The 266,583-nt window shown below is 41.6% G+C and overlaps 3 protein-coding genes, 1 long non-coding RNA gene and 1 pseudogene across 10 annotated transcripts; 4 read left to right on the top strand and 1 right to left on the bottom strand.

Annotated features, from left to right (window-relative positions):
• Positions 1-2,541: 2,541 nt before the first annotated feature.
• Positions 2,542-141,243, top strand: WDR64 (WD repeat domain 64). 4 transcript variants are annotated; one of them, XM_032318652.1, is made up of 29 exons: positions 2,542-2,632; positions 3,243-3,411; positions 8,649-8,779; positions 27,029-27,131; positions 28,664-28,767; positions 32,204-32,233; positions 33,459-33,569; positions 36,264-36,478; positions 39,787-39,921; positions 59,246-59,325; positions 70,645-70,784; positions 83,737-83,863; positions 87,106-87,254; positions 89,422-89,545; positions 91,873-92,048; positions 100,592-100,765; positions 106,006-106,136; positions 109,198-109,299; positions 110,315-110,384; positions 112,057-112,093; positions 112,861-113,000; positions 114,491-114,596; positions 123,329-123,387; positions 127,447-127,556; positions 130,438-130,626; positions 132,581-132,686; positions 135,541-135,621; positions 136,634-136,747; positions 140,659-141,243. In XM_032318652.1, the coding sequence occupies exons 2-29, from the start codon at positions 3,267-3,269 to the stop codon at positions 140,740-140,742; spliced, it is 3,273 nt and encodes a 1,090-aa protein (XP_032174543.1). In that variant the 5' UTR covers positions 2,542-2,632; positions 3,243-3,266; the 3' UTR covers positions 140,743-141,243. The 4 variants fall into 4 exon arrangements, with proteins under 4 accessions (XP_032174543.1, XP_032174542.1, XP_032174544.1 ...); XM_032318651.1 differs by lacking the exon at positions 2,542-2,632 and having other exon boundaries at positions 3,084-3,411; XM_032318653.1 differs by lacking the exon at positions 2,542-2,632 and having other exon boundaries at positions 3,084-3,411; positions 36,336-36,478.
• Positions 69,127-69,227, bottom strand: LOC116576820 (annotated as a pseudogene).
• A 17,952-nt stretch (positions 141,244-159,195) lies between the features above and the next one.
• Positions 159,196-161,053, top strand: LOC116576547. Its single transcript, XR_004280203.1, has 3 exons — positions 159,196-159,484; positions 159,884-159,965; positions 160,336-161,053. It is a non-coding gene; the product is annotated as an uncharacterized LOC116576547 (long non-coding RNA).
• A 22,962-nt stretch (positions 161,054-184,015) lies between these two features.
• EXO1 (exonuclease 1) lies at positions 184,016-216,394 on the top strand. Of its 4 annotated transcripts, none has more exons than XM_032318806.1 (15): positions 184,016-184,104; positions 184,470-184,689; positions 185,794-185,962; positions 188,483-188,602; positions 190,743-190,866; positions 191,831-191,968; positions 193,106-193,318; positions 194,422-194,609; positions 195,337-195,433; positions 200,498-200,723; positions 203,030-203,276; positions 207,697-208,255; positions 210,931-211,032; positions 213,403-213,596; positions 215,632-216,394. In XM_032318806.1, the coding sequence occupies exons 3-15, from the start codon at positions 185,802-185,804 to the stop codon at positions 215,771-215,773; spliced, it is 2,511 nt and encodes an 836-aa protein (XP_032174697.1). In that variant the 5' UTR covers positions 184,016-184,104; positions 184,470-184,689; positions 185,794-185,801; the 3' UTR covers positions 215,774-216,394. The 4 variants fall into 4 exon arrangements, with proteins under 4 accessions (XP_032174697.1, XP_032174699.1, XP_032174698.1 ...); XM_032318808.1 differs by having other exon boundaries at positions 203,033-203,276; XM_032318807.1 differs by lacking the exon at positions 184,470-184,689 and having other exon boundaries at positions 184,027-184,104.
• A 38,106-nt stretch (positions 216,395-254,500) lies between these two features.
• Positions 254,501-255,799, top strand: BECN2 (beclin 2). The gene has a single exon (XM_032319180.1). The coding sequence runs from the start codon at positions 254,501-254,503 to the stop codon at positions 255,797-255,799; it is 1,299 nt and encodes a 432-aa protein (XP_032175071.1).
• The last annotated feature ends 10,784 nt before the right edge of the window (positions 255,800-266,583 follow it).

Consider the following 266,583-nt stretch of genomic DNA (forward strand, 5'->3'; position numbering starts at 1 on the left):
CCCTTTTACTATCATCCTACACCAGAGCATTAAGTCATCCCTCTCCCGTATTCCACGCGAGTCCTTTACAATGTACAAGGGGGTGGGAGTGAGGGGAATGGAGATGCGTTTTATCTGCCATTCCTGCATGGGATCCCTGATAACCCCAGCCTTCTGCATCAGGCACATGTCACCTACAGGGAACTTCCAGACCCCTACTCAATGGAGTAAACGTCCAAGGACTGGGATGCTGGCTCTCTAACCTTGGTCCCTGGTGGGAAACCCTTACTGAAAAGTCTTGCCAAATATATCTGCACCTTTTCCTGCCTTCTGAAACATCTTTGGGATGCCTGGGTGGCTCAGTTGGTTCAGCGTCTGCCTTGGGCTCAGGTCATGATCCCAGAGTCCTGGGACTGAGTCCCACATGGGGCTTTTTGGTCCATGGAGAGCCTGCTTCTCCCTCTGCCCCTCCCTCTTCTGCCCCTCCCCCCACTCATGCTTGTGTGCACTCTCTCTCTCTCTGACAAATCAGTGAAAGCTTTAAGAAATAAAATAAAGAATTTTAAATAAAGATTTAGTAAATGTAATTGAATTAAACAAAAAAAGAGAGAATCTGCATGCCTAGTTCTGAAGATCAGTTCTCCTAGTGCATATATCTCCTTGGATGTAGGACTCAGCTTAATCTATAAACTGTGTATCTGTCCACACTCCTCTTCCCCAAGATGCATACATTTGTTTTAAAATAAAACCTCATTTACAACCTTGTTCTTAAAAGCAGAGTGCAAGTGACCAAGGAGATAGGACAGAGTGTACACTCGATTTCTTGAAAGAACTGGTTAGTGAAGTTATGATTTGTGTGTAATCAAGATAAATCAGAATTAATCAAAGAAGGGATGACTGGGCGGCTCAGTCAGTTAAGCATCTGCCTTTGGCTCAGACTGGGATCCAGTCCCACGTCAGGCTCCTCGCTCGGCAGGGAACCTGCCTCTCTCCCTGCCTCTGTCTGCAGCTCCCCCTCCTCATGCTCTCTCTCTTTCTCTGACAAATAAAATCTTTAAAAAAAAATTAATCAATGAAGATATTACTCCTCTGGGGTGAAATAAGCATTCTCAGCTGATGCATGTGGCAGAGCACAAGAAGGGCATGATGCCAGCTGACCAGCTAAGAATCTGGACCATGTTTACTTGGACATTTTCAGGATAAAAAGATGACACAAGAACAGGTGAAGACATAGATCGATCAATCAATAGATATAGATAGATAGATAACCATACCAATACCATTGTAGTGAAATTTTTTATGTGTTAGTGAAATTTGGGGACAAAAAGAACCTTTATAAGCTTCCTGAGTGTGTGTGTGTGTGTGTGTATGTGTGGTGGTGGGGGAGATAAAAACAAGTCATGTACAAAGGATCAGGGGTAGAATAGTTTATGATTAGCAGCAGAAGCTGATCCAAAAAGACTTTATAACAACATGAGAAGAAAAAAGACAATGGAAGAATATCTCCGTAATATTCAACGAAAGTGATTTCCGACCCAGAACTATAACCCCAACCAAATAGCACTCGAATGCAAGAGAAGATTAAGAATATCTTCAAATATGCAGGGTATGTCAAAAACTTATCTCCCAGACACTCTTTCTGGATGTAAGCCACCAAAATGAGGGAATCATCCATGGGAAAGAAAGGCATAGGATATAAAAGCGAGGATAAGGGGATTCCCTAAATGATGGCAAAGGGGTAGCGCTGTGACAGGGGTGTCCTGCTGCACAGATGGCGTCTTTCCAGGCTGCAGGAATGTGACCCAAGAGACAGGAGTGCTATCAAGATGCCTTCTTTTGTATCATCTTTTTATACCAGCTCAGGGAAACCATTTCACCTATTATTTAATAGGTTTTTTTTTTTTTTACTTTTATATTTTTTTGGTAATCTGTATGTCGGATATGGAGCTCAAACTCATGACCCAGAGATCAAGAGTCACATGTTCTTCCAACAGAGCCAGGAAGATGCCCCATTAGAACAGTTTTAGAATTATAGAAAAACAGAATATAGTGCAGGCAGTCCCATATAATAACTTCTCACTCAGTTTCTCTTCTTATTAATATCTTATAGGAGTTTGGCTTATTTGTTACAACTCATGAACCAATATTGATACTTTGCTATTAGTTTAAAGCCTAGAGTTAAACAGACTGCCTTATTCTCCACCTTATGTCTTTTTCCGTTCTAGCATCTCAACCAGGGTACCACATTACATCGAGTCATTCAATCTCCTTAGGCTTCTCTTGGCTGTGATAGTTTCTCAAACATTCCTCATTTCTAATGGCTTTGATAGTTTGAGAAGTACTGGTCAGTGGGTTGTTGCTGTTGTTTTTTGTTTTGTTTTGTTTTTAGTTTTTATTATTGAAATATATTTGACATACAGTGTTATATTAGCTACAGGTGTACATCATGATGACTGGACAATTCTATGCATCACTCAGGGCTCACCATAAATGTAGGACCATCTGTCACCATCCTACATCACTGCAATACCATTGACTATATTCCATGTGCCGTATTCAACTCATGACATCTTGAAGAACTTTCTTCTCAATCAAAAACTACTCCTTGCCCATCTCTGCCTCACTTATTTAAATCGAACGTCAATGGATAAAGGTAGAAGAAACGTTTTTATTTCCTCCGACCTCTAAAAATATCTTTTTCAGGAACATACATGGAAGGACACTTTCATCTTTAGAAGTGTTTTTAGAATGAATGTCAAGTTGACTTCCACAACATCTTGAGGAAGGCAGATGGCTTGAGGTGGGAGGAGTTAGAGGGGAGAGAAAGTGATGCCCAATTTCCTTCCCTAGGGAAGGAAATCCATTCTACTTTCCTCCCAGGGGGTGCCCCTCCCCCACATTCACTGAGTCACACACACATACACATTCATACACACACTCACACAGTCTGTGAGGAAAGAAAGCTGAGTGCCCTCCTTAGAAAGGAAGGGGAGGTTACAGAGATATTATGATGCAATGAGGACCATATGAAAGACACTAGTAACATTATGAGGTCAGGGTTTTTACTGAAATGCTTCTCTATATGAAATGCATTAGATTAAGCCAGGCTAAGGTCCCAGTGGCGGCTCTGACTCCTACCCACAATATGAGATTTTAAGATCAAAGGGATGCGACCCAGGATGAAACGTGAGACAGCAGGGAGGCAGTGTGACAACTGGAGGTTGTTTCAAGTTGACAAATTTGTGCTCTTTCTTTCTGCACAGAAATAAGAGATTCCCTATGTCCCCATGGATACCAAGGAGCAAAAGCATTTAAACACTGAACTTCAGATTAATAATTTTAGGACAGCCTTGAAAGGGTTTAAAAACTTGGTTGAGCAAGCAGCAGCCCAGAAAAGAGATGAAAGAGGAGGACTGCTTATCCAGAAAGAAGGTAAGGTCAGCGATTATGAGCAGTAGAGTCAGGTGTGTGGATGAGAACCGTGCAATGTTTCAAGCCATCAAAGAGAAGCACCATGGCTTAAGAGCCAAGACATCGGGGCACCTGGGTGGCTCAGTGGGTTAAGCCGCTGCCTTCGGCTCGGGTCATGATCTCGGGGTCCCGGGATCGAGTCCCGCATCAGGCTCTCTGCTCAGCAGGGAGCCTGCTTCCTCCTCTCTCTCTGCCTGCCTCTCTGCCTACTTGTGATCTCTCTCTGTCAAATAAATAAAATCTTTAAAAAAAAAAAAAAAAAGAGCCAAGACATCAAATGACTCGCTAAAGGCCTAAGTGGTCCTGGGGGAAGCTTCGTTCACTTCTCTGAAACTTAGTTGGCTCAAATGTAAAATTAAGAGATTGGATGAAATGATCTCGAAGGGCTCTTCCGTGGGATCGACACCCGATGGCTTGCTGGTTGACCTGGGACTCTCAGGAGTACACAGTGACCATTAGCAAGCCATGGAAACCACCCTGCTCTCTCTTTACTTAAGGGTATGGTGAGACCACAAAGAGTTTTGTAAGCAGAGCAAAGTGTTTTTTTCTGCAACTTTGCTTCACTGTCTCGGCCTCTCCCCATATCTCTCGGCTGAAACGATTCAAGCATGCCAAGGTTAGCGGAATGAGGTAGGCAGTAGTCTGCCAAGAATATTAACAGCAGAAAAAATGACACAGAATGGGGGGTCAGCGCTCAAGGGGACAGCTTCAGGGCATTGTGGATGGCGCTGAGGACAGCAGGGACAGATAACGCTTACCAGCACAGTCCAAGACTAACAGAACAAAGCCTGCTGTTACAAGGAAAAGAGCAGAGCCCCATAACTGTGATGGGGTTCGCATAGCCAGTTTCTGCCTGTCCCGGGCTGTACAGCCACAAAAGAATGGAATTGTTGACTTTGGATGATCAAACACAAGCTGGTATTATTTGATAGTGGTCAAGAATTTATAAATCACCTTGAAAAAGAGAATTTATAAATCACGTTAATAAATATAAATTAATTGATTCTCTTGACAATTCTAATAGGCAAATATTACTATTATTGCTATTACCCCCCCATCCTATTTGTTAAAGGATGACAGGAAAATCATCTGCCCGAGTAATCTATGTGTTAGAGCTAAGCTTCAGAGCTTCAAGATGGACTTTTTAGATGAGTGTGAACTTGGCTGGGCTTCTAAACCACTGCACAGAACTTTTATTTTTCCCCAGTCAGCCTGTTTACCCGTCTCTGTAATTGATTTCCCAAACCTTTACCACTTCTGTTGACTCCTCTCTGGATCTCAGCTCCTTTCAGCCATGGTTCCAGCATCCTAAGGAAAAACAAGACCAAAAGACAAGAATCCCCTCAACCTCTCTTTCCTCCACTTCTGAATTTCCCCAAAGCAACATCTGTCATTTTGTCCATCTGTCCTCCTGTCCAAGGCTATCACTTTGCTGCAACAACTTCAAAATCTCCTTTACACCTGCTTTGTTCTCTCAAACTAAAAATATTCCCAAACATCCTGACTTTGACTTTCTCTTCCCTGTAAGGTATCACTGTATGCCTTTCTTTGTTTCTCCACTAAATTTCCCCACAGCATCACCACTTAATTTTCAAGCTATTCAAGTCTGACTTCTCTCATCACTTTGCTGAAAATGCTCCTACTGAGGTATCCCAGCACCTAATATGACTGCCAAGTTCGATTGTTTTCATTTTCCAGCATACCTGGCCCTTTCAATGCATCAGCTCACTCCTCTGCTTCCAGATACTATCTCCTTCTGTGTCTCTCATCACAGCTCTCTCGTATTTTTTTCTTTCTCATTCTTTCTTTGCCTCTTTTTTTTTTTTTTGGAAGTCTTCCTGTGTTCTCTCTCAGTCTTAAAGCACTGATGCCATTCACCTAGTCTCCTAAACTAGATATCTTGCTATAACCTTTGACTATCTCATGGAATCTTACTCTTGGGCTATTACAACAGGGGTTCAATATAATCATCTTCTTGCCAAGAGTTATTCCTTATTTTTTTTTTTAAATGCCACATCCCTGGCTTATTAACTCTGCTCTAAAGTTCCATATATGTGAACTTGGCATTTGGGGCTATTCCCAGCCATGCCTCGATCTACCTTTCTCATATCAGCTCCTGGAACTTTCCCTCTATGAACCTTCCATCCCAAAATGAACTTGTCAGCATTCCCAAGCACCTCATACTCGTAATGCCTCTGATTTTGCATGTATCCTTCCTTCAGTGTAGAATGTCTTTCCTCCCTTTCGTTGTCCCCATAAGTCTTGCTCACTTTTTAAGACCAAATCAAATCTCACCTTTCTGTAAAGCCTTTCCCCAAACAAAGCCACCTTTAGCACGGTTAATGCACTTTCTTGCCATCTCGAGGATTTCCCTTGACCTGCAGAAACTGATGTGTGTTCCTGCCCCTTCTCTCCACAGCACTTGCCCTGTGAGTGCTCGGAAGGGGCTTTGTAACCCTAGGACTAGCCCAGTCTTGTGTCCAGGAAGTGCTCCTTAAATGTGTGCTACGCAGGGTGCTTGGGTGGCTCAGTCGTTTAAGCAGCTGACTCTTGATCTCAGGTCAGGTCTTGATCTCAGGGTCATGAATTCAACCTGGGCATGGAGCCTATTTAAAAAAAAAAAATGTGTGCTAAGCAAACAAGGTAATCTTGCTTTCACTTCAACCTTCAAAGCTACATTGAAAAACTTCCCTCCTCTATAGTACCTATGTGTATATATGTGTAGGTATATGTATACATGTGTTGATACAGAACAAATATATTTCAATAGATATATAGTAATATATTTTTTAGAATATTATACTATAATACACTACAGCCCAATGTATAGTGGGTATATTATATGTCTATTATATATAATATAGATTCAATAAGAACTAATTACTGCTAGATTTCCTACTCTGACCGAGGGACTGATCTGAAAGACTGTGAAGGAGAAATATAATCTTAACTTTTCAGACTGCTAAGGCTGGCATACCTTCATATTAGTTCTTAATACTGGAAAATAAGATCTGCTTCTCACTATAGGCAGGAAGCTAAGAATCAGAATGTTTTGATGTCAAGGAATTCATCTGTGCTCTTTAATCTTCTTGTCAATGACCTGATAGAATTAAAATCACCCTAGGAAAGAAAAGTTTCATCATCGTCCTCTAGCCACATCTACAATGAAATACATTTACATGGAAACACATTACACTCACCATGGTGTGAATTTAAAGAGACTAATCTATTTAGATATCTCATAAGAATTTTAAATGTCGTATGACCCAGAGGGAATGCTTTATTTTCCCCAGGAATCATGTTCCCTCCTCAATTGCCCCTGCTTTGGTAAGTAGCACCAGAATCTGCTGAGTTTGAAAACCTGAGACTTAAGCATGAATCTAGAACAGGATTTCTCAAGTTTGGCACTACTAACGTCTTTGTTCTGTGTATATGAATGTGGGCTGTGGGAGGGGTTATCCCGTGCATTGAAGGATGGTTAGGCATATCTCTGGTCTCTATCGACTAGGTGCTGTAGCATTCCCATCCCTAATTCTAACAAGCAAAATTGTCTGTAGACGACGTTGCCAATGTCCCTGTAGGAGACGGAGGGGAAACCTCCCTTGGATGAGAACCCCTGGTCTGAATCCTGCCTGTCTTTCACTCATTACTCCTGCCCCACAAAAACCTCCAGTCCATTAGAAGTCTTTGCCATTCTGCCTCCAACTGTATCTCACCATCTCCAGTACTACCTCTCAGTGCCTGTATCACTTATCATCCAATCAAGGACATTTCCAAGCAAGAAAGGGGTTGTTATTAATAATAATTAATATTGTTGTTATTAATAATATTGTTATTAATAACAATTAATAACGAAGTTGAAAAATCAGCTGCATCGTTCTGGCCACGCCTCCACTATCTGAAACCTGGACTAATGCACTAGCCTCTCTCTGGGCTCATAGCTGTCATTCTTACCTCTTGCTGCAGCCACTATGCTTTGAGAAAAGCAATACCTTACCAGCATGCTGAGAATAAAATTCGAACTGCTGACTCCAGCCTGACCCTCCTTCTTGATAATCTCCCGTGACAGTACTTTCCCTGCCCTCACTTCTTCCTACCCAGTGACCCTCCCAGAATATGCCAAGCTCTGTCCAGACTCAGAGTCCTTTTGTTTGTTGGCTTCTGCCTGAAATGCTCTTGTCTAGCTGTACGCATGGCTGATTCCTTTTTGTTTATCGGGTCTTGGCTTAATTTTTTTACCCATGTCCTTAAAGAGGCTTTCCTGAGGTCCATCGCAGCCCACCACCATTGATAGGTAATTCTATCACAGCACCGTATTGGTTTCCTTCCTAGTATTTAGCTCGCTCTGTACCTTTGTACTTTACACCTTTATACATTTACTTTGCTACTAAGGTGTGACATACAGGAGAGCCTCCGGAGCACGCTAATCTTAAGTGTTTAGCACAGTAGACGTGGACGTTGTAAACATTTCTGCGGCTACCAGCCAGATGCAGGCAAAGAACATTTCTAGCATCCCGGAGAGTCCCCTTACACACAGACAGCCGCTCATCCAATGCCTAACTCCAGGAATTAGTCTTGCCTGTCTCAATCGGTAAATATTTGTATCTTTGCATGTGGATTTTATGTTTCTCCCACTAGAGCGTAAACTCCCCGAGGAAGGGAACTTGTTGATTTAGTTTGAAGCCCAGTGTCTAGCTCGGTTCTCACACTTAACAATAATGATGCCTTTTCGTGTCAAACTCCTCCTTATCTTTAGACTCCATAGTAGCTCCCAAGTGAATCACTAAATTTGGCAGAATCGAACTCAAGCATGGTGTGTGTGTGTCCACATACCGTCAAGGAACCGATTAAGAATTGCTCTTTGCTCCTGTCTCTGCTACCTGAGATGAGTTCTCGCAGACACTCCTGATTGGTAAAACTTTTCATAACAGGAAAGAACGAATCCACTTTCTTCTCTTTGTATTCCTGAACAAAACTCCTCGTTGAAACATAAGCTGTGGAGGAAGGACTGAAGACCAAATTTTATTCTAAGTAATATTTTAGTCAAGTACTGAGTTATGTTTCTAATGTAAAGAACCTTAAAATGAGGCCTTATCTGGTTTTAATAGGTTGAAATGAGGAAACTGATTAGAAGATAGGAAAAGGAGCTGAGTCCTTGGAGTTTGGTAACTATGTTCTTGCAATTTGTTACAATGCAGATGTAATCGATTATGACAAGTTTTATGAGGTTGTGCAAGAACTCTTCGGTCCAGAAGTGAAGAGTCAAGATGTGAAAAGCTTTTACAGGAAACTCTGCAACAACCCTGATGTACCTATCGACTGGTGTGAGGTAGCATTTTTCATGTTTATCATAAGAAATCCAGGTATTGTTTCTCCTTGTTCAGAATAAATAATTTATCCAAGTGTGATTCCCACAAGGGTTAAGCCCAGGCGTGTATGTGGCATGTGTGAATGCCATTAAAGATGTGACCACTGTCCCTAACTGAACGTTAGTGAGACAGACAGAAGTTTCACTCTATTATTCATGGCTAACTCTTGAATACCTTTAGATGGAGCTGCCAAATGGAAGAAATATACATGCCATTAACAACAACCAATATGATAAATGCCTTCATTACATTCTCAAGGAGAGATCTTCCTTTTCAATAGTTTCAAAGCATACAAATATCATGTAAGAGAAGAAAAAGACTATGGTTGACCACCTCTACCATTTCCTGAGTCACTTCCTGTCTGTGCAGTTCTGTGTCCCTTCCACCATTGTCTGTTCTTGGATGAACATAGAGACGCATGTTTGGTGAAGTGATCTATGGACTATATATATATCTCTATGGATCTACGGAAAAGGAGAAAGGAATGCCTCTGATCTTTGTTGAAACTCACAGAAGACTGCACTCTGTAGGTTTGTTTGTAAACCAGATTCTTCCTATTCTAAAAGGATTCGAGGTAACTTACAATTTTAAAAAATTGCACACATGTTTATAAGCAATGGAAGTAATATTAAAAATTAGCAGGCTCTTTCTCAAAAATCAGTAGATAGAGGGGCACCTGGGTGGCTCAGTCAGTTAAGTGTCTGACTCTTGATTTCGGCTGAGGTCCTGATCCTCAGGGTTGTGAGATGGAACCTTGTGTCGGGCTCTGCACTGAGCATGGAGCCTGCTTGAGACTCTCTTCTTTCCACTCCCTCTGCCTCACCCCTGCTCAAAAAAAAAAAAAAAAAAAATCAGTAGATACAGTAAACAAAATGAAAAGCAAAGATGGAAAGGATTTGCCTATCATTTTTAACAAGCTGGTAGATGTGTATAAATAGAACTTTGGACCCGAGATATAGGAAAGACACATCTTCCCAACTATATACACATCACAAAAATGTGCATGCATAAAAGTAAAAAGAACATTTCAGTAAACTCCAATATAAGAAAACTAGGAACCAATAATAAAAGATTGTCCAAACTCTAAGAACCGTCCAAATAAAAAAAGAATTAGTTTTGGGGAAAAATTGTAAACAAAAAGCCTATTAAGCCTTTAAAGAATACATAATTCCTGCATTATATATAGTTTTGTACAACTTAAGAAAAGCCGATACGTTATCCCACTCATTTTATGAGACTGTAATAACATGAGCTGAACAGAGAAAAAATGCCAGGGAACGATAGGCCAATATTGATGCTGAAATCCTAAATAAAATTTTAACAAGTCAAATCCAGCAGTGCATTAAAAATTATTTCTGAGTAGAACTCATCCCAGAAAAGTAAGGGTAATTTAATATTAGAAAGTCCAGGAACATATTTCATTCAATATGTTAGAAGAGAAAAACAATTATTTGATAACTTTGATTAGAAGTCAGCACGCTAAGGCCCACAGGCCAAACTGAACAGCCACGTGTTTTGCAAACAAGGTTTATCGGAACACAGAATACTCACCCATCTGTATACTCTGTGGCTGTGTCTGTGTTACAAGAACAGAAATGAATAATGTGACTGAGACTGAATGCTCTGTAAGTCAACAATATTTACTACCTGGCCCTTTTCAGGAAAAGTTTGCTGACTCCTGATCTTAAACTAACATAAAAAAATTTTTTTATAGAAATCTTGTAGCCATTCCCATTTTTACAAAGAAAAAAAAAATCTTAGCAGAATAAGAATGATGAACAATTTCCTGAATTTGGTAAAAGGTTGTGTTCATTTTCTGGAGCTGCTATAAAAAATGACCACTAATTTAGCAACTTTCCCCTGGGCTTTATTGACGTAGAACGTTGTGTAAGTTTAGGTGCAGAATGTATTAATTTGTACATTTCTCTGTGTCAAAATGGCTGCCTCCATAGGGTTAGCCGCCACCTCCTTCATGTCACATGATTACTGCTTCTTCTTTGTGGGGAGAGCATTAAAGATCTACTCTATTGGCAACTTGGAAGTACATCATGAGGCATTCTTTTTTACTTTTTTTTTAAACTTTTTTTTAAAAGAATTTTTATTTTTTTATTAACATATAATGTATTATTAGCCCCAGGGGTACAGGTCTGTGAATCGTCAGGTTTACACACTTCATAGCACATACCCTCCCCAATGTCCATAACTCCACCACCCTCTCCCTACCCCCCAAACCCCAGCAACCCTCAGTTTGTTCTGTGAGATTAAGAGTCTCTTACGGTTTGTCGGGAGATCCCATCTTGTTTCATTTATTTATTTATTCTTTCATCATGAGGCATTCTTAACCATAATTGCCATTCTGTACATTAGATCCCCAGAACACATCCATCTTGGAAGTCTGAACACATAATTGGAAGTTTGAACTCTTTGAACAACATGTCCCCTTTTCCCTGATAACCACCATTCTAGTCTCTGTTCCTATGAGTTCAGATTCTTTTGATTCCTCATATAAGTGATATTATGTCTTTCTCTGTCTGACTTATTTTACTTAGCATAATGCTTACAAGGTCCACACATGCTGTCGCAAATGCCAAGATTTATTTCTTTCTAAACTTCACAACTTCAGGAAACACACATTTACTATCTCACCATTTCCAGGGAGCAGGAGTCTGGACACAACTTAGCTGGGTCCTCTGCTCAAGGTCTCACAGGGCTGCAATCATGTTATTCTCATATGGAAACCCAACAAGTAAAGAATCTTCTTCCAAGCTCATTCCAGGGGTTGGCAGAATGCATTTCCTTGTTGTGTATGATGAAGGGACTCAGCTTTTTATTGGCTGGAAGCTGGAGACTAGAAGGTGCCCTCATGTTTCCAAGGCTGTCTGCAGTTCTTTGCCTTATGAAACACTACATAGGCAGTTCACAACTTCACTTCTTCAAGGCTTTCTGCACAGTCCCTGAGGACAGTCTTGTATAATGTAATATAATCATTGGCGAAATAATCCAGCACCTTTGCCTTATTCTTTTGATTAGAAGCAAGTCACAAGTTCTAGGCATACTCAAGGGATGAGGGTTCTGCAAAGGTGTGACTCACTGTGTGTGGGGGGAGGGGACTTACTTTAGGATGTGCTCTTCTTCTTTTTTTTTTTTTTAAGATTTTATTTATTTACTTGACAGAGATCACAAGTAGGCAGAGAGGCAGGCAGAGAGAGAGGGGGAAGCAGGCTCCCTGCTGAGCAGGGAGCCCGATGCGGGGCTCTATCCCAGGACCCCGGGATCATGACATGAGCCAAAAGCAGAGAGGCCTTAACCCACTGAGCCACCCAGGTGCCCCTAGGATGTGCTCTTCTAACCAGAAGTCTCTAGAAACCTCTTTAATCAAGGGTCATATTTAATGATAAAATAGTAGGAACAGTCCGGCGCCTGGGTGGCTCAGTGGGTTGAGCCACTGCCTTTGGCTCAGGTCATGATCTCAGGGTCCTGGAATCGAGCCCTGCATCGGGCTCTTCCCTCGGCGGGGAGCCTGCTTCCCTCCCCCTCTCTCTCTGCCTGCCTCTCGGCCTACTTGTGATCTCTGTCAAATAAATAAAATCTTTTAAAAAAGTACTAGGAACACTCTCATTCAAGTTAAGAGCAAGAAAAGGATGCCTATTATCTTGACTGCTCTTCAGTACTTTACTGGAGATTGTAAGCAATGAAAAGACAGAACAAACAAACAAATAAATAAGATGTATAGATCAAGGACAATGAATCGTGACTGCCAAGCTTGCTTCTTTTTCTTTCTCTCCTTCCTTCTCTTCCTTCCTTCTTTCCTTTTTTCTTTTCCATTGTTTTTTTAGAGCCTGTTTTGGTCGAGCTTGCCTTTAGAGCCCTACATTCAATGGTCAATTTTCCAGTGTGTCTTGGGTTTTCAGCAGCAGGTTTCTGAGAGCTGCCTTGTGGTTACCTGAATTCTATACAGTGATGACCTATTTTTCTGGAACGATCATGAGTTAATGTTTGTGTTGCTAAAATTAGAGGGAATGTTAGTCATTTTGTCAGAATCCACTACAGAGAACTTGAGAGTAACTGCTGGGTATTACCTGAGGAAAGGTTGGGCCAGGACCTGAAGAGGCCCCCTGATTGAAAGGCACAGGTAAAACGAGACAGCTGTATTGGTAATACGGCCAGAGAATGATGGGGAAATGTTGGATTTATCCTTAGTGAAGGTCCAGCGGCACAAAATATCGAAGAAGCTTTGCTAGGAAAGACCCTCATTGGAAATGGAACCCTTAGAAACTCTAGACTGCCGCACTGCCCAAAACACTTGCCCCTACCCACAGGAGGCTGCTGAGGCCTGGAAATGTAACTAGTCTCAACGGAGATGTGCTATAATTATTGAATACACACTGGATTTCAAAAATGTAATACATAAAGGTGGTGTAAAATGGCTCCCTAGGAACTTTTTATATTGGTTACATGCGGAAATTATATTTTGGACACATCAGGCTAAAAATTAATTATTAAAAAATTATTTATTAAAAAATTAATTATTAAAAAATTAATTAATTATTAAATGGTGCCTGGATGGCTCAGTTGGTTAAGCCTCCGCCTTCAGTTCAGGTCATGATCCCAGGGTCCCAGGATCGAGCCCCGCATCGGGCTCTCTGCTCCATGGGGAGCCTGCTTCCCCCTCCCTCTCTCTGCCTGCTGTTCCCCCAGCTTGTGTTCTCTCTCTCTCAAATAAATAAATAACATCTTTTTAAATAAATACAATTAAATTAATTCACTCTTTTTACATTTTTTAATGTGGCTACTAGAAAAATTTAAAGTTACATATATGGCTCTCGTTATGTTTTTATTGAACAGCAGAGAAAATGTCAAAATAGACATAGAAGGAATTCGCCCTGATCAGCAAAGATGGATTTTTGCTGGCAAACGACGGAAAGATAGACAGACCACGTCCCACAGAAAGAGTCCAACTTTGTTTTTTAGGAACAGTTCCAGAAAGAATAAGAAGACATTTGGCATTGTTCTCTAAGAACACAAGCATAAGAGAAAAAAGTTTAATATAGTGTGTTTAGGGGCACCTGGGTGGTTCAGAGGGTTAAGCCTCTGCCTTCTGCTCAGGTCATGATCTCAGGGTCCTGGGATCGAGTCCCACATCGGCTCTCTGCTCAGCAGGGAGCCTGCTTCCTCCTCTCTCTCTCTCTATGCCTGCCTCTCTGACTACTTGTGATCTCTGTCTGTCAAATAAATAAATAAAATCTTAAAAAAAAAATATATATATATATAGTGTGTTTAAACATCAGAAGACCTAAGAAAATGATAACAATTAGCCACCATGATCAGAAATGCTCATTCTGAAGAATGTGACTTCAAATTCTTTACTCTCAACTGGTTCTATGGATAAGTCAGATGTGCAAAATATCCCTTTTAATTTGAGCAAAATTATAAATAGAGGCCCATACATCAAATATGTAAAAGTTTTTAAATTCTAAGTTTAGCAATTGTTAAATTAAATAGGTTCTGTCCTCCAATTTTGACACACATGCCTTAGTAATGTCCTAGAAGTCCAAGTGAGAATTTAAAATTCTAGTACTTTGTAGTTTCACATCGAAACAGGGAGACAAGGGGAGAGTTAGGCCTGGCCTGTTCTCCTTCTTTTAGTGTGTGTGTGTGTGTGTGTGTGTGTGTGTATTTATATATAAGCATATAATATAAACATATACTCTGGGACTTCGGGATCATGACCTGAGCCAAAGGCAGTCGCTTAACCAACTGAGCCACCCAGGTGCCCCATATATGACATATATATTAACAAAAGCCCTTAATCATACAAAGATTAGCTTAAGAAATCCAATGAATAGCAAGACAGTCAGAGTTTTAAGAAATCAAATGAACGATAAGACAGTGAGTAATTTTGTGGGAATACAGAAATAGCTGTCTTTTTCCTAAAGGTTGTAAGTGTACAAAATAAACATGTTTTCTCAAGGATCTAGGCTCAATCACACTGTGTAAATCCTTTGGATACTGTCCCTTCTACTCATAACTTGAATTCTCTGTCACTAAACTTGGAGTAGCAATAATTTTGAGAATCACATATCCTCACTGTTCTCAATTTTTTAATGAACATTTCTCACGTGCAATGGTTCATGTACTTGAATTTCTAATGTAATATTTCTGGATCACCAAAAATATGAAAATGAGTGTATAATGAGTAATTCATATCAACATCAAATAATTTATGCATTTCAAGGAACAACAGAAGTCTGCTGATATTATATTACACACTTGGATTCAGAAAATCAATGCCCTAAAAATGTCCCAGGAGGCCAACAAATGAGACACGGTCAGTCCACTTATGTGAGAACCTGGCCTCCATGTTCTCAGCTTTGAAGAGAGAGATTTATGTTACAGATGTTTTGTTGTATGTAAACAGAACACTTCTTTGTCCTTAAAATAAATGGATGAAGGAATAAGTAAGGAAAACCCAGACTGCTTCATTGTGTAGGTGAGGAATTAGAGCCCCGTTCTTTTCCGCGTCTACCCCCTCTTTCTCCTTCTCCTTGCCTTTCTGGTTAGAACATCCTAGTTATCTTGCATTTGTCTTTTTCCCGACACCTCCCATGTTCTCATCTACTCTCCTCAACAGCCCCTCCCCACCACGTAGACTGAGGCGGGCGATGTTTTGCAATAATAAAGATGAGGGAAATGAAACGCAGAAAGGTTAATTGACTTACCCCAAGCCACAGCGAAAATGGGTTTTGGTCCTGGTGCTGAGACTTTCTCCTTCTGTCTGCACTAATTTCATATGACATTATTCTGTTGTATCACCTGGGTTCTTCTCTTCATAAATCACACGCAAGTTTAATAGGAACACTTGTGAGCAGCCTCTGTAAACTGTATATACATGAAGAAAAATGAGGTTTAAGAAAATATTGCAGGAAACATCTCCTTCTATTGTTCTGTCATTCTCCTCACAAACTATCTGTGTCAACGCTCCTAAGAGGCATTTCTATTCCAAGCGGTGTGACCTAACCTTTCTAACCTTCATATCCAACACCTGTAAAATGGAAATTCAGGGCTGGGAGACTAACTTTGTCTCAGAACAGATTACCATTTTTTAAAAAAATCAGCCATTGTTAACCTTATCAGGTAAGAAGAACTGGGTTTATTCTTTTAAAGTCAGGCACGAATGTAAAAAACTGATTCTTTTTTAAAAGATTTTATTCATTAGAGAGCAAGTGAGCCCAAGCGGGGTGGGGAGACTGGCAGAGGGAGAAGGAGAAGCAGACTCCCTGCTGAGCAGAGAGCCCAATGTGGGGCTCCATCCCAGGATGCCAGGATCATGACCCAGGGCACTTAAACAACCGAGCCACCCAGGCGCCCCAAAACTGATTCTGAATACAAATCTCTTTGTTGTAGCAATGCCATAAAAAGGCATACTTTCTTTTTCTAGATTTCATATTCAAGTGCACTTGGAAAAATGAACGTTTATAGAATAATGAAACCTTGTAACTCAACTAAAAGAAGAACTGGGTTTATTTTTTTAAAATAAAAACCTAGACCTTTCTTTTCAATCTATAAGGAGAAAAATTAGATGTAAAGAGATCCAAGGAAATGTGATGGTATTAAGTTTATAAAACTAGTCAGTGCTAATTTTGGTAGAGATACAATCCACTTTTCCTACAATACAATGTTAGTCTGCATTTCCAGTGGGCAATTCATAAACACATTTTTTCCTAGGAGCCTACTCAAATTAATTTTTAAAAGAGGCATGCGACACCACATGGGTGCCTACAACTCTATTCTCCCCAAAGTGATTTTAAGTGAATTATTATAAATCTAAAACTGTATCTGCTAACTTCAAAAGTTTTTTTTTTTTTTAAAAAGATTTTATTTATTCATTTGAGACAGAGAGAGAGCTAGACGGAGAGTGAGACTCCATGAGCAGGGGGGAGAAGCAAGCTCCCTGCTGAGCAGGGAGCCTGATGCAGGGCTCCATCCCAGGAGCCAGAGATCATGACCTGAGCCAAAGGCAGTCACTTAGCCAACGGAGCCACCAAGGCTCAAAAGTATTTTTAAAATACTCCAGGGTAGATTAAAAAATAGGTTGACACCTTGCAGGTTTTTATTTTCTTCTATCTGCTTTTTATTTCCTTTGAATGTTTTACATGTTCCTTATGTAATCTGGGGAAAAAAGTGTAGTTTAATAAATGAATCACTTAAAGCATGGAGCAAGTCCTTTAAATAACATAGTTAAAGAAAATTAATACTCTAATGCATTATTAACACTAGTTATAAAGTATTCCAGACATGTCACACGCACAACGACTCATCTGAAATTTAAGTTGTTGAAAGAGAAATTTGAGATCTTTGAGGCTATAATTCATCATAGGAAATATGTTTTCTGCTCTTTAAAAACATTGTCTGAGGGTGCCTGGGTGGCTCAGTGGATTAAGCCGCTGCCTTTGGCTCAGGTCATGATCTCAGGGTCCTGGAATGGAGCCCCGCATCGGACTCTCTACTCAACAGGGAGCCTGCTTCCCTCTCTCTCTCTCTCTGCCTGCCTCTCTGTCTACTTGTGATCTCTGTCTGTCAAATAAATAAATAAAATCTTAAAAAAAATTGTTTGATTAAAACATTTCCTTTCAAAACATAAAGCTTTAGCTGTTTGGTTTTGTTGACTGTTTCCTTTGCTGGGCAAACTGTTTATCTTGATTAAGTCCCATTAGTTCATTTTAACCTTTGCTTCCCTTGCCTTCAGTGATGTTTCTAGGAAGAAGTTGCTGCAGCTGAGTTCAAAGAGGTTGCTGCCTGTGTTCTCCCCTAGGATTTTGATGCATTCCTGTCTCACATTCTCACATTGAGGTCTTCCACCAGTTTTGAGTCCATTTTGTGTGTGGTGTAAGGAAATGGTCCAGTTTCATTCTACTGCATGTGGCTGTCCAATTTCCCCAACACTATTTGTTGAAGAGACTGTCTTTTTTCCATTGTATATTCTTTCCTGCTTTGTCAAAGATTAGTTGACCATAGAGTTGAGGGTCCATTTCTGGGCTCTCTTATTCTGTTCCATTGATCCATGTGTCTGTTTTTGTGCCAGTACCACACTGTCTTGATGATTCCAGCTTTGTAATAGAGCTTGAAGCCTGGAATTGTGATGCTGCCAGCACTGGTTTTCTTTCTCAACATTTCTCTGGTTGTTCAGGGTCTTTTCTGGTTTGATATAGATTTTAGGATTATTTGTTCCATTTCTTTGAAAAAAGTTGATGGTATTTTGATAGGGATTGCATTAAATGTGTAGATTGCTCTAGGCAGCATAGAAATTTTCACAATGTTTGTTCTTCCAATCCACGAGCATGGAACATTTTTCAATTTCTTTGTGTCTTCCTCAATTTCTATCATGAGTATTCTTAGTTTTCTGAGTACAGAGTCTTTGCCTCTTTGATTAGATTTATTCCTAGATATCTTATGGCTTGGGGTGCAATTGTAAATGGGGTCAACTCCTTAATTTCTCTTTCTTCTGTCTTGTTGTTGCTGTATTGAAATGCAACTTATTTTTGTGCATTGATTTTCTATCCTGCCACTTTACTGAGTTCCTGTATGAGTTCTAGCAGTTTGGAGTAGAGTCTTTGGGTTTTCCACATAAATTACCATACCATCTGCAAAGAGAGTTTGACTTCTTCTTTGCTGATTCGGATGGCTTTTATTTCTTTTTGTTGCCTGATTGCTGAGCTATGACTTCTAGTGCTATATCGAATAGGTGGTCATAGTGGATATCCCTGTCATGTTTCTGACCTTAAGGGGAAAGCTCTCAGTTTTTCACCATTGAGAATGATATTCATTGTGGCTTTTTCATAGATGACTTTGATGATATTGAGGTATGTACCCTCTATCCCTCCACTGTGAAGAGTTTTGATCAAGAAAGGATGCTGTACTTTGTCAAATGCTTTTTCAGCATCTGTTGAGAGTATAATATGTTTCTTATTTCTTTTTTTAATGAAATGTATCACAGTAATTTATTTGCAGATGTTGAACCAACCTTGCAGCCCAGGAATAAATCCCACTTGGTCATGGTGAGTAATCCTTTTGATGTACTGTTGGATCCTTTTGCCTAGTATTTTGGTGAGAATTTTTGGATCCAAGTTCATCAGGGATATTGGTCTATAATTCTCCTATTTGGTGGAGTCTTGGTCTAGTTTTGGGAATCAAGGTAATGTTGGTCTCATAAAATGAGTTTGGCAGTTTTCCTTCCATTTCTATCTTTTGGAACAGTTTCTGGAGAATAGGTATTAATTCTTCTTTAAATGTTTGGTAGAATCCCCCTGGGAAGCCGGTCTTTTGGTACCAGTTGAGAGCTGATTTGTGACCCAGAATGTGATCTATTCTGGAGAATGTTTCATGTGCACTAGAGAAGAATGTGTATTCTGTTGCTTTGGGATGGAATATTCTGAATATATGTGTGATGTCCTTCTGGGTCCAGCAGGTCATGTAAAGCCTTTATTTCCTTGTTGATCTTTTGCTTAGATGATCTGTCCATTTCAGTGAGGGGAGTGTTAAATCCCCTACTATTATTATATTATTGTTGATGTGTTTCCTTGATTTTGATTATTAATTGGTTTATATAATTGGCTACTCCCATGTTAGGGGCATAGATACTTAAAATTGTTAGATCTTATTGTTGGACAGAAAATTTAAGTATGATATAGTGATATAGTGATATGATATAGTGTCCTTACTCACTTCTTATGATAGTCTTTGGCTTAAAATCTAATTTGCCTGATATAAGGATTGCCACCCCAGCTTTCTTTTGATGACTTAGGATGGTAAATTGTTTTCCACCCCCTCACTTTAAATCTGGAGGTGTCTTTGGGTCTAAAATGAGTCTTTTGCAGACATCATACTGATGGGTCTTGTTTTTAATCTGTTCTGATACCCTGTGTCTTTTGATTGGGGCATTTAGCCCTTTTACATTCAGGATAATGACAGAAAGATATGAATTTAATGTCATTGTATTGCCTGTAAGTTGACTGTTACTATATATTGTCTCTGTAGGACTGGTTTGGTGTTTGCAAATTCTTTTCATTTTTGTTTGTCCTGGAAGCTTTTTATTTCTCCTTCTGTTTTCAATGACAGCCTAGCTGGATATAGTATTCTTGGCTGCATTATTTTTCTCATTTAGTGCTCTGAATGTATCATGTCAGTCCTATCTGGCCTGCCAGGTCTCTATGGATAGGTCTGCTGCCAACCTAATATTTCTACTATTGTAGGTCACAGACATCTTGTCCTGAGCTGCTTTCAGGATTTTCTCTTTGTCTCTGAGACTTTTAAATTTTAGTATTAGATGACGGGGTGTTGACCTATTTTTATTGATTTTGAGGGTGGGTTCTCTGTGCCTCCTGGATTTTGATGCCTGTTTCCTTACCCAAATTAGGGAAGTTCTCCACTATAACTTTCCTCAATATACCGTCTGCCTCCCTCTCTCTTCTTCTTTTGGGATCACAATTACTCTAATATTGTTTCATCTTATGGTATCACTTATTTCTTGAATTCTCCCCTTATGATCCAGTAGTTGTTTGTCACTTTTTCTCTCAGCTTCTTTATTCTTCATCATTTGGTCTTCTATATCTCTCATGCTCTCTTCTGCCTCATTTATCCTAGCAGTAAGAGCCTCCATTTTTTTTATTGCTCCTCCTTAATAGCTCTTTTGATTTCAACTTGGTTAGATTTTGGTTCTCTAGTATCCAGAAAGGGATTCTCTAGTATCTTCCATGCTTTTTTCAAACATGGCTAGTATCTTTATAATCAACATTCTGAACTCTAGTTCCAACATCCTGCTAATGCTCATTATGTCCCTAGTGGCTGGTACTGCCTTTTTCTTTTTTCTGAGGTGAGTTTTTCCACTTTGTCAGGTTGTCCAGAGAAGAACAGATGAATGAAAGAACAAAATGTTAAAAGGGTAACAACAACTCCAGAAAAATATAAATATAAATATAAGTGGAAATATATATATATATATATACACACACACACACATACATACATACATATATATATCTCATGTACATATATATGTGTATATATATATATTTCTTTCCTTAAAGTTTTGGGATACAGTTTCTTCTAACAGACCCAAATATACCCTAAATCTAGTGTATAGCTTTGTTCTACTCTCCTGCCTGATCACATTCTCTCCTTTTAAAAATTTTATTTATTTATTTTTTCTTTTCCCCAACTTCATATATATATATACATATATATATACATATATATATGTATATATATATGTATATATATATATGTTAAATACAGTGAATGGATAGCATATGACTATAAAATTGGAAATTAGAAAAAAAATTTTAAACAAGGTGTTGAAACAAGATTTGGTTAAAATAGGAAAGAGGAAAAATTTTTCAAAAATAAGAAAAGAGGGGCGCCTGGGTGGCTCAGAGGGTTAAGCCTTTGCCTTCCGCGGCTCGGGTCATGATCTCAGGATCCTGGGATCAAGCCCCGCATCGGGCTCTCTGCTCAGTGAGGAGCCTGCTTCCTCCTCTCTCTCTCTCTGCCTGCCTCTCTGCCTACTTGTAATCTGTCTGTCAAATAAATAAATAAAATCTTAAAAAAAAAAATAAGAAAAGAAAAAATAAAGTTTTAAAAATTTAGTTCTGAAAGACTAAAGAATCATGGGGAGGAAAGCCATGAATTCTAGGTGCTGCCTTCCACTAGACTAGAATTCCTCAGTTCTCACTAATCCGTGAACTTGGTCTGGCTGGCTGTTCCTGCGGATCTTCTCGGGGAGAGGCCTGCTGCGCCACTCTCAGGTGTGCTTGTCTGAGGCCAAATTGCACCGCCCTCGCCAGGGCCCGGGCTAAGCGATCCGGAGCTTTTGTTCCCTGAGCGCTTTCCGTACCGCTGTGGAGGACGGGAATGAAGATGGCGGCCGCCCACTCTTGGGCGGAGGAGCGCCGAGCTCAGGGCCCCACTCCTCAGTGCGCCCTCGGAGAAAAGCCGTCAGTCCCTCTCCCTGGTCTCTGGCCGCGCTCCGAGCTCACCCAGCCTGTGACCGAGCATTTCTATCTCTGGCATGTGGCCCCGTTTGGAGTCTCCCCAAACCCGGCAGGCTCCTGCTGCACTGGTTCTCCCAGAGCAGGAAGGGGAGGCTCCCTGGACCTGCCACTTGTGGCGTCGCTGCTGGAACAGCTGTGGTTCGGCTGCCTCGGGTTATGATGTAAGGTAACCCTGAGCTGAGAGCTCCCTGCTCGGCTCCGTCTCTACCTCCGGCTTCCCCGCTCCGACACCTGGGAGCTCTGCCGCACTCAGACACCCCCGCTCTTCCTGGGACCCCTCGGGTCCTGAGACCACACTGACCCTGCGAGGGCTCCACCCCCTGCTTAGCCTCTGGAGCGACGTCCCTCCGCGGACCTGACTTCTGAAAGTGCCCATTTCGGGTTCTGCTCTACTGCTTGCTGTCAAATGGCTGATGGAGGCTCCCCACCACCACCACAGTCTCTCCCCATGTACCGCTTCGGATTCACTTCTCCACAAGTCCTACCTTCCAGAAATGGTCACTTTTCTGTTCATAGAATTGCTGCTGTTCTTTTCTTTGATCTCCTGTTGAGGTTGTAGGTGTTCAGAATGGTTTGGTAACTATCTCAGCTGAATTCCTTGGACCAGAGGAAATTTAGGTCTGCTTCTCCTCCGCCATCTCGCTCCTCTGACCCATCCAGGTACTTTCTTATCTTCCTATTTACTAAGTAATCTAGTCATGATTTCCTCATTTGATTCTGACACCAAGGTGTGAGGTTGGGGTTATTATTTTTTACAGGTGGGGAAACTCAGGCACAGAGAAATTAAGAAAGGGCCCTGAAGTCATGTGACTAGTAGGTCTAGAACCTGGCTTTAGACCCAAGTGCTAGTCAAAAGAACCAATATAGCCTGTCAAAGGAGAGCCTTCCACATCTGTTCTCAGACACTTAACAGATATGCTGTTCCTATGTCTATAAGAATTACTGCAAAATTGCAGATTGAGTTAAATAACTATCTGTAAACTGCTTTCACAGTATAAGTATTATAGACATACAGAACGTTATCTCAAATTCAGTAATAATACATATGGTGTGCAATTCTATGACCCTGAGAAACCCTGGAATTCATTAACACAGAAATTATCATTTTTAACATCATCAGTTTACATTATTATCTAAAAACTTGCCTCACTGTAGTCTGGAGTTAAATTGGTTGCAAGCATTTGCCATGTTTTTGTTGTATTTTACGCAGGGAATGTAAATCATACTGAATTGCACCTTATTTTATTTTATTTTTTAATTCAAGAGTTTCATTTTCTTTTAAAAAGATTTTATTTATTTATTTGACAGACAGAGATCACAAGTAGGCAGAGAGGCAGGCAGAGAGAAAGGAGGAAACAGGCTCCCTGCTGAGCAGAGAGCCCAACATGGGCCTTGATCCCAGGACCCTGGGATCATGACCTGAGCAGAAGGCAGAGGCTTTAACCCACTGAGCCACCCAGGCGCCTCCTGAACTGCACTTTAAAAATGAGGATATGATAGGCAGAATTCTAAAGGTGCCCCTTCCAAGATCCCATGCCCTGGTTATTCAATCACACACTAATTTAGCTACTGCTACAAAAGGATTTTGCAGTTGCTAATCAGCTGAATTAAAGTAGGGATATTATCTGGGATTATCTGCGGTGGGGTGGGGTGGGGGGCAGTGTGGTATTTGAAGGGCCATTGCTGGTGTGAGACAGAGGACCCATTCCTAAGACAGAAGAGAGGCCTCTGGGCAGAGCCAGCACGGAAACAGGGACCTCAGGCCAACAACCTGAATGAATTTAGAGCCAATTCTTCCCCACGTCTTCAATAAAGAACCCGTCTCTGCTGACATCTGAATTTTAACCCATCAAGACCCATGCTGGCCTTCTATGGAACTGTGAGCTAATACATGGGTGTTGTTTTAAGTCACTATGTTTGCAGACCTTTGTTTCGGTAGCCACGGAGAACTAACATAGAGGGGAAAGTGTCAAAGTTCAAGAAGAGTGTGTCTACTGTTACAACCACCAAAACCAAATGTGGCTCTAAGAGGAATTCAAATTCCATAGCAGTGAGAGGAGTTACAACGCTTGGAGCAGCAATGTTGAGACAGAAACGAAAGAAAGGGACTAAGGATTATTTTCTGTAATTGCTTTCGGTTTGTTGTATTTTTTTTTTTTTTTTTAAGATGTGAAATATTTTTTTTTAAAGTAGGCTCTGTTCCCAACATGGGGCTTGAACTCACAACCCCAAGATCAAGAGTCATATGCTCCACCGACTGAGCCAGCCAGGTGGCCCTAAAGGTTTGAACAGGCCAGTAGGAAGTCAAAAGAATGCTAGAGAGAGAAGTGATAATGGGGGGAAAGGTGACAAGCACGGAGGATGGCGTCAAGGGGATGGGACCCAGAGGACAGGTGGAGAGATTTAGAAAGGAGAAACATTTTCCTCTGCAAGGGAAATTTTCCTTCCTTCTATAGGAAGAAAGAATGTTGGTTTTGTAACTAGGGTGACAAGAATGCCAAGGAGGCTCTTATCTGGTGGCTTGCCCTGTCATCTGGAGTGGGAAGGGGGTCAGCTGTTGAGAGTGACAATGAAGGGGGTGCATGTGTGGGACAGGAGCGCCTCAGGTTTGACTCTATTGCTGGGCACCACCAATGGGATCGCCTAGGGAAGCATGGGTCGGGGGGGCTCCTGAATGACGGGGGGCCTCCAGTGGGTGATTTTCTCAGAGGCTGATCAGCCACAGGGGCGCAGGTATAAGACACACAGGTGGTCCTGTTACCCCGCAGTGGGGGGTGGGGGGGTGCTTTCCAGGACAGTGCAGTGGTGGGAAAGGAAGGACCCTTGTGGAGATATGTGGCTGAGGTGACACGCCCCCAATTTTGAACTGGGTAAGAAAGGATGCACAGGCTACAGGGACCTGTTGGATTAGGAGGACAAGAAGCTGCATTTCCCTCCCAGTTCTGAATGGCTGGCTGGCCCTATAAACTTCTCTCAGTGACGCTCCCCTGCACTCTCCTGCACCATCCACTCAGTGCAGCACCTGCCCGACTAGCCTTTTTTTATGAGCAGAACGAGTTCCATCCCCAAGTGGACTGATGGTTTTAAGGCACTATCCCCAAAGAGTTTTCTCATGAGCGGTTGTGGTCTTGATATAATTTATTATTATTTTCCCTCTCTTCCATGCAGCCTTCTTAACCTAGGCTAATAATGATAGTTACAGCTAATATTTGTCTTAAACAATTCTTATGTGCCAAAGTGCAAAATGCTTTACACATGTCACCTCATTTAGACATCAGTTAAAAAAAAAAAGAATCTTGTGCCTTTATTCTACTAACGAGGAAACTGAGGCATAAGGGGTTGAAGGTGTTTATCAAGTGCTGAACGCCAAGTAGTTGTAGAGCTGGAACTCAAACACTGGGCTGTCTGATTCCACAGCGCATGCTCTTTGCCAGAAGGCTACATCCTGAGTTCAAACGACACAGTGCTAAGGTGCAGACCAGAGAGGCCTGGGTGACTCAGCCGGTTAAATGCCCAACTCTTGATCTCAGTGCAGGTCCTAATCTCAGGGTCATGAGTTGGAGCCCTGCATTGGGCTCCATGGAGCCTACTTAAAAAAAAAAAAAAAAAAAAAAAATCAAGTTGCCGACCAATACATGACTGCTAAATGGCGATTATACCAGTCAGTGAGAATGAGAAAACCACAGTGACACAAAATTCCTGTCCATTCCAACAGAGGTCTACTGAAAGCCCTCTTTCTCTCTTCTCAATCCTTCCCCAAAGCACAAAATGCTAAATCCACAGGTTTTGTGTGTATGGCAGAAGAGCCATGATTTCTGAAAAGATAAAATTTTGCTGATGGGAAGAAGGGAAAACACGAGAGAGAATGTTTAGATCGCCTCGATCTTCCCACAGTGAAATCTAACTGTAGAAAGTGATTAGGGCCGTCCTTGTGAGGTCTGCACGTGGGGGAAGGTAAAGGAGGAAGTAACGCCATTTGTGACGCCACCGATGAGGGGACCTAGGTTAACATAAGTTGCTCAACTGCTAACTAGCATCAAAATAAACCAATGTCATTTTAAAAAGCTAATATATGAGAGACTGTGGACTCTGAAAAACAATCTGAGGGTTTTGAAGGGGCGGGGGGTGGGAGGTCGGGGGAGCCAGGTGGTGGGTATTATGGAGGGCACGGATTGCATGGAGCACTGGGTGTGGTGCATAAACAATTCTGTTACGCTGAAAATAAATTTAAAAAAATATTTTTGGAAAAAAAAGCTAATATATGGCTGGTTTTGATTATTTTCAGTCGACTTGTTCTTGAGATCTTTTATACCAAAAGCATCGCCCCTCATGAGGAGCTCATTAGAAATGCACACTCTCTGGCCCCACCCCAGACCAACTAAATCAGAATCTGCACTTTAAAAGGATTCCCAGTGGTTTGTACATACGTTAATGTTCGATTCACCACAGTTCATTCCTCCATTCACTGACAAGCGCTAACTAGGCTCATCTGTATGAGAAATAATTGTGTCCTTCATTTATGAGAATTTTACTTCTGCTTATTCACAAAACAACTGAAGAATAGCTATCTTATTTTTCAAATTCCTTGGAATTACAGAATTTGACAGTTTATCTACAAATAAAGAATACTCTTCCTCTTTGGGATTCTCTCATAGTAATTTATTTTCATGCAGTGCCTAGAGAGTAGCATTTGGAACAGTTAAATAGAGAAACTATACTATCTCTTAAATGCCAAAACTCCCCTTAGTAGGGATGAAAAAACTTGCCCAGGAAGATTTATGGAAAATGGGTAGGAATGGCCAAATTCAATGTCAAGGTTCTCAGTGGGGACCCTGTCTGATGAAGGCTGATTTGATTGCCAAACAAAAATGTTAGTTCCTAAAAGAACTGTGAGTCTGAGCAAAGACACCAGCCTGGTACACCAGTTCATCCATCAGAAAGAAGAATCAGCAACTGTGTAGAAATCACAAGCCATCAGCATAGGATGTGTTGAATATAATTAGCTGCTTTCTATTGCTATGGGCAATGCCCAGGCATTTAGAAAGCAAGGTGTTGACCATTCATCCAAATTAAACTTTAACTTCAACTAATATCAAACCTGTTACGTTACAACCAATTTTGAGATACTGCACATGTTTATATGCGTGTTGTTTGGCATTTTAGATCTTTGGATACTTCTCCTCTGAAGAAGATTCTCTTGCTTCCCAGATGGATGAAGAAAATTTGGTTTTCCTTATTTCCAGAAAACAGCGAGTTATAATTTCAGGTGATATTCTTAATTTCCTTTCCAAATGAATATGGGTTTTAACATTTTCTCAAAAAAAATTGGGAGCTGAAGACAGAAATTACCCCTATAGTTGAAAATAGCCCAGGTTGGGGGGAGCCAAAGGAGAGGGAGTGGTGGTAGCTTGGAACAGGACAGTGTTCTTAACCTTCCTTTCATTAGTTTTCATTATACTGTTTTCATGTTTGTTTCAGTATCAGGGTTCCTAAGGAGTCTTTTAGACATTTTTTTCCCCGATTGCACCCCCTGCACTCCTCCCCAACTCCGTAACACTTTAATATGTCGGATGTACTATGTATCTGTTTACGTAAGTTTGTGTATCTGTGCTTTATACACAAAAAGAGCAAGACTCATTTACGTCCCCCAAGAACCAGTCTTCACCCCCTTGAGGACTTTCTTTTGTCTTTTGAGAATGCATGGATTAGGCTGATAACACTGGAGTATGAGATCTGTCCATTTGCTTTTCGGAGAGCTTACAATTATGAAAACTGATCACGCTGGAAAGAGGTCCCATATATATGGTTTTATCAGTTCAACACATAGGCAAAAAACCAACCAAACAAACAAAAAACCATGAAGGAATCGGGTTTTTTTTTTCCCAAAACATTCAAAAACAAACAAAAAAATCCTTAATAATAACATTTTATTCTCTTATGCCCCAAAGCCTGAGATCATATTAGGCTTTTACTCTGTGTAAATCATGATTGTGACTGTTCAAAGAAAGGATTCCTGAGAGATGTGGAAATCTCAAAATGGAATGATTCCAAAAGATGTTTGCAAAACATGTTCTCTGCAAAATATGTGGCAGGAGCATGAGTATATATACATTTTCTCTAGGATTCATGCACCACATTGATTTGGAAAGTGTCATAAATCCAGATTAGTATCTCCAGGGATGATGATAAAGCAATAAGATGTCCACTGACAGATGAATGGATAAAGAAGATGTGGTTCATATCTACAATGGAATATTATTCAGCCATCAAAAAGGATGAATACTTATCATTGATATTGACTTGGATGGAACTGGAGGGCATTTTCCTGAGTGAAATAAGTCAGTCAGAGAAAGACAATGATCATATGGTTTCACTCATATGTGGAATATATAAAACAACACAGAAGATCATAAGGGAAGGGAGGGAAAATGGAAAGGAAGAAATTCAGGGAGACAAACCGTGAGAGACTCAACTCTAGGAAACAAATTGAGGGAAGGTGGGTGATGGGCATGAAGGAGTGCACATGGGGTGATGGGCACTGGGTGTTCTATGCAACTGATGAATTATTGAACTCTACATCTGAAACTAATGAGGTACTGTATGCTGGCCAATTGAGTTTAAATACAAAAATTAGTGCTAAGAAAAGTAACAGGTGCTGAGTTTTATGGTTTAATCTGCTTTTTCAGCAAAAAAGTAAAAAGTTTCTTTGCTTACTCTTTTCTTTTAAACACAAACCTAACAAATGAGTTTCAGGATCTTGACTGCTGGGAATTGAAATGCATATTATGTTGTTGGCAGGTAGTAGAAGACGGGATGTGATTAAGTGCATTGTCAAGGTCCCTCAGCTGGATTTACTAATCACAGCTTCTCAGAAAGGATTGATAACAGTCTTTAACAGCCAGGTAATTTGACAGCGTGGATCCCCCCTCCCCCCTCGTCCCTTCCTCCTCCCATTCACGTGTTCCTTTGTTCGTTCCCTCCTTCTCTGTCGTCTATGCACTGTGCATACTTACCAGCTGCAACAGCAAACATAAACATGTTTCAGAGTTATTCCAAAAAATAAAGACAGATGTTCCTAAAAAGAGAGGATTGCGGAGCCCTGGAGCAATTTTTGAGATTTTGGTAACTGCATTTGGCAGTGTTCCTCAGGGAGTTTTGTTTTTGTTTTTGTTTTTGTTTTTAATAGTTATTTGTTTAAGAGAGAAACAGAGCACGAATGGGAGGGTCAGAGGGGCAGGGAGAGAGAATCTGAAGCAGACTCTGTGCTGAGCATGAACCCAGACACAGAGCTCTATCCTAAACCATGAGATCATGACCTGAGCTGGAAGCAAGAGTTGGAAGCTTAATGGACTGAGCCACCCAAGCGTTCCTCAAGGAGTCTCACCAAACCACATGGCATCAGCATAATTATAGGATGATCCTGGATAACTTCTCGGATAAAAATCAGAAAAACTCATGAGACAAGTGATTTTGTCAGAATCCTAACAAGTGTAGAGGGTCCCAACAAGAACTTTGGACTTGGAGTTAAAAGGTGGTTCACATTCTGGCTCCTATGTTTTACCAGCTAGGCTGTTAAATAGGGAACTTAATGAGGCAACTTATTATGCCTCTTCTCCCATTTATGAAATGACACCAGAACCGGTCCTCTCTCCCTCAGCGGGCTGCAGTGAAGGTGAATGACACAATGAACGTAGAAGCATTATATGAACGATAGATTCCCATGTCCGTGTAGCGCGTAACTATTACTGTCCCTTCTAAATTCGTAAGTTTTGGGCTTCCACTTCCAAACCATGAGAGATTGTATTGGAATGTGTAATGATATAGACCACCCAGTATTTCACTATGAAAATAAAAGGGAATATCAAAAAATAAATAACAAAGCAAATAATTCCAGTGATGGGTTCATTTCCAACTAGAGATAAGCATTATACAAATAAACTATATTTAAAATGATCATCAAATGATTACAATTTCAACAGTAATGTTTAGTCCTTCAGGGATCAGGCTTCCTGGGCCCCGAGGAGGAGCGGTAGAAGGTTCCTGGTGTGGACATGGAGCTTGGTGTCCCTGCCTAGCTCGGGCACTCGCCAGCTGTGTGTGTGTTACCTATGCATCTCCAAGCCCTGGATCCTTCATTCAGAGCCGAGGCAGCTGTGCTGCTGGAATTAATGCACACAGACCTAGCATCACTAGCATCACTAGCATCACTAGCATTACCTAGCATCACTGTGAGCACTCAGGAGACGGTGGTGGTTGCAGTCACGGACAGACGGTGTGAACACAGAACTGCGTGGCCTCATCTAAACGTGAGCACGTTCCTCGCTCTCCTTCCTCCTTGGCGCCTTACTTCCCTTCTCATTTTCTTACTTTCATTTCCTCAAAGATAGACCAAGACGGAGTGTAAAGAAGAACACGAGAAGAAAAATAATGATCTTCCTGATGACATAGCTCAGGATTATGTGAAATAAGTGAGGGGGCCTTTTCATATTCCACAGACCTCTCTCTCACGCGTGCACGCACACACACTCATTCACCCATGCTTAGAGGTGCGTACGTGTATATTCACAAACACATCTGTGTCTTATAAAAACCATGCGGTTGGAGAGAAAAAAAAATTCTTAAAAATTACTTGAAGATTTGATACACCAGGGGTGCCTGGGTGGCTCAGTGGGTTAAGCCGCTGCCTTCGGGTCAGGTCATGATCTCAGGGTCCTGGGATCGAGCCCCACATTGGGCTCTCTGCTCAGCGGGGAGCCTGCTTCCTCCTCTCTCTCTGCCTGCCTCTCTGCCTACTTGTGATCTCTGTCTGTCAAATAAATAAAGTCTTTTTTAAAAAAAGATTTGATATACCAGGAATCAACAGCATTTTGAAAGTTGTGTGTCTTACATATAGGATGACACATTCTGTGAAAAGCTAATGTTAAGGTAGGTCACAGGAAAAATTTATTAAAAGATAGTCATGAACAACACAAAATATAATAGGTTAATCCATAATTTAGGTTCTCTGTAAAGTACAGTACACACAGTTAAGAATTTTCACGGTGTTCTCTAGAGGGTTTGGTGATAGACACTCTAAATGTCATTAGCAAAAATTCTTCCAAAAAAGGCTAGGTTTTCAAAATTCAGAAGATATCCATCAGGATTATGTAACTTTTAAGGATGGTAAAAGAAACTGAAGCATGTGCTTTCCACTAAGGATGGAAATCGAGAAGTAGGAGAGGAAAATCACAGGAGTTCTGTTCTGGGCTCACCAGTTTCCTGAGGGCACTTAATATTTCCTGTCTGGAGAAACGTCCCTGGATGGAAAAGCGTCTTTGAACTCTTCAGATGAAAGACAGTCTGAGATGACCATGACTAACAGTTTTAGGGATCTAATTTACGTTTCCCTCTTTTCACGCAATCTATTTCTTCCGGGCAGCCATTTTTGTCAAGACCACATGACCATGCAAAAGAAACTAGGTCATTCATAGACTTCAAATACTGACCTTGACCTTGGAAGCAATTAGCATGCCCTAAGGGGAGAAGAGGCTGCTCAGGTACCTTACAGGCCTGCATGGAGTAAATCTATCTTCTCTACCTGCATGTACCAGGCGTGAGATTATGCAGTAGATAATTTATCCAGTAAGAGAGGAAGCCCACTGGGTAGAATGTTCTTGCATGTCTCAGGGACCTAAGAGAGAACTTCCAAATGAAGCTGTGTTTTATCCCCCGCACACCAAGCTGTATTCATACTGACCTAGTTAGCATCCTTTCAGACCACTCTTGCCATTGCTCTTAGTATTATTTTGTATTCCCTCTTTTTGATATCCTATGTTGCTCTGAAAACTAAAGAATTTGAGACAGTTTGCAAACAGGGAAAAATCATTAGTACAGTGTAATCTAAGAGCACAGTTATCAGACTTAAAGGCAAGCCACAGAAGCACTAACTATAGGGCGCTTGGGTGGCTCAGTGGGTTAAGCGTCTGCCTTCTGCTCAGGTCATGATCCCAAAGTCCTGGGATCGAGCCTTGGGTCTGGCTCCCCGCGGAGTGGGGACCCTGCTTCTCCCTCTTCCCCCAGCTCCTGTTCTCTCTCACCATCTCTGTCTCTCTCTTTCAAATAAATAAATAAAATCTTTAAAAAAGAAAAAAAAAGAAGCACCAACCGTGTCCAAAGCCAGCAGTGAATCATTCCACAGAGCCAGGTTTTTGAGGGAAAAGAGAAAAGGAGGAAACTCACAGAAGGTGGAAATGACAAGTAAGACTAAACCGTGGAGATAAAATGTTCTTTTAGAGCCAACTTTCTCCATTTTTATTATAGTGCCAGCGAGCTTTCATTTTTCTCCTCCTTTGTTTATAGATGAGAGTCCAGACCAGCACCAGTGTTACGGTAAGTACATGTTATAAACTCCTCATGAAGTCCGCTTTCAGAATGTGCTAACGGTTCCTCCATTACAAGCCACAATCTCGATGCAGGTCGAAGAGGCTCTAAGAATAAGATGTCTTCATACTGTGAGTCTGTGACTTGGATCCGCACTAAACCTTGAGCAGCAGCAGAGGACCCTCACCTCGCTTGCTGAGGTTAAATTTATTTCAGAGAAGCGCTTGGAGACGTGACTCCCTGGAAGCTTCCATTTAAAAGTCTCCCTCAGGTTTTCCTGAGCTCCCCCTATTGAGGAACTAAAAAAACAAACAAACCCAACACTCTCCAAGTTGTGAGAACTACAAGGAAATGGCCAAGGGAAATAACTTGAAAACATTGTAAACTTGGAAATTGCAGAAAATATTTGAGTCCGATTTGGTAATTTACTTAATCCATATCGCTACCCGGAGAAGTGAACTTGCATTTGTAAAGCTGTGACAGGTTGCTCTCAGAGTCCCACCATGGCTTTGTGAGAGGTGTGGGGACACGCCTGCCTTTTCGCCCTGCTTATAGGCACTGAAGGCCCGGAACCACCCAGGACGGCACCAGGCCACCTGGCAGATGAGTCGGCCTCCTCTCTAAGCCTCGGAGCCTTCGCTTCTAAGGCTGAAACAAAGGTTAGAATTCTTAACGTAGGTCTGAAATGCGTGCAGCAGTGTCGGGTGCACAGTAGGCCCTCGTAAACGGGGACTGTGGCTCTGGCCTTGTTGTGTGTCGTTGACATGACCGATCCCACCCGTGCCAGCTTGGTGACTTCAGGCAACACAAAACAGACTCAGCGGGCTCAACTCGGTTATTGACCTGGTGATCACTAAGGTCTTTTCTAGCTAAAAATTGTGTGCGTGGGGACAGGGCCAGAGAAGCGGCTTAATCTGGCCTCCCCCACGGCCCCGTGGAGAGGTGTTCTCCCGACAGTGAAGAGTGCACAAACATGCCTGCTCTGCTGGTGTCTCTTTGCCTCCAGGGAGCTGTGACAGGCATGAGCTCGTTTCCTCACTCTCCAGCTGACCGTGCTGAGAAACTCAAGGGAAGTGTCAAAGGGTGAAAGATGAGAGCCTCTTCTCCAGACATCGGAGAAGAGACATTGCAAGGCTCCCCTGCAAGGAGATGTAACTGACCTACTCTTTAGTAAGTAACCATGTCCTTGGATAGACCAAAACCCGCCTCTCCCAATTCTGTTTTTTTCCCTCAGGACACCTCCTGGATCACAGGATGTGATTACCTCTCACAGCTGAAAAGAATCGTCGCCACTACAGAAAGGACCATCATTGTCTGGGATTATAAAGCTCAAGGCAGTGGCCAGGTACGGTGCCAAGAGGAACCCTCCAAGTACCGAGTTTCCTCTTCCAGCCCTCGAGGATGTGAGCAGTCCGCTTCCGCTGCCCAGTGTCAGTTCCTCATCTGTAAAATGAGGGGGTTAACTAATCCAGTCCATGATTAAACAAGTTCAGCGTTACTATTCTGTGAGGCTCATTAAAAAGGAGCACTCTTTCCATTTAGTGCCCGTTTAATTTGGTGAAACTTGTTTTGTTTTTGAGAGAGAGAATTTCTTCCTTCTCTCATACCCTTCTCTGAATCCAGGTATTAACTCTTTGATTGTGTTATCAAGTTCAGAGACTTTCCCTCCAGTTCAGCTTCATTTCCTAAGAAAATTACTAAAAATCAAATGACTCATTCTGGCAAAATATCTAATGGGGCAGATGCCAGTGTTGTTCCTTCCGTGCCTGATCTGTAACCACTAAAGTAATTTACAATATTTCCTGAGCACTCACAGACGTATAGAAGCCATGAACAGGTTCCCTGCACTCAAACAAAACTCAGTCTTGAAAGATGTCATGAAAAGACATAAAATATAACATAATGGTATAGCAAACTATACAGTAACAACAAACAAACAAACAAACAACAACAAAAAAAACCAAGGGCACCAGGAGTTCATGGAGAGGCAAGATTATACAAAAATGCCCTCAGGAAGTGGCTGACTTCGAAGGACGGACGAGGAGGATTAAGAAGTAATTAGCCTTCCTCCGTGCCCTGCTTGTCCCTAGGCTCAGTGAAAAACCAAACTTGTCATTCCTGTCCCCACTGTTGCACCCAGGGAATGATGCCAGCATGACTTGAAGAAGGCAGATTGTTGCCTCGCGTCCTTTGTTGTTATGGGATGTGTCGCCGGCTCCTGGCCTGCAGCCTCTTCTCTGCCCAGCTCCCTCCAGTTTTCAGTCTTGCTTCTCAGCCCCATGGAAGCCTCCGGTTCCTCGAGGCCGTCCTCTTCTGCTCTCCGTCCCCCTCCTCCCCCTCCTGTGCCTGCCTGCCTGCACCAGCTGGGCAGATCATCTGGGCTGAAGCCATCCCCACCTCCCACTCTCCGAAATCCTTTGAAACTCCAGTCCTGGTGAGATGTGACAGCCTGTTTCTTCGCCCTCACGGAGGCTCAGCCCTCCTGGAGAAAAAAGCCACGAAGCCACCACCGTCCGCATCACTGTAAATTCAGGGTCTGCAGACTCATCTGAGGATTCGCTGGCTTCTGTCAACGTCTTTCTTGGCCTTGCCAAGTCACTTTCCCATCCCTGGCAATACTGCAAAAGGGCGATATTGCCCTCAGGCTCTCTCCCTCTCAGCAGATGTACTCGTCCCTATTTTCCTGAGAAATTGGAGTCTACGAGGCTTGTCCTCTTCCAAATCCGGGCTCTCCCACCCACAGCTTCAGTGAGGACACCCTACTTCCTTTCCTCCTTCCTCTCTCTAGAGGCAAAATATCCTTGCATTGGCCACTCCCATTCCCTCCTGCCTCATGCAGGGCCAAGCTCTTCCCTTTTTATTTTTTTGACCTTCATCTGTCCTTCTGGGCTCCTCATGTCAGTTGCCTCTGAATCTTTCTCTGGACCAGTTCATGCCAGATCAAAGGTCACCGTCCCAGACCCGGGGACCTACAGGGGCCTCTCCAGTCACTCGTTATCATAGCACCCTTGTTTATTTCCCCAGAGCACTTCTCACGATCCGAATGAAATGCTGTTTTTATACCTGCATTCCTGCATGGAATGGTGGTTCCGCCACGTCAGAAACTGGTCTTCTTTATCAGCATATGCCCCATGCCTAGAACAGCTCTTGGCTCATCGTAGGTGCTCTGTGATTACTTGTTGAATGACTGAATGATGCTCTAAATATGTTCAAATCTCACTCATCCTAGAGGAAACAAAACAAAACAAAAATTTTTTTAAAGATTTTATTTATGTATTTGAGAGAGAGATAGAGCCCAAGCAGGCAGAGAGGCAGGCACAGGGAGACGGAAAAGCAGGCTTCCTGCTAAGCAGGGAGCCTGACATGGGGCTCGATCCCAGGACCCTGGGACCATGACCTGAGCTGAAGACAGACACTTAACCGATTGAGCCACCCAGGTGCCCCAAAACAAAAAAAAATTTAAATACTGTTTTCTTCTATCTTAGGTAGAGACTGATTTCTGGGACAGCCCTGGCTGTACAGCTTAGTGAACCCAGCACAACAGCCTAGAGGCAGCTTGATAGATGCTTGCTGAATATTTCTGGACAGACTTGGATGTTAGGATATGTGTTTCCTGATAACTTCTTATGACATAATTGGGGTGTTAATACTTTGATTTTCCTATTTTCCCATACAGTTTTATGTCAGCAGTCTTATAACAGCCAAACCTTCTTATGCTTCCCATTAGTATTGCCTTACAAATCCAAGAGAGGGACATTCATAGCAACCAAATAGAAAATCTCATTAAAGTATTGAGGCAAGGTACTTCACCTTTTTCCCCAAAAAGTACCCAAAGCACACAATGTTGGGCTCACAGTGAATGTTCATTAACTTTTACTTGCTTAACTTTTTTTCTTTTTTCAAATTTCTTTAACACAATGTGAATATCTAAAATTAAAAATATCAGAAAATAAGACTTTCATCATATAATAGGCAGTGATTACTATGTGGACATTTAGAGCAATGTAATAACTCACTGAAAGCATCCTTCTGCTTCTAGGAAAGCTATTTTGTCATAAAGCCTATGGATCACTGCCTTCTTTGTGTGTGTGTCGTGTCTCTGCCCAACCAGCTCTGCAGAGACGATATCCTCTTGGGGGATGATGGTGGTTTCGTGAACAAATTCACAATAAACAGTGATGACTTTGGACTAAAGCAGGCAAAATCCAAGAAAAAACTACAAAGCCAAGTCTTAGACTCAAAGAACTTTAAAAGGTAAGGGTATCACATGGGCAGTTGAATTTTTCTAATATAGACAGTGTTCAAGTATTTGTATAGTGAATGCAATGTACCAGGCCCTATGGTAGAGATCTGAAATACAAAGCCGAGCTAGAAACACTTCTTACCTCAAGGAACTTCCAGCATAACTGGGAAGAGAGAGAGGAAAATTAGCCACTGGAATTCCAATTGTAAATGTTATTGACAAAGTCTATAGGTATTTGAGTGAATTAAAGTGTGTAAATTAAATGAAAAAAAGTTAAATAATGAAAAAACTGTAAAAAATATGTATGACTATTTGCTAGCACTTGTATATGGAAAGAGAGCCTCAATGTAAAAGCAATCGATACAGAATTCAAAGAAAAAAATTGGATAGATGTGGAGAAAAAATAAAAATTTCTGGACATCAGAAGATAACATTTTAAAAGTAAATAACAAACTGAAGGGGCACCTGGGTGGCTCAGTCAGTTAAGCGTCTGACTTAATTTTGGCTCAGGTGATGATCTCACGGTCCTGGTATCGAGCCCCACGTAAGGTTCCATGCCCAGCAAGGAGTCTGCCTGAGGACTCTCTCTCTCCCTCTGCCCTTCCCCCCACTCACAATCTCTCTTTCTCTCTCTCTCTCTCTAAAATAAATAAATCTTTAAAAAGTAAATAAAAACTGTGATAAATATACTAAATATGAGAAACAATGGGTTGATACTCTTTAATAGTTTTGGCAGTTCAATTAGAAAATAATCATTCCCCAAGAAAAATGGGCAAAGACTGTGAACAGATAATTTATGCACAGACACACATAGTGCAAAGAGTCAATAAACATTTCAAAGTGATCATCAGGCAAAAATGCTAACAATTATCTCCAAATGATGGGATTCTAGGTGGTTTTTTTTTTTAAAGATTTTATTTATTTATTTGACAGAGAGAGATCACAAGTAGGCAGAGAGTCAGGCAGAGAGAGAGAGAGGGAAGCAGGCTCCCTGCTGAGCAGAGAGCCCGATGCGGGACTCGATCCCAGGACCCTGAGATCATGACCTGAGCCGAAGGCAGCGGCTTAACCCACTGAGCCACCCAGGCGCCCTCTAGGTGATTTTTTGTTGTCTTTATAATGGACTGTCTTTTACATTTTTACAGTAAATATATATTACTTTTATTAGCAGAAGAACAAAGAAGTATTCTTAATCAAAGAAGTACAACTTAAAATTGGGTAAAATTTCTCATTTCTAACAATGAAAATGGGGTAGGGTTTGAAAATGGGGTAGATTCTGTAAATGGGCAGTCTCACCGACTATCGGTGGTGGAAGTTTGAGCTTGATCCCTTTCAGGAGAGCAGTCTGGGAGATGCATCGAGTGTCTTACTAAACCTTTCTACATTAGGACCCAGGATCCCCATGCGTTTAAAAATATAAGTATGGTTATCACAGCATTGTTTCTAATAGTAAAGTCACTAGTGTCCAACAAGGGAGGAATAATTAATTTAAATGATTAATTATTTAGGTAAATAATTCAGATATTATATACATCTATAACAAAATATAATATAGTTTCCACAAATATGTTTACATATTTTGTAAATATGTCCGTATAAATATAACACATTTATATGTAAAATATATTTTTTTGTCAGCACCTTTTTTGGTTGGATATTTAAAATACCAAGAGTGGGGGCATCTGGGTGGCTCTGTGGGTTAAGCCTCTGCCTTCGGCTCAGGTCATGATCGCAGGGTCCTGGAGTCGAGCCCCACATCAGGCTCTCTGCTCAGTGGAAAGCCTGCTTCTCCCTCTCCCTCTGCCCGACGCTCTGCCTGCTTGTACTCTCTTTCTGTCAAATAAATTAAAAAAAAAAAAAAAAAGCCTTTAAGTACCAAAGGCATTCAGTAAATCATAGTATAAGCATATTAGGGAATGCCATGCACTCTCATTTAATAATGTTTTGAAATATATTTAATAACAAGGAGAATGTTCATGATATAATATTAAGTAAAAACATTTAACTTTTCTATGTACCTCGTATACACTATTAAGCACTTCATTCCAGTTATGACAGGCTCTTGAATAGAAGCTGAGACATGAATTTTCTTTCTGAGATTTTTGTCACCCGTCAGAAAATTCCATGGCCTCTTTCCCATTCCTGTTTTTATTAGCTGGATATGTTCGAAATGAGATGGGGCCTCTGAGGAATCTGAGGAATCTGGGTACAGCTAAATGAATGCTAATTTGCATTGGTTCTTTTGGGTGATTATTTACATGTAGATGATTTAATCATATAGAGATCTTCATGTACATGATTCAAATTATTCAAGTCTGAAGAGTATAGATGGGCTGCGTGGGGAGGCATGTTCTTACACCAACAGATTCTCAAACTAACAAAATGAAAAGTATTAAGGCCAAAGGGGTAATTAAACTCTGGAGCTATCATTAATGTTTTCCTGCAGTAGATACTCACATAATTCATTCATTTTAAATGGGTGGGGGTAAGGGCATGGGTAGAAAACACCGGTATGCAAAATGTCCTACAAATTAAAGAAGAAAGTAGCCAGTACCAGAGTCCCAGTTAAACACAGTCTGGCATGGAAGAAGAAATCTCTCTACTCTGTTTAATCCCATATTGTCGAACGTTCCCGCCTTGAGTTCTAAACACTTCTACACCTCAACGCGAATCTCAGGAACTTGGGAACAAGAATTTTACCGTAGTCATCCTTATGTCCTTTTACCTGGGATACAGTAGGCACTCAATAAGCATTGCGAATGAGGAAACAAGTATACCGTAAAACATGAGTAAATATAACAACAGGAAGATGGTTTCCTCCAGGTTAAGACAAGAATTCTACCATAAAAGTTTTGACCCCTAATACTAAGCCTGTCACTGAAATGTCCTGTGCACTGATGAGCAAGGCTTTAGAGCTAGGAAGACAACTGTCCCAGCCTCAGCTTCAGTAGAAACACGGACTACCAGGGACTACAAATTTCCCCAGCTTTCTAGTTTGGAAAGTATTCATGGAAAATATGAACATGAATTGACTCATCCAAAACAAAATGAAACACAGTCCCTTTGGATGACCCGAATTTCTCAGTAAAGTGAGGATAATAGTGCTCGTATTAGACAGAGACGCTTCTAGGTTATTCCTTTAATTCTGAATCTACAGCTCGGTATTTGATTTGATAAATACATTTTTATTTTTCCATTTTAAATATGCTAGATGATAAATAGTTAAACGGTTAAAAGTGGTATCAGGCACACGACGGTGCCCCACGTGCAAGCTTGTGTGTGTCTAACGTAACCCCTCCCTTTTTTCTTCTCATTGCAGTGTTAAAAGGAAGCTGCATAATGACTGGGTGATGAAAATTAGATACATTACACCCCTGAGCTGTTTTGGGTCCTGCTCCTTAGACAGTGTTCATTCCCTGGTTTTGGAATCCTTGAAGAGACTTGAGGATAATTTGTAAGTACAGTAGTTTGTGTACATGAACTTTCTGCAACTTCAGACTTTTTACAACTACTAAGACCATGATGGCCCTGGAATTTACAAACTAGTTTTTAGAAACATCAGGTGTGAATGATTCCATTTACTTGACAAGATTAATTACCTTTTTAGGAAGTCATGGACGTTACTCATGCAAATTGGAATAGGATGTGTCTTCCTAGCAACAGTTTTGCTCATCTGATGTTTATTGCCACAATCTATTGGAATAAATCAATATGGGTGCATCTATAACCATATTGTTACAGTTCTGGGGGTAAGACTCATTCTTCCATGTCAGCCGGCTAACCTGTACTCACAGGTCTGTAGCACAAACGTCATGTTCCAGGTGTAATAAAGACATGAAATGGCTTTCTTATAGACAGGTGCATTTGAAGAGTATGTAGTCTTATTTTTAATCTGGTTAAATATTTATTGATAACTATTCATATGTAATAATTATATAATATAACCATAACTATAGTATAACTAATATAACCATAACTATATAACCATATAGTATAACTATAATATAACCATAACCATAACTATTAAAACATAGTACCTATGTGTTAATTATATTTACATATGATAACTATAAAACAGATGCTATACTTCAATTTTCAGTTGAAAAAGTTAAAATTTTTTTAAAAATGCATTAAGTTATATGCTACAACATGGGTAGACCTCAAAACATGATGCTAACTGACAGAAGCCAGACACAAAGGACTGCACATTCAATGATCCCATTTATATCAAATGTCCAGAAAAGGCAAATTTGTAGAGATAGAAAGTAGATCAGTGGATGCCAGGAGGTAGTGGTAAGAGAAGGGATCTGAAGTAGAAACAGGGAAACTTTTGGGGATATTGAAATTGTTCCAAAACTTACTGTGGTGATTGTTATACAACCGTATAAATTTACTAAAAATAACTGAATTGTACATTTACAAATCGGTGAATTTTGTGTTATATAAGTTATACCTCAACAAAACTGTGTTAAAAATGCATAGAGACTTCTAGTTTCTAGTCTAGCATGTGGAGTTTGGAAGTCATCACTTGGCCCTAACAGCAGGTGAAAAAGACAAAACTAAAAAATCAACAGCTCTTCTTCTCAAATCCTTCTTAAATCCTTAAAGAAGTGAAGTCACAGATCAAACTGCTGTCCTCAAATCTGGAGAGACAGACAGGCATATACTAAGAATCACAACTTACCAGAACAGAAATCCACAAACATGTACCTCTGGGAAACCAATATACTGTGATAGGAAAACCTAAACTGTGATTAACAAATCACTGGGGGCTCAACATAGAAAAGTCCAGGAGTTAAAAACTCCAAGGACCTAGTTAAAGGGGTCCCCATACTTTTGTGAATTTTACTTCCAGGAGCTCAACCAGTTTCCCACAGTGAATATTGGAAACTCCTCTCCTGCTTCTGATGGGGAAGAGGAAAATGTACCACATTCAAACACACCCAAACATTGTGTTCTTAACAAAGTCTGTCCTCAAGCAAAACCATCTTACCAGATCCTAAGCTATTGGGGTTTTATCAAAGACTAAACGCCCTGGGAGAAGGAGATAACTAGCTTTCACACAGGAGAAGTGAAATACCAAATCCAGTCCACTCTAGTCATCCTGACTCACCTAAGGGAAGGGATGCTGCAAAATCATTGTGAAGTTCACAGTTCAGGGACACGGGCTCACCTAAAGACAGACCTAATCAAAGGATTGTAGACCACTTTCGTTTCATCCCACCCACCTTACAACCTCATTATTAAATGCCTATTTGCAGCAGTTCCTTTTACACAATAGATTATGATCTCCTATCAAAAAAAAAAAAAATGTACAAGGCATACCAAAATGCAAAAACAGTTTGAAGATATAGAGCAAGTATCTAATTAAACTCAGATGCAGCAGGGATATTGAAATCAGAAGACTAGGAAGGTAAAATAACTATGAGTAATATGGTAAGGCCTCTAATGGATAAAGTAGATACCATGCCAAAACAAAACAAAACAAAACAAAATAGGTAATGTAAACAGAGGGATAGAAATTTTAGTAAATAATCAAAAAGAAATGTTAGAGATTAAAAAAAAACAAAAAACAAATAAAGAATGCCTTTAATTGGATCAAAAGTAGACTGACATACTTGTGGAAGGAGTCTCTGGACTTCAGAATATGTCAATACTTGTTTCAAAAATGGTAAAGAAAAAAAACCTTATATTTTTCACACACACACACACACACACACACACCTCAAAATGGATCATAGATGTAAATATAAAACACAAAACTATAAAACTCCTAGAATAAAATCTAAATAGGAACTTTATAGATATAATACCAAAGCATAATCCATGAAAGGAATGGATGATAAGCTAGACTTCATTAACATTAAAAACTTGGGCTCTGGAAAGACACTGTCAAAATAACAACAACAACAAAAGCCACAGACTAGGAAAAAATATTTGCAAAAGGCATATCTGATAAAAGGACTCTTATCCACAATATACCAAGAACTCTTAAAACTCAACAGTAAGAAAACAAACAACCTAATTTTTAAAAACAGGTCAAGGGGCTCCTGGGTGGCTCAGTGGGCTAAAGCCTCTGCCTTAGGCTCAGGTGGTGGTCCCAGGGTCCTGGGATCGAGCCCTGCATCGGGCTCTCTGCTCAGCAGGGAGCCTGCCTGCTTCCTCCTCTCTCTGTCTCTGCCTGCCTCTCTGCCTACTTGTCTGTCAAATAAGTAAATAAAATCTTAAAAAAAAAAAAAGGTCAAAAGATCTGAAGAGACACCTCACCAAAGAAGACATACAAATGTCAATAAGCACATGAAAAGACATTCCACATCATAAGTCATTAGAGAAAGGCAAACTGAAGCCACAAGAAATATGGCAAACCCATAGGTAACATCATACTCATTAAAAGCTAAAAGCTTTTTCCTTTAGGATCAGGAACAAGACAAAGATGTACACTTTTACCACTTTTATTTGACGTCATATTTGAAGTCCTATGCAGAGCAAGTAAGAAGAAAAATAAATAAAAGGTATTCAAATAGAGAATAGAGAAAGAAGTAAAACTGTCATTATTTCCAGATGACATGATATTACATATAGAAAGTCCTGAGGACTCCAGCAGAAAGCTGTTAAAACTAATAAATTAATTCAGTAAACTGTAGGACACAAAATCAAATACCCAAATATGCAAAATATATACAAATATACAAGAATTAGTTGTGTTCTACACAATGAACTATTGGAAAGAGAAATTAAGAAAATAATCCCATTTACAATTGCATCAAAAAGAAAACAAATTAGCTATGAATAAATTTCACCAAGGAGATGGAAGACTGAATACTGTATGACATTAATGAAAGAAATTGAAGAAGATACATGTAAATGGAAAAGATATTCCATGTTCATGGATTGGAGGAATCAATATTGTCACAATGACCATGCTACCCAAAGCAATGCACAGGTTCAATGCAATCCTTATCAAAATTCCAATGGTATTTTCTCACAGAAATAGAAGAAACAATTCTAAAATTTGAACGGAACTGCAAACAGCCCCAAATAGGCAAAGCAGTCTTGAGAAAGAGTAACAAAGCTGGAGACATTATGCCGTCTGATTTCAAACTATTGCAAAATTATAGTAATCAAAATGGTATGGCATAGGTCTAAAAACAGACATGGAACAGAATAGAAATCTCAGAAATAAACTCACAATATACGACCAATTAATTACAACAAAGAAGCCAGATGGAACAGCATAGAAATCCCAGAAATAAACTCACAATATATGACCAATTAATTACAACAAAGAAGCCAAGAATACACAATGGGAAAGGACAGTGTCTTCAATAAATGGTGTTGGAAAAACTGGACAGCCACATGCAAACAAATAAAACTGGGCCCCTATCTCACACCACACACAAAAATTAACTTAAAGTGGATTAAAGACTTGAATGTAAGAACTAAAGCCATAGGGGCGCCTGGGTGGCTCAGTGGGTTAAGCCTCTGCCTTTGGCTCTGGTCATGATCTCAGTGTCCTGGGATCAAGCCCCACATTGGGTTCTCTGCTCCAAGGGGAGCCTGCTTTCTCTTCTCACTCTGCCTGCCTCTCTGTCTGCTTGTGATCTCTGTCTGTCAAATAAATAAATAAAATCTTTAAAAAAAAAAAAAAAAGAACTAAAGCCATAAAACTCCTAGTGTAAAACATAAGTGGGAAGATCCTTGACATTGATCCTTGCTGTGGCATTTTGAATCTGACACCCAAAGCAAAAGCAACAAAGGTAAAAGTAAACAAGTGAGACTACATCAAAGTAAAAAGCTCTATGTAGCAAAAGAAATCAGCAGCAAAATGAAAAGACCACCTACTAAATAGGAGAAAATATTTGCAAACTATACATCTGATAAGGGGCTAATATCCGTGTGTGTGTGTGTGTGTGTGACTCATACTACTCAAAAGCAAAAAATCGAATTAAAAAATGGACAGAAGTTCTGAATAGAATTTTTTTCAAAGAAAACATACAGATGGCCAAAATGTACATGAAAAAGTGTTCAACATCAGAGAAATGCAAATCAAAACCACAATGAGATATCACCTCACACCCGTTGGAATGGCTAAAGTCATCAGCATTTTCATGGAACTAGAACATATAATCCTAAAATTTGTATGGAACCAGAAAAGACCTCAAGTAGCCAAAGGAATGTTGAAAAAGAAAACCAGAGCAGCAGGCATCACAATTCTGGACTTCAAGCTCTATTATAAAGCTATAATCATCAAGACACTATGGTACTGGAACAAAAACAGACAAATAAATCAATGGAGCAGAACAGAGACCCCAGAAATGGGTCCTCAACTCTGTGGTCAGCTGATCTTCAGCAAAGCAGGAAAGAATTTAACCAATGGAAAAAAGACAGTCTCTTCAAAAATGATGTCGGAAAAATTGGTCAGTCACATGCAGAAGAATGAAACTGGACCATTTTCTTATACCATACACAAAAATAAACTCAAAATAGATGAAAGACCTCAGTGTGAGACAGGAATGCATCAAAATTCTAGGGAAGAACAGGGGCAGCAACCTCCTTGACCTCGGCCACAGCAACTTCTTGCTACGTATGTCTCCAAAGACAAGGGAAACAAAAGCGAAAAGGTACTGTTGGGACTTCATGAAGTTAAAAGCTTCTTTACAGTAAAGAAAATAGTCAAAACTAGAAGACAACCTATGGGAATGGAAGAAGATATTTGAAAATGTCTTATCAGTTAAAGGGCTAGTATCCAAAGTCTTTAAAGACTTATTGAACTCAACATCCATAAAACAAAAAATCCAATCAAGAAATGGGCAGAAGATATGAATAGACATTTCTCCAAAGAAGACACAAATGACCAAGCAGACACATGAAAAAATGCTCCACATCACTCAGCATCAGGGAAATACAAATCAAAACTGCAATGAGATACCACCTCACACCAGTCAGAATGGCTAAAATTAATAAGTTGGGAAACAACAAATGCTGGCCATGACACTGAGAAAGGGGAGCCCTCTTGCATATTCTCACAAATGCAAACTGGTGCAGCTTCTTTGGAAAACAGTATGGAGGTTCCTCAAAAAGTTAAAAATAGAGCGAATACAACCCAGCAATTGCACTATTAGGTATTTAACCAAAAGATAAGAACATAATGATTCAAAGGGGCACATGCACCCCAATGTTTAAAGCAGCAGTGTCCACAGTAACCAAACTGTGGGAAGAGCCCAGATGTCCATCAACAGATGAATGAATAAATGTGTCTACACACACACACACACACATACGTATGCACAGCAGAATATTACTCAACCATGAAAAAGAATGAAATCTTGCCATTTGAAATGACATGGAAGGAACTAGAGGGTATTATCTAAGTAAAATAAGTCAATGAGAAAAAAGATAAATATCATATGATTTCACTCATACGTGGGATTTAAGAAACAGAACGGATGAACATAAGGGAAGGGAAGGAAAAATAAAACAAGATGAAAATTGAAAGGAAGACAAACCATAAGAGACACTGAACTCTAGGAAGCAAACTGAGGGTTGACGGAAGGGAAGTGGGTGAGTGGAAGGAATAATTGGGTGATGGCCAGTAGGAAAACAGTACAGAAGTTCCTCAAAAAATTAAAAATACAACTACCATATGATGCAGTGATTCCATTTCTGGGTATTTATCTGAAGAATATAAAACATGAATTCAAAAAGTTATATGGACCCAACATTAATTACAGTATTTTTTATAATATCCAAAATATGGAAACAAAGTAAGTGTCCCTTGATGGATGAAAGGGTAAAGAAAATTGGTACATATGTAGAATGCAATATTATTCAGCCACAGAAAAAAGAATGAAATCTTGCCATTTTTGACAACATGGATGAGTCTGGAGGCTTATATCAAGTGAAATAAGCCAGACACAGAGAGACAAATCCTGAATGGTATCGCTTACATGAGGGATCAAAAAAAAAAAAAAAAATCAAGCTCATGAAAACTAAGAGTAGAAAAGTGGATGCCAGGGGCTTGGGTGTTGGAGAAATAGGGACAAGTTGGAAAAATGTGTAAACTTTCACTTACCTGAGGATCTAGTGTGTAACATGGTGACTGCAGTAGATAACACTATATTGTACAACTGAAATTTACTAAGAGAGTAGAACTTAAATATTCTCAGAAGAAAGAAAGAAAGGATGAAAGAAAGAAAGAAAGAAGGAAAGCAAGAAAAGAAAGAAAAAGGGGAAATGGAAGGAAGGTAGGGACGGAGGAAGAAAGGGAGGAAAAGAAGGGAAGGGAAAGAAGGAGGAAAGGAAAGAAAGAAAGAGGGGCATCTGAGTGGTTCAGTTGTTTAAGTGTTGGACTCTTGATTTTGGCTCAGGTCATGATCTCAGGATCATGATCAGGATTTTCTCTCTCTACCCCGTCCTCACTCCCTCACTCTCTCTCAAAATAAAAAGAAAGAAAGAGAGAAAAAGAAGAAAAAAAGAAAAAGGTAAATATGTGAGGTAATGGGTAGTTAATTGACTCAATGGAGGGGAATCCTTGTCATGGTGTATTCATACACCAGATCCAAAAAAACCAAAAAGATAATAACAGAACAAAACACTAGCGGTCGAACCTTAAAACTATAAAATGCCTCCTTGATGATTTAATTCCATTATTTAAAATTCAATTTCTTTGATTGTAATTATTTTTTTATGAATTTCAGCCTTTCTATCTAAAGAGTTGGTGAGTTGCAGTGACATTGCATCATAGCTGGAGGACTTGGGTTCGACTAAAAGGCAGCTGGGAAAATTGGTGAATAGTCTGTTTGTCCTACTAACAACTCACAGATGATAACTCCCAGATCCTTCCTATTTTTTTTTAAGAGAGACAGAGGGGGAGAGAGAGTGTGTGCAAGCTGGGGGGGGGGGGTGTGGAGGGGAAGACGGAGAGGGAGAGAGAGAATCCCAACCAGCAAGCAGGCTCCATGGCCAGTGTGGAGCCCCACACAGGGCTCGATCTCCCGACCCTGAGATCATGACCTGAGCCAAAACCAAGAGGCAGTGGCTCAGTTGAGTTTTTAAATGAAATGCACAAAAAGTGAGAGGAAAAGGGAGCCTCCACACATATAGAGCTAGAATTTTTTTAAATTCCAAGATTTTCAATTTAAGAAACAGACTAACAAAATTAGAAATTTTATGAAAGAAAAGAGTATCACATCTCTAAAATGACTGACTATACCCTACATTTTCTTGAAAGTTAGAGTCTTCATGAAAGACACATATTTCCCCCTCATTTAGAAAAAGATAAAAATGTTTATCTTGATGTATAACATATTGCACTGAGAAAATGAAGTAAAAACTTTTCACAGCACATTGAAAACAGTTTCATTTCCTAACATCAGATCTGATTCCACAAACATCATTTCTATGGCATAATTAATTTTCATTTAGTTTCTGTAACATAATTAACTACTAGTGATTATACTCTGGCATTTTAAAGGAGTGCATTTCTGAAACATTTAATTAAGAGATAGATGCAACTTAATTTCTAATTGATTTGTATTATGTTGGCAATTTATAATATATTCATACCCATAAAGAAGCTTTTGGGAAACCATATGAAATACGATATGCCCTGTGGCCCCTATGAAGATGTATATTCTACTCCAACATCCAGAGAAAGGATTGTCATCTCCAAGATACACAAAACTACAGGCATGATTTTACCAGCACAAATATTCCCAGTACGTTCACCAGGGTAATTCTAACAGTCGACATGGTAACTGGAAAACTATACACAGGTCATGTACTTCAGCCTTTAATCCAGAAGTGTATCAGTAATTCAATGAACATTTTTTAAAGATTTTTATTTATTTATTTGACAGAGACACAGAGAGAGATCAAACACAAGCAGGGGGAGTGGGAGAGGGAGAAGCAGGCTTCCCCAGAGCAGGGAGCCCAATGTGGGGCTCGATGCCAGGCCCTGGTTTCCTGACCTGAGCCAAAGGCAGATGCTTAATGACTGAGCCACCTGGCTGCCCTGATTCAACAAATATTTACTAAGTCACTATGTGTTAAGCACCGTGGACAATACAATATGTTTAAGGCTTGACCCCTGCCTTTAAGTACTTGAACTCTAAGTGAAAAGACAAGAAATACAGCCTTAATCTCAATGGCATGCTGGAGTCAGCTCATATCAGCTGATGAGAGCTGATTGCTAAGATCTCAAGAAATTTGACAAACTTAATGAATACTACCATCATTTAAAATGTAATTTTATGAGCTCACAATTCCATTATATGAAAACCAAAAACAATAAATACTCAAAACTCATCACTTTTTATTTTAGTACATTTTACTGTTCTGTATGTTCTTGAGGTTTATATGACCTTAGGGACATAGGACTATTATATAATGGTGTTCAACTGTGTAACTTTCCCCAACCCCAAGTTCAGAGATGTTGTCTTGCTAGTTTGAAATTAGCTACCTTAAGAATACTTATACCATGGAAAACAGCAAATGTTATAAGCCAATGACCTCCCTGAGCCCCACTTCCCTGGCCCTTGCTCAGTATTAAACATTTACTGGCACACAACCGGTCAGTAAGATAGGATAATCACATTGCAAGCAGAGCACGTTAAATTTCAGTTGAATGGTTTATAGTTATTGGCATCATAGGGGTCAAAAAAAGGAGTAATAAATGATAGTATTTGAGCAAGCCCTAGAGGGAAGAATATGTCTTTTATAGAGGATTATGATAATAAATTTGGCAGGGATATTATTAAATAAGAAAGATTATGGCAGCTAATAATAAGCATGCCAAGTTGGCTTCTGAATGAGTTAAGGGACTTATTTCTTCTTAAAGACTGTCTTTACGTTGGTATGTTTAGCTGTGTATTGGCACTCTCACATTGCAAAATAGAAATCAACACATTGTTCTGAAGAAGACTGACAAGCATCTGGAAGCTTTGTCTTCAGAAAACCCAATATCCCTCCCTGGCTGCTGTGTCTTACATTTTTGGCTCTTGAAGGTTGTGACTCTCCCTATGCCTTCTCAATGGCCTCAGTGAGGTCTCTAACCCTTCATCTCCCCCATTAGCTCCAATTTCGTCAGCTCCCTCCTTGACTTCCTTCTCTCCCTCCCCACCTGGAGCCCAGACTCATCACCTGAGCTCATATCTCACCAGCATTCTTCTGTGCTATGCATCCCCTTCAGCCATGCACCAGTCAGCAGAATCCCAACCCTTCTGCTCAACAGAGCCCTTGGTCCCTCCTCCCAGACCTTTGTGTCCTCATTTGTCCCTGTTTGGTCCCCTCAGACTATTCCCAGCTCCAGCTCTGCTTACTCTCCACAGATGTCCCATCCCCCGTGACCACAAAACCCTGAGGCCTTTAGAGTAATTCCCAGCAGCCCAAATCATTTGGAATCTTCTCTATCCACACCTATCCTTGATCTTCTCTTTTGGTCTTAGAGGTTGAGACATCAAACATTTCATCATTGGCCTTGCATTTTTTAAACTTCTTCTGTAGGATCTTGCTGATCTCAGGTTCTCCCACTCTCTCATTTCCGCCTATAGTACTCAAGTCTCTTCTAATGTGAGTAATGTTTTGCTTAACATATAATCTCCTTTGAACTATTATACTATACCTCTTCCAGAAAAAGTACTCTTCATTCACTATCTCCACTACTTTGGCATTACTTGTTCCCTCTATAATCCTCTCTCATATAACCTTTCCCCATCCTACTCTGTAGAAGAGACTCTCAAGTTGGCCAATGTCTACATTGTATAACTGAGAGACACTGAACTTGTCAGATAGCCTCAGGACATTCAGCATTACTTATCTTACTCAGTAAAACTCTATTATCTTTTGGGAAGCCAAAGTTTTCTCCTGGTATCTTACTATTTCTTTTCTTTATGACTCTTTTTGGTGTCTGCTGTTGAATGGGGTGTTCTCTAAAGTACTCTCCCTAGACAACTTTAATTCTCACTTTCTAGGCACTTCTAGGGTGATGTTCCTCTTCTCTAGCCTACTAAGAACTATATGCTGATGAAACCCAAGCTATTTTGGATTTTGGACTTAGTATACCTGCTCACCGTCTTCACTTGGATATCTTATAGCCCCTCAAACTCATATGTTCATAACTGAACTTAACTCCCCCACTTCTCAATCTATATATTTTATAGGATTTTTTATTCCTCTTGATCCATCAAATCATCCTAGGCAGAAGTCTGGCAACTCCTCATGATTCCTTCCTTAAACCACCAATCAACAAATTCATCTATATTCTCTTATGAACACTTGTTGGATCTGTCTTGTCTTCTGTATCTCTATCCCCCTAGGCTATGATCTCCAACTGGTATCTTGCCCCTATTTTATTACCGCCAAAACTATTGTCTATTAGTCTTCCAGAGTATTTTTATGAAGATGATATCCAACCATCTCAATAGCTTTCATGTTTCTCCATCCCCTACCATAGCACTTCCATAGTCTGGTCCTGCCAGCCTCTTCACATCGTTCCCTTCACTGCCTTGTACTTAAGTTTCTTTAACTCTGAGCCTGTGGCTGCTCCCTGGATAACCCGTGCTGGGAGTTTGTACATGTTTGGTGCCGAAATACTCTTCCCAATCTTCCTCTCCTCCTTTCTTTCAACCTCCATAATCTTTTTTTTTTTTTTTTAATCTTGGAAAAGAGGAAAAGTTTTTGTTTTTAATTTTTTTCCAATTTTATTGAGGTATAATTGACCCCATAATCCTTCAAGGGTCAGATGATACCAACTCTAGGAAATTGTTCTAATTCTCTCTGATACCTCTTTCCCCAACTGGGTTAGGTATCCGTTTCGTGCCTCAGTCTCTTTATTTATTGTTTTTTAATTATGTTCAAGGGTGTGTCTTTAGAAGACACCAAGCTTGTTGAGAGTTATTAATATACCCAACATTATCTAACTAATTGTCTTATGACTTGAGGTATTTGACCACTCTAGAAGAAACTCTAGAGCCTGAATATTTATTTGTTTAGCAAATACTTACTGATGAGTTAATACATTTGACACACTGTTCTATATGCTGGGAATTTAAAGATGAGTAAGACTAGGTCCTTGCTCTTGTGTCTAATGAGAGAGAAAACAAAGACATTCCCACAGAGGATGATAAATGTCATGATATAGATATTAGAGAGGTATAGAGAGGAGCAGAAGAGAGTTCTTAGAACATCTTAAATAGGATTTTGAAGGGAGAAAAATTGGAGAAGGCTTCCTGAAGAAGGTGTCATGCATGCTGAGTTTTGAAGATCTGGTAAGGATTAGCCAGGCACGCCATTCCATGAGAGTAGATAAATAGCCACATGAAAGAGCTGGCATTTACGAAGATATGGAAATGAAAAAGAAAATAGTGAGTTCTAGAAACTCACTATAATTAGAGCACAGAAAGGGAGAAGGGTTGGGAAAGATGAGGAGGGACAAGCCGAACATGAAAAGGCCTACACACCAAGACTGAAGTCCTGGAGTATTAACCTGAGAGCTATATGAGCTATTGAATTCTTTGGCCGGGAGAATGGTCAATGAGGAGTTCTTGACAAACTGCCCTAGCAGTGAGAAGGGGAATAGGTTGGGGAAGGAGGAGGCAGGTTGGGAAGGAGGAGATGACTGGGGAGATAGGGTAATAGTTTAGAAAGAAGCTGACGAGAGCTGGAACTCAACCGGTAGAAGTGAGAATGGAGAGAGACCAGATCCATATATAATTTATAAGCATTGGCAACCTACTGGATGAGAGGAACAAAAAGAATCTAAGTTTCATTTTTTTGTTTGCAACCGTAATTTTTGCATATGTATTATATACCAAAAACTGTTCCAAGAATTGATAAACGGTATGCAAAAAAGACCAACTCTCTCCTCTCTTGGAGCACATATTCTAGTGGAAAAGACATAATCCAGTAAATGATACAAATTTAAGAAATGAAGTAGGGTTACAGGATGAAGTGACTGGAGGCATATTTTTGACAGGATGGTCAGGAGAGAGTACTCTGGGAAGCTCACGTTTGAGCAAAGAGCCTTATGAGGTGAAGAGTCAAATCATGAAAGATCCAGAGGAAGTCTGAGAGCAGCGGAAGCTGCTGGGCTTCTGGCTGGGAGGGCTGTTTGCTTGGCCTTGCTGTTTCCTAGGAGAGAATGTGAGTAAAGGAGTATGCTGACAAGCAAATGAGTTCTAATGTCACTTCTGCCACTTGTTGGTTGAGTGGTCTTGGGGATGTTACTTACCTGAACCTCAGTAACCTCGTTAATGAATGGGGATCATACTTTTTTATCTCCCAGGACTTTTGCATTGCTCAAACAAGCTGAAATGAGTGAAGGTCTCTTGAAAACTGTAAAATACTGTAACAGTTAAAAGGGTTATTATTTGCTTGTAGATATTTATGATCTTTCACAAAGAATTGATTTTTAAAGAACATTTTGATTTCTGTGTGCTGTCAAAATCCAGAATAATGACGGTACTGGGGGAAAAGAGAGGCACTAATCTTTTTCTTGGGGAAAAGTTATGACAGGGCCCATACTCCCTTTTTTCAAGCATTAAGATCTTTTAATCAAGTGGTGATTCTTGTGTTAGGTTTTAAATAGGATAGTAATCTTTTTGCTCTCATTTAGATTGCATACCTTCTTTTTGTGAGGGCAAATATGTCCTTCAACTAGCAGGATCCAAGGCAAATCTAATTCCCTTTTTTCACCCCAGTGGAGTAACCTCAAGAGCACGGCTTAGTTGTTCATACTCTCCTTTTTTTATTCCTTCTTTATGCTGTATCCCAATCCATTTTCCTGTGCATGTGCACACACACATACACACACACACACTCACACACACACACACACACAAAGGCAATCATTCTGTTGGGTTTCATATATCTTTTTGTTTATACATTTCCTTAAAAATATATATTTGTATGTATTTTTAGTTTATGTAATGGTATTACAGGGAATTTAAATTCCTACTCTGCCCCAGTGTTCCACAGACTTGGTACTTAGTAGCTGTAAACGCTTAGATTCTCTGGAAGGTTTTATTTTTCAGACTAGCCAGTACTTTCTCATCCATGCTCTGGAAAGTGTCTATTTTGCAAGAGTCAGGAGTTTGTCTCTGAGCCCAATTCTGAACTTCCTAGTATTTACCATAACGCTTGGGACGTAGCTGATGATACATTCAGCTGGAGAGAGTCAGGATACGGAGGTAAAAATACTCAAGACAGCCTCAGCAAACGGTGATCATCGATCTATTCAGTCAGATTCTGGCTGAGCTTTTCAGCGCTTTCCTTGGGCCACTCTCATAAATCTAGAAGCTATAGAGATTTCTCAAGTGATGTGGTATAATAACGTTTTCCCGAAACGCCGGTACCATTGGAGAGTCATCTCAAGAAGAGGACAGTCAGGTCCTCTTCATCGCTAGATTCAACATATCCCTGCTTCTGCAATCTCCTATAATGAGTCTTAAGTCGAGCCAGATGAAACTGCAATTACACTAATACATGATTGGCCAGCTGTTAAAATGGGAGCCAGCACGGTTCCCAAAAAGGCAGGGAAAAAAACTCCTCTTGAAAAAATTTCCATTTCAAACATGATTACCATTTTGGTTATAATTTTGTATGGTAATTTCACAAATGGAGTTTTGTACCAGCAAGAAAATGAACATCTGCAATTAATTATGCTGTGTAAAGGAGGTTGGCCTGTTGCAAGACAGAAGTTGAACCTTTAACCCTTGGATAGCTTGACAATTCCCCAGAGAGGAGCAGCTAACTATTCAGCATTACTTTTCTTCAGTTACCCAATTCGGTGGCAGGTCATTATACGGGAAAGTGGATAGTGCCTCCCCAAGCGGGTTGCAACAGAGCCAGGCAGAACTGGTCTCTGTCCTAGCACTCACGAGCTTTGGGACCACCGAACACCATGCACACAATACCATTAGCTCTTCTCCATCTGTTTCCCCATCTTTAGATGGGAAGGAAGACACCTACCTATCTTATCATCTTATAAAAGGCACCTAAGTTACCTCATGGAGAGTGCTGACTTAATGCCTGGCATGTAGGACTCAATAAATGTAAGTTCCTTTCTTTGTTCCCATCAGAGAGATACTGAAATGCATCCAAAAAAAAAAAAAAAATTTGAATCCTGAGAACAGGTGGAGTGACTGTAGAGCTGTCCTGTTTTTGTAACATCTGCACACCAAGAATGATTTTTCCATTTCTGATTGCTGAACAAATCAAAAGAATAATACTTCATGCCCCCTGAAAATTATATGAAATTCAAATTTCTTTGCTTTTAAAGTTGTGTGGGAACAGGGCCATGCTTGTTCATTTATGTATTATGTATGGCTGTTTTCATGCTACAGTGGTAGAGTTGAGTGGTTGGGACAACAGAGCCTGTATGGCAAAGTCTGAAATATTCATTATTTGGCTCCTTAAAAAAAGAGGCTGCCAACTGCTGATCTAGAGTTTTCTGTTGGACTCTCCCTTGTCCCTTGGTGGGATTGGGCACAGTATGGATCAGTGGCAGGTAATACTGCAGAGTGTGGACCACTTAAAAAAATACCTCTGCGTGAGGCATTCTTACCTCACATCTTCTAGGAGAAAATAAAAATGCCTTCTTCCTCACTCCTTGCCTTGACTTCCACTAACTACCCCCACCTCCAAGGAGAGAAAAGATACTGGCTCAATAGCTACTCTTTATCAGTCACTGAATCCCCCCCAACCCCCAATGCCTTCCTATCTGAGTACCATCTTACATTCAATGAACAACACCCCAGTTACCTCTTTAATTTCCATCTGAATAACTTCTTCCCTCCCAGATTTGCATTTGTGTGACAAGAGCAGGGAAGCTGAGGTGAAGGACACTATCATTCAGTTAGGGCCTTTTGATGGGAGACTGAGTTTTTATTTTTTTGAAAGAAATTGTCAGGAAATGTTTCCCTTTCCAAAGTGCTATTGTCTCAAGAGGACCAGGGAAAACTTCAGAGGGAACTTCCCAGAATCAGTACATTTTTATTCTCTGTGATTCTGGAAAGGGGCACAGTCAACCAGGTGTTCATTTCTTAAGGATATTCAAACAAATATTTGTTGGGAGCCTTCTATGCTCAAAGTACCATGGTGTCTACATTTTATTTTCTATGGAATGGACCACGTGGGCCTTCCTTGTACATGAGACTGAGCCTGGAGCCATCCTGCCATGTGTGGTGTTTATGGGGCTCACTGAGACACCCTGGCCAAGTGGGTGGCCCACCCCTTCTCACCCACCACCTAATCCTTGAGGAGAGAAAATGGTGTGGAGGACCTGGGCTCAAGTCCAAACATAAAACCAAATATTTCCCTGCATTGTAAGATATGAGTAGAAACATTCTTCACTCTTTAGATGTAGGATGCTATAGAAATACCAGCTGATATTACCATGATAGATTTCTTACAAAGCGTTTGATTTCTTAGAATGGACTGGTGTGTTTTGGTTAGAGTAAGATATACCCAGTAACAGAATAAAAAAGCAGCCATCAAAAGAAACGAAATCTTGCCATTTGCAATGACGTGGATGAAAATAGAGGGTATTATGATGAATGAAATAAGTCAATCAGAGAAAGAAATTACCATATGATTTCCCTGATGTGGGGGGTTTGGCGGGTAGGGAAGGAAAAAATGAGACAAGTTGGGATAGGGAGGGAGACAAACCATAAGAGACTCTTAATCTCAAACAAACTGAGGGTTGCTGTGTGACAGGTACAGAGAGGGTGATTGGGTTATGGACATGGGGGCGGGCATCTGTTGTGGTGAGTGCTGTGAAATGTGCAAGCCTGACAATTCACAGACCTTTCCTCTGGGGCAAATAATACATTTTATGTTAATAAAAATAATTAATTAAAAAAGAATATTATAGAGATGTGAACACACAATAAAGCAATCTATTAAAAAGTATACAGTTGAATATGTATATAAAGTATCTATTTTTGAGTTTTTTCATCAATTGACATCAATTATAGCTTTAAAAGCTGAAATAGTTAAAGGTACAGTTCATTTATTTGTAATCCATCTAACCATGTGGGCCAGAAAAATGGAGAGTATAATTCTATTGGGCAGGTATTTAAAACAACAACAACAACAAATGTAAATGCTAAATGTGTATAAGTTCCTTTGCAGATGCTGAGAAATTGAGAAAATGATAGATTTTTTTTTCATGATCAACTAACAGGATATCAAATAGTTCTTTTCCTGCTGCCTTGGGATTTTAGCTAATGCCCCATTTTCTAGGGAAGTCTGCTGAAACATCCTCAGAATTATTACAAGGTAGTCAGAGCAGTCCTGTGACCCTTCTGCCATTGTCCATCTCCAGCAAAGAGGGGACAACTAGCAATTCCAAAATAATTGAAGAGAAGAATCAAGGAACACAGCTGTGGGACTAATTGGGGAATGTTGGGGTGATTCATCTGTCTTCTCCGGGTGGAAAGTGGAGGTTGGAGAGAGAACTCCCCCTACCCCAAGCCAAGTGAGGACAGCTTCAGGAGAACCCATTCCATGAGAACCTGCCCCGGAAGAGCCAAAAGGGGTTGGGGGGGAAGGCTGCTGGCTGGGCCACATTGTGATTTATGTGGCCCTGGGTCCTTTGCCTTCATGGGTCCCTCCCACCATAATACTATTCCATATTCCACATGATTTTTGATATAACTTTACTTCCATATTTTTTCTGTTTTAGAAAAAAGTAGATTTTCATGGTTTCTGGAAATATTTTTTTTTTCTGATGTGAGAAAAAATGAAAACATTTATCATGACCTCAGACTTACATTTTCTTTCCTTCTGATTTTAAGAACAATTAGAGCATTTTTGTAGGACCCTGAAAGTACCATGAGCCCGAGGCACTGTGCCTTCTGCTAATGGACACATTCCTCCCTTGGACCCATGACAGTGGGAGGGGCTCTGGTCACAAGGACACTGCTCCATGTGGCAAGCCGTGTGAACTGTGTCCCGTGAGACTCAGGAGGTATCTTAATAGAAGCTGTGCTAATGGGAGCTGGCCCAAGAGGCCTTGCTGTCAGTGCAAGGGGACACGGGAAGAGGCCATGTTAGAGACAGAGGTAGAAGAAAATGGTGCCATTCCTGGTTTGTGGCCCCATGAAGCTCAGCTCAGTCCATCTACCGGTGACAGTTAGAGAGTGTGTCATTGGCAAAACTCAAAATGAGTCCCCAGTCAGAACTGTCTGCTTCTTCTCTAGGACATTTAAACATTTTCACAATTCTGAATTCTGACTTTAGACTTACGTTACTACATTGAGGCTTCTTTTCATGAGCTTCGAAAAAGAAAGAAAAGATTGAGGAAGTATTTTATGTACTGATTTGGAAAGGTCTTCAAGATATAATATTAAGTGATAAAACAAAGAACAGAATGATATACACAACCGTGTGTGTTTAAAAGGAAAGAACACACAAGCCTCAGAGGCAAGAGGAGAAGAAGGCCCGTTGCTTTCCTTCCCTCCTCCCCTCCCCCACACAATCTCCCACTCCCTCCCCCCCGCCCTGGCTTCAGGGTCTGCTTACCTCCTGGTCTGGGGCTCCTTCTGGGTGCTCCCTTTCATGGCTCCTCCTTTCCCCATCTGGTCAGATGTAGTAACAGCTCTCAACTATTGCTAGCACCTGAGGGCAGTAGTAGTATTATTATCCCATTTAATAAATTAAGACGCTGAGGCACTGGATGAAGTCAGGATTTAAACCTACACATTTTCACTCAAGCTCAGCTCTTTTAAGCCCAGCATAGTAATACTCACAGATACCAAGTTAACACTCAAAACCTATATGCCAAAATTATATAATAGATGCTCTAGTTGTAGGGAAAATAACATGGTACCAGGAGATAGAAAGAAGACACTACTCCATTAGTGAGGGCAGGACTGTGTTGAGGCAAGGCCCGTGTGAAAGGGCAGCATGTGAGCTGACACTCAGAGGAGGACGGTTGCTAGAGGGGTTGGTATCTGGGGCCAGCACATCTTGGGCTTGTGCAGAATCTCCCGAGGAGGGAGAGAGCTCAGTGCAGCCAGAAGGGGGGCAGGCTAGAGCACAACGGCTGGAGCACAGCTTGAGGGGAGAGAGGAAGGCATGGGGCCGCCCAGGACCACGCAGGCCCGGCAGGCCAGATGAAGGAGCTCAGCTCCTCTCGGAGCCTCGGGAAGCCCCTGAAGAGAAGTGCTATGCTATGCCGGTTTTAGGAAGACCATCATGGCTGAAGAATGACAGCAGGATTTGAGGTGGGAATGTAGACAGAAAGATGGACAACAGTGGAAGCTGAGAAGTTAGCACTTTGTTGCAGAAGGTCTGGTGGGGGGGGGGGGGGGTGGAGGCTTGAACCTAGACACTTTAATGAGAATGGGAAGAAGTCAGATTTCAGGTGTATTTTAGAGGTTTAGTCAACAGGACTGGACAGCAGTGGGATGTGGTTGGTGGGAGAAGAGGACATGTCCAAAGGTGTTCCTGGCCTTGTGTACACCAAACGGATGCAGTTAGCCATCCATTATCCTTTCTGGATTAAGAAGGATCGGTCTCTGGTCACCACCCCGGCGGGGAGGACTGGGTTTCCTGTTAAGCAGAAACAGTACAGAGTACTGTGCTAATATCACCACATTATGGAACAAGTAGACTCTGTCAGTCAGTGCGGACTTCATCATTACTTATAATAGTTTCTGTGGTTACATAGATTTACCAGCTTAGAAATGAGCCTATTGTACACAACCTACATGTACGTTAGAATTAGTTGGATACAGGGAATTGTAGAGGCTTTACATCTAATTTGTGTTTCCCAGGCCTGTCAGAGAGTTCTCCATGCCAAGAGGAGCCAACACTTTCTGTTACTGCACAAAAGCAAACGTGATTGTCACTGGAGGTAAGGGAACCGTTCGTGTTGTACAGAGATTCTCTACTTTGCCAACCGTGCTCTTCTTGATTAATCTAATGACAGAGTGCTTCTCATGAAATGACAGAGTTTTGCTCCTGGGGAGCCTTTCAGAGAGTTAAAACATTTGCATAAAGTTAAATCTGTCATTCTTTTTCTTTGTGCCTTCTGGATTTGATGGCACACTTAGAAGGTTCTTCCCCGGCACCGGGATATGGGTTATAAATTCTTCCGTATCTTACTCTTTTTTATTGCTTTATATTTTATGTTTGGATCTTTAATTTTTAATTAAATTAAATTTTAATTTTAATTTTATGTTTGGATCTTTAATCTCTCTAGAAGTTATTTCAGTGAATGAGAGCATGAGATCCCAGCCTGGGGCCCCTGTACGGGCTTTAGAGGAATTCTGGGGTCCCCTGTGGCCTATCGAAACTTGTGTGTCTATGTGCATTTTTCCGCAGACATAGTCCAAAGTGTTATCGAGTCCTCAATGGGGTTCACGTTCAAAAGGGTCAAGGGCCAGTGTTTTAGAGTTAACAGAAAAGAGGCCAAGGAGAGAGCCCGGAAGCATTCTAATGTTTCAGGGTTAAGGAGGATGGAACATAGGACACACGGTCGTCTGTGGAGAGTATGGTATGTGTGGTTCAGAGGGGAAGGTGGAGGATAGAAACATTCCTCAAGCCTCAGACTTGTCACCTCTAACCCTAGGGTGCTAATATAGTAGGATGGCTTCGAGCCTGGGCTCTGGAGTCAGACCTTCTGGGTGCACATCCTGGTTGTCTTTCTGGCCTTGGGCAGGTCAATTAATCCCTTTAAGTTTCAGTCTACTCTAAAGTGGGACTGGATAATAGTACCCACTCATAAGATTATTATAAGAATTAAGCAAATTTGAATAAAGTACTTAGCACACAGTAAGTGCACAATATAAATTTGCTAATAATAATACTAACAATAACAAAAACACACATACTTCACATGGTGGTGCTTAAGATTAATTGAGATAATGTATGCCTGACACATAGTAGATTTTCAACAAATATTTATTCAATCTGTCTACAACACATAGACAAAGTCATGTTGACAAAAATGTGGAGGTTTTGTTGGAATAAAATGAAACGGGAGGTTCCAGTCAGGAAGCTGTTCCGGGAGTCATGAGTGAAGTGGTGAGGGTCTGATTATTGCAAGTGAAATGGAAGAAGAAAGGACAGAGCCAATCCCATGGGAAAGAAATCAGTCATAAAACCTGAAGCCGGAATGACATTGAGATTAATAAGAGGGATCAATCAGCTCCGAGTTTGTAAGATCGGAAAACGGAAGAGTAGCAACTGTATTGTTACCAGAGATCAGGAAGAGGGTGCTCACGTGGGAAAGAGAGCAAACACATCTCAAGTTTGAGCTTGAATGTCAAGTGGGATTAGACAACCTGGGAGTATGCTCCTTCTGGTGATGAAAAAAGACCCAGTTGGAGCTAAGGGTTATGAGGGCCCCCAGGCTGCCAGTGTGAGTGTGATGAACTCCCAGGGGCACCTCAAGATCAGAGTCACCTTCAACAAGGAGCATGTGGACTTGAAAGATATAAATGAGCAACGCAGAAACTCAAGTAAACATCAAGAAATGGCCTATACTGGAGATCTGAACATTATTAGGAAGGGAAAGAGTAAACACAATTTTTAAGAAAGCTCTGCCATCCAAAAGATCAACACATGTACCATTTGGAAAATGCTTTGAGCAAGAATATTTATTAAAAGAGCAAAAAATGTTTGATGAGTAAGTGCTCCCAGCTCCTTCCACATGAGATTTCTTCAAATTCCTTTCCCCAAAACACACACAGCTACGACGTTTGGTTTTCTACCAAGATTAGCCTGCCTCAGCCCTGAAATGCCGATATTGGTAAGTACTGTTGACCCTTGAACAACACAGTGGTCCGGGATGCCAGTCACCCCCATGCCACCACCACCGACAGTAGAAAGTCCACACGTAACTTTGAACTCCCACAAAACTTAACTACTAGTAGCCTACCATTGACTGGAAACCTTACAGATAATGTAAACTTTGCATTCACACATATTTTGTATGTTCTGTATATTATATGTTGTGTTCTTACAATAAAGTAAACTAGAGAGAAGAAAATGTTAAGAAAATCATAAGACATGAATATGAATTTATAATTCTGTAGTGTATTTATTTAAAAAAAAAAATCTGTGTATAAGTGGGTCCACACAGTTCAAACCCATGTTGTTCAAAGGCCAACTGTGTGAAGATAGCTACACTCTCACTTCACACCTGGCAATCTTCCCTGAGGACATAGAGCTAAAATGTTTTTCAGCAAATGCACAGTACTCATATTGTAATTTGTGCTCCGCTTTGGCCCTTCGACAACACTTACGTAAAACTAACTTACGGTTCGAATATTATTTTTAACAAATTACATAGCAATCTACTGGAAAGCAAAACAAGCAAAAACAATGCATTGAAATTTAGAAGAGGTGGTTTTATTCGTAGCCCAGACACTAACCAGCTGTATGATTTTTAGCTCTCATGTAATCTCCCGTTGCTCACGTTCCATATCTGGTAAAATGAGGAAGTTAGATTACAAGAATTCCAAGATCCCATTGAGCTTAAAGAATCAGGATTCTGTTTAAAGAAATTCCTGTTCATAGGGAGATAAATTAAAATGTCCTTTGGAAAATTTGGAACCCTCTCTGCCAATCAGGTATATTGTAACTTACTGGTACTCAGTGTATAGTCAGAGCTCTGTGCACTCAGAAAAATAAGGCGTTAATGGGCCACAGACTTCTAAATTTCAACTAAGGACATTAAGGAAAGAAAGCAAAGCATATGGGTAAGAAGTCTGCAGAGTAGAATGTGGGGGTTATGGCTTAGACTGGGAGCAAGTTTCATGGCGCCTGGTAGTGATGATTCTAAGAACGAACAGGGGTCCAAAGTCTTTGAGCTGTGCTAATTGAAGTTATCCTTTGAAGAGCTCCATGCCAGTCTAGAACTCATAAGGGAATGAATACTAAAATTACATGTTTTCAAAGAAAAAGAAGTGGCATGCTTACATTACACTTTCTGGATCCCTGCTGCCCTTTGCTGAGTAGATGACTGTCTTGGCTTCTTCCTTGTGAGGGAAATGGCCCCGATCACTCAAGAGGAAAAGGTGGGGTGCTCCAGGGATGAGAGGGAAAGAGCCCAGTAGTCCTCAGAGAGGAAGCAGCAAAATCGCCCCAGAATCAAAGTGTGAGGGATATTGCCCTCAACAGGACAGGTCTTCAGTTCTGTGACAATCATGGCCTTTTGTCCTCCTTCAACTCAAACCCTCTACAGGAAACCCTCCGAGAAAGTAAAATGGCGCAGTTGAAGTGAGATCCCATTTCTAAAATCTGATTGTTCTGAAAAGACAAGCTATCCCATTAATCTTAACCAACTCCTTTGACCAGCCCTTTGTTCTCACACAAAATACTTCAAAATGTTAAGAATTGACCAGCTTTCATATAGTTTGTCATCTTAAGCATTTTAATCATTTCTGAAGGGAAAAAAAAATGTGTTTAGTCCAGTTCTGGGATTCAAATCATTTTCGTGTTTACGGATTAAGATGTTTGAACTTCGTGAACCTCAACACTCATTATATTGTGAGATGGCCAGCTACATACAGCCTTGGAATCTTATTTTTCTAGCTCCTTTACCAAAACGAAACATTTAGCAGCATGACTGACAAGCAACTGATACTTCTCGCCGTGCAAAAATTATTAAATGGTCACAGTTACAAAGCCTCTGTTAGTGGAAGATGCAATTCCTCAGTGACTAGAGACACATTTTCCTCAGGAGAATACTTTTGTTGATGAGTGACTCAGCCGAGCACGTTGCTAAATGTACCGTGTGGCCCAGCTGATGACTCAACACATACTATGAAAGCCGCTTCATGAGGCATAGCTGAATGTGTGAAATTTGCAGGGACGTTTGATGAGCTGGAGAAAACAAAGCCAAACCAGGACAAAGTACTTAATCCAAACAAAAATAAAAACAAATAAAATCGCAAACTTCCTGAGCATTTCTTTTTAGCTCATGGTTGTCTCTATCGGCCATTTTAAGAGTTAAACTCCTCCTTTGGGCGGTTCGATGTAGACAAATGATTCTCTGCCATGCAAGATAATATGGGGGCTCTGTGTGCATCTGTTAATATTTCATTCCACCAGCGTGTCTTGCACTACTGCTACAGACTAGGCGTCATGAATCACACAGATCAGGTTGCATTTTAACCTTCAAGAATTCAAAATTTAGTGGTACGAATAGGGCATGTAAATACACAGCTGTGATAACACGTGGTGCACGAGCAGGTTCATGGAACTGAATTCATGGGACACATGGAACAGATTCATAATCAGAATAACAACAACACAGATTAAACACCGTCGGCATTCAGAGCTTAGTATCACGTCCATTTCTGGTCATTCTGGCTCTAAAAATCCACCACACAGATAACATGAGGATTCCACTGCTATCATCAGAAAGCAAGCAGAGCTGGAGGACCTCTGGTAACCAACCAGAGGAGACCCCGGTAAGATGGGGCTTCCTTCATAATGCACGCTGGACAAAGCTTTTTGTTCGCCACATTTCCCACATGGCAGTCTTCTGTTGTACCCTTCTTCCTGTGGCACCCAAGTCATAGATTTCCTTCTAAGGGTAGCCTGACCTCATCTTCCAGGAGTGATAAAGTCCAGTTCAGGGGCAGCCTGGCCAACCACTTGGGGGCCTGAGGCTCAGGTTCTGAACATACTGCAGCAAGGGCGAGACTTCTCAGCCATTTCCAGCAAAAAGTCAACGCAAGCAAGATACTGCTTTACGGGTATTATCTCGAGACCTTTACAATTCCAGATTGCTCTGTATTCCCAGGGTAGTAACCTCTCCCTCCACAGCACACAATCATAAAACCTCAGAATGGGAGGGAATCTTGGAAGATCAAAACTATACAGATAAGAAAATTGAGGCCCCAGAAAAGAGAATGGTTTGCCTCAACTCATCACCTGACATGTGACTAGGCAGCTGGATGCTCCAGTCTGTTCTCTTTGCTCCCAGCCCCTGCTCCTCCCCCCTGGACCCCCAGACCACTGTAACCTGGTTCCCACAGTCCATCCCTCCCTTCCTTTTCTCTGTGCACTGAGCCAGCTCATGTCCTCAAGAGTGAGACATTTGGATCCACTGACTCACCAGCTGAGATAAGAACTTGCTAAAGGAAAGAAAACCCTATCTTTATATGTGACTTTATCAGAATCCTGGTTAACAAAAAGAGAGAAACTGAAAATAAATGGAAAATAACAAAGGAACAAGGGATTAACCCCTAACGAACCATAATGTATTGTTTATAGTATTAAGACCTACCTTCATATTGTTATTTGCTGTGACTACTTCCTTTCCCTCTCTAACTTTTATGCTTGCCCTAGAGGACCACTAGATTTCAAACTCTCCAGAGCAGGGCCCATGTTTCATACATCTGTATATCAGTTCCTTTCTCTTTCCCCCAAGCGTTTTACAAAACGTGTTGCAAAGGGCAGGGACTTAGAAGAAGAACAGAGTAGAATTAGCTCATATTCCAGGAACCGCTCAGATTATCCATGGATGACCCCATGTAGTCTCACAGTGAGGTTATGACATAAATTCTGGCCATCCCCATTATATATACAGATAAGGAAACCCAGACACAGGAGGTGAGATCACTTCTTTGAGCCATAAGGCTCGTGAGCTATAGAGCCCTGTTTCAAATCAAGGTAGACTTTCCCAAAACCAGTATTTTTTAAGCACTTCATGAGTTACTTGATTAGTCAACTCACTTACTTAGCAAACACATATTATGTACTTGCTATTTGTCAAACACTATAGATGAGAAATACGGCCTCACCAGATAATGGGTAAACAGATCTTTATACAAACCTCAATAGCTGGATAGAGTTCATGCCATAAACAAAATCTGAACCAATCGCCCTCAGAATGGGAAGAAGCGGCCTTAATGCCATCTGAGGCTGGGGACGGTGATCAGGGGCAGCATTAGGAAGGAAGGGTTGGAACTAAGTCTGAAAGGGAATGTTTTGGTCTTCTGAAGAAAAAATGAAAAGACTTTTAGTAGGGTCAGTATCTAGAATTTTTTTGTATCTTCAACATCTAGCAAAATGTCAAGTGTAAAGTAATTTCTCAAGATATTTTTCTTCTTGTTAATAAGGATAACATGGAAGTTTTAAGTTTAAAAAAATATCCTACTTAAAAGAAAGAAAGAAAGAAACAAGGAGGGATGCCTGGGTGGCTCAGTTGGTTGGACGACTGCCTTCGGCTCAGGTCATGATCCCGGAGTCCCGGGATCGAGTCCCGCATCGGGCTCCCAGCTCCATGGGGAGTCTGCTTCGCTCTCTGACCTTCTCCTCGCTCATGCTCTCTCTCACTGTCTCTCTCTCAAATAAATAAATAAAATCTTTAAAAAAAAAGAAAGAAAGAAAGAAAGAAAGAAAGAAAGAAAGAAAGAAAGAAAGAAACAAGGAAATGAAACAAAGAAAATATCCCACTTACCCATTGAAAATAGTCCTTAAAATATCTTGGGTGCTGTCTTGGTCAGCTTAGGTTGCCATAACAAAATACCATAGGCTGGATGGTTTAAACAGCAGGAATTTATTTCTCACAGTTTTAGAGGTTGGAAGTCCGAGGTCAAAGTGCCAGGATGTGGTCAATGTCTACGAGAGCCCTCTAGATGGCCTGCAGATCCTGTTTTCTCGCTCTCAGAGAGGAAGCAAGCTCTCTGGTCTCTTCTTACAAGGACACTAATCCCATCATTAGGGCCCCACTCTCGTAACTTCATTTAAATTTATTATCTCCCAAAGGCCCCATTTCCAAACACCATCACATTAGGGGTCAAGATTTCATCATTTGAATTTTGAGGAAGTAATTCTATCCATACCAGTTGCCAGAGAAATGGAAAGTAAGAGTGAGCTGTGGCCCTGAGATTTTTCAGCCCATCTCTAGACTCAGGTCCCCAGAGACCTCTGGAATGAAACAGGAGTCAGGCGAACATTCAACAGAGGCTTATTTTTGTTTGGATACAGGTTTTCCCTCTCTTGTGCCACTAGATAGTTAAACCTCTGGGCCAGGATTCAGCATCCCAAGATTGAAGTTATGGGAGCTCAATAAATATGTGAACTCCTGCTGTGGGTTACACACTCGAGATGGTATAATAAGAAATAAGTTCTGCTTTTAAGTGGATGGTCCAGAAAATTGGGTCATTAATTATAAAAGATGCCAGGGGCAAGGGGTTCATAGGGAGGGGCTCTTGGTTTTAAAGACTCTGAAGACTTTCTGAAATAGTCTTGGAAATACAGTCAGGCTACAATTTGAAGAATGGTTTAGAATACTCAAAGGGGAGAAAGAAAAAGGTTAAGAAAATACTCTTTTCCCTTTTTTCATGGAGCCAGACAACATAAACATGGAATTGTGAAAATATCTGTGTCTATCACATTTCCCTGGGTTATGAATATCCAACTGGCAAGTCACCTAATTCTCCCACGTAACTGACTGGTTCTTTCAGTGTGTGCAAGTATATTTCCATAAAAAGTCCAATATATATCAGCAAATTCATCCTGTGGGCTACAAAATATACACTACCTGATTAACATGACCCCTTTGAATTTTAGATTTTGTTAATACATAAATTGTGAGTTTATAACTTAGGCTACATATAAATTATAACTTAGGCTATAACGTTATTATTTAATCTATTTTTCCTAGTGCCCTGAAGGTCCTGGGAAATAAATAAGATGCTCAAGAATGCATCAAATATTCCTACTGTGATACCATTTGCTGATATGTGATTCTGGACAAATTGTATTTAAATCATTAAATTAAAGTACAGTAAATCATTTAATTAAAAAAAATTGGGGCACCTGGGTGGCTCAGTAGGTTAAGCCTCTGCCTTCAGCTCAGGTCATGATCTCAGGGTCCTGGGATGGAGCCCCACATCGGGCTCTCTGCTCAGCGGGGAGCCTGCTTCCCCCTCTCTTTCTGCCTACCTCTCTGCCTCCTTGTAATCTCTGTCAAATAAATAAATAAAATCTTTTTTAAAATAATTAGTTAATTAATTAAAACAATTAGACTATCGGGATGCCTGGGTGGCTCAGTTGGTTGGACGACTGCCTTCGGCTCAGGTCATGATCCTGGGGTCCCGGGATCGAGTCCCGCATCGGGCTCCCAGCTCCATGGGGAGTCTGCTTTTCTCTCTGACCTTCTCCTTGCTCATGCTCTCTCTCACGGTCTCTCTCTCAAATAAATAAATAAAAATCTTTAAAAAAAAAAAAACAATTAGACTATGACTATGCATTAGTTCAGGTAATGCTAGATGCTGTAACAAATAAACTCCAAGATGTGTAATGACTCAGACAAAATGGAAATGTGTTTCTTGTTAGTCATGTAAAATCTAAATCAATTCTCTTAGGTTACTGGCTAAAAGTCAATAATCTGACCACATCTAACTGTAAGGGAGCCTGGGAAATGTAGTCTAGCTATGCGCCCAACAAGAGACAGTTAAAGGTGTAGTGATCAACTAGCCTGTCTTTACCATAAAGCTGGATGTGATGTGTGTGTGTGCATATGATAATAAAATGTTATTAAATTTTAATTTTTACTACCACCAGAATTCTAATGGACCATGGGTATAGGATATGATCAAAAAATTCACAGGAGGAGATACAATTAGCAGATATACACGGGAGAAAATACTCAGCAGCATCAGCTGTCATATAAATTAAATAAAAACAAAGTTTCATTTTAGATATTAAAATAGCAAATATTGGGGTGCCTGGGTGGCTCAGCGGGTTAAGCCTCTGCCTTTGGTTCAGGTCATGATCTCAGGGTCCTGGGATCGAGCCTGGCATCAGGCTCTTTGCTCAGCAGGGAGCCTGCTTCCTCTCTCTCTCTGCCTGTCTCTCTGCCTACTTGTGATCTCTCTCTCTCTGTCGAATAAATAAATAAAATTTAAAAAAAATAAAAAATAAAATAAAATAGCAAATATTTTAAAGCATGCTAATACCCATGTGCCGGCCAGAATCTGATGAAACTGGTATAATCATATCTAGTTGATGGCCTTGGCATTTAGTTTGATCATTTTGGAAAGCAACCTAACAAAATGAGATTTTTTTTTTAAGACTTTTTTTGTTTATTTGACAGACAAAGATCACAAGTAGACAGAGAGGCAGGTGGTGAGGGGGGGGAAGTGGGGGAAGCAGGCTCCCTACTGAGCAGAGAGCCTGATGTGGAGCTTGATACCAGGACCCAGAGATCATGACTTGAGCTGAAGTCAGAGGCTTAACTCACTGAGCCACTCAGGCGCCCCACAATATGAGATTTTATCTCTGGTGTATATGCCCAAAAGAAAAAAAAAACCCCACATGAATAACTATTTATTGCAGTGTTCTTGACTAGAGTTAGCAGGAACACTTATCGATGGACAAATGGTAGGAAATTTTGATGTAGCAATTATGAAGGTGTGGTCCTGTGGTCTTCCATAAATGCAAAAAAAAATGAGCAAGTACATTTTATTACTTTAATTATATTGGATATATTAAATTTGTATTCTAAAAAAGGGTACAAATTTCCAGTTAGAGGATGAGTGAGTTTGGGGGATATAATATACACGTGGGACTACAGTTAACAGTATTGTATTTATAGTTGAAAGTTATGAAGAGAGCAAATTTTTCAAGTTCTCATGATAAGAAAAAAAGGTAACCCCGAGGTGAGGCCCGTGTTAACTAACCTTACTGTAAAAATCACTTTGAAGTACATACTCATTCCATCCTTGCGCAGGGACGATGCTAATCTCTGCACTGTTCCAATTTTAGTGTATGTGCTGCTGAAGTGAGCACTGTACTTTTAAGATTTTATTTATTTATTCATGGTTGGCGGGGGTGGGGGCAGAGGCAGAAGCAAGCTCCCCGAGGAGCAAGGAGCCCAATGCAGGACTCTGTCCCAGGACCCTGGGATCACGACCCGAGCTGAAGGCAAATGCTTAACCAGCTGAGCACCCCCCAGGTGACTGCAAGCCCTATACATACACCAAATAATCATGTTTCACACCTTAAACTCACACAGTGTTTTGTATCAACTATATCTCCATAAACTGGGAAGAAAACGAAAGCAACCAGTCCTGCCAATGTCACGTATGATAACAAAGTGACAAATCCATTCTACACAACTTTGATTTGGTCTGTCTGTCTCTGCTCAAAATAGCATGCTGTGATTTCGGGGTAAAAATAAGTTTTAAGAAACAGTGATTTTTTTTTTTAGCATTTTGACAACATTGATATTATTAATGGGTGTAACAAAGATAAATGTTAGTGATCTTTTTGTTGTTGAGAAGTGGTGATCGAAATACCTGCTGAAAATAATTCAAAGTATTTAAATATGAATGGAAAAGTGTTTTTCTTTACTCTGAAAATAAAAATTTATTTGTAAGAAAGAGTGGGGGAAGAGTGAGCAGTGATTAACTATAGGGAGTGGAAGTAGGGATTCTGAGGGAAAAGAAGACTTTTTTCTTGAAGATTTTATTTATTTATTTGACAGACAGAGATCACAGGTAGGCAAAGAGGCAGAGAGAGAGGAGGAAGCAGGCTCCCTGCTGAGCAGAGAGCCCAGTGCGGGGCTCTATCCCAGGACCCTGAGATCATGATCTGAGCCGAAGGCAGAGGCTTTAACCCACTGAGCCACCCAGGCGCACCCGAAAAGAAGACATTTTTGACAAAAATTATACCCTACTGTATTGTGTAAATCTTTTACTGTGTATCCATATGATTTTAACAATTAAAAAAATAGTAGGTATGCTATGGATGTAACTACAGGCAAATTATATATGCTTATGGATATGTGCTAGGAGGGAAGATGGAGACATTTGATTTGTTATAATGGCAGAGATTATGTGTAATTTTCCTCTTCCTCTGAATGTGAAAACAAAAGAACAGCTGTCTAAAATTCTTTGGGAAGTAAATAAAGCATAAATAATACATTAATCCATGAATGAGTGGGAAAGTACTGAATCAAGAAAAGGACTCATAAAATATTTATAAGAATTCACATTTGTGTGTGTAAATACAATTATTCCCAAACAGTCTTGACAGGAGGAAGGGGCTCCAAAACAAGTCAATCCTAGAGGGCGTCCTGGAAGAAGCAGACTGAGATTTGATATTAGAAGGACAATAAGGTTATGATTGAGTGAGAGGGACTTTTTCAACTCTGACCAGCTGTGTCGCAGAGAAAACTAATAACCCCCCATGTTGCCCTTTCCAGGAGATGACAAGGTACTCCGTTTGTGGCACCCCAACATCAGCACCAAGCCGGTGGGGAAGCTCGTGGGGCACATGTTCAGCATCACTGAGATCGTAACAAATGAGAAAGATCAACATATCATCAGCCTCTCCTCAGCAAAGGTAACAGAAAACAACATAAATGAAACCAGTCACATTTCCCCCTAAAATCAGCTACTGGAAAAACTAGAACACATAGAGTTTTTGACTGAAATAGCTGCTATCACTGAGAAGAATATTGTCAGGAAGGGGACGGAAATGATGAGCCACCGTTTCTGCCAGGGTTTCTGCTGACGAGGGCTTAGGGAAGAACACATCGGAAGACAGGCGTTCAGGGAGGAGGCGCTGGGAAGGAGCCAGTATGGGCCTCCCGTGGCAGATGGGACATTTTGGGCCAAGACAGAAAGCGCGAGGCTTCTGTCGTAGTGGCTATCATTAAACAGAGTTTAACATGTTCTAACCAATGTGCTCAAATAAGAAAATAAACAACGCGTTACGAATATAAGATATGAGGAGATGGAATCATTGTATTTGCAAATAATGTGATTGTCTCCATGAAAAATTCAAAAAGATTGCCTTAAATTTTTAAATTTGAAGTACAGTTGATACACAAAATCGGCTTGAAATTTCAAGAGCAGATAAGTTAGTAACGTGGCTTGTGATGATAGCAATTTCTAAAAATATAAATTTCTGTGTAAGAGCAGTAACCACAGTGGTCAAAGAGCTAGCATTCACAAAAGCAAAAAAAAAAAAAAAAAAAAAAAGAATGTGAAATACCTAGAAATAACCTTAACAAACAATATTCACTATTAATATTGAGATAACTCTGAAGTTTTTCTGATGTACTTTTATTTAAGAACATGAGCAGAGGGACATGCTGTTTCCACATAGGACTATGGTACGGTAAAAGGTATTCTCCATCAAATTAAGCTATTTTTAAAAGCTGTTATTTTTTATTAATTTTTATTTATTTACTTTTAAAGATTTTATTTATTTATTTGACAGAGAGAGATGACAAGTAGACAGAGAGGCAGGCAGGGGGTGGGAAGCAGGCTCTCCACTGAGCAGAGAGCCTGATGCAGGGCTTGATCCCAGGACCCTGAGATTATGACCTGAGCCTAAGGCAGACGCTTAACCCACTGAGCCACCCAGGTGCCCCTTGCTGTTATTTTTTTAATGCTACTCACGATTATTGAAGTATCAGATTGCCAAGTTTAGTGTTAATGTAAAAATACTGACATACAAAAATATCTTAGAAACTTTGGAAAATAGCATTATAAGCTGGCATTCTTCTTTCTCTGTTAGATACAAACAGATATCCTAAAGCCACAATAAATGAAGCAGAGCAGTAGTCAATGCAGAACTAGTTAAGACACATCCCTGAGGAAAGAGAAAAGACAAGAATGAGTTCACATGTATATGGGAGTTTTTACATAATGAAAGTAGCACTCCAAATCGGTGGGCAATGATAGTTTGTTCATTAAATGTTGGGAAACATATAAGGAAAAAATATGTAATCAGATGATCACTTCATAACAAACCACAAAATACATCCCATGTATATTAAAGATCTTCAATGTAAAATATAAAAACATAGAAGTTCTGGAATTTTCCAGAAGAAAATATTCATATAGGTGAATATTCATATAGCCTTAGAGTAATTCCTAAGCATCACACCTGTGGCTAAAGGAAAAATAAATATGACCTCATAGACATCCAAACTGTATGTGACATCCCCAGGGCTTACTTATCTTGCACCTGGAAGTCTGTACCCTGTGAATTCCTTCCTCCTACTCCCCCTCCCCTCCATTCCGCAAGTTACGATGTATCTTTTCACGTAATCGAAACATATTGCCTTTCAACATTATATAGATGAACAATAAAGTGAAAATATCTAAACAATATATTATTTGAAATATCATGAAACAGTATGTAAGAAACTAAGCCATTTTATTTTTTTTAAGATTTATTTATTTGCGGGGAGGGGCAGAGGAAGAGGGAGAGAATCTCAAGCAGACTCCCCACTGAGAGCAGAGCCCAACGTGGGGCTCCATCTCACCACCTGAAGATCATAACCTGAGCCCAAATCAAGACTAGGATGCTTAACCAGCTGAGCACTTCACTGCCCCCAAATTAACCCATTTTAAAATGTATCTTTGATCCTGTATTATCAGGGGAAATTAACAAGATGCTAGTGATTACCCAAGTACAAGATTGTGAATGGGTTAATTTTTTTTTCTTTTTTGTGTTTTTTTCTTTTCTTTCTTTTATTACCAATTTTTTGTAGTAAATAAGCATTGCTTTTATAAAAAGGAAACTACTTTTAATTTTAATTAAACTACAAAGGAATTTTAATGGTACTGGAAAGACACTGAAGGTTTTGAGGCGCTTAAATTAAACCACATTATGAATTGAGACCTGGAGTCCCCTCTAGAGAAATGAAAGAAAACAAAGATATCTTTCTAGCAAACCTTTAGACCGCTCAGGCCCAGAGGTGAACAGACACAGGACATCAGCTTTCCAGTTTCTCGTAAACGGAGCGAGTTGTCTTAGCTTGATGCTCATTCAGGCATCCCAGCAGCTCCACTTGGTAAATTACTTAATATCTTCCACACGGAAATGTGTAAAATGTAGTTTTGCCTCCAGGATTGTTATAAAGATTAAATGAGATCATTCATGACTTCTTCAGAAAGCATTTATTTCTTGAGCATCTATTACATGACAGGGGCTAATGGGCTTCAGAGAGAGAACACTGAGGCAGAGAGAGAAGAATGAGGCAGAAGGCAGAAACTTCACAGGAAGTCCATTCTAGGAGAGGAGAGACAAACAAAGCAGCAAATAAAATGGAAGACAGCAAGGAAAGTATTAAAATGAACAGAAAACACAACCATGTGCGGTGACTGCAAATCACCTCTGAGGGGATGACAAGAAAGCAGAAACCAGAATGACCAGAGGCACCAGTCCCACAAAGACCTGGGAAACAAGTCTGTGAGGCAAAAAGAACAGCAAAGTAGGCATATGCATGTTTTTGGCTGAAGCTGTCATCACTATTAGGACCATGAATTACAGCAAAATTAACAGATGTTTTTACACATCTAACATTTGTTCAGATTTCTTCATAAACAAGTTTTCATCATGTCAAGCTTTACTAAATCGCCAGCCGGTTACATGACTTCTACTTCGCCCTTGGGTGAAGCCCTTTGAGCAGATTCCATCCTTTCTTCTGGTTCTGCAGACCCTCCGCTCGGATATTTCTTACCTCTGCAGCTGCTACCCTTGTTTCTAGTCAAGGGCTCATCATACCCCATCTCCTGCCCCCAGAGAGCTGACCAACTCTGACAGGTGCTGGGAGAAATAAAGACTTCCTTTCCTCTCCTTGACAAAAACCAATGGGAACCATGGCTGGCAACTTTCTCAAGCACAAGTCTAGATAGCAAAGATGATTTTTTCTTCTTTCTGCTGAGGAGAGACATGCTTGCTTTGATGACTTCTAACAGATGGCAAATGGGTTAACAGTTGTTATTTTGTTTTTTAATTTTCACTCCGGAAGTCAGCTTCACTAGGCTGGGAGTGTCCTCTAGAGCAAGAAGCAATGTCCTGCAATCAGGAGCCATCCTGTGAATATTGTTGGAACAAGGTGAATATTGTCCGAGCAAGCCACAGGGCATGGCGACCTAGCCTGCAGACTGGCTGGACACCATCCTGTTGAAGACCACGTCGAAGACACTCTCCCAAGTGAAGATGATGCTATTGTCTCGCTCCCAGGAAGTGTGGCTAAGAGAATGGCCTCGAAAAGTGGGCAGACCTGAGTTGCAGGCTGACTCTGTTACAGGCTGTGACCTTGGATGAGTTATTTGAGATCACTGAGGAGGCTAACAGAACACCTTCCTCACAGGGTTGATGTGAAGATGAAATGAGATTAGCAAGCGAGCACACAACACAGTGCCTGGTGTGTAACGGGGCCTTGGGAAACATCAGCAGTCACCAGAAAGGCAGGTGCCCTCCACTCTCCATAGTCGGGGACAGGACTTGTGTTCATCTGTCTGTGTTGGTACTCGACCTCCTTTGTGACCACACAGGTGTAGATTATGGGTGTGGTCTATGGCATGGGATGGGGGAGGCTTTCCAAAGACCCATGCTTCCGATGATGCTACCCATTTATTTATTTATTTGTTTCTATCTTTCTATTTTTATTTAAATTCAAGTTAGCTAACATAGAGCATAGTACTGGTTTCAGGGGTAGAATTTAGTGACTTGTCATTTATACATATTTATATTTACATATAACACTGTGTGCTCATCCCAAAAAGTGAGCTCCTTCATCCCCATCACCCAGTTAGCCCATCCCCCACCTGCCTCCCCTTGAACAGCCTTGTTTGTTCTCTGCATTCAAGAGTCTCTTAGAGTTTGCCACTCAGTCATTTATATTCATCTCCTGCTGAGTACCTGTCCAGTCTACATGACAATTAAACACCATCTCTACTCTCTCAGAGAGATGCTTGATGCCCCTCTGCACTCTTCACAAGCTACCTTATCTTCTGCTGAGCCGAGACTGTCAGTGTTGCTTCATTAATTTCCATCTTTTCCACCTCAAAATCTTTCTGTATTTTGTGTATTTATTGCTACTTTCTCTTTTTTTCCTCCCACCCAAGGACAAGCATTTCTCTTGCTTCCTGAATCGAATCCCTGCTCTTGTTCTCCTAGTCAAATACTGCCCCATCCAGAACCTTCTTTCAACAGCCAGCATCTATCTTCTTGTTATGCTCAACATCCCTATCTTCAAGGTTTCTTGAAAAGGACCATTTGGTTTTTACTTACCCTTTACAAAATTCCTGCTTATCTACATCTGAATTGGTTTTCCTCTTAGAATCCCCTTTTCCTGACTTCTGGTCTTCCTCCAGCTGTTAATGATATCAGCTGTTTCCCACTGACCCATGACCAGCTTCAAAGTCAACTTTAAACTTCTGCTTCCCTAACGCCATCCACTGGCCAGTCTCCAAGTCTCTGAAACATCTCTCATATCTGGCACCTCATTCTTGTTCCCACACTATGATCTTAGTTCACACCCACTGACAGGCTCCGAGTTTAAAGAGAAAGAGAGAGTAGAAGGCACTCGTGGTCTCCTACTTCAGTTTCTCTCATCTCCCCACACCCAGATATTACACTGCCTCATGTTAATCACTCCCTTATCCACTTACAACCTTGTCAGTACCTTCTTACATATCTTCAGAGGCACCCCTTACCTTGTAAATAAAATTAAAATTCTCTTTTCTAGTGTTTAAGGTTCTCTATGGTCCTTCTAGTTTTGTTGCTACTTACCTGTCTTTGGATAGTCTAAACATCACCCAACTCTTCCCCAAAGTCTTCATGCTTTCCTGCCTTTGTTTGCAATCACTCTTGTCCCATACCCACCAAGCCATGCTTTAAATCTCAGTGAAATATCACACCTCCAAGAAGACTTCACCAAGAGAAAAATGGAGTTCATCTCTCTTTGGTGAATAAAAAATGTGGGTACTTGAAATAGACCAAGGGATAGGAAGAAAAACTGACCCTTTAAAATATATTTCCTTTAAGTTGTAAAAATCAGAACTATTTTTTGGCTTTAGCTCCTTATGCTTTCTTTCCCTATGGGATTATTGAAACCAAATTCCAGCTGTTTTTGGTTTTGTTTTTCTTACTTTTTGGATAACTGGAAGCATCCATGATTGAGAGCCTGATTTTACTACTCCCAGCATTTGCCATCTTCTGCCCTTGCATTGCTCTTGGGACATTCCATTTTGGATAAACTCTTATCCTCAAGAGGTAGGAGTTACTAGTCTCAGATCTTTCCTCAGAGTGACTCTTGGAATTTACTGGGGAAGATCACTGTATGATATGAGCCTTCAGCTAACAGAATGTAAGTGACCAACTGTGAAGAGAACATATGAGTTAAGAGAAAGGAAGCAAGGGCACAGGCTTTGGGATTCACACTCAACTTGAAGAGTCTGAAGCAAAAAAGTTAGCTTTTTGCTTATGTACGGGCCTTGTTCTCCTTCAATCTGTAACCCCATGACGGCTCACTGACCATCTTCAAAAGAAGACTGTGTTGATGGTTCTGAGCCACGGAGCGGATATGCCTACAAAGACACTGGGGAACCAGCCCGTACATGAAGCTTCCTTCTGTCGTGGCTATCACTCTCTAGTTATATAATCTGGGACACTTGGCTGTCATTGCACGTTTGCTTAAGGTGGGCCATGCTGTTTCTGAGTTTCTTCCTGTGGGACTGTTTCCCCTTGGCTCTACCCATACTCCCGTCAGCTTTCAGGACCCTCAGACCCCTTGAACAAATACATTTTTGCACACACACACATACATGTTCACTACAGTCTACCTAAAGTGATTATACTTCCTGGGTGTGTTGTTGACATTAACTTTCATGTCTCAGTAAATAGCTCTTGAAGAAGCCTGACATGGTTCTTCGGCTGGAAATCTGGTTGTCTCTGAGCGATCCTACCAGGAATCTTGACTTCCTGCTGTCTTCATGTGAATCAGTCCATACATGAGCCCCTGCTCAGTGCCTCACACTGTATCCTGCCCAGGGCCCAAACATTGTTTCATGTAATCTCTGTCCGAAAGGAGTTAAAAACCTCATTCAGTAAATAAAGCAGAACTGCCAAAAATCTTTGATGGCAAAACCTAGTAAAGACAAAAACATCAGGTTCAGCTCTCCTCAAGAACTGGAGCTAATTATGCAAGCTGGTTTTGCAACTCGGAATCAAGAAGGCATGAAATTGTAATCGCGGAAGGCAAGCTAGCAAAACTTAAAATGCTCACGCCCTTTGACACAAAAATGCCTCTTCTAGGAATTTATCAAACGGGTATGTTTGGACTACTGTACAAAAATTACATATAATTTTTGCATCACTATTACTTTGCTAAAAGAAATAAGCCTACCTCCATCAGTTGGGGACTAATTAAAATAAATTAGGGAGCATTCATACAACAGAATACTCTGCAGCCATTAGAAAGAATGAAGTAAATTTAAGTAGTTAAATGTGCCCTCACGTAGATGTAAACTCTTTCTTTATGTGACCTCATTTAATATTTGCGACAACTGCATGAGATAGGTTCTGGTATAATCTCCTTTACAAATGTAAAAACTAAGGCTCAGAGATGTTTAGTGATTTGCCCAAGGTCACACAGCTAGTGAGTGGTGAAGGAGGATTCAGCTGAGCTTGTCGGTCTCCAGAGGCAGTCTTAGCCACACAGACTGACCTAAGAAGTAGAACTGGAGAGCCCAGAAGGACCTCCAGGGGAGGTGAGAAAGAGGATTTTGGTTTTTGCACAGCTTGAAATTTCCTACTAAACACATTGAATAACTTGGTCATTAAAAAGTTAATTTCTCAAAGGCATCCTGGCTGGCTTCCCTTCATTTCTGTTTGCCAGTTACCACACAGGAGAAATGTGAGAACCAGACAACCAAATTAACAGTTTTCATTCCACGTAGCAAAAAATTTTTTTCTTCTTGTTATTTGTAAGAGCTTAAAAAACACATTTTTGCATTGAATTCCTACACAAGTAACGTTGAATGCCTACCATCTGTACCACTGTTATACATATCTATTTTCAAATTCCAAATGTGTCTATAAGACTGTGTCACCCTCAGAAGAGTCAGAATAGCAGCTGTCTTCAGGCTCTTCAATGTAAAGTCGTCTAGCCTTAATCTGATTCATTTGGGGTCTAAAATCTAATTAACCTCTTGTAATAGTGGGATAAAATTAGGAAGGCCGGCAAAATCCCAGCTTCCCTTGACAAATCAGAAATGCTGAATTCCCCATGCCCTTTCCACTATCTAAATGATACTGCAAATCTAAAGATTTCTGCCAATACAAGTTTTAGCACAGTGTTCAAACTTCCGCTCAGATAACTCTTACAGTGCATGATAATTCCTTGTGTTGTATCTATGCTCCTGAGCAGATGAAGGTCTGTTCAAGAACAGCTGTAAGTGTGCTTCTGCTGATCTTGTGCTTCTGTAGCACCTAGCTTGGTGTTCCAGAATTACTTGCCGTATAAGGAATTGTGCGTGTCATGTCAGTTTTGCACCTTTTTACAGTCCTTTTTTATGTATCTCAAGCCAACTCCTACACATCAGATACTTGCTCTAGGTCACTCTATAATAAATACCCTCCAAGATTTAAAAAAAAAAAAAAAAGAGTCCTTTATTTATTTTTTTTAGGTTTTATTTATTTGAGAGAGAGCGTACAGGGGCAGTGGGGAGCAGAGGGAGAGTGAGAAGCAGGCTCTCCCACTGAGCAGGGAGCCCGATGTGGGACTCCATCCCAGGACCCTGAGATCATGACCCAAGCCAAAGAAAGGCAAACGTTTAACCAACTGAGCCACCCAGGAGCCCCCAAAAGAGCACTTTATTAATGCATTTGGACAATAGTGATTGGTACTGAGTTTGCAAGAAAAGCCAGGAAACCTGGTTGAATCGAAACAGTCCTCTTATTCCTCGCTCAGATACACGTAGAGTTTTCAAACTTTTTTGCTTCATCATTGTTTATTAATGATCCCTCTCAAAAAAAATTCTTCAGAGGAGGGCTTTCTATTGTCCTTCTCTTTGATATTTAGGGATGGATAACTATCCTCAAAGCCTTACAGTGTTTCAGTTGAATTTTTCCCAATGTTAAAAAAAAATCATTCCTCCTAACTCCTGCATTCCCAATTTATTTGGAAATCATTAGTTTTCTGCCACTAGGAGGTGAATATCTTTCATAATTTCCATTTTACACATACATAATATTTAATTTATCATTGACAAACACTCCATTGTGCACACAGAGCTTCCTTGGTGCAAGTCACCTGTCTTCTCAGATTTTCTCTCTACAGCAACGCCTTCTCTCTCACAAACATCTTGCCCTTCCTAATCCCCGCTCCCCTCTGTGTCTCAGGCTTTGAAGCACTAACAGGGACCACAGGAACACTATCAACCCCTGAGGGAGATGAGTAGGGAGGAGGACTAGGGAAATGAGTAGAGAACAGGGCTAGAATCAGCACAGCCTCACGCCTACCCCTACTCCCCTTTCCTCCAAAGTAGTTGACGTATGAAGACCACCTAAAAACAGACTCAGTGAATTCTGTTTGCTGATGCCGTCCCGTTTATTAATTGATTTATCCAGTTACAGTGTGAGTTCTGTCTATGCAGTGCCTCTCCTCTGTATGTTCGTACAAGGTCCTGGACCAAGACAGGGGATAAGCAAGCGAGCTGACCCAAATCCAGTTAAATAGCCAGTCGAACTAAAGAGAACACATAAGATACTGGGGAACGAAATAGCATATGGTTCCTCCCTCAAGGGAGTACAGTTTAGTAGAGAAGCCCCTTAGCAAATCGTCATATGACAAATGCTAATTGCTACACGTGTAGACGGGTTGTAATGGGCATCTGCACGGGGGACATCTGAATTAGAAGGGTGACCAATGGAAGGTGTCCAAAGGAGAGGAGTTTTGGGATTTTTCAACTTAGAACCAGCACTATGTTTTATTACCATTAGTACATGTATAGATGTCCTTCAACCGTGGATAGTTTTATTTTGCATGTGTCAGTATTCTCTGTGAATAAATCCTACTGAAATTTCCTTTCTCAGCACTGTATTTTGAGATTAATCCACATTTTTACATATAGGTCTAGCTCACTTGTTTTAACTGCTACATGGGATTCTGTTGGAAGCACAAGATATGTGTATCCAACTTGGCCAATGAACATTGGACTTGTCTCTACCCCTTGTAGCTTTGTGATTGTGGCTTTGCTTAAACAGAGATTTTTAATTCTAATTCAGTTAAATGAATCTTTGTTTTATGGTTCATGCTTTTTGTGCTTATTGAAGGCATCTTTTTCAGCTCAAGTTCATGAAGAGAGCCTCCTCTCAGTTTTTCTGAAAATTACAGTTTCTTTTACATATGTCTTCATGCTCCGTCTTCCATATCTGTAAACTTCCGCGACCTGGTCCCCTTGGGCAGCAGTCTAGAAACAGGTCTAGTTCCTGAGTCAGAAGTAGTCTTGGTTTAGTTTCTGGTCAAAGGCAGTGAGTGTCTTCCTTGCTCACAGGTCTCACAGCTTTCTGAACACTGTAGCTCCAGATGGAAGTAAAGCCTTAGCTCCTCGCTCTCGCTGCCCTGAACTGGGGAGCTGCTCCAGGGTCTTCCATGGAGTGCTAGGAGCCTCTGGTCCCCTCTGCCTGGGACTGCTCTCTGCTGGCCCAGCCCGGTCACTTCCAGGGCGCAGCCCCCTGAGGCAACCCCTCCCTCACTTCCTGTGTCTCTCTTGCTTGGATCTATTTATAGAGATATGTGTCTTGCTTTATAGGCTTGCTGTTTCTTTTTGCTTTCTCTTTTTTATATATCCTTTACTATTTCTCTGTGTCTGGAGAAGAAATGGCACATCAAGGCACACACTTTTTGAGCTGTGACTCCTTAGTTCCCCTTATAACAGATTCGAGGAAAGGGTAGCAGTTCACTACACAGTGAAGGATATTGAAAGGCAGTTGTAGATGATAGGAAGAGTAGGTGGCATGCCCAAGACCAGAATGAGAAGGGTTTTGGAAATGGGGAGCTGGTTGGTATGACTAGTAACAGAGATGACACGTGGGACCCGAGGACAGGTGTGGCAGATCTGCTAGCCCATCAGTCACCCCTAAAAATCACATAAAACACCTAAAGCACCAAACACTGAAGAAGAGAGAAATAAGAATAAAGAAATTAGTACTACTCTACAGAAAACATTACAGATTTTAAAACCTGCTCCCGTCAGTTCAGTGAAGAACAGAGTGCTGGTGTTGTATGTCTGCTCTAGAAACAAGAAACCTGAGGTTCCGGGAATCTAAGTGATGCGCTAGAGCTGACCCCTCTTCTGCCCTGTCCCTTATTCTTTCCAGCAACCACCATTCAGAGCATATGCATATAGCAAAATGCCTGCCAACCCTGAATGCATCTTAGCCAAAGCAATACAATCAGAGACAGTTTGAGTTGAGATAAATTTCTTTGGCACTCCTCGATTCTACTTTCAGGTTCTTCTCCTATTTGTCTCTCATCTGGACTCAGAGCCAAAATTTATAAATAGCTTGTAATACTTACTTACCGTATGGCACAAAAGACTGATAAGATTCAATAGTTACTACCCTAAATTTGCATTTTGACTAGAACAAAGGAGGTAACTCCCAATCATACAGGTTCTGAGTACTGAGTACTGAGTACTGGCCCACCAACGATCTGCATTTGAGGCCAGACTCCTCACCAGCACTCCCTAAATCACATGACTTAAACATCTTTATGTGTCTACACAAAAGAATCAAACTGCCTTTGCAACAGTGAGGTGTGAACTCATTTAACTCAATTACAAGGGTCTCAAACAAGAAGTTAGTATCTCCCTGTTAACAAAATTACTCTTTTATATCTAGTTCCACAGTGACCACTCATTTACTCAACAAATATTCCAATTTAATGGGTTAATGATGACTATCATAAAGTGAAAATATTATTTAAGGATGCATGCTAGAAAACATCACCTTGATCAAATCGTGCTTCTTCCTGAAATGCAATCATGCTACAACTTGCTTACAAAAACAGAATAATGGAGAAGACTAAGATGGACCAGATATTTCAAGTGACCAAGGGTCAACTTGACTTACTTTTGCTGAATTTGTATTTTATTGTTTTTTTAGTCTAATAACCCAAGCGCTCTTTAAGTAATTCGAGAGTTTAAATAATCTGTTTCCCTACACTCTTACTATATCTAAGCCATCCCTAAAAATTACTTTCTGAATTTCTTAAATCCCTGGGCAGGAGGAGGGGGGAAGCTCTTAGAAACCTCATTCAGTAAGATGTTCCATCATTTTTTTTTTAAAGATTTTATTTATTTATTTCACTTATTTATGGAAAGAACACAATTGTGGGGGGGCGGAGGAGAGGGAGATAGGGAATTTCAAGCAGGCTCCAATGTGAGTGCAGAGCCTGACACAGGGCTTGCTCTCAGGACCCTGAGATCATGACCTGAGCCAAAATCAAGAGTCCAGTGCTCAACCAACTGAGCCACCCAGGTGCTCCAATGTTCCATCTTCTTATGTCATAATAGAGCAATTTGAAACCCTCCACTTAAAATATGTCTTCTCTCTAATTTTCAATCTCTAGTGTAGAGAGAAGGGTGGCTTCATTTGAACTCTAAGTCATGATCAATCCTCCAAACTCTTAAAGAATAATAAATAACAGATTTCTCTGTAAGATAAAAAAAGAATCCGGTTCCTTTAAGCAAATTTTTAATCACTGCTCTATTTTTCTTCGATATTAACAATCATTGAACCAAGAACCAAATTGGAGTTTAGCAAAGACATGCTTGTCAGATAAATCATACTTGTTGCATGTTTTTTTTAACATCTTAATTTTATTTTATTTTTTTCAGTGTTCCAAGATTCCTTGTTTATGCACCACACCCAGTGCTCCATGCAATACGGGTCCTCCAAATACGCACCACCAGGCTCACCCAACCCCTTTCCCCTCCGAAACTATCAGTTTGTTTCTCAGAGTCCACAGTCTCTCATGGTTTGTCTCCCCCTCCGGTTTCCTCCAACTCACTTCTCCTCTCCATCTCCCAATGTCCTCCAAGTTATTCCTTATGCTCCACAAGTAAGTGAAACCATATGAAAAATGACTCTCTCTGTTTGACTTATTTCACTCAGCACAATCTCCTCCAGTCCCATCCATGTTGATAAAAAGTTGGGTGTTCATCCTTTCAGATGGAGGCACAATATTCCATTGTACATATGGACCACATCTTTATCCATTCATCTGTTGAAGGACATCTCAGTTCTTTCCACAGTTTGGCGACCATGACCATTGCTGCTATGAACATTGGGGTACAGATGGCCCTTCTTTTCACTACATCTGTATCTTTGGGGTAACCACCCAGTAGTACAATTGCAAGGTCATGGGGTTTGCTGTAAGTTTTTAGGCGTGTACTGTAGGCTTTGGAAATGCTTCACCTAAATAGCTTTGAGTGGGGAACATACAGTGTGAAAGTGGTGAACTGTGCTCTTTGTTCCCCAGGTTTTCAGGGTGTGGGATGTACAGACTCTTTCACTATTACAAGTGTTCCATGACAGCCACGGGGGACCAGGAGACATGCAGATTTATTCCATGGTGTACGATTCCAATCATGGCATGCTTATTACAGGTGAGTGTGCCCAATTAACAGCAGGCAAAACTCCCATCTTGACTTCAAGCGTTTTTTTAACTAACACTTGAGCACTAACCAGAAGAAAAATAGAAGCAGAAGGGGAATGTGTTAACTGTGATTCATCACAGTAGATATTTCATTCTGTTCCACTCCTTCCTGTCTTTGCGTGGCCGGGTAGATAAAATGCACCTGCACTTCCTTGGAAAAACTAGGTCAGCGCTCTAAGTTCTTGAGCCTCGGAAGATGGCCTTGGGCAAAGCAAGAAGTAGGATGTGATGTGTTGCTGCATAAAAGGCAAAGCCAGCTCCGTTTGACTCTCAGGAGCTGGAATTTGAGCCGCCTCTGAGGGACTCCACCAGCATCCTTACCCCCTTTCTTCAGCAGGGCAGTTTGGCCCCATGCATTCTGGGGCCAAATGTCTAACCCCATGTCTGGCCCCATGCATTATGGGGCCAAATGTCTAACTTCTCAGACAGTTAGAAGGTGCTGATGTCCCCACCTGCCTTTGCATCTAGACCATAAAATGGAGAGAAAATAGAGTCCCCAATGACAGTTCCACAGCATGATGCCAACAGATTTGTTGCCTCCTTTATTTGTTGCCTCTTAAAAACATACTTCCTAAAGACACAAAACGTTGTTAGGCATTTACATTAAACGCAGCTCACATGCATGCCTTCAGGCCTTAAAAGAAAAATGAATGCTATTACCAATACTTCCTCCTTCTGGAACACCAGCCCAGAATGCATTTCCTAAGCACTTTCCCACTGACCACCTGTTCTGAGTTCCTGTGGGATTAATTAAGGCAGGGAGACACGCAGGAGACATGCTTTTGAAATGGTTGGTGCTATCTCTGCTAGTGGAGAATATAATTATTTTTAACTCTGGGTTTGTTTGGGTTTTTTTCTGGATTAGGAGTGAACTAGCACTTCATGCTTGATAGATCATTTTACATCTTATAAAACAGAACTTAATTCTAGGTATAAGCACTCCTCTTCTGTATTAGCTCTTCCAAAAAAAAAAAAAACATGCTAATAACTGCAAGCAGATTTTCTCCTAGTATCCTTACTTGCCTGTTTAATTAGTGGGCTCAGCATTTCCAACCCATTTATCAACAGAATAACTAAGGACTCAAGTATCAAGACAAAAGAAGAAGGAAAAGGAGGAGGAAGAAATCATGATTGCTTCCCAGTTTTATGTAATTTTGCTAGTACTTTGCTTATAAAAACATACAGCTCTGTGTGTCACTTACATTGACTGCTGCCATTGACTTGACATCAGAATTACATGAAGCTTATCTTCCAGACTTTACTTCATGCTTTGATTCCAGAGAAGCCACCATCGTAATCTAAACCCTGATGACAGCAGCATCACATTCTGGAAATGCTTTGTAGAATATACTGTTATTGTCACTGTCATTTGTATTATTCCTCTGTTACAACAATGCCCTTTTGGAAAGTTCTTTTGCAAAGTGCTTTCATGTGCTTTGTTTCATTTGACCTGCATAAACCCCCACAGGAGGTAGGAATGATTACTTATCCTAGTTTATAACTGACACTGAATATTGAGCAGTTCAGCTGACCAGTAGAAAACCACCAGGACTGATGCACCAGGGTGGCTCAGTCAGTTAAGCATCCACCTCCTGACGTCGTCTCAAGACATGATCTTGGGTTGGTGAGGTCAAGCCCCAGGTCGAGTTCCATGCTCAGTGCGGACTCTACTTGAGATATTCTCTCTCTCTACCACTCCCTCTCTCCCCACCCCCCCCACCACATGCTTGATCTCCTTCTAATAAGTAAAACAACAACAAAAACCAACCAGGTTAAAAGGTAGAGCTGGAATTCAGTCCCAAAGCATGTGGCTTCTGAATCCACATTCTTTCTTTGTAACTGCATTGTTTCCACAGCAGTGCTGAAAACACCGAGGATTACCACTAGTTCATAAGCAGGTGTGGGTTCTGAATAAAGCTAGTCACAGTCTAATAGTTAAAAGCTCTACCAGGAAGCTCCGAGTGTTGGTCATTGGCTTCCATATTCCTCTCGTATTTCCATATTAGAATATTTGAACTGAGAAATATTACCAAAAAAAACTTTTTAAGTCCTTCTCTACACACGAACAGATTTTAATCTTAAAGTTTAAGCAGCTTTAGGAAAGGGCTTCGTTAACTCCTGGGGCGCCTTTTCCTGCAGGTAAAATTGGAAAATGGTGAGAAACCCAATACAAAGTGACCTTTGATAATTTAATCTCCATGACAATAAAACAGAGAAGTTTCATTTTGTCTGATCTTTAAAATGCTTTGGGATTCTTACTTACATTTCGAGACATTACAGCAACACAGAATACATAGTTGGTTTTGAGAGTTAAATCACATTTGCCATTTGTTTTTGTGGGTTTTTTTTAAAGATTTTATTTATTTATTTGACAGACAGAGATCACAAGTAGGCAGAGAGGCAGGCAGAAAGAGAGGAGGATGCAGGCTCCCCGCCGAGCAGAGAGCCCCATGAGGGGCTTGGTCCCAGGACCCTGAGATCATGACCTGAGCTGAAGGCAGAGGCTTTAACCCACTGAGCCACCCAGGCGCCCCCACACATTTGCCATTTGTAGTGTCCCTGTAAAACCAAACCAGCTCCCTTAGGAAAATGCAAATGAGATATATCTGCTTTCCACCTACTTCCCCACGTTGATTTGGAAATTGGTCTTATTTAATATTGATGTTGCAAGCACTGGCCTGTGACCGTTCTAATTCATTACATTTAATAAGACTGTGTTTACAGAGTGCTTTATCAGTTGTTGATAGGGAAAGGCTAACAATAAATTCCAATCACTAGAGGGAAGCTTACCTTCAGCAGAAAGCTGACCATCACCGTGATTACTGGACACCAGATGGAGAAGCATGCAGCAGGTACTCTTGAGAAGGAAAAATATAGACTAAAAAAAAAAAAAAAAAAAAGAAAAGAAAAATAGAGATCACTGAAAAGAGGAGGTTGATAAATCGCATGGCCTGCACTTGAAATTTATTGATGGCCTCAACAAATGCTTTTCTCTTGCTGAATAACATCTGCTTTTTTTGTCAAAAATGTTTTAGAGAAAATAAGTGTATCTTCACCTCATTAGATATCCTAGGAATCGATGTTACTTACCTCGCCAATGGGTTGTTTCCAAACACGACTGTTTGGGTAAAACCCTTTGTGCTTCAAAACTTCTAACGTTGGGTGTTTGTGACAATCTTCTTTCTGTTCCAGGATCTAGTGTTATGGACATGTACCCTCTGACCAGGATGGTCCAAGATACAAAACAGATTCCTCACACTCATGAACGAGAAATCAATGTCATGCTTTACAACAGATATTTTCACCAAGTACTTACTGTCTGTTCTGAATCCATCATCAAGGTGAGTGTATATTGGCTCTTCAGAAAGAAAAAGGCAAAGCAGAATGTTCTCTTTTGACAGGGAAGGCTTTGTGTGATTAAGTAAATGTAGTGGCCTGTGTGATGAGGTCGACAGTATAGCTATTTTTAAACACTCACGAACACATGAAAAACAAGTATTTTCAGCCAGCTCAGACTGCTTGCTATTAAGCTGCAGCCTCAATGAAATAAATAAAGCCAGTTTTTTACTATAGGAATTTACTATAGGAATAAAATTCTTATTCCTATAGGAATAGGAATTTTAAAGGAGATATACCAAGGAAGGAGTACTAGGATAGATGGATGGACAGACAGATGGGTGGTGGATGGTGGATGGATAGATTAGATAGATAGATATGGGTAGATTAGATAGATTGATAGATTTTTAAATCTGAGTTATGAGCAGAAGATAGGGTAAGAAGGAAGGGAGAGAAATTTATAATGTTTACTATAACCCCTGTAGGTGCAGGATATGTGCCATGTGCCTTCAATCCATGATCTTATTTAATCTTCATACTGGTTCCATGTGGACAGATAAAGGGTTTCATTTAAAGATAAGGAAACAGGGGCTCATGGAGATCAAGCAACTCGCCCCAGATTGCGTAACTAGTAAGCGTCATAGCTGGGGTGTGTACCCTGGTTGGCCTGATGTAGCTCCCTTTGTCTGTTCCTGTGCATTCCTCCGCCTGACACTACCGTGCTCCCCAGAAGCCCGGGTACGCAACCATCCTAAGTGCGTCAGTAATTACGACCGCTGAAGCCATCTAGCAGTGATGACCGGCTGTGTTTGCTTCAAAGGAAACATGCATGCTCTCTGAAAGGAAACATCTGGAGCAGTAGAGAGCGTCCTCTGGAGGCGCTTTAAGGCCCCTCTCAATCCTGGACCCTCTGTACTCATCTGCTGGAGATTTTCTCAGGCCCAAATCTGGGAGTTCAGTTAACAGTCACCTAGTTCTGATAAACCTACAGAATAAAACCTACTCCATTTTCATGAAATACTGACCTCTAGCAGGGACATGGTTTTCCTGTAAGGGAAAAGCGGGAAACTCACATCTAGGTGAGTTTTCGTACCTGATTGCTTGCTTGAAGAGAGAGCATACTTCAGCCCAGAACATAGGTGACCTCTGAGACCCATTCATGCAGTGTCATTCATTTCTCTTCTCCTTTAAAGACCTTGTCTGCACTGGGGGCACTCAGAGGTTGAGAACGTGGGCTCTTGAGTCAGACTGGCCTCAATCAGGTCAGTCAAGAGCCCTTGGTTGGCCTCCAGATGACTCCATAAGTTCCCTCTGGTCTTGCTCTCCCTCCCTGATTCCAGTTGCGATGGCTGTCTTTCAGCTCCCTGGAGGGGCAATGTGCCTTCTCATCTCTGGCCCTTTGCTTATGCTGCCTCGGCCCCACAGACCCAGACGGTGACCGTCTGTCCTGCCAGTGCAGTTTCATTACTCACCGACAGTCTGCTTTACATGTGAGCACAGCAGATCCACGAAGGAGAGATTTAGACCAAAAGGCTAAAGGTCTAGAGCCTCGACTGTGTTTCCAAAGAGAGAGAATGATGTATCTTGACATGTTTCTGGATTTTCTGATTATACCCAGCCTGATTACACAGACAGCCTTCTCTGAAGTCTCTCTCTCTTTCCCTCCCCACCTCCCTCCAAGAGCGAGGCCCATGACCCTCATCAGAATATTTCTTGAAAACGTCAATAAGCCCCTTCCTCAGGGTTCTTTCATTCTGTCCTGGGACTCCTGGCTAATTCGGATGAGTGTCAACAGGGAATAAATCCAGTTTTGTTTGTTTGTTTGTTGTCCACCGTACTTGTAATGGTCACATTGCTACCTGGCGGCTAATCTTGTTTCATGCTCACAGCAGCAAAATTGGCGACTTCCTCCCCAGCCAAGGCTGCTGGAATAGTCAGTCTGTCTCCACCGCCTAGGTATGCAGCAGACACACTTGAGCATCCCAGGAACGACTCGACAGCACTGCATCTGTTAGAACTTTCTTCAGTCAAACCAACACTCAGGCCAGAATGTTGGAAAGACTTTAGAAGAGCACAGCACCGATCTGGAGGCTGTGGTGAATACTATAAAATTTTGTAAGAGCCGAAGGGTATCTGGATGACTTGATTTTTTGTTGCTGTTCTTTCCTACAGGTTTGGGAACTCGAGACTGGCCTCCAAATATACCAGATTTTAGACCCTCATGGCTTCAGTGTTGAACTGACTTCGGCAGCTCTTGATGAGACTGGATTTCTTTTTGCCACAGGGGCATACAACGGTCAGATCCCTAACCCGAATAGGGCCTCCCTGCTTTAGTGCCCGAGAATTTGTGCTCGGAGCTCATCTGCTGCGTGGGTTGGAGACAGAGAGAACACGAAGCAGGCTGACATATGTCAGCATGCCAGAGAGATGGCTCTGCCTGGCTGAACAGCAGCAGACTCTGCTGTAATGGCCATCAAGGCTCAGCTGTCCATGCCTCACATCGCATTTATATTATGGCTTTAACGTTCTTGGAAGTCTTTCACGCATATCTCATTCCATCCTTGGCAGGAATTGTGTTGCACGGACGCCTTTTGTCCTTTTAGTTTTGGGGACCATCAGCTAAGGGATGGAAATTTACATTTAGTAGATTTGGGGACCAGACAAAAATCCAACCAGCTTTGTTGTACAACACCCAGATTTCTGGGACTTAGGAGTCTCAGCTCCTTGGGGGTATGTCAGGCTCGGTGGTGTTGGTGTTATGTCGCTTGCTGCTTCTCAAGCTATGGAGAACTGCGTAGAACTTTCTAGAACTAAGCACTCCGGCCTGCCTCCCTTTTCACCTTACCTTGCTCTGACGTGCCACAAAAGAACTATTTTACCTAGACGATATGACCCACTTGTGTGCACTACTCATAGTTTATTTATTCTAGAGATGTATTTGCTAAGAAATTCTTGCTTGGAAGCCAGTGGGTGGGAGGAGTGAACATCCTGATGTGAAATTCTGATTTTTCCAAGTGTGACAGATAACAGTACACACGGAATGAAATCACGGATGCTAAGTTGATGAGGTGTGAGTAAACGCAACTGTTGTGCGTGTGGGACAGTTCTCCAGAAGGCAGTCTTAACTGATCTCTGAGCATGCTCTCCATACATATGAAAATCAGTTAGAATAGAAAGTCTGAGCAAAGCACACAACTGTTATCAGGAATAAGCCTTCAATTCATCCAGATGACTAAGATAGTACTGTTTGCAGGCAAGAAAGTCCTAGTTCATTGTTAGTGCTAGGGTCTAGAATCTCTTCAAACATGCCCAGTTTGTTCTCCTCAGAGGTCATTGACAAAGATGCTGTGACATCCTAGAGCAGCCTGGAAAGTAGGATTCTCTGGCTCTCAGAGCAGCTCTGCTCACAGGCTGCTCACCTTCCACCCTCCACCTAAGCTAAGCAATACTTCTTCCTGCCCTCTGCCCCATTAACTTTGACTGTCAAAGTCCTGAGGCAGCGAGAAATCCATGCTATGACCCTGTGGTCCACATATCTGGGACTAAAGGAGCGCATTCCTTCTTTCCATTGTTTGTAGGACTACATTCCTCCAGACCATAAAGTCATTGAGGGCAGGAACCACCCCTGCTCACTCGGCATTTGTAGCTCCTCATGGAGTGCTGAGGGTAGAGGGAGAATTTAGTCAGTGTTTGATGATGTTGGGGACCAGCAAATGGTAGGAGTTGTGAATGTTGCTGATAGAGAGAACCTGGCAGAAGGAAATAAAAACAACATAGTGAGAACATTGTGGGTGTCCAGCAGGAGTAGAGCTGAGGATAAGGCATGGGGGTGGGGGTTGGGATTAAGGTCAAGCAAAGGGAAGAAAGTCCTGTAAGGAGCAGTCCCCTAGATTCTAAACCTGAGGTGACCCCTGGAAAAACCCATGTGAAGAGACTTCCTACACGGTCTAGAAATCGCCATTCAATAGCCACGCCATTTATCACGCCCCCCTGACCTCTTCATCGAGCTCCCCGAAATCGGATGACCCAAGTTAAGTGCCAAGAAAGTAGGATTTCACATGTAAGAAGAAACTCAACACCCGTGTTGCATTTTCTTCCCATGCAACCGATAAAACAACTCAAAGCTTGAGCGATTCCTACCTGCTAGAATTTCTCTTAAAAGTTTTATCACCCAATAAGAACAACAGTCATCGAACACGTCAGCGCCTTAGTGACATCACACTGGATTGCGCTTTCACTAGGAATGACAATTACGGTTTGATGTTAGACAAATGGAAAGATAGTGGGGAGTGTTCAGCAAACTGGAACGTTTGGGAGACTAAGGACAGAAAAGATGCACTTCAGCCAGAGAGCGCAGGAGAGTCTGAGTGTGTCGAGAAAACCCTCACAAATTTCAAGACACTGCTGTCCTGCTCATTTTTATCAGCCCGGGACAAATGAAAGCATACCCAAATGTATTTTGTGCCCAGCAATGCAGAGGCTCACCGGTCACCCTGAGTAGGAAATAAATATACGATAAATTGTTGGCAGAACTCTTTCAATTAGATCGATTTTGTCTGAAATAAAAAAGCAAGCTCTCTATACGTTCTTTGTATCTACATAGTCTTTTTCCCGTGTGCTCAGGAACGATTAAAATCTGGGACTTCGGCAGCGGGCAGGAGATGAAAGTGTTGCCAGAGGGGAAGGACTGGAAGGAAGAAGAAAACTGGCTACGGCGCCTGGTTTTCCTGAAGGCCCAGGAGAAACACCAGTACTTGATCCTCACCTTGGAGCGCAATGGGAAGATCAAAATGGTCCAGGTGAGCAGTGCCAGCTTTGTGTTTGCACTCGACGCGCTCTTCCTGTGGAAATCAATGGCGTTCTGGGAGGAGTCCCATCTCCCTCTTCTCCTGCCGGTCAGCTGAGAAGAGCGGCTCTCCACTAGTCTTTCTAGGAGGCTCTTAGTGAAGAGCATCCTTGCTCAGGTCCAAGCCAAGAGCAAAAAAGGACTAGCAGCTCAGGGGCAGCATTTCAGCTGCCCAGCGTTTGCTGAAGCCTCGGAACCTCTGCAGCAGGTATCAGAAAGGTGAAACTTACCCACAGCTTTTGCCCCTGACATTGCCTCTAACCTCATCTAGGGAGAATTCACCAGCAGAGCTGCCCCCCAGCAGGCTCCGTGCAGGGGGAGCAGGGATTTCTCTCTGTCCTTAGAACCCATCATGCATTCAGGGACGCTCAAGTCAATTTTTCAGTTTGTCACCAAAATTGCTTTGTTTACTTTAAGGTTAATGATGCAATCTGCTCAGGGCCATTTCGGGAGGATTGAGGTAGGCTAATTTATTTTTTTCTGTGAGTCTGTTACCACCGGAGAATGCTAATGCCTACTTCATATTTAAGATGAAGGCCGGGTCATTTATCCTGGCTACCGAGTGGATCTCTCTGCCTGGAGCTCAAGGACTCATTGACTTTATTATTCTCCTTCTGAAAGCTGAGAACAGAAAAAAAGAAAATCTTAAATTAGGTTAGCAATCAGGAAATTTCAGCATTGATTAAGGTGACTGATGGTGCTACTGCTGGAAAAAAGGAGTGAAAAACATCCCTGATTCAATATACTCTTCCCGTGTTGTCGGAGCCATCCAACAGCACCAGAGAAAGGAATTTCTCAGTAAAAAAAAAAATTTCTCTGTAACACAACAATGGATTGACTTCCCTTCTTCAAGGGAGTGCAGCTGACCATCAGTATGCTTTTCCTAAGAGACCATGTCTATTACAAACACTCCCTTTTTTAAACACTGCAAAAAACAGCCTGGTGCTGTTCCCACATCAGAATTGCTTTTGGTTTTACTGCAGCATTTGTCACTTTGATTATTCTGCTTCTCCATGTCTCTGAAATCCATAGACAGAGCTTGATGAAGATAGAAAATCTCTCTTATTTGTACTTATATTCTTGCTCTGCCTGGGTAGGCAGAGATTGAGGATTGAGAAAATGAAGCAATACTGGAAACCTTTTATAAAATATACAATAGTAAATGCTTGGGAAGGGTTTTTGTTGTTTTCTTTTTTAAGATTTTATTTATTTATTTGAGAGCAAGCAAGCGGGTGAGAGAGCACAGAGAGGGAGGGAAAAGCAGGTCCCCGCTGAGCAGGGAGCCCGATGCGGGGCTCGATCCCAGGACTCCAAGATCATGACCTGAGCCAAAGGCAGATGCTTAACCCACTGAGTCACCCAGGCACCCTAGTGTTTGGAAAGTTTTAGGGAATTTTTATTAATGTTAGAGAAAAGAGCTTTACAATAAGCATAATGCTGAATGCACACTTACTTATCATTTATGGTTAATGTCTTATTATTATTATTTATTGTTATTATTTGCCTATTAAAAATAAGATATGGTTTGGGGCTCAGTGAGTTAAGCCTCTGCCTTTGGCTCAGGTTATGATCTCAGGGTCCTGGGACTGAGCCCCACATCGGGCTCTCTGCTCAGCGGGGAACCTGCTTCCCCCTCTCTGCCTGCCTCTCTGCCTACTTGTGATCTCTCTCTCTCTCTCTGTCAAATAAATAAATAAGTAATCCTAATAAGAAAATAAGATATGGTTTGATTCACATACTTACCTTCTTGAATACTGTTGACCCTTGAACAACATGGGTTTGAACAGTGTGGGTCTACTTATACACAGATTTTTTACAGTACTATAAATGTACTTTTTCTTCCTTATGATTTTCCTAATAACATTTTCTTTTCTCTAGTCTGCTTTGTTGTAAGAATACAGCTTATAATACATATAACATACAAAATATGTGTCAGTCATTTGTTGATGGAGTCGGTAAGGCTTCCAGTCAACAGTTGGCTATTAATTGTTACGTTTTGCGAGAGTCAAAAGTTGTATGTGCATTTTCAGCTGAGTGAGGCTCATCACTCCTAACATGTTGTTCAGTGAATGTATTTTCATTCATTCATTTTTTTTCCAATGAGCATCTAGTAAGTGTGTCTCATGGGCCAGAAAGGTATCTTCCCTTTCATCATGGAACTTATAATTTAATATGAAGGATTGATATTCATCTACCCATAACAAGTGTTACAAATACTTACACAAATGCCACATGAATTTACTGTGCTGGGCGTGGCCCAGCCAAAACAGGAGTCAGGGAGGATTTCTTTGTCCACTGATTTTCAGTGAAATTCAACACTTCAAGAAACACTTTGTGTGCCCCACATTGCTAGAAGTTCTTCCAAATCCCAAGATTCGATGAAAAATAAAGTATTTAGGAAATAGATTATTCAGACCCATCCTCCACTGGAAACGATGAAAAGTTCTGAGTAAAATATTCGCTGAATCTCTTAATGAGCACTAAAGAGTTGACAAGATTGGTGACTAAAGATCAGACCAAAAATTTACTATAAGTGGAGAATGAGAGGTAAGTGAGGAACTAAAACACCACGGCTGTTTTTGTCACAAGGGTATTTTCCAAAGCTAGAGAGGATTCAGTTTTGGAGACTCCTGCTTGATTAGGAAGGACAAGAAGTCCAGGCCCAGGGCCTGCCTAAGGCAAAGAATTTAATACCACATCCATAATATGCTGGGATCCAAAAGTTATACTTTCAGCATAAAAGTAAACCAGAAAGAAAAGAACCAGCTTCCAAAGAGCAAGGCAGGAAAATCTGCCCTTACACAGGGCCAAGCAGGAAAGAAGGGAGAAGAGTAGGAAAACAAAGCAAGATGAGACAAAGCCCTGTTCATCAGAACTCTGGCCACAAGTAGAAACTCATATACATTTGTAGGCTAGATTGGCCATGCTTAGGAGGTCAAAGAAATCTCAGCTATGAACTTGATTTAAGGTGGTCTAAAACTGATAGTTTTGGCAGGCACCTGGGAGAAACAAATACAAATCCATCCCGAAGAAAGGCACATTCCCTAAAACCAGAGTCAGGATAATTAAGTGCACAAGAAAACTAGACAAGAAGGTTTGGGCACAGAGATAAGTAAGTAGAACAACAGAACAAAAACAGGTCCATATACAACAGAAGTGGCATAGCAGATTTGTGTGGCAAGAATATATTTTTCAATAAAAGGTTTTGGAGCAACTGGACATCCATATGGAAAAAAATGTAATTTTTTAATTCCTGTCTAAGACTATTCCTTGTAGATTAATGACTTCAAAATATTAATGGGAAGACAAAACAATACAAGGTTTAGCAGTCACTATAGCACATTGTCTTTATGAACTTAGGAAACTTACCTAAGTCTTATCTTAGGTAAGACTCAAAAACCACTAATTATTTAAAAAATGGACATATTTGGTTACATGAAACTAATAAATTTTCTTCATCAAAAGTCATCAGAATTAAAGTTACAAGACAAGAGTAGAGTTAAAGAAGAGATTTGCAACACATAATAACCAATTGGATTAGTATCCTGAGTTCTTAGATAATAAATAAGGGGATTAGTTCAATAGAAAATGAAAAAAGATAAGTGCTTCATAAAACAGCAAACCCAAATATTCAATAAATATATGCAAAGATGCTAAACTTCGTTAGTAATCAGAGAAATTCAAATTGGAATTACAGTAGATACACCACTAACAGTGTTGCCGGGGAGCGTCCAATGCGGATCTGATTATTTTTCCTCTACAGCTTATTCCCTTTCTCTGCAAACTTCGACGTTATCTTTATCTCAGAAGCTTAAAGGCTCTGCCTGTATGCATATGTTTTCTCATCAGTTCCACAGGAGACTTTTTAATCTACAGTCTTGGACATTTCTTCCAGCTTAGGAACTGTTTTTGTACTATTATTTTTATTATTATATAATATATATATTATTTTTATATTATTTTTTGGTACTATATTCTGTATTATTTGTTTAAGTATCTTTTCCACATCTGCGTCTTTTTCTAATTCAGGAACCCATACTATTTGGATATTGGGTCTTCTGACTCTATCCTCTCAATTTCTTATATTTTTCTTTATGTTTTTCTTTTTAGTCATGTTGTTTTGAAATATTTTTCTCTATCTCTAAGCTATTTGTTCCAGTCTCGAAGAGAAATTAATTCTCCTTCACTTCACCCACCAAATTCAGATGTTTGAAGGCCCCGTTCTGTTGTTTTGTTTCAGTTTTGAACTTCCTTAAGGACTCTTCAGTTTTGCTCAAGTTAACATACCACTAACTGTCCAAGTCAGGGAGCTGTTCTGCATATTTTGTCTGTAGTTCTTCTCTCCGGATACTAGCCCCTCCTAGCTACGTTTCTTTTTCTGCTCAGTAGGATCTGGCTGCTAGAAAAACACAGGAGTGGTAATTCTGAGAGGGTGAGGTGTGCAGCCATGCTGTTCCTGAAGGGTGGTTTAAAGATTTTATTTATTTATTTATTTATTTATTTATTTGACAGAGAGAGAGAGATCACAAGTAGGCAGAGAGGCAGGTGGGGGTGGGGGGGAAGCAGCTCCATGCTGACCAGAGAGCCCGATGCAGGACTCGATCCCAGGATCCTGGGATCACGACCTGAGCCAAAGGCAGAGGCTTAACCCACTGAGCAACCCAGGTGCCCCAGTGAGGGGTGGTTTAGTTTAGAGACCGCACAGCACCCCTGGTGGAGACCATAGCCAGAAGCCTTCCTGCTTCCCATTGTCTCTCCCAATTTCAGAAGTACAGAAGGCTCAGTCCAACTGTTCAGCTACTCCTCAACTCTTTGGTGGCAAGGAACAGTAGGTATATGTCATACTTCCCATTGTCCCCTGGACCCCCCTTCTTCCGGGGATTTAGGTATGATTACGGAGTAATCACCATGTTCAGAGCTTACCCTTGAGCTCTCTCCCACCCTGGTTCCCAGGCTTTTGTTCAGCCCAGAGGGTAACAATACCATAATAACTTTCTTTCCCCCAACTCCAACCCTCATTCTCTGCTTGCCTCCAGAAGCTGCTCCCAGAGTCAGAGCTGGGAGTGGAGTGCAGGCAAGATAAACCCAACCTCCATCTTCCCAGACTCTCTGCTGCATCGAACAAACAAATAAGCAAAAACTGCTTCAGTAGTCGTATTCTGTTACTCAGGAAACTGCTAAATCGTGATGAGTAAGGGGAAGCCCCCATACAATTTATGTATTTCTTCTTAGTGTCTTTAGACCAGTCCTTAATGGCTTGAGCTATAATGTCTCTCTTGTACTTACATTCTTGGTTTTATTTTCCCAAGTCTTGGAAAGATGCTTGTGTCACTGCCTGGTCCTATCACAAACGTCATTGTATGAACTTCTTCAGGCCTGACCTTCTGGCCGCATCATGGGAAGGCAGATTATCAACTGCCTGGCCTATCAGTGCAACGTCCTGACCAAAAAGAAGGACAATAATCATCTCAGAATCTCAGTTTTAAGGAGACAGAATTATATCCTGCCTGTATAAAAAATTTTTAGAAATTTTCCCCCAAACCCTTGTTAATAAAAACCATAGATTGGGGTTCTGGGGCTCGGTTAGTTGAGCACCGGACTCCTGATTTCGGCTCAGGCCATGATCTAGGGATTATGAGATCAAGTCCCACAACGGGCTCTGCCCTCAGCAGGGAGTCCGCTTGAGATTCTCTCTGCCCCTCCCCCTACTTGCAAGCACACACTCTCTCTCTCTAAAATAAATAAAAATCTTCCAAAGAAGACATAGATCGGTGAGATACTACTATTGTAACATCATGAACAGAGTGGTGTGGGAGTTCAGAGATTTTGAGTAATTAACCCAAAAATAGTTCAAATCTTGAAGATCCACTAACTTCCTTTTATCTGCCCTTCCATCCACTTAACTTTATGTGTTTACTCCTGTAGCCCTATTTTGAGTCCCTTAAAGCAAAAGATCTTCCTTTTAAGGCACTTAAAGTCATTCATGTTCATAGCGTCATGCCGACTGCTATTTTCCAGGAGCGCCAATTCCTGAAGGCCTGTCTGCCAATACCAAACTGAGATAAAAAGTTTCGCCACTTAGGGTTGAAATGAAAAAAGTAAGAGCAGTTTTTCATAAAGCTAATTTTACTTTTTAAATTTAAAGGTTGTATCTTTCCTATTTTTTAGTATTAAATTTAGCCTTTCTTTTCATAAAATGATGATAACAGAGTTTCCAGTTCCCTTCTCCCCCATGTCCTCTCGGCGAAATTAAATATTAGTAACTCTAAGTCAATAATTCAAAGTTTGTTTGTTTAATTTTACTGTCCCATGGATTCAGAAAGATTGACGGCCATAGTGGCCATCAAGGAGGCATGTGAACTTAACTGAGCTGTTACTCAGTATGTCAATGTCTGACCACTTCCTGGACACTGCTGAACTTCCTTCTGCTCCCAAAATGGTACAAACTCTAACCAGAGACCCACCCACCAGGTAGGAGGACCACTGGCCAGTACTTTTCCATTAACATAGATATGAGATAACATGTTTCACCTAGAAACATGTTTTTGAAAAATGAAAGAACTTTTATCCATCCACTCACTGAAGTTCTCATTCTACAAATAAGGAACCTTAATAAATAAGGAAACAAAAGCCCAAAGGAAGAAAAAACGCTTTGCCCAGGCTCTCGCTAGAACTGAGACTGGGAATGTGTTGTCTTCATGTATAGACCAATATTCTCTCCACTTTACCCAGCTGCTCTCAACCTAAAAGATCTGTGCTCTACTAGAAAAATCACCAACCTTAAAATTTTGACTTTTATCCCCACACAGAAATTAAAATTCTGAAAATTAATACTATCTCGACAATAATAACCAGTTAAAAAACAGAGTGATCACATTATAAGAGCAAACAAAAATATAAGATGCTAAATAAATTTAGCAAAAATTTTGTGGAAAGAATTCCTAGAGAACATAAACAATCATCTGAAAATATGGGGAGATACACTATATTCACAAGATGAGATATTACAAAGATCTCTTTATTACATTTGATAAAATGCCTTAGAAAAACATGAAAAGATAAGTCACACACTGCGGAAAGAGGTAATATACTGTGTCCCAGGTAAATGAGAAAGTATTAAGAAACAGAATTGCTAAAGAAATCCCTCCAGAAGAAATAACCCACGAGGAAAATAAACAAAGGACAGGTAAGAAAACCCCAATGGCTCACAAACACATAAAAAATGTTCAACTCACTAACTTAGGAAAATGTGACAATATAATCAATACATTTAAAATTTTATTTTTATAAAGATTTTTTTTTAAGATTTTATTTATTTATTTGACAGAGAGAGATCACAAGTAGGCAGAGAGGCAGGCAGAGAGAGAGAGGGACGCAGGCTCCCCGCTGAGCAGAGAGCCTGATGCGGGACTCGATCCCAGGACCCTGAGATCATGACCTGAGCCAAAGGCAGCGGCTTAACCCACTGAGCCACCCAGGCGCCCTAAAATTTTATTTTTAAATATCTCATTTTGAACCCATCATAAGCAAAAACATCATCATCATCATCAGTTTAAACCGAGTGTTGACAAGAATGTGAAGAAAGGAGAACTGTTATCTAGATCTCATGAGGGTGGAAAGGGTAATGCTACTTTGAAGAACCACTCATAACATCTAGTCAAGCCAATAATAGCGTATCTTACAATTTAATAATTCTGCTCTAGGCACATGCTGCAGAAACTATGGCACCTGTCCATAAAAAGAAGCAGTGAAAAATTGGCAGCAACCTGAACGCCCTAGTAGTAGAAGACTGGATAAATAAATTGTACGGTGTATTTGTACAGTCCTACAAAGGAGCTCAAAATAAATGAACTAGATGAGTTCCATGTAATAATTTGTTTAAATCTCAAAAATATAATGTTAAGTGAAACAGAGTTAAAGAAGAATTCATACAGTTTGATACCATTTATAAAAAGGTAAGAAGCCTAAAAGCAGGGTGCCTGGGTGGCTCAGTTGGTTAAGTATCTGACTATTAATTTTGGCTCAGGTCAGGATCTCAGGGTTGTGGGATCGAGCCCCGTGTCAGGCTCTGTGCTGGGCATGGAACCTGCTTGAGATTCTCTCTCTCCCTCTCCTCTGCCCCTCCCCTCCTTAAAAAAAAAAAGGCTGAAAGCAATACCATTACATATGTACCATGTACATGTATATACATATAACAATATATGATATATGCATATGTGGAATACATGTATAAGTTTATGTAGAAATACTAAGATTTTCATAACTAACGCTATATTCAGGTGGCCTCTGGGAAGGGATAAGAGACAGAAACTGTATTAAAGAGGGCTAGACGGGGCTTAAGATTTGATCATGATAATTTGATAATCTATCTACCACCTTGATACCCATCTGGTCAGTACATCATTGTATTTTCTGTGTTTCTCTGTATCTTTAAAACAGCTCCAAATAAAATAATTAACTGAATTTTTTCATGCACTCGCTATATATTTATTGAAGGGTAAGGAAGAGGATCTGTATCTCGTGGTGACCTGGGAGCTTCCCAATGTGATGCCTTTGCTACAAGATGGGAATCACACTGTGCATCTGAAGCCATGTCCTAAACCCAGGAACATGCGTATTCCTTTCCCAGATGTCCAGCTGGTAGAGAAAAACGTCTCTCAATGTGTAAACGTAAGTTTCATTTCCTGATTTTTTTTTTCCTTTCTATTATGGGAAATTACACAGAAGTAGAGACAATAGTGCATTGAACTTCCACGTGCTGGCCCTCAGCTTCAGAAACCGGGTGTGCATAGCCGAGTACTCCTTGTTATTCCTGCCGCGCGCCGTGACCACCACAAAAGAATGGTTTGAAGCAAATCCCACATACTGTGCCGTTTCATCCCTGGATATTTCAGTATGTATCTCTGCATGGTAATGACTCAAAAAGAGGCATGACACCATTACTTTTAAAGATTTCTTTTCTAAAATAATTTTTAAGAAGTCCTTGATTTCATACCATGTTCAGATTTCCTAGATCACCTCATATTTTTTCAACATTTACAAGGATCAGAACAAGATCCATTTGTGGCATTTAGTGGAAGGGGTCTTAAATCTCCTTTAATCTATAAATATCTTTCCATTTCTCTCTTTCCCTTTATTTTATTTATTTATTCCCTTTATTGTTTATTTATTGAAGATACTGGAGAGTTGGCACCATAGTCTCACATTTTCTGTATTTTGCTGACTGCATGCCCCTGCTGTAATTTAAGGAATTCTGTGTGTACTTCCTCTAACCTGACTTCATTGCATGAACTTTGATTTTAGTTTAATAAGACTCTGCAGATGCTGTCATATAGTTCCATCAGGATTTACAAAACAACTGGTTGTCTTTCTTTCAAAAAATAGATAAATTAATTTACAATCTGTAAGACTTTTTGTGAGATATTTATATCTGCTCAGTATGGCTGGAGCATGTGTTCACCCCTGAGGGGTAAAGTGGGGGGCATGTTCCAGGCTGAAGAACAGAGAAATAAGGAAGCTGCCCTCTTTGTCTCATAAAAATTTAGGTCGAGGGGTGTCTGGGTGGCCCAGTCATTAAGTGTCTGCCTTTTGGCTCAGGTCATGATCCCAGGGTCCTGGGATGGAGCCCTGAGTCCGGCTCCCTGCTCAACGGGGAGCCTGCTTCTCCCTCTCCCACTCCCTCTGCTTGTCCTTCTCTCGCTGTATCTCTCTGTCAGATAAATAAAATCTTTTAAAAAATTTACGTCGACTGATTTTTTTTTTTGAGATTTTATCCACCATTTGCTTACTCTAATATGAGCTCATCCTTCTCAGTTTTTACTAGGATAAGTGGTCAGAAACCAAAGAAGGCACGAAACCACAAATTATAGAGGGAACAATCAAAAGGTCTGGGTTTTCGCCCCTGTCACTAGTGAAATAAACGTACTTTAAGAGAGAATAATATAACTTGTTTCAAAAACTCTGCAAACTATTTTTTAAAGATTTATGTATTTCTTTTAGAGAGGGGGGAAAGCGGGAGCAGGAGTGAGGGGAGGGGCAGCAGGGAAGGATCGAAAGCAAGGTCCCCCCTGAGCACAGAGCCCCCTTTGGGCTTGATCTCACAGCCCTGATATCATGACCTGAGCTGAAACCAAGAGTCAGTCACTTAATCCACTGAGCCACCCAGGCAACCCTGGAAACTATTATTTTATCATACTATGGAGAGATAATGTATTATTTTCCCTCAAATTTAAATGTCAGTTTAGCACTGCAATTTCAATTCCATTCATAGTTAGTTTAAATCATAAGTAGGTTTCATTGTTTGCTTAAAGGATTTGGAGTCAAAATATACAGTGACTGTGTCGTGATAACATCATCTCATAATTGGGCCAAAGCTGGGAAGAACAGAGTGCATCTCCTTAAACAGTCATTCTAGCCTATTTCTTCCAAGTCTGCGCAACTGGAAACACTAGATTTGGTTCTATGTTCCTTGTTAAGAGCTAATAAGAACAGGACAATGATTACTGCACAGTGAGCCAGATCTGATACAGTTGGCAAGTTATTACATGGGTAGTGCAAAATGCTTGCTTTGGGGCGGGCAGGGGGGAAGGGTCTGTAATAAATTACTGAAGTAATAAATGAAAAAAATTGCCTTTAGGATTATAATAAAAATGTAAATTGTCTTGGAGTTTTGAGCCCTTATGTTTTGTATCTATCATAATTAGCATTTCTAGCAGTTCCTTTTTTGCAATGTATTTTAAAATTACTATATAGATGGAAAGTCTGCAAAAGTCACATAGTGGGGAAAAAATTGGGTTGTGCATGGAAATCCTCTTTCTCTAAAACTCTTGGATTTGGGAAGCACTGTTTTGTGAACACCCACTATGCAGCTTGCATTGTTCTTAGCACCGGGAATGCAGAGATTACTGAGCAGTGGGACCTGTTCGACTCCACTGGGGCAACCCAACAGAGACCTTGGGAGGATTGGGCCAGACGAGGGTCCCCCCAAATCATTGCCGATTAGGTCAGAAAGAATTACCAGGACTTAGCTAGGCCCAGATAGGAAGATTCGTGGGGGAGCCGAGAAGACAAAGTGAATGCCAAGTGGAGGAGATAAAATGCAAAACGTCCCAAAGGTGAGAAAGGGCCTGGCTGGTGGAGGGTTAACCGGAAGCACCTTGGTGTGGCTGGAGGAAGACAGGGAGTGGGGGGAAATGGAGACAGACAGAGAGGGAGGGCTGGCTCGTGCTCACGGTGTTAAAGCCCTTGAGTCTCCTATACGAAAGGAAAAGCCAGTGAGGGGCTGTCGATGGGAAATGGCACGATCAGGTTGGTGTCGTGGATACCGACTATGCCAGCGCTTGATGAGAGCTTTGAGTGGGACAAGACGGCCGGAAGGAGACTCAGGCAGGAACCCACTGTTGGAGTCGAAGGACGGAAGGCCATGACAGTGAGGAGGCTGGAGGGAGAGGTTTCGAGCAATGCTTCGGTGGCAAAAGTAGCGGAACTTGGGCTTCGTTAGGGACTGATGTCATGCAGCTGGGAGAGGAGGGTCCGGGGAGGACGGAGCGAGTCAAGGGCGGCGTGGAGCTAGCTCGAAGCGCTGGACCGGGACACGGTGCTCCCAGGGAGCTGTGGAATGGAGGGAAATAATGTGCTTGAAGGAGGCAAGAAGTTACACCTATTAACGCTGAGATACCTGCGAAAAATTTCTTTCAGGAAGTATACAACCCTGAAGCTTATGGGAGGGGACGGACTAGATGATCAGGGCATTGAGACTGGGATGATGATTAAAACACAGGGGCCAAGACTGCCCAAAAAGAGTTGGAAAAAAGAAAAACAAATGGGCTAGAGGTAAACTCTCGGCATACTCATATCTAACAGATCGGCAGAGTAAGAGGCTGTCAGGTAGGAAACAGAAAAGGAAAGGTCATACGGACACAAGCAAAATTAGGGTCTAGTGTCAAGGTTGTCAAGAGAGTAAGAAGTTTCAGGAAGGAGAGAGCAGTTCAGAGTGACAAGAATAATACACTTGTAATCTTTTTTTTTTTTTTTTTAATTTGAGTATAGGGCGCCTGGGTCACTCAGTGGGTTAAGCCTCTGCCTTTGGCTCGGGTCATGATCTCAGGGTCCTGGGATCGAGCCCCGCATCGAGCTCTCTGCTCAGCGGGGAGCCTTCGCCCCCCTCTGCCTCTGCCTGCCTCTCTGCCTACTTGTGATCTCTGTCAAATAAATAAATAAAACCTTAAAAAAAAAACAAATTTGAGTATAGCTGACACACAGTGTTACATTAGTTTCAGGTGTACAAGTTAGCGATTTTTTAAAAAGATTTTATTTATTTATTTGAGAGAGACAGAGCTAGTGACAGAGAGCACAGCGGGGAGGAGAGGGAGAAGCAGGCTTCCCGCCGAGGAGGAAGCCCGCCATGGGACTCCATCCCAGGACCCCAAGATCACAACCTGAGCCGAGGGCAGATGCGCAACCGACTGAGCCACCTAGGCACCCACAACTTAGTAATTTTAAGAGTTTATACATGATGCTCCGTTCCCTGCAAGTGTAAATACCATCTGTCCTGATACATTGCTATTACATCATTGACTCTATTCCTTGTATTGTGCCTTTTATTCCCATGACTTACTCCTTCTGCACCTGGAAACCTGTGTCTCCCTCTTCCCAGCTCCCATTTTGCCCAGCTTCTCACTCCCTTCCCCCTCTGGCAACCCTCAACTTGTTCTTTGTATTTACAGGCTCAATTCCACTTCTGGTTTATTTGTTTTTTAGATTCTACTTCTAAGTGGAATCATACAGTATTAGACTTTCTTGGTATGACTTCTTTCACTTAGCATAATACCCTCTAGGTCCAGGCATGTTTTTCTCAAATGGCACGATCTCGTCCTTTTTCAAATTTTAATTCCAGTAGAGTTAACACACACTATATTAGTTTCAGGCGTACAATACAGTGAGTGGGTCAACACTTCTGTGTCACCCGGTGCTCATCACGACAAGTGCACTCCTTAATCCGCACCACCTGTTTCTTCCATCGCCCCGCCCACCTCCCCTCTAGTAACCAGCAGTGTGTTCTCTAAGTTAAGAGTTTGTTGGGGGCGCCTGGGTGGCTCCGTCAGTTAAACATCTGCCTTCAGTTCAGGTCATGATCGCGGGGTCCTGGAATCAAGTCCTGAGTCTGGCTCCCTGCTCAGTGGGACGTCTGCTTCTCCCTCCCACTCCCCCCCTGTGCTCTCTCTCAAGTAAATCAGTAGAATCTTTAATGGAAGGAAGGAAGGGAGGGAGGGAGGAGGAAAAAAGGAGAGAAAGAAAGTGCTTAGTGATCAATAGAAATAGTTTTCACAGGGACACTGGACTCTTGATCTCAGCTCAGGATTCTGGGATCGAGCCCTGCATTCAGGCTCTACACGTGACAGGGTGTCTTCTTGAGGATCCTCTCTGTCCCTCTCCCTCTGCCCCTCCCTCTGCTGTGCGCTCTCTCTCTCTCTCTTTCTCTCAAATAAGTAACTGAATCTTAAAAAGTTTTCATTGTATACTATGGAGCAGAAGCCAATCAGTGAGTGAAAAGGAGGTTAATGAGGAGAATTATCCAATGCAAAAGATGTTCAAGAAGTCTGAAGGGAAGAGAAAGATGGCAAGGTGATCTCACCGTTGGCTGGTCAAGGAAGAGTAAGTCAAGGCTGAGAGGAAGGAGTTAGTAGATGGAAGAGAGTATTTTGTTATTTTAATGAATGTAGCAAGTTAAAAAAATTTTAATGTAAAACTAATGCAATTTTACTAAATTTCATAGTAATTTATAATAGTAACTTTAAGTGACTTTAAAAAATCATAAGATATTTTGTCTTAATGGTAGAATAACAAAGTGTACACATAACATTTGTACTGTGGTTAGATACTGGTCCATGCACCTGTTTCCTTCTTTCCAGAGTCCTGACATCAGTACGGAAGTGAACTGCATTGATTTATTACAAGTAGAAGGATATAATTTGATTGCTGCTGGAACCTTAAATGGTGTGATTATCTTATGGGATTTTATAAACTTTACTGTCAAAGAACTGTAAGTTTTTTTTTTTAAGCAATATAAAAGTTGTACTGCAATAGAGCCAAAGTAACATTCAATACTTTTTTTCTTTTTTTTAAGCAAAAAATAACAGTGGCAGACCAGTAATGGTAACTCTCAAGAGAGGCTTTTCTGGAAGTTACACTCATGAGATTTGCTGCTGATATCCAAATCCCAGAATTATACGAATAAGATGAACTTTAAGTATTCATAATTCATAATTCAGATGCCTTGACTTTTACCCTTATCCCTCTAGTACATGCTTTCATGTGGAATCTTGTCCAAATTTATAACCTCAACAAAAAAAGTTAAAATATGAGTCTTAAACACTAATCTCCCTGGAGCTTTAAAGACACATATCTGGCAATTACTATCTGGGTTACCGACAACACCCTTAAAACCCCAAACTTTGTCCCAGTCTACCCCTCCCCCGTGTATCTCCTCTTCCTGTGTTCCCAGTGACACCACCATCTACTCAGTCACCAAAGTCAAATGGTAAGTGGCATTCTCGATGGGTTTTCAGTGCTAACAAGGGTGTGGCATATGCAATTACATAAACCAGTATCAACCAATTAGATTTTCCCTGAACCCATGGCCAAAAGCTTTATCCATTCCCTGATATCCATTTCTTTTTCTTTTCTTTTCTTTTCTTTTCTTTTCTTTTCTTTTCTTTTCTTTTCTTTTCTTTTCTTTTCTTTTCTTTTCTTTCTTTCTTTCTTTTTAAAGAGAGAGAGAGAGAGAGAGCATACACACATGAAATGGGGGAGGGGCAGAGAGAGAGTAGAAAGAAAAAATCTCAAGTCGACTCCCCACTGAGCTTGGCGCTGGACTTGGGGCTTGGTCTCACAATCTCGAGATCATGATTTGAGATGAAATCAAGAATCTGATGCTTAACTGAGCTCTTCAAGTGCCCTCCCCCACCTCCACTATCCATTTTGAAATGCGCTGACCATTGGCTGTAAAGGAAATAATATAACAAGGTATTTTTTTGCTATGGATGGGTCATAAACAATCAGCTCTCCCCAGTTGGCTATTTGGGCTGTAAGCAGGAACCATGCATGAACATCCTATGTCAAAGGAATTTGTAATATTGTACTTTGAAGCATAAGATGGTCAAGAACCTTAATGAATGAATAAAAACAAAATCAAGACTATCTAAGCATTCAGAGGAGGAGAAGAGGCGTAAAAGAGGGAGAAAAGAGTAAGAAAGGACAGGGAAAGAGGAAAATGCAGAAGACATCTCTGCCTCTGGACTTATAATGCCGTACATACTCCTGGTCCACTTGGACGCCATGCCTCTTTCCAGTCGAAGTCTGAGTCATTACTTGTAACCAGCTTCTGAAGGGACATACTCCTTTCCTCTTTGGATCCTGAATTGATTCTCCTTTCAACCTTCTGTTGAATTAGCTCTTTCTGTAGCCCCTCCCTCTGCACCTCAGCCCCACCCTTACGGGGCCCTGCCCCTGGAACATCCTTCCTTTCCTCCCTTTCAAACCTTGCCTTTTTGAAAGGCAAGGTTTACTTGCCCCTTGTCACCCGTACCAACATGCACTGTGCCGTTCTTTACCCTCTTATTAAAGCAGTTTTGCTACCACAGCTTTAGGAGGGAAGCCCCCCCAGGAATGTTCCCAACTTGAAGGAGGAGATGCACCTTGTTGAAGGGGTAGGCATGTTGCCAAGAAAGGCATATAAACCCAACACCCAGTCAGAGAAAAATAACAGTGCAGTGAGCCATACATCATATTCCCTTCCCATGATAAGATGATTATACAAAAATAACTGATTTAGAATCACTTTAGTATTTTGCAAAACATCCAATTTAGTGCAGAACTGTTGAATGTAGCTGGGGCCCAGCGTAAAAAAGGCTCTAAAGTTGAAGATGGTTTCCATATTGGTGGCAGAAGCCATCTCTACCTCTACCTCCGATTTGCTTAAGATCCCTTCACCAGTCAGGAAAAATAGCCTTTCTCTTCCTGTTCAAAGGCTCATGCATTTTTGGGTCCAAACTGGAAATTGTTCTTGCTGATTACTAACCATTCGGCTCACCCACACAACAGAAGAATCCAAAAAGTTCGAGCTCCGTACATGATCAAGCTCACAGGCCTTTCTTCAGAGCTTGATTCACTCCCTAGGAACCTTCCTCCATCACTCTGCAGTGCAAACTGGCAGAGACAGTTCCCACTAAAGGAAAAGGAATGTTTTGCTGCAAGATCTATTTTCAGTAAAGAAGGTTAAGTGTGACTTTAGGAGCTGATCACGAAGTACCACTCTAGGCAGCTGAGGGACTATCACCGTGCTCCCGGGAACCAGCCCAGAAGGATGTATGGTTTGTTGGCAGCTGGGTTGGTGGGAAGTGAGCCATTAGAATAGGATCGCCCCTGAATTACCTGCTTTTCCCCTTCACTCATTTCTGTGCTCCCTGAGGTTAGTAGCCCTGTTTTATTCAAATTTGTCCCTCCATTTACTCAAAGAGTAGAATTCTATTCTTTAAATTTTCTGACACTTCAAGGAGCTTATCTATAAGCCCACTCTGACCTACAATTAGGCTGACTAGACCAGCTAATTGGGCTAACAGACATTTATTTATTTGTTTGCTCATTTGTTTCTTAAATTTTTTTAAGATTATTTATTTTTTTATTTGACACAGAGCGATCACAAGTAGGCAGAGAGACAGGCAGAGAAGGGGGGGGAAGCAGGGTCCCCACTGAGCAGAGAGCCCAATGCGGGACTCAATCCCAGGACCCTGAGATCATGACCTGAGCCGAAGGCAGAGGCCCAACCCATTGAGCCACCCAGGCGCTCCTGTTTGTTTCTTTCTTTATTTTTATTTTATTTCATTTTGGATTAAAAGACTTTTAAACAGCAAATGGTCATAGTGTTACACACAGGGCCTCATTCAGGAAGACAGCTTCCAGCTCTATACCTTTGGGTTTTCTCTCGTGTTCCAGGACAGCCACACTGCAGGAGTTAATCAGCTCATCATGGCATGTATCAAATGAGTGGTGTGAGTTGCCTGAACTTGTAAGTGTTTATTTTGTGAATGTGTGTTTCCTTCCAGGTACAGACCTGAAGATTGCTTCATTGTGGACCCTGATTTGGATCCCAAACGCTTTAGGATTAACAACATCCTGTTCCTCTTTCGAAACCCCGAATGTGCAAGGTAACTCGGTACCTACTGATGAAGAAATACTGCTCGGATATATGTAGCAATGTCCAAAGAGTTCTGCTTATCCCAGAAGTTGCAACCAAGGGAGGACAAGTTGGCTGCCCTGTTTGGCTTAAGCTTTCTTCCCTGTTACTGTCTTTTGTAGGCAGGGGGTCCCCGTGGATCCGCTTTGTGGTGCGGTGTTCTAATCTCCCTTACCACGGCAGCCTCACACCAGTCTCTAACACCAGTAGAGGAGACAGCAAATGCTCAGCTGACCACACTGTGGCCAAAATTGAGTTCTGTGAGCACTGACATGGGGCAGAAGGAAGCACTTGCCCTGACAGCTGCTGTCACAGGAAACTGCCACTGAAACTGGGCCATGTCCACCCCTTTCTGAGGGAGCAGGGCCTTGTTCTGTCCTCTTCATATATGCTTGAGAGCTCTGATTTTCAGGCAACATGTAACAGTAAACATATCTCGGGGAAGAACCCAAAAGCAGCAATGAGCCCGTGTATAGAACCTTCCCTACCCCTTGACTTGAGATTGCCTTATTCTGAGACTATTTTTGAAGATTTGTTCCATATCGACCACTGCGCCAGAACCTAGGCCACTTTCCAGCCCATTCCAGCAGAGCACTGCCGAGACGACCAGGCCAGGACTGAATACCACGGAGCAGAAGTTAGCCAGGCTCCCCAGGGGCCCGGCTCCAGCCCGCTTCCTGCCATTTCGGGGTCAGCTTCTGGGACTGAATCTAGCCTGAGATTTGGGACAGGGCAGATTTTTATTTCCCAGACACAAGCAACAATCAATCTTAATTACCAAGGCTCCCCAACAGTGTCTAGCAACAGCAGACAGATGAACGTTGTAACACAAGGTATCAGGTGTGACTTCTGTCTTAAGGAAGTGGCTCAGGACCCACAGATAATGAGAGAAGCGACCCACGGAAGTTCAAGGGGAGACAAGCACACTTCGGGTGTGATGGATTATCTTCACCTTTCCTCCTTGGGTTTCCTCCCTCTCCTTGTAGGAGACCGAGTCAGGATTCTGTGTGCTCTTCGTCCCAGTGTGATTCTAGTAAAGGTCCACAGAGTAGCAAGGTAAGCAAGAAATAGAGTATATCTTCCTGTTACACTCAGCGTTGGTTCAGAAATGGTGATTTGTCCCGTGTGAACCCGTCCTTTGACAGAAGGTCAAGGTGGGGAAATTCTGTGTGTACATGTGCGTTTAAAAACTCATTTTCCTAGAAAAGAGTGTCTAAACTGTGCTCATCATTCATTCCCATGTTTGCAAGGCTTTCATATCTGCAAATCATCAACGTGTACTTATAAATAAAATAAATTTTAAAAATAAATAAATAAAATAAATTACAGATGCTTTTACACTTCTTAAATCATAAAGCAATTCTAGGCAATCTCTTTTGCTAAAAAGTAAAACACATTTCACAGCACAACTTGTAACACGCTGGATTTCAAACTCTGTTCTCAGTCCCAGTTTTTATAGATTTTACACATTACATCTCTAGGAGGATTTTGTTTAAAGGAGACTTTTTACCGCAAAACTTGTTTTAGAACCACTAGTTTTGTGGAAAGAATAAACTTTTAAGGATGTAAGAGTCAGACAGACGGAACACTTCAATCCCAAGTGCTCCTTTTATTTTCTGACTAGTTTTAGAGACATCACCTAATCTCTGAGTTTCTGTTTCTTATCCGTAAAAAAGGAATAACAAAGCCTAACTCACAGGGCTGCGGACAGAACTGGAGATCACAGACACCAAGAACTTGGCATGCCTTACAGATGTGGTTACTCCTATCATTAAGCCCTACCTGAGCCACGAGAATGTGGCTCTCTAGGGTAACAAGAATGTTACCCTATTTGTGAACATGATGATCTCTGTGATACATTTTTTCAGAATTAATTCAAAACTAACTGAAATGAATGCTTAGAGCCATCAAAAGAAATGAAATCTTGCTATTTGCAACGACGTGGATGGAACTAGGGGGTATTATGCTGAGCGAAATAAGTCAGTCAGAGAAAGACAATTATCATAGGATCTTCCTGATATGAGGAATTTGAGAGGCAAGGGAGGGGGCTTGGGGGGTCAGGAAGGAAAAAATGAAACAAGATGGGATCAGGAGGGAGATAAACCATAAGAGACTCTTAATCTCACAAAACAAACTGAGGGTTGTTGGGGGTTCTAGGGGAAGGGATAGGGTGGTTGGGTTATGGACATGGGGAAGGTATGTGCTATGGTGTGTGCTGTGAAGTGTAAACCTGACGATGCACAGACCTGTACCCCTGGGGCTAATAATACATTTTATGTTAATAAAAATAATTTTTAAAAAAAACTTTAAAAAACTCTAATGCTTAGAAATGTAAATTTAACAGAGAACAAAGGTGCTTGCCAGAAGAGAGGGTTGGGGAGATGGGCAAAATGGGTGAAGGGGAGGAGGAGGCAGAGTGTTCCAGCTGTAGAATGAATAAGTCGCAGGAAAAAAAAAAAAGATACAGCATACAGAATAGAGTCAAATGGTATTAGAATGGCGTTGTATGGGGACAGATGTGAGCATAGCATAAGGTAAAGACTTCTCTAGTTGCGAGTTGTACACCTAAAACTAAAGCAACAATGTAACATTGTGTGTCAACTATACTCGAATATTTAAAAATTTTTTAAAAAGGAATGTGAATTCCCCTGAAAAATCTACTCACCCAATGTATCTCATTTCTTTACAATGTCACAGAAATATTTTCTTGTTTTCTCCCCTAATTCAGGGAAGCAAACAGAGCATACACGACAATGAGGTTAAAGGTCAGTGTGAAATCACCCCTCTTGTTTGTAACAATTCCTTTGCAACAGGGATTTTAGGTTATAGAATACTCTTAATGAAGGTACAGTATGTTCTCTTTTTTAAAAAAATAGATTTTGCTTATTTATCTTAGAGGGAGAGAGAGCATGAGTTGGGGGAGAAGCAGAGGGAGAGGGACAAGCAGACTCCATGTTGAGCACGGAGCCTGACACAGGGCCTGATCCCAGAACCCTTGAGATCATGACCTGAACCGAAGTCAAGAGTTGGACACTTAACCTACTGAGCCACACAGTCACACCTACAATGTATTCATTTTGTGACTAAATATTGACGTGTAAGATTCTGTATTCTAAGAGGTAGAATTTCCATTTTTAAATACTAATTCTAGATTTTTAAAAACCCAATACATTACTGAAGCTCTTAGTCTTCAGCCCATTTCCTCAAACTTATACTTGATTCATAAGCCATTTAGGACATGCAAGTCTTACACTGGATGTATATGGAATTTTAGCTGTTATATACAGGGCAGAGGCTTTTGTAATAGGGTCAAAATAAACTTTTCAGGCTTTTCCATTGATCCAGGATTCTGTTTGTGAATGCTTTTTTGTTCTCTGCCCCGAGTGAAGTTTGCTGGGGTTGAGAAACATGTTCTAAGAAAAAAGAATGTGTTGGCTTACTATTTTCCTACCTGCCTCCTCTTTTATAGTCTATAAAATTTGAAATTCCAAGTATTGTAAACACCCACCGTAATTCATTAACTTTTCTGTAGGTGAGCAACATGATGTCACAGCGGGACCGCAACAGCCAGTGGACAAGAAACATCCTGCAGGCACCAGTGTCATCGATACTCAGCCCCCTGTCATTGTCACCGCTCATGAGGACGGACACCTTCGCTTTTGGAAGCTGGAGGTGATGGGGCCCATTGCTTACCTGGAGCAGCAGAGAACGAGAGAGATAGAAGTAGTACTCAATGAATCCTAACCTAAGGTTCTAGAGTACATCCACTTCTAGTATTCTTCAACCTTTTAGCCAAATTGCTGACTTTGCAGTCTGCTCCCTGAAAGTGCTATCCAAACTTTACAACAGGCCATTTTGTAACTCAAGAGGTCAAAACTACTAAATTAACTATTTCAAATCTTCATTTTCTTTTTTTTTTTTAAGGTTTTATTTTTAGGTCATCTTTACAGCCAATGTGGGGCTGAAATTTATAACCCCCAAATCCTCTATGGACTGGACTATCCAGGCACCCCAACCTCTCTTTTCTTTAAATCAAGCTATGACTACACACCACTCAATATTTCATTGGACATGTAAATAATATTAGAGGATATTAATGATATAGTAAAAGAATATAAGAACACTCAAGTGTTTGAATATCTATACATTTTTATTTATCCAAGCTATTGGAAGAAGTTATTACATCGTACTGTGTGTCCTTAAGTATTTTACCATGAAAAAATAACTTATATTTACCAGAAGGTTTTAAATGACTTGGAGCAGAATGTCGTGGAGTTTAAAGTTCAGAATATCAGTAAAGACATGATGGAAGGAAGGATGTAAACCTGGTGAAAAGGAAATCATTAGAGAGGCTTGGGAAACTCAAGAAAGAGCAACTGTTCGCTATGGCAGAGGGTGGGACCCAGCATCACAGAACAACACAGCTCTCCGCTGGGCAAAATGCCCAAGTCTATCAGTAGCTTGTAGCTTCTCAGTGGGAAACCTGTGGTTTGAAAATACGAACAATCAACAGCTTTCCCTGAGAGTACTGAAGTTTTGGAGCAATGCCAAAATAAGAGAGAGAAACAGAAAAAAGATTAGATCCAAGTAAATCTCAGGAAACGAGTGGCAGGTGCAAATTCTTTCTTCCGAAGCATGGATATTTATTCTCTAATACGGTGTCTGTGGAAGTCCTTCCTGGTGTTGACTTATCCTAAGAGATGAAAAACAATCTGCTGAATTTGAATCTCTTACAATTCCGTTGTCTTGCGCCAACATTCAACAATAGATATTTCTGGAAAGGCAAATGTAATAACATTACTGCTTGAAACAAGTGAAGTACACTTAAACCTGAAAATAATGTTTGTTTAGAAGGAAAGCCTGTACCCAGAAAAGAGGTCTGAGGAAGTGCATGGAAACAGTCATAGGAAACGTAAGAATCACTCCCAAGTACAGCGGGGGTCTGTAATGATCAGAGTCTGTTGCTCTTAATTCATAGTTGTTACATCTTCATGAATATTTCATTTCAAGGAAGTCAGTCCCTACAGATAATCTGTTAGTTTTTAATCACAAAAAAGAGAATCCTATTCCAGTTGTAGAGATAATTTTTAGATGGAATTTTTAAAGAGAAATTTAACTCCAATATTAATATTTTATAGAATTTATTATCCTACTTTATTCAGGGAAAACTGCTGAAAAATATGCTGCCTTTCACAAAACATTCTGCCATTTCTCTGACATCACTGTGTACGGATTTGTGCAGCCGGATACTTCTGACCGGGAACGTGGGTAAGTCCTGCTCAGGGCGTCGGCACCAGGAAGCTCCCCCACCTGCACGACCAAGAGGTGCAGATAGGATAACGCAGAGCTTTTATTGAGACAAAAGACTAAGAAGGATGCTTCAGCGTGAGAGAGTGTTAGGAACGGCTTGCTGAATAAATGGAACAATAAATGAGTGTCCTGACAACCTAGTCAATTCCCAGTTCTTTATTTAAAGCAAGACATCCTATTTTTTCTTCCATCTTTAAATGGGGTACCTTTTTTTCCCCATCTTTAAATAGGACTACCTGTTCCCTCACCTTACATATGGGAAAAGTATACAGTTTTCATTTTGAATCTTGGAAGTTATATTGCGTTAATCTTCATTATTAAGGGGATTAATGGCATTAATTAGGAAAGGGATTCTTCTCAATAGGGGACTTTTATATGGATTGTTACAACTCATAGAGTTGGTCTTGACCCTTTCATGTAACACAATCCCCTCTTTTTAAAAAAAGATTTTATTTATTTATTTAGAGAGAGAACAAGAGAGAATCTTTTTTTTTTTTTTTAAGATTTTTATTTATTTTTTGAAAGAGAGAGAGCATGAGAGGTGAGAAGGTCAGAGGGAGAAGCAGACTCCCCATGGAGCTTGGAGCCTGACGTGGAACTCCAGGATCATGACCTGAGCCAAAAGCAGTTGCCCAACCAACCGAGCCACCCAGGCACCCCTGTGAGAGAGAATCTTAAGCACGCTCCACGCTCAGTGCAGAGCCCCACGCAGGGCACAGGACTCGATATCACAACCCTAAGATCGTGACTTGAGAAGAAACCAAAAGTCGGACACTTAACCAACTGAGCTACCCTGGTGCCCCAACAATTCTCTTTTTTAATGCTGTATTTTCTTTCTTTAATTGTTTTAAATAAATCCTGAATTTTCTTCCTTTTCATCTCTCCCAACTTTGAAAGATTATGTGTGTATGCATGCATTTTTGAATTTTACTAGTGTTTAATTTTAAGTTCTTAAAAAAAAAAAAAAAACACAACCAAACAAACAAGAAAAAACCTACCCAGTTAGTTAGAGTTTATACTGAAACAGCATCTTTTCAGTTAAACAAAAGCTTGGCCCACTTTACCTTTCCTTTTTTTCTACACCCACTCCTTCACTTATCATTTGCCAATTTCGTAAACTTGAGATTTGCATGCAAGATACTGCTGTTACCTTAATATTTAAATTTTACATCTTCTCCTTAAAGAACATTGTTCTCATTTCAAAACTTATTTTACCAAAGTCCCAACAAACCAGTTTGTGGCACCAATTAGTTCAGTCTTCTGGAAATTACAGAGAATTTTTTTTTATATTTATATTCAGTATAACCAGTAACTTTACAATATATGTTTAAAGTTATCTTTATTTTATCTGGTTTTATTGCTCACCACCTGTCCTGTATACTCCAATATCCTTATTCTTGAACTCTCTTATATGTCCATCTCTATGGTTTCTATCGTCATTTCTGTTTACAGCCACCCAGAAGAAAAATCTAAGGTCAAGCTAATTTATTCCTTTTAAAAAATATTTGCCTGCATATTTTTGCACGAACTGTACCTACTACGGGATAAGTTTTTTCTAGCAAAACACATAGAACTAAAATTTGACATTATCTACAGAATTCTCAGACGGCATCTCTGTCAGGGTTACTAAGAGGGAACACCTCGTTATCACAGAGTCCTTCTACGTCTTGAGGTTTGTGTTTTTTGTTGTGATCCAGATAACTAGAGTGGGGTGGATTTGGGATCCAATCAACCTTCAGCTATAGTATAATTAAAGAAGACGTGTAGGTTATGACCTTAGGCTTCCTATTCCTGTGCTACTGTAGATGCTAACAGAGCTATGTAGTTTGCTGTCTAGTCACTGTTTTAAATCAGGAATCCTCGAACATTATTAGTTGTTGTTTTTTTGTTGTTAAATGGGCTTTTTTTTTTTTAATTTCAGCTTCAAGTTCACAGAAAAATTCAGTAGAAATTACAGAGTTCTCATACACATCCTGCCCTCACCCTCCCTAAAACAGTCCCCACCCCCCACTTTTTAAAAAAAGATTTATTCATTTATTTATTTTAAAAAGTGTGTGCATGGGGCGCCTGGGTGGCTCAGTGGGTTAAGGCCTCTGCCTTCGGCTCAGGTCATGATCTCAGGGTCCTGGGATCAAGCCCCACATCCGGCTCTCTGCTTGGCTGGGAATCTGCTTCCTCCTTTCTCTCTGCCTGCCTCTCTGCCTACTTGTGATCTCTGTCTGTCAAATGAATAAATAAAATCTTTTAAAAATTTAAAAAATAAAATAAAATAAAATAAAAAATAAAAAGTGCTTGCATGCAGGGGCTAGGGGTGAAGGGGCAGAAAGAGAGGGGGAAACATCTCAAGCAGACTCCCTGATGAGCGTAGGGCCCAACGGAAGAGCTCAATGGCAGCACCCTGAGATCCAACCTGAGCCAAAAGCATGACTGGGGTGCTCAGTGGGCTGCACCCCCCAGGGAGCCCCTGGCTGCCCCCACTTTCAATATCCTGCACGAGAGTGGTACGTTCATCACAGCTGCAGCGCCTACAACAACGTGTCAGTATCATCCAAAATGCGTGGTTCACGCCGGGGCTGTGTGTATTCTACGGGTTTTGACAGATGTCCGGTGACAAGCATCCACCATTCTAATACCTTAGAGAGTCGTTCCAGCAAAAATCCCCTGTGTCCCGCCTCTCCTTCCTTCCCTCCTCCCCAGCTTCTGGCAATTATTGACCTTTTTATTGCCTCCACAGTTTTGCTTTTCGCAGAATTTCATAGTGGAAATTGCATAGTACATAGCCTTTTCAGACTTCTTTCATTTAAGAAATAACCCATTTAGGTTTCCTCCATGTGTCTTCATGGCTTGAGATCTCGTTTAATGTTAGTGCTGAGTAAGATTCCACTGTCTGGATGGACACAGTTTACTCATCCATTCACCCGCTGAAGGACATCTTGGTTACTTCTACGTTTTGGCAATAATATACAAAGCTGCTGTAGACATCTGCGTGTGTTTGTTTGGAAAACAGTTTTCAATGCCTTTGGGTATATACCAGGGAATACAGTGCTGGATCATATAGTAAGAGCATATTTAATTTTGTGAGAAACTTCCAAACTGTCTTCCAAAACAGCCATACCATTTGGCGTTCCCACCAGAGATGGACGAGCATTCCTGTTGCTCCACGTCCGTCTCAACATTTGGTGTCCTCGATTTTTTGGATTTGGGCCATTTTAAAAGCCTTGTAATGGTATCTCCTTGTGGTTTTAACTTGCATTTCTCTTCTGACATACAATGGGGATTATCTTTTCATATACTTTTTTGCCATCTATTTTTCTTGTTGAGGGGTTTGTGCAGATCTTTGGCTTATTTTTTAAATCAGGTTGTTTATTTTCTTATTGTTGACTTCTAAGGGTTTTTGGTATATTTGGGATAAGAGTCCTTTATCAAATATGACTTTCACAAATATTTTCCCCCAGTCTGTGGCTTGTCTTTCTGTTCTCTCAATAGTGTCTTTTGCAGAGCAGAACTTTTCAATGTTTTAAAGATTTATTTATTTGAGAGAGAGCACAGAAAAGGGAGTCAGACAGAGAGAGAGAATCTCTAGCAGACTGTCTACTGAGTGGGGAGACTGACTCGGGGTTTGATCCCAGGACCCTGAGATCATGACCTGAGCCAAAATCAAGAGTTGAACACTTAACACTGAACAGCTTGTCAGTGCTTTTGTTCATGGACTGTGGCTTTGGTGTTGTATCTGAAAAGTCATTGCCAAACCTGAGGTCATTAAGACTTTCTTCTAGTTCTATACTTACACATGTTACCCTTAGAATTGTTTTGAACTGGTTTATTTGTGTGCACGTTTGTGTGGGAAAGGTGTAAGGTTTATATCTAAAATGAGACTTTATATTATGAATTGGTATTGAATTTCATCAACTGCTTTTTCTGTATCTATTGATGTGATCATATGATATTTCTTCGTTAGCCTGTTGATGTGATGGACTACATTAGTTGATTTTTAAATGTTGCCCATGGTGTATAACTTTTTTTTCCTTTTTTTAGAGAGATAGAGCATGAGAAGGGGTGGAGGAGGAGGAGCAGAGGGAGAGAGAGAACCTCAAGCAGGCTGCATGCTCATGCAGTATGAAGCCCAGCTCAGGGCTGGACCCCAGCGGCATGACCTGGGCTAATATGTCTTGGATTCAACTTGCTAATATTTCATTGGGGGCTTTGTACCTATGTTCATAGGAGCCATTTGTTTATAGTTTTCTTATGATGTCTTTGTCTGGTTTGGTATTAGGACGTGCTGGTCACACTGAAGAAGCTAAGTAGTCTTCCCTTTTGCTTCTATATTCTGGAAGAATTTGTAGAGAATTGTTAAGATTTCTTCCTTGAATGTGTGTTGGATTCACCATTAAATCCATTTTTACCTAATGGTTTCTGCTTGAGAATGTTATTAATTACTTTAATTTCTTTAATAATATGGCCTACTCAGATGATTTATTTCTTCTTGTGTGAGCTTTGGCAGATTGTGTCTTTTGAGGAATTGTGCTGTTTCATTTGGGTTATTAAGTCTGTAGGCATAGAATTCATAGATTCCTTTATTATCCTCTTAATTCCCCCTGAGATTTTTTTTTTCTTAGTTAGCCTGGCTACAAGTTTATCAATTTTATTGATCTTTTTAAAGAACCAGCTTTGGGGGGCACCTGGGTGGCTCAGTCATTAAGCATCTGCCTTTGGCTCAGATCATGATCTCAGGGGCCTGCCCCTCCCCTGCTGCTCTCTCACATGCTGTCGCTCTCTCTCTCTCTCTCTCTCTCTCTCTCTGTCAAATACATAAATAAAACCTTGGGAGGAAAAAAAGCAGCTTTTGCTTTCTTTGATTTTTTCTATTGGGCTCCTCTTTTGAGTTTCATTGATATCTGCTCAGATTTTTGTTATTTCTCTCCTTCTGCTTACTTTGGATTATTTTTCTCTTTTTCACCTAGTCCTAAAATGGAAGCTTGGATTATAGCTCTTTCTTTTTTTCTAACATATGCATATAAATTGCCCTATAAGCGCTGTTTCTGCTGCTTTACTCAAATTTTGATATCATGTTTTCATTTTTATTTAGTTCAAAATATTTAAATATTTCTCTTGAGGTTTTTTTTTCTATGATCTATAATTTAGAAGTATGTTATTTCATCTCTACTTACTCTAGGATTTTCCAGCTCTCTTTTTCTTATTGATCTCCAATTTATTCTATTGTAAACTGAGGGCATTCACTATATGATTTCTATTATTTTAAATTTGTTAAGGTATAATTTATTGTCCAGAATGTGGTCTGTCTTGGTGAATGTTCCATGAGAGCTTGAGATTAATACATGTCGGATGCAGCAGCCTACAGATATTAATTATATCTAGTTGACTGATGGTGGTTTTTTTAAAATATTTTATTTATTTATTTGACAGACAGAGATTACAAGTAGGCAGAGAGGCAGGCAGAGAGAGAGGAGGAAGCAGGCTCCCCACTGAGCAGAGAGACTGACGTGGGGCTCCATCTCAGGATCCTGAGATCATGACCTGAGCCGAAGGCAGAGGCTTTAACCCACTGAGCCGCCGAGGTGTCCACTGATGGTGTTTTTGAGTTCAACTATGACTTTACGGTTATTCTGCCTGCTGGATCTGTCCATTTCTCATGTCCATTTCTCATAGAGGGGTGCTGAAGCTTCCAACAATAAAAGGGCATTATCTATTTTTCCTCTCAATTCCATCAGTTTTCACCCCACCTAACTTCACACTGTAATGTTAGGCATGTGCATGTTAAGGATTGAGGTCTTCTTGGAGAACTGACCCCTTTTTCATTATGTAATGCACCCAATCATTCCTGATAATTTCTCTTTCTCTGAAGCCTTCTCTGTTTGAAACATAGCTGCTCTTGCTTTCTTTGATGAGCATTAACACGGCAGACCCTTCTCCATCCCTTTACTTTTCATCTCTCACGTGTCCTCACGTGTAAAGTGGATTTCCTGTAGGCAACGTGTAATTGGGTATTGTCTTTTAATCCACTCTGATAATCTCGGTCTAAGTGGCTTACTTAGACTGTTGACATCAAAGTGATTATTGATAGAGTGAATTAATATCCATCATATTTCTTACTGTTTTCTATTTGTTACCCTTGTTTTCTGTTCTTACTTTTGTCTTCAACTCTCTTTCTGCCTTTTGTGGGTTTTTTAAAAATTTTTATCTATTTTAAAAATTTCTTTTCAGTGTTCCAAAATTCATTGTTTATGCACCACACCCAGTGCTCCATACAATACGTGCCCTCCACAACACCCAACACCAGGCTCACTCAACCCCCTACCCCTTTCCCTTCCAAAATCCTCAGTTAGTTCCTCATAGTCCACAGTCTCCCATGGTTCATCTCCCCCTCCGATTTCCCCCAATTCCCTTTTCCTCTCCATCTCCCCATGTCCTCCGTGTTATTCCTTATGCTCCACAAATAAGCAAAACTGTATGATAATTGACTCTCTCTACTTGACTTATTTCATTCAGCATAATCTCCTCCAGTCCCGTCCATGTTGATAAAAAAGTTGGGTATTCATCCTTTCTGATGGAGGCATCATACTTCATAATTACATGGACCACATCTCCTTTATCCATTTGTCTGCTGAAGGGCATCTTGGCTCTTCGCACAGTTTGGTGACTGTGGCCATTGCTGCTATGAACATTGGGGTAGAGATGGCCCTTCTTTTCATCTGTGTCTTTGGGGTAAATACCCAGTATGCAATTGCAGGGTCATAGGGAAGCTCTATTTTTAATTTCTTAAGGAATCTCCACACTGTTCTCCAGAGTGGCTGCACCAACTTGAATTCCCACCAACAGTGTAAGAAAATTCCCCTTTCTCCACATCCTCTCTAACACACATTGTTTACTGTCTTGTTCATTTTTGCCATTCTAACTCGTGTAAGATAGTATCTCAATGTGATTTTGATTTGAATTTCCCTGATGGCTAGTGATGATGAACATTTTTTCATGTGTCTGTTAGCCATTTGTTTTTGTTTTTGTTTTTTTTAAGATTTTATTTATTTATTTGACAGAGAGAGAGATCACAAGTAGGCAGAGAGGCAGGCGGGGCGGGGTGGGGGGGGAAGCAGGCTCCCCGCTGAGCAGAGAGCCCGATGCGGGGCTCGATCCCAGGACCCTGAGATCATGACCTGAGCCGAAGGCAGAGGCTTTAACCCACTGAGCCACCCAGGGGCCCCTCTGTTAGCCATTTGTATGTCTCCATTAAGTGAACATTTTATATCATCCCACTTTCTTTTAGCATAGCTTTTCTTCGCCTATCAATTAGATCTTTTTAAAAATTTTTGAGTGGTTTCCCTGGAGTTTGAAATAGACATTTACAACTAATTTATGTCCACTTTCAAACAACACTACACCACCTCAGTGGTAGTACAAGTACCTTATAATAACAAAGTATTCCTAGGTTCTCCTTCTCATCCCTTATGTCATAGCTGTTATTCATTTCAAGTATCTATAAGATATAATTGTCAAATATATTATTGCTGTTACTGCTTTAAATACACTGCTGTTAGTTTTTAATTTATCTTCACTTATCCCTTTTATTATGCTCTCCTTTTCTTTATATAAATCTGAATTTCTTGCCTGTATCACTTTCCTTCTCTTTTAAGAACTTCAGGGATGCCTGGGTGGCTGAGTAGGTTAAGCTTCTGCCTTCGGCTTAGGTCATGATCCTAGGGTCCTGGGATAGAGCCCCGCATCAGGCTTCTTGCTCAGTGGGGATGCTGCTTTTCTCTCTGTTTGTTGTTTCCCCTGCTTGTGCTTTCTCTCTCTGACAAATAAATAAATAAAATCTTTTAAAAAGAACTCTTAGTATTTTTTAAAAGATTTTATTTATCTATTTGAGAAAGACCATGCCTGAGTTGGGGAGAGGGACAGAAGAAAAGGGAGAAGCAGACTCTCCACTGAGCAGGGAGCCCATTATGGGACTTGATCCCAGAACCCTGGGATCACGACCTGAGCTAAAGGCAGATGCTTAACCGACTGAGCCACCCAGGCATCCCAAGTACTTCTTTTGATATTTCTTGCAAGGCATGTCTACTAGCAACAAATTCTCTCAAGTTCTGTTTGTCTTGGAAAGTCTGTATTTCCCCTTCATTTTTAAAGGACAACTTCACAAGATACAGAATTCTAGGTTGATGGTTTTTTTTTTCTCAATCCTTAAATATTTCATTCCATTCTTCTTGCTTGCACACTTTCTGAGAAGTTAGATGTAATTCTTATATTGTTCCTTTATAAACAAGCTATTTTTTTCCCTCTAGTTTCTTTCAAGATTTTTTTTCTTTCTGCAGTTTGAATATGCCTAGATCTAGTCCTTGTTGCTTTTTTAAATCTAGTTTTGTAATTTGGACTGTAGGATGATTCTCTGTAATGATGAGTTTATTTCTATTTCTTCTACCCTGACATCTAGAAGAACTCTGAGTATCCACAACAATAATAAGTCATAATGAAGTTGCCATGTATATTCAACAAAACAGGATTCCTACATAGAAATATTGATAACAGTTTTTTCTTTCATTTCATTTCTGGTTTTTCAGATTCTGTTTTATTTACTGTTATAAATGCCTAAGTCAAATTAGTTTGGTGGTCTGGGTAGTGTCTGCTTAGGTAACATGATATCTAACTAAAGATTCCAATGTTTACATTTTATACAGAAGGACATGTTATCCTTTGCAGTATTAGTTCCTTCCTGGATCCACCCCACGAAGAAAAGGTAAGAACTTTAGTCTTAGTTTAATTCATGAACCAGAATATACTAATTAACCATTTCTCTGTGCTAGATATGACAAAAGACAGATCAAGACCTGACTCCCTACTCTTGAGTCATATCTAATACTATTGAATCTTTCTTTTTTAAGATTTTATATGTTAATTTGAGAGAAAGACAATGAGAGAGAGCAAGCATGAGAGGAAGAAGGTCAGAGGGAGAAGCAGACTCCCCAGTAAGCAGGAAGCCCCATGTAGGACTCGATCCTGGGACTCCAGGATCATGACCTGAGCTGGAGGCAGTCACTCAACCAACTGAGCCACCCAGGCACCCAATACTATTGAATCTTAAGAGTACTCTTATCTTGATGGGCACCAAGAAATGTATAGAATTGTTGAATCATTAAATGGCACACCTTAAACTAATATAACATTGTATGCTAATTATACTTAAAGTAAAAACAGAAACAAGAAACAAGCTACGTGCCAAATAACAATGGTTTAGTGGTGAAAAGAGAGGTTGAGTGAGAGAGGGAGCCCACAGTGAGCTACTTTAGGTCATCTTCATGTTTTCACTTACTTGAGAGAATTTATGCCAAATCCTAGAGCTTAAAAAGGTTCACACATTGTCTAGTCCTCTGTAGTCAGTTTATATAGCTTATATATCTTCACAGAAGGAGATTCTATAACTTTTCCTTGCAAGTCTAATCTGTGTCCAACCATTATAATAAAGTCCTGGGGATGAAAAGTACAGCATAGGGAATACAGTCAACGACGCTGTAACGACTTTTGAGGGTGGCAGATGGCAGCCATGCTTATCGTGGTGAGCGCTGAGTAATGTACAGAGTTGTCTAATCAGTGTGTTGTACACTTGTAACTAACATAACATTGTGTGTCAACTATACCTCAATTTCAAAAAAAGAAACTCTTCCTCACATCTAGGCTAAATCCTCCTTGTAATTCAAACATGTTTTATGCTCTTTTTAGTGTTAATGCAATGTAAATGTCACCAGTCTTATTCATAACCATTTAAATATGCATTTTTGTGCAAATGTGGATATACAAATATAGCTACATATGTTATAAAGACTCAACACTAATTAAAGGTTGCAGCAACGAAGCACTGTTTTACCCTAGGCTTATTTCCCTTTACGTTCATATTTCAAATCCAAAAAGCAAGCAAATAGCAATTTTTTTGCTTTGGGATTATAGGCAGTAACATATGGTTACGTAGATGAGGATTGGATTCCTTGCAGAGTGTCACAGAATGGTTACTGTTTCAAACATTATTTCATTTGATCCCTAGAATTTTCTTTTTGTTTCCAGGAACAAATCAAAGTCTTATAATGTTCAGATGTTTAGCTTTAGTATGATTATCTGCACTTTGCCCAGGGGAAATCAGAGACTGGCTTGCCTAGGAGCACACAGACAGGTAGTGACTAAGCTGGGGCTAGAACCAGGCTTCTGATCCTCAAATCTAATATTCCTCCCTTATATGTAACCCTCCCTGCTATCAAATAGAAAACAACGTTCAGGGGCACCTGGGTGGCTCAGTGGGTTAAAGCCTCTGCCTTCAGCTCAGGTTGTGATCCCAGGATCCTAGAATCGAGCCCCACATCGGGCTCTCCACTCGGCGGGGAGCCTGTTCCCTCCTCTCTCTCAGCCTGCTTGTGATCTCTGTCTGTTGAATAAATAAATAAATAAATAACATCAAAAAAAAAAAAAAAAACAATGTTCAAACTCATGAAGCCTAGAGTTTCATTTATCAACAGTTATAACTGGCCTACAGTCAAGGCATGTTGTGAGAGGAACAAAAACAAGTAACATTCTTGAGCCATGTATAGGTGGAAAGTTATCTCTTTTCTCTAAATTGCAATGATTATCATATTCCATTATTAATTTTAAGACATAAAAATATGACCCAAAGCCTATAGTTTTGTAAATGGACTTTCCATAAACTGGCAAACAAGACCTTTACAGACCTTTAAGAGAAAAATCTTAAAAACAAAGCTGTAACATAATATTGAATTAGACTTAAAGCATTTTTACCAACTTAAAAGCAAAGACTTTAATCACTTAATTGAAATTCTTCTATAGTCAATCTCATTTCAACGTTTTCTGGATGCGGACAATGTATTTTTCCACTTCGTACATGTCTGCCTATTTACAAATATACAACAGAGGGGCACCTGTGTGGCTCAGTGGGTTAAGCCTCAGCCTTCCGCTCAGGTCATGATCTCAGGGTCCTGGGATCGAGCCCCGCATCGGGCTCTCTGCTCAGTGCGGAGCCTGCTTCCTCCTCTCTCCCTGCCTGCCTTTCTGCCTGCTTGTGATCTCTCTCTGTCAAATGAATAAATAAAATCTTAAAAAAACAAAACAAAACAAATATACAACAGAGTCTGGTTACAGGAGGCCTCGCCTCTGCACAGACCAGTATGTACCATGAATGAAGCCAATTGCAGTTATAGATTACAACTACAACCAAAATCTAATAGGTCAGTCTATACATAAGGTGTTAATTATTTTCTTTATCAATCATTCATAAATAATTAATAATTATTTAGTTATAAATATACCTATACTACTAATTAATAATTAACAATTATTAATTATTTAAAAGATGCTCCATGTAATAAAAATATTCTAAGAGATAGGATAGTCAAAATCTGCCCACCTAAAGAGAGATCATTCTTATGATAATATACACGGGTCTACAGGAAAAAAAGTCTTTGAGCAGTGTTTTTCTTTTTTTTTTTTTTTTTAAAGATTTTATTTATTTATTTGACAGACAGAGATCACAAGTAGGCAGAGGCAGGCAGAGAGAGAGAAGGGGAAGCAGGTTCCCTGCTGAGCAGAGATTCCCGATGTGGGGCTCAATCCCAGGACCCCAGGATCATGACCTGAGCTGAAAGCAGAGGCTTTAGCCCACTGAGCCACCCAGGTGCCCCTGAGCAGTGTTTTTCTAAGTACAGGTCGTAACCCACTTTAGGGTCATAAAGTCAATTTAGGGGTGGTGACTGTATTTTCATTAAGAAAAGGTAATAGAGTGGAATGAAATGCAGCAGAACAGACTAGACAATAGTAGTGTACAGAGCACTGAGTTAGGTTAAGTATCTGTGTGTGAATGATACTGAAACGCATTCAGAATGCATGTGCAGGTATTTTATCTGTTTACTGGATCATGAAGTAAAATATATTTCTTACTGTAGATATGGCACATAGTAGAGAAACACTCGCCTTAGAGACGAATCCCATTCCAAGGCCAAGAAAGAGCTCTTGGATGCCAAGATGTTCTTGACCAGCTATGAGATAGGAAGAAGTAGGAGAAGGCAGATTTCCCCCTGGTTTTCTAAGAACAACTTGAGGGAGCTGAGTCAGAAAGCCAAGAATTGTAGGAGGAATTGTGTCTGGCCTTGGTTAGAGTCTAAATGAGTAGGAGACTCATAGGATAACTCCCAAGCTGCCAGAATTCTAGCCACACAAATGCTCTAGGTAGATGACCCAGGAAGAAGTCATGTTGATCTGGGATCGTCAGAGAAAGAAAGGGAACATGCTCGAAGGGGACACTGGTGCAGAGCCAGCTCCCCAGTTGGCAAATCTAGGGTTCTACACTTGAGAATAACACACAACTTGAAGGAACATACCAATCAAAGAACAAAATAGCCAGGGCTATCTCTGGATAAAATTTCAGGCTGGAAAGTTTTGCCAGCCTCCCCTTTGGTCCTCACCTTTCATCTCTGCTCCCTCCTGCTCCTGATTCCACTCTGCCTTGGCCTCCCCAACACCCCTCCTCCTAAGGCTTTTCCTTCATCTGCTCATCTTGTAATTATCAACTAAAGGCACTGTTAATCCTCACTTAAATGAAAAATTGCTAAAGACATAAGATCTTTCCTCTCTGGGATATGTGCAGATTAGCAGACACCAGGGAGAGGGACGACATCTTGTACAGACGTCCACACCATTCACTCATACGCTTGGCTCATTAGTGGTTAATGGTTTTGCTCCAGATTGGATTTTGATCAGCATATACTTATTGCAAGGGATATGTTTTATTGTTGCTCTCTAGAAATTGAAGCAGCTGCTTGTCTGGCGTGCTCATTCTTTAGAAATTGTTCAAGTAATCTATATAGAAGACAAGCAATTGGTGCTTACTGCCTCCATCGATGGCTCAGTAAGGTATGGACCTCCATATTGTGAACTTAGGGTTTGGAGCATGAGAAGTCAAACTTTGGGTCTAAAGTTCAAATATATATATATATATATATACACATATATATATATGTATATATCGTGAATACACTCTTGATTGGGTAATTAAAATAAATAAAATCATGAACAAAGAGTTGCATGCACAAAGGGCCGTGGTTTGGAATTCTTTTCCATGCCCAAGGAGATGAGATGCCCTGCTCATCTACACTAGAAGTATAACAAATACTTAATTAAATGTGTTTTTTGGTGGACTCGTTTGGAAGAGTTAAGCAAGATAATTATCTCAGAGAGATAGACCCATACCCAGGGAGGACCACAGGAGACACAGGGTCAAAAGTCACAAAGAAAATAGTAGCAAAGTGCTACTTAATGCTGAGAAAAATGGGAGTGAGCTAACGTTTTCACAGACAGTAGGATTGATTTTGCAAAGTCTACTTGTTTCTCATCACCTGGATAATGCTAAGTTTACACACACAAAATGCTGAACACACACACACACACACACACACACACACACACACACACTCTGACAAAGAGAAAGGAAACGTCATGACACTTTGTGAGACCAATTGCTGCATCTTAAAATGCCTCAAAATCATGGTGATGAATTATTCTCTTGGGAGAATAAAGTCAGGAATGATCGAGAGAGGTAGAGAGACTTCAAAGTATATTGGAGAGCTCAAACATAGTGAAGGCCAAAGGAAGGAGTATCTGGCATTGTATAAAAGACCCTGTGTGGACCTGAGACTGATCTGGATCTTCGCCTTGAAAGAGAACAGCCACCAACGGACTGTAAGCGAAGGACTGACATCATCTGATTTACATTAAAAAAATAATAATAATATGTAGGGAATGGATTTCAGAGCAGCAAGGTGGGAGCAGAGAGAACAGTTTGAAGTCTGTGCCGACGGCAGTGGCCTGGACTGGGGCAGTCGCAACTGTGCCGCAAGGAAATAGTCTGGGTCTGAGAACGGTCTAGGAGGTAAAATGTGGGAGACAGAAACTTTAACTGAAAGGGGAGGTAAGCGACAGATGTCAAGAATACCTCCTGGCTTGTACAACTCAGTGAATGTTGGTACCATTTGGGAAGAGAGGGGGCGCCCAAAGAGGAAGATATTTTTAGTGTGGAAGAGTGAAGGTCAACTTGTAGAAATGTTGAGTTAAAGGTAAGTCTGTGAGGGTAAGGTCAACCTGGGGTCCAATAGAGCTTTTCCTCAGCCAGAAAGGGAATCTGTTGTTTTATTCATAGGAAAAGTTAAGGACATGACATTTCATTATTATAGATGGTTTTCACGACTCTGTCCCTTGGGTCTCTGTTCCAGCTTATTTTCAGCTACCTGTCAGCAGAAGTGCTAATTGGGGATGGTAGCACAAGCACGTACACACACACACACACCCCACATGTCACATGTGCATACAGTCCCGTTGTTAAAAGCCGTCCCTTCTCAGACCAGTCACCCTTGGCACGGAGAAGTTACTTTCAAGATTCCTTCAAGTGAAGATCTCCCTGGTTACGCAGCTCAGAAAAAGTAGCTCTATGAATAGCTCCTTCAGAGACGGTTCTCTTCATAACTAAGCTCCTTCCTTTTGTGAACACTAGCTGCCGCTCTCTAGCAGGGTAGGCAATTTTAACACTAAATCTTTCTCGTCAAAGAGATGAGGATTTTATACTGTAATAAAGGCTTAGCTCTTGGACAGAGGCTAGAAGGGGTGAAGATCTGTATCTGAGGCACAGGAAATCAGGCTGCGAGGCGGGACCAATTGTCTAGGAGTCCACATGCCAGAGCAAATGCCACAAAACCAAGGAGAGCAGAAGCTGCTTCAGGTCTGGCCAAGAACACAGGGAGTTTGGAGTTGTCCTGAAGGTAGTCCTTACCCTCTAACTTCCATGCTGGAAGGGCTGCTCCATTTCACTTTGGTCAAGGCTCTAGCAAGGGCACAGTGTTGGTAGAGTGTTGGGGAATTCAAATATGTAGGGGATATCAAGTGTTTATGCTACATTCTTAGGATGCTGTCAGATGTGAGCAGTGCTGACTGGATCCCTCTGCTGTCTTCTCTTCAATGGCTGCCCCCTGGACCTGGGAAACCACTTGGACTTTGTGGAATTACCTCTTAACTCATTTAGCTTGTCCTCCTCATGGGTCATGATGACTGTGTCCATTGTTTGCTACTCTGAGGTTGAAATCAAGATATAAAAATCTTCCACAAAGCGTTTTGTCTTTCTTTGAGACCTAGAGCACATACTCTTGCAAACAACATTCTGTAGTACTTTAAAGCAAGTAGCCTGCTAGAGGGACCTCATACACTGAACCAATGGAAAAATAATAAATACAGATGTGAGCCATTTTTTCTGCCATTTAAGAGCTTAGTCCTAAGAAATTAGTATGGTGTTTCCTTAATAGTAGGAGTTATGGACAGAGGTTGAGAGGGTGTGGTAATAGGAAAAGAGTCTGTATGAAACCCATCCCACAGGTTCTCCTGATGTGGATACAGAGGTAAACAGCTGAGATGTAGCCCACTCAAAGGCCTAATTCAGCTAATACCCAGCCAGCATGGGTTCTGATCACCTTGAATGAGCAGGGTTATATCTAGGAAATATCTGTTCCTTGAATGGGTTTCATAAGTACAGATTCAAGTTGACAGTTCCTAAAATTGTTGTAGATTAGAATTTTAACTTAAAAAAATGGATCTGCTCTGATTACTTTCATGTATTTAATAGGAAGAGTCCTAGCATCAAGCTCCAAATCCCTAATGTATCAGTGAAAAATCCATATAAATGATCCAATAAACAGAATAACTTCCCCTGAATTCCAGCCACTTTCTTCTCCCTACCTTTGCCTCTCCTCAGGCTCTGGCATGCCTTCAGTGGTCATTACTGTGGGTATTTGGGACAGCGAAGAATGTTCGAACTATCACAATCAAGTGATTTCATTTTGCCATGTGATGTTAACGAATATCCGGTAGAAATAAAAGAAGAAAACAAGTTCACAGAGAAGAAGCAAAAATATGAATATCCTCTGGTATTTGACCGGCAAAAGTAAGACCATTGTTTTTGTTTTTTGTTTTGTTTTGTGTTGTATTGTTTTTATTTTTTTAAAGATTTTATTTATTTATTTGACAGAGAGCGAGAAATATCACAAGAAGCAGAGAGGCAGGCAGAGGGGGAGGGAGAAGCAGGCTCCCTGCTGAGCAGAGAGCCTGATGCAGGGCTCCATCCCAGGACCCTGAGATCATTACCCGAGCCAAAGGCAGAGGTTTAACCCCCTGAGCCACCCAGGTGCCCCATGTTGCGTTGTTTTTAGATGAAGAGACAAGAATTAAACTCTTATGCCATGTGACGCTGGGCTGGATGTGGAGAATTCAAAGGTGAACAGTCCAGGGCTTTTCAATAATGTCACAGTCCAGGGGAGGGGAGAAATACGGAAACAAAAAACTATAATTAAATATAATGGTATTTCTAAGAAAATTTAATTCTTAAGATAATCACAGAGGAATTAGGGGATATAACCAAACAAAGAGGACCAAAGAGGCAATTTTGGTATTCTTTGCTTAGTTGAATCCTATTTAAGGAAAAGCACTAATTAATGAAACACTATGATACATCATCAAGTTTTTCAAGACTTGGCAGTTCAGTGAGCCAACAAAGAAGACATGGTAGGAAATAGAGCAAGGAAAGTTTGTAGAGGCCAAATCACAATGGGCTCTTGGTATGGGCCAACATAAGGATTTTAAACCTTAGAGAAATCACAAAAGAATACACAAGAAAAGGGTCTGAAGAAAAGGATAGTGCATTTGGTTTTGGACAGGTTTAAGTTTAAATGCTTGTGAGACATCCAAGTGGAGATATTTAATGAGCATTAAGATAGACTCACCTGGATGCCAAAAAGAAAGCCACAAGCAAGTGCTTGAGAAAAAAATAGGAGACATGAGGTGACAATCCTTTAGGTTACTTTGTAAGGAAGTCAGATAGCTCTAAATTTGAATAAGAGTGTGATTCATGGGCTTGATTGTGTCTCAGGGACATGACCATTGCTTAAAGTCTTGGAGGAAGAGGACAGTTCCTCAGGAGGAAGTAGGGAGTTGGTGGAAGGTATTTTGTCCTTTTGTAATGTTCAGTTCTGGTTTTGAGTGATTGGATCTTTGTCATAATGGAAGAGATCAGTGCTCATTTGAGTTCAACATCAGCAAAGCCTGGTGGATAACCTCAGGGGACCAGTCTTACCTGGACTGGCAACATGGAATAAATCAGGCCTGGGAAAACTGACTAGATGAGCCCAAAGTGGGAAGAATCAGAGGGGATTATCTAAAATAAAATCCTTTAGGAAAATCCCGAGTGGGTCAAAGCTAGAGAGACTCAGTGCCATCATCCAGTCCAACAGCTGGTAGAATAAAAAGGAAGAGAAACTAAGAGTCACAGTCAACATAGAATTTGGATTAAGACAGGACCAGTTTGAGAAAAATCAACAAGGATTCCAAGTGGCTGCCAAACCCTGCTGAAGAGCTCAAGACTAGCCAGCAAGAGCCCTGGAGAAGAAGTCTTGCCAAAATGTGAGAGGTGGTGTCATAGAGCCAAGACTCATCAAGATGTGGTAAAGTTCACCAAGCAAAGTTGGTCATTCTTCCTTGGGTATTGCTGAGCCTTGACCGCAACCATCTGTCTTAGTATTCAAAATTGTATATTCTAATTTGGTCATATGCATCTCCTTCGCTAACTCTATGAGTTCCTTGAAAATTAAGACCATGTTCTGTACATCTTTCTATACCCAGGTCTTAGCTTACTGCTAAGCACACCGTAGGCACGCCCAGGGTATTCAAGTGAGCCAATAGGGAGTGACCTAAGGGCAGCCATATAGCATCATCAAGACTGGTGCCATGGGAGCCAAAGAACCGGGGACCAAAGAAAGAAGGATGTAATGGATATTTGTTTAGTAGGCAGAGGATAAAAGATGTGGGTATGCGCTGAACAGTTTTCTTTGTATCTTTTTATGCAGATGGAAAAAAATGAGCTCAATGTCTTTGCTTTTCAAACGTACACCTCCCAAGGCCTTTGAAGTGGATCATGACTTTAAGTTTTTCAAGTCTCTTTCTTCTCCCAAGGTAGCCATGAAACAAATGAACAAAAAAAAAAATCCCAAACAAACAAGAGAAAGCTCTTGGCTTTTGTTTTCCTGAATTTAGATCTCCCCAGTGTATTAGCTTTCTATTGCTGCTCTTAGGAATTACTACATATTTGGTGGTTTAAACAACACGAACTAATTATCTTACAATTCTGTGTGTCAAAAGTCTGATCTGGGTGTGCCTGGGCTAAAATTAAGATGTTGCCGGAGCTCTGTTCCTTTCCTGGAAGCTCTAAGGGGAGAATCTCATTGCTTTAGTTTGTGGCCCTCTTCCTTTGTCTTCAAAGCCAAAAATATGGTTTCTCCCTGATGGTTTCCTGGGGGTCACAAGTCTCCAACCCAGCAGGAAATGTTCTCTGCTTTTAAGGATGCTTGTGATGAGATTGGGCCCCCCTGGAAAATCCATCTCCAGGTTCCTGATCTTAATCACATTTTGCCAAGTGACCTTTTGCCAAGTGAGGACGTGTAGTCGTAGGCTGGGGGTGGGGAAATAGGGTGTGGACATCTTTGGTTGCCATGATTCTGCCTATCACAGACTGACACACATCAATGCTGAATTAGAGGAGAAATGGGTCCCACTATTCATTCTATTTCTAATATTCCTAAAGAGTGTATATAGCATGAACTGATTTCTTCAAGATCTTCCACACAATAAACCAAACTTAACCTTTCTAAACAAATCTCCCATTATCAACCTACTGTGGCCCTACCCTCTACAAATCAGGCTAGTTGTTTGCTGAGCATTCCTGTCTTCTGTCCCTTAGTTCACATGAGCTGTCCTTGTCACATCCAAGGCTTTCTCTCCCTGTCAAGTCCATCCTACCTTTGTAACTGACGAGGGATTAGTGTCTAGAATACAAAAGAATTCCTAAGAAATCAATAAGAAGAAAAGACAGTCCAATTTAAAAAATGGTAAAATACTTGAATAGATCACAAAAGGAAAAAAATTGCCAGTAAGCACATGATGAAATGCTCAGCCTCATTGGTAAAAGGTGGAAATTCACATCAATAACATTAGGAGGTACCATTTTACACCCAGCAGACTGGCAAATATCAGAAAGTCTGAGTCTCCCAAGGGCCAGTGTGCATTTGGCACAATCAGAACACTAATGTGGGGGTGGAAGTTGTGTAACTTGCTCAAAGCACTTGGGAAAACAATTTAACATTAACCAGTGAAGTCGAAAATAGGTATAGCCTACTAGAGATGTCCCCTAGAGAAACTCTTAAACCTTCAGAGGCAGGTACAAGGGTGCTCCGAGCAGTATTCTGGAAGAGCAACAACCGGAAAGCAGCCTAAGTGCTCACGAACGGTGTAATCGGTACAGAATTATAACACATTTACAGATTAGGATACTATGGAGCTGTGAACATAAATGGACCAAATAACCCTCTCCTATATGGATAACAGTCTGACAAATGCTACTGAATGAAAGAGTGTGCTTAAGAACATGTATGTAACGGTGGGGAGGGTACGTGCTATGGTGAGCGCCGTGGATGGTGTAAAACTGATGACTCACAGTCCTGTGTCCCTGAAACCAATAATATATTGTATGTTAATTTAAAATATACCTATATTAATTATCATTCATATAAAAGTCAAAAAGAGGCAAAACTAAAAATATTGCTAAATTCATAAAAGAAAAAAGTTATACAAATAAAAGCAAGGCAATTAAAAATACAAAATTCAAGACAGTCATTACATTTAAGGGCAGATGAAAAGGACTGAGAACCCCAAAGTTGACAGAATTGTTTCAACATGTAAAACAGAGCAGTGGATCCACGGGTGTTCGTTCTATCATTATTCTTTTACACTATCAACTTCATATTTGATAAATACTTACTTTTTTCCAAATGAAACAATTTCCACAACCCCCACCTTTCTGTCCAGATGGCACTGGGCTGCTCCCAGAGGGCAGGAGCACAGACGGGAGAGGGACCAGGATGTGGAGTGTGAGACTTAGGTTTAATCTTAGATAAATTATTGTATCTCTTTCCTCACTGGAAAGCCCTTCAAAGTGTTATTGTGAGGATTAATTGAGAAAAAAGTACACCTGTTAATCCCAGATACTCAACAAATGTTAATACCACATTCCCCAACAACCCCCATCTCTCCTGCCTTGTGTCTTCCAGCATATACATTTACTGTGTTCTCTAGTCAACCAGAATATTTGTATACTTACTTTACTGCCTACCCACCAGAGTCCTAAGTTCTTTATGGCCAAAGACATAGGCATAGCACACAACAGATACAAAATTTTGTTGAATAGGATTGAAATAGCACATCCTAAAAATAAAGATTGGCATAGACTTTCAATATCCTCTTCCAATTTGAAAACAAGAAACAATCTTCTAAAGTGATTTAACTGAAGCATTAAATACATTCGGGGAAATCTGGAGCAAAGTTTTAAAGCTCTTGAAACAAGTGCCCCAAGGATCTCCTTCTCCTTTGGACACCTTTGTCTTCTCAAATGGTTGGTAAAATAGCAAAACTTTAATGCTAAAGTTGAATAAAAACACCTTTCTCTTAGGAACCTCTGATTTTTACCAGAATCTTGTTTTGCCCATTCATTTTCTTTTTCAATTGTATAAAATGTATTCATTTCCTTCTTTTTGACGTACCATTATCAGTAATAATAAAACGATACTAAATCTTACATATGAGTAACACCACGCAATGTATGTTGTTTCATTTCATCTTCATAAGTAGTCAATAGAGGAAGAACTTGCCCAAGATAGTTCAGTTAATAAGCAGCAGAGTCAGGATTTGAACCCAGGAATTTTGCTGCTGATGGAGTGTGCCCTCTGCATTAAACATTCACTCCTGTGTTTTGCAGATTCGAAGACGTGCCTTAGAAGGATTCCTGACAGAAAACCGGGAGGCCGGGGTTGTTTTTGGTTCTCTGCCTATATACAGGGTGAGTTGGAGGTTTTGAGGACTGTGGTGGTTTAGAAAACAGTGGGGAATCTGACGTCTCATCCCTGACCCTGGGCTACCAAACAAGGCTAAAGAAAATCACATCGCCAAGCCAGCTGTTGCTCCTATGGGCAAGCTGGGTCCGATCCCAAAGAAGTCTCTAGTTCCCTGTGTCCGTGGCCTTGATCCCTTGTCTCTGCCATTCCACATTGAACACCACAGGAAACTAGTTCAGACTCTATCCTGGTTCTTCATCACCTACGGCATAAAATTCAAACACTTTTAGCCCAGCCTGCAAACCTTCCATAATCTGGCTTCTGCCTTTACTGTCTAACCTCATTTTCTACCATTTCCCCCACGTACCTCACACTGCAGCCAGGCCACACTACGGGCCTTTCCTGAAGCATCATTTCTCTTCCCTCTTCTGTGACTTTGCCTGTGCCGTCTCCCTGCCCGGAATTTCTTCCTCCTTACTCACCCTTCCAGTTTCCGCTCCAGATAATCTCTGTTAAATTAAAGAACTAATTCGATTGGGGCACCTGGGTAGCTCAGTGGGTTAAAGCCTCTGCCTTTGGCTCAGCTCATGATCTCAGGGTCCTGGGATCGAGCCCCACATCAGGCTCTCTGCTCAGCGGGGAGCCTGCTTCCCTCTCTCTCTCTCTCTGCCTGCCTCTCTGCCTCCTTGTGATCTCTGTCAAATGAATTTAAAAAAAATTAAAAAAATTTGACCAGGAATAATAAACTGAAGATGAAATCGTAATTAATTAATCTTAATTTATTTCTTAAAATGTTCTTCCTCCTTCCCAAGAGAGTGTTCATCATAACAGGAGCTCACACTTCAGCTGTAGGTGACGATAAGGACAGATTGTCAGGAAGGACTAGTGGGCATCTGGGAAGGAGAGCATGTTGTAAAGCAGTTGGAACTTTTTCCCCCTATTCTCCACCCCTGAACTCACATTACAGAAGTAATTGGCTGAATTATGTCCTACTAACTCTTTATTTATGGCTTCTAGGTACCAAGTCCCACCAGCCTGAGATTCCTTCCACTCATTGGTTCAGAAGCACAAAGGGAATCTGCAAACAGCATTGCAGGGAAAAAGAAGGGAGGTCATGTTCAACATGATAAAGTGAGTACCCAGAATTCCAGAGTGCATCCCCTTTCTGTCTGGATTGTTAATTAATTGCTTTGTTCCCAGAGACATGCTGGGACTAAAATTATCTCAATTCATACCCTCGTCATGAATATTCCAGGATGCATGCATTTTAGCTTAGGGGAGATGGAAATCATGAGTTTGCTGATTGGAGAGAAAAATCGAATAGGATCTCCTAACCTGACAAGTGAAACGTCTCCAGAGATAATTTAAGACTTGGACTCACAGCCTACTTTTAAAAGCTAGGCCATGTGACATCACATGCCTGTGGGCTCTTTGGCGTCCTTGAACCTGCAGGATAGAGCCATGATATCAGTAAGATTCTGACTCACCGGCCAAGTCAAGTTTTTTCATGCATTAAGAAGTGTAGCTAACATACAATGCTTTACAGTTTACGGAACATTTTTACAAGTGACTGCCTTCATTTTCACAATAATTGCAAAGGAAAAAACTGGGAAAAGATGCAGCCTAACCAGAGGGTAAGTGACTTACCAAGGATCCCACGAGAATGAAGGGGTAAGCTGAGATGGACCGTGACTCCCGATTTCCCGCTCATCCTATTAAACTGTGCAGCCTAGAAAGTTCCAATGCTGTCACTCTTCTACTCGTTCTAGGAAGCTGGTATGGGCCCAGCCAAACCTGCAGCCATTCATCCCATCGTTAAAACAGATCAAACCTTAACAGAAGAAGATCTAATATACGGTACTTTTTAGAATGCTCTGTCCCATGAAATCAGTTCTTAAGGCCTATGCCTAACAGAATAACAGATATAACAATCCCAGCTACCACAACAAAAAGCTGCTTTATTTATTTATATAGAAAACTTGACCGTCATTCTGTCCTCAAGGACATAAAGAGAGTTTGAATGATTCCTCTTAATCCTCAACTCTACTAAGAATTTTTGGCAAAAGAACAGTTTTCTATAAAATAATACAATTTATTTTTTTTGAGTGATGAATGAAACACAGTGGTATAAATATTTCAAAACTAACAGATTGTCAAAAAAGTGTTTTGGGTTTTCTTTCTTTTTTTTTTTTTTTTTTTTTTTTTTTTTTTTGGCCTATATTTGTTTTGCCTCATTGGGTATTAAGTATACTTTACATTCTCTAAGTACAAACCAAGTGACAGAAAGAAGATGGCCAGGTATGTCTTAAATGCCAGGGGGAATAGAAAAATGGAATTAAAAATGAATCGTGGTTAATGTACATAATGAACAATGTACACTGAGATAATCAGGAATTGATTGCAGTATGATTAGTTTTATCAAAGCATGAAATATAATAAATTACTTGCCCAAAAGCAAAGGAATTTTTTATAGAGCTGTTGTTTTAATAGACCCTTAAACTCTGGGAGCTCATTAACCACACAAAAAGGGCAAAGGAAGTAGACATCTCCATTTGCTGATGGAAAAGGGACCACAAAACCATAATTGACAATTCTCCTTCTGGTTTAATGAAGAGTTAAATGTAGTCAGGGATTAAAATCTCTCCATTAAAATGCTTCCAAAATAAAAACTAGGTCATATTCAGGAAAATTATAAACCTCAAAAGATTAACAATAAATTCTGGAAACTGACATAGATTAAAGGACCACTGTGTCAACTGTCAGCAATTGTAGGAACCCATCCAGCCTAAGTGGGGAAATCGTGGGGGAAGCCAAATCTAGAAATATACATTAAATGCCAATTTTCATGAAAAGCACCTCCAGGAACCTGGGCATAAATTTACCTCAGAAAGTTTAGTGTTCAAATTCTAATTTTGTGAAGCACACATGTACAGAATACCTTGAAATCCCTACTATGTGCCTTACACTGTGCTAGACACCAAAAAGCCTTTCATAAATCAAGGCGCTCACAGTACAGAGGAGAGAAAGATCTCTGAGCAAGGAGTCCCAAAACAGGTCACTTAATGTCTGACATTATTTTTAAATAATAGAAATGCTGATTCCAACCATTAATGTCTTTAAGGGGTTTGTGAATCGCTTTAGAATTAAACAAGTTATAAGACATTAACCATAGTACAAGAAAATACACATACAGTTGACCCTTGGACAACACAGGTTTAAATTGCAAGGATCCCCTTATATACAGATTTTTTCAAGAAATATAGTACAGTTCTTAAGTGTATTTTCCTGATGATTTTCTGAATAACATTTTCCTTTCTCCAGCTTACTTTATTGTAAGAATATGGCATCCATACTAATCAACTGTGCGTTACTGGTAGGGCTTTCAGTCAGCAGTAGGCTGTTGGTAGTGAAGTATGGGGGAGTCAGAAGTGATACATGGCCGTCCTGCTGGATGGGGGATTGCTTAAGGGTCAACTGTAGTTCCGTTTCAGCTTACACGTGGGGAGAGAATGGGAGAACATGAACTTTGTGACGTGCTCCATTTACAAAACTGTGAGAACATATCCAATAATAAAAAATGGTTACCTGGAAGGTGGTATACAGGACAGCATATTCTAGTTTTTTGAAGAGTAACAGAAAAACTCACAGTTTATTTAAGGTGCAAGGGGATATAAATTGCAACATTGATATTGCTGGGGAAAATGGCTAACATTTGTTTTTAAATTAGTGTCACGGCTACAAAACCAAACATTCCGTATGTACTCTTTCAATCAATCTTCATAATGTGGAGGTAGCTATGATTACCTCCCCATTTTATATTCAAGAACACTGAAGCATAAAAGATAAGTAATTTAAGATCCCCAGAGAAGGACATCACAGAGCTGGGATCTAAGCACACCAAGTTGACTTCAGAGCCCGGACAGAGTCTACGAACAGCACTGAAGGACTCTCCCTTCCGACCACTCTCTGTCCCCCGACCCAGGTTCATTTTTCTTCATCTCTCCTGTCACTACCTGTCCTTATGTTCTAGAAAAGCTCATGTATTTGTAATGATTCTTTCCCACTAGAATGTAAGATGCACCAAGGCAGGTACTTTGACTTATTCTCGGCTGGAATTCCAGCGTCGAGAACAGACTGACACAGAGATGACCCACGTTCAAAACATCTGCTGAATGGAAGAATGAAGGACACCAAAGAAGGGGAGGAGGTGCGGAAGGAGGTGCGGGAGGAGGTGCGGGAGAATGAGCGCGGAGAGCTGGAGAGAGAGACAGGAGTGTACTTGGGAAATTGCTTCGGTTGGTGGCAGACTGATATGGGGAGCGGAGTTTCCCACCTTGTGTCTCAGAGGGAAAGAGCGGTCAGGTTACCTGGAAGTGTTCAAGCCAAACAGACCTTTAAGTGGTGGAATTTGGACCTTGGGGCTCATTCCTTTTCTTTACCTTGAACTCTCTGTATTTCCTCTCCTCTTTTTCATCTTTTCTTCTTCCTTATAATAGGCCATAAAATCAAATCGATGTATGCTATAAATCCTAGTTGAATATTATGGACAAAATTTCTGAATTTTTAGACTAAAGGAGTTTAACTTTTTATAGTTCTGTGTTCCAAAAATAACCAATTCAAAACTCATTTTCAGGTCTTATTTGTAGGATGACCAACATTATCAGCATTATCTTCATTTTATCTTCCTATAAGTCAATGGATTCTGAAAATATTAACATAAAACATCTCTGTGCCTTATAACATCCTAGCAAACTTCTCTAATTTGCTTTGTTTTAACCAAACCTGTATAGACTGGGCAGTTGAGTCCCAGCATGGATAACTGCCCAGTCAAGTAGTTCGTCTAAAGCTTCTGCTCTTCTATCACATCCTTCTGGAACTCCACATTTTTATCCTGGAGGCACACAGGATAGTTAAGTAAATAATTGATACTTCCTTACTCAGAAGATTAAAATCCTTACAAAAATTGTGGTGCAACTTGACCGTGAAAAATTGTATTGGTCATATAATGCCAGTGACTAACCATCATGCCCCTTATCTCACAGGTAACACGGAGGAAAAGTCTGAAAAGACATTTAGTCCCACAAATAAATCTGGCTTCTTCCTTCTTCCCATCCATCCCCAAGTGAAGAGAGGAGAATTGGAAGTGGCTGCTGTGTCCAGAGCTGCACGAAGAAGGGCACGATCGGAATGATACTCCAGTCCTTATTTCAGGGTGAACGTGAGGGCCCAGCAGACGCTGTCACCCACAGCTCTGCCCTCGCGCCGTCCTATCCGTGGAGAAGGTCACTCAAGGAACTCAGCTCTGAACAAGCAAGCCACAAGCAGCCAGGTGTGCAGTTCCTTTCCTACATGGAAATCCACTTAACAGATAAGCAGTGTTTCTTGTTTACTGTCAGTCCAGTGACACACAGGGAAACAAAGAAAATCAATAGCATTCGTAGGTCTAAAATTATACGGTTTTCAATGACCAGCTTTTTGCCTCCTCTGTCCCCAACCCTTGCTCACCCTAATTCATCACCAGAATTCTTATCCAAATATGTGCAGTGAAGAGGCCAGATGCTATGCATTATGCAAAGAAAATTATTAAAAAGAAAAATGTGCCAAGCAAGCCTCTAGCGTTTTGTCTTCTTCATTTAGGGAAATGTCATGTGTAAGAAAATGTTCAGAGTTTCTTAGATAAAGTTAGAAGTTATTTACATATCCTCTAGGAATGACTCCAGATAAAATGAATGTGAATGGTTTTATGAGCTTTCTTTTATTAATTCTTTTATTAATTGATTTCAGTGATTTGGCCAAATGATGCATTTTACCAATGGGTATTCATGTATTTTTACTTTTTTTTTTTTTTGTATTTTTGTATTTGTATGAAAGCATCTAAATTTGATCAACAGAAAATGAGCTTTTTGAAAGATAGATTAATTGATTGATCTGAGAGAAAGAGAATAAGTAAGTGGAGGGGGGCAGAGGGAGAGACTCTTCAAGCAGACTCCCTGCTGAGCTCCACGCGGGGGGCGGGGCTCCATCTCGCCATCCTGAGATTATGACCTGAGGGAAACTAAAAGTTAGATGCTTAACAGACTGAGCCACCAGGTGCCCCAGTAAATGAGATTTTTAAATAAGTCAAAGGCATGAGGAAAGTATCAGAATTGAAGCCTGCAGATTCACTGACCCAAGTCTCTTTGGGAAATGATTCAAATGATGAAAGTGATTCCCATGTCAAGGGTTATATGCACCCAAAGCACCAGGACTCGGTAAGAAAAAACAGGGGTCTCTTCGTGTTTGACTCTGAGTCTCGAGACTCAGAGTCTGTAGAACTCTCTCCATTTTGAAAGGGTTCTATAATTCTTCAAATCCCAACAACTTTGGAAAAATAAATTTTTTATTCACATAAACTTCATTTACATGTATTTTTACTTTTTTTCTAGGCAGGTGCTAATTTTTGGTGCTTGTAGGAACATGATCATTTCTCCTACTAATTTTCTTTTTCTTTTAACTTTCTGCTTCGTGTATTTTTTTTTTTAGATTTTATTTATTTATTTATTTGACAGAGAGAGAGAGAGACAGACAGAGAGGGAACACAAGCAGGGGAGAAGGGTGGAGGGAGAAGCAGGCTCCCCGCTGAGCCGGGAGCCCGATGTGGGACTCGATCCCAGGACCCTGGGTTCACGACCTAAGCTGAAGGCAGACGCTTCACTGACTGAGCTACCCAGGTGCCCCTTCTTTATGTATTTTAATTACATAAGAAACTAAAGTTCCAAGAGAAAATATTGAACATTATGGTTTTTAATTGTTAAAAATGATTTGAATCGTTTACTCAAATGAAAGAAGAGACTCTAGAAAAACAGCATAGTTACGGAAAATTAGCACCTATCAATACCTAAGCAAACCAAAAGATCCCTTTTTAAAAATTGAGGTATAAATGACATATTTATGACATATTATAATATATTATATTACACATATTATATATATGACATATTATATCAGTTTCAGGTGTACGACATAATGATCTGATCGTAGTATTTACTGTAAAATGTTCATCACAATAAGTCTGGTTAACATCTGTCAACATACATAGTTATAAAATTTCTTTGTGTGTGTGTGTGTGTGATGGGGACATGTAAAATCTACTCTCAGCAACCTTCAAATATGCAATACAGTATTATTAACTATAGTTGCCATGCTGTCCATTCGTTAACAGGACTTACTTCTCTTACAACTAACCGGAGGTCTGTACCTTTCGATCCTACTTTATCCACCTTGCCCCGAAGATTTTTTTAAGGAATTCTAAAAGCAAGAAAGAAAACTTACAAGTTTATGAAAATGATCCCATTTCCCTCCTGTAATCTCATTGTAAAAAAAAGGCCATTGTATCCGTAGGCACGGATTTCCTAAATTAGACCATTCTGAATAGCCTGCCACATACTCAATCCCCTTAACATGGCACTCAAGACCAGAAATTTGCATTCCCTTCCCTTTTTAACTGAGGAATTCTCTCAAACCTCTTTTAATACACGTACATTTTCTTGAACTTAAAATTTAAAAAATATATTTCAACATTTCTGCATGTTATATAGTAAGTGATTTCATTTTAGTATGTTGCTGAAATGGCACTATAATTATAACAATATAATTTTTATGACACGTTAATTTAAAACTTTTATCTTACTTTTCATTTATCCAATGATGGGCTAAGGTAATCATTTAAGAAAAGGTTACACTTGTAAATAAATTAAGAATAGTTCATTACACCATGTTTGGTGTGGAACGTTTAAAATGTTTACTAAAATATAGGTAATGATTTCTGCTTCCCATAATGGTAGACAAGGTAATTTGGGCCAATCACTCCCACTGAGGTTGACTAGAAAACATGGACAAGATATAAAAAGAAATGTTAATGAAGGCATCCAAATGCAAATAAGGTGGTGAAGCATGAACATGCCAGGTGCCCCTGGGAGACTGAGGCTCGGTCGGGTAGGTGAGCCCAGCTTTTGAGGACAATTTTCCCACATGCAAACATGTGCTGATTCCAGAAGGGAAGAGTAGGAAGCTGAGAAGCTGAAGTGGTAATTAGGACCAAGGGAACAGGGAATGGAATCCAGGCCTCATTGAGGGGTAAAGCCCGGTCAGTTCGGTTGAGGCCCCAAAGAACTACAACCTAGAAATATGGGTGACAGAAAGGTAGACAGATCTCTACTGAGGACTACAGTTCACCGTCCAACTATTCCAGTTCCTGAAATTGAACTAAGATAGTCCTAATTTGGTAGATCCCCCAGGAGCCTGCAGAAGCAAGGGTAAAATACTGTGGGAAAAGGGGACATCATTTCAGGCCTTCAATTACATCTTCATTATTTCAATTATATGTCTGACACACTATGAAAAAATGACTAGTTACACGAGGCAAAACAAGAAGGAGAAGTGACAGAAAAAGCAGGTAATAGAAACAAGCACACTGTATTATTTTTTAATCTTTTTTTTTTTAAAGATTTTATCTATTTATTTAACAGACAGAGATCACAAGTAGGCAGAGAGGCAGGCAGAGAGAGAGGAGGAAGCAGGCTCCCTGCTAAGCAGAGAGCCCGATGCAGGGCTCGATCCCAGGATCCTGGGATCATGACCCGAGCTGAAGGCAGAGGCTTTAACCCACTGAGCCTCCCATTTTAAAGCCACTTTAAAATAATTGTGCTTTCTCTATTGGAGATAGAACACAAGATTTAGAATTTCAGCAGAGAATTAGAATTTGTTGATAAGAATCAAATTGAAAATTCTAGACCCCCAAAATAGTTACCAATATTAAAAATTCAGTCAAAGGTTATAATGACAAAATAGGTCAACTGAAGAGAACATCAGTGAGCTGAAAAATAGGTGGTAGGTATTTGTTATGGAATTCTTTCAAATTCTCTGAAAATTTTCAATAAGTTTTTAAAGATTTTATTTATTTTCAGAGAGAGCACACACAAGCAGGGGGAGGGAAAAGTAGCCTCCCTGCTGAGCAAGGAGCCCAGATGGGCCCCTTGATCCCAGGACCCCGTGATTGTGACCTGAGCCAAAACACTTAACTGACTGAGCCACCTAGGTACGCCTGAATGTGGCTTAAAACAACTATTTAAAACAACTATTGAGGAGCACCTGGATGGCTCAGTGGGTTAAGCCTCTGCCTTCAGCTCAGGTCATGATTTCGGTATCCTGGGATCGAGCTCTCTGCTCAGCAGGGAGCCTGCTTCCTCCTCTCTGCCTACTTGTGATCTCTCTCTGTCAAATAAATAAATAAAACCTTAAAAAAAAAATAAAACAACTATTGGGTGGCTTAAAACAACTATTTTATCTACCCATCATTCTGTGGGTCAGTCATTTGGGCTGGACCCAGTTGAGAACTTCTGATCTCCTGGCTGGTGTCAGTCACTGCCAGGGAGTGGCTGGATGGTCCAAGATAGCCTCCTCACATATCTCATGGTGAACCTCTCTCTCTATGTGGTCTCTCATTCCTGCTGAAGCTAGGCCAGAATTCTTCACCAGATAGTCTTGGGGTTTCAGGAGGATGAGAACAAAAGCTACAAGCCATCTGGAAGCCTAGGTTGAAGATTCACAGAACGTCATTTCTGCTGCTTTTTATTAGCCAAATTCAGTTACAAGGCAAACCCAATTCCAGTGAAGGAGGGGGGTGGTGGTGATGAAGAAATACTACAAAGGGGCATGCGTACAAAAGTGGGAAAAATTTGTGCCTATAATTTTTGTGAGCTATTGCACCCACCAAATTGATCTTTAAATGTAATACCATCTTAATCCAAGTCTCTGCATTTAAATTAAAAAATTTTAAATTGACAAGTCTTCAAAACTTTAATTAAGAATATAGAGAGTCCAAAATGATATTAAAAAGGTCAAGAATAACCAATACTGTAAAGAATAATTCCTCTTGAAAGATCAGAGTACAGAATTGCTTGACTATATATCAAGACTTATTATAAAGCTATAGTAATTAAGACTGAGTGGTATTAGCACAAGAATAGACCAATAGATTGGAGGAAAGGGCACAGAAAGCAACCCTCACCTATCTAGACATTTGATTTATGTCATAGACCACACAGTATTTAAATGTCTTTTCAATAAATGATCCTGGGAGACTTAGGAGAATTAGAATATTGAAAAACATATGAGAAATGAACTCTACTTCATGCTATGCATAGAAATCAGTATCATGTGATAATCCTAAGAATGAAAAGCAAAATATAAAGTGACTTTAAAATTAAACAAAGGATAATTTGTTTATGAGCTGGGAACAGGGAAACCTTTTTTTTCTTTTTTTAAGTAGGCTCCATGCCCAGACAGGAGTCCAGCATGGCTCTTGAACCCATGACTCTGAGTTCAAGAGTTGGAAGCCTAACTGACAGAGCCACCCAGATGTCCCAATAATTCTTAAATAGTTCACAAAAAAGTACCTAAATACAAAGAAAAGGTTTGGCGAATTGACCTATATTAAAATTTATAATTCCTGTTCACCAAAAACACTTTTTTTTAAATTTTTATTTTATTTAAGAGAGAGAGAGCCCAAGGAGGGGGAGGAGCAGAGGAAAAGGGAGAAGCAGACTCCCCACCCAGAAGGGAGCCCGATGCGGGGCTCGATCCCAGGACCCCAGGACCATGACCCAAGCCAAAAAGGCAGACACCCAACAGACTGAGCCACCCAGGTGCCCCTCACCAAACACACTTTTAAGACAGTAAAACAGCAAGCCACAGAATGGCTGAGATTAGTATCACGTATAAGAAAAGACTTTCATCAAGAATATACGAAGAACACCAACAAATCAATAACAAAAATACAGATACTCCAGTAGAATAGGCAAGAGACACAAGCTGACATTTCATAAAAGAGGATATCCAGATAGTCAATACATGTGTGAAACGATACTTGATCTCCCTAGTAATTAAGGCAATGCTACCAAAACCACCTTAGATATCTCTATGCAAACCCCAGAATGGCAAAAATTAAAAGAACTAACAATGCCAAGTATCAGCAAAGATAGACAACATCAAGAACTCTTACATACTTCTAGTGGAAGAAGTGGAAGTCTAAATTGGTTCAGTCACTTTGGAAAACAACTTGGTATCTATTATCATTGAACAAATGCACATTCCATGACTCAGAAATTCTATTCTCAGGTCTATATTCCCCACAGAAATATGTGCGCAAGTACCCCGACATGTAAATGAGTGTCCAAAGCCCTGTTACTTACAATATCCCCATACTGGAAACAATCCAAATGTTTTTCCACCAATCCATGTGGAATGGATAAATAAATTTTTCATACGTATTCATATAATAAAACATAATAAAAATGAATAAACTATAGCTATATACCAAACAGGGATAAATCTCACAAATAATAATGTTGAGCAGGAGCCAAACACAAATTTACATAAGGTATAGGATTCCACTTGAATAAATCTAAAGACCAAAAACAAGAAAGAACTATAGTGTTTTAGGTATGAATTATAGTTTATAAATTAAAAAGAAAAAAAAAGAAATGCAAGGAAGTGACTGCTATAAGAATCAGGATAGTTGGTTACCTTTTAGGAAGAGGGAAAGTGTAGTTATCGGGAGGGTATGGAGGGAATTTGTATTGGGTCAACTTAGCTTATCTGCACTACTTTTTCCAGAATTTTCCATTCTATCATTTTAAGTTAGAGTAGGCTGTCTGAACTCGAGCACAATATGGAAGGCAAAAGTGAAGCAGTAACCATACACACACACACACACACACACACACACACATATATATATATATATTTTTTTAATGCACAAAATGTGGTTCAGAGTACCAGGTATGGTTGCATTTAGTTCATATTGTCCCTGACTTCCTGGTTCACTTTGGTCCTACTGACAGAGGTACACATGGGGCAGTCCTGCACTCCTACCATGACCCCAAACCTCCTTCAGCTTCTCCAGCTCCTGGGCCAGAGTGTCTGCTTTGCTGACTTCAGAACCAGAGGCAACAGTTGTATATAAACTGTTTACCCAGCATCTACAGTTGTATAAAGATAAATCCTATATTCTAGAGCAAACTTCATCATTTTCTGTAATGGAACCTCGATTGATTCCATAAGTGTTGGAGGCCACGGCACGGCTGGAATCGAGGACCAAACCAGGCCCTGACTTGTGTCTCCTTCAAAGTCCGGACACCTTGACAAGGTTAAGGACGGGCAGGTTGAGTAACACTGAGAAAGGGTCTGTGCTCTGTGTCGTGCGCTCACCTACGTGACTTCCCACACACTCTCCCTGCAGTAGGGAACAGTGTGGCCAGAGTTCTTAGTTAATCCTTGGTGTTCTGTACCTCCCATGATCCACTCCCTGGTTGATTGTCTTGCTAATAGCTTTAGCGGAAACTACCTGGGCTCCCGAGGTTTGCTTGTAGTTAATGTAAACTTGTTATAGGAACTTGCGGTCATCTGACTAGGTACTGATATAATGCTCCTCCTATTCTGGTTTGCCTTATAAATGCTTGTAAGACGTGGAATAAATTTGGCACTGTTGGACATCCTCTTCAGTGTCCCTCCTGCCCCCATCTCTTTGTCTCTTAACTATTTTTCATCATCCTCTTAGCCCCCACGGCTACCCTGGTCGATTTGTCGTGCTCGCCGCGACACATAAGACCATGAGAGAGGCTTCCTGAGTGCTGGGAACATTTTATTTTTTGACTTGTGGTGATAATGTGAGCTTTCCATCTATCTTTAGACCAATTTTTCTATAGTTAATGCTATATTTCACAAGAAAAGTTTAAAAAATAATTAAATTACATATTATAGCCAAAATAGACCAAAACTGCTGTCAGGACTTGTTTTGAATTTTTGCACTTACACATTTAAAAAATGGTTTCTTTTAATAATTGTTGTCTCATTTCTAAATAATGAGATTTGAGAAAAGGGCTTGGGATGCTAATTACAGGTTCTTCTCTGAAAATATCACATTATCATAGGTGTGTATGGTCTTCTTTCTAACAAGAAGGAAGCCAAAATATAAACACCACTGAGTTTTTTCTCCTTTAATTCTACTTTGAAATGCTAGAGACATATTGATGTGCTATTTAAGAATGTTGATAAATGGATGTAATATGTGAATTTAGTTATGACCTTGAGGACATTTACTGAATTAAATGTTATTGTCCTCATTGCCTCATTGTATTTCAACATCGACATTTGTTACAATTCCTGCCTTCAGCCGATACCCATTATGAGTATAAATGCAACAAAATAGGAAAATGTTAAAAGCTTATGAGATCCTTGCCAAACCAGTGTGACCTCCACAAAACATTACATGTCTATACTATATATACTCAGAAGCTCTTAAATCATCCTATTTTAAAGAAGAGAAATATATAAAGTATTAAACTGTTAACTTTTAAAAATAGGAAACTGAGGAGGCCTGGGTGATTCAGTTGGTTGAGCACCTGACTCTTGGTTTTGGCTCAGGTCACCATCTTGGGGTGGTGAGACAGAGCCCCACATCAGGCTCCCCACACAGCATAGAGTCTGCTTGAGATTCTCTCTCCCTCCCTCTGTCCCTCCCACTTTTGTACTCTCTCTCTCAAATAAATAAATCTTTTTTAAAAATGGAAATTGAAATATAAAGTATTATTACTTTAATGATAGAACTCTCCAAGACACCATTCACAACTCATGGGCATTCATTAACAACTTGAGAAATCCCACACGGCCAGGTCTAGCCCCAAACTAAATATTCAGTCTTACCTACATGCTAAATTTTAGGCAATCCAGGCTACTCACCACTTCCCAGTGGGCTCTAAACTTTCCCTTATTTTCCTTTTCTCTTGCTCCTGGCCACCAAATATCTCCAGTTATCAAAACAGTACCATATTTCAAGGATTGGGTAATTTTACCTCCTCCATAAATCCTTTCCCTGTGTGCTTAACTTCATCGGAAATGATATCTCTTCTCTCTGGCTTGCATAGAGGCTTTCCCCCCTGAATCTGCCTTGTAGTGTTAAACACATTCTACTTTGAATTCATTAATTTCCAGAGATTCATGTATTTCCAGAGTTTCATGATTTGGTAGAGTTCTTCTGAGAGAGGGAGGTTTGGGAATCAGGAGCTTTAGTGTTAAGCACATCAGTAAGTGTTGAGAAGGTCAACCAGAGAAACTTCATAAGATGAAAAGACAAGGGAACTAAAGACAGAACTCCAAGGAATATCAGTATTTTTTTTTAAAGATTTTACTTATTTGCTTAACAGAGAGAGATCACAAGTAGGCACAGAGGCAGGCAGATGGCAGGGGAGAAGCAGGCTGTCCGCTGAGCAGAGAGCCTGACGTCAGATTCGATCCCAAAACCCTGAGATCATGACCTAAGCCGAAGGCAGAAGCTTAACCCACTGAGCCACACAGGCACCCAGGAATATCAGTATTAAGAGGCAAATAAAGACTTACTTAGAGACGAAGAGTCAGAGGAGAGTCAGAAGAGAATTGAACACACAGAAGCCAAGACTTTCAAGGAAGAAGTTATCAGTGGTGTGAAATTTGGCAATGACTTCAAGGAAAATGATGGGAAGGAAGCCCTTTGTGTTAGCTGGTGATGTTTTTACCCAGCTTCCTTGTGGTTCTGAGAATTTTGAAATATCTAGTCTGTATCAGTCTTCCAAAAATAATATATTTTTGGCTGTGAAAGTAGGGTGGCCAGAAGAGAAAAACTGAAGGTATCTGTGAAGATATCTGATCTGTGATCAGCGGTATCTGTGATATTTGTTGAAGGAAAATTTGCCTTAGACCAGAGGCAGTACTTATCTTTTGCTGTGATGGGAAACAATGAGTAGATACAGAGATGAAATAGTAGTCTCATGGAAGAAAAGTTAAGGGAGTTCCTGCCAATTTATCTCAGCTTTCCCCAAGAATAATGATTAAAAACTAACATACATTTAATATTTATTATCTATCAGTCCCATGTTAAGCGTTAGACATAGATTTTCTCATTGACTTCTTGTAATACAATAATGCTATTAGTATCTAAATTTACATAGAGGTAACATACAGATTCTAAGGGATACAATGCACCCCAATATTTACAGCATTATCAACAATAACCAAACTATGGAGAGAGCCCAAATGTCCATCGACTGACGAATGGATAAAGAAGATGTGGTATATATACACACATATATATACTACGGAATATTACTCAGCCATTAAAAAGAATGAAGTCTTGGCATTTGCAATGACGTGGATGGAGCTCGAGTATATTATGCTGAGCGAAGCAAGTCAGTCAGAGAAAGACTGCTATCATATGACCCCTCACTCATGTGGCATTTAAGAAAGAAAACAGATGACCATATGGGGAGGGGGAGAGGGGAAAAGAAGGGAAGAGACAAACACGCTGTAAGAGACTCGAGGATAGAGAACAAACTTAGGGTTGATGGAGGGCTAGATGGGTGATGGGTATTAAGGAAGGCACCTGCTATGATGAGCACTGTAAGTGACGAATCCCTGAATTCTGCTCCAGAAATCAATATTGCATAGTATGTTTATTCCCTAAAATTTAAATTAAAATAAATATATTTTTAAAGTAAATTTATGTAGGAGAACACAGGGACTTAGAGAAATTAATTTGTCCAAAGTCACGTCTTCAGAAATGGAGAAGAATCAAATTTTGATTCCCAGGCCCAAATCATTAGCCAATCAGAACCAGTAGTGAAACTGAAGCAGGGGCTTTAGTGGGTGGTTGAAAAGGAATAAGGAAACTTGGATATTGATGAAGAACGGAAGAGCATGCCAGGTAGCATTGAAGGTATAACTGAGTTGTTCAAAATATGAAAGGCAATGGTTCCAAACTACAGAATCATGGGATCTTCTCTAAAGCTCTTGCAGAGATGGGAAGCTCTGTGGTCTGACGGGGGATTTAGAGAATGAACACAAAGGAAGGACAAGGGTCAAACTATTTGATGAAATGGCAAGGCGGTATTTTATGGTGAACCACGGTATGGAGGCTGGTCAAGAAGTTGGTGAAGCTAGCAGAAGTTGGTGAAGCTAGCACAAGGAAAGTTTGTGGCCACGGACCACTTAATACTTTCAAAGCATATTGAAAAGTAGGAGTGACTAAGTTCATTGTAGGTTGTGGTCTGGTCAGAGTAGGTTAATGAAATTTTAGATTATAGAAGCGGAACAAATCCAGATGCTGAAGTCTAGTGAATGACCATAGGGAAAGACAACTGGAAGAAAGTGGAGGTAAAGTTCATTAAAACTGAGATCAGGAAATTCAAACATTGTGCATTAAATACATTTTGAAGATATAAAAGACACCCAAGAAGATGGTGGAACTGAATTTGAATGAAAAGAGCCTGAGCCAAAAGTTCATTTTGTATGAAGGTAAAGGAAGAATGATTTTGAAAAAGAAAAGTGGGGGCGCCTGGGTGGCTCAGTGGGTTAAGCCGCTGCCTTCGGCTCAGGTCATGATCTCAGGGTCCTGGGATCGAGTCCCACATCAGGCTCTCTGCTCAGCAGGGAGCCTGTTTCCTCCTCTCTCTCTCTCTGCCTGCCTCTCTGCCTACTTGTGATCTCTCTCTGTCAAATAAATAAATAAAATCTTTAAAAAAAAAAAAAAAGAAAAAGAAAAAGAAAAGTGGGGGGAGGCTAGAATGTGTCCTTGTCACCATCTGACCTTGGGCTGTGCTAAGAGAATGGAGTCGTTTGCATCTGAATGGAGAAGCTGGCAAACCTGGTAGAAAGGACTAGCAAGTAGGGCAGGAGTATGGGGACAAGCCAGGAGAGAGGAAGCCCCAAACAGAACTAGGATAAAGGACAAATGAGGATAGGTGACCGGAACGGCCGGGATTTGGGGGGTGAAGGTCAGCAGGAATGAGACGTAAGTAATATTGGTCAGTCTCGGGATTCACACTGTAATACCCGTATGAACATATTTCCATGATAGCTACGTTTGGGGCAAGGCAAAAATTGTAGCTCTCGAAGAACTTCCAATTTCTCTGAAGTTTAGATAGAGGAGATCGGGATAGTGGGAACCATGTTTCACATTATGCATCTTTTCTTCGGATCTGGAGCAAACTCTACCCTTCTTTTCACTTTTCTGAAGCTTAGCCACCCTTAAGACCTACACAACAACTAGCTCTCCCCGAAGTCTGTCTGTCTTCCTTGAACGAGGAACTCCTGTCCTGTTTTCTATCATTCTTACACTTCAGCCTCGATTACTCGCAACACCAACCTCACTTTTCAGTACTTATGGCCTCTTGGGACAATGAGATAGCTTTTTCAATGAAACACAAAGAGGAATGTGACAACCAAAGATCTTATAAATTCTTGCCCAACCAGACACCATGGGAGTGAAGGCAGGGACCCAATTCCAGAATTCCGAACAAAGCTGACCTAAGAATGAGGCGAGGTCCTCCCCGCACCTTGCCACTGCAAACTTTGCCCATTATCTAAAGATAAAATTATCCTCAGTCTCCTCCTTGGTGACTCCGAGTCGTCATGTCACCCATTTCAAGATTCGAACAGTACCTGCTTCAGAGGGTTTGTGAGGGGTAAAGGGGTTAATATTCAGGAAAGGCTCAGAGCCCCACCCACAGGAAGCATTATTTAAATGTTTTCTATTATTGTTATTCTTACTATTGCTTTTGTTATTATCACTATAATGCTCTCTCCCATCATTGGTTAGAAAAATGTAAAAAGTGTATAGATCCTGCAAATAAAGGAGGAAAGCTATTTTCATGGACTCACTGGGGGAGCTTTCATAATATAAAACTGGGGGGGGGGGAAGAGTGGGAGAGACAGAACAATTCCCCCCAAGTGTGTCCACATTCTGACCCCCAGAATCTATGACTATGTCACCTTTATGGCAAAAGGGACTTTGCAGACATGGTTAAAGATTCTAGGATGGGGAGTTTATCCTGGATTATCTAGGTGAGCACAGAGTAACCACCATAGTCCTTACACAAAGGAGGCAAGAGGGTGAAAGTCAAATGAGATTTGACAACAAAAGCAGAGGTTGGAACAATGTGCTTTGGAGATGGAAGCCCAGGAAGGCAGGCTGCTTCTGAAGCCGGAAAAAGACAGGAAAACAGACTCTCCCTGAAGCTTCTAGAACACAGTCCTGCTGACACCTTTGATGTTAGCCTTGTGAGATCCACCTCAGGCATTTGGACTGCAGAACAGTAAGTTAATGAATTTGTGTTGTTTTAAACCATTACAGCAACAGAAAACAAGCCAATGAGGAAAAGGGGTTTAGAGTGAACATTTCAATCTGCTCGAGGGACCCAGGCCTTGTTCTAGCTGTCGTTGGCTTGGTCTTGGCTTCACCTCCCCCGAAGACTTCCCCTCACCTGCAGCCAGAGCTTCGAAGTACTAAACTGGGAACTGGAGGACAAGGGGAAGGTTTCTGAGACTAAAGGAAGTGACTTTATCACAGAGTCAGTCCATCTAAAGGCACCATGTAAGGTTACAGAATAAGGGCTAGGACGCTCCAATGTGGGGCAAAATGAGAAAGAAATATGGACCCAAGCAGATCCAGATGCTGGGTTTTCCACAGAGGATCCAAGAGTCTACCAACTCCCATGGAAGCCTGCCTCAGCTCTATGCCAGTCGCTATTATTTAATTAATTTATGCGTGTGTGTTTCGGTGGCTTTGTTCGTTCGCTTGTTTTCAGCCAAACTCAACTGCAAACTTTCTGAGATTAGGGAAGTTTTGTACTTTTTAAAATCCAATTGAAATGTATCCTTGGACTCATTCATTGTGGAAGATACAATCTTGGCCATAAAATTCTGGCTATCTTTGCTCCGTAATATCTTGAAACTCCATCTGCTCTCCGATTCAGCCCGGTTTTGATGCTGCGTGTGGCCAGGATATTTTGGGCAATGTCTTACCGCATTTTAGGATGACATAATTAGATTTATTTCAGTCTAGCAGATTTTACTCCCACCAAGCTGGGAACACCTCATAATAATTACCAATGTGATCATAATCACCAAGGGCAATTTTTACATGGGGAAAAAAAATAAGTCTAAAATATATATACCCGAGTATCAAAAAACAGGGTTGTATACCTTAGCCACCATATCGGGCGTAATAGGAAAATATTTTCCTCTCAAGGCGCTTCACTTCCTTCAAGTCTCTGCTCAAATGTCACCTTTAAAAAGTCCTTTTCAGGGGATTCTCATTTGCCGCAGCACCTTCCCCTCTGCTCTGGCTGGCTGTCTTCCTTACTGGTCTCTATAGCGCTTAGCACCCCATTGATAATATCCATTTGCTTGTTTATTAAGTATCTGTTACTCTTCCCCCTCCAACAATAGGGACTCTGGTAACATGACTTACTGTGTCCCCAAGCTCTAGAACAGTGCCGGCCTAGAGCAGGTCCCCTGTAAGAACTTGTTGAATGTACTGCAGAAAGCGCTGGGCTTGGAATCAGGAGGTCACTGTTCTGAGTGCAGCTTGTGGGGACGCCTGGGTGGCTCAGTCGGTTAAGCATCTGCCTTCCGCTCAGGTCATGACCCCAGAGTCCTGGGATCCAGCCCTGCCTTGGGCTCCCTACTCAGCGGGGAACGCGCTTCTCCCTCTCCTTCTGCCCCTGCCCCCAGCTGGTGATCTCTCTCTCTCTCTCTCTCAAATAAAGAAATAAAATCCTTAAAAAAAAAAAAAAAAGAGGGTCCAATTTGTGCCACTTCACAAGCTGTGTGACATCAGATAAATTAACCTCCCCGATCCTAGATGGTCTTTACTGCAAAATAAGAGCATTTGCTGTCCTGTTTACCTCTCCGTGTTTAAGAACTATTGAATGATGCACAGACCTCCTGTGCTTACTGTGCCTGGTGCTGGGGGGCCTCCCAGTAAGAGTCCACCCCTCCATATATGTGAAAGGCAATTCAAATACACGTTTTGTCCCTTGTATCCTATCATTCTCTTTGAAAGCTGCCTACTCGGGTTACTTTATTTGTCGGTTCATTGAATTGATTGTACCAAATGGCGCTTTGGCTTTCTTGGACCGAAATGGAGGGACGCTGTGTTAAATAGCCAAATGGAAGTCTCTGTTGTACTCATCACGGCCACACAGAGATGACACCAGCATCCCCAGCTCACAGGGCCCTTCACAAAGACGCAGCGAGAGCGCTATCTCGGGTCTCAGGGTGAGGGAAGGCTCTGCTTTGTCCAGAGAACTCATCGGCTTTGATCTCAGAACACCAGAGTTCGGTAAGCGGACATTGTTTCTTCTCTGATGGCTTAGAACATTTACAGCCAGATCTGTATCCTTCCTAGCAACTGTTTGAACATGATTACGTCTTATTTATGTTCTTGCACAAGGAGTCCCCTGGCCCAGATTGCCTAAGTAATTTATGGTAACCTTTTGTACGGTATGTATTTTTATAAATTAATTTAGCCTTTTCATGGGATGAGGCCAAGAGCAGATGAATTACACACATACGTGCACTTTATAATTAGGCGTTTAGAGAATAAAAAAGCACAAAATCTGTTTCCAAATGTCTTTCTCAGACTCTAGTTCTCTTTTATGAATTGATTTTGACTGTCTCTGTGATGTTCTGCTGGTGAGTAGTAAGTCCCCTCTCCCGAAGCTGACCGGCGTTTCATGCAGCACAACGGGAATAAAGCAGTCTCCTTGCAAATCCAATGTCAGTGGCCAGCGCTTGTGCAAACGAGGGCACCTACTCCTGAAATGGGACCCACGAAACCTCTAGAACTGTAGAGACTACCTTAGACCCTGCCCCATAAATAGACATCCAGGGGAAAGAGAAAAGAAATAAGAATTAAAACCCTTTCCTTTTTTCTTACTAAAATCATGACAAGACAAAAACCAAAACCCAAAGCAAAGCCCAACAAAAACAGAACTTGGGGCATGAAGGACATTTGCTGGTTCCCTGCTCACCCTGGAGCAATCTTTCTAGTTCTAGAACGTCAGCCTACCATGCCATGTGGAATCCAAATGTAATTATTTTCTACCTTCCTTTGAAGACATCTTCCCCATTTCCCTGCACACTTGATTTCTACCAAAACCAACCTCATTCACTACTTTGCTTTCTCTTCCCCTACCCCACATCTCTGCCAAAGGAGTAATTCAGTTCCTGCTTCTAAGTCACTTGTCATGGGTCAGGATACTCTCACACTTCCCTCCAACTCCCATTCCATCCTCTACATTCTTTTAGCTGTCTTAAAAATTAGTAAATTGACCTTCCTAAGGACGGGAAACTAAAGAATACCCACCCTGCTAAACGTATGCAACCTGAGAAGATCCTGGAATCCCATTCTGATGTATATTAAAGATACGAAATGAAAAACACCAGCATTGATGGCATTAACTCTAACACTACAGGATTCAATTTAGTTTGCCTTGATTGACTCAGAAGGGTTGTTATAATAATCCCCCTGGTATTATGCTACTCCTTAGAAAACACTGTTACTTAGTTATTTTCCCATAGTCTGCCTTTACTTAGTAGCTCATGTCATCTATTTTTAAGATATTTTAAGAGTGATCTGTGATTTGTACGCTCTGTCTGGCACATAGTTGGCACTTGCTAATATTTGTTGTTTGATTGAATTTCATGATTGCCATAACTAATTCCATTCCAATACGCCAGATGCTCTTCCTATTAGCACTGATTAGCAAAGCTGAATCATGAACCATCCCAGCATGACAAGTAAATTATATAGAAGTCACATAAGAGAAAAATGCAGACATTTCACTTGGGAAAAAAAAAAATGGACTTACATTTTTCCTTTCTCTGAGCTTTAACTTTACAACATTATAAAGCTAAAAATTTGCCTGAGTTTCTGAAAATTGTGTCACTAAAAATGAAGAGGTCAATGAACATGGCTCCTCCAGTTATATCCTCATGCAGACATAATCAGTGGAGTTTTCCTTAGGTGAAATATGGGCCAGTCGTTTCTCAAACCTAGCCCACTGGCTGCATTACAATCTGCTGATAAATTAAAAAACAAAAAAATACAGGTGTGTCCGGCTGGCTCAGTCCAAAGAACATGTGACTCTTTTTTTTGTTTTGTTTTCTTAAGATTTTATTTATTTATTTGACAGACGGAGATCACAAGTAGGCAGAGAAGCAGGCAGAGAGAGAGGAGGAAGCAGGCTCCCTGTTGAGCAGAGAGCCCAATGGGGGCTTGATCCCAGGACCCTGGGAACATGACCTGAGCCGAAGGCAGAGGCTTTAACCCACCAAGCCACCCAGGCGCCCTGAACATGTGACTCTTGATCTCGGGGTTGTGAGTTCGAGACCTATAAGCCCCACGTTATGTGCAGAGAATACTTAAAAGTAAAATCTTTAAAGAACAATACAAAGCAAAAACCAATAAAGATTTCGGGCTTAATCCCCTAAAAACATTGACTTGGTTGTGTCTAATGTGGACTCAAGGCATTCTTATTATTTTAAGTATACCAAAGTGATTGTGATGTACAGACAGGTTTAGGTTGTTAAGACTAACTCAGAACATTACATAACTGGAGATCAATTTCTAGATTGAGTCAGCATATAGACAGCTGTCTATATGCTGACTTATTATTATTTTAAGTATACCTGCTCAATCAGACCCTGTCCAATTCAGTTTTGTTCTGTGTGAGACTGAGAAAAACATCTCTTTAGTAGTTTTAGACTTGTTTGAAATACAAGGTAAAGAAATATTCAGTGGACATAACTTCTCGTGGATACAACTAAAACCTCAAGAACTTTCTAACTTTCCAGAGGGATGCTGAGGCAAATCTGCTGTGCATAGTTATAAGCATGGACCGAGGGTTGAGAAAGAAAAGGAAGGCGATGTGGTGGGCAAAGCTGGAGGGTGTCTGTGCAATGAAGCCTCACGGTCAGGACATCTGGGCACTCAGAACCGATGGATCTGTGTTCTGGTGGGTTTCAGTATGAAGTCATCACAGTCAAAGCTAAGATTACATAACTCTTTATGATGGGGTGACATACCAAAACCAACTCTTGCCAAGAAGTGGGGAGTGTTCTTCAGAGACATGCTTAGAATATTCAACAAAAGTGGTTTGCATTTTAATCTCAGGAATTTGGGTTATCTGTATAGATCACAGAAAACAAGAGGCAATCTTGTGCTTCCAGATTTTTTGCAGAATGATTCAGTTGAGTCTGTAAAGGCATATCTGCTGTTTTAGTCATTTATTCAACAAAATGTTTCCTGAGCCCCTACTTTTGGCCAGAAAGCGTGCTAAAAATGGAAGAAACTATTCTAAGCATTGAAGATAAGTACTTTCATTGCTAATCAACCACAGAAGGAACGGATGCATAAATAAATAATTATAATACATCAAGTGATAAAAGAGGAATCTAAAGGTATTACATTGTCACCAAGTACAGAGCAACCAACTGTTTGAGGGTCAGGGGTCTACAGAAGGCAATGGGGAGTGAGGGGAGAGAAGCCTGTAGTGTCTTGCGACACACCCTGGGAGATGCCCAGTGAGTACTTTACAAGGGAAGTCTGGGACTGAAGACATGTATTTGAGAGCTGAGGCCATGGCATCGGTAAGACTTCACAGTTGGGGGCGGGGGGAATCAAATGCATAGACAAAGGAGAAGTAGGGAAAGCAAAAAGGCAGAGACCACAAAGCATCTCCCCCATGAAAGGAGCAAGTGAGACAAGAGGAAGTTAAAGAGCCTGGGAGTGAGCGGAGGCAGGCGTAGATGTCAAGGGGAGGAAAACAAGAAGGCAAAACGGCTCTACTGTTTGTCTGTGAGGAAGGAGAGGGTTTCAGGAAGGAACGACCGGTCAACACTGTACATTTTCAAAGGTCAGAGAATTTAAGAGCTGAAAGTTGTGCAGTACGTTCTGAGAACTCAGAGGAATTTGGAGACCTTCTACCGTGGAGAGGTGCAGGCGGAAGCAAGGTGGGTGTGGAGCAAGGGCCGGGGGGGGGGGGGGCAGCAGAGAGAGCAGAGCGAGGGCAACCCCTTCCAGCTGCTTTGCTGGAAAGGGAGAGAAAGCAAGGGGACCGCAGAGTGAGGGGCAGACAAGGTGGACAGAGTGGGTTCTTTTTCTCTTGTTTTTGTTTCGGTGGGGGAGGGGGATCAAGGTAAGTAGAGCTGCCATTCACATCACTGAAGGCACTGCTGGACAGAGATTATCCCCAAAACTCTGAGCACAGTGGGGAGACTACATGGGAACAAAGCATCCGGAAAGGAAGCCCCAGGTAGGACAGCCAGCAGAGAATCGGGTAGAGCTGGTTTCAATTGCTGATTGGCTCTTTTCCTAGCTGTGTGACAGGGCCCATTGTTCCACCTTTGCAGGATTTGGTTTTCTCCTGTATTTCTTCAACCAGAATCCCCCGCAGAAGCTGGAGTGGAAGGTGCCCAGCATGGTAACAACCAGGTACAGGCATTCCCTCCCCTTCCTTTTGTCCTAAGCAAAAATCAAAAAGGATTTAATGAGAGCATATAATGTATTTACTAACCTTGAAATAAATATGTGCATGGCAACTGAAATTTACATAGGTACCTACCCAGAACCAGTAACTGTATTCAACCCAGTAATTCTAGATTTGAAAATGTAATAATGAAAAACATAAACGTTTCATATTTGGAAAACACAGGAAACAGGAGAAATATGTAATAGGCATTTTTAACTTTGATGAGCAAATGAAATAATGTAACTATAACTACTTCTTTTTCTTCTTCTTCTTCTTCTTTTTTTTTTTTTTTTTTTTTTTTTTGTAACCATAACTTCTATACGGGCACATTAGCACACAGACAGAACCTGGAAAAGACAATTTGTTAATGTTTATCCTGGCCAGGGGAGCAGGCTGCTGACTGACAGCCACAAATTCTATCCAAAAGAGAAGAAGTTGATTCATTTGGCTCTACTCGCCTGGGATGAAATAATTCTTGCTGATACATCCCAGCCTTTGCTTGGCAGAATGGTGTTCAAGGAGAGGTATTGCTGGGAATCGTCCTGAGTGGATTGTGGGTTTGCTCATGTAATCTGGAAAGTGGGTTCCGAGCCTAAGGACTATGACACACAGACTTTGGGGTCTGGAATTTGAACCCCCATCGGTTTCCCCTACCCCCGAAAGGAAGGACAGACATCTCATGACAACTGAGAATGCTCTCTTGGTCAGCAAAATCAAGTGTTGAAATGATTCCCTGCCGGATGATTCAGGCCAAGACAGGAAGGTCTCAGTCAAGTTACATGTTAATGGTGCGGGCAGTGCGCAGTTTCATCCCTCAAATCAATCCTTTCTGCAAACTGTGCAGTGTTTGTCAATGCTAGTCTTCCAGTATCCAATCAAGCATATCATTCCCGAATCCAGATTTCCAACCCTACCTACAGCTTGAGAAAAGGACTGGCTCTATAGACGCATTTGAGGGGCGCCCCGCTGGGTCATCCAATAAAAAACATTGTTTCTGGGGGCGCCTGAGTGGCTCAGTGGGTTGAGGCCTTTGCCGTCCGCTCAGGTCATGATCTCAGGGTCCTGGATCGAGCCCGGCACAGGGCTCTCTGCTCGGCAGGGAGCCTGCTTCCCTCTCTGCCTGCTTGTGATCTCGGTCTGTCAAATAAATAAATAAAATCTTAAAATAAAAAATGTTTCTGGATGCCAAAATGTTCAAACGGACCTGTGCCCTAACCGCCTTTCACCCTCCTCCGTGAAGACATCTGTGACGATGAGGCCGTCAGATAATCTGATACTTCAAAAGGCTGTAAAGGAACGATAAGGCACGAAAAGGTAGGCAGCAGAGGTAGGCAGGAGGCGTGCGCGCGCGTACACGTGAATGCTCGGTGTGCGTGTGCGCGCACGTGCGTGATGGCAGTGCGTGCGTGCGCGCGCACGTGTGAGCGCCGCGGGTGCGCGTGCTACAGCGCGCGGAGGGAAGAGACGGCGAGAACCCGGGCGGAGCCTGGCCGCGCGGTGACAAGCCCTCAGGAGTGCGGGTCGGGAGAGCCGGTCTGGAACCTTCCGGTGGAAGCTCTCCCGACCGAACCAGCCATGCTTCCCCCATTTTAATTTACCTGTTTATGAGCTTGCCTACCTGTATATTGCTCTTTGAGATACCAGGTTTTTTAAAGATTTTATTTACTGTGTGACGGAGAGAGGGTCACGAGTCGCGACGGCGGCGGGCAGAGCGAGAGGGAGACGGGGCAGGGAGCCCGCCCGGCCGTGCGCGGACGCGGGGGTCGTCGCCTGAGCAGGCCGCGCCGAGACGCCGGTGCTGACGTGGCGGACAGTGTGAGGTACGGACGCGGGAGGCGTCGGTTTGCGCCACGGAGGTCCTGTGCAATCACCAGAGACGCCTGCGAACACGGGAGATGCGCTCCACGGTCCTCACTGCCCCGGAGGCGCCGCGGGCGGACTCGGACTGGGCACCGGCGCGCCGGCGGGGCTGGGCGGGCGGTCAGGGCGGTGCCCCAGGGGCTGGGGAAACCTGCGGGTTCTGACGACTGGACGCCCGGCCTCCGAGGACAGCCATCGCGGGCGGGCGGGGGAGGCACGAAGAAACACTTATTTTTAAGCTGAATGAAAGCCGTTATCCAATTTTTTCTGAAGATTTTATTTATTTACTTGACAGAGATCGCAAGGAAGCGGAGAGGCAGGAGAGAGAGAGCGGGAAGCAGACTCCCCGCTGAGCCGAGAGCCCGGTGCGGGTTCGATCCCAGGACCCTGGGGTCATGACCTGAGCCGAAGGCAGAGGCTCAACCCACTGAGCCACCCAGGCGCCCCCATTATCCAGTTTTTATAGGAAACGCACACCACGTTAAAGGCAGGTAGAGACCAATACAACAGTCACCAATATTTGGAAATAACAGAGGAAGGGACGTAAAAGGGACCAACAAAAAGGATTCTTATTTATGCAGGTAGTCCCCGTTTTATATTGTCAAAAGATAGATGATTACACGTGGCATCTAAGTCAAAATAAGTTTTAGTTTACAGCCCTAGACCATCTGCACTACTTACTATTTTTATTATGGCAATATGTTTGAAGAAGCATTTGATTTTAAAAGAAATGTCATATCTACTTTTAGAATTATTTTCCTACAGAAAAGGCTGTAGACTGCAAGAAAAGCTCAGAGGCATAGGTGGCTAAATAAGATTTTTCAATGAATAGAAATAAACTAAAAGTCCCTAACATTTCCTTAAAATGTCTTATGCTGTCAGGACAAGTGGAACAAGTTAATGCATTGCTCAGGCATACACACAATTTATTTGTGGTATAATGACTCAGATATGGTGCTTGGCTAGTAAATTCAATTTCTGCATTTCTGTTCACTGCCTGGAAATATTATTTTCCTGTCATACTGACTTAATCATTCATGAATAAAAGGAGATTAACATGTTGGGGAGAAGACAAAAATAAAAGGTTTCTGCTACAAGGATTTTTTATGAGAACAATCTTGAGCAAAAATTATATGCTGAACCAATAGTTAAGGGATTTCATTAATTTTACTATTTATGTTCTTCTGAATATAATAGCAGAATGATAGAAATGCTGTATATAATATTTGCAAAAGCAGATCAGAAGTCAGAACAATAGAAAAAAATATATATGCCTCCAGTTCCCCTGTACAGGCGATAATCATGTGATTGCCCATCAAACATCACAGTAAATAGAATTCCTCTCCTTCTTTTCAAAATGCCAGGCCAGTTCAGCCCAGACCCAGAATATGTTTCTGACCTGCGGTTCCAGGACTGTCTCTGGAGGTGAGTCACCGTCTGGATCTACTCCCGTCTAAAGATCACACTCGCCACCCACACTTATCTTGAGTGGCACTGTATCCTCAAAGAAACTGTAAGTGCCTGCTCTTCCTAACTCACAGAACTAACTCAGACTTACTTCCATGGTAAAGAACTTAACTTCTGGAATTAGCCCCCCACGTGTTAAAATCCAGGCTCCACACAAACATGCTTTGGGCCAAGTTCTTTGAGATCTCTATGTGAGAGTCCACCTGTCTCTAAAATATTGTAAATTCTTACAATAGTACAAACTTCGTAGTGTTTTTATTCATATCAAATTACATGGTGCCTGTGAAACTGCTTAGCAAAATTTATATTACACATATATAGTTACTCAATGTATAATTTGTATGTGTAGAGATGATGGATATAGATATGTGTATGTGCATGTATATGTTTTTCACTTTTATTTCTCTTAGCATTCACCGCGCTTTGTTCTTATCTTGCCACTGTTATATACAAAATGGTTTCTGATGTTCCCCATCCTTACTCTCCTTCCGTGCTGCCCTTTGCCAAAATAAACACAAGCAATCTAACCAGAAGGAAAACAAACCAACAAAGCTCCCATCCTAGAAACTGTCTTGTTTTTTATCCGTGTCCATCCTTCTGACATTTCCCCCATTGCTTGAAATAGCAAAAAGATAAATAAAAACAGCTCGGGTAATCCATAATGTGCTTGTCCTTCAGCAACTCGAGTTCTGAGACTCTAGATCCCGGGATAGGAGCAGCTTCCGCTGATGGGAGCTCTTCAGAAGAGCATCTAAACCTGGGACTGAGGGGGCGCGGGGAGAGACAGGCAAATAGTCACCCGCGGGAAGTTTATTCCTGCCTGTGTTCTAATACCTTCCTGGGGCTTAATCACTGCCTGCGTGTCAGAAGTGAAGAAATGGAAAGAACAAGCAGGATGGATTAGGACCGACTGAATGGAAGGGGAGAGTTGGAGCTCAACCTGCAGACCTCCCAATTTTGTGTTCAGGCTACCAGGGCTCCGTGCAGCCGCACCCTGCATGGTCACAGACCCCCTAGAAGAACAGGACCTACCACGAGCTGTTTTAAGCCAGGGCTGGGCCTTCCAGCTGTTGTTTTCCTGTGGGCCTAAGCTTCACAAGGAATCTAGGACTGAACAGTCTTTGGGCTAATGGTTGGTTCCAAAGTGAAAACAGCCCCACCTGTGCAGCTGGAAATAGGAACCTTCCTTCCCTCCAGCATCATTTACTACATCCTGAGGTCACTCATGCACGTGGGAGAGGATCCACAGACAGAGAAGCTGGGTGTCCTTGAGGGCCTTTCTGAACGCTGCCTGCCCAGTGTTATCCAACTTCTCTTCCAGCCTCGCTGCTGGGGATGTACTCCCCAGGTTCCTTCTCAGCCTCGCCCAGGAAAGACAGTTGCATGGATTCTGAAATCCATAATACTGTGATACAATTAACAAGTACTTGGTTTTTATCCCTGTTCTAGCACCCAGTTTCCAAAATTCTTGAAGAGACCAGCCCTGTGGAAGTGCTTTTGTTATGCTAATTTGGAAGGTTCCTGGGTCGCTTAAGGATGGGGGGAGGGGCTGGTTACCAGAGGAGCCTACCACGTGACTGAAGGGTTGCCGCTTTCAGTCCCTCCCACCCGGAATTTCAGCTGGAGACTGAGTTCAGTCACAGCGGCCAGTGATTTCATCAGTCAGGTCTGTGTAATGAAGCTTCCATAAAGACCCTGAAGTCTGGGTTTCTGAGTGCTTCCAAGCTGGAAAACACAAGATCTGGGGAGAACAATTTGGTCAGAGAGGACGTGGAAGCGCCACGCCTCTTCCCCACACCTTGCCTTGCGCATCTCTTGCACCTGGCTGTTTCTGAATTACATCCTATAGCCTGAGTCATGTCCTGGATTATATATTCAACAAACTGATATTCTAGTAAACAAAACGTTTCCGAGTTCTGTGAGGCACTTTAGCAAATAATGGAACCTGTTAAAAAAGAAAAATACAGGCCCAAAATGGTGTCGTTTAAGTCAGTAAATTAAGACTTAATATATAACTTAACTGGGGTTTCAACTCTCCCCTCCCTCTACTCCCCTACCCCCACTCCAGGAAGATAACCTTTAACCGGCCAAACTGGAATTTCCTAGTCAACACTAGTAGGTAATCTGATTGACCCCTTCTAGTCTAGTCTAGGAAGGGGCATGCTTGCCTAAAACTGCATTCCTTGCTAATAAATTCCTTTTTCTTGCCCCTCTCCGTCTTTGGAAAACTTCCATTTTGTACAGCTTCTTGGAGCTTTCCTTTGCTTGTTAGATGGGATCCTGTCCAATTCATGAATCACTGAATAAAGCCAATTTGATCTTCAAATCTACTTGGTTGAATTTCGTTTTTTAACAAAACCGAGGAGGGGCTCATGGGAGCCACTGGTTTATAGTTGATCAGAAGCACAGACTCTGGACCTGCAGTTTGGCATCTGAAGTGGGGACATCTGAAGTCTTGTGGGGCTGAGCCATCAGTCTGCGGGATTGGACACTCTCCAGGTAGCTAGTGTCAGAATAGAGTTGAATTATAGGACACCCACCTGGTGTTGGAGTGTCACTTGGTGTGGAATCAGAATCAGAACAGTTCAAATCAAGAGAAAGAGTTGCTGACCTAAAAAGTGTGCGGTAGAAAACTGGGAGGATCATAAAGCCAAAAACAAGATGGTGGCCTAATGGCAGCATTTAACACAAAATGGGATACTTATCATCTTCCCGGTAGTTTTTATGATTAAACCATGGAAATTAGGACTGGCCAATTCTTCCTGGAAGAACTCCATTGGAGAATACTTTAAGGAACCAGATGAAGGAGAAGCACCACCCCAACATGAGAGAAAGCTGTCACATGTTATCCATGTCCTTTTCTCACCTTACTGGAGCTGGCAGTGAACCAGTGCTGCCAGGAATGGGACTTGAGGGGCTAGAACTAGGTGAGAACTGCCTGAGAAAGCCAAAGGCAGGAAAGCTTGGAAGAGCAAATAACCAGTTGCCCCTGAGTGGGTAGTGAGAACCCAGCTCAGTGGCAACAAATACCAACTAGGGACTTGAAGGCTGAGTGAACCAGAATTCAAAGATGGGCAGAGAGAGCAGGAACAAGGAAGGACCAAATAAAGACAGCACGGGATGATTGCCAGGAAGGAGCCAAGCTCCCTTTCCAAGCAAACAATCTGCCAAAGACTTTCATGCGCAATGAAGCTTCAAGACCAGCTCAGCCACAGGACATAAGGCCAACAGATATGCAAGAATCAAAGATGGTTCTAATCAAACATCAAATTCAAAGGTTCCGTAAATATGCTATCTGAGGTTCGCTTTAAAATAACAGGGAGACGATCCTGCATGTACAGACCAAACAAATCTGGCCCTCCAAACAGAACGGTATAAAAAGCTCTTTTTTCATTCAGGATACATCACTCTGAATGGAGATAACAATAGCTAAAAATTACACATATTCATAAAAAGTACCAGCTAATCTTGTTAGTGAGGAAGGAAACTTATCCTGTAATGCAAAATTTCCTCTTGATTTACATCTACATAAAAATAAGAGAACATTCAAGAAAGGAGTCAACTTCACGCAGTTTGAGAGCAAAATCGTACCATGTTGTTTCTTTCCCAATGTTAAAATGTTGAAATAAAGAACGATTCCATCCTTAGAGCCTGAGGTCCTGTTTTTACGGTTTTTGTTCCCAGTATCATCTGTTATGTCACAGCAGCCCTGCGGAAGAGGAAGAGCAGAGTTACTGTGCACGTTGTACTGATGAAGAAAGTTAAGGCCCAGTGGGATGAAGGAACTTGTCCAAAACCCAACAGCTTCAATAAGTAAGAGTCCCAGCATGGAGCCTCAGTCTGTTGGCTCCAGATTCAGGCCCACTTTGTTGTACGGTGTTACTTCACCCAGTTCCATGGCTTGGTTCTAATGATCAGTTTGGTATCCCATCCTGGTGTTTTGCCTCCTTGTTCAGTTTTTTCAGCCTTGACCATTAGGATCATTCCAAATGATGGAGTTCAGTTGGCCCTTGATAACACGAGTTAGAACTCTATAGTTCCCACCTATACACAGAATTTTTTTTGCTAAACATAGTACCATTCTGTAAATGTATTTTCTTTTATGATTTTAATAACATTTTCTTCCCTCTAACTTAATTTATTATAAGAACACAGCATATAATACATAGAACATACAAACTTAGTGTTGATTAACTGTTCATGTGATCTATAAGGCTTCTGGTCAACAGTAGGCTGTTAGTAGTTCAGTTTTAGGAGAGTCAAAAGTTTTGTTTTCTTTTAAAGATTTTGTTTATTTATTTGACAGGCAGAGATCACAAGTAGGCAGGGAGGCAGAGAGAGAGGAGGAAGCAGGCTCCCCGCTGAGCAGAGAGCCGGATGTGGGGCTCGATCCCAGGACCCTGAGATCATGACCCCAGCCGAAGGCAGAGGCTTAACCCGCTGAGCCACCCAGGTGCCCCAGGAGAGTCAAAAGTTTTATATGAATTGTCAACTTCATGGAGGTTGGCACTCCAGTCCCCATATTGTTCAGTGGTCAACTGTATTCTGGTGTGCCAGAATATCATGCTATTTTTGGAAATCCATGTATTTTGTATTTTTCCAAGCATAGCACCCTTATTTCAGTATTTCAAAAACCTAAATTCTGAATTATGTACATTATGAGATATATCCAGAGAGCTCTATACTGCATTTACATTTTATATTAAATAGAGATGACTTGGGGGCACCCAGGTGGCTCAGTCAGTTAAGTGTCTGCCTTTGGCTCAGGTCATGATCCCAGGGTCCTGGGATGGAGCTCCTCGTCGAGCTCCCTGCTCAGTGGGGAGCCTCCTTCTCCCTCTCCCTCTGCCCCTGCCCTTGCTTTCAAATAAATAAATAAAATCTGTAAACAATAAACAGATTAAATAAATAAGTAAATAAATAAATAGAGGTGACTTGCTAGAAAGCTTTCTCATCATATCACATCACTTCTAAAGCCTGTTCAAAGTACCCTTTGGTTGTATTAATTCCAATTTTCTAAATTACTAGTGAAGTGAGCATTTTTTGTTCTCAGAGCCTTTTATTTCCCAGAGCTAGTTTGGGCTCAGTTTCCAGAAGTCCCTGATGGAATCTGAAGGGGGAGCATCAGGACTTAGGAAGGGACTGTGTGGAAAATGGAGTGGCAGAGAAGGTGTAGGGCGAGGGGGGAAGAAAAGATGAGGAAGCTGTAGGTTAACGTTCTTCCCTGTCTTTCCTGAAAGCACCGAACCTGTTTTCTGAGAAACAGATGATTCTCCTATGGGATAATTTTTAACTTCTTCCTAGTTTACCTTTTCTAGAATATTTAGGCTAGAAGGACACAGGAATAAGCAGTCCTTGGCTCTCTCTCACATTCATCAGTTTCTGATGACAACATATGGAATATGATGGCATATAATTCTTTTTTTATATATAAAATACTGTCAGTAAGACCAGCATTAGTGCCACCATTTTGGGATTATGGGATTATGGGATTATGAAAAATGCCATTGTCATTTCTGTCCAATGCTGCAGTTACTAAGCCAGGGAACTGGAACATACCAGGCCAACTTCTATGGCTCCTCTCGTGGCCTTGCCTCATGCCACGCCACCCACCAATGCCATCATATCCAAACTTCACAGCCCTGATCTCAGCTTCCAATGCTTGGCAGCTCTCATTTGGCTCCACTGCTACAAAGCGAACACCGGTCCACTAGGAAGTCCTCCTGTTCTGGGCAGAGCCAGGATTCTGGTATAACTGTCCTCATTCCCATTCAGGCTACCACGGGTTAAAGGCTGGTGTATAAAATGCAATGAATTTTTGCCAGAACCACCCAAATTACCACTGATAAAGAATTGGTCCATTCACTTGTAGTACCTGCATACAGTGCATGATTATAAGTCATTAAAAGAGTGAGTTACCTTTATATGTACCGACATCCAAAGTCAAACCAGACTGTTAATGTGAAAAGCACAAGTCTGCAGATGAGCCCATTTGTGTCATGAAACATATAATCTCATTCGTGTAACAGAAACTCCATAATCAGGGTCTGTCTTCTGTTTCTCAGTCAAGTTGGTTATGTCTTTATAAAAAGAGGTCTGTAGAATTTACTGGACTGAGAATACTTAAATGCACATAAAATTTATTTAGCACACAAAGAGAGTATCCAATTCCTTTAAAGTGTAAAAAAAAAAAAAATTAGGCAAACCATGAATCGAATCCAAAATAATTTTTTGGCAGGGAGGAAGCAGACTGCTAGCCAGCGCAGAGATACCCGCTTAAAGGAAGGCAACAAAGTCAGGAAGAGCCTGTAAAAGAGTGAGTAACTGCCCCATCCGAAAGCAGACTCTTCTCACAAGGGATGAGACACTCAGTGTTCCCCTTCTGATAACAGCGAGAGGGCTGTCCTCTTTTGCTAACAGTCCATTACTGAGTCTAAATCCCGTGCTGCTCGCGCATCCTTTCTCTCCCCCTTCCTTTGATCAAGAGTCAGTGGGAATCCTTTCATCTCGGGCTGGGGAAAAAGAAGAAGCAGGTCAGGGTCATCACTGTCCATTAGTTGCACCTTTGTCACCAGAAAAGGAGACAGAGGTCCCCACTTTTCGTTAGCTAATGCTATTGCAGGCTGAAGGGCATGCCACGTGACCTGACCATGTTACTCACAGTATTAAGGAGAATTTGGCCTTCAAGTTCAACGTAGATGCCATAATATAACAGATTTGACAGATACTAATGTCCATTACTGTTCGTGTTTATTATACATATTTTGCTCTTAGGTGGGCTTTCTAATTTTCTTAATCACTGCAAGAGCTTACTCATTTTTTTTTCTGGGTAAATTCACTGCCTCGCTCCCTCTCTCTCTCTCCACACCGCCTCCGCACCAATTATTTTAAGATAGACCTAACTTCTACTCTGTATCCCAGATGTTTATTCCATCAGTAATGGTTTTATGTACAACAAAAAGTTACATAGTTTTACTTTTTTTTTGGAGATTTTTACATTGTTCTTTGGAAATGAAGACAATCAAATTGTCTCACATGTTGTATCTATATACCTGGAAAACCCAAGAGGGTTAACTTAAAAGCCATTATAAACAAGAAGAAAATTCGGTAAGTTGTCTTAGGTACAAAATTAATGCAAAAAAAATCAGTAGTTTTCCAGTGCACAAACAATAACTAATAGATACCAGAAATATACAACAACAATTAAAATATTAACTTCTTAGGGATACATTTAATGATAAACATGCAAGATCTATATTAAAAATTTTAACCCTATTTTAAAATGTCAGTGAAAAAATTTCAGCCATGAGGTAGTTCAGTTCTTTGGGATATATACCCAAAAGTGGGATTGTTAGGTCATATGGAAGTTCTATCTTTAATTTGCTGAGGAAACTCCGTACTGTTTTTCACAGTGGATGTACTGTTCTATGGAAAAGTATGTAAGGTTCTAGTTTTTTCACACCCTTGCCAACATTTGTCTTTTTTTTTTTTTTTTTTGGCAGTAGCCATCCAAACAATGATGGTCTCGTGATGGTTTATATCTGCATTTCCCTGAAGATCAGTGATGTTGAGCCCCTTTTCATATACCTGCTGGCCATTTGTATGTCTTGATGGAGAAATGTCTATTTGAGCCCTTTGGCCATATTTTAATCAGGTTATTTGTTTTTTCCTATTGAATTATAAGAGATTCTTATATATTTGTTAACCTCTTATCAGATAGATGGTTCACAAATATTTTCTCTCATCCCATAGAACACATCTCACTCTGTTGATTGTTTCCTTTGCTGTGAAGAAGCTTTTTAGTTTGTAGTCTCCATTGATTGTTTTGGTTTTGTTGCCTGTGCCTTTGGTGTCAACCAGAAAATAATTGTCAAGAAGTCTTCCCTTTGTGTTTTCTTTAAGGAATTCTGTGGTATCAGGTCTTACATTTAAGTCTTTAATCCATTTTGAATTGATTTGGTGTATGGACTGCTTTGATTTTTTGCTTATAGAAATCGAGTCTTACCAACACTATTTGTTGAGAGACTATCTTCTCACCATTGTGTGGACTGACTTTCTTGTAGAAGATCAGTTGACTGTATATATGAGCATTTACCTCTGCATTCCCTATTCAGTTCCGTTGATCTACATGTCTGTCTTCACATCAGCACCATACTGTTTGAATTACTATAGCTTTCTACTATATTTTTCAAATCAGAAAGTGTGAGGCTTCCAGCTTTGTTCTTTTGTCTCAAAATTATTTTGGCTATTCAGTGTCTTACAGTTCCATATGAATTTTAGGGTGGTTCTTAATCCACATCTGTGAAAAGTACCATTGGGATTTTGATAGATTGCAATGAATCTGTAGCTTTCTTCGGGTAGTTTGGACCTTTTAAGTATTAATTTTTCCAACACATGAAGTCTTTCCATTTATTTGTCTGCTTGAATTTCTTTCATCAGTGTTTTATATTTCTTTTTTTTTTCTTTTTTTTTTTTTTTTAGTATAGTTGACACACAAAGTTACATTAGTTTCAAGTGCACAAAGCAGCGATTCAACAAGCTTATACACTATGCTGCCTTCACCACAGGGTAGCTACCACCTGTCTCAATCCACCACTTTTACAATATCATTGACTGTAAAAGGCATGTGTACTGTGCCTTTTATTCCCATGACTTACTCCTTCTGTAACTGGAAGCCTCTCTCTCCCACTTCCCTGCATGCATTTTGCCCAAACTCTCACTATCAGATTGTTCTCCGTGTTTATAGGTTTGATTCTGCCTTTTCTTTGTTTATTTATTTGATTTTATCATCAGTGTTTTCTACTTCTTAGTGTATCTCACCTCCTTGTTTATTCCTAAGTCTTTTGTTCTTTTTTTATGCTATTGTAAATGGGGCTGTGTTCTTAATTTCCCTCTGGAATAGTTTATTGTTAGTGTGTATAAATGCAACCAACTTCCTTCCGTCTTCTCTTCCTCTTTTCCTCCATTTGTGGATTTGTCTACTTCTGTGTCATAAACGTGATTTAAGAATTTTAATGGGGCTCAGAGAGGAAGCAATTTTCAATGACTGCTTTAAGGTCAGCATGGATCTTTTGTACAGATTGCCTCATTTGAATTAAGACAACTGATTTATTTAGTTTGAGAATAGTTTTCCACCCGGTTATTTGTGTAGGAGCCTAGAGAATATGGAGGGCGGGAGAGCCCCACCTCCTGGCCTTTCAGAACAAAGAGGGGGAGAGAAGTAGAAAAAGTCATTACTGCTGTTTCTTGTTACCTACCTCTTATTTACTAACAATTAATGTAGTCTTTGAATAGAAGCTGGACCATTTTTATTTTTATTTTGAAACTAAAATTTTCTTCTGAGTTAATTTCTTTTAAAATTTAACTGCTTTATTTATATTTTTTTGGTTTTTGGTTTTGGTTTTGGTTTTTATTTTTGTTTTTTCCCCACTTAAAAAACCTCAGAATTCTTTTTATCTCTTTGGTAGCCTTTTCATTTTACTTAGACTCTTTTATATAATTTCCAGTCATTTAATTTAAATGGAAATTACTTATTTTTACATAAGGCTTATTTTAACTACCCCCCCCCCCCCCCCCCGCACCCCCTTCCAGAGAGAAAAGGATGAGTTTTAGGGAAGGACATCAGTTTCTTTCAAGGAAGTGTTGGCCCCTAGTGGATCAAAAGTGACAACACACGTTTTGAAACAACTGGTTGACGTCTTGGGAAGAAAGCAGTAGAACAGGTTGTTAGCGCAGAAGAGAAGCAATTTGCCAAATATCACAAATATATTGGATGAAATCACGTAATACCATTAATAGATCTGACTATCCACTAAATTTAAGACGAGTGTATAAAATAGCACGAACAAAATTAAAATAAACTGGAGAAAACATTGCTAACAAACATGATGTACAAGTAGAGCAAAACATGCAAGAGACTCATATATCTTTATATATCTATAAAGAGCCCAAGTAAACCTGAAAACATTTAAAAACCGCATAAAGTCTGTGATTAGTCAAGAGAAAACCCAGACCGAGATACTCAAATTCATTAGCAATCAGAGAAATGCACAGCAAAATAATAACTACTCTTTTTTTTTTTAAAGATTTTATTTCTTTATTTGATAGACAGAGATCCCAAGTGGGCAGAGAGGCAGGCAGAGAGAGAGGAGGAAGCAGGTTCCCTGCTGAGCAGGGAGCCAGATGTGGGGCTGGATCCCAGGACTCTGGGATGATGACTTGAGCCAAAGGCAGAGGCTTTAACCCACTGAGGCACGCAGGCACCCCAATAATAACTACTTTTACCTGTTAAAGTGACCAGTAAGTATGGGAAGAACATAGGGGTTTAGGAGTTTTTGTGCACCCCTGGTGGAAATTCAGACTGGAATAGCCATCTGAGGAGCAGTGGGCAGTTAATCACATCCGGTAGCACCGAGCAATTCCCCTCCTGCCGAGTATACCATATCCACCCGTCATGCAGTACTCTGCAGCAGTCAGAAGTAATGTACTAGATACACACAGAGCAACACAGGTGATCCTTAAAATTGTGCTAAGTAAATGTAATATTAATACCACTTGATTTATATCAATCTGAAATCCATGCCTACAATAGTACGTATTTCACAATGCATATGAATGAATACACCAGGAAGCTTGCCTCTGTCGGGTGTGGGGAGAGGCAGTGAGATGGGATGAAAGGGAGCAAAGTGCATGAAAAAAGGAATATCATTACCTCAACTCTCTACATTTGAGGTCCAACCTCAATAAGAGAAAGACAAGAAAAAGAAAAGAAAACTTGAACAATCTAGTAGAAAAAATAAGCAGAGAGCATCATGAGTGGGCATATAAAATAAATGCAAAAAAAAGGAAAAGGCATACAAGACTTGATGCTCAACTTCTTAGCAGTCAAATAAATAAAATGGAAAGGAAGAGTGTAATATCATCTTTCACCTCGCACACGGTTGAAATGTCTCTTAATGAAAATACCCTACATCGCTGGGGAAACATTAGAAGAGGCCCTTTAAAGAACTGGTGGTTTAAATTGCTAATCATTTGCAGAAGGGCAGTCCATAAACATCAAGGACAATAAGATCAAGATAATCAAGTTCTGCAATTCCTCTCCAAAGAATTTATTCCAAGGAGGTCATGGGATAAGAGGATAAAGATGTAACTATGTTCACCATCTACAAGGAAAGATAAAAACAAGCTAAAATATCCAACGATAGGTAAACAATGCAATCATAATAACTCATCCATAATGAAGAAATATATAATATGATATTTTCAAAAATACTTCACAGGAAAATGCTCACGAGATAACATATGAGAAGAACTTGAGACTATGTATACACATACATATATATACACAGTGCCAAAAAGACATAGACTGTTAACAGTAGTTACCTCTGAATAGTGGGATTTCAGTCTTCCTGGGGACTTTTGTTTCCTTCTCCATACATTTCTGGGTTTACCTAGGGTCACTACAAAATACGCAGTACAAAAATATGTATTTCTATTATAATGAGAAAATACACATTTATTTAAGAAGCACAAGGACATCTTGACTTGTCATGAACAGGTAATCTGAGGAAGAAGGACAGGACATCTGGTCTAAGCAGAAATTCTACCCAAGGATCACAAGATAATTGCCAGGAGCATTTCCGTAGTTGTTATTCTTTAGGAGCCAGATCGAAATACAAAATATACAGTATGGCGGTGGGGGGAAGGGATGAGCAGGACTTCTGGTGCATTAGGACCCCTGCCGTTAACCACCAGCTCATTTAGAGGAGACAGGATGTGCTGAGTAAAACAGAAGGAGCAGATGGTCTGCGGTCCACTCACAGTCATGATCAAAAGGTCACCCAACCCGAGAAGATTTGATGGATAAAGTCAGTGCCCTTTTCAAACAAAAGGTGCTTTGAATCATTACAGTTTCCACTGAAAAGGATTTCTCGGATGGTGTGATAATTTCTAGAAAGCTACGAGCAGCATTTCACCAGTATCACTTACAGAGAGACCTGAAAATTAGAAGTTTCAGAGAAAGTATTTATATCACTTGAAGAACTAATGAAGACAGGCGGGTAAAGATACAATGGCATGGACATCAGGGTATGACATCTGGGTTATGCCAACCCAGGAATGCTTTTGCCAAAAATATTTGTAGACTCTACACTGCCTTATAGGAATTTCGAAGCAGAAAACGTTAGTTCACATCGAATGGAGACAGACTCCCCGTGGAACGGGCTGAGTTCACTATGACTGACACACTTCTTGAGCCAAGCCTCCATAGCAGAGGATCTAGTCCCCAGTGGGCAGAAATACCTCAGCCTGGAGACCAGCTGTAGGTGGTGTGCATAGAGAAGGAACCCAACCCCTAAAGAATCGCTGAAAGTCAATGAATTAAAATCTCCTTCTGGAAAGGTCATTGGGATCATCAGCTGTGGTGGTGGGCATGGTCCTGCTGAGCCTTCTCAGTAGCTTCTTCTCATGAAGGTACGAGGGCGGTGAGCACCTACCTCAGTGGGAAAGAGTGATCCCTGAAGGTAGGGCAGGAAAAAGCAAGGAGGCTGGGAGGGCATCAGTGTGGGGACAAGTCGGATACCCTTCTTTGTGTCTTTGTGGAAATTTACTCATCGAGAAACAGCAGAACAGAAATGAAAAATATATATCACCTAGACAGACACCCAAAGATTTATGAAGGCATACATATTTTATAAAGTCACCACATTTTTTACTCCTGAAAACTAATCAAGCAGAGCAGTGGGGAGCTATAGCGTGTTCTGCTGAGGTGCTTTTGAAAGCTAAATAAAGCAAATGTTTGGAAAACAATGTTCTAGGGGAGACGATTCATTATACAGTAGGTAAAAAGAACTGAAGGAAGTTGTTCAAAACTCAGAGGAAAGGACAGTGCAAACTTCAGAGCTTTGAGTCCTCTGTTTGCAGAATGAATGGCAGTGAGCAGGAAGGAAAGCTTGGATGTAATGAACAAGTGATCCTGGAAATGTACACGGAGATGAAGACTCAGAACTGATAAAGCAAGACTAGGGCTTAATGACATTTAGCTTCTTCAAATAAGACCCACTTCATTCTTCCCATCACTCATTCCATAAATGCTTAATAAATACTCTCCAGGTACCAGGCAGGCTCTGCAAGGTTTAATGATATCATTGCCTCCCAGTGCTCTGACAGATTAACCTGGCACAAGTGTAGTGAGACTTTTTTGACAAGTGTGAGTAGGACCTTTCCCAACCCACCTGCTATACTGGACCCCCCTCCCTCTCCGTGCCTGGGAAGATTTAATGATTTTCATAATACTATGTTCCTACTTCCTATTGATTCTGTTCTATTGTGGCTCCCTTTTATTTTACAGAAAGATGTTCAGAGTTTTGGTCTATCTCCCCACTGGTCTCTAAGCACCATGGGCACAAGGACAATACATGTCCTTGCATTCGTACTCCTTAGCTAAGAGCATGTCTTACATGTCGTAAACACTCTGCAACTCTCTGGCAATATTGAGCTCTGCCAACAGGTCTTAATGCCTTGAGCCTCAGTTTCTTAACTAGTGCCATGGAGAGTTAGGCAAGAGTGCTGCAATAGTGCTTGACACAGGCCTCCTGAGCGCTCTAGCCTTTCTTCTCCTGGTAATCAATTAATTTCTCTTTTGGAAGTCACCTTTTACTGCTCTTAGATCATGTGATTTCAGTGACGCTGAGACGGCCTGCCTCTTCTCCCAACCCTGCTTTCTAGGCTTGGGCATAACCAAAGCCAGGTAGATTAGAGCCAGGAAACCCTTGTCCTAGGCCTTTTGCTGAAGCAGTTGAGAAAGGGCTCCCTCGTCCCATGGAAGTTGCTAAGTGATTAGATATTAACTTTTGTGCTGCCAAGATTGCCCACACACACAGCCTGCCTACAAACACTTCATGCCAAGTGTTGGTGATATCATTTGTTCTCTTAGATCCACCCCTGCTTAAATCCTACCCCTGAACTTCCCAGGTATAAGAGTGTGTACCACTTTGCCAGGGCTCCTGCAACAAAGAACCACATACCATGTGGCTTAAACAATAGAAATTTATTATCTCACAGTTCCAGAAGATAGAAGTCCAAGATCGAGGTGTTGGCAGGTTGGTTCCTTCTGAGGGCTGTAAGGGAGGGATGTGTCCAGGACTCTTCCCCTGGCTTGTAGACGGCCAGCTTCTCCAGTGTCTCTGACATTGTCTTCCTCTATACACATCTCTGTATCCACATTCCTCTTTCCATAGGACCTTAGTCACAGTGGTGATATCCCACCCTAATGACCTCATTTTAACTTAATTATCCCTATAATAATCCCATCTCCAAATATGGTCACATTCTGAGGTCCTGGGAGTTAGAGCTTCAACATCATCTTTTTTGAGAATTCAACCCATAACAGAGGGAATAAAGTCCCTTTTTACAAGAGCTAGTTTAAGTTGGGTCTCTGTCATTTGCACCTAAAAGACTTCTGCACAATGAATTTCAATTTCCATTCCTTACCTAACTGAGTAGTCTTTTAGGTCTCGGCAGGTTTCCAGAAATGGGTGATAATATGCACAGGCACAATTTTTATTTCACCAATTCAGTTCCTTCCGAGGAGTTCTTGAGGGAAGGCTGAGGTTCAGATGAGTCGTGCAGGAGGGGACCTGGGCTCTCATTTTGATTCTTCCGTTATGAATGAAGTTGGCCAAATCAACTACCAAGAGAACAGCAATTTTGTTTTAAAGGGAAGTAGCATAATGCTGTAAAAAGCCATTAAGTTAAGGAGGAAAATGTCTTAGATAAAATATTCTGACTCTACCATTTGTTCTATGCTATTATGTGAGCCCTTGAACAGAGCTAAAAACCTTTCTTTTTGTGAAAATGACAAACCTGAACTCTCACTCAGTGACAGTGAAGACCAAATAAAAAATATGTGTGAAAGCTCTCGGCCCAGTAGAGATCACTACACACTATTAAATGTAGTGGGCTTCTTTTTTTTCACTTAACCAATATTGAGACATTGTATTTGCTTTACATACAACATCTCACTTAATCTTCGCAATCCTGTTAGATCTGTTACCCACCCTAGCTTGAGATAAACTGGAAAATAAGGAGAGGAGAACATTTTCCCTAAGTCAGCTGATTCATAGCTCACGGGGAGGGGGGGGGGCCGCAGACCAGATAGGAATCCAGGTAATACAGGTCCTGAGCCTAAGCTCTTAACCAAGCGAGGCGTTACATAAGGAACAGCAGACGGTAGCTACAGAGATAAAATATGCTTGTAGATGTACAAAAGAACAATGGGGAAATTGGCCACAGATGTTTGGTAAAAATATTTATTAGATTTTAAATGGTGAGATTAAAGCCTGTGTTTATCCTCTGCTTCTGAAAATAGAATTGCTGGCTGAGTAAGTGCCCCGGAGGCTGAAAGACCAGTAAGTGGACACGAATTCATTATTCTTTCATTCTGAGAGCAGCTGCTTCGTGCACAGTCTGGCTCTCTCAACACAAGGACCACTCGTCCCCTCGTAATCAGTGTGACTCCTTTGTTCAAGCCCAGCCTCTCCATCTTGCATTTCTCCTCACTAAGCAGGCTGGTACTGGTTGTTCTCACTCCGTTGATGTATTGACATCTGCTTCGTGTTTCAGGTTGAATTTCACTGAGTTTCTCAATGGCAGTGTCCCTTTGAGCTGTCTGGTGAGAGAGTGTCCTCCGTCAGCTTACCACCTTGGAACGATTATCCTGCCATCTTACTGTGAGCCACAACTCCCCACTCAAGTCAAAAAAAGCCACATCTATTTTTACCTGTGGTAGGACTGATCCCAAGCTCACAAGGAAAGGGGATTGCATCTTCTCAGCTTTGGTTTTTCTAATTAAAACAAAACAAAAACAAAAACTAGAAGCTTTGAGATGAGTGAGTAACCTGGGTGAGGAACCAGTGAAGGTCTTCTGGGAGGGCTAGGTGAGGGGAACATGTTATGTTTATTTTGGGATAATTGGCTTAGCATTTGTTCATCTTTCCGTGTATATTATACATTAATTAAAAAATACACAATAATGAATGGAAGAATTTGAGAAAGCAAAAACAAACAACTCTCCCCTCCCGCCTTCCCCTCCCCAGACAGTTCTGTCAAGACATTTTACCATAAGGGAAGCAGAGAGATGGGACAAAAGCTGAAGGGGTATTTTAAAGATGGGAGAAAATGACTGTTTGGGAAACTCCATTTACTCATATTTGCCACAAAGGAGAAACACCTGTCCTGTTATTTACTTAATAGGTTTTCCTTAAATTGACTCATTTTTTAACTTATTTTTTTTAAAAAGCAAATTTCCTAAGTATCACTTGCCATAACAGAAGTAACTAAAAATGCAATGAAAACAAGTCAGTCAATTAAAATAATTTAAAACAATTAAATGGAAGTAAAAATAAGTCAGATTGGGCTATAAAAATGGACACCTAAAAATAAGTCCCTCAGTCAGAAAACTAGAGCCCTTGATGACCATTCTTTTCTGTTGCAGGACAGCAAGCTTCTTGTCTCACGGAGTCGAAGAAAGACTCTCACAGACCCAAAAGAGTGAAGTGAAGTGAAAGTTTAGTAAGTGAAGGTAAGAACAGAAAGGAAAGAAAAAGCTCTGTAGGGTGAGAAGGGTCCCAAATGGGCCGCCACTGAGGGCTTTTAGTGACGGTCTTACTGAGAACTGACTGGGAAGCTTGTGGCCTTGAGACTCTTCCGCCATCTTGGTTTGTTCCCTTAGCTCTTGTTTAGCTCTGTCTCGGCCTCTCCGAGCCCAGTCAGGGGAGTCAGGGTCCTCCTATCCCTCCTGTCTCTCCCTTCACCTCTTCCCTACTCACAGACAGAACCTGTAGGCAGGAAGCATTATTAAGGAATGAGGAGTGACTCACTGAATACTTAATTCGTGGGGGTTAGGGATGGGCAAGTCTTCAAGGAAGCGAGGCTTTCTGGAGGGGCCAGCTGCTACCAAGATAAGGTTCCTTTTCAACATAAAGGCCCTCAGGCAGCCAAAAATTCCTTGAGGAAGGTCACACTCTGAGTGTTTCAGGGATCTGTCTCTGGGCTGCAAGCTGGAAGGAGATTTTAATTTAAATGACTTTTTTTTTTTTTTTTTTTTGCCTTTGTTCCCCTCATCAGTTCCATGTCTATACAACAATCACACTGTTGCTTATCCTCTTCACCGTTACACGGTAAGCTCAACATTCGTGTTGAGCTCAACAGAGAAGCGAAATGAAAACGCAGTCCCCACAATTCTATGACAAAGAACGCTGACCTTCCCAGCACCTCAGGTCATTCCTGGTTCCAGGTCTCCATGGCATGGAAGGAAATTTGGTGCTGAGCAAAAGCCTCCCATCCTACAAGAAAAAGAACCTGTTTCCACCTCTTTTCTTGGAAAATGCTCATTTTTGTCTAAGTGTACGGGGTTGGGGGAGGGGGGCACATGCTCTTCAGCTGTTGCTCTAACACCCTTCCTGAAATCAGACAAAGGTGGAGGGGCATCCCAGAGAGGCCCTGAATGATCACCCCTGTTCTACATTTTAGAAAACTTGACTCCATAACCACAGAGGTAGTATTTTCCAAATTAAAACTGGGATTGCATGACCTTTCAACAAATTAAAAATCAGAGCTGCCCAGAAAAATCTAGAATGCATAGTGCTGTACCTAAGACATTCATTTGTTAGTCCACAAATTCTGACATTTTTTTTATCAGCACCAGAGCTAAACATCAGGGATATGAAAATTAGGAGACTTGATCCTTGCCCCCAAGGTAAGGTTTCCAGATAAAAATACAGAATACCAAGTCAAATTTGAATTTCAGATAAACATGGATTTTTTTTTAGTATGTCCCAAGTATTGCCTAGACATACTAAAAATGTATCTTTGGCTTGTTTGAAATTCAAATTTAACTGGATCTGTATTTGGTAAATCTAGAGACAAAATCAATTAAAATACAGAACATGAGATATGTCAGGGTGAAGGGGTCATTGTAGGGTGTTTGGGTGCATGTAGGGAAAACTTCAAAAAATAGTCTTCAGCTAAGAACTTCGGGGCTGTACCACTCATTGCAGAATTTAACAACACGCCACCATGATTTGTTCTCTGACTTTTTATTTTTTTTTATTTTTTTTTTTTTTTTTAAAGAAGGATAAATTTTTTTTTTTTTTTTTTTTAAGACTTTATTTATTTATCAGAGAGAGAGAGGGGGAGAGAGCGAGCACAGGCAGACAGAATGGCAGGCAGAGGCAGAGGGAGAAGCAGGCTCCCTGCTGAGCAAGGAGCGGATGTGGGACTCGATCCCAGGACGCTGGGATCATGACCTGAGCCGAAGGCAGCTGCTTAACCAACTGAGCCACCCAGGCGTCCCTTTTTTTTTTTTTTTTTTTTTTTTAAAGAAGGAGAAAGTTTTTTTTTTTTTTTTTTAAGACTTTATTTATTTATCAGAGAGAGAGAGGGGGAGAGAGCGAGCACAGGCAGACAGAATGGCAGGCAGAGGCAGAGGGAGAAGCAGGCTCCCTGCTGAGCAAGGAGCCGGATGTGGGACTCGATCCCAGGACGCTGGGATCATGACCTGAGCCGAAGGCAGCTGCTTAACCAACTGAGCCACCCAGGCGTCCCAGTTCTCTGACTTTTTAAAGGGTACATGTTTTACCTGTATACTCAGAGCCTAAGTTGCTTGAGGACAGGGACCATTTCTTTGTGTTCCACATACCACCTCATATGACAGGGACACCTAACACATGTCACTGCCTGAATTGACTCAAATGGTTCTATTCTCTCAAAAAGTCGAAAGAAAACTGGCGTTTTCTAAAAGTTCCAGGCTTCAAATGCTGCAGCCGAGAATCCAGTCTAACACTTGAGAGTCAAATTAGCAGTAAAGGTATGGACTGTTCGTACCCCGGCAACCTCCTGTGTTTACTTCGTGACAGAGTCCATGGAGCTGGGCATCTTTCCAAGGTCTGGGTTCCTTCCTAAGAACCCAAGTGTGGCAGATTCTTGGTTGGACCACAGCTGGGCAGTCCAATGAGTATAAGTTTTCTACACACGCGCCCCGCCCACACTTAAGCTCCTCTTTCCCCTCCTGCAGTTGGGAACTGTCCCACACGGAACCCTGTGGTCAGTTCCAAGCTGGCCCAGGGTGCGGTCTACCCATTGCCATTGGAAGCACAAGGGAAGATAGCTCTGCTAGCCTCAGCTCTAACGACCAGACCTGGGGAGAAGGCAGCCCTATACCCACTGAGCACAGAACCCAAGAGTGGCACCCTTCCAACAATTTCTAAGGTAAAATGGATTTTGATAGATGTTAAACCAATCATGAAAAGACTTTAAAAGAAGCATAAGAGAAAGGTACAGATCATGAAATGGGGAGCATTTTTTTTTTTTTTTTTTTTTAAACAAGCTTCTTTCCCTTCAGCTCTTTGAATAGGAGTCATCATTCCTGCTCATCCCTGGGCCCAGAACACACTCCCTCGTCTGGTCTGAGGTTCTTCCCCAATTTTTTTTTTATCACAATATCCTTAAGGGAAGAGGACAAATACAAGGTCTAGAGCATCTTGAGGACAGGAAGCCTCACCCCCTGTGACCACCAGAGTCTGAAACGTCTTTCAAGTCTGCGCACCATAGGGCTCAGTCTCATTATTTGGCTACAAAGCCTGCCCCCTCCGACCCCATTTAGGTAAAAGATGAATGAAGGTGGACGCTAGGTAAAGCGGTAAGGAGAGTTTTAATCAGTGATACAGTATTGCAACAGGGAGCACCAGTCCTGCTCTTAACTGGTTTGTACTGAGGTGGGGCAGGGGGACGGTTGTTTTAAAGGGGGGATGGCGGAGGGGCAGGGGCGGAATGAAGACTCAGCAGATTCAAGGAGGTGAAAATGACAAAAAGAAGGGAGTGTCACCTGTGCGCGTCACCCAGCGAGTGTAGAAGACGGGCTCCTACCATCCTACAGACCCTGGGAGACAAGACCCTGCCATCGGGTGTTGGCTGGGACAAAGTAACTCCTGTCGCAGCCTTGAGGTTCATCAGGCAGGCACGTTAAAGGTGGCCAAGGGCATCCTGGGGATGTGGCCTTGAGCTGTTGGGAACTACTAAAGTGTTTTGTTCAAGCCTTTCTGGGAGGGCTCACGAGTGGGGCCCAGGAGCCACTCTCACTTCCTAGCTGAATTCCTTACTAACCGCCCCTCTCCCCTCCCAAAGTCTCCGCGAAGGGTCCATGGAATATTATGACTCAAGCCGTATCTTGTTTCCCTGCAGCCCGCCGCGCAGGGGTCTCTGGAGAGCCTTGGGGTCAAGTGCACACCGCAGTGACTAAGGGACCAATTTGCGGCAGTGATCTTTCAGGTTGTTTTAAAAAACCCACACAAACGCGCGGTGGCGCTCCTTAAACCACCGCAGCCGTGACTTGAGGCCGCCTTCAGCGGAGAACTACAACTCCCAGCAGCCCCGGCGAGAGCGAAAACGACCAACTTCCGGGCGCCGTTTCCCGTGGGCCCGCTGCTCCAGCTCCGCGGGTGCCTTCCGCAGGCCGCGCGGTATCCGGGCGGGCGCGGCGGCGGGCGCGGCGGCAGGCGTCGCCGGGCCGCGGCCACCATGGCGTCCGGCGAGGAGCGGGGCTCAGGTCCCGGAAGCGGAGGTCGCGAGAAGCGGAGCCGGCGCCGCGGAGGGCGCGCTGGAGTCACTTCCGCTGGGGCGGGCCCTCGGGCTCTCCCGCGCAAATTGAAAAGCCTTCGGTGCGCGGAGGCCACGGGCTCCCGGTGTTCAGCGCAGCCCGCCTCGGGCGCTCCGGCCCAGGTGAGCTGGGGGCGTCGGGAGCAGGTTTCGGGCCCTGTGCTCGCCCGCGCTGCAGCGGACGGGGAGAACCGTTCCCGCGAAGGGAGCGGAGCGGGCGGCGCGTGGGCCCAGGGTGGCGTCCCCTCGGGACTCTGGTCGCCGGGGACCGGGAGGAGGGGGTCCGGCGGGGTCTTCCTGCCCCGGCCGCAGGATCCCGAGTCGCGCTGCAGGCCCGGCCGAGGCTGCCCCGAGCGCGGGACGGTCCGCGGGCGCAGGCTCCCGCCCGCCGGGCTCCTGCAGGGCTGCGCAAGCTAGCAGCCCCGCTCTCACGTGCAGCGCCGACTCTTACATGAGGAAAAGCGAATTTTCTTCTCGATGTCTTGCAGGCGAAAGGAAACCTGTCTCCTGGAATGGGCTTGCGGGGCTCTCGTGCACGGCCGGTGGACGGAGTGAAGCGGGGAGGTCGCCGGTGTGGTCGTGCCTAGCGTGTGGCGGGCGGGCGCCCTGGGATGCTGCCCGCCGCGGGGCCCCGGGTCATTCCACTCCGCTGAAGAGGAGACGCGTAGGCGAGCGTATTTACCTCGCTTAGAAGAGACGTTTCCCAAGGTGTGTACTACGTCCGTTTCCCTCGAAGGGGAAGGAAACTCTTTTCAGAGGCCTTATCTGAAAGGAGGCTGATGGCCTTTGTCCAGCTGTGGCTTGAGAACGCCTGCATCCGAATTACCCGCGGTATTTAAGAGTCAGAATCCCCCACCTGGCTCCACAGCCTGGCCAATGCGCTGCTGTCCTAGAGCTCAGAGCGTTGATACAGGGTCCGGGTGAGGCTGACTTCTTACCCTGTTCTTTCTTCTCTCCGCCCCCCCACCCCGCGACTTAATTTTTGCTGGGAGGGGTTTATGTTATGAAATGCTAATCAGCTGTTCAGCCTCACTGCTTTTACTTTATATTTTGAGTGGGGCTGACCCTTGAACCACAGGGGTTAGAACTGTGAGGTTAGAATCCACGGATTCGTGGATTTTTTTTCGACTAATGCAGTACAGTACTATAAATGTATTTTCCTTGTGATTTTCTTAATGCCATTTTCTTCTCTCTCTGGCTTACTTTGTTTAAAGGATACAGTGTATAATACACATAAGGTACAAAATATGTGTTAACCGAGTTTATGAAATTGGTAAGCTTCTGGCTATTAGTAGTTAAGTTTTGGGGGAGTCACAAATCATATATGGATTTTCTGCTGGGTGGGGGTGGAAGCATACAATCCCCCTCCTTGTTCAAAGGGTCAACAGTAGTGCTTCAGAAAGGTGTGAGCCAGCTCCAGAATTTCTGTAAAGAAGGGACTAACGGGCTTTTTCCTGGCTAGAAGGTCGTAGATCTTAACAATGCCTTTCTGGAGAGATAGAGTTTCGAGCGCTTTCGGTACTTGCTGTGTGCCTAGGCTTGGAATGCATGTCCCGATTCCAAGGGGGAAAGCACTTGGAAAGAATAAACCGTTGTGGAACTGTCAGTTGACAATAGCATAAATACCGTGGACTGGAACTTCAGGCAGAGAGGAGCCCAGTTAACGTATTGAAAAGCAGTGATTCTCAAATATCAAGCAGTAACAGTTGCTTTACCCATTTCCGAGCTTTTTCTTATTTTTCTAAAACTTTTGAGTAAATGTATTTTGCTCTAAATATTGCTGTTTTTCCTTTCTCCTCTCACATCACACAGTTGGCGCTATGGGGATACACGGCCTACTGCAGTTTATCAAAGAAGCTTCTGAACCCATCCACGTGAGGAAGTATAAAGGACAGGTAGTAGCTGTGGATACGTATTGCTGGCTTCACAAAGGAGCTATTGCTTGTGCTGAGAAACTAGCCAAAGGTGAACCTACTGATAAGTAAGTTGGGACCTCGTATAAATTCTTTGCCAACTAAGAATCAGACTTATTATATTGGGATCATTTTCATTCAATGCCTGGTTTATCAAGAAGTGAAACTGACAACATTGCCAAATCAGGAGCAACTTTATTCTGTGATGTAGTATCAAGACACCGAGAGACAAAAACCAAGGACCATGTCTTTTATTTTTTACCTAAGAAACTGAGCCCTGTTTGCAAAACAAAACAGTTGCTTCAAAGGGACAAGGTGTTCTGACTCCCCTTTACTGTACGTGGGGCCCAGAGTGGTGGGCCTTGCTGATATCGAATCATAACTATGACCTCATTTGAGTCATGTTCCATGGACTAATATCTTCTCTATTTTTTACGTAGAAACATTAGAAAAAGAAGCAAGTATAATTTCAGAGCAGAGATTTCCTAGAGCTATGTGATCACTATTACGAATTTTCTTTTTTGCAATATGTAATTTATCTCCTAGAGGAAAGGCTCCCAGGTCCTTAATGTGACTTACTTAATCACAATGAAAAATAGGTAAAATGTATTAATGCTGTTTGTTTCCTGGAGGAAAGAGGGAAAGGCGTTATTGAATGGTGAATGTTTTGGGCTTTCATTCTTCTCCAATTAATTTGACCAAAAGTGACCTGGACCAGACAGTACATGTGGGATCTGAAGGAACCCGGGCCTTGCTGCCACTCCATCTGCTGGTTTCTTTTTTCCTTTTTTCTTTCTTTTCTTTTTTTTTTTTTTTTTTAATTTAAAGGCCGTTTCTTTTCTGCCACTGAATTTGAGTAACTGTAGGTAGCTGAAGACTGCAAGTTTTTCATTCTACCTGTAGAGTTTCTTTGAATAGCTCTTCACAGGGGAAGAACTTTCTTTAGTTTTTTGTAATCTTGGGGATTCTGAGATTTTTGACTAATTGGAAGAATTATCCAAAATACAGAAAACATCCTTTATTAAAGATGTCATTTATGCATTCCCCAGACCTGCCCTGTAGTAACTTATTGAACTAAAAAGCTTCAGGACTTCCTGCAAAGTACTGTGGACTTTAATTTTTTTTTTTCCTCACAGCAACTAAGTCACTTTTAATACAGTTTACTTTTTCTTTCTTATCCACCTTTGGATGGGGATATTTACCAGAAAAGGTGAGAAAATTGGGATAAGTGTATGACAAGCCGTTATGACTATTATAAGGAACGAGATAGATCTAATACGCTGACCTGGAAAGATTTCGGCAATAGGAGTCTGATGTTGGGATTCTGTCTGGTGAAAAAAATATGTGAATTTCCTTTGAGATTTATTATGGTTTTATATTGGCTTTCCCCTGTTTTTTACATGATACTTCCTTAGCAGGCCCAGAATTAGCACAAAGTCACCGTTCTATAGACCAATTCATGTCTGTTGCCACTGGTTTACAATAAAAAGAAGGACCACATAATGAGTCTTGCATTAAGATGAATGTATGTGCTTTAAAAGATTATCTTTTTCTTAAAAAAAAAAAAAAAAGATTATCTTTTAATATTTTGTCTATTTCTGCTCGTTAGTTAAAGTATCCTTTTCTTTATAGATCATGGAAGTTGTAAGGTGGCTCTTTTTGTTAACTGCGTTGCTGGAATGAAACGTGATTGGATCCTAGACTGTGGGGCGGTGGGGTGATGAGCAACGCTGTGCTAGAGCCAGCTCATGCGAGTTTGCTGTCTAACACCTTCTCTCCGCTGACCCCACGTTGGTGATTTATTCACCATTGTAACATATTCGTTTCGGGGAAATTGACAAATGCTAGGGAGCAGGCACCCCTTCCCCCAGAACTGGCTGTTAAACCTTTACCAGGACACCGCTGCTTATAAGAAATACCGGGACACTTGGACAAAGTTTAATATACACTGTATATTGGATGATATTTTATTTATTTTAAGTACCTCGGGTGCGATAATGAATTGTTGAAGGAACCCGATATTTATTGTACCATTCTTTCAACTTTTCAGTAGATTGGAAATTTTTCGAAGCAAAAAAATATGTATATATATGTGGGGGAAAAGGCAAGATTTGGAAGCACAAAATATCAGAACTGGAAGAGATGTCAAAGCCTTTTCATCTGCAGATAAGAAAAGCAAGATTTACAGTGTCAAATAACTCCCCAGCTGTCACAGACCATAGGATCCAAGGCAGGATTTGAACCCAAGTCTAAATTAGAGTTTTCATTTCATGTGAAAGCATTTGCTTAAAAAAAAAAAGTAATTTCCTTTTTTCATAATCTGTCTCATCTGGTTTTAAAAAGAGCAAGAGTAGGGGCGCCTGGGGGTCTCAGTTGGTTAAGCGACTGCCTTCGGCTCAGGTCATGATCCTGGAGTTCTGGGATCTGAGTGCCGCATTGGGCTCCCAGGTCCATGGAGAGTCTGCTTCTCCCTCTGACCTTCCCTCTCGTGCTCTCTCTCACATAAATAAATAAAAACTTTTAAAAAAGCAAGAGTATTACCTTACAAGATGCCCTGCACCTAAATGCATTTTTCTTTATTTTCATAGGTATGTAGGATTTTGTATGAAGTTTGTAAATATGTTACTCTCTCATGGGATCAAGCCCATTCTTGTGTTTGATGGATGTACTTTACCTTCTAAAAAGGAAGTGGAAAAGTCTAGAAGAGAGTAAGTTGATTATCCATTCACTCTCTAATTTAATTGCATTAAGGTCTGATGCTATAGTCTGTATACCAGTTTATTTTTTTAATTTTAATTTGTTGAGACTTGCTTTATAGCCTAGTACTTGAACAGATTTCTTTAAATGTTTCATGTGTGCTGGAAAGGAATGTGTATTCTCCAGTTATTAAGAGGAAGATTGTATATCGACCAGTCAGTCAAGCTTATTGATTATGGTGCTCAAATCTGTATCTTTACTGTTTTGTGTCATAAATTACCAAAAGTAGTATATTAAAATTTGGTACTGGATTTGTCATTTACCTTATAGTTCTGTCCACTTTTGTTTTGTTTATTTTGAAGTGATTTTATTGGTTGCATTCAAGTTTAGAATTAGTTACATTTTTGTGGTAACTGAAACAGTACGTAGTGACTCTTTTAATTTCTAGTTATGCTTTTTTTTTCCTAACGTCTGTTCTGATATTAGCATACCCATAACTTTTCTGTTTCTACCTTTTTTTTATTTACTTACCTTTACTACATTCATACTACATTACTGTATTTTTATTTAATCAACTTTACTACATCACTGGTTTTTTAGGTTTGCCACTTAAAAAAAACACATTACTGTGTGTGTATGTGTATGTGTGTGTGTTTTAAGATTTACTTATTTGAGAGAACATGTGTACTTGAGTGGGGGAAGAGAGGCAGAGGGAGGCACAGCGAGAGAAGGAACACAAGCAGGGGGAGTGGGAGAGGGAGAAGCAGGCTTCTTGCTGAGCAGGGAACCTGATACTGGGCTTGATTCCAGGACCCTAGGATCATGACTTGAGCCAACGGCAAACACTTAACAACTAAGCCACCCAGGCGCCCCTGGAGGCTCTGATTCTTAAAGCCAGAACTTTAAAAATTTTATTTGCAAAGGTGTATCTGAAATTGTCTGAGCCCGCATTCTATTACAAATATACAGTTTACTAAATATACTCTTAAGAAAAAGTTAGTAGGTTGTAGGTTAGTTCTTAAAGGATAGGTGACAGTCTCAAGCTAGTATGGCCAAGGGACTAAGCCAAACCAGATCCCATCTGGGTATCCCACACCACGTTCTTAATTCTAAGAGCAGATTATTATTTTCTCTTGCTAAGCTCAAAAACGGCAAAAACAACAACAACAACAAAAAGTTACAACTATGTATCTCTGACCCAGGAACTCTTTTTGTCTTTGTAGAATCAGCTTTCTCTGTGCCATTGAGAGAGGCACTTAAAATCCTTTTCTCCAGGTCTCTTCATCTGTGGAGCCCCGTCTAAAAGTGGAACTAAGGAATGTGTGTGTTGTGTACGTGCGCTTACTTAAAGATCAAAACCTCGTGGGTTCTGACTGATTCTTCTGGTTCAGACTCACGGCTGTGGTGCATCTTTATCTCCTTTCTTCCATACGGAGAACTTTATTTTCAAGGGCACAAGGGGGCATGAAGTTACAGTATCTAATAATGACTCCTTTGTCTTATCCCAAAATAAATATTGTGTAACACTCAACAGTAGATTCAGAATAAAATACTGATACTACCATTACCAATACGATTATTGAAAACAGTTAAAATGTCTTTCTTTCTTCCTCTTTCTTTTCCTATTTTAAAATTAGTAGTTCTGTATTGTCAGAATGTGTGCTGTCACTGTCTCCCTGTTTAACCGTATTTAGTATTAGTTCTACAAATTTCCACATTCTTGATTGTTATAGACCGTTCTTATGCAGATGTTACTTTGGGTCTTAATGAAATTAGTTCTGGTAGATCCCACAAGCTCACAGAAAGTATTTCTCAAGTTCTTCATATGTTGATAACTGGACAACTTTATGCCTGAAAGTTCGTTTTGATGGTGTGAAAGCCTTGATTCACATTTTCTTAAGTGTCTTAGTTACTCCATTTTCTATTGACATAAAGCATTTCTGTGGATAAGCTTGTGTATGTGTATATTATAAATCACTTGTGTTCCTTTTACCTGGAAGCCCAGAAGATCTGGATTCATGTTCTCAGGGACCTGGTAACCACTATCAGATGAGTCAAACTTGCACCCCCCTGCCCAGGAAAAGTTCTTGAATTACTGTTTTATTATGGTTTCTTGAGTCAGCCTCTTGATTTTTTTTTTTCCCCTCGCAGAAGACGACAAGCCAATCTTCTTAAGGGAAAGCAGCTTCTTCGTGAGGGCAAAGTCTCAGAAGCCAGAGAATGTTTTACCCGTTCTGTTAATATCACACATGTGATGGCCCACAAAGTTATTAAAGTAAGCCAAATGGGAAAGCCAACGTAACACGGCTAAGTTCATCAAAACTAATTATGAGTCATTTACCAATGGGGGAGCAAGAAAGCGAAGGGAGGGAGATGAGTCTAGGCCTAACTTTGAAGGAAGTGCCCGTCTCAGGAGGAAGAGAGCGGCGTCTTTCAACAGAGCAGAGGAGTCCGACAGTCTCCAAGGGAGAAATCCCAAGGACTAAGGGAGGCCCTCCCCTTTAGGTTTTTGAGCTCGGTGGGCACCTTCTTCTGGAGAGAGGAAAGGGATGGTTCTTGGAGGGCCGGCCTCACCCCGCTGCCATGCAGTCGTCAGCACTTCCCACCTCCCTCCTGGTGGCCGGGGATCTGTCGGACCAGCCTCGCTGGCTCAGGACCTCTCAGAGCCCTAGTCTCCTCGGCCTGCTTCTGCATGGAAGCTTCTTACCGCCGTAGATCTTTCCACAGCCGGCAGCCCCAGCCCGCAGGTCCCCTGCTTCAGGCCTCTGTTCAGATGGCTTAGTAAACATGGGAAAATAAATACAGTGATTTGTAGTTTTCTCAAAGCAGTGTAGTATAGACTTTTGTAGTCTGAAAAGAAAATGTCGTTTTTGCAGGGAAAATACATTCAGAGCTCCAAACAAATGTTCTGTAAGCTTTCAGAGTCTAGGCATCTTAAGATGCAAGCTTTCTACTGTTTGAAATAATTAAGTTTCTGGCTTGTAATTGTTTTTCTCCCTCTGAATGTACAGCAGTATTTTCTCCTATAAATTGATTTTTTTTAAAAAGATGGCTATATGATTGTGGCATTGTATGATTAGTTCAACATGTGCTAGGCCTTGAAGTAGAAAAACTTATGCTGAAGGAAATGATTTCTGAAAATAACATGAGCAAGTACATGTGGGCTGGTGATGAGATGGGAAGTTGCCGGGTGCTTTCTAGACGCCGTGCTGGAGATTGACTCTGACCTTCTCTGGCAGGCTGCTCGGTCCCAGGGAGTAGACTGTCTCGTGGCTCCGTACGAAGCAGATGCACAGCTGGCTTATCTTAACAAAGCTGGTATTGTACAAGCTATAATCACAGAGGACTCTGACCTCCTCGCTTTCGGCTGTAAAAAGGTACTTGACTCCCAGCTACTATATGCTGCTTTTCTGTGCAGTTGGCAGTGGCGTAAAGTGAGGAAATAAGGTTTTTCCTCTCCAGGAATCACTATTTTATTTAACACTTGCCGTTAACCTCTACTTACGATGCTAATAATTATTTTATTTAAAATGAAGTTTTTGCTGCTTGACATTTGTGTAATATGGACACTGTTTCATAACAAGCCCTTAAGGTTAGAAGGTTTTGTTGTTGTTTTGTCCAAGTTCTTCAGTAGAGAGTAGACTTTTTTTTTTTTTTTTTTTTTAAGGATTTTTATTTATTTACTTGACAGAAATCATGAGTAAGGCAGAGAGGCAGGCGGGGTGGGTGGGGGGACGCAGGCTCCCTGCTGAGCAGAGAGCCTGATGCGGGACTCGATCCCAGGATCCTGAGATCATGACCTGAGCCGAAGGCAGAGGCTCAACCTACTGAGCCACCCAGGCACCTCAGACTTATTCTTATTTTTGCTATAACTTATATGCTTTACATTTTTCAATTAGGTGAGTTAAATAACTTATCCAACCAGATGCTTTGCAGTTAGAATTATGTATAAAACTGTTCAGTGGAAAATGTTATCATGATATTGTAACGGGGGAGTTAAGATACAAAACCACAAAATGATCTCATTTTTGTTACTGCCAATGTCGTTTATATCATCTGTATATTTCATAGATGACTCGAAGGATCTGTCAAAGGGTTAATGCTGGGTGACAGTGATAGATGAGAGATGTCAGGCAACTTCTGTTTTCTTCCTGAATTTCCGTGTTCTCCAAATTTCTTACGATGAACATGTATTACTTTAAGGATAAGAAAAAGGGATTTTTGTATGAATTGCTGTTTGATTGCCATGACAACCCTGGGTGTCAGTCAGAGGTAAGAGGTGCAGAAAGGGCATTCTTTCTCCCAGAGTCCGAACAAGGGAGTCCAGGCACACGACCTTCTCTGTCGTCGCCTGTGCTTCAGATTCACACTAATTATCTGGCTTGCCTACCTCTCTTCTCTCTCAGTACGATGATAAAGAACAAGAAAGAATTCTTAGGAATATCACAGTGGATTAGATAATGAAACATTAAAATGAGCCTTTTAGGTGTTAAAAATTTCCCTTCCTTTTGAAGGTGATTTTAAAAATGGATCAGTTTGGAAATGGACTAGAGATTGACCAGGCGCGGCTGGGCATGTGCAGACAGCTTGGGGACGTGTTCACGCAGGAGAAGTTCCGCTATATGTGCATTCTCTCGGGCTGTGACTACCTCTCCTCGCTGCGTGGGATCGGCTTAGCGAAGGCCTGCAAAGTGCTAAGATTAGCCAATAATCCAGACATCGTGAAGGTAAGAGTGAGTCACCCACTGTCCTGTTGAATTTCTGGAGCATTTCTTACATCATAGATGACCACTTCAGAATATAAATTTTAAATATTTTATCCTGCCGATAACCCATATGTATCATCAAAAGGACAAAATGACTAAAGCATTAGAAATTTGCTTTTGGCAACTTTTTAAAATGAAGACCAACCTAAAGAGATTTAAGAACAAAATGTCCTAGATAGAATTAATGTTAAAATGTGTAGTCTTCCAATTTCTGTGCTATTCTCTATAGTAGTGGTTCTCAAATTCTTTGGTGTCAGGATCCCTTTACACTCAACTCGAGTCTCTTGGTGGCAAAATTTTTGTTAAATGGGTTATAGCTGTTGATATTTACTGAATCAAATTCAAACCGATAAAATGTTGGCTATTTTAAAGCTAATAATAAATTCATTACATGTTAGCATATATAGGATATTTTAATGAAAAGTAGCCCTGTCTTCTGAGAAGGTGAAAATTATGACAGGAATTGCACATTTATATAAATCTATTTCACATGGCTTGATGAAGACCGCTGGATTTCTTCTCTACTTCCTCTGACACAGTAGCATGTGTCCCGTGTCCTCCGGGAAACTGAGGCTCCTGCGTCACCGCTCTGTTGCTTCTCTGATACCTTTACCTTCAAAAAAAAAAAAAAAAGAAAGAAAGAAAAGAAAAAAAAGCTAGCATACCAGCTTTAGTCATCCGTGACTCTAACCAAAGTTAGAATGTTGCCTTCATTTTTAATTCTCAGGTTTTGTATGTTTGTATTTTGCTTTTTGGGTGAACAGGACTTTGAGGGCAAGGAATGTGTCTTAATTGTCAAACCTGGGAATATAAACTGGGTGTGTAACTGACAGGTTCATTCTTTGGGTTAATTATAGAGAAATCAAGGAAAATACTGTTACAGAGATAGTTTTTAGTGATATGAAATGGCCATGCTTGCTGGTAGAAGCTTTCGGTACAGATGTAATCAATAGATACTGTGTCTCCTCAGCCTCCTCTAATGTGAATGACTTGATCTTGGTGACGCTGCTTTCCCAATTCCGTATTTGCAGATAACTAGTAAATATTTTTACATCCATTATTAGGTCATCAGGAAAATCGGACACTATCTTAAGATGAACATAATAGTACCAGAAGATTACATCAAAGGATTTATTCGAGCCAACAATACCTTCCTTTATCAGCTAGTTTTTGATCCCATCAAAAGGAAACTCCTCCCTCTGAATGCTTACGAAGACGACATTGATCCTGAAACACTAAGCTACGCTGGGCAGTATCCTTTCTGAACCAGAATAGTAGAATTTTGCACTTCCATATTTTTATTGGTGGTATTTTTAGTGAGGCATTCAGTAAAAAGCCTACAAATTGTTTTTGCCTTTTTTTTTTTTTTTTTTAAATACAGTGAAGCTTATGTTTTGTTCATTTTAGTTACTGTGCTGGTGAAAATTCAGAGCACCATTTTGTTTATAAACCTGTGGCTCATCCATTATAATGTGCTCATTCTTAGGATGCCTTGACTGAAACACACACTGAGTCAGTCACTGAAGATACACATTCCAAAGGTGGCACTTCTTGGCCAGCAAGCTCCACTTCCCAGGAGGGCACTGCGGATGTGAACACGCCAGCTGAGGGTTCCCTCTCTATCCCCCTTGGAAGGAAGTCTACGACTTGGGGCTTTGCTTCCAAAAATAGCCAGTCCCCGTAGTGACAATGAATACACTTTTTAAAAAAATTTATTTTATTTTATTTATTTATTTGACAGAAACACAGCAAGAGAGGGAACACAAGCAGGGAGAGCGGGAGAGGGAGAAGCAGGCTTCCCACTGAGCAGGGACCCCAATGCAGGGCTCGATCCCAGGACCCTGGGACCACGACCTGAGCCGAAGCCAGTCGCTTAACCAACTGAGCCATCCAGGCGTCCCTAGAATATGCTTTTCGATCTTATACGTTACTGTTCGTTGTTAATAAAGGCATTTTTTTCCTTAATCTTACCAACCTAGGTATTTTGATGATTCCATAGCTCTTCAAATAGCCCTTGGAAATAAAGATATAAACACTTTTGAACAGATTGATGACTACAATCCAGACACTGCTATGGTAACATTTTAAGGACTTTTTAATGACTTCACTTTTATTTATTTTTATTTATTTCAAAAGATTTTATTTATTTGACAGAGAGAGAGAGATCACCAGTAGGTAGAGAGGCAGGCAGAGAGGGGGAAGCAGGCTCCCTGCTGAGCAGAGAGCCCTGTGCGGGGCTGGATCCCAGGACCCTGAGATCATGACCTGAGGCAGAGGCTTAACCTACTGAGCCACCCAGGCGCCCCATGACTTCACTTTTAAAGAGCACATTTTAGTTATGTCTCAGGAACTATGACTAAAAGATTTTTAGTTAATTTATTAGAGAGAGTGAGAGAGAGCATGAGCAGGGGAGGAGCAGAGGGAGAGGGAAAAGCAGACTCCCTGCTGAGCAGGGAGCCTGATGCGGGGTTCGATCCTGGGACTCCTGAGATGATGACCCAAGCTGAAGGCAAGTGCTTAACCGACTGAGCCGCCCTAGCGCCCAAGGAACTATGACTAAAGCAAATCTTCATTTAATATAAACTAAGCATTTCTGTGTCCCAGAATGTGGAGTGTGGGTTTAAAACAACTTGATGATAGAGAAATTCTCTAAGAACATAGGTATATTGGTCAATTTCCTTAAATTAAGCAACCACATGATCCGTCACCAGGCCTTTAGACATGAACATTTCGTCTGAATCTACAAGTCTTTGATGCCTTTCTTGTCTCACGCTTTCAACTCTGACATTTGGCATAGTCGAAGGTTCCAACCTAGAAACATGGGAAGTAAACGCTGTTTTCTTGCTCTCTCACGAGCACTGCACAGATATTAGTGCATCGGCCCTGAGCTGTGTCTCAGCCCTCTCCTGTTCTGCTTTTTCCCAGTTGCATATATCCCTCCTGACACACACCCCCACCATTCTTTCCTTCCTTGGACTCCACTCTTTTCTGCTCCGATGTATTCCTTAAGTAAGTGCTGATGACTTTCCCTTACTTATGCAGAGAACTCGCACATCTTTAACCTAGTCTCTAGTAACAGCCACATAGTTCTGAATGTTTCTTGGATCTGTACATAAGTGATTTCCTATAACTTTAAATCTGCCCACAGTCCCATCATTCCTGATCAGCTTTCCTTAGCGACGCTTCTCCTTTTCAGCACTTACTACTTGCCTAAGGTGTGTTTCCGTGGTTTACTCTGTGATCCTTCCCAGCAGAATATAATTTTTATAAAGGCAAGGGCTTTGTGAACTTGTCTGCTATAGTATGTTTGCCACGTCTATTTGTTGAAGGAATGGATAGCAGTTACATGACCTCTCTGATTCTCAGACTAGAAAACTTGGAAATAAACTTGGGCTTCTCTTTCCTCACTAAGTCCTTTTGCTTCTTTTAGTTCTTCCGAGTGATAGTTTCTTCTTTCTCGTCACTCGAATTGGGTCTTTTCTCCCTTTGCTCACTAGTTCAGTTCTTGACTGAGCATTTGTTAAGCACTTTAACAAGCGTAGGTTAGCTATTGCTCTGGAATATAAAGAAAACTAAAATATAATTCTTTCTCAGGTGCTCCTTGCCTAGGGGAGGGAGATGTGGATTTATATGTATAGATATGTGGAAATTTCTGTCATAGAGATGTATGCTAGGCTCCAGGAAAATGCGGTTGGGGAGCATGTACATAACTTCACCTAAGGGAAGAGTGCTTCATAGTAATAATAGCAAACATTTATTGGGCACTTACTACAGTATAAATGCCTTTTTTTTTTTTTTTTTTAAGATTTTATTTTTTTGAGAGAACATGAGCAGGGGCAGAGGGACAAGCAGACTTCCCCTGAGTAGGGAGCACAGTGCAGGGCTTCGTCCCAGGACCCTGAGATCACAACCTGAGTCCAAGTCAGATACTCAACTGAGAGAGGCATCCAGGCACCCCCATTCTCAATGCTGTTCTCAGCAGCTTGCGTGCAGTCACTCATGTACTATTCAACAAGCCTGTGAGGTCAGCACTATTATTCCCATTTTTCAGAGGAGGAAATGAGAGGGAGATCACACGTTTAATAAATAGGGGAGCTGTGGTCCCAGGCCAAGCTCTGTCTCTCACCTTGTAGGGAAACTGGTGTCCTGGGTTTGCAAAGATCAGTGGGGATTTCCAGGATGAGCTAGATGAGTGATTCCAGGCTGAAGCGATCAGTGTGCACGGAGTAATGAGTAGCTAATTATGGCTGGCCCAAGAGTGTCCTCGTGTTCACTATGTGAAGGAAGCACAGTTCTTGAGAAGGAAGACGAGGTGAGCCTGGAGAAGCTGGCCAGTGAGAAAGCAGGACCCGTTGAACATTGAAAAGAAATCATTACCATCAGCTGAAACAACCCAAGCTAGCAAGAGAGCACAAATCCCTAAAGATACTCGGAAAGAACCTTGTTCATCAACTCAAATCATGGAAACCTTAACACTCAGGTTGCTCGTTTCTCTTTTGTTTTCTCTTTCTAGAACTTCTCTCTTAATTAGATGTTAGATTTCCTAGTCTTTGACTTTTTCTGTCTTATTCATGTCTGTCTTGTGTTTTCTCTGGGAAAGGTTTGTCTTCCAACTTTGTAATCCCCAGCACAGTAGCCAGTAGCTACATGTGGCTATTTAAAATAATTCACCTTGAATAATATTTAGTATATGTGCTGCCGAAGCGAGCACAACATTGAATATTTAAATTTTATTTCTTCTGTTGCATTGGCCACCTTATGAGGGGCTAACCATATTGGGCAGCTCAGGACATTTCTGTCTTGCTGAAAATTCTGTTGAATTTTTTTTCTTCTATCATCTTCTTATCTAAGGGTGCTTTCTTTAATTGTACTTTATAAAAGATTCTGTGTCATGGATTTCTCTGAGAATATCAGTTGCGATTTCTTGCACATGTTCTGTCTTTTGTATTCTCTGTTTGCTTTGAATTGGCTTTTTTCAACTTGTTTTGGCCTTTTCTCTTTCATGGTGAAGACTCTTCAACATCCAAAGCTTCTTGTCTGGTTGTTCCTATTTGAGAGACAGTCGGAGCTGCTGGAGATTTGTGTGAACAAGCCGGGCTTATAATCTTGGGCTTTACTCTTGGGTGATCTGGTTGCCAACAAGCTGGCTTGATTTTGTTTTCTCTGCACGGTTCCATTTTTCCAGAAAGGGACTCTCCAGTTTCTACTTAGCATGGGTATATGCGGCAGTTTACATTTTGAGGAGGTTAGCAAATGCGGGTTGGGGTGGGTCTTTTATTTGATCTCTGTCTTTTTAGACAAATGGATTTTCCCATCTTCTGAGCTGCCTACTGTTTCTGGGTAGGTCAGATGGAAGATAAGGGCCCTGAGGTCAAATAATCCTTGTCTTAGCCCTCCCTCATGTGGGGCTTCCCTGGTACCTGGTGCCTTAAATCCCTGAACTTTTCTCATGATTGTGTAGAGAGATTGACTCCCCTTTGGGGTTCTTTTCTGCAGACACTTGGGCTTGATTTCCTGGTAAGTTCTTAAAATTTCTCTCTGTGCCCTGTCTTCGCATGGTTTGGATCATACAGATATCCTAATTTTACTGCAGATGAAATTTGTCTGCTTATTGTTTCTGGGAGATGGTAATCAAAGGAAGGGGACTGAAAAGTGTTTACTCTGCAATCTTCTTTACACATTTGACTCATTGCTATGATTATAATTTCATCAGGAATGATTCTTAAGCTAGCCCCTTTGTCTCAAAAACTCTAAAATAGTTGGTTGTGTTGAATATGTCTAGATATTAAGGAGAATGTTATGGCTCACTAAGATGGCCATCCTTTTACAGAGAAATTTTTGTAGGAACCATTAATTGTACCAAACTAATTAATTCTTTTTGTTTATCTAAAATTTAGTCTTCCCAAACTGGTTTTCTACTTGACTATTTCTTTTTTCCAGTAAAACCATCAGTGGGATCTAATGCCATGAGCTATGATGCTTAAGCTCTTTTTTATAACCATTCACTCAAATATTCTAAATTACCTAAATTACTTGTTAATTCTCAGAGTGTATCCTGAATAATATCACCTTGTTTTAACTTCGATAAAGATTCCAAGTGTAGGTGGGATTTTTGTCGTGTGGAATCATGCCCTAAGTACCAACATTTTTTATACCTTTGCTAATTTTTCCCATTGCCTCTCTGCCCTATTAGAATATCATTGATATCATCTTAATAGATCATTGTCATCCAAAATATGTTGTAATTATAAATAACTTATATTAGCATTAAGAATGATTGCTTACCAGTGCTTATTGGCAATAACTAATTAACTAATTCTCAGAGAAGGTTTTATGTAAGACTTAATGTCGACCCAAGTAGCTTTCTGTTTGTTCATGTTGTCCACTAAAGATGGCACCAAATATGAGTCAAATAGAAGCTAGAGTTTTAAATTAGATCATTTTAGGAGCGCCTGAGTGGCTTAGTCAGTCTGCCTTCTGCTCAGGTCATGATCTCTGGGTCCTGGGATTGAGCCCCACATCAGGCTCTCTGCTCAGCAGGGAGTCAGCTTCTCCCTCTCTCTCCCTCTATGAGCATGCATGTGCGCACTCTCTCTCTCTCTCAAAAATAAATCTTTAAAAAAAATAAAAATAAATTAGATTACTTTGGTTTAAATTCAACAAGGTTTTAGAGATGGGATGGTTGCTTGCTTTAAATAAAAAATTGTATGGCTTTGACCTTCAGGTGCTTTGTAAAGGGTGAATGACTGTTTTGAGGCTTATTGCCAGATCCCTATTAAACTGGTGGCTATTGTGTTTTGAAATAACACTCACATTTTAAAAGTACTTTGTTCTGGCTATTTTTCTCCAAGTGTATTTTCATTTCTTGCACTGTTCATCTTCAGAAGATTCACCATTTTTTCCTTAGAAATAAGCTAACAATTCACTTGACCTTCATTAGAAAAGAAACAGACCCAGGAGTACAAGACACATTTAATGGAAAAGTGTAGTACCATCAAAGTAGAAAATGTTATTAGAGAACAGATATTTCATCAGAAATTGCTCAAAAAAGTAAATTATTTACTTATAATTTATGTTGATAGGAAAATGATTTGGCTATTTTCCTTCTTCAAGTAACCCTTTCTGTTTTTACTATTTTAGCCTGCCCAATCAAGAAGTCAGAGTTGGAATGACAAAACATGTCAAAAGTCGTCTAATTTTAATAGCATTTGGCATAGGAATTATTGCCCTAGAGTGGAGCTGGATGTTGTTTCAAATGCTACCAGACTGAAGGAGAATCCAAGTACTGTGGGCATTGAACAAGTGATCAGTATTAAAGGGTTAAATCTTCCAAAGAAGTCATCCATTGGGAAGAGACCAAGAAATGGTATGTATTTCTGCTTGCTGTACATATTTTGAAATATTAGTGAGTTTTGCTCACATTTAAGAAATCTTTGCCAAACCCAAGGTCACTAAGTTTTTTTTTTTTTTCCTGTTTTTTTTCCCTAGAACTTCTATAGTTTTAACTCTTAGATTTAGGCCTTTGATTCATTTTGGATTAATTTCTTTTATATGGTGTGAGGTAAGGATCAAGGTTCACCTTTTTTGTATATGACAATCTGCTTGTTCCACCATTTGTTAAAAGATTGTCCTCTCCCCTTTGAACAGCCTTGGCACGTTTGGTAACAATCAGTTGACCTTGACCACATATATGTGTGAGTCTGCTTTGGACTCTGTCGTTCTGTATCATGGATCTCTTGCTGTCTTGATGCCAGAGCACGGTCTTAGTTATCATAGCTTTATAGTAAATCTTGGAATTAAATAAAATAAGTCTAAGTGTACTCTAAGCATGAGTTTGTTCTTTTTTTGCAAAGCTGTTTTGGCTGCTCTCTGTTTTTCATGATTCCATACAAATTTTAGAATCAGCTTGTCAATTGAAAAAAAAAAGTTTTTGAGTTGTTGATTGGAATTTAGTTGAATCCATAGTTCAGTTTGGGGAGAATTGACTTCTTACTAAGAATGAGTTTGCTGAAGTCTTCTCTCATTTTGTTCAGCATTTCTGTGCAGTTTTTAGTGTCTTACCCACATGTAATGTCAAATTTATCCCTGTGTGTCAGATTTGTGCTGCTACTGCAAATGATATTTTAAATTTTGATTTCTAATTATTCATTGCTAGAAACCCAGTTGACTTTTGAACGACAAGGATTTGAACTGCACAGGTCCTCTTATATGTGAAATTTTTTTCATAAATATGGGGCAGTAAATGCATTTTCTCTGTATGATTTTCTTAATGATTTCTTTTCTCTAGATCACTTTGTTATAAGAATATGGTGTATGACTCAAATAACATATAGAATATGTGTTCCTTGGCTGTCTCTGTTGTCAGTAAGTCTTGCAGTCGGCAGTAGGCCATTAGTTGTTAAGTTTTTATCCACTTTTTTTTTTTTAAGATTTTATTTATTTATTTGACAGAGATCACAAGTAGGCGGAGAGAGAGGAGGAAGCAGGCTCCCTGCTGAGCAGAGAGCTGGATGTGGGGCTCGATCCCAGGACCCTGGGATCATGACCTGAGACAAGGGCAGAGGCTTTAATCCACTGAGTCACCCAGGTGCCCCGAGTCATTAAGTTTTTAGAGAGCGAAAAGTTACAGACACAGACTTCTGACTCTGGAGGGGGTCAGCCCTGAACTCTCCTGTTGTTCAGAGGTCAACTGTAGGATTGATTTTTGTATTTTAATGTCCTGTTTGGCAGCTTTGTAAATCCACGTGTTAGTTCATCATGTTTTCTTCACAGACTCCACAGGATTCTGCAGTTAAGTCACCTGCAGTCAGAGACAGTTGTGCCTCCCCTTATCCAGTCTAGATGCCACTTATTTGCTTGTTCTTTTTGTATTTGTTCATTTCCTCCCCTCCTTTTATTTCTTCTCGTCTTCTGGACCCTCCAGTACAATGTTGAACAGAAGCTCTGCATGTGGAATACTAAGTATTGGGGGAAGGTGTTTTATTTTTATCACAGAAGATGTGTAGAAGTAGAAAGACTAGGGGCGCCTGGGTGGCTCAGCCGTTAGGCGTCTGCCTTCAGCTCAGGTTATGATCCCAGGGTCCTGGGCTAGAGCCGCATGTAGGGCTCACCAAAAAAAAGGAAGAAGAAGTAAAAAGATTATGTAATCTGGTTCCTTTTCTCTTCTTTCCCTCAGACAGGAATGAATGAAAGTCTAACAACAAAGCAAACCCTTTGCAAATCTTCTGGTTCATGCTTTCATTTTTCAAATTTAGGCACAGATTATTCATGTTTTGTTAAAATGTATTGATTCCTTATGAGCATAAATCTTTCCCTGGTGATATCTCTGGATCTTTGTTTTATCTTCCACAATTGTTCGTATACGCTGTGTGCAGTAACATACCAAAGTGCCGGGTGCACAGCAGGTACACTGGCACGTTTGTTTCATCCCTTCTGTTCCCACGAGGATAAGCTGTTCATTTTATGTAGAGAGCTCATTATCTCTCAGTTCTCTATGTCACAGTCTGCTTTGTTATAACTGTCACCTGTCAATGGCTTTTGTGCCCTGAGCTCACACACAAACACAAAATAAAGCGGTAAGCTTTTTCCCTCTTTTATTTGACAGCCCTTTGTGGATTTAGGCTGCGTCTCCCCACGGAACAAGGATTTACAGACCATTTTGTTTTTATTTAGAAGAGCTGTCAGAAGACGACCTGTTGAGTCAGTATTCCCTTTCCTTGACGAAGAAGACCAAGAGAAGTACCTGTGAAGATCCTAAATCCTCGAACACTTCGGAAATGATCCTGCCCGACCTGACGAATGGAAGCACCGCTAGGAAAAACGGGAGTGCAGCACCTGCGACGAGAAATAAATTTGCGGCGTTTTTACGGAGGAAAAATGAAGACCGTGGAGCCGTTGTGGTCCCAGGGACCCGAAGCAGGTGCGGTTCATCTACGTGGTGTTGTGTGTCTGTTGTGTCACCTGCTCCGTCGGTCCTGATTCCGGTTGTCTTACAGAAACTCCGAATCTGGGTTGTGTGTGTGGAGCCCGGCTTCGGCCATGTCCTGGTTGTGTCACGCGTCGTCCAAGTCCAGACTGAAATGCTCCTCTGGTCTCTTAAACATCTCTTCATACTAAGAGTTAGTAAGAATTGTAAGATAATAAGAACATAATAAGAATTGTAACTTCTAGTTCGCATGAGAAAAACTGTGGTTTTCGAGGGTCCTTTGCTTTTTTGTTTCTACTGGTTTTTTTTAAAGCTAAAATACAATTTGCCAGAGTAGTTTTTTGTTTCTTTCTTTCTTTTTTTTTTTTTTTTTTTTAAGCTTTATTTATTTTAGAGAGAGAGGGAGAAAATGCGAGTTGCGGGGAAGGGCAGAGGGAGGGGAAAACCAGGCTCCCAGGCAGACCCCCACTGAGCACGGAGCCTGAGATCATGACCTGGGCTGACAGCCAAGAGTCAGGAGGCTCCAGTGATCAAGCCGCCCGGACCCCGAGCATAGTTCTGCAGATACACTCAAATACAGACGCTGAAGTTCTCGTGTTAATTGAGAACCTAATACTATACTGGGCATTGGCTTACAAAGTGAGAGTATTTGTTGAGAAGCCGATCGTGTGGTTGGAAAGGTCGGGGGAAGGGACAGGTGTCAGGTGCCACTACAAAGATTGGAGCCTCTACCTTCCCCGTGGGCAGAGGCATGGAGCGTGGGGGCCACTCCTGTTTCTGCTCCGGCCAGAATGGAAGTCTGCCAAAGGACGCTGACGGAGCCGAAATGGGCGGCCAGTTCATGGAAGGTTTGTAAGCCAGGCCAAAGGACTTGTAGACTTTAGAGGTGAGAGGAGCTCTTTGGAGGGTTTTAATCCGGGGAGGGGTGTGATTCGATTCCTGTCTGTGATAGACCGTTCCAAGTGTGCCGTGAAGGATGGCTTCTAGAAGGCCTAACGGGGAGCAGGAGGACCGGTTCGGCTGTTCTGTAGTCCCTGTGAGTGGCGATGAGATGTCAGAGTCAGTGTAATGCAGGGCTCAGGAGTTGGGACCCTGGGGTTGCACCACCTGGATTTGAGTCCTGTCCTGTTCACTCATGAGATGGTTGACAAAGGCAGGTTAATTTCCGGGTGCTTCAGTTTCCTCTTTTTGTAAAATGGGGCCAACAGTTAGGACAACCGCAGGGCCATTGAAAGGATTACATTTTGACTCTACATAAATGTGCCTAAAACAGTACCTGACGGCTGGTAAACATGCAGGAAATAGCTCTTCCTCTGTGGCCAGGATGGGAACCACACCGAGCAGCAGGAAGCTGCAGTGTCAGAAGTTACTGGGGCCTGACCTAGGGGCCATGAGAGAAAGGTGATCAGCCCCCGAACTCCTCTGAAAGACTGAGAATGGATGTGTTCTTCAACCAGGCTGCGGCCAGTCTAACTGTGACGGTGGGAGACGGTTGTGAAAGTCATCCCTGAACCTCACTGTAGGTGGCGTTTCAGACCCGTCTCCCATCGGGCCTTCGCAAGGAAACTCTCCCATACCGGTGGAATGTTGAAATTTGAGGCTGCAGTGATGGAGAAGGCGGCTTGATACATGCCGGTTACTGCATTCTGGAAAGTTGGCTTTCCTCACTTGCAGAAATCCCTGAAACTTGCGTTTCATTTTTCCATGTGGATGAAAATAAAATTTCCCTGTTCTGTCCCTCGATGTCCGGCTGTTCTCTGAGGACAACTGATGAGGGCCATGTTTGCTTATGTCCACATGACTGGCCTGGTCACCACACAAGCTTACTCTGAGATATCCACGCAAAGCGGCTTGTGTCCACACTCTACAGTTTAGGTAGATGTGTCACTGATAAATTGTGAAGAGATCCTTAGAGAAATGCATCTCTTCATCAGTTTCCTGTGATATAATAATTGTAAGTCTTTTTTATAGAATGTTTATTTTTTAAGATTTTTACTTATTTATTTTAAAGATTTTATTTATTTATTTGACAGAAAGACACAGTGACAGAGGGTACACAACCAGGGGGGACTAGGAGAGGGAAACAGGCCTCCTGCCGAGCAGGGAGCCTGATGTGGGGCTCGATCCCAGGATTCTGGGATCATGACCTGAGCCCAAGGGAGATGCCCAAAGACTGCGCCACCCAGGCGCCCCAAAGATTTTTATTTATTTAATTGACAGAGACAACAAGAGAGGGAACACCAGCAGGGGGAGTGGGAGGGAGAAACAGGCTTCCTGCTGAGCTGGGAGCCTGATGCCGGCCTCGATCTCAGGATCCTGGGATCATGACCTGAGCCAAAGGCAGCTGCTTAATGACTGAGCCTTCTAGGCACCTCTGATGTAGAAGTTTCTGACTTGGTGGTATAGCAACATCTAGTAACTAGATATGATTAAATTGGTTTTTTAGCTAATTTATGAAGTTGTTTAATACACTCTCTTATTCCTCATGGCAAAATTATGAGATATTCAGGGTCACTATTATTTTCTCTATTTTGGGTTATGACCTTGAGGCTCTGCGAGATTAAACCACTTTCCCGGGGGGTGTAGTTAGTACCAGCGACAGAGAGTTTCCTAGTCTTCCTCAGCGAGTTGGGTCAAAAGGAGCAAACAGTCTCGTCAGCCCGGATGTGAATTCTCACTGTGTCACTGAATTAGTTGAGGGGTGTGAATTACCCTGAGCTTCTTTATAAAACATGAACGATTAGATCTTGGAGGCTCTTCTGGAGACTAGCAGAAATATATCAAGCACCTGACACAGTGCCCCGTCCCTAATATATATATGTGAGAATTTATCATCACCCACTCTGTAATGTGATTTCCACTTAATATTGCCTGCCACATTAATGTAATGCAACAGGAGCTATTAAATATGCCAAAGATTGTCTCCATCACATCTGCTTTTTTGGAATTCTACTTTAACTCTTCTTTAGGAAATAGATACTTATCCTAGAACCATGCTGTTTTATCTTTTGAGACCTAGAAATAGAAATATCCATTAAGCAACACTGTAGGCTAATTGGGAAGAAGTAGCCATGATGTGGGAGAGGTTCTGGGTTTTAATTTTTAAATTTCTAGCTGAGTAATTTTATAACATTGGACACAGTCTCTAACTTCTCTTACCCATGAAATCCTATCTGGAAGACTGGATATCGCAGAGCTTCTGATTTACTTAAAAATGAATTATGTGCTCAGACCTGGAAGCTTCTGTTTTGTGCTTCGTGTGACGAGCCATGGCCCGCTTCCTTCCTGGCCTGTACCCACACCTCAGCTGGGGACATGATAAAGGATGGAGAGGATTGTTTTCTCTCCAGCGCGTAGTAAATATCATTTATCATTTTGGATTTGAACTAATGCTTATAAGGAGGTAAATTCTCTTTAGGTTTCATATTTGATCATATACTCGGGGATTTCCTTTTTTTTTAAGATTTTATTTGTCAGAAAGGGGGGTGCTGAGCGCAAATGGGGAGCGGCAGGCAGAGGGAGAAGCAGGCTCCCTTCTGGGCAAGGAGCCAATGCAAGTCTCCATCCCAGGACCGTGGGATCATGACCTGAGCCGAAGGCAGTCGCTTAACTGGCTGCCCACCCAGGCACCCCTGAGAATTTCCTTTTTAACCTCAGAATTCTCCGAGTACATCTTCTCCATAATGATCTTGTTCTTTCTTTTATATTGGAGTGTTTATAAGGTTTTTTTTAAAGCTGCCACACTAAGTAATACCTCTTATTAATACAGAATTGTATGATAGATGTGAAAGTCATAACTCCGTATTTACACTAGTATAAATTTATAGAGTATTTATTTTAAAAGCTGGTAGAGTACATACCACTACAAGTTCCCAGATGATTTGCTACTAGGAAATAAGCTAAGGTAAAGAATAAGTAGCTAATTTCTTTCATTTTGCTTTTACAAAGTAAGAGACCGTAGTTGTAAATTGTTCCCCTCCGTTGCATATTTCTGTAACTCTTCAAATATTTGACTGTCAGCCACGTGTTAGCCACTAGTGTAGATGCTGTGGATGGTACCTGTCCTCGGGGAGCTGCTAGTCTGTTTGGGAGTTTTTTAAATAAAAGTTTGAGGGGAAAGACCTATGTGACAATTAGATATAGAAGAAATATGCAAGTTCCACATACACATATGTAGAGAGGACCTCTTTTTAGGAAATCCTCTCTACAAATTCATTGTGTAAATAAATTCCTAAATGTGTGAATGTTGGTATAACTGAAATTTAAGCTTTCAAGATCTGTTTTGTCTTTATTTATGAAATTATGTTTTTGATATTTTTCTTAAAGAACCTAGGCCAGTTTTCATTTTCTGAATCTTAATCACCTTTGTGAGAAAATATTTATAGGTTCTTTCTGTTTTTTTTTTTTCTGCTAGGTTTTTTTGTAGTTCTCCGGATTCTGTCGACTGTGTATCCGTGGAAGCAAGCAGCGAGTGCCTGGAGGAAAGCACCGTCCCGGAGGAGGAGGCAGGAAGTGAGTCAGAGCGTGTAGATGGCCCGGCCCTGGCTGGGTCACACGGAGCCCTTAGCTCAGGTGGTCCGATGGCAGACAGTGGCGCTGGGACGACGGACAGGGAGTCTCAGTCTCCTGAGACCAGCAGGTTCACCAGGACCATTTCACCACCCACTCTGGGGACACTCAGAAATTGTTTCAGTTGGTCTGGAAGTCTTGGGGACTTTTCACGAACTCCAAGCCCCTCTCCAAGCGCAGCGTTGCAGCAGTTCCGGAGGAGGACCGATCCCCCCACCGCTCCGCCTGGCCAGAGGGAAGTGTCCCCTGGGTTGCAGCTACAGTGCGATGGGTCAGGTGATGAAGCCCTTCCCTTACGGCCCGAGGGGTGCTCTCCACAGTCTCGGGAAAGCGCAGAATTCTCGCCGCGTGGTGTAAATGCGTCAAAACTTTCTCAGCCTTCTAGTAAGGATTCGGATTCAGAGGTAAGTCACGTTACAAAGCCTTCGTTTTCAAATCCGTGTGTAAGAGAAAGTAGGTTGTTCATCAGCTCGTTGGGAAAGTGTTGCCTATGTTTTAGAAATAATTGGCTGTCTAGATTTTTTATTCTAGATCTTGCTGGTAGAAAGTTCACGTTCTGTTCATCTTAAGGCCTTCTCTGGATGTTCATCTTTTAAACTCTCGCACGTTTTCTCTCACCCTGTATTTCCGGAGCTCGTGTGTGCTCCGTCGATAGATTATCTCAAGCTGTGTGCAGTTAAGACATAAGCACAGTGACACATTATAATAAATTTGGTATTTAATTCCTTAATATACTCTCAAATTCAGATAACATTTGAAACCTTATAAGGAAATGGCCTTCTTAATGTGCTGGGGTTCATCTGAAGCTTGAGTATTAGAGATGTGTTTTCATTTACTCTTATTCTTGCACGTTTTTTTCTTATTTAAAAAATATCTTTTAGTCTGACCTAAATCAAAACTTGAAGTAAGTACCGCTCATAAGCCCCAGAGATGTTCTGTTTTAAAATGATAGTTTCCTTTTCATCTGAGTCCCCTCAGGCTTAGCAGTGTACCATACTTCCTTCTGTCCTCACCGGCTCCGATCACCAAGTTGTAAGAACAGTCACAGGCACGGTACTACTTGACAGAGTTTTGAGAATCCCGAACAGGGACGAGTAGCTAATAAATCAGGATAGCTTGTGTTTATCAAAAGGAAAATATTTTATTCAAGTTCCCAAAGGAGACATGAGTTGTATTGGACTCAAACTGAAGGAAAAAAACTAACTTAAAACCAGTTGTTTCCACTTGGGGAAAGCAGAAATCAGTTAATATTATGGAATCCAAAATCTATTCCAGGTGATGTTTGAGTGTTGAAGAGTCGGGGCGGCTTTTGAGACTTGGGCTTTTCTTTCTCCTTTCCCTCACTTTGGCTTCAGTTCAGCCGTACTGGTCTGGAAGCCCCTGTTTCTTTTTCGCATAAGCCCCCATTTTAATACCATCATTTTCATTTTGTGCTTCACACCCATGCGTGCCCCCACAGCGGCTGTGTCTTGAACGTCTTTCCTAAAAACATCCCCAGCTGTTTACGAGAATATTCTCCGCTCTGCTGAGCTCTTTCCGTTTGTTCTTTTTCCTTTTTTCCCCTCTTCCTTCACTTCGTAAGATTTTCACCGTGTTTTGCCGAGAAGCCTTCCCAGCTCACAGGCTACAGGCTGGACTTCCACGTTTCTGACTTCTGGATAATCATTTTTTCTCTATCTCACCACCAGATGTAGTAAACTGTTAGGATAAATAAATTGTTAATTCTCAAAGAATTAGAACATTAACAGGTAACATAAAATTATAAAATCTTTCTCTGAGTCAGAAAATCTTTCAGAAAGCCACAATACTATTGGGCTTCATTTTTAACAATAGTTTTTACTGGACGGCTCTGAAGAAAATATTTCTCTAGTGGAGCCTTCCGTTGATAGTTGACTATGAAAAGCGACAACCGTAGATTCTGTGTGTATTGAGTCCATTGACCCTATTTGAGGTGAATTAATCTTAGAACCTTACTCATGGCCTTTATTTTAAGAAATTTAACATCCTAAACTAGTGGGTAGACTACACTTAAAACGAAGAAAGAAAAAGAAATGATTTATCCCAGAGTCACCACAACTGTTAGCTATGAGCAAGGAATATTGGTTACAAACCAGTTAATGAAGTATTTTTCACTTTGGGGTTACTTTTAAGTGTATAATACTGCAAAGAATCCCAAGATAATTTTTTTTTTAAATCTTCTTGAATACAGAATGTAAAGTCTTCTGAATCTTCCTTCATTGTCCTTTTTTATGTGACTTTAGTGGGAAGCCAGATTATTCTATCTGTAGAAAAGCTCTTCATGATGGGATAGCCAGAGGTGAGATCTCAAGGTCACTGGGAAAAGTATAACTACATTTGGCAGTATTACTCTGTTTCTTCAAAACAGATCTCCCCCCCGCTTTTTTTTCTTTAATGTTGAACATGTTACACAATTAAAAGATATGACCATACTGGCTCAACTTTTTGTCACTAGTAATTTATAAAAATTATCAACCAGGCTTGGGTAAACCAATAACATTACAGTAGGAGATTTGTTTTACTTGAGTCAGCATTTGGAGAGGCTCCTGAAAGGGTTAGGAAAGCCCTCAAATTTAAACAGAACCTTTATTTTATACAATTTCCTAAAAAGCTAAAAGCATCTTGCTTTAGCTACAGGAAACTTGAGGTAAGCTGGCAAACACCATTTCCACTTAGATTCGTTTTATTTTAATTTCCTTCTTTTTTTTTTTTTAGATTATTTATTTATTTATTTGACAGAGAGAGAGAGAGGGAGATCACAAGTAGGCAGAGAGGCAGGCAGAGAGAGAGGAGGAAGCAGGCTCCCTGCTGAGCAGAGAGCCCGATGCGGGGCTCGATCCCAGGACCCTGAGATCATGACCTGAGCTGAAGGCAGAGGCTTAACCCACTGAGCCACCCAGGTGCCCTCATACTTAATGTTTTATATTTTTCTGAGAAATTGCATTTTTATTTATACTGATTCTCTTGTTTTACTTGTTTCACGTTTTGTTGAAAATGGGTTCGTTGTCATAAAGAATCCACAGTCAAAATCTAATTTTTTTTTTTAATCGGGGGAATCTAGGAATCTGACTGCAGTATGAAGTCACTCGATAATCAAGGTAATCCGAAATCCAAGCTACGTTTATCTCAGCTTTTGAAAAAAGACACACTTCTAAGAAACAAGGTAAAACAAATACTTAATTTTTTTTAATCTCAGAAGCAGTGTATGTTTATTACCAGAAACTGAGAAATATCAACAAAATTAAAAACTAAAATGCCTACATTTTTATTTACAGGAATAACGTCTACTTTCAATCCTGTTAGGGCCATGTTTATGCCTGATTGTAGGTGGTAAAGTTGTGAAACCCTTATCTTCTCTTGCAGTATAAAGATCTTTTTTCCATGTGCTTCTGCAGATTACTTCTAATGACTGAGCAATATGCCATTGTATGAATTAAGCAAATTCCCATACGTTTGTCCTTTACCCTAACATGTTTTCCTGTAGCCGACACTACTGCATCCAAGATATTGTGGCTAAGGAGTTGTGTACCATTTTTGATGGTTTCATAGGGATGAATTCCATGGACTGGTATTACTGGTCCATACGATTTAAAGCTTTGATATATGTTGCCAAAGACCTTTTAGAAACTGTATATCCAAAAAGCCAGGTTTTTGGGTTTTTTTAAATCAAAAAATATATAAATATTTCCATTGACTGCATAGTGAAAGCTCACAAGTTAAAGCGTATTTTATGTGTTATATTAAGTGTTCTTGCCTGTTAATATGAAAATGCTCATTTCTAACTCAAAAATTCACAAAGGATATAAACCGTACAAAAGACCAAGTACAAATGGTTGATGAGTATATAAAAGCATGTGTGGCCCTCATAACTAGTCAATTAATGCAAATTAAAATAATGAAATATAATTTCTTACCTCAGATTTTCAAAAAATATTCTTAATTTTAATTGTACTCATTTTTATGAGTATAAAGTGAGAAAATATTCTCAAATTAATTGTGTATAAATTGCTCTGCCATTTCAGAAAAGCAATTTGAACAGGTTTAAATAATTCAACCCAGTCAGTGCATTCTAGAACTCGAGTCTAAGGAAATAATGAGAGTTTAATACATGAATACTTAATCCTGCATTGGTTACAATAGTGGAAAATTGCGAACAGCCTAAATATCTAAAAATAAGGGAGTGAATTATTAAATACATAATTGGTTTTGGCTCTTGGGTGGTGGGAATACAGGTGAATTTTTTTCTTTGTTTTCTTATACTTTTCCATACAGATTATTTTTCTAATAGATAATAGATAATAGATATTTTTCTAATAGATAATAATAGAACAGATTATTTTTCTAATAGCATAAGAACTTTTTTAAAATTTGAAAAGAGGTCACCACCTCATACTACAAAAATTTAATCCTAAATATATTAAAGATTTAGATGTAGAATATGTAAATATAAGACTCTTTTTTAAATCTTTGAGTATAAAAGGCCTTTTCAGACCTACACTGCTTTGGAAAGGTATCCATATTTTTTCTAAGAGGCAGAACAGGAAGCAGTATGTATGATGTGGTGTTTTTGCTTAAGTATTCACAGTACTCGTGTGCACTGTGTATATTTATATAATCATAGTAAGAAGTCGGGGAAGACACCAGAATTACTTGCAGTGAAGGACCGGATAGGTAGAATGTACTTTCCCAAAACAAGTTTATGTCTAGGCCTTAAACTGTCATCTCATTATTATTACCATTATTATTATTCTTGCTCTCAGAAGTTTTTGTCAGGGTTTTAACTGTCACTTCTGTTTTGGTGAAAACTCCCCAGATGGACCTTCCCTCATGCTCCCTAATATCCATCTTTAATATCTAAAATGAAACTCACCTTTGTTGTTGTTGTTATATACCTCAAACCAGTTCTGAGAACATTTTTTATTTTCATCTGCTACCTAAGATTATATTATTCTCTTTGTCATTTAGTTTCAGAATCTTAGGGTCCTTTTTCTCTGTGACTGCCAGCTCGATCCTTCTGCAGGGGGTAAAGAAAAACACGTCTGTACCTATCCGAATTCTAATGCTTCTGTCTCTGTATTGTTTCTCGCTCACTCCTTTCCCCCGCACCAGGACCCTAAGTCAAGCTGGCATCTTTGATGTGTGGCTCTTCCCGTTCTTTATCCCTCACCTGGCAATTTCATCAGTTTGAAGGTCTTGTTGTATACGCCTCACCCTTACTACCCTAAAGAACAGTAACAAAACGTTGAGGGCTCTATATTCCCCACAGGATAAAAATCAACCCTGGGGTAGAGGAAGCGCGATATCGATAGACATCTGTTTGAACAACCTAGTCAAAAAAAATTCACTTCTACGTGTGAAAAGGAGAACTATCCAAGATACATTATTAAGTAGAATCAACACATATTAAGTGAAAAAAAGTTGTATATATTGCTTATTGGTTATTTTTCTATTTTAATGTGGAGAGAGTAATTTGAAATTAACTAAAGGTCCTTCCTTGAACAGAACAGTATTAAAAGGGGCATTTACTCTTCAGGTTCCTGGGCTGTATAAATCTAGTTCTATGGACAGTCTTTCTACAACCAAGATCAAGCCTCTGGTTCCTGCCCGAGCCAGTGGGCTCAGCAAGAAGCCATCGAGCATCCAGAAGAGAAATCATCATAATGCTGAAAACAGGCCAGGATTACAGATAAAAATCAATGAGCTCTGGAAAAATTTTGGATTTAAAAAGTGAGTTTCCTTGTTACTTGTTCTAAGGATAAATTATTGTTTTTTTGTAATCTCTTTCATTTTTTCCCAATTCTTTGTTTTCATAGGAGTCGATTATGATTTCTCTTACCCTAAGAGAATTATTTTCCTCTATTCTCTTTAGCTGACTCTTTTTAAGTATATTTAACTTCATTGTCTATGCCTTCATTTAGTGAAAAGATGGCAAACTAAAAATCCTCAGTCCTTGATCTGTCTTTGGGGTCTATAGTTAAATGACTTTTTCTGGCCTAGCCTAAGTGTCTTGCCTGCCTTCCTTTTGAGGCTCTCAGGATTGTAATGAGAATAAAGTTGTTTTAGATGTGAGGGTGGGAGGATGCTGTATCATATTTCTTGATTTAAAGCAATTTTTTTTCCCTAAATCATCACATCTGAAATGGGGAAAATTACTGAGCATATATGATGATTGTGCCAGATTTCTAATGTATGGGGCAGACACTATTTTAAAAGAGCTGACCCTCTGTATATCTGCCTTCCTTGAGCCACACAGCACTTCCTTCTGTTAAATTATAAAATGAGTCTCAGAGTAGCTACAACTTATAATTTATTCTCCCGTTCTTCTCCATAGAGCAAATAAATATGCTAAGAATGGAGGAAGGGAAGGTTACATGGGTGGTGGGATTAAACCTTACCTAATAGAAATGTTGTCTCAATCAGATAAGATGGTATGAGCAGAAACACTTTGTAGATAAGTGCTGGGCACGATTATTTATTTATTTATTTATTTGCGAGAGAGCGAGAGCGAGAGCGTGTGCATGGCAGAAGGCGCAGAGGGAGAAGCAGACTGCCTGCTGGGCAGGGAGCCTGATGCAAGGCTCGATCTCAGAACCCTGAGATCATGACCTGAGCCAAAGGCAGACTCTTCATCTACTGAGCCACCCAGGCGCCCTCTTTGTTCATTTTAGAGAAGCCCTTTGCCAGATACCTAACTTTGAATAACCACGGTTTTTTGTTGTGGGGTTTTTTTTGTTTTGTTTTTTTTTGAGTGCCTCGTGTTGTGTTTCCCATTTTGTCAGACAGTACTAAGAAGTCAAGAAGTTTGAGGTTTAATTAAAATTAATGATTTTTACTACTTCATCAAGAACTTTTTTTCTTTGTATGTTCGGTTAGCCCCTGTTTGATGTAGCGTTCAGAGCTTCGTTAGCGACGGGTAACACCCAGCACTCATCACAACACGTGCCCCCCCACTACCCATCACCCCACTCGTTCTTCAGTGGGACTGCAGGTACCTGGAACTGGGCAGCACAGCTGCTGCCAGTATTTCTCTGCGGTTTGGGGCTGGCATTCTGATCCATGCTGAGTGCCGGTCGCTTTGATTCAGTTTTGCTTTCGGATCATCAGTACTCGTGTCGGCACAGTGGAAAAGGCAGATAAAGTCTAAATATTATTATGGAATAGTTTTAATCTTGGAAACTCCCTGAAAGGGGGTCTTGGGAGTTTATAGCGGCCTGTGGGCCACACTTTGAGAGCTGCTACTGAAGAGAAATTGTATTCCTAAATGCCTTTTAGAAAATAAGACTTACTTGGATTTTTGTTGACTGGAGATAGAATTACCTGTGTTCTCTTCATAACAGGATGAATATTTATAGACTTAAGCTCCTTTCAAGGCAAGAAAATAAGTTGGAAGAGGGAGGAGTACAAGATAGGGCTTAAACCTTCCTTGGGTTTCACTTAGGTTCATGCTTAGCCAGACTCGAGAAGGGTGCGAAGGAGAAAGGAACTTGAGTTTCTTTATTGAAATCATTCTGCCTTAGCCAGAACACATTTAGTAGTGGCCTTGCACCTGCCTTAAAGGGGATTTAGGGAACAGGAAGGGGAACTAAGAAGCAAAACTCAAATTTTATAGCGATACTCAGAGGAGACCCTGAATGTGTCATATATTAAATTAAGACAAACTGAAAGGTCTTATGCTCTCCATATACCTTTCTTCGGTCTAGGTAGATTATTCTCTAGTAATTAGTACCCTAAAAACACCAATTCCTTTTATTATATTTTGCAGAGATTCTGAAAAGCTTTCTTCTTGTAAGAAGCCAGATCCCTTGTCGCCAGTCAAAGATAACATCCAGCTAACTCCAGAAGCAGAAGAGGATATATTTAACAAATCTGAATGCCTGCGTGTTCAGAGAGCAATATTCCAATAAACGCAGGCAGCTGGGACGCTGTTGCCTGCAAGAGAATATCAATTTGAAGTGCTGTTTGGGAATCAGCGATTACCAGACTGAAAGATTAATTCGTAGACATACACCATTTTTTAAATAGAGTACATTTTATATATTAACTATGTAATTATTTCTTTAGTTTAGCTTTTTATATTTTCGTAAGAAGCTAAGTAGAGGGTTTTTTTTTTTTTTTTTAAATGGATTTTGGAAGTTTTGATGTTTGGGGGCAAGTCCTCTGGAATTTATAAAAATCTACTCTAAAGATTTCTGTCATGTTGTCACGTGCAAGGATGGTAAATGAAAAGCCCACAATTCTGTGATCATTTTTATCCTGGAGGGTATCACTGTATTTCTCAAGCTTTAAATTTTACCCCCTGTCTTTCCTGTCTCTTTCAGCATTGAACTGAAAATAAAGTTGCCAGCATGGCAGGGGTAGCTGGAAGGGTTAAAGATCATTGCCCACCTGGGACAGTGCTCTGTTACCCCTGAAGGTTTGCTTGGGTTATGGATTGACAGTGAAGGAGAACTGCTTTCAATATCCTGTGAAAAGAGCTACTTATATTGTTAATATTCTTAAAACTTCAAAGTAGTCTTGTTTTTCTACTATGTCTTTTTTAAAGTGTGGACTGAAAATCCCTTAACTAGACTCTAACGTGTTGATGTAGGATCCTAAAGCATCAGGGTCTGTGATGTGTACACTCTGCAAAGACATAGGCGGGTACCTGGAAAGAGAACCAGCCGTGCAAGTGAATACTGGGGGAGAGTGGGAGGTACGCAAGGATGGGTCTGGCCGGACACAAAGGTGTGACCTGAGATACGGAGGATAAAGTCAAGGGATCCGGAGTGTTTTAATTTTTAAATAAGACGATAGAGGACTCTTGGATAAAGAACCAGAATGGAACAAAAAACCTAAGTTACAAGAAACAGCATAAAAGTTGTAAAAGAATTAAAAACCAATCTGAAAAAGACCCAAAGAACATAAGTAAATTTGAGCTCTCTCTGAATGTTTCCTGTTCTAGAACAAATTAAGAATGTGATTCAAACATTGTCTACAAATGTTTATCTCTTCACCCACTTAAATGACAGAAAAGGAATAAAACCGTATAAACCCATAAAGGTTAACAGAGGAAGAGACAGCAGGCAAGGAAGCAGATGGGTAAGTGGTAAGCAGTTTAGCAAAGAAATGATCAGTTCTGCAGTGGTAGAAGCCCACAGGAAGCAGACGTTTAGATGGGCTTGGTAAGTGGAGACATGCAGCTTCCCGCAAGCCAGGGGCTCGAGCGGAGTCTGAAAATGGAACTGCTGAAAACCTCCAAAACAGTACGGGAGGAGGGGAGGACGGCAACAAGGCCATAGTTTGCATCTCTGAATCCCCACGTAACAGCAACTGGATAACAAAGTCAAAAACCTGTGACCAGCACTACTGCAAATTTGGGTGACACTATCCGTAAATCGCAGAATATATGTGGGTGAAGACGAGCCACGGACAACCACAAGTGCACAAGATGGAAAAGCAGCGGGAGGCCACAGAGCATCGGCTGGACCCGGGAACAGACCATTAGAGTAACCCAGCTGGAGCTAGGAAATCTGATTCCCGAGGTGGGTGAGTGCAAGGAGGGGCTGAAGGAACTGGCTGGCCCAGGCCACATGAGCTGTTGGAACTGATCTGCAGGGTTGGGCAAGGCTTCTGGGATGGGGTCTCCCAGAGAAGAGAAACTGGTGAGAAGGAGACCAAAATGGAGCAGGACAGGGACAAAAGGAGCAGAGGTTGAAATACAAATAGGAAGAACGGGTGAGCAAGAAATCTCAGCAAAATACTGTCTTTAGGCACTAAAAACAAGTGCTGTTTGCGGCCCCTGGGGGCTCAGCAGTTAACAGCTGACTCTTGATTTTCCCTCAGGTCATGATCTCAGGGTCCTGGGATCCGAGCCCCAGTCAGCAGGGAGTCTGCTTGAGATTCTCCCTCTGCCCCTCCCCTCACTCTCTAAATAAATAAAATCTTTTTTTAAAAGATGTTTAAGAATCTCCCATGAACTGTGCTTCCTTCTCAAAGAACACTAATTTTACTTTTAAAAAAAATCTTTTAGATCAAGATGTTAACTTAAAAAGAGCAGAATAACATCTTTAATAGGTATGAAAATCTACCAGAAAGGCCCACAGAGAAAATGGAAAAACATTCCATTTGAGAATGTGGTAGAAGTTATTAAAATGATACAGGATAGGAAGGAACTCAACAACTAGGAAAACTTAAATAAGGTAAACTCAGAAGAAGCATTTCAGAAGTGAAAGTAAAACCAGAATGAATACAAGCAAATAAATACTACAGATAATGCTTTAAAAGATAGGAGGTAAAAAGTAGAACAAAAGAGGCGGGGAGACAAGATTGGGAAGTAACAAGTATTGAAGATAGGTATAGGAGGTCCGATATACAGGTAATAGTCTCTGAAGGGAAAATGATAATTTCAGGAAACATTACCAATTAAATTTTGAAACTTTATTTTCTTAAATTGCACTTTTTAAAAAAAGCATTTTACTTATTTAGAGAAGAGATCGAGCATAAGCAGGGGAAGGGGCAAAGGGGGAGAGAGGGAAAGAATCTCAAACCAACTCGGTGCTGAGTTTGGAGCCCGATGCAGGACTCCCAACCCTGAGATGATGACCTGAGCTGAAATCAAAAGTCGGGTGCTTAGCTGACTGAGCCACCCAGGCACCCCTTAAAATGCACTCTTGAATCCAAGATGATTGATCCAAAACATGCAAAACCAAGTTAAAGAAGAAGTCCTGGGGGTAGGCAAAGACAGCAAGTGATAAGGAAAAAGATGATCATGAGACTATTCCACAATTATTTTTTGCTTGAAGAAAATGGAGTAACATTTTGAACATACTCAAGGGAAAATGTAAGGATTGGGGGAATAGTGTTCCCTTAAACTTTTGAGGAATCGAGAAAATGAGCTCCATTAAAAAACCAAAGTAACTAGAGAAATGACACCAGAAAGACCAGTGGTCAGCATTCAACATAGCCTGTACAATTAATTAGCGCTCCAAAAGGGTATAGTATACAATGCCTCTAAGTCCAGATGACAGTACAACTGAAAAGAGGAAAGCAAATGCAGAAATACTTGGCTTAGCTGATGGTAGTCTAATAATGTTGTTTAGAGTTGGGCATATAATGTGGGGTAGAACAAATGGACACTTCTAGGATATTTTAATTCATCCCCAGTTTTATTGAGAACCAGGATTCTCGATGTGGGAAAGAGGAGGTGCAGATATGGGTTATTTTTTTTTAATCCCTGTAGTTATGAATTTGAATTGGAAGAAGTTGTAGAAATTTAAGCATATATAAAATATGTGTGTATGTATATACTAATTATACATATATGCTAAATGTATACATGTTGAAGAGACCTAGGAAAAAATCCAGTACCAATAAGTATTACTCAGTTTGTAGTCTTAAAATACTATTTTTTTAATCAAAGGAAACCAGAACATCTTGGCAAAAAAAAAATAACAACAGTCTGGCAGGAAATACAGAAGAAAAGCCTGGAATATCTTGTTAAAACAAGTTACCATAGGCTTCTGTGTAATTTCATAAAGATGTAGGAGCCAACTTGAACAGGTCCAAACATGGCTAAATTTGATCTTGAAAAAGGATGATAATTGCAACTTATTGAAATGTATCATAAAATTAAAGACAATTGAAACATTAAAGACAATCTCAAAAACAGGGAAATGGAGATATCAAGCATTATCCTCTTTCCTCTGGACTGTACCACTGGATCACCAAATAGCAGAAGAAGGGGCAGAGGAAACGCCTTTTTGGTGTTCCAATAGTGAAAAAGAAATGTGATCATATCACCATTTTACAACACCTAGTGAATTACTAGATTTAGACGTTGAACATGGGCTTCCATTAATATCCCAAAGAGAGATGACCAAACGTGTTAACGCCTCTTATCAGCGAAAGAACTCAGCATCCTGCATAGTCTTGCCAAGGGATGCCGCTGGGTCCAGCTGCCAAAACGCAGGAAGGAAGAGAACAGAGGAACTTGTGGAACGTAAATGTGCAATTAGCACAATCCAGACCGGGAAACCACAGGTTTAAACCCTGGGATTAACAGATAAATCGTAAGGAAAAGGATGAGGAAGGAAATTCCATATTTTTTCTTTAAATGGACAAAACTAAACTAGGTGATTGAGGGAAGGACTCTTTGTTGATAAAATCTAGGATAGACAAGTGATAACTCTAAAATTCAGGGTGGTGGTTACTCTAGGGGCGAAAGAGGTCATTGATGTTTGGAAAAAGCACAGTGGGAAGATCCTGGAAGTGGCTGGCAGTTTTATTTGATGACTTGGGTATAGTCTATAATAGGTTTTGTCCTATAATTACATAATAGCTTATTAAGCTATCCATTATCATAAAGTGTTAGCCTTACAATAACAAGCTATTAAACTATTTGGCATGGTTTTCTGTTTGACAATTTTTTAGAAATAGTAACATCATATTGAACATGTAAGAGGCACCATTTTTTTTAGTGTTTTTTTTTTTTAAAGATTTTATTTGAGAGAGCAATACAGAGATATCACACGTTGGGGAGGAGAAGTAGAAGCAGGCTCCCCACTGAGCAGGGAGCCCAACTTGGGGCTCCATCCCAGGATCCTGAGATCATGACCTGCGCTGAAGGCAGACACCAACTGAGCCACCCAGGTGCCCCACCATTATTTTAGTTTTATCATTGAAAGAAAAAATCTAGGGGCCCCTGGGTGGCTCAGTGGGTTAAAGCCTCTACCTTCAGCTCAGGTCGTGATCTCAGGGTCCTGGGATCGAGCCCCACATCGGGCTCTCTGCTCAGCAGGGAGCCTGCTTCCCCCTCTTTCTCTCTGCCTGCCTCTCTGCCTCCTTGTGATCTCTGTCAAATAAATGAATAAAATCTTTAAAAAAAAAATCTATTACATTGACACTATCAACTTTAAGACACTATTTTCAAAAATGTTACAAAGCAAACCTTTAAAAAGTTGAAATGCAGCAAATAGACACCACTGATCTTGTCCATCATTCACAAAATCCAGCGACTATCCTCACTTCCCAAAGACTTGAAGCTTACTCTGGAAAGAAAGAATGACATGGGTACGACCCTCCCATCCCATCTCCCTGCTTAGCTCCCGTTCTCACGTCTGCTGGGAATCCCAAGTGTATCGTGTTAGACTTTCAAAATTGTCCCACGCCTCTTAACGTTGTTGCTTTTACTTTCTACACTGTTTTTCTCTGTTTTTAATTTCAGTAATTCCTACAGACCATCTTCAAGTTTACCAGTTCTTTGCTTGGCTCTTCATTACTGTGTTTTTGTTTTTTGCTTCTGGCATTTCTGTTTTCCTATTGCAGTATCCGACTCTCTGGTGACGTTCCCCCGTCTGCTCATGCGTGTTACGCATTTCTCCCCTAGAACGCATATTAGCCATAGTTCTTTTAAATGCTCTTGTCTGGTATTTCCAACATCTGGGTCATCTCTGAGTCTGACTGTATCTGGTGTGTTTGGCCATTTTCTTTTTCCCTGTGTGCACGTGTGTGTGATCGTTTGAATGCCATCTATGTGGATACAGGATGTAATGACTGAAATAATGTCTGCCTGGGAGTGGGCGTGCCTCTCCTACCAGTGGTTAGAGTGGGGCGTTGGTAAAGACTAGGCAGGAGTTTAACAGGATTGGGTTTGTTGTTACTGTGATTACTGTAGGTGCACCAGAGACTTCATTTTCCTCTAATGTTACCTGTGGTTGGTTGGTGCTCTGGTGCTCGGCTGTGTTGCTGTTTTCATCAGTGTTCTCGCTGTATCCTGGATGTCAGCCTTCCTCATGCACCTGTGGCTCAGATGGGGTCTCTCAGCACACTCTTACCCACCTCCAGCTTAGTGGTGCTGTTATAACTAGGCGCAGCCTTGAGGGTAATGCTATTATTACATGTGACAATGCTATTAGATTTCACAATCCACTGCACAATAAAAGCATTATCCTTTGTTTCTCAACTCCCAGCAAAATCCTGGCAATAAGGTCAGTGTCCCATATCCCTCTTATTAACTGACTTCTAGCTATCAGCCACTGTACATTGTAGAGGGATGACTTTCTTTCTTTTTTAATATTTGATTTATTTATTTCAGAGAGCGCACACACAAGCAGGGGGAGTGAGAGAGGGGAAGCAGATTCTCCACTGAGTGGGAAGCCCGATGTGGGGCTCCATCCCAGGACCCCAGGTCTGTGACCTGAAGTCAGACGCTTAACGACTGAGCAGCCCAGGTGCCCCAGGGATGACTTTCTAAACACATTCTGGTGTTTTACACTTGCTGACTTACGGTTTAGGGAAGGCAGGCAGAATCATTGAAGAATTCCGGTTAGGAATCAGAAGACTCCCATCTGTAATTCTGACCTGCCTAAAGTAAGTGACTTGGGGTAAACCACAGAACCTATGTTGTCCTCTTTCTTCTTGTGGGAGACACATGAGGGCTTGACCTCTAAGTCAGAAATTGCAACTCCAAAATTCTGTGAACAAAACAATAAATTGATTTGGGAGTAATCTTTTAAATTTAAAAATTACCTTTTAAATTCTGATCCACAAGAGGGCAGCCCCTCCACATGGCTTAAGGTCTGAAGAGCCTGTGCAAACACCATTAAGTCTATCTTAAAAATTCTCATGTGCAATGTTTTATCTTTATTTCTTTTAATTATACAAACAGAGCACAAATATATTCTCACTTATAAAAATTCTAACATTACAGACTAGCTTCAAGTCTCTTTTGATGAGTACCCCCAATCCTAATTCCCTTTCCCTGTTATCAGGTCGGTGGGTAATCTTCCATGTTTTGTTTTATGTGTTTTCTGAAAACATGATTTACACAACTAACTTTTTAAAATTTACGCTTGATTTGAATATCTTTCCTGTTTAAAATCAATTAACTTATTTCTAATTCCTCTTCAACTCTGTTAAGATACAGGTCATAATTTGCTTGTTTCTTAATGACTTTTAGATTTTTTTTTTTCAGTCTTCAAGCACTTCCTCAAATATTTCAAGTACTGCATTTTGAAAAAAGCGAAGAAACTCGCAAGATTTCATGGTAATCAAGACTTTAAAACTAATTTGTTAACCAAAGTGGGACTTAGTAGTTTTACTAGCCACAAAAATTTGTAGTCCATTTACAGAAAAGGGACTAAAAGGGAAAAGCATGTAACGGTCTTCCTTGGAAGCATTAGGTTTACTCCATCCCCCGGTGTAAATCTTCCTGGGGTGCCACGCCTGTCAAGGAGGGCATTGGGTAAGTATTTGTTTTTCTTAGACTGGATTAGACCCAAGCAACACATGGCCTCATTGATGCAGTGAACAGAAGCGGGAAAGGAATGGCCTAGTGGCCATCACAGTGCAGATGGGAGCTGGGTCTTGGTTACTTCTGTATCTTCTACAATGTCAAGGAAATGTTTGCTGGGAACGAACCAGTGTTATTCCTATTGTATGTGCATAAGGAAAGTTAAATATAAACATGCCTGACAATATTAATATAAAATGAGTTGCACATACAACAAATATTCTTGCAGAAAAGGATTGACCCCACTTTGGGACCTTTTTAAGATTTACAAACTGATGGAGCTTGAATGGGATATATGCGAGGGAGATAGATAAAAGGCAGTGGGATGGAGGGGGTGTTCCATGCAGGGACTTTGTGTGAGCAAAGCTTAGGGGAAGGGGACGCACAGAGTATGTTTTCAGTAAAGAGACCAGCTGAACCCGATCAGAGACCTTGCACGGCGGGGAGCAGATTGGGGGTCTGGTAGGGACTCAGAATACAAAGGTCTTGATTGGAGTTTGGACTCGACCTCTGGGCAGTAAAGTCAGTGAAGGTTTCCTGAGTGGCCAGTTTCTGTTCTGTCTCCATGCCTAGTTGTCAAGTTCCAGTGAGCAGTTACTGCGTGCGAGTGGGTAGGAAAGGGAAGGGTGCGTGGGCCAAGAACTAGTAACTGAAATCCAGCTGCAGTCTGATACCCACTGCCAGCCCCCCGGGTAACATTCTTCACTGCAAGTCGCACTTGGGCTCTTACCTAGATTTGTCTGTTTGTCATTGTGACCTGTCTCCTCGGTAAACTGTGAGCTCTGTGAAGACGGAAAGACCGGGCAACTCCAGTGACCGTTCCTCATCGACCCTCTCAGCACCTAGCACGGTGCCTGTAACAGGGCAAGACATGTTCTCAGAGTGAGTAAAGGAATGAATGAAACTAGATTGTTATGGAGTTGAGATGATTATTTCCATTATTTTTTAAAAGATATATTTATTTATTTTGAGAGAGAGAGAAGAGCACAAGCAGGAGGGACAGAAGGGGGTAGAGAGAGAATCCCAAGCAGACTCCACACTCAGCACAAAACCCAACATGGGGTTTGATCTTGCAACCCTTGGATCATGACCTGAGCAGAAACCAAGAGTCTGACGCTCAACTGACTGCACCAGCCAGGCGTCCCAATTATTTCTGTTACTATAGAAGAGGAACAGAAGCTCAGGGAAAGTGAGACCTATGGTAGCCGGCCTCAAGATGGCCCCTGATGGTCCCGGCCTCCTGGTTGTCACAGTCTTGCATTTTTTTCCCCAACTGAAAAAGGTTCACCTGTGCAAACCACAACAGTGCAGGAATGCTGGTGTGTGACTTCTGAGGGTAAGGTCATAAAATACTGTATGACCTCACTTACATGTGGAATCTAAAAAACCCAACTCAGAGGAACAGAGATTGGCGGTTGCCAGGAGCAGCAGGGCGGGAGAGATGAGAGACTGGTCAGAGGGAACCAGCTCCCAATTATGAGATGAAGTTCTGGGGATCTAGCGCACAGCACAGTGGCTACAGTTAACACTACTGTATTATATAATTGAAAATTACCAAGAGAGTAGATCTTGAAAGTTGGTACTGCACCCCAAAAAATGGTAACTGTGTGAGGCGATGAGCCTGTTAACTTGACTGTGGTCATCACTCCACAATAAACAGTTATATCAAGTCACTACACTGTACTCCTTAAACTTACGTTTTAAACTTAAAATGTTCTATGTCATATATAATTCAATAAAGCTGTGAGAAAACTAGACATTGTGACTCTCACCTTGTTTCCTTCTAGGTCAGAGAAGCCAGCTGCCATGTTGTGAGGACAAACGCCATGATGTTGTGGTTCCTGTGCCAGAGCACTGAGGATGTCTGCCAACAGCTGGCATCAGTTTTCTAGAGACATGAGCGAGCCATCTTCTGGTCAGTCCTTTAGGTGACACAAGCCCTGGCCAGCATCTTGACTGCAACGGGGTGAGGCACCCCAAGACAACTACCCAGCTAAGTTGCTCCTGAATTCTTGACCCACGTAAATTGTGTGAGAGAAGAAATGCTTATTGTTTTGAGCCACTTAGTTTTAGAGTAATTTGTTATGCAGCTATAGCTAACTGATACAGCTCCCAAGGTTCTCATAACCAAGCTTCTATGAATCAGGCCAGCTGGGAAAATTCTTAAGGCATGAGACCATCAGGTCACGGTGATTGACTGGTGCTGTATCCTTCTCCCAACCTCCACAACTCTAAACATGGAGCTTTCTTAGGAGGCCAGAGGGCCAATGGCCAGATGTCTTTGGGAGTACATTGTGACAGATGCAAGAGATACAGAAAGCAAGAATTTGCTTAGGTGACCCACAGGTTCCAAATTGGTTTGGAATAAGCTATTGTATAAATCAATCAATACATTTAACCAGTAAAGGAAGAAATAAATGGGGAGGAAGGAAAGAAGGAAAGATTGTTGGGAGGAAGGGGGGGGAAGGAACGAAGACCAGAAGGAAGGACGAAAGGAAGGAAGGGAGGAAGGAAGTAATAGAAACAAAAGAAAAAAAGAATTTGCTTTGAAAAAGGAAAAAAAAAATTGCTTAGGATCTTAGAAAGGGCTTGGAACCCCCTCTGTGGCTGATCCCATCAAGGTCTACCATGTTCTCCAACTGGGTTTCCAAATTGTTTTCCAGATCCGTCTTAGGATTATTTCTCCCTTCCTACGTTCTTGTGTCTAAAGAATGTTTTGAGGTCATGCTTTTCAATCCCCATGGGTAAGACACAGACTCCTACAAAGCTGACTCATGAAAGGAGACCAGGGATTATGGCCAGGGGTGATGGGCACTGCCAGACAAGACCTTGAGTCACTCACCTCAGAACCCAGAGGACCTAAATGCAGCCTATTCACCTTCACTCAGGGATGCACGGTTTCTAAAAAGACCTTCTGTGATGCCTTTGGGGGGACTAGGGAAGGAATAGTCTTCGCATCTGGAGGGATAATGAATTCATTCTCCATTTTTATCTGAACTCTGAAGGTTTGCACAATGTGAGGTATAGAAAGTCAGGGATAAGGAGACTACTAGAGGGCTGCCTCAGAAAACATTTCTACACAAAGCACAAGATTTCCTACCCCAAAGTTTTCTACTTAAAAGTCGAGAATGGGACACATTATATCATAATGAAATGAGCATGGTTTTGTGTGATATAAACACAGGTTCACATCTCACCAGCTGTGCAACCCAGAGCAGTCCATTTGAACCTCTGGACTCCGATTCTCTTTTTTAGAAGAAATAACTGAGAAAATACAGGTAGTGATTAGCACAGTGTCAAACTCACTTCACAAGTGTTCTTCCTTCCTGTTCCAGTGAGGGGTAATAGTGATGGTGAAGAAGAAGTCTGGGCTGTTGATAAGCCACGTCTGGTGTCCAGACCAACCTTGTCTGTTTCATAGACCCTGTGTCACCTCTCTGAACCTCAGGCTCTTCATCAACAAAAGGTGAAAACAGTAAGTAACTTACACTTGAGTGGTACTGCCAGTGTTTCCAATCTCTCTCGCCTGATGCTCACCGTCACACAAGGTACACGTTAATATTATTATTATTATTTTGTTTTGCACACAAGGTAGCTGAGGTGGAGAGAGGGGTATATCAATTGACCCAACACCACACAGCTAGTAGACGACAGATCCAGGGTCCAAACCCAAGGGGTAGAACTCCCAGAGCCCCCACTCTTTTTATATGTGAAATATGAAAATGTAAAACCAATAAAGAACATAATAATTGCTGGGAAAGTAGCCAACAATCTCTGTGGTGGAGAAGAGTCATGCTTATAAGCATAGGTAGGGTCAGATGGTTACTGTCCATCCATGGAAGGTGAGAGGTACCCACAGTTACCACTTAGAGTCGGAGAAGGTTAAGAGTACATGTCTCTGCCCCTTGTTTTTTCCCCTGAACTCTTGGAAGCAAAAGACTTTGACAAGACATAGTTGCCACACGTGAACATGAATTTCTTCTGGAAGAGAGCCAAACAGGAAAGCCTCCTACAGGAGTTGGGCTAGGACTATGATGTCGTAAGAATCAAGCTTTTGTTATTTTCACTTTTCTTTTCTTTTGTCTTTCTTTCTTGCTTGCCTTTTTCTTTTCTTTTCTTTTCTTTTTTTTTCTTTTTTTTTTTTTTTTGCACATACATGACCCAGGGGAAGGGGCAGAGGGAGAAAGAGAGAGAGAGACAGAGAACCCCAAGCAGGCCCCACACTTAGCGCAGGGATCGATCTCACCACCACAGCTGAAACCAAGAGTCAGAGGCCCAACCAACTGAGCCACCCGGGTGCCCCTCCTGTTGCACTGTTGAATGCTGGGGTGTGCGTCTTACCGCAGCAGCACAGCCTGTAATAACTACAGAGTCATAGATGGTAGTGATGATTTTTCTCTTCAAGCAAATAGAGATGACTTCGGAAGGACGGGTCATGGAGTAGGTATGGGATACGGAGAACCCTCTCTTGTTGAGCCGCGAGAGACGTATTAGCCCGCAGCTCAGCGGCTTGGTTGAGCGATGGCCGTGGGGACGGGAAGAAGACAAGAGGCTAAGGTAGGGATGAGCGAGGGGCCCCGAGGCAGCTGAGTCTCCATGGGGGAGGAGGCAGGACCCTGCGACTAATGCTACTTTGATGCTCACCAGGATTTAACCCCAGTTCTGCCGCTTCTTATGCGGACAAGTCAGTCCACCTTTCTGGAGTGTCTGTTTCTTACTGTGAAAACTGGCAGCACGTTACAGGGGAAGCGAAATGCGTCACCAACTTGCTTCATTACGAGCTGAGGCCCGTAGGGCCATGTTAGAGTGCGACCTTGTGAAGCTCAATTTCTTCAGCAAAGAAATTACGAACCGGTTTTGAGCAAAGTGACTTCTGAGCAGCGTCTGTCCTGTCCCCATCCTCAGGACTGACCTCCTCCTGCCTGGGGAGGGTCGGAGAGGCCTGAGGTCACACAGCCCTACACGAGGGGCCCCTCTCGGCTGCTGCGGGTGGTTTGGAAGCGGCTGAGGAATGAGTTAGGTCCTGGTTGTGGGGATTTTGCTTTTTAAGTGAGACACAGACACTGTTGACCAAAATGCAGACTCCGCAGAACACCCAAGCCTCAGACCCTTCAAGAAGAGGAAGAGTGTAGGTGACATTCTCAGAGTCGCTGTCTGGGTTCTGGCCCTTGAGACGGGGAGCGAAGAAGACACGGGGTTCTACGTGCTGACGTAGTAACGGGATCTTCACTGTTCGCAGCAATCAGAAGGGCGGGAGTTGCTCGATTCTGGAAGTTCCCCCACAAGATCCTGGTCGAAGATTCCACTGTGCTTCCCGCGAGGGCCTGAGCGACAGTGTTCGGTGAAAACCAAAGCCCACCCAATGGCCTCCTCATCTCTGTTCCAAGTTCCCAAGACACGGAGAATGGAGCGTGTTCTTTGGCACCTGCCCTGGAGAGATTCACACTGACACTCTTGGCAGGCGGTAAGGTCCCCGTCAGACAAGACGTAGCCCCTGGTTCCGTGGGAGCTGACCATGACCCAGTTCCTCAGCGTCATCTAGGAGGTGACACAGTGCACAAGGGGGTGTGTGCTGTGTGCACCCAGGATGTTTAGAACAAAGAGGCTCTAGCAGAGGAGACGGGGAAGAGTTTCTGCTCGACCTTTTCCCTTCAGTTGTGCCTTTAAAAGGATGATCTCCTGAATGACCGATTTTTAAAAGGTGGCAGGTACCTTGTCATCAGCTCTAAGGAAAGGGAGCTCTCAGTTTGCTATGACAGGCGTTTTCTCTCTAAGTTTGTCACATTTGGGGGGAGCTGAGTTTTAATTTCTGGCTTCACATTCTCTAAGCATTTTCTAGAGGAGCCTTTGGAAATGAGTCCAAAGAAGCCTCCGGTTTCAGGTGTTTTAGAAGCCCCGCGACAGATTTTGCCTCAGGAATTTTTGATAAGGAAGTTCTCTGTCCACCGGCGGGAATCCCTCAGCAGAGGAGCCAGACTTTCCCGATATCCAGCTTCCTCCCACTCAGAACAAGGAGACGCAAAGTCAGACAAATGTTGCTGACTTTAAAAATAAAGCTGAAGGGATTGAAGTTGTCACCCGCCAGCTGGCCTCAATAAAAAATAACGTGAAACTAAAAATAATTGACTGGAGGCTCAGTTAATATGGCGGGGGTGTGAGTCTCCCTGATCTGGAAACCAGCACTCCAACGTTTTGGCAGATGCAGACTTGCCTCAGGGTGTTGATTATGACTTTTTAAGGAGCTCTCCTAGAAGACTCTGCATTCTCCTCTGACCTGCAAAGGGTTAGATTAATTCAGTGGAAGGTGGGGGCAGCCATAGGAAAAACAAAGTCAGTCTTAGGTCCCAGCTCCTGTCAGGTTCCAGATGCCGGGGGTAACAGTGTCTTTACTGGAAAGTGAGTTTTGACACCATTTCCCCCTTGTTTCCATATAACTGTGCCTCAGTTTCCAGGCACTCCCCATTCTCCACCCCAGTAATTCTGAGTCTCTGCATTAATGCATCTGAACATACTGATGGGAAGGACCCGTTCCGCACCAGGCACTGTGCTGGGCTCCGCACAAAGAACAGTGAACAAAACAGATGAAAATCCCTGCCCTAAACATCTTCCAAACCACAGAGTTCACTCTCGGGGACCCCGTGACCTTCCCAAAATGAGAGTCTGTAGGAGAAAGGAACGGGGGGCCCGTGCTGAGGCACAAGACGGCAGCAGCCCCTCCGCCCTTCCCGGACGGCCCGGCAGCCGCTCGGTCCCCACGCGAGAGCCGTGCGACGGTGAGGTCTTGGGCTTCGGCTCATCCACCTTCCGGGGACCAGGTTTGGAAACTGTCTCTCTTCCCACCCACCGTGTAAACTCGGCCCCTCATCACCGTACCCCAGGAGTGGCCTGGCCGTGCCCCTAGTGTTTGGGCGGCTGCGAGTAGACACGGCTACCCCGTTGCCAACAGACTCACCCCGCTGTGAACTCCAACCCACAGGCCTGCTTCTCAGCAGTGTTAACCAGGGAGGAAGAATTTCAGACTTTCAAGCAGTAATTCCTTCCCAAATGCTCCCCCAGTGCTGCTTCCATGGCTTGTCCAAACACACAGGAAACTCTTCCCTTTGAATTCAGAGCAGACAGAGACACCTTTGCTTAGCGTCTTTGAGCCGTGACTCTGTTCTCTGGCTCCTGATACAGTTTGAGCCCATCTGGAGTCCCAGGGCGTTTTGAATCTCCAGGGCAGCGAGCAGACCTCCAGCAGGATGCTAATGGCTGTCCTACTGCCCCAGAGACACTGCGGAGACAGCTGTCCTTTCATTTCTTCTATTATTTTATTTTTAATTGTGATAAAAACATCATCTTAATTATTCTTAAGAGCGCAGTTTGGAGGCGTTAAGTCCATCCACACTTGTGTACGACCATCGTCACTGCTGAGCTCTGGGACTTCTCCATCTTCCCAAACTGAAACTTGGTTCTCAGGAAGCACGAACTCCCCATTCTCGGCTCTGAGCCCCCCGCAGCCAGCATTCTCCACGGTCTCCCCGATTTTGCTAGTCTGGGTCCTCATACGAGAGGAATCATACGTCTTTTCCTGGCTGGCTGACGTCACTTAGCATAAGTCCTTAAAGTTCATCTGTGCTGTAACAACTTCTTGCCAGAATTTCCTTCTTCTTAGGCTAACACTTCCTGGATGTACGGTCCACCTTCGGTCATCCCGCGGACCTGTAGGTGGGCACTTGGGTCACCTCTACCCAAACCTTCAACTTCTGTGTCTTGGTTTCTTTCTCTGTTACTAGGGAACCAAATGGGACAAGGACTGAAGTTTTGTATAAAAAGTTAAGTAATGAGCAGTGACTGGCAGAGGAGGGAAATACATGTGACACTTCGACAGACTCCGGGCAGCAGCAGGGGCAGCCGACGGATGGAACGGGCTTCTCGAACAATGTTTCTCAAGGTGAGGTCTGCCTGTCTCACAATCCTGCGGATTTCCAGACTGCTTCCTGAATCTGCTGACCCACAATCTGTGGGGTGGGGCCCAGGAATCTGCACTTTCAACAGCCCTCGTGGGGAGCTATCAAGTTTGAGGACGGTGCACTCGCGCGGGGAGGTGGGCTCCTTGGGTAGACGTGTTTGCGGTGGACAAACAGAGGTTAAGTCTGGCCTTGGGTCAGGGGCCCATTCCCTGCCCCTTTAAAGTTTTCCCGTCCTGCCCTCTCCTTCCTCCACACCCAGAGCCACCTTTCTGATCGGCAGCGCCCCCATGACAGAAGGTCGGGCTGTCCCTGTATCTTTGTGGGGCTCCTTGCTCTTGTGCGCTCTGAGACAGCGGGGGGCTCCTGGGATTCTGTACCTACTGAGTCTCTTCCGAGTAAGAAACGGTGAGCTTGTGTGACGGTTTTCTGCGATGAGCTGGGGATAGATTTTAAGTAACTTTGGTGGTGGAGCCGGCTGGCCCTTGGGGAGCTTGAGTTCAGCCCCATGTGGGGAGGAGTCCCAAGTGGGCTCGGTCTCAGGGACACTCGGGTGGCGGACGGGTCCCTGTGGAGCCCCCACGGTGTGAACGGGCTCATCTGGGGACAGGGGCTTTCCTCTGTCCTTACAGAGATGATCGCTGTGTTTCCAGCGTTAGCTCTTCGATTCGTTTCTGTCCGTTTATGGGGTACGGATTTATGCTAAAGTTGCAACCACTCAGTTCCAAATGATGTAAATGAATAGTCTTCCTTAGGATAGAATTTTAAAAATAATGGCTTTCCTCTAAATCTTCGTTATGGACCTGACTTTGTTCCAAGTACTCTGCATGTATTAACTCCCCATAATCATTCTATATGTTAAGTACTTTTATTCCCATTTTAAAGATAAGGAAATTGGGTCAGAGAAAGGTCAAGAAACTTGCTGAAGTTCCCCCAGCTAGCGAGCAGCAAAGCCGGGGTTTGGAATCCAGCAGACTCCTGACCCGCCGGCGGTCTTCCTGTCCAAGACAGAAGGTGCCTCACTTCTGGTGGGACGTCACGTCTTGCACAGAAGGTGCGTTGCCCTTGCTCACCCGTCCGCACAGGAGACAGAGCTGTGCACCCGGAACTGCAGAGGGACTGGGTCGGGTGAGAAGAGTCCAGTCTGCGTGCAGGAGACCCAAAGGCTGCGTGCTCAGCTGTGCTTGGAGTGTTTCCTCTGGGAGAGTTTTGTAGGGAGTCAACTTTGACCTATGCTTGGAGAATGAAAAGCATGTTGATGGGAAGGAATTATTTTGTCATTTTTAATTCACTTCTGGTGAGTAAAGGTCGAATAAGCGTCCCTTGTGTGCCAGGCGCTTCTAAGACCTGGAGCGACATCACGGAGCGGGACAGGTGAGGGCCCAGGCTCCTGCCGCCCTGTCTAGTGAGGGAAGAAGGGAAACACAGAGAAGTGCTTCCGTGTCTGAAGACAAATGGGTCCTGGGATAGGGACGGGAGGCCGCTTTACCTCAGTGGTCAGGGAAGGCCTCTCGGGGGAGGTGACGTTTGCATGGGGCCATACAGGACAAAGGAGCTAGTTCTGCGTGGATCCTGGGGACAGCCTGGACCTCTGCAGGATGGTGAGTGGAGGTGCTTGGGTTTCTGGTTTGCTTTGCGCTGCTCTGTTTCGCTGTTGCTGCTTCCCTACATGTTTTGGCCTCTCTGGTTGGAGCGGGATGTTTGCAGTGGCTTTATTTGCGATGGGCATGCGGTAAAAAGTTCAGCAAATGTTCATAGGTAATCTTCTTTCACTTAGTCTTTTTTTCAGACCCTAGGGCTCGTGAGCCCTCTTTCGTCTGTACCCATTCCTTGTGTTACTTCATTTGATCATTTCTTTGCCACTCCTGGGTCAGGGGGGAAATCTGAGCCAATTTTTGTTGAACAATGAACACTATTACAGAAACCAAATTAAACTAGCCCGTTCGCTTAAGTGACCACAGTACAGTTAAGGTATTACACGTCAGACATCACAACCATGAAGAGTGTCCCCCTGGGGCACCGAGTGGGGACAGGACTCACTGGAACAGAAGGGAGACACACGGGGCAGAGGAGGCAGAGAAGACCCCCGGAGACCTATTTTCTCTCCTCTGCTCTAAGCCTGGTTTGAGGTTTCCGGTGGGTTCTGCCTCTTTCTTTTCCTTTCAAGCTTTTTACCCTCAGGGCAAACATAGGCAATAAAACAAAGTACGCCCCAGGTTTTGTTGACTGCTGCTGCCTAACAAGTCACCTTAAACTTGAGTGATGTAAAACTAGGATTGATTCTTCCCCATGAAAGTGGCCGTCCCCGTGATGCTGTGGGCTGGGTGGCGGTTCCTCTGCTGGTTTCTCCACGCCTCTGGCCATCGGCTGGCTGCCATAGGCCACCCTCGTTGTGTCTCATTTAAGGTGTGAGGAAATCACTCTCACCTCTTGATGGCAGTGGTTTCAAAGAATCTGTGGCCTTATTTCATCCACCACATGCTTCTAATAAACACACCGGCCTCTTCCTCCTCCAGCCAGAGCCTGTACTCTCTGCAAATTATAGCCACCAATAAGGGCCTATTTCCTCACTGTTCCCCCGTTCTTCACTGTGTTCCCACAGTCCTCTGTGTCCCTCGGCCCCTAATACCTACAGTAGGTCCTTTCCAAAGCATGATGCTATCATGTTGATGGTAACTAGAAAGTGGCATACCACAGGCTCATAGTGAAATACATAGTTTCAGACTTGATTTCGTTCATTCAACAGCTTCCCACTGTATGCTCGAGGGTCAGCACGTCACAGCGGAGTGTGGTAAAGGGTACAGTGTTCTAGGGAGGTGCCTCCAGTGGTTAGCTCAAATCTGTTCTCTGGGAATGACTCCTGGAGGAAGTGATGTCACAGCAGATGTGTGATGAGAAAGAATTAGCCAGACCGCGCCAAGGGGGTAAAATATTGTAGCCACAGAAAACAGGATGGAACATTGGAAGAACGCAAACCATTTTGGCACGGCTGGACCTTTGAGAAGGGAATAGAGCAAACAGGAGCAGGGCAGTAGGAGGCAGGAGACAGGCAATGGCCTTAATTAAATATAAGAAAGAAGAGCAAACTTTTGGGGCGCCTGGATGGCTCAGTCAGTTGAGCGACCCACCCTTGATTTTGGCTCAGGTCGTGATCTCAGGGTCCCAGGATGGAGCCGCACCCTCGGCTTCACACTCGGCGGGGCGTCTGCTTGAGACTCTCTCCCTCTCCCTGTGCTCCTCCCCCTGCTTGCGTGTCAGCTCTCTCTCTCCCAAATAAATAAATAAATCTTCAAAAAAAAAAAAAAAAGAAGAAGAAAAAGAAGAGTGAATTTTCTCCTGAGAAGACCAGAAGGGACAGTGGGTGCTTTTAAAGATAGGAGTGCCACGGTCCAGGTTCCCCATAAGAAAGATCGCTCTGCTGAAGAAAGTTCTCAGTTTTCTTTTTTGATAGGCCACTGTCCAGAAGTTACTAAGGATAGTATTTTAAAATATGTTAATAGGCCAATGAAAGATTTTTAAGGAAAAGAACGACAAAATTTGATTCCTGCTCTAGGGGTATGATGTTTTGGAAGAAGGTTCTAAGAGGCATAGAAAGATGAGGGACTGAGGAGGTGGGAAGGTTTGGGATGGAGGGCGCTGGGCATCAGGAACGCTGTGGGCGTCAGTGAGAGGCTGGGCAGCCCCCGAAACTGGACGAGCTCCCAGAGATGCTGGACTGGGACTCACCTAGGACACAGCACTTCCACTGGCCCCTACAGCTCAGGTGACCAGGCCCCAGAAGGTGCCACCTGGTCACCGGACGGGGCCCTTTTCAGACCCTTCCCCAGCATTTGGAACAACACTCACAAAATGTCCCCAAAGTTCTGTCCTGATTGAGATTAGTTTCAGGGAAGCTAAGGACACTGGGGCTGTTTTTGCATCCTCTCAGTCCAGAGAGACCTGGCTCTCCCGCTGCGTGGACAGCCCGGGGGGGGCCTTTCCACAGGCTGGACGCTCCTCTCTGGCTCAGAATAGGGTGGGCAGAACTGCAGGTTCTGTCTCAGGCCCCGGGGGCAGAGGGGTGACCCTGAGAGCAGGCAGGAGACGGAAGGCAGGGCGCAAGGCAGGGAAGGTGGGCACAGGAAGAGCCAGAAGCAACGCGGAGAACAGAGTCGGTCTGGGCATTACAAGCAGAGATATTTAACCCAAGAAGTTTGCTATAAGATGTTTAAAAGCAGGAGAGAAAAACAGAGAAGAGGGGACTAGAGGACCAAGGGGATACAGAGGAGAGAGCCTGAGGATGCGGAAGGTGGGCCAGACCTCAAGCGGGCGCCTGCTGCGGCTCTAGGCTCTGAACACCCCCAGAAGCCAAAAGCAGGAAGACTGTGAGTCCCTCCTGCTGTCCGTCACCTCCCCGCCAACCCCTCAGCAGCTGGAGGGCCCTCAAGGACAGAGAGGGCGGGGGTGGCAGCAGCGGGGTGCACAGAGAAAACGACAGGGAATGACCTGCACCTGCCCACTTCCTCAGACTTATATTTTTGATGTCAAACAGTATTCATGTGCATTTACATGAATCGTTTTTTTTAATTTATTCTTTTTTTTTTTTAAAGTAATCTCTACACCCAGGGTGGGGCTCGAACTTAAAACCCCAAGATCAAGAGTCCCACACTGCATTGGCTGAGCCAGCCAGGCGCCCCTTGGTGTATCATTTTTGAGTTCAGTGGCGTTAAGTACGTTCACACTGTTATGCAGTCACCATGCCACTGTCCCCGGAGTTTCTCATCTTCTCAGACGGAAGCTCTGGACCCTGTAAACGATTCTCTATTCTTCCTGCCCCGTCACCTGGCAGCCGTCATTTTTAAGTATCATCTAGGCCATAGGTGTACCACTTCTAAAATCATTTCATTTATTGAGGTTCGCTGGGGATGAGCCTTCTTGTTCTTGACGTGAAAATGTCTTTGTCTTCATTCTTACACACGTTTTCATTCAGTGCAGAACCTGAGGTTTGCAGCGCCTGTCTTCTCTCGATTCCCTCTGAGATCGCTATGATCCTGGGGAGTGATTTACCCCACCCCAACAGATGTGCCCTCTCTCACTGCTTTGCCCTGCGGCCAACGTGGGCTATTTCCCTCAGTCTAATACAAGGTGGGCGGCTAGACTGTGGACATGGGCTGCAGGTTTGAGCATAAATGTAAGTGATCACCCGGCTAAATCCTGCTTCTGAAATGTTTGGACTCACTCAAGTTCTAAATGCGTGAAACTAGAATATAAAAGGAAGCTGTAACACAGCTCGGCTTTTTGTAACCTTGGGTGGGGTCAGCTATGTGGGTGACACAGAAAAGAGTGTGATGGGAAGAGTAGATCACTTTTTTTCTACCTGGAGAATAAAATAGTTTTACAAAGAAACAAAAATAAAACTGTCCCATAGGATCCCCAGATATTTAGAAAGAAAGAAAAGGAAAGGAAGGAAAGGGAGGGAGTGTGGGAGGGACAAGAAGGAAGGGAAAAAAGGGAAAGAAAGAAAAGGAAAGAGAAGAAGGAGGGAGACAGAGACAGAGCCAGGAAGAGAACATGCCAAAATGTCACCAGCCATCAGAACTCACCCATTGCTGGCTGGAACATTATTTGACGCAAACTCAGTTTGGCAGATATAAATTCTCATTTCTCCTGATGCAGCACTTCCACTTCTAAGGGTAGTTTCTGATATGCTCATGTTTGCAAGATAATATATGTGCGTGCTTACTAATGCAGCAGAGTGCAGAAAAGCCTGGAAACAAAGCATCCCTCAGAGAGCTTGTTAAGTAATTATGACATGCAGCTGAAGTTTGTGCAACTATAACACAGAAAGAGAGAACACTATATGAACTCATACGGAATCATCTCCAAGATATATTTTAAGTGAAAAAACTTAGATACGTATGTAAAATGGTTTGGATTTTCTATGCTACTATTTGCTTTAAATAAAATCGGGGAGAAGGAATATGCATACTTTTTAGTGTAGTGCGTATATAAAATTCTGGTTGCCCTTGGGGAGAGAAAATGAGTGGAGACAGGGAACTGTTTTTCAAAGACTTAATTTTTCAGAGCAGTTTTCAGGTTTACAGCAAAATGGAGAGGAAGATACAGAGATTTCGCTTATACCCCTGCCCCCAATACATAGTCTCCTCCATTAACAACACCAATAACCCAAAGGTACATTTTCCCCAAGGATGAATCTATATCACAATCCAGGCAAGTTCACAGTTTACATTAGGGCTCACTCTTGGTGTGCATTGTACGGATTTGGGGAAATGTATGACGACATAAGCCCACCGTCATAATATCATACAACATCTCCTCATTGCCCTCAAAAGGAAGGTTTTCATTGCACACTCTTTTGTACCTCTTGAACTTGATCCGTGTAAATGAATTTACCAGTTGAAAAAACATTTAATTAATAATTTAAAATATTACCAACCTGCTAGAGTGTAAGGTTCATGAGGTAAGGGACTAAGGTTCGTGAGGTAAGGCACATACCTTGTATGTAGTTCTGTTCACAGCCCCCAGCACAGGGCCCAGAATGGAGTAACTGCTTAATAACAACTGATGCATTAGTGAAGGGTTAATGTTTTATAGTGGGATTCCAAGAAATTTCTTGTAATTTGTAAATATTCTATGGCACACAGGTATTGATTTTTGATCATCAGAAATAGAATTTTTGAGTGGAAAGAACAACTCAGATTAGGGTATAACTCTTAGACCCAGGCAAATGGGACCCCTGTCCTGGGTCGGCCTTGTGCCTCTGGAAGCCCTGTGCGTTGAAGAGTCTTCCTCAAGTTTTTCTGAGACCCCTCTTGTCAGCTGGGACCGGCTGGGGTCTGCAGCGCCATTGCAGCACAGTGCCACAGGTGCTCCCCAGTCCTTGGCCACTGCTCCCCTCAGGGGTAACCAAGGAGCTCGAGGACTCACATATATGCACCCTCCCTGCCTGGTCCCCTGGCTGGGTCCTGGTTCCAGATCAGAGAGCTTGCATTGGCTGGTATGGTATTTCTTTTGTGGAATAGTGTGGAATGGGCCACCAGCTGGTGCTGATACCCTAATTTCATGTGACCGTCATTCACGTCAGAAAAAGGTAGTGGGTAAATTCAGGGCTTGACCACCGAGGATTCCCCAGGGAGCCTGGGGCTTGAGTTCTCATGGACTGGTCAGTTCTCACCTATCTGTGTTCTGACATTGTGTCACCAAATTGTTTTCATAGACAGAAAACACACACACACACAAATTTTTCAGGGCTCACACACCCCAAGGAGGGTGGCCCTGTTCTATTTTAATCATTTGTAGTATTTGGAAGATTTCAGTGAGAGCAAATTAAATTATTTAACATTCTGACAAACCAAAGCAAGCACTTTGTTCTAGAATAGAATAAAAGAAATAAAATGGAATAGAATAATGCCGGTAAGTGAGAAAAGACAGCTAAGACCTACCCATCAAATCCAGAATCAGAGGAGCCCAGTGAGTTACACAGTGGGCTGTTTCCATAACCCAAGTTCAAGTTTGACAGTGACTCTTAGAAAAGTACATATGAATACATGAACTTGCCCATTCCTGTCAAAGCTCTGAAGAGCTCAAGCTGCACCACCCCAGCCCAGCTGCTCTGGACCTTCTGCTACCTGAGGCGACAACCCACAAGGTCTAACACTGCGGAGAGATTACCCAGCCCTCGACTTCTTACACGGTCATCGCCCTGCACTCCCCAGCACACTCTTCCACAGAAACCGAACTTTAGAGAAAGAGGAGGGTCAGAAAGCGATTAGCTTGAGAAGAAGCCACCTTAGGGAGATAAAGTCAACTTTGTCCTAAAATCAGAGACTGCTCTTCACCTATGCTGTGCTGTCAACTCTGTACAATCTGAAGAAAATGCCATGTCCCTGACTGAAAACCCCTGGGTCCTTCCTTGCTCTAGACCAGTCCTTTCTGCTGCATCTCAGAAGATTCTGACCCTCCAAGTCAGACCCAAAGCCATGGAGAGACCCTCACTAAGGCCTACAAGCAACTGCCCTGATGTTCTGTGAGGGTCGCAAAGGAAGTGAAGCTGTAATTCACGACTTAGGTCAGGCCAACACACTGTCACACTCAGAAATCCAGCCGAGTCTCTTTTCCATGTTCATGGGTGTACCTGGTATGTTGTATGTGAGGAAATGTGTTCTCTGGCACAGGCAGAGGGAAGGGGCAACACAGATGGAGCTCTTGTCACTGAGGCCAGACCCAGCCAGGTACCGTGGACACGAACACACTTATAGGGCTACCAGGGATGGGCCTGGGGATGTTTGACTCCTGTCTCCCCATCATTGCTCAGAGCCTAACCCCCACTCCATCAACCTCTTGGTCCTGCTTAACCCACAGAATCTATGATCCTTGTTGTGGGGCTGAGCGAGGTGGATGCCGCCAAGCAGCCCGTTTGTGGCTGTCCTCTGATGGCTGGGCCTGAACATGCAGGCGTCAGCAACAGACGAAGTCGGGCAGAAGGCAAGCTAGCAAATGCGAGAGGAAGCACCCAAAAAGCACTGCTAGTGGATTGCTCACTGCTGATCCCCATTCCTACATTTATTAGAAGACACGTTTTAAGCACCTACTACAAGCAACTCTAGCAGGAGACTTGCTCAAGTATCTGTGCCTGGTCTTACGTCTGGGTGGGGACAGCACACATCTAACCAGGTAACTGCAGTAGAATCTGTCTGATCAGTCCTGGTCTAATGACAGGGAGGTTCTGACACGGAGCAGTCGAGACCCAGAGGGCAGAGCGGTCCTTCCACTTGGGCCGTGGAGGTGGTGTGGAAGGGTAGATGTCTTTTCATGCATGACATGAAGCCTGAGCTGAGTCTTCTAGAGGAGGAAACTGGAGACCATGATGGGTCTAGAGATGTACTCGGTAGAGTGAGCAAATGGGAAAAGGGGGCACATCAAGGAATAGTAAGATGTGCCAGGAGAGGAGTGGTTTCACCGGCGAACTTGACCTATGTGTCAGGGTGGAAAGACAAGAACAGAGAAAGAGCTGGGATGGGGAAGTGGGAATGGGCCGTAGGGTTAGACTTAGCTCATTGGTGATGATGCAGAGGGATCACAAGTCATGGCTCTGCATTTTACTGTATTTTCACTTTTGAATATTAAAAAAAATCTATATTCTATGTAGATTGAAATCCAGGATACAAAATCATTGTGTGTCAACAAAAATAATAGCAATTTAAAAAAAATTTTTCCTAGATTCCCATTTATGGAAACAAGTTCATTACTATATAAATCCAAACAAGGCAGTAGATACAGCCACAGGGAAACCTCTGCCTTGGACTTTAAAAAAATCACAGCAAAGGCAATTAAGGGGGTGGGCTGTAGAGCACCAATGCTTGCAGAATAGGCCAAGGAGAAGGGCCCCAGGGAGAGAAGTGGTCTTGGTTAACCAGTTAGCCAAAGAGTCTAGGGGAGCTCGAAGGGACAGCAGGAAGGTGAAGGGGAGTCGGGGAGGAAAGTGGTCAAAGGAACGCTCACGGAGAAGTTTGGCAAGTAGGAGATCATGGGCTGTGTTGTCCAAAAATGTTCACCAGCCCATGGGGTAGGAGCCCAATAGCCTCCGCAAGCAGAAGAGGGAGACTGAGTGAGAAGGAGGAGACAGTGAGGGTGCAGGATCCTGGCTCTCTCGGATGGAAGGAGGTAGCTGCCCAACGAGGAAAACAGGAAGGGACTTGAGCACAGTTGAAGCTGAGAGAAGGGGGTTAGGACAGGAGGGAGAAGGTTAATTGGCAGTGGTTGTAGGGGAGGCTGAGCCTGTGGGTCTGAACTGGCAGAGCATCTCATCTCCTCCTCTGGGACCACTGGGAAGGTAGAGGAAGGCCCTGGCTTAGAGCACGGAGGCAGGAGACAGGGTGACTGACCACTGTTCTGATAGTTTACAATTATTTCTGAATAAAAAGTTTAAAAGAGATAATCACATTCATAGTTCATTACTAGTTTTTAAATAAAAATGGGATTAAAACAACTATTTTTAGTTGAGCAGCTCTTTTCCCCAGGTGACTACTGCTCAAAAAAAGAAAGAAAAGAAAAGAGCTGCTCAGACCTTGATAGTAACAAGACCCTATAAAGGAAAGCACCGTCCTCCTAAGTCCTGGTGCTGCCAAGGCAGCTGGAGGCCTGAATGACATCATCCCAAAGGCAGCAAGTGGCCTAGGTGACTGGTGGGAAGAGGGATGAGGAGAGAGGACTCCAACCCCCACAAGGGAAATGGAAACCAGAGGAGGGAAAAAGAGAGAATTTCTGGTAAGAGTAAAATTAGTCACAGCTATTAAGCTACAGTCACAAAATCTTGTGCAGCTTTTGGCTGAAAAAGAAGGAAAAAGACACTAAGTTTATTTTATTCTTGCATAGATCTTCCATCAGAGGATTTAAAACACTTCGCTCACACCAAGCACCTTGTTCAGGGAGCAGCTGTGTCTATTTCATGAGTGTTGCTGTGTGTCAGTGATTCACACTAATGGATCACATGGAATGTATGAATGAAGACTTTTCATGGGAAATGGCCCTGGTACTGAACATTTGCAAACTCATTTGAGCCCTCAAAATTAAACCTCCTGTTTTACCAAACTATTCTCTAACCTCATAAATAAAAATGTGAGATCAAAGGAAAATTACCTTCAAAAACCACATTGATTGTGCAAAATAAAAACAAGTAAAATTAAGACTGAGGAATCATAATGAGGAAATGGTGCAGACCTTCTTTAACCAAGAGGGAGGGATGAAGACAGGTCACTAGCAGAGAAAGCATGTCATGTCTACTCCAGAGCCAAAATCACAAGGTTTCTTGGAAAACCCACAAATAGCTGAAATTATCCTTCCTTTTGCTCCTTTACTTAGCTCTCAGGCTGAGACAGAGGAGAAGCCTCCCAGCCAGGAGCTCGCCTGGTACACACATCTAGGCAGGGGGGTCTCCAGTTGACATAAAGAGTTTCAGAGAATGAAAAACACCTTGTGACAGAGACAGAACAGGACAAATCAAGGCCACTCCATAATCATGTGAACACAGACAAAAGCAGGAATGTCATCCAAACCACAAAACTGACCAGATATCATTTATCCTGGTTAATGAATGACAGCTGATTCTTGACCACTTGTAGCTTTTGCCACCATCCATTCTTTCTACCTTCTAGGTATGAAGTATCTAGATATCCAATCATAAAATTAGCCCTACTCCTACATCCTAGCAAGGACCTGCCTCCTAAACACTCCCCAAATCTCTCACACAACCCGAAATCCTATTTTAGTATATGTGCTGCCGAAGCGAGCACACAACCCGAAATCCTGTAACTCCTTTCTAACCCTCTAGCTGGGACACCCCACAGTTCCCTATGGCATGAGTTCTCCTTTGCTGTAAAGAGTTAATAAACTCAACTTTGTTCAGCTACAGCTGTGTTCCTGGAGGGTACTGATTAGTCAATTCATTTACATAAGGGGCGTGGGGGTCACTGTTCTGTAGATTCCAGATTTGCTTTTATAAACCCTGCCTTGCTTTTGTTCAAAGATAAATCTGGTGATCTGAACATTTCATCATAATGGTACCTCCCCTTTATCTTTTTTAATGCTTTTTGCCTTTAGGTCAATTTAGTCTGTTACTATAGCTGTACAGATTTGGGGAGAATTAATATTTGCATGGTATATATTTTTTCTGCCTTTCTACTCTTAGTCTACATGTATGCTTTATTTTTTTTCTTTCCCTTTTCTTTAAAGATTCTATTTATTTTAGGGAGCAAGGGATTGAGAGAGCACGAGAGGGGAGAATGTCAGAGGGAGAAGCAGATTCTCCGCAGAGTTGGGAGTCCAATGCGAGACTCCGTCCCAGAACTGTGGGATCATGACCTGAGCTGAAGGCAGTTACTTAATCAACTGACCCACCCAGGTACCCTACATGTATGCTTTAAATGCATCTCTTTTTATTGGATAATAAATTTTAATAAATTTTCCTTGAGTTACAGTCCATTTACATTTAATATAAAAATATGACACATTTGGGTTTATTGTACCATAAAACCTATGCTTTTTATTTGTTTTCTTGTTTGTTTGTTTTTTTCTGGTCTTCTCTGTTCTTTGCTTGGCATCTATTATATTTTATTAATCTACCTTTCCCTAATTTACTAATTTAGAAGTGTAGAAAGAAAGAAAGAGAGGAAGAAAAAGAAAGGAAAGGAAAGGAAAGGAAAGGAAAGGAAAAAACCCTCAGGCCCAAAATGGTATCACTTAGACCAAGTTCCCAAATGAGGCATTAATACCAAATCAAACTGCTGTTTCAACCTCCCCGAAAAATGTGGCCCTCCCTGGTCAGTCAGAAATGTTCTGGTCAGCACCAATAAAGTAACCTGTCACTAGGCCCTCTCCATTCCTCAAAGGTAGACAAATTTTCTTTAAGATAAGATTCCGGCCCTTTACCCCAAACGAAAGTGACCTTCCCTGGGACAATCTTTTCTTTTGCTAATAACTTCCTTGCCCCACCCTCCTTCCAATAAAACCTACTTTGTACAACTCCTTGGAGTACCTCTCTACTTGCTAATTGAGGTGCTGCTCAATTCTTGAATCATTTAACAAAGCCAATTTCTTTAAATTTACTTGGTTGAATTTTGTTTTGTTTTGTTTTTAACAGATTTTATGTATTTCTGTTCTTTTTGTCGTGGTCAAGAAATTACAATGTGCTTTATTAATTTATTAATGTTGAAATTCAATTTATTTACCTCACCCTCAATAAAAAATTTAGAACACTTTAACTCCATTTACCACTCCAAGTTATTTCCATTTCATGCGGTTTTTTAAAAAAACTCTATACAACATTTTCTGCTTGATGAAGTCAACATCTGTCTACATTTCCCCACATATTTACCACTTCCTTTAGAATTTTTATCAGATGAGAATCTACAGGTGAAGAACTCTCCAAATGTTTGCTTGTTCTGAAAATGCCCTTATTTTTCTCACATGCTTGACAGATATTTCATTCATGTAGGTTCTAGATTAGCAGTTTTCCCCCAGCCTATGAATGGACTTATTCCACTGTATTTTAATGCAAACAGAGAAGACAGCTTCTAATTTCACTGCAACTCCTTTGAAGATACTCTTTTTTCTTCCTTTTAAGGTATCCCCATTACCTCTTAATTTCTCCAGTTTTATTATGACGTACTAGCTATGACTTTTTAAAAATTTATCCAATTTGAATATGTGACTGGAGTCTTTCATAAGTTCTAGAGAATTCACTACCATTATTTCTTCATTAATTCTCTCTTTTATTTGGGACTTTGATTAAATGTTGTATTAGACCATCTAATTCTATCTTGCATGTCTTAAACTTGCTACCATCTTTTCCATCTTTTTGTTTGTGTGACATTGGGGATACTAATTTCTGACCTATCTTCTAAGTCTGCAACTTTCTTTTTTATTTTTTTTAAGATGTTATTTATTTGTTTGACAGTCAGAGATCACAAGAAGGCAGAGAGGCAGGCAGAGAGAGAGGGGGAATCAGGGTCCCTGCTGAGCAGAGAGCCCAATGCAGGGATCGATCCCAGAACCCTGAGATCATGACCTGAGCCGAAGGCAGAGGCTTAACCCACTGAACCACCCAGGCACCCTAAGTTTGCAACTTTCAAATTTTAATTTCAGTTATTGAATTTTTTCCTTTGTAGAAGTTTCTTTTTTTTTTTTTTTAGAAGTTTCTTTTTTGTTACTTTTTCAAATTTACTGTGACCCAATTTATAATCTTCTGTTTCTCACAGATATTTTTGAATGTTTTATAATTTAAATATTATAATCATCCTTTAGAATAATTTGCCTTATACATCCAGTTTTTAAAGTCATTGGAGGTCAGTTTATATCCTGTGTCGTTTTAGCTGATTGTCATTCAAAATAAACTTTTTCTTTGATGATTCACTTCTCATAGCCCTGGAACAGTTGTTGATGTTCCTAGGAGAATGGTCTCTTTCCACTACGGAGGGTTGCAGTTGTATTTGCTGAATTATTCCAGCATTTCCAGTCTGCAACCACTGCAACCACTTTAAATTCACTGTTTGGTTCTGACTATATAAATGGGATACCATTCCTAGGAAGCATGGGCATTAGGTTTATAAACTCACAGAGACCATTTCTCATCCATGACTCTTCCATCTCTCCACAGGAAAACTCTGGAAAGATGGTACATGGAGAATGGCTTACCCTGGGTTCACTCTGGTTGGTTTGCTAGAGTGACTCACAGAATTCAAAGCAACATTTTACTTACTAGATCACTGGTTTGTAATAAAAGGATCAAAGTCAGGAATACCCAGAAGGATAAGTTGCATGGAGCAAGATGTGGGGAAGGGGTATAGAGTTTCCATGTTCTCTCTGGGCACACCCCTCCCCCTGAATCTCCATGTGTTCACCAACCTGGGAGTTTTTTCAACCTTGTCCTTTTAGGATTTTATGGAGGCCTCAACATATACACATGATTGAAGAAAACACTGGCCTCCAGCTCTTCTCACCAGCCTGGAGGTCCTGGGGGAGGGACTGAAAATTCTAACCCTCTCATCGCATAGGTTGGTTCTGCTAGCATCCTTCGGCAATGTGCAAAAGTTTCAGATGGTTTTAGCAAGTCTGTGCCAGGAAGGGGGTCAGAGACCAAATATATAGTTATTATAAATGACAATATCTCAGTTAGAGAAAAGAGAATAAAAAATTTGCAAAGTTTCCCTGGGAAGGGAGAAGTTCTAGAGGGAGAGAAGAAAGGAAGGAGGACTTGCTCAGTTTTCCATTTCCTCAGAAAGACCTGAATTCTCTGTACTAGTAAGTCTTCATGTATTGGTTATGAGATTAAAATTAAGCAACTTTAAAAAAAAAAGATTTTATTTATTTTTATTTACTTGGGAGAGAGAGAGGGCACATGCAGGGGGTAGGGCAGGGAGAGAAAATCTCAAGCAGACTCCAGACTGAGCTCAGTCTGAGACATGGGGCTTGATCTAACTACCCTGATCAGGATCATGACATGAGCAGAAGTCGAGAGTCAGAATCTTAACTGACTGAGCCACCCAGGTGCCCCAAGCAACATTTTAAAAGAAGCATCGGGACAGAATTCAGAACCACGCAGAACCACCTGGGAAGATGAAGGGGCAGACTCAGAGGGAGGGCTCGGCATGTTCAAGAGAGAAGAAGTCCCCAGCACTGCATACTGAAAATGGTCTCCCCACACTGATGAGGGGTCAGGCTGGGTAAATTCCCAGACACCACAGCAACAAGGCAGGTGGGGATTGAACACTATCAGAGGAGTTTCTTCCTAGGCCACAGGGCCATGTTCAACTGACTTTAGGGCCAGTCTGACCCTGAATGCAGTATATTTGGAAAGCAAAAAAGTTACTCAGGATCTTTGAAAAATACACTGGAAATAACTTTTCTGGCTGACTCTGTGAAGGTCTGATATCCTTCCCCAGCTGATTTCCAAACTTGTCTTTCCATCCCATGTTCCATGCTTTTTCCTTGCCTACTTTCCAGTGGTAAGGGATTAGTAAGCCCTGCAATGCTTCTTTGTCCCAGAGCATCATTTTTCATCCTGAGGGTTGAACACCTGCAGGGGTGACTCACAGGAGGAGAGGAGTCAGGGATTTCTGGCAGAAGAATGTAGGAGCCCTCAGACAGGGTCACGTTATTTCCACTCTCCCCGAAAGGCACTAGAGCAGTCAGATCGTATTTTCTCTGGGATGCTATGTCTCTTCCTAACTATACTGTGAAGTCCACAGGTAGGGAGAAGGGAGAGGAAGGGCTCTCAGCAGCCATCCATTTGCATCCTTACAGCATCTGAGGCTACTTCGTTGATTCAGAACTCCCATCAGGACATCCACTCCTGGGAGGATCTCAAGCTCTTGTACTTGGGCTACTGAAGGAATATTCAGTTAGCATTTTCGCTCAGATCACTTTTCTATTTTCAGTCAACTGTTGCTTTACTCATCAAAGACTAGAGTTGCCATGTTTTCATGGAAAGCATGGGTTTTGATTTGTTGTCAGCTATGCCTGGGCCCAACGCCCAGGACCTGAGGGCTTCTTATCCTCACCTGAGATCCTCGTGTTTGTTTGAGAAAGATTAACACATCTCAATTACTCAGCTTTTGCTGTGATAATAAACCCCAAGTTTTAGTGGTTTACAACCCAAACATGTATTTCTCACTTGGAGTTTTGCAGGTTGGCTGGGCTGGGCTCCAGATGCCTTCTCTCTTGGGGACAGAGGCAGAGCTTTTCTCATGGTTGAGAGCATAAGAGGGCTAGGAGATACTTGGGGTTGGAACTAAGACACTGTCACTTCAGCCCACAGTCCATGGTCCAAAATCACTCCAAACGGAGGGAGAGATTGATGAATATTTGCTTGACAATAGAATTGCCACACGAAGCCAGGAACATGTTAGGTCTTCAAAAGGTGTTAGCCTCCATCCCTTTCCCCATGCTTGCAGTAGAATTCAGTGAGCCAATGGTGAAGATGATAAGCCAGCACTGTTGTCAGCGTAACTTAGAGTGTCAAGCCAGCTGGCCAGTGATCACGTTGGCCCCAACAACCTTGGCCTTCTCCCCAGTCTTAGTGCCCAAAGCATCTCACCAGCCTCAGCTTCCTCATCCTTCCCAGATCCTCGCCTCACTCTTCCATGTGCCACTCAACTCGTGCCCTGACAGCTGGTGGTGGTCCCCACTTTCCACCTTCTCCATGATCCCAACAGCCCCTGGATCCACACAGTTTCCTATCATTCCAGTCCATTCTAGGCTGTGATTGTTAGGCCTGTTGTGAGTGTGTAGACAAGAACTGACATCAATCACCAATTTATTTGTCATTGAAAAAGCATCTCAAACTACCAAAATAGGCGAAACATAGTCCATGGTCATATGTTTTATCATGTGGCTGTCTTTGGGTATAAGCTTACGCATTTTAATAATTTCTAGTTCTCGAGTTATTTCTCAGTGGTATTATTATGGGTGTTAGGAGCGAGTGGGGTGGGCACAAGAACTAGCTGCCAACCTGGCCTAAAAAGAGATGGAAAACTTATAAGAAGAGAGGTTGTGAGGACTTTGAATATCCTTTGCTCCAAGTCCCTTATTTTACAAATAAGAAAAATGAGAAGTGCAAAGAACTGTCTATAGTAAATTACGATCAGAAACCAAGCCTCCTGAATCCTGGGCCAGAGCTCTTCCCACAGCAGCAGAACAGAGGGAAGAAACCTTTAGGCCACCGAATGCCCAGAACAGGCTATAAGAGGGCAGTTACGTTAATTTAGCCTCAGAGTGAGGCAAATATATTATGGGGCTATGGCATGGATGAGAACATCCAGAGCAGTGGGCATTGTCCAGGGGTGGGCAGCAGTTTGGCTTCCACTAGTTTGGCCTCAGGTATAAAATAGAGTCCTGCTGTGAGCATTCACAGTCTTGAAGGGACTGGTTTAAGGCATCAAGATTTCAACTGCTTTCTGTGGACCTTCCTCTCCTTGCTAATGATTATGAGAATGATGAGAACAAGGGCCTGAGCCCGAATATTGATGATGATATTTTCCATGTTCATATAGCCAAGGTCTTGGAAGTGGGTGATCCTCACAGTCCTTCCGTGAGGGAATGATACGCCATCATCAGGAACTTCTAAAGGTACTCCTTGTGACAAGGGATAGCAACCCACCACATGCAATAAATTGATATTCCTAGATTTTTAGTCCAATCATCAAATCATTATGATTAGCATGCAATTCTCTGAAAAAAAATTTTTTTACCAGTATATTTTGGTAGAATGAGCTGTCTCATGTATGGGATTATTTGAGTCAGAGTCATGGTATCTAGAAGTCCTTCCATAGGAATAAAAAAAAGAAAAAAGAAAAGAAGGAGCAAAATGGGTGAATGGGTGTTAAAGATATAAGATGGATTTCAACAATATTTTTGTGAGACATGTAGTCCAGTGGTGGGGTTGATACACCAAGTGCCATCCACTGAGACTACTGAATGCGCATGTCAGGGCACAGGTGAAAGAGGTATCAATCCTCATGGGTGGATTGACTTGGGAGATTTTGCCCTTCAACCGGCATTGACTCCCAACATTTTAATATTGATTATAAAGAGTTAATGTTCTATCATGCACTTTAGTCAGCAAACTATTTGTAGGAATTCTGTGAATCTTTTTGCAAATAGAGAATATTTGTTTTATAGGAATAAGTTAGCTCTGCATAAATCTATATTTTATTTTTCTGGCATGGCTTTAGCTAGACATTCGTGGGGAGGAGCAGGAGGTGGGAGCTCCAGTCCCGCAGGCTGAGCACTTCCATGCATGAGTAATGCATGCAGAATCTAGCAATGGTTTCCTGAACACTTACTTGACACCACACATGGTACAGAGCACTGACGGAGCACGGTGCAGATGTCTCTGCCCTCAACAGCTATTGTGAGCAAAGTTTAATTGCTAGCATTGCACCCGTTTCACAGAGTTTAAGCAGCCTGTGAGCCGAAATGACTTCCTAAGTCAGCATCTGACCTGGGATAGAAAGCCAGAATCTTGGCTCTTTTGACAGTCTGAGTCTTGAAAAAAAAATTTCACATTCCAGCCTGTCATGATGAACTTCCCTGGAGTTTCTCTAGCAAAGAGGACGTTGACTAGTCTGAAACAAAGCAAAATGAATTAAAGCTTAAATTTCCTTTAAACATTTTCTTATGTGAACCAGAAATCTGGGTTCCTCTGTAACTGTGAGCATTGCCTTCCCATCCTGTGTGAGTCACATCTGGGCCCACAGGTGTCTGGCCCTCTGCAGCCTCAAGAGTCCTTCCTCAGAAACCTCATATCTCCACACTGGCCTTGTGAGGCCATAGTCCGAGTCTGTGGAGATTTGCAAAGAAACAGGGGACATCCTGAGTCCCAGAAGTCAGTGAAACCTTGCGGTTTTTAAACTGTGGTAAGACATACATAACAGAATTTTTTTTACTTTAATCATAGCAAACATAGGCATCTTTGCTTAGCATTTTTGAGCCAAGGCTATGTTTTTTCTAGTTAATGATGGGTCTAGTTAATTTTGGGCCCATCTGAAAGCCCCAGGTCATGTTAAATCTCTAGGAAAGTTTCTAAGAGTGATCTTATCGCCTCAGGGGCTCTGCAGAAAGAGAGCCGCTTAAGACACATCCTTTATTTTATTTTATTTATTTTAATGGTGATAAAATACCATGTTTACAATTTTTAAGCGTGCAGTGGCATTAAGTACATTCACAAGATTGTGTGAGGGAGTTCAGAATGAACCATCCTGGAAGTGTCCCTTGGGCATGCAGATTATCTTGAGCCGAAAACCACCAAGGATCATAAGACTCAGGAAGAAACTTGGCACCTTCTCCCTAAATGTCTAAGAGAATTTATTTGGAAGACCTGCTCTAGGACAGGAGTTATCGCCATAGATAACTACAGTATCTACTCCCAGTAGTAGACTGGGAGGAAAAATTTTAGCAGTCTATTTGTTAAAATTCCTCTGTTTCCCATTGTTTCTGAATAACCCAGAAAACACGGGTTTACCAAACATTTACACCTTTTCATCTTCCCATACATTGCTTTTCTTCTCTTGGAAATCCCAGACCCCAATCCCCTTCTTAGTCCAGGGCAACATTTACGGTTTACTTTTCCTGACTTTGGAATTTTATATTTTTGTGGATTCCCCAAACTTAGGAAATTACATGTTATCTTCCCCAGTTAATCTGTCTTATGTCAATTTAATTCTTAGGCCTGCTAGAAAAACCTTGAAGGGTAGAATTGTTTTTTTCTTCCCACATGTGCAACCATCACCACCATCCATCTCCAGAACTTTTAATCTTCCCAGACTAAAACTCTGTACCCATGAAACACTCACACCCAAATATTCTGACACCAACCAGCACTCTGGTCCCAATTCCAGTGTGTGGGCTTTTTCCTCACACCACACAATTCTGATACCAACTGCATGTCTTATAATTCAATACAGACACTATATGGCATCAGATCACAGACTGAGCTCTGGGCTTAGCCTTATAATACCCATTCCCCACTTCAAATGCCAAGTGCTGCAAATCCATGTTGTCACCTGGGCTCGAAACCAAATGATTCCCTTGACCCCTCCTTAGTTTGATTAATTTGCTGTAGTAGCTCACAGAACTCAGGGAAACATTCACTTACCAGATTACCAATTTATTATAAAAGGATATAATTTAGGAATAGTCAGATGAAAGAGATACATAAAACAAGACACATGGGAAGCTTGTGGAGCTTCCATGCCCCCTCCAGGCTCACTGTGTTCCCCAAACTGCCACATGTTCACCCACCCAGAACTTCTCTCAGCCCACTCCTCTTTGGGCTTTCATGGAGATTTCACCTGATTAAATCACTGGCCATTGGTAACTGATTTAATCTCCAGCCTCACACTCTCCTCCTAGAGGCTGTGGGGGTGGGGGTAGAGCTAAATGTTCCTACCCTCCAATCACATGATTGGTTCTGAAAATCAGCTCCCATCTTTAGGTGCTTTCTGATAGTCACTTCATTAACATGACAAAAGACACCTTGATCACACCCTCATTGCTTAGGAAATGCAAGGGTTTAGGACCTCTGTGCTCCTACAGAGAAGACCAAATGCATATTTTTTATGTAAATCACAGTATCACAGTTTATGGAAAGAACCCTTCTTTCCCCCCCACCCCTGGCAAACACTATCATACTTTCTTTCTCTATGAATTGTATCTGACTACTCTAGGTACTTCATTTAAGTGGAATCATGCAATATTTGTCCTTTTGTGATTGGCTTATTTCATTTAGCCTAATGTCCTCAAGGTTCATCCATATTGTTGCATGGGTAAGAATTTCTTTCCGTTTTAAGGCTCAATTATATTCTATTGTATGTATATACCACATTTTGTTTATTCATTTACTCATCAATGGGCATGTATGTTGCTTCTACCTTTTGACTATGATGAATGATACTTCTATGAACATGGATATAAAAGCCTTGAATTTTTAAAGGAGGCTTTTATTCACACTTTGCAAGCTTCAGAAAAGTTTAGTTGTCTATATCAAAGACAGATTTTTATTTTTTAAGGTTCAGAATCTCTTGGCAGGATGAGTCAACAAGGCAGAAAAGGAAGATCAGAGATCTAGGAGAATCAGAAGCAGCAATTCTCTGGAATCCAAATAATGACTTTGCTTTCCTCTTTTGATGAGGAAAGGATGCTAATCACCTCCAGTGTTAAAGAATGAGCACCAATTGGGAAGAGGGCAGAAAAAATGCTTTGGGATTTGCTATATAAGAATTCATTGTTGACGTTAGCAAGAACCATTTTATTCTATTAATTATAGAGACAGATGCCAGATTGCAAAGGTTGAAAGAGGTTTGGTGGGGATTTGGAAACAGTGAGAAGTAGTGAACTTCTCTTTTGAGAAGTTCAAGGTGCACAAGGAAGAGAAAGCCAGGTACTGGCCATACAGGTGACTCGTAGTGAGAGGTAATTAATGTCATTTGAGGTTCTAAACATCATCTTGTTTAATCATCAAAGCAATCCTCTTATGATAGTTTCTGTTTCATTCATTTTCAAATGAAGAATCTGAGTATCAAAAGGGTTAAGTAACTTGTCAAGTAAATAAGATTAGAACCCAAGACCCTCTGACTCCAGGTATTGTGACATAGGTCTGGAGGAGCCAAACAAAGGTCCCTTGTTTGAGGATGCGGAGATGAAAGATGATTATAGACTGCAGGGAGCAAGCCCTCTGTTGTGTCCGTTTCATGCACACCCTCTGACTACCTCCTATATTCACTCATCTGGTCTCCTGATATCCTGACTCTTGACACTCCTTCAACCTCCCAGAACAGAAGTACAACTCTCCCACCTTTTCCTTGTGTCTCCCTCCATCCCTCTTCTTTCTTCCCAGGATATATTGCAGTCAGCCTTCCTAAACACTTCCCAGCTGGCCCCTTCTCTCCTGCCTCCCTCGTTTAGTCTCACTTGCTTGACAAACCCACGCCGTCAGTGGCTAGACAAAAATGTATACCTACTCATGACAGCAAGTCCCATGTGGACCATTACAAGTGAAGAGCAGTCATGCCACTTCTTTCCTCCATTCAATCTCCTACTGGTTTGGGTGACTCCCACACATCTCTTCCCCAAGCTTATTTTTGGCTGAAGACCTTTCTTCCTACTCCACCAAGATTAAATTTAACAACGTAGATAACATTTATGACTTTGATATTACTTCCTGTAGAGTACTGAGATGAAGTTGAATCACAGTGGGTTTAAGAGAGAACAGAAGAAGAGGAATTGGAGACAGTAGGTATAGACAAATCTTCCCTGGAGGTTTGTGACAAAGCCCAAGGAGCAAAGGTTGGAAAGGGAAAGGGGACAAGGTAATTCATCTAAGTGCTGTCAGTATGGTAGTGCATAAAATCCTTGTTGCCAATACTTCCAACCCACAGACTCCTCACTCTTGGGCCTGTTCCAGTCTTCCCAAAGGAGACCCTGGAATGAGGAGGTAAGAATTGGAAGAAAGATCTCCAGAAATAAGGGATTTCCTTCCCAACTATAAGCAATACTCCAGTTCCACTCATTCCTCCACAAAAGGAAGGCTTTACAGAGGGATCCTGGATTATCCTGGAGACATCATTCTGTTGTTAAATAAACCAGAGGCTGAAGGAATCTCTACTGCCCTTCATCTCGGTGTTCTTTATCTTGTCTGGGGCATGATCTATCTGGGCTGGTTCAAACTCAAAGCCAGGTGTGGCTTGAGTTTGTTTGGTTTTAGTGGGTGGGTAATTAAAATGAGGTTTAGTCTTTAGCAGTGAATATACGTTGCTATTCTACTCTGAAGGATGAATCAGGACGCAGTATTGACCATGACATTGAAAGCAGTTCCAACTTATTCTGATATTCCCCAGCGTTTTGGGGAGGAGTATTTGGATGAGGAAAGGCATACTTTGCATGGTAGATCCTTTTCAACCATCACTCCAGGGATCATAGAGAAGCCTATGAGTGAAGGTGGCAAGAAATTGGGACAGAAGTAGTTGGGAAAATGAGAAGAGGCCGTAGTGTCAGGTTAAGATGATGGGACTTTATTTTAAGGTAAGATAAGAGCATAAAACCATTTTAAGGAGGGAAGTGCCACAATCAGAGCTTAGTTATAAAGATTGCTCTTAAGATATGCCTTGGGAGTGGTAAAAGACAAAGTGAGATGATCAGATTTTCCTTTTAGAAAGAATCACTTGTCTAGAAGTCTAAAAGGAGCTAAAGGAGGCCTAGAGGTATCTAAGGAGGGTACCAATGTAAGGTTTTAAATAGAAGAGTGACAAGATGAAATATGCATTTTAAAAGAATCATACTTTAAAAAAGCTTAAAAAAGGTATAAATGGATAGGTGGGCAGCCAGAGGAAACTTGCAATCAGAGTAAGAGCCAAGGTCTCCCCATGTCTTCCATCCGTTTCATCTGCCAGGGCTGCAGGCAGCCCATGAAGTTGGATCAGTTTATGGGGACCTTGGATCCTGAGACCACCCAAGAATCTGCAGCTTCCACATTCACCTCAGCTCAGCAGGAGCCAGGAGAAACTCTGGAGCATGGCCCTCCCGCCAGGGCAGAGATAGACAGTAAAAAGCTGCAGGATGGTGCCTCCTGTTCTACCCACCCTGGCGATGACAAGATGCCAAGAGACAGTTCTAACAAGTTCATCTTGCTTGGAAAGTTTGACTCTGCAAGAACACTCACTAACATCCAGCAGACTATTAGGGACATTTTTGACATCCTCACTGGTGAAAAAGATATGGACCACCCGCTTTGTGAGGACTGTACTGACAAACTTTTAGAGCAGATAGACACCCACCTCGTTATTGTAGAATCCGAGAACCAGAGCTACAAATATTGGACGGGGAGGATACATGAGGAGGAGAGGAAGACCCTGCAGGAGGAGCTGGAGGGCCTGGAGCTGGAGGAGGCGAGGCTGGTCCAGGAGCTAAAGGAGGTGGAGAAGAACCAAGCAAGAATAGCAGAAGATCTTGAGGCAGCCCGGGCAGAGACCAAGATGCTGGACCAGCAGGACGAGCAGTACTGGAGGGACTACAGTTACTTGCAATGGCAGCAACTGGAACTGCAGGACGAGCTGGAGAGCATGAAGAACCAGCTGAGACACGCACAGATCCAGTGGGGCCGGCTGAAGAAGACCAGTGTCTTCAGTGCCACCTTTGAGATCAGGCATGATGGTCCTGTGGGCATCATCAACAACTTCAGATTGGGCTGCCTTCCCACCACCCCTGTGAGCTGGAAGGAGATTAACATGGCCTGGGGCCAGACAGCCTTGCTGCTCCTTGCCCTGTCCAATAAGATTGGGCTGGAGTTTCAGAGGTACCGACTCATCCCCTGCGGAAACCGGTCCTATCTGAAGTCTTTAACAGATGACCCCGTTCAGCTGCCATTGTTCTGTATTGCAGGACAGAGAACTTGCTCACAGGTCAAATTTGACCAGGCAATGATGGCTTTTTTGGACTGCATGCAGCAGTTCAAAGAAGAGGCTGAGAAAACCAAGTGGGGTCTTTGCCTGCCCTACAGGATTCATGTGGAGAGTGGCCTAATGGAAGACTCTGGAAGCAGTGGTGAGTTCTATTCAATCAAGACCCACTTGAACTCAGAGGAGCAATGGACAAAGGCACTCAAGCTCATGCTTATAAATTTTAAATGTAGTCTCGCTTGGGTCTCTTTAAGATGCCAAGAATAACTTGTTCTTTTATGAGGGAGAGGGAGGATTTTTTGCTTTAAAATATTTTATTTGAGAAAAATATCAGAAATTATAAAATTGAAAAATATAACGTGCTTATAATTGTAAAGATAAATGGCAACCCAAGCATTAATTGTTCAGAGCAAACCAAAAGCCATTACTGTTTTTCCCTGCATGTCTTTGTCCTCCCTTCCTTGTACTTTCCTGTTCCCTCCTTCCCCACCTTAACAAACATCCAAAATGGCAGCAAAGATTGAATTAGATTGTTAGTGTTACTAGTACAAAAAAAGGATCAAGAGATGCTGAGGGAAAGTACAAGGGTGGGGCTGAGGGAAGGGGGTGGTGTGGAGAAAGTTGGGGTCTTCATAATGGTATTTGGGCCACTAATACATGTAGAGGGACTTTCGCAGGGAGGGTGGATATTCAAAAATACTATGTTTATGCAGCCGTGTGTAATGTAAACCCCTCCTTCATCCCTGAAGAGCTTTCAGTAAAATTCTATACTTTCTTCAGTGATTTAAAAGTGAGAAGTGTGTCCTATTGGGTTGTGCCCTTATGTTGAGACTGACCTGGTGGGGGTGTGGCCAAAGAGGAATGGTAACATCTTGGCTGATAGGCCAATCCAGTCATCAGTTGAGAGTCATCAGGTGAACCTTTACAGAGACCTGAAGATTTAAAAGAAGTCAGCAGGGGTGGGGGTGTCTAGGTGGCTCAGTTGGTTAAATGTCTGCCTTTGGTTCAGGTCATGATTTCAGGGTCCTGGGATGGAGCCCCGTGTTGGACTCCCTATTTAGCAGAGAGTCTACGTCTCCCTCTGCCCTGTCCCCCCACTCATGCTCTTGCAAGCTTGCTTTCTTGCTTTCAAATAAAATCTTCAAAAAAAAACGTGTTAGCCAGAGAACTTTTTAAAAATGTAAATTGTAGGGGTACCTGGGTGGCTCTGTGGGTTAAAGCCTCTGCTTTGGCTCAGGTCATGATCCCAGGGTCCTGGGATTGAGCCCTGAATCAGTTTCTCTGCTCAGCAGGGAGCCTGCTTTGTCCTCTTTAAAAAATAAAAAAAAAAAATTGTATCATTTTTCATCTGCTGCTTCATTGTTCTCAGGGTAAAATTCAGGCCTGGGTCCCTCCCTGTCTCTCTAGGCTCACCTCACAATTCTTCCAGCAATTCTTCCAGCACCTTCTTATTCCAACATGTGCTAAGTCCAAACGTCCTCTGCCCTTTGCCCAGCTGGACCAGCAGGACGACCAGGGTCTTATGTGTCAGAGTCTTCTAACCAAACTTCCCGAGAGGTACTTTATCTTTTAGTCTAGTTAGTGCCTAGAACAGCACCTGCCCCATACATAGTAAGCATCTATAAATAGAAGTCATTGTGGAAAATGAGAAAAGGAAGGTGATTGATTTGTCACAGAGTACAGCACCAGGAGATTGACTAAATAAAGGTCCAAGCCTGTGATGGGATACCACGGAGGCACCAAGATGCTATGGAGGAATATTTAATTATGTAACGTTTAGTGGCAGTGCTTGTATTAAGTAAAAAGGCTAAGAAGAATCGGAAGACAGTGGAGAAAAATGTGTGCTTATGGTATGTGAGAGGACAGCTCCCAGCAACGCGGACACTGGGCCTGTGGCCAAGGATGACAAGCGCAAGGCATGCCTAGACGGCCTGCCCTCACGTTCATGGCCAGTGGAGGTCGAGGTTTCCACTGGTGTCCAGAGTGTCCGCGAGTTTCGCTTATACCTTCCTTGTTCCATTGCTCTAATGAGAAGCTGCTGAGAAGGTGGTCTGGGACATCTGATTAGAATTCACTAGAGAGTGAGGTCATTTGGGTCCTGGAGATTTACCACCCACAGGACAGTTGACGCTTAGAGCTCTGGGACTTTGTAGAAAAGTCAAAGAGATCTGATGCCACTTGAAAGAAAAAACCCTTCACCAGAGTTTTCTTCATGTGCTTCGGTGAAGGCTGGTTGAATCTCTGATAGAATCATGGTGGCTTCCAGTGACCAGTTCTATCTGTGGCTATATAGGAGAGCTTGGGCCAGCTTCTAGACAGTGGTCTTGGAGCCGATCTCACTACAGGGATCTCGACGGGTTGGAATCCATTAATACAGCTAGAAGCCATGGCTAGTCTATAGATTTGAACAGTAGAGGGGAATAGGGTTCTCCTCAGAATGAGTGATCCTAGGACAGACATTTTTACTCAGAAGAGATGAACACGCAAATTTCCTTAGCTAGAGCCAAGACAATAACAAAGCGTAGCCTGGCACATGCCCTTCCTAAAGGGGTCAAGGGCTTTATAGCTCCAACCAGTTCCAACCTAGAATCCTAGGTCCCTGCATCAAGACTTCCAACTTTTCAGGAGAACCTAGATATCTGGATTTTAATAGGAAATCCTTTAGTTTCTAAGTCATGGTGTCTAATTAAAATATTTGAAAACACTTTGGGTCAAATGAAACAGTTTTGGGGCCATGTGTGGCCTAAGGCCATTAATTTCTGGCTTATTTCACATGGTTAGCCTGAGAAGTAAGGAGATAAAATTTATGAAAGACTTTTGTCAGTGAAAAAAATCCTATAAGAACAATTTTTTTTTTTTAGATTTTATTTATTTATTTGACAGACAGAAATCACAAGTAGACAGAGAGGCAGGCAGAGAGAGAGGAGGAAGCAGGCTCCCTGCTGAGCAGAGAGCCGGATGTGGGACTCGATCCCAGGACGCTGGGATCATGACCTGAGCCGAAGGCAGCGGCTTAACCCACTGAGCCACCCAGGCGCCCCAAGAACAATTTTTTTTTTTAAAAGGTTAATTGGAATAACAAGAGACCTGTTTCTTCAAGGTGGAGAACTGGGGTATTGGATCTTTGTAATGCTCGAGTTTTAGTCAACAACTTACAGTAAGGAAGGTAAAACACAGCTTCCAGATCTTTAAAGATTTGTCTTAAAGAAGAGGTTATTATCAGGCATCAGAGAGAGAGGGATGAGGGGAGGGGAAGAAGGAGAGGGAGAGAGAGAATCCCAAGCAGCCTCCATGGCCAGTGCAGAGTTCAGTGCCGGGCTCCATGCCAAGCTCGACACAGGGCTCGATCTCACAACCCTGAGATCATGACCTGGGCTGAAATCAAGAGTTAGATGCTTACCTGACTGAACCACTCAGGCAGCCCTATCATATTTCTGATGATCATTCTATATGTGCAGATTTGCAAATCTTCTATTTCATCACTCCATTTCAATCGTCATTTTATACCTACCTAACCGCAATATCGTAACCATATTAATACACTTATCAGTTATATGTTGGCTTCACCTAAAAAACTCAGGGAAAGAAACTACCTATTGTCTCAAAAATGTCTTTCAACAATGAGTTCTGTCCATTTTAAGTTACCTCTTGAGGGGAGGACTGACATGGAAGGGATAGAGATGGATCTAAGACTTTTCTGAGTGTATTTTTCATAGGTTTTAACTTCGGAATAATGCAATTATTTCATATATTCAAAAAAGGTAAAAATACATCAAAGAGAAATAAAAACCAAGTGTAAAACTAATCATATAATCCTAATATGTCAGGGGCACCTGGGTGGCTCAGTGGGTTAAACCTCTGCCTTCAGCTCAGGTCATGATCTCAGGGTCTTGAGATCAAGCCCCGCATCGGGCTCTCTGCGCAGCAGGCAGCTTGCTTCCCCCTCTCTCTGCCTGCCTCTCTGCCTACTTGTGATCTCTCTCTCTCTCTGTCAAATAAATAAAATCTTAAAAAAATAAGCCTAATATGTTAAATTTTAGCATCACAGAGAAAAGGATTAAGTACTTTTGTTAACAGTAATGTGCATATTTTTAGCTATACTCTAAAGACTAAAAAGTACTACAGTGAGGTCATGATCTCAGGGTCTTGAAATTGAGCTCTTCCTCAAGCCCTGCCTTTGGGCTCCAAGCTCAGCAAGGAATCTGCCGGAGACTTTCTCCTCTCTCTCTGCCCCGGCACCCCACTCTCTCATGTTCTTTAAAATAAATAAATACATCTTTTAAAAAAAAAATACTACAGTTAAATATTAAGCATTACCTTGTAGTTTTATTGGTAGTAGTAACATGATTTACAATCTTTAAAATTATTATATATATAGTAAGATAAATCTATCAATATTTGAACTGGAAATATTAGTATGAATTCTTGAGTGCATGTTGTGTGTTCGTTTTCTTAGCTCTGTTTACTAAAAGGGTCTGGAAGCAACAACAAGCCGGTCACCATAAGTGCCCCGTGACCAGATCTTGGTTTCTAAGTCCCATTCCCCCATGAAAAGGACATTTTTCAGAGAAAAGATGGAGAGCGGAGTTCATCATTTCTCATGTTGAATTTTAGCCATATCAGTGACCTCAGATCAGGATAAACGAGTGTTTTTCTCCTTCCGTTTCTGGTATCCTTAGGAATTCAGATTCTTTTTTGGGAGGCACTGCAGTTCATCACCAGATGATAAGGGAATATTGTTTAGAGGAAAATGCCACCTCATAAATGTAGAAAGAACAATAGAATAGAAATAACCATTTTGCAATCCGTGAGGAAGTAGTTGACTCAGGAAAGGATAATCAGAGACGCTGAAGAAGGGTCCTGGGGAGGAAGAGATTTGTGGAGTGCCCAATGTTACCCCACAGACTGAGCAGCTCATTGACATACGTTTATAACAAGAGAAGTGTGGTGCCCCGCTTTACTTTGGTTTTCAAACTGAACATCACTAATCAGGAGATGATCTGATATTACGTGTCTCCTGACAGGATATATTAACCTAACAGCAACACCTGTGAAGTCTTGTTATTTGAAAAGTTAAATGTAAATTTTACTGAGCCCCTAGACCTATTTTCCAATTTACTGGAACAAACTCAGTGCCATTACAAAGAAATAAACAGATTAATCTAGAATGTGAGATTTCCTACAAGATGATTGGACAAGGTTTCAAAAAGTCACTATTAAAAAGTAGGAGGAGTGTATTAGATTAACAGATACAAATAAGATGTAACAACCAAATAAAACGTGAACTCGGGGGAAGAAGCCTCGTCAGCTGAGCAGGCCTGCCACTGACGGCCAGGCGGCGGATTCTCCTGACGAACATAAACAACTTCACAGAACAAAAATCAGGGCACTCTGTGACCAAGACGGAGCAAGACAAAAACCAGACCACTCTGTAATCCTCTCTAAGGACGGAGAAAAACAAGAACATTGTCCAGACCACAAAGATAGCCAAACATCTCCCTTTCTTGCCTCCTGGTTCTAGAAAAAAATTAAGAAAATCATAGAATTGCCTTTGCTTTTTGTCAGCCCTCAGTCCAGAGCAAAACCACCAGGCCCTGACCCCTTCCTTACCAAAGAGAATTTCCAGCCTTTCACAGTGCTCTTCCCCACCCCACTGCCCTTGCAAAGAGCCAGTCAATCCAGCTTTGTTCAAAGCATGTTCCCACAGAATCTGGAAGCAGAACATCAACAACTCAGACTAGATCTTGGTTTGGAAAAAAGAGAAGACAACTGTACGACATTTTGAGGAAGAATTACGGAAATACAAATATAGTCTGATATTAGGTAGTATGTAGAAAATCATGAGTTTTCTTGGGTGTGATAATGATGTTGTCATTATGTTGGAGAATATAATTTTTATGTATATATTTAGGCTTAGGATGTGTGTTCAGTAGATTTTGAAGTGATTCAGTAAATTAAGAAAATGTAGTCATAAAATCATTGTGGTGAAATGTTGAGACTTGGTCGTAAGTAGGTATGTATTTATCATACAATTTCTTCAACTTATTTTTTCAGTGTGCACTTTTTTGAGATAATTGATGTGTAACATTGTATCAGTTTAAAGTATACAACCTAATGGTTTAATGTATTTGTATCTATTGCAAAATGATGGCCACAATAAGTGTAGTTAACCTCTATTGCCACACATAGTTAAGCATTTTCTTGGGATGAGAACTTTTACTTTTAGCAGCTTTTATTAAAGATTTTATTTATTTGACAGAGAGAGACACGCAAGAGAGGGAACACAAGCAGGGGGAGTGGGAGAGGGAGGCGGAGGCTCCCTGTCGAGCAGGAAGCACAAGGCGGGGCTCGACCCAGGACCCTGAGATCATGACCTGAGCCGAAGGCAGTTGCTTAACCGACTGAGCCACCCCGGTGCCCCATTCTTTAACTTTTAAAAATAAATTACAAAAGACACATATTTTTAAATGTTTTTTAATCTTGAAAAATGTCAGATTTAGAAGTTGAAAAAAATTCCCACCTCCCCAGCTGTGCTACTTATAAGCTAAATGAATGGAAACTGGGTACTCTCTTTTAAGTTTAATTTTCTTTACTATAAAACGAAGATGATAGTATTAGTCTCACCTAATTGTGAGGATTCAGTGATAATATTTAAAGTGCTCAGTAAAGAGCTTGGCATTTTATTACTATTATTATTATCATAATTATGAAGATGTTGTGAACATCTTTGTACTTAAATTTGTGAGTATTTATGACTTATACAACTTTCTACATCATAAGTTTCTGGGCAGGGAATTTCTGGGAGAACAAATATGAATATTTTTTTAGATTTAAAAAAGTTTTTACCAAATATTGTTCCACATGATTATATCCAGACCCATGCTAACACTTGTGGGGCCCAGAACAGAAGGACAAGAAAAGATGTGCTTATCCTATGTGTAAATACTTGAATCAAGCCGCAGACTGTTCAGTAAAGTATGTTCCGTCCTCTACCTTGACAAACACACCTTTGTTATTACCTGGAAGTCCAGTTTCAAATTCGGAATTCTTGGACACTTGAAGTGGTAGGCTGGGGGGTTCTGAGTGGGTCCATAAACCAGCGGCCACCTTCCCTTTTCCTCCCGCCCCTGCTCTGACTCCACAGAGTCAAGGCAGACTTTCCTGTGCCTCCATGTGAACACACCAGCTTCAAGCTTCATATCTAAGCTTTGACGTCACCCTGCAACCTGCGGGCTGCCCCTGTGGGTCAGAGATGCACACACCAGCAGCACAATCTGCCTTTGGGAACATGGTATAAGGAAGTGAGAGTCCTGTTTAGTTCTTGACATGGGCTCTGGGCCATTTTTGAGAGAAGTGCAGGGCCCTAGATGTCTGGAGAAAGATCTAGAAGAGTGGGGCATGGGCTCCAGGTGAGTCTGCTGTCTTCTGCTATGGAGTATTCCCCACATTCAGGAAGCCTGTAGCAGACCAGGGCCTGAATGGGGTCCTCTGAATTACAAAGAAGCCTCTCTTGTTTCTGTTGAAGTGGGTTTAACCAGTTTATATTCCCACTGAAGGTGTCTGTTTCATCACAGCATAATTAACACTGGATAATATCAAGCTTTAAAAATATTTACCTATCTAGTACATGAAAAACATCTCTGTGTTTCAACTTGAATTTCTATAATCATTGTTAAACATGTTGATACTTATGGGTCTTTTGGATTTCCTCTTTTGTGAATAAGACAATCTTAATTTTTAATTTTTTTCTATTAAGTTGCAAGATCTTTCTGTATATTAGAGAAATCAGCAATTTGCCATATGAGTTACACGTATTTTTCTCCTCTGTTTTCCCTTCCATTATAAGTACACGGTTAATTATCTGGAAATTCTTATTTTCATTTTTTATGTGGTCAAGACTGGTAGTCTTTCCCTTTATGACTTCTAGGGTTTGTGTCATGGTGGGAAAGTCGGTCTCCATGCCAACATTATCAAATTATTCACCCACGCTTTGTTTCCTTCATAACAGTTTCATCGTTTTTACATTAAAATATCTGATCCATCTGGAATTTATTTTACTGTAAGATTTGATTTAGGGCTCGCGCTTCCCTTTCCTTCCAAATGGCAAGCTTCTTGTCTCAACTGCATTTATTAAATAATCCATCCTTTGGCGCAGATAGCCTGACTTGCACGTGGTATACACACACCTTAACAACACCCCACGGTCTTCAAGGACAAAGACCGCCTTTCTTCTCTCGGACCCGTCTCCACAAATCGTTGGGAAAACGGGAGAACTTGCTGGCAGCTACAAAGAAAGTAGTTATTGCAAAGAAGAAATGAAAGAATGGTTATAAAGTTCTTAGTATAGCATTGCTCCATATTAAGGTACCACCAGTATTCTTTTGTTTCAGTTTTTTTAAAAAACAATTATCTAATGTTCTATTAGGACAATGGTATTAACACTATAAAAGAAGGATGATTGTTGCCTTCTTGGTTGAGACCGTTACTCCTTGCCAGCCTCAGTGCATGAGTCACTCCTTCCTCTCCCTGTCCTCCGTCCTCCCCAAATCTCACAGCAGCTCGGAAGCCAAATGGCTGCACACCTACTCCCAGCTGACCTCAGATTTTTCCTTTTTTTCTAATTCACGTGGCTTACCGTCAGGATTGAGATATTATGGGGGAAGAGGGAGAAAAACACAACAGCTTTTGTTTGCTTTTGTTATAACTACAATAATGAAGGAAAAGGCTCCTTCAAACCTAAGTTGATTTCATATTTACAAACACGGAATCCTGGCTGTGTCAGCACCCCCAGGTCTGTCCCCTGCTCCGCCTTTGCGTGCTGGTCCTGAGGCCTGCGGAGATTCTGAGCAGAGACTGCCACTTCCCTGGGACACTGCTTCTGTCTGTTTGCCACCGAGCTTCCCCCAGCTCAGAGCTTCTCAAGGCAGATTGATTGAGTCCCGTGAGCCCAGGTCTAGTGTCTGGACAACCCTGGGCAGTTGTGACCACTCTGTTTCCCTTCCACCCATTGGAGAAGCGCCCTTATTATGGTGGGTCTGTGTCCATTCTTTTTTTTTTTTTTTTTAAGATTTTATTTATTTATTTGACAGAGTGGTCTGTGTCCATTCTGTTTAGTTCTGCTAAAACCAATTCAACAGAACAACTGGCAAATAACCTTGGCCAGCCTTGCTCCCGGTGGCTGAGGTGCCCTGGGAAGAGCCCCGTCTTTGTAATCAGACAGATCTGGTTCCAAAAGGTAGGCTCTGCACTGGGGGCCTGGGAGAGTCACTTAATCTCTGTGTGGGATTTCCTCATCTATAAAACCTGATCATGTGATATGGAAAGATCCAGAGGCAACTGGGCAAGACCAGTGATCTGTAGCATAGCGATTGGGAAATGAGACGGTCCCAAGAGAGCTCCCTGGGAATAAAGACTCAGGATGATGTCACTGACGAGATTGCCCCTCTACAGTGTACTCTTTTCACTTGGACTCTACCGCTGCTCACCTGGACACAGGGGCAACCCCGCACCTGCATCAGCGGGCTACGGAGAGGATTCAATGAAATAATCCCAGTAAAGCGCTTACAATCACCCTGGCTCCTGCGGACGATCTAGTCATATCACTCCTGTTTCTTTCTTTCTTTTTTTTTTTTATCTTTAAGTCTTAGATGATGGAATTAACACGGCTAAAAATGTCAAAGGGGAGGGCACTTGGGTGGCTTAGTTAGCTAAGCGGCTGCCTTTGGTTCAGGCCATGATCCCAGGGTCCTGGGATCGAGTCCCTCTTCGGGTTCCCTGCTCGGCGGGGCGCCCGCTTCTTCCTCTGCTCCCCTGCCCCTGCTCTTGCTCTCTACCTCAAATAAATGCACTAAATCTTTTAAAAAAATTATCCTATTTCTAGGAGCCCTGGAATATTTGTATGAGAGTGTGAAAACTAGACAAGCACACATTCGTCAGGTAATTGTGAGGATCAGCTCAGGACGAGGCTGACACGAGGCACAACAGGAGGGGAGATTTTTCTCACAGACTCAGAACCAAGACAGCAGAGGCACAGATAACTACCATGATTTCAGGTTGCCTGGAGGAGTGGTGAAGAAGGTGATGCTGTGAAGAGAAAGCTAACTGCTCAGGGAGAAGGAGGAGGAACATGGGTACTGATGATAAGATGGGTCTCTTTGAGGGAACCAAGGGCAGGGAGGGCACAGCCCAGGAGAAGGTATGAGCAAGAGCGTTTGGCTCTTTGGAGAAACAGCAGGAAGGATAATAATGGCATAACTCACCATAAATAGAGGCATGGGTCAATAAAAATAAGTAAAGATAAATCAATTTTATGGGATATGCTAGGAAGAATGTTAGAAACATGTCAGAGATACATACATTTTGGGGAAAAGACATTACTGAACCAATATACTGTATACAGTATAATTATACTGAAAATATAAATATACATATGAATGAATATTTTTCATTGGCATGAATATTTCTTTTTTTTTTTTTTTAAGATTTTGTCTATTTGACAGAGAGAGACAGTGAGAGAGGAAACACAAGCAGGGGGAGTGGGAGAGGAAGAAGTAGATTTCCCACTGAGCAGAGAGCCCGATGCGGGGCTTGATCCCGGACCCTGAGATCATGACCTGAACTGAAGGCAGACACTTAATGACTAAGCCACCCATACGCCCCCTGAGTATTTCATTTTTTTGAAAAACAATCTGTTACAATGAATTTAGACTATATTACTAATTTTTAAAAATTCTATATGGTATATAATGTATTTAAAATTCAATGAATTTATTAACTCTTCCCAAGGACATCCGAAATATGAACAAATTTTGCATGCCCTTTTTGGCAGCTCCTGTATCAGATTAAGAATTCCTGATGCCGAGTTTAGGAAAAGGAGAAAAAAGAATGAGACAGGTCACGTGATGTCAACTTTGTTTCTGAGCTGTTTTACAGGGTAAATCACAGTGTATGTTTGAGAGTTAAAACTCTTGGGAAGAATTCTTGATGCTGTTAGTTCTGTAGCTTAATATACACGTAATTTGTCTTGTTTTGTCTCTATGTTCGTCAGGCAG

Source organism: Mustela erminea, chromosome 17, assembly GCF_009829155.1.
Source record: "Mustela erminea isolate mMusErm1 chromosome 17, mMusErm1.Pri, whole genome shotgun sequence".
Lineage (NCBI taxonomy): Eukaryota > Metazoa > Chordata > Mammalia > Carnivora > Mustelidae > Mustela > Mustela erminea.

Coding starts and splice junctions, on each gene's coding strand:
- WDR64 (XM_032318652.1), top strand. CDS start 3,267: ATGGATACCAAGGAGCAAAAGCATTTAAACACTGAACTTCAGATTAAT. Junction 8,780..27,028: donor TACCTATCGACTGGTGTGAG/GTAGCATTTTTC, acceptor TTGGCATTTTAG/ATCTTTGGATACTTCTCCTC. Junction 87,255..89,421: donor GTTCTGAATCCATCATCAAG/GTGAGTGTATAT, acceptor TCTTTCCTACAG/GTTTGGGAACTCGAGACTGG.
- EXO1 (XM_032318806.1), top strand. CDS start 185,802: ATGGGGATACACGGCCTACTGCAGTTTATCAAAGAAGCTTCTGAACCC. Junction 188,603..190,742: donor GTGGAAAAGTCTAGAAGAGA/GTAAGTTGATTA, acceptor TTCCCCTCGCAG/AAGACGACAAGCCAATCTTC. Junction 190,867..191,830: donor TGGCCCACAAAGTTATTAAA/GTAAGCCAAATG, acceptor CTTCTCTGGCAG/GCTGCTCGGTCCCAGGGAGT.
- BECN2 (XM_032319180.1), top strand. CDS start 254,501: ATGTCTTCCATCCGTTTCATCTGCCAGGGCTGCAGGCAGCCCATGAAG.